Source organism: Pan paniscus, chromosome 9 (genome assembly GCF_029289425.2).
Source record: "Pan paniscus chromosome 9, NHGRI_mPanPan1-v2.0_pri, whole genome shotgun sequence".
Classification (NCBI taxonomy): domain Eukaryota; kingdom Metazoa; phylum Chordata; class Mammalia; order Primates; family Hominidae; genus Pan; species Pan paniscus.
Window position 1 is genome coordinate 123,337,030 of NC_073258.2, and position 242,511 is coordinate 123,579,540.

At 44.9% G+C, this 242,511-nt stretch overlaps 2 protein-coding genes, 1 long non-coding RNA gene and 1 other non-coding gene across 6 annotated transcripts; 3 read left to right on the forward strand and 1 right to left on the reverse strand.

Annotated features, from left to right (window-relative positions):
- The first annotated feature begins 20,541 nt into the window (after nucleotides 1-20,541).
- On the forward strand, nucleotides 20,542-178,755 carry UBASH3B (ubiquitin associated and SH3 domain containing B). 2 transcript variants are annotated; one of them, XM_034933911.3, is made up of 14 exons: nucleotides 20,542-21,082; nucleotides 140,559-140,616; nucleotides 141,364-141,550; nucleotides 143,833-144,031; nucleotides 147,392-147,561; nucleotides 153,429-153,637; nucleotides 159,018-159,150; nucleotides 160,461-160,581; nucleotides 161,208-161,330; nucleotides 163,236-163,328; nucleotides 165,495-165,639; nucleotides 170,700-170,806; nucleotides 172,343-172,452; nucleotides 174,038-178,755. In XM_034933911.3, the coding sequence occupies exons 1-14, from the start codon at nucleotides 21,031-21,033 to the stop codon at nucleotides 174,173-174,175; spliced, it is 1,845 nt and encodes a 614-aa protein (XP_034789802.1). In that variant the 5' UTR covers nucleotides 20,542-21,030; the 3' UTR covers nucleotides 174,176-178,755. The 2 variants fall into 2 exon arrangements, with proteins under 2 accessions (XP_034789802.1, XP_003820018.1); XM_003819970.6 differs by having other exon boundaries at nucleotides 20,543-21,082; nucleotides 140,559-140,612.
- LOC134731263 (uncharacterized) lies at nucleotides 62,990-101,281 on the forward strand. The gene is made up of 2 exons (XR_010113502.1): nucleotides 62,990-73,899; nucleotides 76,591-101,281. It is a non-coding gene; the product is annotated as an uncharacterized LOC134731263 (long non-coding RNA).
- Nucleotides 90,573-90,676, reverse strand: LOC112441307 (small nucleolar RNA U13). The gene has a single exon (XR_003029242.1). It is a non-coding gene; the product is annotated as a small nucleolar RNA U13 (small nucleolar RNA).
- A 38,969-nt stretch (nucleotides 178,756-217,724) lies between the features above and the next one.
- CRTAM (cytotoxic and regulatory T cell molecule) lies at nucleotides 217,725-236,404 on the forward strand. 2 transcript variants are annotated; one of them, XM_003819969.5, is made up of 7 exons: nucleotides 217,725-218,392; nucleotides 220,007-220,168; nucleotides 226,790-226,870; nucleotides 228,851-228,934; nucleotides 231,628-231,774; nucleotides 232,231-232,317; nucleotides 235,513-236,404. In XM_003819969.5, the coding sequence occupies exons 1-7, from the start codon at nucleotides 218,320-218,322 to the stop codon at nucleotides 235,641-235,643; spliced, it is 765 nt and encodes a 254-aa protein (XP_003820017.3). In that variant the 5' UTR covers nucleotides 217,725-218,319; the 3' UTR covers nucleotides 235,644-236,404. The 2 variants fall into 2 exon arrangements, with proteins under 2 accessions (XP_003820017.3, XP_054950974.1); XM_055094999.3 differs by lacking the exons at nucleotides 217,725-218,392; nucleotides 220,007-220,168 and having other exon boundaries at nucleotides 226,657-226,870.
- The last annotated feature ends 6,107 nt before the right edge of the window (nucleotides 236,405-242,511 follow it).

Genomic DNA, 242,511 nt, shown 5'->3' on the forward strand with positions numbered 1-242,511 from the left:
TTCAAGCGATTCTCCTGCCTCAGCCTCCCTAGTAGCTGGGATTACAGGCACGCACCACCACACCCGGCTAATTTTTGTATTTTTAGTAGAGACAGGGTTTCACCACGTTGGCCAGGCTGGTCTCGAACTCCCAACCTCAAGTGATCCACTCACCTTGGCTTCCCAAAGTGCTGGGATTACAGGTGTGAGCCACTGTGCCCAGCCCTGTGTGTGGTTTTTATACGCAGCCCTATCCATAGTGTGCTGAGCACAGAGGCCCCCGGTCCAGAGTGTAGTAGAGTATATGGTGTGTCTTCGGTTCGAAAGAGAAGCGTTTACATCTGTCAAGTCCCACTTTCATATTTCCAGTTTGCTGCCATGACACTTTTTTCAACATATCCGAAATAAATTTAGCAAACCCCCCTCTTCCTGTCCTAAATAAGCTTCTCTTCTTGAATAACCAGTTTCTGAGAATGGCATTACCATTTTCTTAGTCCTGTAGACTCAAACATTTCTCCTTAATGTCCCATATGTAAGTTGTCTCAATCTTCTAGAAAGAGTGGATTTACTTCCAAAATATCTCTTTTACCTAATTTTTCATTTTTAACTGTACTGCCAACATCCTATTCAAACAATTTCTCAACATCAAAAGTCAGTCCTTCTATGTCCCCCAAAACGTGCTGATGTTTTCCTTCAGAAATGGATACCATTTTAAAGTGAAAAAAAAAAGCCTGGGTGAAGTGGCTCACACACATAATCCCAACACTTTGGAAGGTTGAGGGCACAGGATCCCTTGAGACCAGCCTGGGCAAAATAGAGAGATCCCACCTCTGTTAAATAGATAAATAAAGGGGGAAACATTCTGTAGCCCTTCAGTGTTGATGTAGCTCATTTTATATTATGATATTATTTAAATATATACAAAGGCCAGGCGCAGTGGCTCACGCCTGTAATCCCAGCACTTTGGGAGGCCAAGGTGGGTGAATCACCTGAGGTCGGGAGCTCGAGATCAGCCTGGCCAACATGGTGAAACCCCATCTCTACTAAAAATACAAAAATGAGCTAGGCATGGTGGCAAGTGCCTGTTATCCTCGCCACTTGGGAGGCTGAGGCAGGAGAATCACTTGAACCCCGGAGGCAGACGTTGCAGTGAGCCGAGATCGTGCCACTGCACTCCAGCCTGGTCGACAGAGCGAAACTCTGTCTCGAAAAAAAAAAAAAAAAAAAAAAAGGCTGGGTGCGGTGGCACGCCTGTAATCCCAGCACTTTGGGAGGCCGAGGCAGGCAGATCATGAGGTCAGGAGTTTGAGACCAGCCTGACCAACACAGTGAAACCCCGTCTCTACTAAAAATACAAAAAATTAGCCGGGTGCGGTCGTGGGCACCTGTAATCCCAGCTACCCGGGAGGCTGAGGTAGGAGAAATGCTTGAACCTGAGAGGTGGAGGTTGCAGTGAGCCAAGATCGCTTCATTGCACTCCAGCCTGGGCAACAGTGTGAGACTCCATCTCAAAAAAAAAATAAATAAAAAGAAAAATAAATAATAATAATAATAAAAAGGCTGGGTGCAGTGGCTCACGCCTGTAATCCCAGAACTTTGGGAGGCCGAGGCAGGCGGATCACAAGGTCAGGAGTTCGAGGCCAGCCTAGCCAATATGGTGAAGCCCCGTCTCTACTAAAAATATCAAAAATTAGCCTGGGGTGGTGGCAGGTGCCTGTAATCCCAGCTACTCAGGGGCTGAGGCAGGAGAATCGTTTGAACCCAGGAAGCAGAGGTTGCAGTAAGCCGAGATCATGCCACCGCACTCCAGCTGGGCAGCAGAGGGAAATTCCATCTCAAAAAAAAAAAAGAAAGAAAGAAAATTAAAAAAAAAAAAGAAAAATTAAGCATACACAAAAGTGAGGCAAATGGCACCATGAATCTCTTTGTACCCTTCACCAAGCTATAGCAACAATCAGTTCCTGGACAATCCTCCTTCATCTATATCCTCAGCCACTTCTCTCTAGTCACTACCCCACTGGACTATCTTGAAGCAAATCCCAGATTCCATGTTAGCTCATATACAAATATTTCAGCATGTGTCTCTAAAAAATAAGAAGTCCTTTTAAAGCACAACCACGATACCATTTTTTTTTTTTTTTGAGATGGAGTCTTGCTCTGTCACCCAGGCTGGAGTGCAGTGATGTGATCTCGGCTCACTGCAACCTCTGCCTGCTGGCTTCAAGTAATTCCTGCCTCAGCCTCCCAAGTAGCTGGGATTATAGGCATGTGCCACAACACCCGGCTAATTTTTTTTATTTTATTTTTTTTGTATTTTTAGTAGAGACGAGATTTTACATGTTGGTCAGGCTGGTCTTGAACTCCTGACCTCAAGTGATCCAACTGTCTTGGCCTCCCAAAGTGCTGGGATTACAGGCATGAACCATTGCACAAAATGCTATTTAAAGTGGACTGATTTCTGGATAGTTTAGCTCACATTTGTTCTACTGGGCTCCAGGTCATAGAGTGAGTTTTCCAATTCTGTCCTTTTATCTGGGAGAAAGGAAAGCACTACCACAGTGGGGCCTGGACTGGACTGAGAATGAGAGCCAGACACCTTCATTTAACAACCATTTGTGAGGAAGCTGGCCCGATGGGAGGGGATGATAGTCTTCTATATTCTACCACTCCCTTAGCGGGTTCTCTCCCTCCTCCTGTACTCTGCCATTTCCCTCCAGAGTACCCATCGACCCACGTCATCCCCCACCAGCTGCTGCTCTTCTTATGACCACGAAACACTTCCCACTTCACATCCTTCCACAGATGTACAAGTGCAAAAGCATCACCACAACAGGAAGCAGTTAAAGGAGCCAATCCCTCTCTCGTCTCCATCCTTTTTGTCTTCTCTCCTCTCTCTCACCCTTCCCTTCCTCTGTCCCTCCTCCACTCCTGCCTTGGGAATACAGCATGCCTTTTATTTATTATTAATGTTGAGACCAAGTCTTGTTCTGTCACGCAGGGTAGAGTGCAGTGGTTTGATGTTGGCTCATTGCAACCTCCACCTCCCAGGCTCAAGTGATCCTCCAGCCTCAGCCTCCCAAGTAGTGTGTGCCACCACAACTGGCTCATTTTTATTTTATTTTATTTTTAGATGGAGTTTTGCTCTTGTTGCCCAGGCTGGAGTGCAATGGCTTGATCTCGGCTTAGCGCAACCTCCGCCTCCTGGGTTCAAGTGATTCTCCTCCCTCAGCCTCCCAAGTAGCTGGAATTACAGGCATGTACCATCACGCCTGGCTAATTTTGTATTTTTAGTAGAGATGGGGTTTCACCATGTTGTCCAGGCTGGTCTCAAACTCCTGACCTCAAGTGATCCACCCGCCTTGGCCTCCCAAAGGGCTAGGATTATAGGCGTGAACCACTGCATCTGGCCAGCTTGCCTTTTAAACCCCTTCAGACTAACAGCAAAGGACAACAATTAGGGGTTTCTTGAACTGGCTTCTGTCCCCTCTGATGGGCCCAGGAGATTTGAAGTTGTCAAGAATTTCAAGATATTCACTTATTTTCATTCCTTATAGATCATTTCTATGAAACTAGCTCCAGCTCTCATTGTGTAGTTGTTACCCCTGGGATATTAACAATAGGCAAAGAGCTGTCCTCCCCAGGTTTTAATGAGTAGAAATAAGAAAACTCAGGGATTCGGAGGTAGATGAGCCTGGACTGTATTTTCACCTGTACCTATTTTGTTTTCCCTTTTTCTTTCCCGTCTCCCATTCTAATTCCAGTATTACTGGTAGTTAGCAAGTTAGCTAGACCCAAGTCCATTGTAAGAATGACTTCTCCTTTTAGCAAGCAAGTCCCTGCTAGGGACAGTCCAACTTTAAATATTGCATCTTATTGTCAGGTGACATGAGCTGAGGTTTGCTTCAGAAAATATGACGGCTTCATTTATAAGTGGCCGCACACCTTCCCCAGGGAAGGCCTGTTTCACACCCGTTGTTTCTTAAGGAAGAACGCCAGCCAGACTGCAGCCATCTTGTCTTCATTTTTATAGTGTGTGCTTAACACCTCATAAGAGCTTGTAGGGGCTCCAGCGATGTAGAGGCTAACAAGATGAAAGACACCTCAACGAACATCCCCAGTCGGAACCCTGATGACATCCTTTCCTTCAAGGTGTTCTCACCTGGCAGTGGAGACAGGCAACTACCTTGAATATAGATGTTGTCACTTTAGCCATGATCATTAAAAGCGATTCCCAATTTCTTCATCTATGAAATGGCAACAGTACTGCCACCTGCCCAGGACTATTGATGTTATAACTGTAAAGCCCCACACACGAGAGCTATTCCAAAGCCAGTCCAGTTTCAGGCTCATCAACCCTGCATAATGAATGAGGAAATAAAGGAATGTATGCATGAGTGGATGATTAAATGGATACAGTGGTTTATTTTCAGTATAAATGGAGGGATGCACTAGATCAGAGTTTGTAGGATTTTGCAGTCTGCAATGTACTTTTTTTTTCTTTTTTTTTAATTTTTGAAGACTGGGTCAGCCGGGTGTGATGGCTCACACCTTTAACCCCATTACTCCAGCACCTTGGGAGGCAGAGGCGGGAGGATCACTTGAGCTCAGGAGTTTGAGACTAACCTGGGCAATGTAGCGAGACCATCTCTAAAAAATAAAATAAAATAAGAAGACCAGGTCTTCCTTTGTTCCCCAGGCTAGTCTCAAACTCCTGGCTTCAAGCGATCCTTCCGCCTTGGCCTCCCAAGGTGCCGGAATTTACAGGCATGAGCCATTACACTCAGCATTTATGTAGCATTTTAAAAAATCTTTTTGCAGTCCAGGAGTATGAGATTCAGAATTGTTTAAAGTGAACTGGGTCAGAAGTAGAAGAATCAGAACTTGAACTCAGGTCTTTTCCAGCTAAGCCTGCCGTCACTGTTATTTTCATCTGGTATGTCTACCTCCTGCTGAACGTTCAGACCTCAGCTTAAATATCACCTCCCTGCTGCCAGCCTTCCCTTCCAGCTCAGCTAAGGTGCCCTCTTCCCCTTCACTCTCTTTCTCATTCACCTGTTTTATTTTCTTCATTTATCACTACCATGATTTGACATCATTTCATTTTTTGAGTTGAAGTCCGCAAGGTATTCTATGTGTCAGTTTCTGTGTTGGACTTGACATCCATTATTTAATAACATAATCACACAGCCTTATGAAGATAGTCTCTTATCTCTGTTTTACCTATACAGAAACTGAAGTTTGTAGAGTTTAAGTTAATTTCCAAGTTTATTTTTTTATTTTTATTTTTTTTGAGACAGAGTTTTGCTGTTGTTGCCCAGGCTAGAGTGCAATGGCGCGATCTCGGCTCACCGCAACCTCTGCCTCCCAGGTTCAAGCGATTCTCCTGCCTCAGCCTCCCGAGTAGCTGGGATTATAGGCATGTGTCACCACGCCCGGCTAATTTTTGTATTTTTAGTAGAGACGGGGTTTCTCCATGTTGGTCAGGCTGGTCTCTAACTCCTGAGCTCACGTGATCCGCTCTCCTTGGCCTCCCAAAGTACTGGGATTACAGGTGTGAGCCACCACCGCGCCCGACAATTTCCAAGTTTAAACAGCAGTAACAGTGTTACTCTAAGTAGAAAGGCTCTGATATTTAATTGCAATGACCACACTTTTAAATACTGTGCTAGCCTAAAAGTGTTATTTGATTACCTTTCAATGTACTGTTTTATTTTATTTTAATTTTTCAGAATTGATATATAGTGTCTACATCTCTTTTTTTGTTTTGTTTTTGAGATGAGGTCTGGTTCTATCACCCAGGCTGGAGTGCAGTGGTATGATATCACTGCAACCTCTGTCTCCCAGGCTCAAGGGATCCTTCCACCTCTTGATCCTCTCACCTCAGCCTCTCGAGTAGCTGAGACTGTAGACACGTGCCACCATGCCTGTCTGAATTTTGTATATTTTGGGGGGTAGAGTCAGAGTTTTGCCATGTTGTCCAGGCTGGTCTTGAACTCCTGGGCTCAAGCAGTCCACCTGCCTTGGCCTCCCCAAGTGCTGGAATTACAGGAGTGAGCCACTGCTCCTAGCCCTACAACATCTCTTAAGAAAATTGGTGATATCCTGTTATCTATTGATTTCAGAATGATTGAGAGTGACCTAAATCAATGATATATCTGATTGCTACAATAAAGGAATAATTCAAGTTTATTTTTCAGACTAACGGAGACAAGCAGCAGTATGGGCTTCATTAATATCTGGCTTGAGCCGGGCGAGGTGGCTCACACCTGTAATCCCGGCACTTTGGGAGGCCAAGACAGGCGGATCACGAGGTCAGGAGATTGAGACCATCCTGGCTAACACGGTGAAACCCTGTCTCTACTGAAAATACAAAAAATTAGCCAGGCGTGATGGCTGGCGCCTGTAGTCCCAGTTACTTGGGAGGTTGAGGCAGGAGAATGGCATGAACCCGGGAGGTGGAGCTTGCAGTGAGCTGAGATCGCGCCACTCCACTCCAGCCTGGGGGACAGAGCGAGACTCCATCTCAAACAAACAAACAAAAAACAATCTGGCTTGAAAATGATTGTTCTTATTCTTCTCAACAAATTTCACCAAAGACCATTTCACCAAGATCACGTGCTAACTGATCAGGAAAAGGAGATAGCCCAGATGTGTATTTGGGGATGAAAGGACTCTTGACCATCATGTATCGAGAAAATAGTAGAGTTGACTACAAATTACTGGAGATGGCAGACAACAGTGGAAAAGTGTGGATTTCAGCTTCTGGTACTTACTAACTGTGTTTGGGTAAATCTCACCTGAGTCTTGCTTTTCTCATCCATAAAATGAGAAAAATAAAACTTTAGTTACAGGGATGTTATAAGGATTAAATGAAATAATTCATATAAACGACCTGATATGCACTTGGTGATAAGTTAACTTTATTTTTTTATTTTATTATTATTTTTTAAGATGGAGTCTTGCTCTGTCGCCCAGGCTGGAGTGCAGCGGCACAATCTCAGCTCACTGCAACCTCCACCTCCCGAGTTCAAGCCATTCTCCTGCCTCAGCCTCCTGAGTAGATGGGATTACAAGCATGCACCATCACGCCCGGCTAATTTTTGTATTTTTAGTAGAGACGGGGTTTCACCATGTTGGCCAGGCTGGTCTTGAACTCCTGACCTCAAGTGATCCGCCGGCCTTGGCCTTCCAAAGTGCTGGGACTACAGGCGTAAGCCACTGTGCCCAGCCAGTGACAAGTTAACTTTAGTCTCTTTCCACTATCTCTTGTTCATAACAATTTACTAGTCCATATATGAGATGTGATTATGAAATAAAGAACAAGATCGATATCTCATGTAACTATACTGAAATGAAAACATCTAAATCCCTGCCATCCCCAGCATAGCAGTACATCTTGGGAAGCTACCCACTTGGCCTGACTCCACTCACTGTGTTTGCTCAAAACATTTTTGGAATGCTTCTCTCTGCCAGTCAGAGCCCCAAGCAGAAGACATTCACAGGAAATGAAATCAATTATTTACTATTCATCCGCCATAGACTGTTACTCATCCTGAACAAGTGAATGAGTGATTATTTTCAAAACAGACGAACAGATAAGAGCAAGCCACAACCCTCACACCACTTCACAGAGTGGCCATTCAGCACTCAGACCAAGTATCCCTCAGCTTCCCAGAACTTTTTCCAGATATGCTCAGAGAAGCACTTGTTGGCAACTTCACCAGGAGCCACTTTCTAAATGGGGAAGTGATTGGCTCTGAGGAACAGCATGGATTAGTCACAGGAGGCGAGGGATGGTGACATTCCTGAAAACAGAGGGGACCAGAAATAGATTTACACATGTCTAGGGCACTCTTTTCTCTACAGAAAGGTTTAAAAACACTGGCTCTAATGAGGGGTGGGTGGTATGTAACAAGGGTAATGTGGGAGAGAGGCAAACCCATTTCAGGGAAAAGCACTTCCCTGGAGATGTTCTCAAGAGCCTTTATTTACAGAAAAAGTTGCGTGACCGTGAGCATCCTGAAGAAGAACCACCTTCCTCAGATTTCAAAGGCCAATCATGTTGATGCTCTTAGCCAGTGATTACTAGCTGGATCTGTGGATTTGTGAGACGCCTGCGTGGTGATGTGAAAACGGAAAAGTCCAAGAACCAGAAGCCAAGCAGCTTAGACGGCTCTGGCACCTTGGGGCCAGTGCCAGGCACTCAGACTGAGACCATCCCCTGCTCAGGTGAAGTGTCTTTCCTGCAAGGCTCTACAACCACTGGAGAGAGACCCAAGGTCCTCCGTCATCTGAAAGGCTTAACTGCAATTTCTTTTTTATTTTACTTTATGTCTAATTTTTAAAATAGAAACAGGGTCTCTCAGGCCAGGCGCGGTGGCTCACGCCTATAATCTCAGCACTTTGGGAGGCCGAGGTGGGTGGATCATTTGAGGTCAAGAGTTCAAGACCAGCCTGACCAACATGGTGAAACCCCGTCTCTGCTGAAAATACAGAATTAGCCAGACATGGTAGTGCGTGCCTGTAATTCCAGCTACTCGGGAGGCTGAGGCAGGAGAATTGCTTGAATCTGGGATGCAGAGGTTGCAGTGAGCCGAGGTCAGGCCACCGCACTCCAGCATGGGCAACAAGAGCTAAATGCTCTTGTTGTTCTCAAAAAAAAAAAAAAAGAAAGAAAGAAAGAAAAGAAAAAGAAAAAAGAAACAGGGTCTCATAATGTTGCCCAGGCTGGTCTCAAACTCGCCGGCTCAAGTGATCCTCCTGCCTCGGGCTCCCAAAGTGCTGGGATTACAGGTGTGAGCCACCACACCTAGCCACAATTTCTTTCTGTTTTTCTCTTTTTTTTTTTTTTCCTCAGAGTCTCCCTCTGTCGCCCAGGCTGGAGTGCAGTGTCACGATCTCGGCTCACTGCAACCTCTGCCTCCCAGGCTCAAGCAATTCTCCCACCTCAGCCTCTCCAGTAGCTGGGATTACAGACAGGCACCATCATGCCCGGCTAATTTTTTATATTTTTTTAAGAGACAGGGTCTTGCCATGTTGCCCAGGCTGGTCTCGAACTCTTTGACTCAAGCAATCCCGCCCACCTCAGACTCCCAAAGTGCTGGGCTTACAATTACGAGCCACCATGCTCAGTCACAATTACTTAATTTTTTGTTTTAAATTGAACATTTTCATTTCTTAATTTAAAAAAATGAACATTTTAAAACCCCCAGAAAATTGGAAAGAATAATACAAAGAGAATAATACAACAAATCCTCATATGTTTTCTCACCTAGATTCACCAGCAGCAGGTTTTTGCCATATCCACCTTGCTTCACTCTTTCTACTCACACACACTTCTCTTTAGCCAAATCATCTAGAAGGCCCATATTATGACATTTCACCCCGAAAACTCCAGCCTGCATTTCCCAAGGGCAAGAACATTCATAATCACAACCTAATCACATCACCAGAATCACATCTAGGGAAATTCACATTCATACAAAAACAGCATCCAACACTGCGTCCACATTCAAATTTCCCAAACTGTCCCAAAAACGTCCTTCGTAGCTGATGTTTTTGGTATTCAAGTACCAATCAAGGATCTAGCACAAGATACTCTAGGCCCACCTTGCGATTGCCCTGCCTCTGACCTGGAATCAGCATCTCTCCATGAAGCGCTGGCTCGTTTTAGTAGAAAACGATACTTAGAACTCAAAATCTAGGTGCCAAGTATGCTGTCTCTGCAAATTTTCTTTTCTTTTTTGTGGAGATGGAGTCTCACTATGTTGCCCGGGCTGGTCTCAAACTGCTGGGCTCAAGCGATCCTCCTGCCTTCGCCTCCCAAAGTGCTGCGATTACAGGCTAAACCACCGCACCTGACCTTCACGTTGCTTTTTTTTTTTTTTCTGAGACAGGTCACCCAGGCTAGAGGGCAGTGGTGCCATCACAGTTCACTGAAGCCTTGACTTCCCAGGCTCAAGGGATTCTCTTGCCTCAGCATCCTGAGTAGCTGGGACTACAGGCGTGCGCCACCATGCCCGACTAATTTTTTGTGTGTATTTTTTGTAGAGACGGGGTTTCACCATGTTGCCCAGGCTGGTCTTGAACTCCTGGGTTCAAGCAATCCAGCCACCTCAGCTGGGTTGGGCTGGGACTACAGGCATGAGCCACCACACCTGGCCCACTAAAATTTTTATTTTTACTTTATTTTGTTTATTTTGTTTGTTTGTTTGAAACAGAGTCATGCCCTGTCACCCAGTCTGGAGTGCAGTGGCTTGATCTCAGCTCACTGTAACCTCCACCTCCCGGGTTCAAGTGATTCTCCTGCCTCAGCCTCCCAAGTAGCTGGAATTACAGATGCACGCCACCATGCCCGGCTAATTTTTCATCTTTTTAGTAGAGATAGGGTTTCACCATGTTGGACAGGTTGGTCTCGAATTCCTGACCTCAAGTGATCCACCAACCTTGACCTCCCAAAGTGCTGGGATTATAGGTGTGAGCCACTGCACCGGGCCTATATATATATATATATATTTGTGTGTGTGTGTGTGTGTGTGTATTTTTTTTTTTTTTTTGAGACAAGGTTTCGCTCTGTCGCCCAGGCTGGAGTGCAGTGGTGCGATCTTGGCTCACTGTAACCTCTGTCTCCCGGGTTCAAGCAATTCTCCTGCCTCAGCCTCCCAAGTAGCTGGGATTACAGGACCTCGCCACCACGCCCAGCTAATTTTTGTATTTTTGATAGAGACGGGCTTTCACCATGTTGGCCAGGCTGGTCTCGAACTTCTGACCTCAAGCAATCTGGGCACCTCAGCCTCCCAAAGTGCTGGGATTACAGGCATGAGTGACCATGCCTGGTCCACTGCAATTTTTAAATGCAATTTGCAATCAATAAATTTCCAGGTCACTGTTCCTCATCCCAGGCATTCCTGAGACATGATGAGGGTTACTAGCAATACAGTGTGACTCCAGAGGACAGTTCAACCTTCATCCTGAGAGAATTTCTATTTTAGATGCCTTTCAGAGGCTGAGGGAGTGAGTTAAACCTTCACTTGGCCTCACCTGAAACATTCATCTTCGCTGCTTTAAGGAACTTGCCCTTTCCTCCTAAGAGCACCAAGTCATAAGACATTTCTAGGCCAGGCACGGTGGCTCACGCCTGTAATCCCAGCACTTTGGGAGGCCGAGGCGGGTGGATCACGAGGTCAGGAGATTGAGACCATCCTGGCTAACATGGTGAAACCCCGTCCCTACTAAAAATATTAAAAAATTAGCCTGGCGTGGTGGCGGGCACCTGTAGTCCCAGCTACTAGGGAGGCTGAGGCAGGAGAATGGCGTGAACCCAGGAGGCAGAGCTTGCAGTGAGCCGAGATCGCACCACCGCACTCCAGCCTGGGCGACAGAGTGAGACTCCGTCCCAAAAAAATAAAATAAAATAAAATAAAATAAAAAGACATTTCTAGACCCTGCTCAAGAAAGAAACAAGAACATTAAATGTATAGCTTTGATTTCAGAAAATCTGCATTTCAACACTGATTTACCATCTTTCATCACTCTATTATCATGGGTTAGTCACATAATTTTTCTGAGCCTCAATTTTTTGTTGTTGTTCTTCCAAAGAAAAATGTATTGAAGCAACTTTCCCATGTTGTTTTGTTTTCTTAGGTGAATAATAATTAAACAAGGTATTATGCCTGAACGTGCTAGGAAATTGTAAAGAGCTATGTAAACACTATTACCAAAGAGGAACAAGAGTGTGACATTTTAGGTGGGCTGAAGTGGCACAGACAATCGAAGGCCAGGAGCAGTCTCAGTCCCCAGCTCTTCAATTAAAGCCTTGAGCTAAGAGGTGGATTAGGGCTTGCTTTTCTTCCCCTCTCTTAGTTTCCCTTAACGGGAGCTGCTAATAGAGGAGCAGGCCCTAAGGAAGCTCCTAGGAGGCTCCGTCCAGGCTCACCTTGCACACTCAGCCCCAGAGGCACCCACACGCAGTCTGGTGGGAGGGCAATGACTAATGTAAAAAGTCAGAGCCAAGAAACTGAAAGAACTGTGCCTCTTGTCATCTAGAGATGTGTTTTCCAAACCACACTTCCCATGGAACATTAGAGATTGGCTAAAATATTTCTCTTGCTGGTTCAGGCCAGCCCATTCTAGGAGGGTCATTTTCCCTTGATGCTCCCCTCCTCAAACTTCCAGTTCTCCTTGCTCCACTTCCTGTGTGTGCCCCTTAGACAGACCCTTCAGGGACTGCCTTTAAGGAGAATCCCCTTGAGGTTACTCACAGCACTCTGTGCACCAGAGACATGAGCTGGGGATGAAGGTCTGTCTAATTACCAACAAAATCAAGGGAGGGAGAAGAAAGGTTATGACCAGGGCTCTGAGCCAAGGTGGGGCTCTGGGGTGGAAGAAAATTTGTTGGCTTTGGTCTCAAAACCAGGGAAAAGAGAAAATGCAACTGTACTTGTGCTATCAAGATGCCTCTCAGCTGAAATGCAATTCAAGTCCATTCAATAGACATTTATTAAGCCCCTACTGAGGGCACAGCTAAAGTAAGATGCATGGAGCCTTATGGAGCTCCCATTCTACCCTGGAGAGAAGCACTTAAGCAAATGAAATGCCCTCATTGTGCTTGGTGCTATGATAAAGGGGGCACAGAGGACAGGATATCCACTTCCTCATGAAATCAGCCCATTCCCTTTTGAATATGTCTTATAATTAGGAAGTGTCTTTTCTCTGTTCCTTCTCTCTCTACCCTCCTAGCCCTTCCTTCCTCTCCTCCTCCTTCCGTTTTTCTATTTCCCTTTCCTCTTCTTCCTTCTGCCCTGTCCCTCTTTTCTCCTCCCCTCCCAGGTCCTGCCAGCTCTGAGAACCTGAGGTCCTGCTTCCCACCCTCTCTGCCCCATCTATGCAATGTGGGCAAAGAAGGGAAGTGAGGTCAGGCAAGGCCTCTTAAAGGAGGCCAGAAGAAGGAAGAATTCCAGGCAGAGGGAACAGCATAAATTGAGAAGTATGGCCTTTCCCAAAAGGCTTGGGGAAGTATGATTTACTTACTCATTTCTTGTCCCTCCCCATAATCTATCTCTTCCCCTTAACCTAAGTCATGAGGCTGAAAAAGCTTCTCCTGAAACTTGAAGCCCATTCAGCCTCAAAATTAGCTGCTCTAAGGAATACTAGTGTGGTAGGTGAAATAATGGCCACCTGGAGATAGCAAGTCCTAATCAGGGTTTTTGGAGATGTAATGATATTAAGGATCTTAGGCCAGCTGTGGTGGCTCACACTTGTAATCCCAGAACTTTGGGAGGCCGAGGCAGGTGGATCACCTGAGGTCAGAAGTTCGAGACCAGCCTGGTCAACATAACAAAACCCAGTCTCTACTAAAAATACAAAAAAAAATTAGATGGGCGTGGTGGTGCATGCCTGTAATTCCAGCTACCTGGGAGGCTGAGGCAGGAGACTTGCTGAAATCCGGGAGGCGGAGGTTGCAGTGAGCCAAGATTGCACCATTGCACTCTAACATGGGTGACAAGAGCAAAATGCTGTCTAAAAAAAAAAAAAAGAAAAAGACATTGAGAATCTTGAGATGGAGAGACTATTCTAGATTATCTAAGTGGCCTTAAATGCGACCACAACTGTCCTTATAAAGAAAAGGTAAAAAGAGATGTCAGAGAGATGCACACAGAGAAGGTGATGTGAAGACAGAACAAGAAGACTTGAAGATGCTGCCTTAAAGACTGGGGGAGGCCAGGCGCGGTGGCTCACGCCTGTAATCCCAGCACTTGGGAGGGCTGAGGCAGGCAGATCACGAGGTCAGGAGTTCAAGACCAGCCTGGCCAACATGGAGAAATCCCATCTCTACTAAAAATACAAAAATTAGCCGGGCATGGTGGCATGTGCCTGTAATCCCAGCTACTCGGGAGGCTGAGGCGGGAGAATCGCTTGAACCTGAGAGGCGGAGGTTGCAGTGAGCCGAGATTGCATCACTGCACTCCGGCCTCGGCAACACAGCAAGGATCCGTCTTGGAAAAAAATATTAAATTATATTTAAAAAGACTAGGAGGATGTAGTGACAAGCCACGGAACTCCAGCAGGCACCAGAAACTGGAAGAGGCAAGAAATACATTCCCTTCCAGAGCCTCCAGAGGGAGCGCAGCCCTGCTGACACCTGAGGTTAGCCCAGGGATTCTGATTTAGAGCTTCTGGCCTCCAGAATTGTGAAATTAACATTTCTAATTGTTGTAAGCCACCCAGTTTGTGGTCATCGGTTACAGTTACCACAGGAAACGTGTACAATCAGATTCCTCCAGAGATGAAGCATCTCTTTTGCCTAGGAGTCTTTTGGAAGGAAGGAGAGAGGAGAGAAAAGAGAAAGAGGGTGACCTGTCCCTTCCTTGCTTAGATGCTGGCCAACACTGGTGGTCTCCAATCCAGAGAGCCACACTTGTACAAAGACTTGTCCTGGATTTTTTTTGTTTGTTTGGGGTTTGTTTGTTTGTTTGTTTTCAGACAGAGTCTTGCTCTGTCTCCCAGGCTGGAGTGCAGTGGCACAATCTTGGCTCACTGCAACCTCCACCTCCCAGGTTCAAGCAGTTCTCCTGCCTCAGCCTCCTGAGTAGCTGGGACTACAGGCACACGCCACCAAACCCAGCCAGTTTTTGTATTTTTAGTAGACACGGGGTTTCAGCATGTTGGCCAGGCTGGTCTCTATCTCCTGACGTCGTGATCCTCCCGCCTTGGCCTCCCAAAGTGCTGGGATTACAGATGTGAGCCACCAAACCTGGTCTGTTTTTTTTTTTTTTAATTATTTATTTATTATATTTTTTTGAGACGGAGTCTCCTTCTGTCACCTAGGCTGGAGTGCAATGGTGCGATCTCAGCTCACTGCAACTTCCACCTCCCGGGTCCAAGCACTTCTTCTGCCTCAGTTTCCCAAGTAGCTGGGACTACAGGCATGCACCACCATGACCAGCTAATTTTTGTATTTTAGTAGAGATGGGGTTTCACCAGGTTGGCCAGGCTGATCTCAAACTCCTGACCTCAGGTGATCTGCCCGCCCCAGCCTCCCAAAATGCTGGGATTACAGGCATGAGCCACTGTGTCCGATCTATTTTGTGTGTGTGTGTGTGTGTGTGTGTGTGTGTGTGTGTGTGTGTGTGTGTGTGACGGGGTTTTGCTCTTGTTGCCCAGGCTGGAGTGCAATGCCGTGATCTCGCCTCACCACAACCTCTGCCTCCCTGGTTCAAGCGATTCTCCTGCCTCAGCCTCCTGAGTAGCTGGGATTATAGGCATGCACCACCATGCCCGGCTAATTTTGTATTTTTAGTAGAGCCGGGGTTTCTCCATGTTGGTCAGTCTGGTCTCGAACTCGCGACCTCAGGTGATCCGACCCCTCAGCCTCCCAAAGTGCTAGGATTACAGGTGTGAGCCACTGCGCCTGGCCAGTGCCAGGTCTATTATTATTATTTTTAATAAAGATAGGGTCTCATTATGTTGCCCAGGCTGGTCTCAAACTCCTGGGCTCCAGGGATCCTCCTGCCTTGGTTTCCCAAAGTGATGGGATTAGAGGCATGAGTCACCACATCTAGCCTAAATTTACATTTAAAAAATTCTATTCGTCTGGGAGAGGTGGTTCACCTGCCTTTAATCCCAGCACCTTGGGAGGCTGAGAGGAAGGCAGAAGGATCACCTGAGGCCAGGAGGTAGAGACCAGCCTGGGCAATATAGCAAGACCTTGTCTCTACCCAAAACAAAACAAGTCTATTCAAAATGAGATCTTGAGACCAGGTGTGGTGGCTCATGCCTATAATCCCAGCACTTTGAAGGGTTGAGGCAGGAGAATCAGTTGAGTCCAGGAGTCCAAGACCAGCCTGGGCAACACAGCAAGACCTCATCTCTACAAAAAAAAAAAAAAAAAAAGAAGCTGGGCATGGTGGGACACACCTGTAGTCCCAGTTACTCAAGAGGGTGAGGTGGGAGGATAGTTTGAGCCCAAGTTCAGACCACTGCACTCCAGCTTGGGTGACAGAGCAAGACCCTGAAAAACACAAAGCAAAACAAACAAAACAAAAAAAAAAAAAGGAAAGAAAAAAAACACTTAAAAAAATTAGATCTTGGCCATGCCCTGTGGCTCATGCCTATAATCCCAGCACTTTGGGAGGCTGAGGCGGGCAGATCACTTGAGGTTGGGAGTTCGAGACCAGCCTGGCCAACATGGTGAAACCCTGTCTCTACTAAAAATGCAATAATTAGCTGGGCGTGATGGCACATGCCTGTAATCCCAGCTACTCGGGAGGCTGAGGCAGGAGAATTGCTTGAACCCGGGAGGCAGAGATTGCAATCAGCTGAGATCGTGACACTACACTCCAGCCTGGGCGACAGAGAGAGACTCCGTTTCAAAACAAACAAAACAAAAAACAAAAAAACTCCCAACATATAGAGCTGATAGACTTACAATGAAAGAAAAGAGGATACCACACTACCCTCTTAATCCTCAGTTGGGTGACCCCAACCCCTGTCCCTCAAAGTTTCTGGGGGTCCCTTGACAAGATCCTAGCGATCCCTAGGCTAAGCTAACCCCCTCATTTGGCAAGCAAGGAAGTTGAGGCCCAGAGAGGGGCAGCACTTGGTTTCAAAGTCTTCTGACCACGAAGGATCCCCTTAAAGTCTAGGGGTGAAAGTCATTCCCAGCAGTTCCAAAGCTGCCTTTGTTTGGCAAGGCAACACCCCAGCCTTTAGGGTTTGAAACAGTGGGCAGACTTTACTGCCTGTTTTTGTTGTTGTTGTTATTTGTTTGTTTTCTTGTTTTGTTTTGTTTTGTTTTGAGACGGAGTCTCGCTCGGTTGCCTAGGATGGAGTGCAGTGGCGGGCATGACCTCAGCTCACTGCAGCCTCTGCCTCCCAGGTTCAAGCCATTCTCTGTCTCAGCCTCCCGAGTAGCTGGGATTACAGGCACCTGCCACCACACCTGGCTAATTTGTTTGTATGTTTAGTAGAGACAGGGTTTCACCATCTTGGCCAGATTGGTCTTGAACTCCTGACCTCGTGATGCACCCGCCTCGGTCTCCCGAAGTGCTGGGATTACAGGCATGAGCCACTGCGCCAGGCCTTGTTTGTTTTTTTAACAGGGTCTCACTTTGTCACTCAGGCTGGAGTGCAATGGTGCCATCTCAGCTTGGCTCACTGCAACCTCGACCTCCTAAGTTCAAGCAATCCTCCTGCCTCAGCCCTCCAAGCAGCTGGGACTACAGGCACACACCACCATGCTGGGCTAATTTTTATATTTTTAATTAAGATGGGGTTCACCATTTTGCCCAGGTTGGTCTCAAACTCCTGAGCTCAAGCAATCCGCCCACCTGCCTTAGCCTCCCAGAGTGCTAGAATTACAGACCTACTGCATGTTCTTATTGTTATTACTTGACCGTTCCTCAAGGACAGAATGAAGGAGAAGGAGAAGATATAGGACATGCTTCAGAAATTGTGAGTGCAGCCAACTGGGTCCATCCTGGGTCTCCCTCTGGCCATCTGAGGGGATGTACCATAGCAAAAATATGGCAGGGGCCAATGAGGGAGGGTTAAACATGCTCACATGAACAAAGAGAGCTTTGTGGTCCAGAGTGGATTCTGACATGACCACACAAGGGGACATGTCAACTTGCTTTCCCTTCTGAGGGAGGAACTTCATGCTGATGTGTCAGCTCTGTCCCTGTGCAAGACCCCTACTCCCATCTCACTTCTTTTGGCCACTGTAAGATATACTGCCAGATGAATAGTCATTTCTCTTCTCTCAATTTATTTATTTATTTAGAGATGGAGTCTTGCTCTGTCACCAGGCTGGAGTGCGATGGCATGATCTCAGCTCACTGCAACCTCCGCCTTCCGGGTTCAAGCGATTCTCCTGCCTCAGCCTCCGGAGTAGCTGGGACTACAGGCACATGCCACCATGCCCAGCTAATTTTTGTATTTTTAGTAGAGATGGGGTTTCACCTTGTTGGCCAGGATGGTCTCGATCTCTTGACCTTGTGATCCGCCCGCCTCAGCCTCCCAAAGTGCTGGGATTACAGGGGTGAGCCACCGCACACAGCCCCCCTCTTCTCTCTTTGTAATAGAACAATGTAGACATTTATGAAGCTTTTCTTAGCTTTTCAACGTCAACACAATTAAAGCACAATGCATCTGAATTGCCAGCCCCCCAACCCAGTGCAGAACAAATGGCAGGAGTCCTAAATAGAACAGGGGTTTGCACTGAGCTGAAGACAAGTGAGGAAGCCAAGCTGAGATTTCTGTAAAAGTGTCCCAGACAAAAACAGTTTGCATCTCAGGTGCCTAGTTTTCCATAGTGCTTTTTCCAGTCTACCTAAAACTATTTTTATATGCATCATTTCCTTTATCTTACAGTTTGCCTAAAGGCAGGGAGAAAGACAATTAATTCAATTTTTCTGGAGAAACAGAGATCCAGCAATTCTATGTCAAGGGGCATAGGTGGAGTCAAAAAACTATCTTAAAGGCTGGTGTCCTTTTATCATCATAACAATGGTCGTTAAGTAGTTGTTTGGCCAAATGTTAAGAGTTCAAATCTTGGCTCTGCCATTTACTAGCCATGTGACCTTGGACAAGATACTTGACCTCTGTCTCAGCACCTTCATTTGTAAAGTAGTTCCTAGTTCATAGTCTTGTCAAGGAATTGTTTGAGTCACATATGTAAGAAGCAAAGAACAACACCAGCATATAGTAAGTACTCAATAAATTTGAGTTATCATTTATGTAGCGCTTTGTGGTTTACAAAGCGCTTTCACATACATTATTATCTCTTGACTAAGATCCAGATCATTTGACTTTCAGCCCAGGCATTTGGAAACAATTCAGAATACTGGGTGAAATCCAGCATGTTTTACCGAACACATCCAAGGAGGCTAATACTAGGTATGGTGTTGCCAGCCCATTCTTGTCTTTTTGCTCCATGTCCTGGAAGAGCATTCTGCAAGGTCTCCAGGATATCCCCTTTGCTCTGGAAGCAGCTACTACCCAGGAAGCATTAATTTTCCCTCATCCTTTGTACAGCAGGAGGCAGAATTAATACACATTGTTGCTTAAGCTCCAGCTGTCTTATCTCCCTGCTTCCAAACACCACTGGCTATTCTTTAGGAAACCAATTCCGGGCTCAGGGAGTTATGCTGTATCATTTCCCCTGGTAAAACCTTCACAGGCCTTGTAAAGCAACCTCAAAAAGCCACTCCATGGGTGCTGGTCACCATCCCTCCCCCATATTCCAACCAGGGACAGGCCCAGACTGACATTTCTGGAAAACCCAGTGTGTGCAAGGTTAGGTTACCACGGTCCATACAAATGAGGAAATTAGGCTGTAGAGAGGAGAAGTAACTTGTCTAAGGCACCGCAGTGGATACGAGTGCTGTAGCTACGCACTTACCAGCTCTATGATCTTCCCCAACCTCTCTGAGCTGAGTTTTCTCATCTGTAAAACTGGGATAATGATTAAACACACTCCTAGGGTCAGTATAAAAATTCAGTGAGTTAATTCATTCATTACGATTAGCACAATGACTGGCACATACAAGAGCCCAATAAATGTTAGGTTTTATTATTATTATTACCCAAAAAAGACTATCAGTTAGGGTGTACTCATTGCTTCTTTCATTATAGCAAGTGGGACCCTTGTCCCTGACTGAAGACAATGACTTTGTTTCCAAATGAAAGAGGGTTAGCATCCCCCAGCCAAATTCACCAGGTGGGGCATGGGGCATCAATATGGTTGTGACTTCCACCATCTTTGCAGTGGGAGTAGTTTTGTCCAGCCTACGATACAATTCACTTATTATTGTGCAGTGGTGATTCGGTCCTTCTTTGAATCCTTTTATTGACAGGATATCCACTCCCTAATGAAATAAGCCCATTCCCTTTTGATCACCTCTTATAATTAGGAAGTGTGTTTTCTCTGTTCCTTCTTCCTCTACCCTCCTAGCCCTTCCTTCTTCTCCTCCTCCTTCCTCCTTTCTTTTTCCCTTCCCTCTTCTTTCTGCCCTGTCCCTCTTTTCTTGTCCCCTCCCAGGTCCTGCCAGCTCTGAGAACCTGAGGTCCTTCTCCCCACCCCCTCTGCCCCACCGGGAAGGCACTATTTAGTCACTGACCATAACCTTGTAGAGCGCAGTAGGTCTTTAGTGCAGCCACTTGGCCGGCTGATTGGGAACTCAACTTCCGATGGTCCTAACAACCCTTTGGGTTTTGCAGGATCTTTGAGAAGCAAAACCTTTTACCTAGGCCTTACGGCTTGGCCTTCTGGTCCATTAATATCATCCACTAGTTCACCCAATTTCCATTAATAACCGCATCTAGAACCACATGAAACTTGAAATGGGTTGATCTCCTGTCTTGAGGCCCAGCTGGGCGGGTATGCCAGCCAAGGAGAGGGCTGGGGCGCCGGGGGTGACTCTCGGGAGGTGAGGCACACAAGCAGCCCATAAGGTTGGGATCCTCCTTCTCCAAGTAGCGCGACTACAGCTCTTGCCCGCACGGAGCAGCCTCGGACAGCGCGGCCGCTTTAAGAGAGGGGCGGGGCCCGGGTACAGGCAAGTCAGGGCCAGCCCACAAGGCTCCTTTTCCTTTTTGATCCATTCAAAAATTACTCATTGCAAATTCCCGGACTGCTAGGCGAGGAGAGGGAAGGGGGCGGAGGAGACAGGGCTACTGCAGGCGCAGCGCTGGGGGCAGCCGGGGGCCCGAGTGGCTGAGGCTGGTCCCGCAGCGGCCGCTTGCCGGCGTTCTGGCTCCTGTGGCCTCACCAGGAAGCGTCAGAGTCTCGACACTGGGGAAGCTCGGAGCGCCGCCTCCGCCGCCGCCGCCTCCTGCCTGGCTCTGGGTCCCCGAGCCCCCTCCCCTGGCCCAGCCCGACTCCCTCCTCCTTCCCGAACCATCCGGCTCGGGCTCCTTCCCTGGCGATGGCTGGCCGCTGAGCCATGGCTCAGTACGGCCACCCCAGTCCGCTCGGCATGGCTGCGAGAGAGGAGCTGTACAGCAAAGTCACCCCCCGGAGGAACCGCCAACAGCGCCCCGGCACCATCAAGCATGGATCGGCGCTGGACGTGCTTCTCTCCATGGGGTTCCCCAGAGCCCGCGCGTAAGTGGCCGGGCTCGCAGCCCTCGGCGACCCCTCCCGCGCGCGCGGCCGGCCCTCGGCTTCGCTCCGGCTCGCCTCCCAGCGCCTGCGGGACAGGCAGCGCGCTCCCCGCTGCCCGAGACCTGTTGGGGGCAGGATGGGCGCGCTGGCAACCCGGGACTCGGCTCCGGGCGGGGGTGCGGGGGAAGACGCGGCGCGGGGGCGTTGGGCCAGGGCTTGCCGTGAGATGCCCAAAGCTGGGGGACGAGGGCGCGGGGTTCGAGTCCCGGGTACAGTGCCCAGCCTCCGCCCCACCCGGGTGGAGCTCAGCGTTTCTCTCGCGCGCTCCCCTAGGTCTCCAGCGCCGAGCGCCTAGGGAGGCGGGGCCCTGCGGAGGACTCGGGCACCCTGTCCGTCTGGAATACTGGGCTGGTCTGGGATCCTCCGATGTCTGGGAAAGGGCGAGAGACTGCGGGGCAGGGAGGCCGACGCCCCCGTTGCAGCGGCTTCCAGCTCCGGATGTCGCTCTCGGGTTCGGTCTCCCCCTGGAGTAGGAGGAGCGGGAGCGTGGGTGTTCCTGCGTGTTCATTGATGGGGAGGATGGAATCAGAAGGAGAAGCGATCCCTCCAGGGGACCTGGGTTCTCGTCAGTGGTGACGGCAGCTCAGAAATCTGTGGGTGCCTGAGAGTAAGGAGGGGGAGCTGTTCTTCATCCTTCCTCTAGGAGAGGGGTAGGAGAGGGCAGGGATAGCGCAGGTGGCTGCCCCTGGAGCCTGCTGGGGAGAGGCCTGTTTGCCAGCATAGGGTGGCGGCGGCCGGAGTCGTCTCAGGCCCAGCGGCCAGGCCCTTCTCCCCTGGTTAATCCCTGCCGTGCAGATTACTTAGGTGGGGACACAAGGCCTGGCGTCCGGACTGGGCGCAGCTTCTTTTCATCTTCCAATTACATCACCTTAACAGGAGAGTTGGCCAAACTTAATCAGTGAGGGCCAAGTAAATGAAAGTCCTTTTTATTTTTTTCCCTTCTCACATTTTTTTTTCAGGTGATAACTTTATTTGTGTATTTATTTTTCTGAGACGGAGTCTCGCTGTGTCGCCAGGCTAGAGTGCAGTGGCGCAATCTCTGTAACTTCCGCTTCCCGGGTTCAAGCGATTCTCCCACCTTAGCCTCCTAAGTAGCTGGGACCATAGACATGCGCCACCACACGGGGCTAATTTTTATATTTTTAGAAGAGATGGGGTTCCGCCATGTTGGCCAGGCTGGTCTCGAACTCCTGACCTCAGGTGATCCACCCACCTCGGTCTCCCAAAGTGCTGGGATTACAGGCAATAACTTTATGTCTCCCCTCCCTTATCTCTGGGCAAACCTTGTTTATTCTCTACTAACTTGGTTGTAATCTCTTAATCAAAGTAGACCCTTGAATTTGTTATTCTCCAGGCTGCTGGGACACGTTGGAGTGGCCTTAGAAGGCTGCAAAATGGACTGATGGTTTCTGCCTTCCACTGACGTCCCAATACGACTTCCTAATACTAGGGCTCCAGTTCCTGATACCAGAATTACAGGGAGAAAATGTGGGTTCTGCAGGGGTGTGTCAGGTGTGGACGCTTCAGGTGAAGTCGTCGGTGTGGATGATCAATGTACACAGCTCTCCTTAAAAACTGGAGGTGGCGCTGGGTGTAACCCCAGCAGTTTGGGAGGCCGAGGCAGCCGGATCACTTGAGATCAGAAGTTTGAGACCAGCCTGGCTAACATGGTGAAACCCTGTCTTTATTAAAAATACAAAAATTAGCTGGGTGGGGTGGTGCATGCCTGTAATCCCAGCTACTTGGGAGGCTGAGATAAGAGAATCGCTTGAGCCGGTAAGTGGAGGTTGTAGTGAGCCAAGATCGCACCGCTGCACTCTAGCCCGGGTAACAGAGCGAGACTTCATCTCAAGAAAAAAAAAAAAAAAAAGCTGGAGGTGGGAGTGGGGAAGTCAGCTGGGGAATGCTGCAGAATTAGCATAGTCTCAGGCTACTGCCTTTTTTGAAATAAGGCCAGCATTAAAAACCTAAATTGCTTAATTAAGGGAAGAAATACTTAACTGAACTCCTCAGTCATATTTGAGATTCAAATTCAAATCAGCTTTAAAGGGACATCTTTTCTCCTGCTCTGAGTCCAGGAGGTCTTGACATGTCTTGACAGATTAGCATAAGGGTCATTTTTGGCTTGCTCAACCCCTGAGGTCTCCTAATAGCTAGCATGTATTGAATACTTACTCCATACTGTTCTAAGTACTTATATCTTTATTACCCATTTTATCCTCCTAGCTACTCAGTGAGGAAGGTACCACATGCCCATTTTATGAATTGGGCAACTGAGGTTTAGAAGGGTTGCATAACTGCTCAAGGTCACAACAGTAAGCAGTGAAGCTGGGATTCAAACCCAGGTATTCTATCTGCACAGCCCAGGCCTCACACCATCTAGGGCCAGTAGGGCCAGGATAGAAATGATTGAATGTGGGTAAAATGCTTAGAACAGTTCCTGGCACATAGTGAGCAATCGTGAAGCGTTAGTTACTGTATTAGCTTCCTGTGACTGCTGTAACAAATTGTCACAAACTGAGTGGCTTAGAACAGCAGAAACTTATTCTGTCACAATTGTAGAGACCAGGAGTTGAAAATCAGTATCACTGGGCTGAAATCAAGGCATCAGCAGGGCCCTGCTCCCTCTGGAGGCTCTAGGGGAATCCACTCCCTGCCTCTCCTACCTTCTTTTGGGGGCTGGCATTCTTTGGCTTGTGGCTGCATCAATCCAATCACTGCGTTTGTGGTCAAATTGTCTTTGTTTTCTGTCTGTGTCCAATCTTCCTTGGCATGTCTCTTATAAGGATACATGTGGTTGTACTTAGGGCCCACTTGGATAATCCAGAGTAATCTCCCCATCTCAAGATCATTATCTGCAAAGTCCTTTAAAAAAAAAAATGTATAAGGCAGCATTCACAGCTTCTAGGGATTAGGATGTGGGTGTCTTTTGGGGGATCATTATTTAGCCTATCACAGCTATTATTGTATTACTACTAGCACTGCCCCTCTTTACCAAAGAGGTAACAAGAGCAGGCCTGGAGAGAGGGAGGTTGGGTTTGCTGCTCTTTTTCTTAAATTCTCTGCCTGGAAGGGAGTGAAGGTCTTGGAGTTCACCTGATCTAGTTGGACTCCTTGCCCAGGCTTGCTTCCCTCCTCTACTTCAACCCAGAAAGGCTGATGTGGTCGGCCTTCCCCCCAATAACTTAGACCAGTATGAAGAGGGGCCCTCGGAGGCTTCAGAGAACAGGCATTTAACTTCATTTTTGAGAGTTGAGAAGAAAGAGCAAGGGCATCGGGCTTAGCTCATCAGAAGCTTCTCTCTTGAGCTTTACACCTGGAGGACTGAGCATAATGAAAATCCAAAGCCCCAAAGAGCAGTGATGGTCTCCTGGGTCTAGAAGACTTGGATGTGATGCTTTAAGAAGGGTTAAGATGGTTGTCTCAAACCTGGCCCTTTTGACAGACTGACATTAGCCAGGGCTGACAGCTCTAGGCCCTTTTGACAGAGTGACAGCAGCCAGGGCTGACAGCTCTAGTTTCCCCTATGGGTGTAACTGGGTCTGGTGGTGTGCGGCAGCAAGAAGGGGCACTCAGGCCAGGCTCTTGGTGGGCTGGCAGAGAGGGTTGAGGCCAGCAAGGCTGGATCCCACCCAGCCCGTGCTGGGCTGCACTGTGCTGTGGTCTTGCAAAAGTCACATAGTCCCCTCAGGGCCATGCTGTTGCCCTCTGAGGGGAACGCAATTAATGACTGCATGCTTGTTAAGTGCTTGACAGAGCTAAGAGGACCAGAGGGCTGCAGGGCTGGCTCAAGCAGGGTGACCTCAGGGTGTGCTCTCTCTAGCTCATTACTCCCTGGAGCTGGGCTAGGTTTTTTCCATTCCACTATATGAACTTCAGTCCAACTTAGACACTGCTATAGGAGAATTTGCCTCATGGAGAAGGACTGAGAAGTGGCGATTTCACGGTGTGTGTGTGCGCTCGTGTGCAAGTCCAAGTTAAGGAGGTGTTCGGGAGGCATCAGGAAGGAAACCTTTCAAAGGTCAAAATGGCCAATCGCTTCCTTTTTTCTATGCCCACTAGCACTTCCCTGTTTTAAGGGTTCTAAAAATAAGGGTCCAGCTTCCTCGAGGCTAGTGAGGTTGGTTGGAAGGAAAAGAAAGAATGTATTGGGGGCAAAGACCTGAGGAAGAGGAGACCTCACAGGCCAGGAGAGGGTCTGAGCCTAACACCGGAGAAGATGGGACAGGACTCAGGTCAGAGCCATCACTTTGCACAGCCGGATCCGATGTCAGAGCACTGTCATCCCCCTGCTGACCTCTGGTTTCTGGGGAGACAGGCTCTCATCTCTTCTGTAGCTTGGGGCTGATGCTGGGCCTTGGAGCAAGTCACTGAATAATTGAATTGGAGGAATCCTCGCTGATACAACCCTGATGAGTTTTTAAATTATTTTTATTTTTTGAGGCTGCTGGTGGCTAGAACTTTGTCTACAACAAATGGCTTTTTAATGTTTCCAGTGATTAAGAGATAATAGTCTTGGGAAGGACACTGTGGCAGGGGTCAAAGGTCCTAAGGTCTGGTCTAGCTTCTGAATGACATCTGCACCTTTTAGGTCTTCTATTTAACCTCTTTTCCTTAATATCTTCACCAGCTTCTGTGCATGGCAAGACCTGTCATGTGTCACGGGCCTTTCCAAAGACAAAATGAGATAACAGACAGAAAAGAACTTGGGAAAGTTAAAGATAGGATCAGGATGCAAGATGTGATTGGGGCATTATTGTGTTGGATTGGAAGAAGGGAGAGGAGGTGAGATGGTGGTTGAGGTGTCTGGCGAGGATTTACGTGTATTATTGGATTGTCCTTTTTTTTCTACTGAGAATATTTGAACAATGCCAAATTAAAGAGCAAGGCAGTGGCAGAAGGAAAGAGCTGGAATGAGCGCTTTTGACTTGGCTTTGGACAGTAAGCTGTGTTAGCTATGCCTCACTGCCCAAAGATAAAAGCAGCTCCAATTTGGCTGCATGAGGAGTTGAGAAGCAGCATGTGGAGCCCATGAATTAAAGTATCTGGTTTCCCTGGCTTTTTCCAGCTTACCTGTTGGTTGACATTGGATCCTCTGAGAACACTTGGCCAACCCAACATCTCTGAAATGTAGCTGACTCTGGCGTGGGGGCTGCAGCTGCTTTCCCAGCCTTGGATAGACAGAAAGAGGAAAAACTGGAACCCACCTGGAGCTGAAGGGCTCTTATAGGTGGGCAGGGCAAGGAAGTCTCTAATCTACCTGCTGTGACTGTGCACCCACATAACACGCCCTTCTATCTGTGTTATTATACACTGTAAAAATTGCTCTTATGTGTATTAGATACCCCACAGCAGTCTTGTGAGGTAAAGCACACAACATATGCTTTGTTTTAAGATGAGACTGGAGGCTTAGAGGAGCTCAGGACGTGTCTAGAGTCACACAGTTGGTATGCAGGGACTGCATTGCCATAAGAGCCTCAGGCTAAACTGCAAGTCTCCTGAACTTTCCAGGCTACACGAGGTCCTGGTTCCAAAAAAAAAAACAAACAAAAAAATACCTTGATATGCTTTTTTTCTTTTTTTTTTTTTGAGACAGAGTTTCGTTCTTGTTGCCCAAGCTGGAGTGCAATGGCGTGATCTCAGCTCACTGCAACCTCTGCCTCCTAGGTGTCAAGTGATTCTCCTGCCTTAGCCTCCCAAGTAGCTAGGACTATGGGTATGTGCCATCATGCCCAGCTAATTTTGTATTTTTAGTAGGGACAGAGTTTTATCATGTTGGTCAGGCTGGTCTCGAACTCCTGACCTCAAGTGATCATCCCGCCTTGGCCTCCCAAATCCACCTGGGATTACAGGTGGGAGCCACCATGCCTGGCCAGCCGATGTGCTTTTTTTAAAAAAACTTTCTTGAGTTATAACTCATGTACAATAAGCTAACCCTATTTAAAGATTGATACATTTTGACAACTGTACCTGTGTGATTACCTGCTACAAGACACAGTACATTCACTGCCCCTAAAAGTTTCGTTTGTACCCCTTTGCGGTTAGTCCTCTCTCAACCCCCAACCCTGAGCAGCCACCAGTCACTTTTTCTTTTCTTTTCTTTTTTTTTGAGACAGTTTCACTCTTGTTGCCCAGGCAGGAGTGCAATGCTGCGATCTCAGCTCACTGCATGCAACCTCTGCCTCCCAGGTTCAAGTGATTCTCCTGCCTCAGCCTCCCAAGTAGCTGGGATTACAGGCATGCACCACCACGCCTGGCTAATTTTGTATTTTTAGTTGAGACAGGGTTTCTCCATGTTGGTCAGGCTGGTCTCGAACTCCTGACCTCAGGTGATCCGCCCGCCTCGGCCTCCCAAAGTGCTGGGATTACAGGCATGAGACACCACGCCCAGCCCAGTTGCTTTCTTTCACTGTACTTTAGTTTGCATTTCCTAGATTTGCATGTAGGTCATACAGTGCATACCCTTGTACTTGGCTTCTTTCCTTCAGCATATTTTTTAGACTCATCCTGCATGTATCAATAGTTTATCTCTTTTAATTGCTGAGTAGACCTTCAGGTATTTGGATGTGCTAGTAGGGTAATTATAACCCCTTGCACACAGCTTCTATGAAAATTCCCTCTTACGCGCTAATGTCTTTTTTATTTTTTTATTTTTTGAGATGGAGTCTCGCTCTGTTTCCCAGGCTGGAGTGCAGTGGCACAATCCCGGCTCACTGCAACCTCCGCCTGCCGTGTTCAAGCAATTCTCCTGCCTCAGCCTCCTGAGTTACTGGGACTACAGGCACACGCCGCCATGCCCAGCTAATTTTTTGTATTTTAGTAGAGACATGATTTCACCATGTTGCCCAGGCTAGTCTCGAACTCCCGAGCTCAGGCAATCCGCCTGCTTTGGTCTCCCAAAGTGCTGGGATTACAGGCATAAGCCACAGCGCCTGGCCTTAAGCCAGAATTTCTAATAATACCTTAAGTTTTTAGACCATGTTCGAGCTTACAAAGCAGAGTCACATACATAATCACTATTAAGTCTCAGACATTGATAATTTAATGAGGAAACTGAGGTTTGGAAGATTAAGTGCTACAGAGATTGAAGAGTATCCTGCCTCACTGTTCTATCCTGTGGCTTTGATCACCACCTGCTCCCCACCCTCAGCTGCCTCAAAGTCCAGCTCCCTTTCAGGGAGTGGACAGTCATTCGCAGAGCTAAAGGCGTTGCTTTTCAGAGAGGCAGCCAACCTAGGGAATCCTGTGTCTCCCGCCAGCTTTGCTCCAGCTGATGATGATGTGGTGGTACTATCACTGCCTCCCCAATCCCAGCCGGCATAAGCCTGTGTAAGGGTATCTCCTTTCTTGGCCATCCAGAAGCTGAAGAGACCCCATCATTATCTGCCCCATCCATCCTGCCCTGATAGACAGAAGTCTGAACTTGTGGCAGCCTGGCTTTGAATTCCAGCTCTGCCCCTTACCAGCTGAGGGACTGACCTTGGGCAAGTTGCTGAACATGCTAAGCCTCAATTTTCCTGTCTGTACAATGCAGACAATAACAGCACTTGTCTTGAAGGACCTTTGTGAGAGAAGGGTGCCAAACCACGCAAACAGCTGGAGAGCGCCTGGCATTGGGCACACCCTCAGAAATGAGGTCGGTATTAGTGCTACTGAAGTGGTGATGTTACTCCACATGGCTCCCTCTGTGGTTTGGTTCGTTGGTCGCCTTCCACTTTTATGGTTCTCTGTTCCTCACTGAGCTCTGGGTGTAAGGCAGTAAGGTAGGGCAGAGGCCAGTGGATGCTTTCTCCCTGATAACTGCATTCTGCTCTCTGTGCTTCTCTCTCTAGAGTGCCCAGAGGGGTGCGGGGCCTGAGAAAAAGCAGACCCAGGGCAGAGAGAGCACCGCCCAAGCTGCTGACTATAATAAATGGCAGGGGCTGGGGACTGGAAGGGGTACCATATGGTTGTCTTCTGATTACTTTCAAATGGAATCAGACTCAAGCCTAAGAGAGAGTGGGGAGAAAAAACCACACTCAAGAATGGATCCTCTCTGCACGGTGACAGACTCAGCCAAGCAGAATGCAGAGCCATTGCCAGGAGAATGAGATGACTATGATCCTCATTGAACTGAACACTTTTGTCATTTTCATGGATGGATTCTCCCAGGGGCCACTTTGTATTTGCCCAAAGGCTTATGGAGAATCTGTGGTTTTTCTCTTTTCCCTGGAGGATGGGTGGGTAGATGTGGCAGTGATCGCAGTCCTCTGGACCCTCTGCCCGGGGCCCTCGGTATGTGATAGGTGATCCCTTTTCTTGTTTCATCTTGCTCACATCCCTGTTTTCCTGGTGACTTTGCAGTCATGCTCTTTGCCACCTACTATGTATGACGGTGAGGCCCATGGTGAAGTGTCCTAGAAGAACATCCAGAAACTGTCTGAGCTCTTACTGTGCATGCAGCACCCTGCTAAATTCTGTGCAGTTCTCCGGAGGAAAAGGTAAATGTCAGGTTTTTCCCATCTGGCACTCTGCAGTCAACTGCTCTTTTGAGCTGGCTGCACGTTCTCCACAGTGACCCTCGGAGGGCAGGCCTGCCTTTTTTTTGAGACGGAGTCTGCTCTGTTGCCCAGGCTGGAGTGCGGTGGCGCAATCTCAGCTCACTACAAGCTCCGCCCCCCGGGTTCACTTCATTCTCCTGCCTCAGCCCCCCGAGTAGCTGGGACTACAGGTGCCCGCCAATGCCAGCTAATTTTTTTGTATTTTTAGTAGAGACGGGGTTTCACCGTGTTAGCCAGGATGGTCTCAATCTCCTGACCTAGGCCTGCGTTTTTGAGGCCTGCTGGGATTACAGGTGTGAGCCACTGCGCCCGGCTCGTGTGTGTTTCACTCTGTCTCCCAGGCTACAGTGCAATAACACGATCCTAGCTCATTGCAGCCTCGAACACTTGGGCTCCAGTAATCCTCCTGCCTCAGCCTTCTGAACAGTGAGAACTACAGGTGTGCCCCACCACACCTGGATAATTTAAAATTTTATTTTATTTTTATTTTTGTAGAGATGGGGGTCTCACTACATTGCCCAGGCTTGTCTCAAACTCCTGGGCTCAAGTGATCCGTTCGCCTCAGCCTCCCACAAGTGCTGGGATTACAGGCATGAGCCCCTGCGCCCAGCCTGGACCAGTGTTTTTGGACAGCACGAGGATGCTCTCACTGCTTCATGGGTGTGCTTCTCTGTTCCAGAGCATTTGGTTTTTCTGTTCCTGTTTTTGTTTTGTTTTTCACAGTGCTTTATGGTCAAATTCTTCTCCTCTCCCTTTAAAGAAAACTCTTCAGGACTTGATATTTTAGAGAGTAAATAAACGGAAAGGAAGAAAGATATGAGGCAATTACAGTGGTGGGGAGCCGTTTACTAGTATGCAATAGTATAATTCTCAAATTGGTACAAAACAAAAACAAACAATTTGTTTTCTTGCAAAATACAACCAAAGTGCTGGTTAAATAAGAGGAGGGTAGTGCCTTGAGCCCAGCACCTGAGGCAAATAGATTGCTCAGGGGCACCTTTTAAATTAAAGGGACATCTTCCCTTCTGTGGAGTCACCAGCTGTTTGGGTGACACTTCCCGTTGTGCTCCCGGCCTCTGTGGAAGCATAAACATTCTTGTACATAAAGCAACTGTGGCAGTGAACTCCACCAGGACCAAGGCTGTTCTCGTGCAGAGTGGGAAGCTGAAAGGACCACCGCTGTAGCCTCTCATGGCAGTCTGGAAAATGCCAGAGGGAAGCCGACTGCACAGATGGCCAGAGGCAGCTGCATGCTCCCGATTTATTTCAGGTTTTGTTGGGTGAACCTTCTTGGTGATTCAGGTAGCAGGACTGTTTAGAATCCTGCTTCCACGTTGATGGTGCTCCTTTCAAAAACATTTACAGAGAACGTTCGCTCCCTAAGTGTTTATTCCTTTACCTTAGGAAGAAATCTGCCTCATGGCTGCTTTTGTGTACAGTCTATTTAGACACAGACATGTGGAACGATGCAGGGTCGCTGGAGTTCTCAACCGTGGCATCTGCAGTTTCGTTTTTGTTTTTTCTTTTGTTTTGAGACGGAGTCTCGCCCTGTCACCTAGGCTGGAGTGCAATGGCACGATCTCGGCTCACTGCAACCTCCGCCTCCCGGGTTCAAACAATTCTCCTGCTTCAGCCTCCTGAGTAGCTGGGATTACAGGTGCGCGCCTCCATGCTCAGCTAATTTTTGTATTTTTAGTAGAGACGGGGTTTCACCATGTTTGCCAGGCTGGTCTCGATCTCCTGACCTTGTGATCCACCCGCCTCGGCCTCCCAAAGTTCTGGGATTACAGTCATGAGCCACCGCACCCGGCTGCAGTTTCATTTTGAATCAACTTTTCCTTGAATTGCCTGTTGCTCATTTTTTCCTCCTCTTTTTCCCTAATCAGATTTTACCCATCCTGGAGAACTAGTTCCACTGTAATGCATCTGGCTCCTCTTCCCTTCTTTTCACTTTCTCTTCCCCTCCTCTCACTCTCCTCATCTCTTCTGCCACAAGCCTTATTAAGCTTCACACCCTGTGAAGCAAGCCAGGCTAAGGGGATTACCCCAAATCACCTACGAAGATGCACAGTGATCTGCCCAGGGTCCTCAGCCACTTTCTCCATGACAAGTCCCCTGGTAATGGCATTCTTTTTTTTTTTTTTTTTTTTTTTGAGAAAGAGTCTCACTATGTCACCCAGGCTGGAGTGCAATGTCGTGATCTCAGCTCACTGCAACCTTTGCCTCCTGGGTTCAAGCAATTCTCCTGCCTCAGCTTCCTAAGTAGCTGGGATTACAGGCACGCACCACCACCACACCTGGCTAATTTTTGTATTTGTAGTAGAGACGGGGTTTTGCCATGTTGACCAGGCTGGTCTCGAACTCCTGACCTCAGGTGATCACCCGCCTCAGCCTCCCAAAGTGCTGGGATTACAGATGTGAGCCGCCGTGCCCGGTCCATTCTTTCTCTCTCTCTGTATATGTATGTACATACTGTACAGACACTTCACACATTTATGTGCAACTATAATATCCTATTATAACAGGAGTTGAGAGTATAAAGATAATTAGCTATAATCTCCACCCTCAGGAAACTGGCAATCTAGGGTGGAAGATACACGATTATGATAAAGCGTGGTAAATGCGAGGCAAGAGACAGAAGATGGAAGACACATCAGTGTGGGAGGGTGAGGGTCATAAACCAGACAGGGAGCACACGATTACATCTGAAGCACCAATAAGACAGGAGCAATACTCTTCAGTTTGAGAGGAGAGGAAAAATTCTGGGAAGGCCAGTAGACAGTTCAAATAATTTAATATTATGCCTCAGGTGTAAGATCCTGCTTGGAAGAAACCTCCAGAGGTAGACGCTCAGAAATCTGTAGCTGGAATTGCTAGTAGGGCTCATCTAGTCTAGTACCCTTTTTCTTTACACTTAAGTAAAATGAGACCAGAAAATGAAGTGATATTTTCAAGATCCCACATGGCTAGTCTGTGATAGAAACCAGAGCTTAGGCCTGCTGATCTCAGTTGAGACCATGGTTTCTTTTTTCCATATCAGGCTACTTCTCTGAGTCCAGGCACCTAGAGACAGCTTTCTTTTGTTCTTTCTTTTTGAGATAGAGTTTCATTCTTGTTGCCAGGCTGGAGTGCAATGATGCAGTCTCAGCTCACTGCAACCTCTGCCTCCCAGGTTCAAGCGATTCTCCTGCCTCAGCCTCCCAAGTAGCTGGGATTACAGGCGCCTGCCACCATACCAGGCTATTTTTTTTGTATTTTTAGTAGAGTTGGGGTTTCACTATGTTGGCCAGGCTGGTCTTGAACTCCTGACCTCAGGTGATCCTCCCACCTCGGCCTCCCAAAGTGCTGGGATTACAGGTTTGAGCCACCACGCGTGGCTGAGTCAGCTTTCTAACAAGGTTTTGGCTCTGTTTTCTGGAAGAATGGGAGGATCTGTTCTCTGAATTAGCCTTTTCATATGGTTTTCTCTGTCTTTTCCTTTTGCTCCTCTCTTGCTTCTGGCCTTTTGTTTGCATCTCAGCCTGTAGAAGACAAAGCTAACCTGTCCGTAGGCCATGGGAGTGGGCATCTCTCTAGGTGGGTGGGATGCTTGGGTGAGAAAGTGCCACTTGTACCAGTGATAGGATATTGAAGGGATAGACAGTAGTCTCAGTCACCCATCCATGAGGGTAAGAACAAGCGATATTCTGCTATAGCAGAAAGAAAATTGGCTTTAGAGACAAAAGACTTGGCTCAAGTCCTGGATCTGTCACTTTCTGAGGATGTGGTTTTGAACGTTATTTCTATAGGTGGCTGCATCAAAATGAGGCAGTGGATATAAAAGTAATAAAAACCACAAAAAGTCATGCACATGCAAAGTGATACTATTATTTGTTACCAACAATTGGGTCCTGGTACTTTGAGGCTCTCAAAGTACTGTGAACTGTTGGTTTTGTGTGGTATTTAGTGGGCTATTCTAGTCTTCTTCCTTGCCAAGCACCACTGTTTCAGAGAGGCTAATTCCGTCAGCGTGAGGAACAGAAGGAGTCACTCGAGAAGCCATCTCCACCAAAGTAAACACATCCTTCTGGAAGCTTAAATTTTCACTTTATCTCTTGGGAACTAGGGACATGAGTCATAATGAGTTAGCAAGTGGCTTTTGTGAAATACAAGAGGCTTTGTGAAATGCAGCAAATATAGCCAAAAGCATGTGTAGTAGCTTCCTATGGCTGCTCTCACAAATTACTACAAATTCAGTGGCTTACAACAACACACATGCATTCACATTTATTCAGTTAGGAAGTCAAAAGTCTGAAATGCATATCATTGGCTAATGTCAACGCGTCAATAGAACCGTGTTCTTCCTGGAAAGAATGTGTTTCCTTGACTTTTTCCAGAGTCCGCCTCCATCCCTTGGCTAGTGGCCCCTTCCTCCTCCATCTTCAAGTAAGTCACTCCAAGCCCTCCTCATCATGATCACCTCCCGTCTCTGTCTCTGACTCTCCTGCCTCACTCCTTTCCTTGTAAGGGCCCTAATGATTATATCTTCCCAGCTCAAGCTCCTCAGCTGAATCACATCTGTAAAGTCTCTTTTGCCATGTAAGGTCACATATTCACAGGGTCTGCAGATTAGGACATGGACAGCTTTGGTGACTATTATTCTGTCAGCCACAGCATGTGTGTATATAAGCTCTTGGTCTGCCTTTCCCCTGAGTTCATGACATTTCTGTTACTAACTTGTCACCCTTACCATTTCCAACCCAAGCACCAGGTAGTCATAGCTAACCTTCACTGGGTACCTACAGTGTGCCAGACAATATTTTAAACACCTAACATATGTATTATTTTGTTTTATTCTTCATAACAACCCTATGAGATAGGAGCTATTATTATACCCATTTTACAGATAAGAAAACTGAAGCACAGAGATTTTAACTTGCCCAACATCACACAGCTAGAAAGTGGTAGAAACCAGGATGCAAATCCCAGGCAATCAACTGCACACTCAAGAGTTCTTAGCCAGCATCCATGGTATTGGCATGTAGCTAGTGTTCATGAAGGTTTGATGAACAGCAGAAGGAAGGAAACTTGAGATCTAAATAAATGATATGAAGTCTCTAGATTACATGGAACTGGGGTCAAGAGGGCAACCCGACTTGCCCATTGTTTTGTTCTTTGACTTGGCCCCAGCTAAATGCAGTGGGGTTGGCTGTCTAGTGATGTGGTCTGGAGTTGGAATGGTTATCACACTTTCTGGAATAGTGTGTGTGTGTATGTGTTTCTGAGTGTGAATGTGTGTGTGTGTATATACACTGCCCATCTCAGCTCCCAACTGTGAGAAAATAGGGACAGGATTGTACTTACGGGTCACAGAGCACCAAGTCTCTGCCAACCACCTATCCCAGCCTCCACCTGCTGCTGCCAGATGAACCTCTGTGGTAGAAATAGGAAGCATGTTCCTATTCTTGTGGCCTCAAGAAAGGGCTCCTGGGGCAGAATGCAGAGTGGTGTGTCTGGTACTTGAGTGTATGATCAAACTGATGTACATTCAAATTCCTACTCCACTTAGGTTACCAAATCCCTCTAAGCTCAGTTTTGTCTTCTGTTAAATGAAGGTAATAGTCTGTGCCTCAAGGAATTGTTACAATGATTAGATGAGATAATACATATAAGAATGGTGAGTGCAGAGCCTGACCTTAAGTGCATGATAAATGGTAGGCATGGTGGTTGGGCTTACAGTGTTGAGTACAGAAGGGGACTCTGGGTATGTTAATAAACTATTCTAAGTCTTTTGGTAAGAGTGTGTTTCTGTTTCCTCCCCAACCTCCTCAAGACCTAGATGGAGCCTAGGGAACAATTTATTATTTATTTATTAATTTATTTATTTATCGAGACAGCTCTGTTGCCCAGGCTGGAGTGCAATGGTGCGATTGTGGCTCTCTGCAATCTCCGCCTCCTAGGTTCAAGCGATTCTCCTTCCCCAACCTCCCGAGTAGCTGAGATTACAGACGTGCTCCACCACTCCCGGCTAATTTTTGTATTTTTAGTAGAGATGGGGTTTCGCCATGTTGCCCAGGCTGGTCTCGAACTCCTGACCAGGAGTGATCTGCCCACCTCGGCCTCCCAAAGTGCTGGGATTACAAGCGTGAGCCACCACACCCTGCTAGAAGGAATAATTAAAATAGCATTCAGTTTGTGTGATGAGATGCGGGGAGCTGGCTTAGGAGTGTGGCGCTCCTCAGTGCGCAGTGGGAGCCACACCACTCCTGCCTTCTGCCTGGCCTCGCAAGTTCAGAGCTGCTGTCTTGTCAAGAAAAATCCATGGGCCAGGCGCAGTGGCTCACACCTATAATCCCAGCACTTTGGGAGGCTGAGGCAGGCGGATTGCTTAAGGCCAGGAGTTCAAGACTAGCCTAGGCAACGTGGCAAAACCCCATCTCTACAAAAAATGCATAAAAATTAGCCAGCATGGTGGTGTGCACCTCGTCTTGAAAATCCACTGAGCGATCAAGATACCCTCCTGGGACGTCAGGCCTCAGATCTGCAGCAGCTTTTCTACATCAGGTTGGAGGAGAATATTTGAAGTTCTTATCTTCCTCCAAACGTAAGACCACAGGCCCACAAATGGAAGGCTGAACAGACAGCTGTGTCCCCTTGCTGTCTGGCCGCCTCAGGCACCACAGATCTCCCCGTATCACTTTATCCATCAGGCCTTGGCAGGGAGGCCACAAGTGGGCTGTCTTGTTCCGGCCTGTGGCTGCCAGCCCTACAGACCAGTGGAGCAGGAGAGATGGGCCTCAGAGGAAGAGCGGTGGGACACCAGGAAAACCGCCTCGGTGAGATGGCCTGCATCGTGCGTGACTGGTGAAGACTTCCGAATGGGATGACTCCCAGGGGGTGTTGAGTAAACAGACGGTTGCTGTTTGCTGTGCAGCTGGCTCCGAAGGATGTGGAGGATGGAATCTCAGTATGTGAAGTTTTTTTTTTTTGTTTTTTGTTGTTTGGTTTTTTAATGTTCCTTTTCCATCTTCTGCATGCTGGGGCACCAGCCACTGCCCCAGAATGGGTTGTCCTGAGAAACAGGTCGTGCAGGGCTACCGATGTTTAGTCTGGAAAAGACATGCAGAGATGAGGAAGATGTTGAGGCAGGACAGAACCAGGCTCCTGTTAGTCCAACAAAAGTTTACTGAGCAGTGACTTTGTGTCAGGCACCTGGGAATTGTGCCGCATTCTGAAGGTACAATCATGAATAAGACCCTGACCACAAGGAGCCCCCAACCTCTTGGAGAAGACAGACTCAAGCAGATGACTTCAACATAATGTGGTATGATGAAGAGGGAGGGAGGGTATCTCTCCTCTAATAGTGAAAGGGCTGTCAACTGAAAAACGGATGCCTATTTTGTGAACTATTTTTTTTTTTTGAGATGGAGTCTCCCTGTCACCCAGGCTGGAGTCCAGTGGTACAATCTTGGCTCACTGCAACCTTTGCCTCCTGGATTCAAGCGATTCTCCTGCCTCAACCTCAACCTCCCATGTAGCTGGGATTACAGATGCACACCACCACGCCCAGCTACTTTTCGTGTTTTTAGTAGAGATGGGGTTTCACCATGTTGGCCAGGCTGATCTCGAATTCCTGACCTCAGGTGATCTGCCTGTTTCGGCCTCCCAAAGTGCTGGGATTACAGGCATGAGGCACCGTGCCCGGCCTATTTTGTGAACTTTAATGAGTGGTTATAATTGCTGGGGACAGGGTCAGATTTCAGTTCACAAGAAAAAACAACTTTTGGAAACCATTGGCCCACGTACAGATGCTCGACCTCCTCAGCGAGAGTTTTCTCTGGTTCTGAGTGAGCACAGCAGAGCTTCCTGGTTAGCCTCCTCAGAAGGACCCAAGCATTCTGTGTTGGAGTCAGGAGCATACCTAAAGTCCCTGGGGGACCAGGCTGGGCCAGCCTGCAGTAGGGACATGGCCTCTAGGGGTGTCCTTTATGGATCAGCTTCTGGATAGCGGCTTTCATGGGCATGATTCTCAGGTTGGTTAGGGATGGATTATCCATACCCCAGGGCTGAGGGGATGTGCAGTGATGAACTGATGGAATTGAGCAATGGCCTTAGGAAAGATGAGCCCTCAGCATTCGCTGGTTGGGCAAGCATTCACTGGCCAGCCACTGTCTGGCCTCTGGGCACGTGACAGTGAGTTGCGCTCAGCATTTTGGGAAGGGGTTAGTGCTGAGAGAGGCCTCAGCAAAGGAGATGGGAAGCAAGTCCAGTGTAACCAAGCCAGGGCAGAACAGCCACCTTAGGAGGAAGAAAAGCAACTGTTGAGCTGGGGATGCAGGCCCTTGAAACTCAGGAGGATTTGAATTTGTAACAGTTAGGAGGCTGAAGTTTTCAGCAGTAAAAGGAATAGCCTTAGCCAACCTTTAACTCCTTACCATAGAAAGTTCCAGGGCTGGGCGCGGTGGCTCACGCCTGTAATCCTAGCACTTTGGGAGGCTGAGGCGGGCGGATCACAAGGTCAGGAGATCGAGACCATCCTGGCTAACATGGTGAAACCCCGTCTCTACTAAAAATACAAAAATAAAAATAAAAATTAGCTAGGCATGGTGGCGGGCGCCTGTAGTCCCAGCTACTCGGGAGGCTGAGGCAGGAGAATGGCGTGAACCCGGGAGGCGAGCTTGCAGTGAGCCGAGATTGCTCCACTGCACTCCAGCCTGGGCGACAGAGTGAGACTCCGTCACTTAAAAAAGTTCCAGAAGGCCTGGTGCTCTTTCTATTGTCACTGCAATTTCTGATGATGGAGAGAATGTATATTGCAACCCCTTTTTTTGCTAAAGAGTCCAATCCTATCTCCTTGTTTGGTCCTCTTTGCTCTGGAATTGCTCTTTCTGCAGAGGGGATTTTCTACTTTAAAAGAAAAAGAAGATCATGATGAAGAAGGAAGTACTCTCAAATTTCTTCAGCCTTTCTCAGCTTACTGCTGGACTCCTGCCAGAATACTAGAGTATCTTTTTAGAGCTGCATATCTAGGGTTCAGGATGCCTCTTTTTCTTCCTTCCACTAATTTCCTGTTAATAGGGCTGTGTTGTTGTTTTTCCCACACACATTTATTAAGTGTGTGCTCTGCTAGGATCAAAAGAAACAGATATGGATAGAGAATGAGCTGCCACCTTGGTGCTCCCAGTCTAGTAGGGAAAACAAAAATAAAAATTAAATTATATCAAAATAAAAAAAGAAAACCAAATAAGTATATAGCAGTCTGCTAAGTGCCCACAAACACAGAGATGTAAATGGTGCTATGGAATCATGAAAGAGCTAGTGAAAATAACTCGAGTTGGGGCCCCTCGTTCCTCTGAAGAGCTGGATTTTGTCAAGTGAATTCATATTAGATTCTCAAAGGTGTTGGAGGTAAATACCATTCAGTCATCTCTTATGTGCCAATCATAAGCCATGGCACCTTACAAACATTGTCTGTCTGTTTTTTTTTTTTGAGACGGAGTCTAGCTCTGTTGCTGAGGCTGGAGTGCAGTGGCGCGATCTCAGTTCACTGCAAGCTCCGCCTCCCAGGTTCACGCCGTTCTCCTGCCTCAGCCTCCCCAGTACCTGGGACTACAGGCGCCCGCCACCACACCTGGCTAATTTTTTTGTATTTTTAGTAGAGACGGGGTTTCACCATGTTAGCCAGGATGGTCTTGATCTCCTGACCTCGTGATCTGCCCTCCTCGGCCTCCCAAAGTACTGGGATTATAGGCATGAGCCACCGCGCCCAGCCCAAGCATTGTCTTTCTTACTCAGCACAGCAAAGCTCTGCAGTTAGTTTTTTTTTTTTTTTTTTGAGGCAGAGTCTCGCTCTGTGGCCCAGGCTGGAGTGCAGTGGCACAATCGCAGCTCACTGCAACCTCCGCCTTTTGGGTTCAAGCGATTCTCCTGTCTCAGCCTCCTGAGGAGCTGGGATTACAGGCGTGCACCATCATACCCGGCTAATTTTCGTATTTTTAGTAGAGACAGGGTTTCACCATGTTGGCCAGGCTGGTCTTGAACTCCTCACCTCTGGTGATCCACCCACCTTCGTCTCCCAAAGTGCTGGGATTACAGGCATAAGCCACCATACCTGGCCTGCAGTTAGTATTAACAAACCCATTTTACAGATGAGGAAACTGAGTTTATTAAACATGCACCATGATTAAGTGGCAGAGCTGGGTCCCTAACCCAAGTTTTCCTGGCTCCAAAAACCTTTTATTAGACCCATGTTTATGGTGCCTTGGTTTCTGCTTTGCTGGTTTATTTTTGTTCCTGGATCACAGCTTTAAACTTGCACACAGAGCTCTAGCACCCTGACTGGCAAATAAGCATTACTGGCAATGCAGCCAGCTGCTGTTTCCTGTGTTTAGAGACCACATTGCAGGAAAGTGTTTTAAGAGTTGTTTTGAGTGTTGGTTCTGTTCCTCCGTGTGAAAGTGTGGATGCTGTTCTGAGAAAGAGAAAGGTGACACGGATGCTCAGCGTTCTGTGGCAGTTCCCATTTGGTGGGGATTTGGAGAGGAATTGATATGTCACTGGATGAGATCAGAGTCTTTGTTCTGTTTGGTCTGAGACCATGTGGCATCATGAAATCAATGGACTGTGAGGTCAAAGTTCTAGAACTAGCCCAGCCGCTGTTCTGTCCTGTGACTTTGGGTAAGACAGTTTATGTCTGCTTTGCCCATCTGTGCAATTTAGTTCTTCAAAGCTGCAAGGAGCACCTCTGATGAGCCAAGCACTGGGGTCCATGGCCCCCAGAGATAAACAGGATGTAATCCTGGCCCCAGTGAATTCCTGAGATTAGGAAGGAGATAGACGCATACACAGTAGATAATCACAAAACAAGGAGGCACCTGCTGAAGGCAGAGCCCATTTTCCTCCAGTTTGCAGCGGACCATCTTGGAACTGCAGGGTATTTGGAACTTCTTTACAATTAAATAGAGAGAGAGTGAGAGCTTACATTTGTTCTGAACCTACTATGTGTAATTTTACTCTTTTCCCAATCCTGCGGAAAGTAGTAAGCAGTACTTCCATTTTACAAATGAGAAAAGCAAGACAGATACATTAAAGGATTTATCCCACTCGGAAGTGACTGCGCCAATGCACTTAAATTCATCTGGCTTTAGACCCCTCAGCTCTCCCACCTCACCCTAACAGCCCTTGTAAGATTTCACTAAAAAAATTTTTGGCTGGGCGTGGTGGCTCAGGCCTGTAATCCCAACAGGGGAATTGAGAGGCTGAGGCAAGAGGATCGCTTTGAGCCCAGGAGTTCGAGACCAGCCTGGGCAACAAGGAGAAACCCCGTCTTTACTAAAAAAATACAACAACTGGCTGGGCGGGATGACTCACAGCTGTAATCCCAGCACTTTGGGAGGCCGAGGCAGGTGGTTTACCTGACGTCAGGAGTTCAAGACCAGCCTGGCCAACACGGTAAAACGTGTCTGTACTAAAAATACAAAAATTAGCTGGACGTGGTGGCAGGTGCCTGTAATCCCAGTTACTCAAGAGGCTAAGGCAGGAGAATCGCTTGAAAACCTGGGAGGCAGAGGTTGCAGTGAGCCGAGATTGCGCCAGTGAACTCCAACCTGGGCAACAAGAGCAAAACTCCATCTCAAAAAAATAATATATACAAAAACTAGTTGGGCATGGTGGCACAGGCCCGTAGTCTCAGTTACACTGGCTGAGGTGGGAGGATTGCTTGAGCCCAGGAGATGGAGGTTGCAGTGAGCCAAGAATGTGCCACTGTACTCCAGCCTGAGTGACAGAGCCAGACCCTGTCTAAAAAAAAATTCTAAATAGCGACATTCCAGCATCCCTGCATTATTGAACTGTTGTCTCCCTGTCTTTCCCTCAGGCTCCCTTCTGTATTTCCTGGCATCACTGTCACCTTCTGGCCCTTCCTGCTCACCTTTGCCTCCCGCCCCCAGGCTCTTCTGTGTGACTCAGCCACCTTTATGAAAGCCGCCTTTATCACTCAAGCCCTTGCATTTTCAACACCTCTGGGTCTTGCTTATGTTTGTTGATGAATCCATGGATAACTTCATCCTGGGTACATTTTTCTCTTAGATGAAATGTTATAGAGTCGGCCCTCCATGTCCATAGGTTTTGAATTTGTTGTTTCAACCAATTGCAAATCAAAAATATTGGGGGGAAAAATTGCATGTGTACTGAACATGAACAGAATTTTTTCCTGCCATTATTTCCTAAACAATACAGTATAACAACTATTTACATAGCTTCTATGTTGTAATCGGTATTATAAGTAACCCAGAGATGATTTAAAGTACACAGGAGGGTGTGCATGGGTTATATGCAAATACTGCACCATTTTATATCAAGGACTTGAGGATTTCGATATCTGAGGGAGGTCCTGGAATCATTCCCCTATGGATACCAAGGGAGTACTGTATGTTCTTTTCAAATATTCTCTCCTTTGAGAAAATTTCTCAGGTTGCATTATCCATTCCTAACTCCTCTATATACTACATTCCCATCTCGAGGCAGAATGTGTTTATGTGCGTCTGTGCTGCCCTGGAACATTGTACATACCTGATGCCGTGCCTCTGGTGGAGCACTTACCATTATCACATCATCAAAGTCAGCTTATGTCAGTTTCCCAGACTAGACTGTGACTCCTCGGAGAGATAGTATCTTAGTCTTTTATCTTTCCCTAGCCCTTTGCATGGTGCCTGGTACATAATAAGCACTCCATTCATTCATTCATCTCTTTAATAACCTTTTATTAACATTTATTATTTCGTATACCCTGTGCTAGCTGAGATGGTGCCATTGCACTCCAGCCTGGGCAACAAGAGCAAAACTCCGTCTCGGAAAAAAAAAAAAGGCTCTTATAAGGGTACTATTCTGCTTTTGAGGCAGAGTCTTACTCTGTTGCCCAGGCTGGAGTGCAGTGGCAGAATCTCGGCTCACCACAACCTCTGCCTCCCAGATTCAAGCAATTCTCCGGCCTCAGCCTCCTGAGTAGCTGGGATTACAGGTGCCCACCACCACACCCAGCTCCCACCACCATGCCCAGCTAGTTTTTGTATTTTCAGTAGAGACGGGATTTTGCCATGTTGGCAAGGCTGGTCTCAAACTCCTGACTTCAGGTGATGTGCCTGCCGAGGCTTTCCAATGTGCTAGGATTATAGGCATGAGCCAAGGGCACTAATCTCATCATTAGAATTCCTCCCATGAGCTTGTCTAACCCTAATTACCTCCCAAAGGCCCCATCTTCAAATACCATCATATTAAAGGTTAGGGCTTCAATATATGAATTTTAAGAGGAAACAATTCAGTTCAGTTCATATCAGCCATCAGTGACCTGGAGAGAATACCTATGTGACTGAATGGTGGGAATTTGAGGCCAGGTGGGACCCTACTCCATCCTGCCACAGCCCTGTCAGCTAGCAGGGGTCACAATGGGGACCATCCTCTCTGCCCTTCTTTCCACTGTGACTGCACTAAGCCTAGATCTGTCTGGCTGACCCATGTTCCTTTGAGTCCAGATGTCCAATAAGAAAATAGAAACCACAAGAAGTGAGAAGGGAAATGCCTGCAGCCTCTAGGAGTGAAGATGGTGAAGGCTGAATCTCTTTCCTAGGTCTCTCACTAACCACTTGGGATCACTTCCACATGACTCACTAGTATATGTGACGGTCCAGCAGGCACTGCCACCATCATCCCAGGACCCACTGCCCGGAGGCTGAAAGGTGTGTTTTCAGGAGCTGATTGACCCTTGTGCTCCACAAAATAGTCAGTCGTGGGGAGGGGCTGCCATTCCCAAAATCTCTTAAGAGTTTCAGAGCATTCAGAGTTTGGAATGCTGTGGAACAAATTCCTCCATCAGTTAGGAGAATGAGTATCCACTTATGAGGCATGGCTTAGAGCAAAGGAACCGCACACCAGGATTTAGAAAGTGTGGGCTCTAGTCCCAGCTTTTCGCCTGATTTGCTGCATAATCCTGGGCAATTCATTTGTTCCATTCCAAATAACACTCATTATACCCCATGATGTACCAAGAACTGTGCTTGGCTGCTGGATATGCAGGAATAAACAAGGATGCCTCTGTGTTTAAGAGCCGTAGTGTCATAACCATGTAATTCAGGCTGTGAAGAGGTACACGAGGTACTAAGAGACCTGACTAAAAGCCACGTAGCCCAGAAAGCACAAGACTCACAGGATCCAGGAAGGATCCACTCTAAGGAGGTGCCACTGGAGCTGAAGTTGGGAAGACAGGGAGTTGGGCAACTGGACATGTTGAGGGTGAAGGGGTGGGGCGAGGAGGGGATAGTGTAGGTGAAGAGGTCAGTGCGTGCATAGGCATGATGGATGAGAAATCCTGGTGCACCAAGGCAGTGTGTTTGGGGGCAGAGGAGCTGGAGAAGCTGGCGACAATCCCATGGTACTAGGGAGTCTCAGTTTATTTTGAAGGCCCCGGAAAGGCACCAAAGGATGGTGAGCAAGTTGACGACGTAACCAGATTTGTCTGAGAGAGCATAGCCTCGCCACTCAAAATGTGGTCCTCAGACCAGCCCTTTTGGTACCAACCAGGAGCTTGTTAGAAACATAGAATCTCAGCTCTACCTCAAACCCACTACATTAGAATCTCCACTTTAATAAGATCCTTAGGTGATTGGTATGTACACTGAAGTCTGGGACACCTTGATCTCTAGCAAGGACCAGCAAACTCCGTAAAGGGCCAGAGAGTAAATATTTCAGGCTTGGCCGACCATATGGTCTCCATGGTGGCTACTCAGCTCTGCTGTTTTGCAATAGCAGACACGGATGATATATAAACAAATAAGCATGGCTGTGTTCCAATGAAAGTTTATTTGTGGGCACTGAAATTTTAATTTTATATAATTTCCATCAGTCACAACATGTTGTCATTCTTTTGATTTTTTTCTTCTTTTCTTTTCTTTTTGGTTTGAGATGGAGTCTCTCTCTGTCACTCAGGCTGGAGTGCAATGACACGATCTTGGCTCACTGCAACCTCCGCCTCCCAAGTTCAAGTGATTCTCCTGCCTCAGCCCCCTGAGTAGCTGGGATTACAGGCGCCCACCACCACGGCCGGCTAATTTTTGTATTTTTAGTAGAGATGGGGTTTCACCATGTTGGCCAGGCTGGTCTCGAACTCCTGACCTCAAGTGATCCATCCGCCTCAGCCTCCCAAAGTGCTGGGATTACAGGCGTGAGCCACCATGCCCAACCAATTATTTTAACCATTTAAAAATGTGAAAACCATCTTAGCTCACAGGCTGTACAAAAGCAGGAGGTGGGCTGGTTTGGCCCCTGGGCTGCAGTTTGCTGGCTCTTGATCTGTAGGTTTCTGGATCTTCAGCTTCAAATAAAACCTCCTGAACTATATGTTTCAGAGAGTGATTGTGAAAATCAAAGGCACGGGGAAGGACACCTACACTAAGTCCTTATTTTCAGATCAGGAAATAGAGACTCAGAGTGGGACAGTGACTTGCTGAGAGTAGCACAGCGTGTTACTGGTTAGGACTTCAATGCAGGTCTGCTGCCTTCCTATCAAGTGCTCTCCCTTTATTTTTATTTTTGAGACAGAGTTTTGCTCTTGTTGCCCAGGCTGGAGTGCAATGGCGCGATCTTGGCTCACCGCAACCTCTGACTCCTGGGTTCAAGCGATTCTCCTGCCTCAGCCTTCTGAGTAGCTGGGATTACAGGCATGTGCCACCATGCCCAGCTAATTTTGTATTTTTAGTAGAGACGGAGTTTCTCCATGTTGGTCAGGCTGGTCTTGAACTCCCGACCTCAAGTGATCCACCTGCCTCAGCCTCCCAAAGTGCTGGGATTACAGGCGTGAGCCACCGTGCCTGTCCGTGCTCTTCCTTTATTCTATGCATAACTGATTTGAAAGGAGAACCAGAGTCTTATCTTTTCTCCTCCACAACAGAGCAGAGTAAAGGATGCGTAAAAGGCAAATTAACCTTTTTTCTGATATGTTACAAATGGTTAGTTAAGGGCTTTTTAATGTCAGAGCTGCTGTGTCAAAGCCAAAATGCTGTGAGCAGCCTGTCCCAGGGCAATGTGTTGTCCAGAGCAAGACCCGAGGCATTTCAATACCTGAAATAAGATACCAAAACTCTTTTTTATTTAGCAAAATAAAAGTTAGATTAGGTGCTATTCCATAACAAATGAAGTTTGGCTAGAAATTATTTAATTTATTCGTATTTGTTTTTGTTGAAACCTTGCTCTTTCATAGTAATTAATGAATCATTCATTGTAATAGTTACTTAAAAGAATAATAGAATGAATCAAGCATTCCATTTGTTTTCTTATCCATAACTGTAGGGTGTCTAAGTGATTTTTCTTGTGACAAAACCCAAGACATTGTTGATTTCTTTAAATCCACCCAAAATTTCTACATACATAGCCCCAACTCTGGCCCTATTTCTTCTTGTTCTAGCCAGATTCCTCAGTCAAACAGGAACAGTGCTCACAGAGGAAATGGAGTTTTGCCTTCTTGTACCTCTGATGCTTTGGTTTTGGACACAGAAAGGCAATGATGAGATTGAGAATATAAGTCCCAGACAAGCCACACTGAACAGTGCACTCTGAAATCATGTATGTAGGAGGTCCTCGGGGAACATGGATAAGCTTCCCTCCAAAGAAAGCCGAGTCCTGGGAAGTAGGGACCTGGTCATCCACTGTTTGAATGTCCTGTTCCTTGTTCTTCCACCATGACACTGGGATACCACACTGTCTGCAGGGGTAATAGGCACAGGTTCATATGCATTCTTCTGTACACACATGCACACACACACACACACACACACACACACAGGCACATGCATGCAAACCCACATGCTTACCCCTCTGGCTTGCTTGATCCCTTCAGGGTTTGAAAAAAAGATGCTTCTATTTGGAGGCTGGTAGAAGCCTGTTAGGTTACTGAGTACTTTTGGGGAAGGGACACAAAGAGACAAGTCATCTGTTGCCATCACACAACTGCATGGTCAGCGTGTCTGCGATCCACGATGCTCTGCCTGGGTTTGGGAAGCCTTGTGTGCTGAGTGTGGCAGCAGCAAGGCTGACTCATCACTGCCACCCAGGGTGGCCCAGCTGTCAGAACAAGATGGGCCCATCTCCTGTCTGTTCTCCCTGCCTTGTCAAAAAAGCACCAGTCGTGAATCATCTGCCCATGTACAGCCACTTGGAAGCTCGGAGGGATCATTGAGAGGATAGTGAGTGCAAATTCTCCTCCTGCGTAGTACCCTGCCGACCCTGCCGACGCACCGTGAGGCCTTGGACAAATTGCTTTTTCTTAAATAATTAATTATAATAGTTTTCATTTATTTAGTAGTTGACTGTGTGGATGGTACAACAGAGCCACCAACAGACGCAAGTCTGACCCACGGGACCAAGCTGCCTCTCACCGTCCAGTATGAGATCTCATCTCATCCTCATGGCAGTTATTTGATATGGATGATAGTTATATTCCCATTTTTATAGATGGGGACGCTGAGGCGTTCACTTGTCCTGAGAAGTTCACTTGTCCCAGTTGTGGGGCAAGGAGTGACTCTAACCTTCTGACTCCAAATTCCATATTCTTTCCAGTCTGCCTTTCCCGAGTTCGTATCTTTCCGTGTAAAAAGTTGAGAAACACTTCTTTCTCCTTCATTTGGTTCCTGGAGCCTGAGATGCACGTCTCTTTCTAACCGAGAGCTTCTTTGAGGAAGATGGTAATTAGGACACTAGGGGCCAGCTCTCCTCTCATTCTCTCCTGGCAGGGCTAGAGGAATAACCCAGCTCTGGGCTGCCTGTAGCTTCCCCTCCCCTCCAAGAGGGAGCTGCACCAAGCCCAGCACTGTCATGGGGAAGCTTGCTCTGTAGAATTCACCAGCCATCCTACAGTGATTATAAATATAATAAACTACTGATTAAAAAAATTTAATGGAAATTTTCTAACTTATCCTAAGGTAGTAAGAATAGTATAACAAAACAAATGCGTCAAGCAATTCATCCTTGATCCTGTTTCATCAATACCACCCACTTCCCCACCCTCCCCATATAATTTTGAATTAAATTTTAGAGTGAGGCATGGTGGCTTATGCCTGTAATCACAAAACTCCGGGAGGCCAAGGCAGGAAGATTGCTTGAGCCCAGGAGTTGGTCTTGCGGCCAGCCTGGGCAATACAGTGAGACCCCATCTCTACAAAAAATAAGTTACCCAGGCGCCTGGTGGTGCATGCCTGTAGTCACAGCTACTTGGGAGGTTGAGGTGGGAGGATCCCTTGAGCCTTGGAAGTTGAGGCTGCAGTGAGCCGCCACTGCACTCCCGCCTGGAGACAGAGTGAGACCTTGTTTCAAAAAAAAAAAAAAAAAGTCTTAGATGTATCATTTAGTCTGTATTTCAGTTTGTATCTTTAAAAGACTGTGACTATTTAAATTATGACCACAGGGCCTGGCATGGTGGCTCATACCTGTAATCCCAGCAGTGTGGGAGGCCAAGGCGGGCAGATCGCTTGAGGTCAGGAGTTGGAGACCATCCTGGCCCACATGGCAAAACCCCGTTTCTACTGAAAATACAAAAATTAGCCGGGCGTGGTGGCGCACGCCTGTAATCCCAGCTACTTGGGAGGCTGAGGCAGGAGAATCTGGAGGCGGAGGTTGCAGTGAGCTGAGATTGCGCCACTGCCCTTCAGCCTGGGGGACAGAGCGAGACTCCTTCTCAAAAAAATAATAATAAAAATAATAAAATAAAATATGACCACAGGATCATTATCACACCTGAAAAATAATTACTTAATATTATCAAATATCTAGTCAGTGATCACATATCCTCAATTGCCTTATAATTTAAAAAAAAATTTGTGTGTGTGTGTGTGTGTGAGCCAGGTTTCAAATAAGATCTATACTTGAGATGGAGGGTTGTGTCTTTTAGTGTAGTTAGCTTCCCTGCCCAGTCTTTTCTGATTTTTTTATTTGTAATTTTCTTGTTGATGACCAGGTCTAATGTCTAAAGTCTCCATAGCCCAGATTATGCTGATTGCAGCCCTGGATGGCAGGGAACATCTATTTCTTGTAGTTCCTTTAAGTTGATAGTTAAGTCAAGAGGAAACTATTAGTTTTTAATATAGATCTCATTTGGATCAAAAGCTCACTTGACCAAAAACTCTTGATAAAACATCAGATACAGCACACATTCTTATAGAAAAAAATGGGAAAGTCGCTGAAGAATAGACTGAGATGAGACATTTTGTCCTATTATACACATGTACAAGGCGTATCCTAGAGTCTGTGTTCACATTCAACCCATCTAATAAATTGGCTGTAGAGACAAGATTGATCAATGAGGAGTGATCTAGTGAATAAGCATTTATTGAGTACTTACTATGTATCTGCCTGATACTAGGTGCTAAGAAGTCAAAATCAAATAAGGAAGGCCTAGTCCTGGCCTGGGGTTGCTTATCTTCTAGAGAGAGACAAGCAAAAGTTAGGAATGGTGGTATATTGTGAAAATGCTGTGTGTACTTATTCACAGATAGCAAGAGCGGCAGAGAAGAGTGTGTGTTAACCTCACTAAAGCAGGTGAGGCTTCCTGGAAGGGGTGACATATTATGAAGGATGAGGTATCAACAATTTTAGAGCAGAAAATATTTGGTTCAGTTTCCTGAATTTGGAGAAGTAAAGAGGAACTCAAAGCGATGCAGGTTTGTGTTTGTTGTTGTTGTTTTGAGACAGAGTTTCGCTCTTGTTGCCCAGGCTGGAGTGCAATGGCTCACTGCAACCTCTACCTCCTGGGTTCAAGTGATTCTCCTGCCTCAGCCTCCCAAGTAGCTGGGATTACAGGCATGCACCACCACGCCCAGCTAATTTTTGTATTTTTAGTAGAGACGGGATTTCTCCATGTTGGTCAGGCTGGTCTCGAACTCCTGACCTCAGGTGATCCACCCACCTTGGCCTCCCAAAATGCTGAGATTACAGGCGTGAGCCACTGCGCCCAGCCTGTGGTTATTTTTTAAGAGAGCCTTTCAACAAGGCTTCCAAGTAGAGGCTAGAAATCCTTATATAACTGATAAATCATTTGTCCAGATGTTTCATTCCTTCATTCTTCTGGCTCATCAACATATCTTCACGGGCCGTGGGTCTGAAACTGCATTATCTTGCCCCCCGGCAAGAGGAAAATACTATCTTTTTTCCACCAATTCTGGGTCTTTTCCTTGGATTATCACTGAATTTGCAGCTGATGTTTCTGCAGCCTCAGAATAGGAAAATATGGTGAAAGTCCATTGTACCTTCAGTGGAAGGACAACTGCCTTGTTTTTCTTCTTTATTTGCTTATTCTCTGTCCCATATCCCCACCCCCGGGATGTAGCTTTTTGAGAGCAAAGACCTTGACTGTCTTATTCATTACTCTGATTCTCCTGCCTGGAAGAGTGTTTGCCACAGAGCAGGTGCTCAAGAAATACTATAGAGCAAATTAATTTATCTTTGTCACTCTTACCTAGGGTAGGGTTTCCCTCTGAAAGTGTCTGCCTGTGAGTACTCCAATTTATAGGCAGAGATGGAGTTTTCAAAATATAAAGTGTTTTAATCTGACACATCCTCGTGATAATGAAAATACTTCTTTTTTACTATTATTATTTTTTTGTGTCGCTCTGTCACCCAAGCTGAAGTGCAGTGGTGTGATCTCGGCTCACTGCAAGCTCCACTTCCTGGGTTCCAGCGATTCTCCTGCCTCAGCCTCCCGAGTAGCTGGAATTACAGGCGTCTGCCACCATGCCCAGTTAATTTTTTTTATATTTTTAGTAGAGACGGGGTTTCAGCATGTTGGCCAAGCTGGTCTCGAACTCCTGACCTCAGGTGATCCACCCGCCTTGGCCTCCCAAAGTGCTGGGATTACAGGCGTGAGCCACCGCACCCGGCCAGCACCTCTCATTTTTATAGCTCGTTACATTTTCAAAGCATTTTCACCTCGTGGGGTCTTCCTCGAGCTTCATAGCAGCCCTATTTGGATACAGGCTGAACAGATGATGTTACCACCATTTATTGAGGAGAAAACTGAGGCTCTGAGAGGTTAAGTTGCACAAGCCCACACGCCAGGGAGGAGCAAAGCAGGTACTGAACCCAGGCCTGCCTGGCGCTCTTTCTGCAAGACCACCAGTCCCTTCTCTCTCTGCTCATGGAAAATAAAGACTAAAAAGAGCAGGTTTCTTCCCGGGTCACTTCCACCCTGAGGAAGTCCAGTCCCAACTATGGCCTTAAGTGCTTTGGAGTCCTTTGGGGAACATGATTATTTGGGGCTGCTTAAGTGTTTAGCAAAAAGTCTGCCAGACAAAGTCTAAGTGGAGCTGAGAGAAGCAGATTTTTTCTCCTATGAGCTGAGTCATGTCGAGGAAGAGACAAACGGCTACCAAGGAGAAATATGTAACTAGACTGGCCAACACGCATGGTGGAGCATGAGACAGCAGACTCAGGTACAGTTATTCTGAGAGGAAGCACAGGGCTTGACTCCAGGGTGTGGATCCGGAAGCAAACGTTCCTCCTAACCGGGATCCAAGGATGTGTTGCCAGTGGAGTGGTCGATTTACAGGAAAGGTGGAGATGGTACTGAGATGGTCTTAAATGTTAAGAAAACAACCATAAAGCTTGTTTGGGGGCTGGATCTGTGCAGGATGAGTAAGGCTTTTGGCCGTGGTGTGCAGGGAAAGAACATGGCCCTGGAGGAAAAGCCATCCAGGCTTGTTAATAGAGCGCCGTGTGCAGGCGTTTGGGAGGAGAATGGAGGCTAGAAGGCCCTGTCTCTTCTTCCTACCCTACCACAAATGCCTTAGTGAAATAACTAGTCCGGGTGTTGACTTTTTCCCTCTCCTAATCCTATGTGCCAGCTTATCTCAGACAAATCAACCCATCTCTCTAAGCCCGGTTTTTTGGTAAGTAAAATGAAGATTTTTTTTTTTTTCTTTTTTTTGAGACAGGGTCTAGCTCTGTCGCCCAGGCTGGAGTACAGTGGTGCGGTCTGGGCTCACTGCAACTTCCACCTCCCAGGTTCAAGCGATTCTCCTGCCTCAGCCTCCTGAGTAGCTGGAATTACAGATGTGCACCACCACGCCCAGCTAATTTTTGTATTTTTAGTAGAGATGGGGGGTTTCACCATGTTGGCCAGGCTGGTCTCGAACTCCCGACCTCAAGCTATCCACTCGCCTTGGCCTCCCAAAGTGCTGGGATTACGGGTGTGAGTCACCGCACCTGGGCAAATGAGGCTATTTCTATTCTGTACCTCCAGTAAGATACAGCAAATACAAAAGTAGAAAGTCTGTCATAAGCCACAAAAATGGTAGATGATTTTGATGGCATCATGGTAGACACTTTAGCAGTGTGTAATACATATAAGGTCACGGTATTTCCAAGTATGAAATAGCTGGCAACTTGCCTTCCGCTTGGGCTGCCTGCCTGATTCTTATTTAGCAGTGATGACTGATGAAATGACTTGCCCTTTGATTCAAACCTTCCACTTAACGTGGTCCCTCACAGCACTGGGCCTCCAGTGGGGAGGTTTTATATTACTCTTCTGCGAAGGGGAAAACTTTAGAACTTGAGGAAGATGGAGAGCAGGTGTGTTGTATTGGGGGGGCAGATGAGTGAGGAGGGACCACGAGAAAGATATTAAGCACCTACTGCATGTCCTCTGCTATGCTTCTACTATGTGTTTTGTATGCTGTATTTATTTCTTTCAGCAGCCTCCTTAAACCCATTTTACAGATGAGAAAGTTAAGAATTTGCACAGCATCACTCAGTAAAATGGGATCCGCATTTTAATCCATGTGTGCTTGAAGGCCAGCCTCTGCATTTCCCCCACCACTCCTCTGAGTCTTGCTATTTCTCCATGATCATCTTCTTCCTGGTGCTCCCGTGTCTCCAAGATGAGAGAATTTGCCAAGTCATGAAGCCAGTTCTGTCCTGTCTTACCTCCCTATCCTGCCATCAGTGCCTCATTTAAATACCTAATAATAATGATATCATAATAGTTGAGCAGAGATAGATTATACATAAATTTTGTTTTCTTTTATTAAGTGGTTTTATTTTTGCTTCTCTGCCTGACTTCTTTAGAACATAGGGGTCTGGGCCACTCGGCATGGCAGGTGCCCCAGCCTTGGAGAAAGAACTGTTCAACTGCCTTGGTTTCCCACCTATTTACTGCACACCTCAGGAACAAAGGGAGAAGCTGAGAGGACTTCTTGGTTTTAATTGGGGTGATGACAATTGTGTAGAATCTGAACCTGTTAAAGCACTTCCTCAGGATCCAGACACCGAGAGGGATGGGAGTTTGCCTTTCTTTTTCTTCCTTCCCTTCCTTCCCCTCCTCCCCTTCCTCCCCCTCCTCCCCTTCCTCCTCTCCCTCCCCTTCCTCCCCTTCCTTCCTCCCTCCCTCTTGCTCTGTCGCCCAGGCTGGAGCGTAGTGGCACGATCTCGGCTCACTGTAACCTCCGCCTCCCGGATTCAAGCAATTCTCCTGTCTCAGTCTCCCGGGTAGCTGGGACTACAGGCACATGCCACCACACCACTAATTTTTGGGTTTTGTGGGTTTTTTTTTTGTTTTTTTTTTTTTGAGACGGAGTCTGGCTCTGTCGCCCAGGCTGGAGTGCAGTAGTGCAATCTCGGCTCACTGCAAGCTCCGCCTCCCGGGTTCACGCCATTCTCCTGCCTCAGCCTCCCTAGTAGCTGGGACTACAGACGCCCGCCACCACGTCTGGCTAATTTTTTTCTTTCTTTTCTTTTTTTTTTTTTTTTTTTGAGACGGAGGCTCGCTCTGTTGCCCAGGCTGGAGTGCAGTGGCGCGATCTGGGCTCACTGCAAGCTCCGCCTCCTGGGTTCACCCCATTCTCCTGCCTCAGCCTCCCTAGTAGCTGGGACTACAGGCGCCCGCCACCACGCCCGGCTAATTTTTTGTATTTTTAGTAGAGACGGGGTTTCACCGAGTTAGCCAGGATGGTGTCGATCTCCTGACCTCGTGATCCGCCTGCCTGGGCCTCCAAAAGTGCTGGGATTACAGGTGTGAGCCACCGCGCCTGGCCAGCTGTTGGTTATTTCTGATGGGCTTTTAAATAGCCCCACAATGTAAAAAGTAACGTATGTTTATTGTGTAAATTTTGAAAAGTATGGAAAAACCCAAAGAATAAATACCATATTATTTATAATTATGTTTAAATTAAACAAAATTGAGGTTATTACTTCGCAATTTGCTGTCAATTGTTTGTCTAAACATTTTTCTGTCAATTATTTGTCTAAAATGATTTCTCCTGCATTTCTAGTACATGAATATACTATTTAATCAGTTCCCTATTTTTGGAAAACTAGGTCATTTTATTTAGATGAATATTCTTACACACGAATTTTTGTGTCCTGAATAGCAGAGTGGGATTAAAAGCCTTTAGTTTTCTCTTTTGTAAAATGGAGGTTGTTTCCAGAAAACTCTCAAACTGGGTTTTTCCTCTGCCTTTACACCGCAACAGCAATCATCAACACCGAGGAAGCCTTCTATGAACACATGTGGAGGTTTTCCCCACATGGCAAGCAGCAGACACCAGCTAGTATCCTCCAATTCAGTTCCAACACTGTCTACCTGGAGATAGCCTCAGATCCCACAGTGGGAGGGCTCTGGCCCCAGACTGCCCTCATCCCCACCAGTTGCAAGTCCAGGCTTCTGGAACTTCTCACTAACTGCCTTCAAGTTGGGAGTTACCACAACCCCCTCTTTTGGTTCAATTAATTTGCTGGAGCGGCTCACAGAACTCAGGGAAACACTTAACGTTTACTGATTTACTATAAAGGATATTGCAAAGGATATAGTTGAGGAGATGTGTAAGGTGAGGTATGGGCGGAAGGGGCATGGAGCTTCCACGGCCTCCCCTGGCGCCACCCTCCAGGACCCTCCGTGTGGGCAGCCCACCAAACCCCGCCTTCTTGGGTTTTCTTGGAAGTCTCATTACCTCAGCATTTCTTCCCCCAGGGTGGGACATTCTCTGGGGAGGGTCTTCTGACCCACAGTCAGAGGCCTGCTTTGGAAGGTTAAAGTCCTGCCTTAGGGCAGGTGAATGGTCAGAGAGATTCTGTTTCCTGAGGCCTGCTCCTGAGGCAGGAAAACATATATATATATATCCAATTATACATATATATATATCTCTCTCTCTCTCCAATTATACATATATATAAAAAATGAGGATCCTATATTATAATACATGTAGAGTTCTTAGCACAGTGCCTTACATATAGTTAGCTCTCCATAAATGGTAGCTACTATTCTGAGCTTACTTTACATCTGACTTTTGGTTTTAGTAAGTGAAATGCTAAGTAGAATTACGTTCTCATGGTTTTGAAGGGTGTGTGGTTGCACTGTGCTACCCTATCTGAAGTTCAGGTAGCCTCTGTGACATCTCAGCGGCCTCAAAGATGGGGTCCTGGCAGTCAAACTGCCGCTGTCCCAAGCATCCCTTGCCAATATCTTCTGGCCTCCGAATCCACTGGCTGTCATGAGCCCAGCAGCTGCTAAAGTTTAGATACATATGCATGGAGAGCCAGTGAGAGACACATAGCGCTATGCTCCCTCCAAAACTCACGCTTGTTGCCTTATTTCACATCGGTTGTGAATGCCTCGGTTGTGGGAATGATGGCTGAGGGTGGTGTGCGCTGCTAGTGGAAGAGGATTCTCCTTAGGGTACAGCACCTGGGAGAGTTGAGTCAGAATTGTCATCTTGCGCTCTGTAATATGCTACTAATATCATAGTATTTCCGAGCTGAGGAACTTGATCATTGGGCCCGATCTTCTCACTTCTGTGAAAGGCTGAAGCCCAGAGTGCTCAAATGGTTTACTGAAGGCCACGAAGCAAATTAGCGGTAAAGCCAGAACCAAACCCCGGGTCTTCCGGACTCCTCCCCTAGGCAGGATTCTCCCCCTGGGTTATGCTCATTTCCAGCAAATGAAAGGTCATGGTTAACTTGTTGTCCAGATATGTTTGCCTCTCTCCAAAACGGAGTTTTTCTCCTGAGAGGTTCATCACTGGAAAAACGAAACCACATGGCTGTGTGTTCTGCTCTGTGCCTTTGCCGGGCCTTTCCTGCAGAGAATTCTGGTAACATCATCAAGAAGCAGGAAGGAGCTTTTACAAGGTGGCTCTGACTCCTTTTCTTTCCTCTCAAATTTTATACAACTATTTGAAGCTGGCTTTTGTAGGTTAAAGTCACTCTTTTCTGGACAAATCTTCTGCAGCCAAGCAGCATTTCTCTGACTTCCTTGGGTGCAAACTAGAGGAAACTGGCCTTTGTTAGCTCAGATGCTTTCAACACAGGCTGTGAGTGAAGAAAGAGCAGCTGTAACTCCTTTCCTCTCGTGCAGGGAATGCAGTTATAAAAACCAGGCCAATGTTTTCTCCCACCGGGGTGCTGCTGGACTCTCACTTAGCTCCTCAGTCAATTTAAGGCTTAAAATCTTTATTGAAAAGTGTTTTTATTCAGCTTTCAAAGATACCAGTTCATCTGTTATTGCTGTAGCCACCCACCACTTGCGGGAAAATCCCAAAATGTGGGTATTTTACAAATGAAAAAGAGACATTTCTGGAATCAATGAAAAGGCTGCCTTGCCTGGCCTTCTGCTGGGTAGGTGTGGAGCTGGTGATTTTGCTGAGTCCCCTGGCTTGAGCAAAAGGCTGTGATGGCCATTTGTGACGGGGTTCTGTGTTTTGGGCAGGGTTTGCTTGGTGGCTTAGCTGGGCTCTCAAAGGACACAATCAGTGCTACCCCCAGGCAGGCCCAGATCCATCTGCCCAGGATCTGGCTTCTGATCATGAAGGAGGGCGGTAGGTCAGACAGGATAAGCTCAGAGTCCAGGCCAGAGTGGTAGTTAAGAACACTGGAGCTTTTCAGGCCTCGTTCCATGTGCTGGCTCTGCCACTTATAGAACCTTGGACAAGTGATTTAATCTCCCTAAGCCCAGATTTCCTCACTTGGAAATTGGCATCAATAGAAGTACCTACCTCACAAGATGGGGATAATTAAATTAGATAATGTTGACAGAGTGCCTGGCAGATAGTAGGTACTCCATATAAGTCAGCAATAAATTTAATATGTTTATGGTTTTACTGACCTCAACTCCAGGGACTTTTGGGATTGCTAAGAGAAGAAAGATGAATATTTTCTTACTAAACATTAGTAAAATATTTTCTTGCTAAACATTCATTCTTTTCTTCAGATGGTATTTAATATCTATTGATTACTCACTGTAAGATGCCAACCACTCTCTAAACCTTGGGGACACAAAAACAAGAAGCTCATAATTTACCGAATTACAGCAGCATAGAAACAAAGAATTGCAGAGATGTGGGATACACCCTACAGTAAAGGTGATATTCAGGGGGTATGGTGGGAACAGAGAGGAAGGAATGCACCCTTGGCTTGGAGAATGGGCCCCGCGAGCCTTCTCAGCAGGAATGTGGAAGACAGTTTGCATACTGCCGAGGGCAGTATGCACATACTGGTCAAAGACACAGTATGTGCTAAAACTCAGAGAAGGGAAAGACAGGGTTTGTCTCATACGATCAGAGAATATGGGGCAATAGCCAGAGATGCTTTCATTCCACACATATCTATGGAGTGTCAACTAATGCCAGGTACTGACAACAGAAATAGAAGACACATTCCTCCCTTCAAGGAGTTTAGAGACTGGTAGGGAGAGAAAGGACAAGTGCATTTGTGATTATAGTGTGATAAGTGTCCGAGTGAAGAGACCACCAAACAGGTGGTGTGTGAGCAACAAGGCTGTTTATTTCACCTGGGTGCAGGTGGGGAGAGTCCGAAAAGAGAGTCAGCAAAAGGGTGGTGGGATTATCATTAGTTCTTATAGGTTTTGGGATAGGCGGTGGAGTTAGCAGCAATGTTTTGTGGGCAGGGGGTGGATCTCACAAAGTACATTCTCAAGGGTGGGGAGAATTACAAAGAACCTTCTTAAGGGTGGGGGTGATTACAAAGTACATTGATCAGTTAGGGTGGGGCAGAAACAAATCACAATGGTGGAATGTCATCAGTTAAGGCTATTTTCACTTCTTTTGTGGATCTTCAGTTGCTTCAGGCCATCTGGATGTATACGTGCAGGTCACAGGAGATATGATGGCTTAGCTTGGGCTCAGAGGCCTGACAATAAGTGTGTGGTGGGCACACTGAGAAGAACGTCTATTCTCCACCCAGAGTGGTAAGGAGAAACCATCAAGGGAAGATCACACACCCTAAGACTTGAAGATTTTAGAGTTGACCAGTTGGAGGAAAAGTAAAACATTCCATGAAAGGTACAGAATGGACAAAGTCATGGAGGGATGAGTGGGCATGGGTCATGGGAGGAAAAATAAGCCTGTAAATGAGGCTGAAATAAAGAATGATGGCCGAGCGTGGTGGCTCATGCCTGTAATCCTGGCACTTTGGGAGGCTGAGGTGGGTGGATCACTTGAGGTCAGGAGTTGGAGACCAGCCTGCCCAACACGGTGAAACCCCGTCTCTACTAAAAATACAAAAATTAGCCAGGCATGGTGGCACATGCCTGTAATCCTAACTACTGAGGAGGCTGAGGCAGGAGAATCTTGAACCCGGGAGGTGGAGGTTGCAGTGAGCCAAGATCGTGCCACTGCACTCCAGCTTGGGTGACAGAGTGAGACTCTGTCTTGAAAAAAATAAAAATAAGAAAGAAAGAATGATGAGGCTAAGCGATGCATCCATTCATTCAGTCATTCACCCAGTTGTGTTGTGTGCTTACAATTTTCCTATGTGACATTTGAAGCTCTGGGGATGCAATGATGGAGGCCCAATCATAAGGTCGACTAGGGCACGCAGGTGGTATCAGGTGGCCCATGCAGCCTGATTTGGGTGATATGTAGACGTGACATTAGGAAATGATGAATCACATAATGAACAATTTTTCTTTTTACAATTCTAATTCCAAAGGGTGAGGGGCTCAGTTCAGAGCCTATTATCTTTAAAACCTCTCTAGTACTTGTTAATCTCTTTTTTATGAGAGCTATAGGCCTTAGGTTCAGAACACTGGCAGGGAGGGGATGTAACAAGAATTTAGTAAGATTCCTTTGTTTCCTTTTTTGTTTTGTTTTTTTAATGGCAAGTGGTACTAGTTTTCTGTTTATGGTAAAAATAACATTTTCTTCAAAAGTTATTTGAATAAAAGTAGATAGGTTATTTTAATGAAACTTACTCAGGCCAGCATGGTGGCACATGCCTGTAGTCCCAGCTACTCAGGAAGCTGGGGTGGGAGGATCGCTTGAGCCTGAGAGTTGTAGGCTGCAGTGTGCCATGACTGTATGTGTGAATAGGCACTGCAGTCCAGTCTGGGCAATATAGCAAGACTCTGTCTCTAAAAAAACTTGGAAGGAAGGAAGGAAGGAAGTTACTTAAATATAGTACAGTATAGATATTGATATAGAAAAATTAATGGGTTGATGATAGAAATGGCTGAAGTCTTGGAAATGCTGTTATTGATAATCAGAAGACAGTGGAGGGAGTTTTAAGTTTTAAGAGTTTTAAGCACAGGGCAAGGAAGAGCTCCTAAAACAAGCCTTGTTTGGACTGTGGGTTCCTTGAGTGTCAAGATTTAGTGTGCCACATTGGATTTGAAAACCCTAGCTGTTAGCATAGAACACTTAGCCTGTGCTTAATTTGAGGTATGCCAGGGTATGCCATTCACCACTGATGTGCTTTATTTTTATTTTATTTTATTTATTTTTATTTTCTTTTCTTTCTTTCTTTTTTTTTTTTTTTTTTTTGAGGTGGAGTCTCCCTCTTTCCCCCAGGCTGGAGTGCAGTGGCATGATTTCAGCTCACCACCACCTCTGCCTCCCGGGTTCAAGCGATTCTCCTGTCTCCGCCTCCCTAGTAGCTGGGATTACAGGCACCTGCTACCATGCCCGGCTAATTTTTGCATTTTTATTAGACACGGGGTTTCACCATGTTGGCCAGGCTGGTCTTGAACTCCCGACCTCAAGTGATCCACCCGTCTTGGCCTCCCAAAGTGCTGGGATTGCAGGCGTGAGCCACCGCGCCCGGCCCACTGGTCTGCTTTAAAATTCAAAACCTTGCATTTATTTCTTCTATCCACTCCTGTCATCACTCAGTTGCATGGATGCCTGGAAGGAGCTTGAAGCTCTGGCATGATCTGATCAGAGCCTGCGGATGGGTGGGAGTTTCCAGTACTCGTGCCAGCAGGCTGGTGAGCATATGCATCCGGCTCCTCCTCTGCAAACATGCTGAGTCCTCCCAACCTTGATAACGCTTCAACCCCTTCTGGGAATGTCTCCTTGAGTGGTGAATGCTAATAAGTGTCTGATGCTGTCGCCATTTCAGTAGCTCTTAGGAGACTCTGTGGTTTTCTTTCCTTTTCTTTCTTTTCTTTTTTACTTTTTCCCCGTTATCCGTCAGCATTTATGCACATCGTGTTTTATGCATTGTGATCCTCTTAGTGCCTTAGATATGTTGTTTGGACCTTCAGTTACACTGTGCCTCACTCCCTGGAGGTCTAATGATGCTCAGGAAAGACAGAGAAAAGAACTGCCTTGCAGCATTTTTGCATCAACACATTGATTCCTACATCCCAGCCATGCCCAAAGTGGTTAAAAAATGAAGTTTTCATTTAGAGCTACGGGTGGTAGTTTAGAACTGTTGGGAAGTTACTTAATAGTCACATTGAGCTTATGTTTCCACTCAGCCTGATAACCAAATAGTTTTTTTATTTTTTATTTTATTTTTATTTTTTGAGACAGAGTCTCACTCTGTTGCCCAGGCTGGAGTGTAGTGGTGCGATCTCTGCTCACTGTAGCTTCCGTCTCCCAGGTTTAAGCGAATCTCCTGCCTCAGCCACCTGAGTAGCTGGGATTATAGGTGCCCACCACCATGCCTGGATAATTTTTGTATTTTTAGTAGAGACGGGGTTTCACCATGTTGGCCAGACTGGTCTTGAACTCCTGACCTCAGGTGGTTTGCCCACCTTGGCCTCCCAAAGCGCTGGGATTACAGGCATGAGCTACTGCGCCCGGCCCCAAATAGTTTTTAATTTCTCGGTAATAAGCCGGCAGGATTTTAACCTTAATGAGGATTTCTTCAGGGCCCTACGTTTCTTTTTCTTTTTTCTTTTCTTTTTTTGTTTTTTTTTGTTTTTGAGATGAAGACTCGTTCTGTCACCCAGGCTGGAGTGCAACCTCTGCCTCCTGGGTTCAAGCGATTCTCCTGCCTCAGCCTCCTGAGCAGCTTGGATTATAGGCACCTGCCACCATGCCCAGCTAATTTTTGCATTTTTAGTTGAGACAGGGTTTCACCATGTTGGCTAGGCTGGTCTCAAATGCCTGACCTCTGGTGATCCACCTGGCACTCCTAAAGTGCCAGGATTACAGGAGTGAGCCACTGCACCCAACCAATACTACATTTCTAAATCTATATTTTCAAAGACTTTAGCTAAAGACTAGAATGTGTAAGTTGCACGTGTGTCCGAGCTATGCCCACCCTTTCCTGGGCCGTGTTTAGTACCGCAGCCACATCAGAGCAGAACTGCAGGTGGCTAATGGCCCCTGCCTTCCCATCTGTACAGAATACACGGAGAGCAGCCCAGTTCTAGGGCAGGCCAGAGTCTGTTGACAGACATTTCTCCTTATCTTGTTTTCACATCAGCTGCAGCACGATTTCTGTTCAGAGCAAGCGTGGGTGGGGGTTCCTCCCGCCCTGCCCTGTGCTAGCTGTTAAAATAGGAGGGTGGTTTACCGTATTGTTTTTCAAGTAAAGATCAGGCCACCAGGAGTTGGTGACTCCAGTGGGTCACTGGCGGTGTTTGTTCATAGCAAAGAAAAGTCAGCCCAGCTCTTTTGGGGATACATCAGTAATCTACACAGCAGCCATTTGATTTTGAAGATTAGGGTTTGGGGGAAGTTTGAAGTTTTGTTTGACTGCTAAGAGGAATTAGATAGCTCTCAAAACATTTTTCAAACTCAAGTAATTGGACTCTCCAAACAACGGGAATGGTGGCATAACAGACCACTAACATTTCAATTGCGCTTTCCAATCGACAAAGTACTTTTACATATGTGATTATTCCCTTTATTACAGAAGAGAAAACTGAAGCTCAGAAATCCCAGCTATTCAGGGGGCTGAGGCATGATAATCGCTTGAACTGGGAGGTGGAGGTTGCAGTGAGCCGAGATCGCAACATTGCACTCCAGCATGGGCTACAAGAGCAAAACTCCGTCTCAAATAAATAAATAAATAAAATCCCAGTATATGGTCTGCACACACTACACGTTTATACCCACAACTTCAGATTAGAGTGAACATTAATGACCGTACTGAAGCAAATAGAGTTCCAGAGATTTCTAGTGACTGAGGGCGCTAGAATTCGAACCCAGATCCACTGCCTCCCACTTCTGGATCCTTTTTCCTCCACCATCCTCCCTCACACTTGTTTCCATCTTCTTGTCCAACGTGAATTGTTTATTTGCTGCTTCAGCATACAGCACCTCAGTACCTTGATAGTCAGGACTTAGGTTGGGCAGGATAGCCACATTAAATAAGCCAGGATTGAGTCATTGCGTTGCACCATAGATACATGGGTTTACAGCAACTTAGAATAAAGAAAAGAGGAAGCAGCTGCTGTGCTGGGAGCTTCATAGACCTGACACTGTCCAAGGGGGAGTATATTTATATACCTCCTCATTTAATTCTCAAACAGCCTCCGGAAACACATTCTCTCATTTTCATCTGACAGTTAAGAGCACTGGGGCGTGGCGATGTAAGGAAACTTGCCGAAAGTTGCATAAGGAGTCAGTGGTGGAGCCTGCATTTGAACCTAGATTTGTCTCATTCCAAAGCCAGCCCTGTCCAACCCACACATTCTCTCAGTGAGGAAACCAGGGTGGTGGAATGACTGCTCTGGCAAATTAAGGGCAGAGCTGGGCTCAGCCATGTAGTCTCAGTGTTCTCGCCAGTATACCTGGCAGATCTCTTCTCTTAGAGTTGGAATTCTTCTCTGTCCTATTAGATGAAAAGTTGTCAACATTGCAGATGACCTCCTCTCCCCCTACCCATACCCCCATAGTCACGCCAAATTTTTGTTGCAATTCACACCAGGCATGGATTTCTATCTTCTGTTGCTCCCCACCTTCCAAAATCTTCCATGCCCCTCATCTAGGCTCTGGCAAAAGTTGTTCCCAAGTAACACTATGTGACCATTTGAATTTTACATTTTCTCCCTACCTTGCAACAAGGCAGGAGAGAATGGCTTTGGAACTATAGAAAATTAGGATGGTATAAGGCTAAAGAAGAGCAAGAAGATGGATGCATTATGTAATGAAAACTGCACTCACAGTATGGGAGAGCCTGGGGCATATGTTTGGTAAGGCAGGTGCCAGCTGTGAGGATACTAGAAACCAGGTGTGGGAGCATCCTGGGTGCCGTGTGTGGAGGCTCACTGAGTTGCTACAATGGTCAGAACCTAAAGCTAGTTCCCTAACTCCCAATGATCCCACAGCCCCCACATTCCATCCACCCGACACCCAGCACTCCCCATGCCTCTGGAAATCTATTTGCTTCAGTACGGTCATTAATGTTCACTTTAATCTGAATTTGTGGGTATAAATGTGTAGTGTGTGCAGACCATATACTGGGATTTTATTTATTTATTTATTTGAGATGGAGTTTTGCTCTTGTAGCCCATGCTGGAGTGCAATGTTGCGATCTCGGCTCACTGCAACCTCCACCTCCCAGTTCAAGCGATTATCGTGCCTCAGCCCCCTGAATAGCTGGGACTGCAGGTGCCCAGCACCACACCCAGCTAATTTTCATATTTTTAGTAGAGACAGGGTTACTCCATGTTGGCCAGGCTGGTCTCGAACTCCTGACCTCAGGTGATCCACCTGCCTTGGCCTCCCGAAGTGCTGGGATTCCAGGCGTGAGCCACTGCGCCCGGACTGGGATTATTTTTAAATCTTTTCACCCCTGATGGAGGAGGGGCATGGGAGGGAACTGGTATCTATTAGGTACCTGCTGTACCTAGGTTATTTAATCCTCATGGCAACACTCAGTGTCTTACAGATGGAAAAATGTGATCTTCATCTTAGAGAACTCACAACTCAGAGGAGTGTGGCACGTGGAGTCACAGAATTGAGTTTGAATCTTAGGAAGCTGCTATGTGTTCTTGGCATTTCCTGCAACCTCTATGCTATCTCTTCTTCTGTGAAATGCCTGTGGATAATATCATCCACCTTCCAAAATTATTGTGAGAAACACATCAGATGACTGATTTTTCTTTTTAAATCTTTCTTTCTTTCTTTCTTTTCTTTTTTTTTTTTTTGAAACAAGGTCTCCCTCTGTCACCAGGCTATAGTGCAGTGGTGCAATCTCTGGTCACTGCAACCTCCGCCTCCAGGGCTCAAGCGATCCTCCCACCTCAGCCTCCTGAGTAGCTAGGACTACAGGCAAACACCATGACAGCCAGATAATTTTTGTATTTTTTTGTAGAGACATGGTTTCGCCATGTTGCCCTGGCTGGTCTTGAACTCCTGAGCTCAAGTAATCTACCTGCCTCGGCCTCCCAAAGTGCTGGGATTACAGGCATGAGTCACCATGCCCAGCCCAGATGACTGATATTTCAATGTCTTGTAATCTATTAAGCTTTACGTAAATATTATTGTTTAGCTTTGGAAATCGATCAAGGAATTGACAATGGTACCCAGAGCCCAGCAGTGGAACTAGAGGTTGTGTTGTTGGTGGTGCTTTATTCACTTGGCCGCATTCAGTGGGTAGGTGTGCAGCATGAGGCATCGTGTGGGTACTAGCGGAGACCCGACATGCTGCACATCTGAGAGGCCAAGAGAAACTGAGGTAACCATCATTCCCCCAGGAGCAACCCCGCTGTTGGAGTGAGGAAGAGGTCAGTCTCTTATAATTAGGTAGAGATCCAATTCCTCAACACTTTGAACTAGCACAAAGTCCCCAGTGCTGAATGAGATGGGTGACATTGTAAGTTTTGTCTCCTCCTTTGTTTAGGCTCTGACCAGAGTTACACATGGTGAGTGCATTTTTTAAATTCATTTCCCAAGTTTGGGATTTTGTTAAGCTTTATGGTTTAGTGGATACAGTTAACAATTATTTTCCAAACACCATTACAAGTTTTTTTCATATTTTTCAATGTAAATGTTCATATGTTCATCTTACTCTCATAGTTTACTTCTGATCTTTTTTTTTTTTTTTTTTTTTTTGAGATGGAGTCTCGCTCTGTCACCTAGTCTGGAGTGCAGTGGCATGATATCGGCTCACTGCAACCTCCACCTCCCGGGTTCAAACAATTCTCCTGCCTCAGCCTCCCCAGTAGCTGGGATTACAGGTGCCCACCACCACACCCAGCTAAATTTTGTATTTTTAGTAGAGATGGGGTTTTACCATGTTGGTCAAGCTGGTCTTGAACTCCTGGCCTCAGGTGATCCACCCTCCTCGGCCTCCCAAAGCGCTGGGAATATAGGCATGAGCCAATGCACCTGGCCTACTTCTGATCTTGATGTTAACAGTAGGGGATGCAATTTGTAGAGGAAGTGTGTTTCTGACAGGTGAGAGAACACTTCATGTAGGGTGAACAGTAAACTGTCCCAGACAGGGATGTGCTATGTGGATGAGCACTGGGAAGCCTGTGTTTTCTCAGAGCTCCTGAAGACACCCTGCTCCACATTAAACCAGAATCATCACGTCTCATCACAAAAAGAACATTAGTGTTATGGGATATATTTTCTGTTTCATATTAAAAATTTCCAACCCCCAGCATTCTGACCCTGTCAAGCCCATGGGCTGCTACTAATTAGCATGGTTGTGTGATTTGTGTGATTCTGCTCCATCTGCTTTGAATTTCTTGGCTTCTTTGTCCAAGACGTTAATAACTCTAGTCATTTCTTGTGAGGATTTAAGGATGTTATTGATTGATTTTGGATTACAAAGAAACAAAAAGACAGTAGGCAATGTTCTAATTGGGTCTTCTTATTGTGCACTGTAGCCTGAATCCCCCAGGGTAATTAATATGAAGTGCAAAAAGTTGAATGTTCCAGTCTAAAAGGCAGTGGGAGAAATTACATAGCATGGAAATAATAAAATGAACTCTTATTAATGAGAACGAGGCTCTTGCAGTGGCAAGTTCTGCTGGTCACCCGATGGGGATGGGAGCCTTTCAAGCTTCTTTTTGGGTAATACTCACAGTTTCCAACGTCTGTGTACTTTTCAAAATGAGCTTGTTCTTCCTTCTGACACTCATCTCAAAGCTCCATGGTGACGCAGAGGTCTGTTGAAGGTCACAGGGTCCTCGCTTGCATTGGCATACGGTCCTGTAGCATCACTTGTTAGCCCACTGCTGCTTGAAGGAACTAAGAGTATTCAGGGATACACAGCTGAAAATAGGATTAATTCTTTCCTTTTGACTCTCCCCTCAAGATGTCCTTGCTTTGGTCTGAAAACCTCTCCTGACAACTTTTGCCCAAAGCAAACCATCTGCCTTTTCTGAACTCTGAGTGAATATATTAGCATCTTCCCTTCTGAGCCCTCGTACTGCCATGTTTGTTTGTTTGTTTCCAAGAAACTGTGTCTTGCTCTGTCACCCAGGCTGGCATGTAGTGGCATGATCATGCTCACCGCAGCCTCAAACTCCTGGGCTCACGTGATCCTCCTGCCTCGGCCTCCCAAAATGCTGGGATTACAAGTGTGAACCACCACGCCCAGCTGTAATGCCACATTTCAATCTTCCCTCCCAGTGAAGACGACCGTTTCTTTGAGGACAGATGCTGTGTTCTTTACTTCTCTATGTCTCCCTTAGTCCTAACATGTGGCTTCCAAGTAATGCAGCGTATGCTCAACCAAGAGGGATGGTCAGCAAACAGCCCATGAGGAAAAGTAGCATTTGTTCCTAGGAAAACCGAATTATTTGCTTTAGTAATGAATCCAAGTCCAACATAGTTACGTGCAAGGAAACATTTCATCCAGAATACTAATGACATCGGCATGGAGAGAGAAGAGTCTAAAATAAAGATCTTTTTAAAGTACTTAAAGGAGGCCAGAGAATATCATCACATAAAGTATAATATAGGACCCTACCCCTACCAAGCACGGAGATCCCTTGCCTTCATCGTTCAAGGTCAGATTGGAGATTTCAGAGAACCCTAGGTTGCAAGAAACGTGTTTGGAGTTTTGGGGAACAGATAAAACAGTAAGCAGTAGGAAAAAAAAAATCACCAGGTTTTTTTTTTTTCCAGATGGAATTTCGCTCTTGTCGCCGAGGCTGGAGTGCAATGGTGCGATCTCAGCTTACTGCAATCTTTGCCTCCCCAGTTCAAGCGATTCTCCTGCTTCAGCCTCTTGAGTAGCTGAGATTACAGGCACATGCTACCACACCCGGCAAATTTTTGTATTTTTAGTAGAGACAGGGTTTCACCATGTCAGCCAGGCTGGTCTCTAACTCCTGACGTCAGGTGATCCACCCACCTCAGCCTCCCAAAGTGCTGGGGATTACAGGCGTGAGCCACCGTGCCTGGCCAGATTTTTAACTCAGGAAAAATTTATATTCTCCTCACTCATCTTTGAATTATACTAACACCATTAAATGAAGGAGTGGAATTGCTATAAAACTTACTACTAATCCTGATTCTGCATTCACTCATCATTTGTTTTCTCATTTATTCACTCATTCTATAAACAAATTGGACACTCCCTCAAGATCAGTGCTGTATCTGATTCCTTCTGAAATGTCCTCTTTCCTCTTTCCCCCAAGCCTCGCCCACAGCAGGTACTGAGTAGATGTTTACTGAACAGGGTTGGTGGTGGACATGCCACTTCTTTGAAATATTTTTTTCTTTGGCCGGGCACGGTGGCTCATGCCTGTAAATCCCAGCACTTTGGGAGGCTGAGGTGGGCGGATCACGAGGTCGGGAGATTGAGACCATCCTGGCTAACACAGTGAAACCCCGTCTCTACTAAAAATACAAAAAATTAGCCAGGCGTGGTGGTGGGTGCCTGTAGTCCCAGCTACTCGGGAGGCTGCGGCAGCAGAATCGCTTGAACCCAGGAGGCGGAGGTTGCAGTGGGCCGAGATTGTGCCACTGCACTCCAGCCTGGGCAACAGAGCAGGCCTCCGTCTCAAAAAAAAAAAAGAAAGAAATATATTGTTTCTCCCCTCCACCACCGCTTTTCAAAATAAATAGTGTCAAATGATGCTTATTCCCTTGGAAATATGGGGGAAAATGCCTGCAAGTCATAGATTAGGTTTAGAAACTGGGGCAGTTTATTGATTTCAAAAAGAAGTTTAGATCATGTCTGAAATAGAAACTTTTAGACATTGTGAATAAGTGGGATTGTCTGAGACTCGAGGGTTAAACATAAAGTTCTTGGCATAAATATAATGTATTGTTTTATTGTACTTAAAGCCCCTTGTTTTTTGAAGACAAGCATCTCATGTCCCATGACTCAGGAAATGACTGGGATTCTAAAAGCAAGAGAACATGGCGCCCTGATACTGGTTTAGTGGTTAGTGGAAAGATGCATTTCTCTAGGGTAGAAGAGAGACAGATGATGGCATAAGCCGGGGATATGAACTCTAGGGACCTGGAATTCTTCAAATGTGACCTGCAGGCACTGGAGGGGCTGTCCTTCCCTATCTTATGGACAAGATCTCTTGGCTTGGGGGACACTGTCTCCAAGGTGCTAGTAGTCAAGACCTCAACAATGACTCACTTGGACTCGGAAACCAACCTAACTTACTCAGGGTGCCTGCGGCGGTGGGGCTTTTGCAGACCAAAGCCAAGTTTTGCCAAAGGCAGCAAGTGCTTTATAAGCTGAATGGGCAACTTACAGGAACGAAAGCTGAGTGACCTTTTATTTACGGGCTGAGTCCTTGGCTTGAAACCTGCCAGTTGAACAGTCTAACTTGGTGTCATATGGAGCGTCTGAATCACAGCCTCCTGAGTCTTCCTCTGAGAAGGTGGCTGGAAGAAGTTCACATTTCTCAGCATTGAAAACACCTTCTGCTCTTTACCTCTGTTGAAGATGGCCTTGCGAAAGGCTACGCGAGTCGGCCGTGAGTAGGAGAGTAGTTTCCAGGAGCACTTGAGCATGGGGGAACCGAAGGACTTTAGTTGCAGAAGATAAGCGAATTCCCCGAGTGTCAGGTTGGTGGCGTGTTAGAGAGGCCACTTTCCTCAGAGAGGTTACAGATGGGTGTCTCTGGAAATCTTTTTTTGTTTTGAGACTGAGCCTCACTCTGTCATCTAGGCTGGAGTGCAGTGGCGTGATCTCGGCTCACTGCAACCTTTGCCTCCCAGGTTCAAGCAATTCTCCTGCCTCAGCCTCCCGAGTAGCTGGGACTACAGGCACGCACCACCATGCCTGGCTAGTTTTTGTACTTTTAGTAGAGACAGGGTTTCACCATGTTGGCCAGGCTGTTCTTGAACTCCTGACCTCAAGTGATCTGCCCGCCTTGGCCTCCCAAACTGCTGGGATTACAGGCATGACCATCGTGCCCCGTCAACAATTTTTTTTTTAATAGAAAACTTTATTATGGGGTTTCTTTAAGGGCCGCACTTTCTTGAAGTGGCATTGGGTGAAAATAGGCAACTGTCTTATGTTTTCCTTATTTGGGGGGTTAGAAGAAAAGAAGGTCACTCTGATAAAAAGACCTATGATTAAAGAAGGATTTGTTTTCAGGCTCTAAGCCTTGTTACTGTAACTATGGGAGGGAGCAGGCACTAACCTGGCCAACATATGTTTGGGCCTTGGCTCTGCACAGACAGAAACTATCCCCGTGGACACAGTTTGCCCTCCTAGCTGCCAGCCGGACTCATGAGTCCCAGAGCTTTGAGGTTGCAGCTAAATCTAAAATCCTGGCTGGGAGCAGTGGCTCATGCCTGTAATCCCAGCACTTCGGGAGGCTGAGGCAGGCAGATCATTTGAGGTGAGAAGTTTGAGACCAGTCTGGCCAACATGGTGAAAACCATCTCTACTAAAAATACAAAAATTAGTCGGGTGTGGTGGCATGTGCCTGTAATCCCAGCTACTCAGGAGGCTGAGGCAGGAGAATCGCTTGAACCTGGGAGGCAGAGGTTGCAGTGAGCTGAGATTGCACCACTGCCCTCCAGCCTGGGCGACAGAGCCAGACTCTGTCTCGAAAAACATAAAAAAAGAAAAAAAAGAAAAAAAGAAAAAAATCTAAAATCCCTCCATTACTGACAGTCAATCCGAGAGTCCACTACCCATTGCCCGAGGGCCAGCCTTCCCTTTACACGCCATGACAGTGTCTCACAGAAATTGTTGAAGCAAGGCCTGCTCTCTAGCCCTAATCAAGGAGGACTATTGCCCCAGGCGCTACCATCACAAGTGTGCTTGTGGCTTCTGGGCTTCCTCACCAGGGACCTTAAATCTCACCAACTCATGGGGGCATCCACTGCCATCTACCACCTCATGTAGTTAATAGGGAGGCTGGGGGGCTTTGAGAGCAGAAAGAAAATGGCTGCCGATGGATGTGCTGACCTCCCATCTTCGTTCAACTTTATCACAGGACTGCGTTCCACCCTTGCTCTGACTAAATCAATCCGCAGCAGCTGATGCCCTTCTTTTGTGAGGCGTTGACCAGGCTGGACTCCTGTGATCACAGGTGTGGCATCCACTCCACAAGTCACACGGAGGCACTGGGACACACGTGGGGGCTGCCTGGGTTCAGCTCTCAGGCCACCTCATGTCCATTCTGAAGGGGTCAAAATGTCCATCATGAAGAGAAAAGCCAAAAAATTCCTTCTTTATTTACCAAAGCTCGAATTCTTTTTTTCTTTTTTTTTTTTTTCTTTTTTTTTTTTTGAGATGGAGTTTCACTCTTGTTGCCCAGACTAGAGTGCAGTTGCGCGATCTCAGCTCACTGCAACCTTCACCTCCGGGTTCAAGCAATTTTTCTGCCTCAGCCTCCCAAGTAGCTGGGATTACAGGCATGCGCCACAGAGCTCTAATTCTTAATGCCACCCCTGGATTCAGATCTAGGGCTTGGGACTTTAGGCTTATTTGGAAGAATCCCTCTCCATTGCTATACACTTTTGCTGGCTTCTATAATCCAAGCTCTGAAAGGCACTCAAAGGTCTTGTTTGCACATCTGGCCATCTGTGGGGAAATTCCTCCCATAAAGGTCTGGAGAAATAGCTTTGTTGCTAACAACTTGTGTTGTTAAGCTAGAGAGTGTACATTCTGCATTTTACTCCAGTACCTAGATACGAGATTCTTTTAGGGAGTTGCTGATTTTCTGAGGGTGTCTGTGAAAGGGCTCAAGGATAGCCTTTAGAATGATGAGTTTGAGGCTTGCTGATCTCCTGATGTTGGAATCTAACGAGTGGACTTGTAGGCTTTTAGAGGAACTATGTAGATGGATAGTTATAGAAATCCTTGGCTAGGAGTACCAAGAAGAAACATATATGTATGCAATCACATACCGAAAAGGGAATATAAGATGGAGAATTTCAGCTGCACATTTCTGTAGATTAACATGTTTATATGGCAGAAGATTGCACCATTCTAGGTAAAAGAAAATTGTTTGTCTCTAAATCTATCTGGGTTAATGGGCTGCATTCTTCAGTCCTGACTTTGGACCTAAATTCTGTTGTCATTAGTCCACAATGAAATGAGTCAAGTAAAAAAGAATGCCAGTGGAAGACTGGTAGATGATCTTCCTTAGAAGGAAGTTCCTTTTATTCTGAGATGGTACCCTTTCTACTTTTTTTGTGATTAAAACATCCTTACTTTTATGAACTGATGGTGGTAATTGATCATGGGGATTTCAGATGCAGATTTTTGCTGGAGAAAATTAAACATTAAATCCACACAATCCACCCCCGCCTACCCCATAGACCCCTGTTTTTCAAAGGATATTGGTCCATAAAATCCAAATATCTGGGACTAGCTGACCTACTTACTTTCTTGGAAGCCATTAGGCAATGACACACTCCTGCCCCAGAAGAACAGGCTACACCCCTACTCTGCAGGCTTTTCCACTATTTTCCTCTTGCTTCTGACGGGGAGTGGTTACCTTTTCCTAGCGTGTGCCTTCTCTGCGTGGTGCCTCTTCTACTCCTTGCAAGAGAACAAATTTGCCTCTTCCTCCTCTGGGCTGCCCAAGCACCTTGTTTGTACTTTGCTTAGCACTTGCCATAATAAAAGACAATTATTTGAATGAGGCTTTTTTCTCACTAAGCTGTGAGGTTTCTGACAGCTTATCTTTTTATTTTTTATTTTTTGTCATTACTAACCACAATGCCTGGTAAATATATATTTGCTGAATGAATAAGCTTCCTAAATCTCAGGTGGCAGTTAAAGGCTATTGTCTCATTTGTCTCTTCCAGTAGCAATAAACAGCTAATCTAATATATAATTTTTATTTTTATTTATTTATTTTTTTTGAGATGGAGTCTCGCTCTGTTACCCAGGCTGGAGTGCAGTTGTGCAATCTTGGCTCACTGCAACCTCCGCCTCCTGTGTTCAAGCGATTCTTCTGCCACAGCCGAGTAGCTGGGATTACAGGTGTGCGCCACCACACCCAGCTAATTTTTATATTTTTGGCAGAGATGGGGTTTCACCATATTGGCCAGGCTGGTCTCGAACTCCTGACCTCAGGCGATCCATCTGCCTTGGCCTCCCAAAGTGCTGCGATTACAGGCATGAGCCCACTGCACCTGGCCTCTAATATATAATTTATGATGCCTGAATACTACGATAGAGTTCTTCTTTGGCTATCTCTTCTCCTGACATCATAATGCTAGGAAACACACTGAGCCAGAAATCTGAAAACTGGGCTTTAGTTCCAAGCCACTTACTCTTTGGAGACTCAGTGTCCAAAGGAAAGGAATTAAGAGCAGGTTCTCACCATCTTCAACATGCTAGAGAAGAGAGGCTAGGAGAGATTGCTCCTCAGAGGTGAGATGCTGACTATTCTCCAAGGAGTTTTGTTAAGTCATTTTGAACTTTGCTTGGCTTTTTTTTTTTTTTTTTTTTTTTTGAGATGGAGTTTCACTCTTGTCACCCAGGCTGGAGTGCAGTGGCACAATCTCAGCTCACTGCAACCTCCGCCTCCCAGGTTCAAGCAATTCTCCTGCCTCAGCCTCCCTAGTAGCTGGGATTACAGGCGTGTACCACCACACCCAGCTAATTTTTTTGTATTATTAGTAGAGACGGGGTTTCACCATGTTGGCCAGGCTGGTCTTGAACTCCTGACCTCAAGTGATCTGCCCACCTTGGCCTCCCAAAGTGCTGGGATTACAGGTGTGAGTCAGTGTGCCCGGCCTTCTTGTTTGGCTTTTGGTAACCTATTTATTCATTCATTCTTCCAAAAAGTTTTATTGCCAAATAGACAGCACCATTCACTTGCATCCCTCAAAAAGATCCACGCAGGTTTTGGAGTCAGGCATCTCTAAGTATGATGTTGGCATGAGTCTTGGCTCTGTCTTCCAGGAGCCATGTAATACGGGGCAAGTTCCCATTTTAGGTTTCAATTTTTCTCACCAGCCGAAAGCGTATAATAATCCTTCTGTCACAGTTATTGAGAAATGAGAACATGTATATAATGTATCTAGCCAGTGTTCAGTACATGGTCATTTCCCATCACCTTCCCTTAATGCAGAACCCAGCCAACTTAAACATGATAAACTCATTCATGGCCAGGTACGGTGGTGCATGCCTGTAACCCTAGCACTTTGGGAAGCTGAGGCTGGCAGATGGCTTGAGCCCAGGAGTTCGAGACCAGCCTGGGCAACATGGTGAAACACTGTCTCTACAAAAAATACAAAAATTAGCTGGGTGTGGTGGCACATGCCTGTGGTCCCAGCTCCTCAGGAGGCTGAAATGGGTGAATCACTTGAGCCTGGCAAGGCTGCAATGAGCCATGATCACACGACTGCACTCCATCCTGGGTGACAGAGCAAGGCGAGACCCTGTCTCAAAACAAACTATGTTATTGGAGACTTAGAAGTCTTCACTTTCCCATCCCCAGCCCCACCTTCATGTCTACGTTGTAAAAGAGGCTGCAGCAAGAGGGCAATACCAATATCTATTCCAGGGGAAGAGTTTGGTAATGATGGACTTTCAGGAATAAAGGTTTGGGGGAAAAGCTGAGATTTCATCACTTACAAGTGAGCCGCTGTAGAAGCCAGTCAAATGTATTGCGTGGTAAGCGAGCTTTGACTTTACTAAATCAGAAGGGGATGGGGAACATGTGTGGGTGTTGGAGTGATTAGAGATTCAGTGTGTTTGTGTCCTGCTGCTTTGATTCCCTTATTAAAGAGAATGAAAATAAACCCAGCAGCTGCTGGTTAACTCTTTCTGGGTATAGGCCTACAATCAGCAGAAATGCTCCAAGTCATCAAGCATTCCTGACATCCTGGGTGGAATTATCTAATCTAAGGCTTTTGCAAGGGAGGAATTTGAGTCCCCACCTAGCCTTTTCTCCTAGAGTTCTGGAAGAGATTATCACACGGTCTCAAAAACTAGAGCTCTAACCTGTTTTTGGTTTATGTGTTTGTTCATTTGTTAGTTCAATCATTTGCCTAGATCAAAAGAGCATTCTCGAGGCCAGGGGCTGTGGGTCGCGCCTGTAATCCCAGCACTTTGGGAGGCTGAGGCAGGCAGATCACTTGAGGCCAGGAGTTCGAGACCGCCTGGCCAACATGGTGAAAGCCCGTCTCCACTAAAATTACAAAAATTAGCCAGGCATGGTGGCGGGCACCTATAATCCTAGCTACTTGGGAGGCTGAGGCAGGAGAATTGCTTGAACCCAGGAGGCAGAGGCTGCAGTGAGCCGAGGTCATACCACTGCACTCCAGCCTGGGCGACAGAGTGAGACTGTCTCAAAAAAAAAAAAAAAAGCATTCTGAATCATGGATTTAAGATAATCATGATAAACAACATGGTCTAGCTTCCAGGTTCTCACAGCAGAAGAAAGATAAGGCCAACAGTTAGAAGACAGAGGTAAATGCAGTTTAGGAAAGGCATTTAGGAGGAGGAGAAAGAGCAAGTCCCAGAGTGTGCTGGTGGTTGGAGAGATGATGGGGCCACCATTGTTGTGCACGCTTATTACAAGCCAGGCATTGTGCTGCCTTCTGCACATATTATCTCTGTATCATCACAACCACCCTGCAAGGCAGGTCCAGTCTCATCCCATTTCTTGAAAAGAAGGCTCAGGGACATTAAGGACCAGACATGATCTCCCCCACCTGGAAAGTGGCAGAGCCAGAAGTCAAACGTTCATCCATCCATCTGGTCGTGGTATCCTCAATCTCTGCCTCCAGAAGCGTGTGATCTTGCTAAATCATAGCTATTGCCGATCTAGCCAAAAATGGACAAATAAAGGCACGAAAGTAGAAGTGGTATAGGGGGTGGAAGCTGCCCCATAAGGGCCTGCTGGGGAGAACTGGGGAGGGGGACGGGGCATGTAGAATTGGTAGGCAATGGGAACACAGAAAGCCCATGCCGCATACCACTTCCCTAGAGCTTTTGACTCTCATTCCATAAGGAGAGGAACCCCAGGTGGGTAGGCTTTGTCCTCGGGGCAGGGTGGTGGGGGTGGAGATGGTGGAGCAGCCATGGGAACATAAAGGCATATATCCTGGATTTTCAGGGATAATCATAATTTTCAAATCATCCCTTTTCATTGACAGGCCATAAAGGAAACATTGGTCTTGACTCTTGTTTCAGAAAATAAGGTCCCAGCAAAGTCAATGGGTTAGGAAGTGTGGGAGCCCTGTTCTCTGACGACTGTTGGAAACGAGATTCATGGAAGGAAGCCTGGGCTCTCCTGACTTTGTGCTTCAGTGTCCAGGCAGAATCTCCTCAGTTAATTCTCCAGAAGAGAGCCCCCACCCTTCCTCTTTATACACTCTGGCAAGGGAGCTCCTAGTCTTGCAGTCCCAGGCTCCCAAAATCTCTGTAGCACACATTTTTGGGGGTCCCCCATCTCCTGTCCAAACCTTGGAATTCGTAATCATTTTAGTGCTTAGGGAAAGAGAGGAGAGGTAATCAGACCCTATTCAAAATGCATCTCTTTCCTTCCATTTTTCTTTCGTCACTCTCCAGCCACGTGGGTCCCATCACAAGTCATCAATAACAAGATGGTCACCCCTGAGTCCAAGGGAGGCTCACAAGACTCAGGCAGAGTGAAGCTGAGCACAGGGCAGGATGTGATAAGCAGGCCTGAACGGAGCCGAGGAAGGCCGGGCACTGGCAGCCTTTAAGTGCCTTGCAAGGACATGTGCCGGGAGTGCGTGTATGCCTTTCCGTCTCCTGAGCATGCCCCCGGGCACTTCAGCCTGGCCTTGGCCTCATTACTACCTCATTCTGTGTAACGGACACAGGTGCATGTGGAAAAAGAATCAAGGTTTTCTGATAGAACCAATTTCCTTTACTGGAGTTTGCAAATAACCTGCTGTCCTTGGGCCTTTGTGTTTCCATCTCTAAAATGGGAATACTAATCCTGCCTTCAATGTCCCACTGACCACATACACCCCTCACAAAGATACTGTGAGGAAGAGTGAGTAATAGCAAAGAGTCTTAAGGCTAAAAGAACCCCAGGGTTCATTTTCTTCTATCCCTCTACTTCCAGCCAAGTTCTCTACACAATAATACCCATACCAAACAAAGGAATGTGCCGGGCATAAAGACCATCTAGAAAGGACAGCCCGCAGCTTCCCCTTGGTTTGAAGCCAAGTTGGAAGTTGTCATGCCAGCTGCATTTTTTTTTTTTTTTACTGCATTGCTGTTCATCATCAAGTAATTCAGGGCACTGGGGGGGAAAACTTCTCTGAAAATGAGGGAGTGATTTGCAGCATCTGTTATTTCCTTTTTAATTGAATCTGTTCTTCTCAGATACCAGGAGCAAGTGCCAAAGTCAGCAGTAGAATTCAGCTGTGTACATTTTGAACGAGCTGGAAGATAAGTTTATGAGCACTATACGGATGCAGATTGTACAGAAACCAGATGGCCAGATTGTCCTCAAAGTCCTCTGGAGGGCGGTAGCTGACATGAAGCTCCAGCATGAGGAGGTGGGAGGTCTGCTGACTTTCCTAAGGAGCTGCTTGGGTAGATACACACCCAGGGTGGACTTGGATGCTTCCTTGGTGGGGGACGCACGTCACACGAGAGGGGCTTTCTCAGCAGCCCAAATGGACCCAGGGGCTCTCATGCTTGCTTCCATCCTGGCCCTGAGTAATAGGCATAAACCAGGGTCCTGTTGGTGCTCGCTCTTTTTCCCTCACATTCTGCATCCTGTTGAGCACCAGGAGGGTCACCAAGGGAAGCTAGGGAATTTCTACACCAGAAAGTACCCAACAGCCCTGACTAGCTGGGAGGCAAGAGGAGAACTCCATGGGTTTCACAGGTACCTTCCTACCTGTGGTGTTGCACAAACAAAAGCAAACGCCCTGAAGTATATAGAACTCCACTACCAAGTGCAGCTTCTTAACAGCAGTTACATTTGCAGGAGAAGAGGGGATTTTGCTCCTGGATGAATGAGGAATAGTGGTACAGGGATGTACATCTCTGAGCTGAGCCCCAGGAAGCTGACTGGACATTCATCTTTCTTCTCTGGGTGTTTTTTTTTTTTTTTTGAGATGGATCTTGCTCTGTCGCCCAGGCTGGAGTGCAGTGGTGCGATCTCGGCTCACTGCAAGCTCCGCCTCCTGGGTTCACGCCATTCTCCTGCCTCAGCCTCCCGAGTAGCTGGGACTACAGGCACCCGCCACCACGCCCAGCTAATTTTTTGTATTTTTAGTAGAGACGGGGTTTCACCATGTTAGCCAGGATGGTCTTGATCTCCTGACCTTGTGATCTGCCCGCTTTGGCCTCCCAAAGTACTGGGATTACAGGCGTGAGCCACCGCACCCGGCCCAGTGTTCCTCATTTTCACACAGAGGAGTTGAGGCTCACATGGGATGAAGCTCTCTTTAGGGCACACAGGAGGTGCACTGTAGATCCCAAGAATAGCCACACGACGAAGAGAGGCTTTGGTTTGGGAAGTAAAAAGCCATGTGGTCAGCTGACTCTGCGGCATCAGACGAATGCACGTGAAATCATGGATCTCACCCACCTGAGGAAGGTGGGAAGTCACATCAACTGTGATAATAGATCTGTAGATGCAAAAGGCCTTGGAAGGAATATCCTATGGAAACAGAAGATATATTATAGCTTTAGCCTCTTAGGAGTGGATGTGATTTGTCCAAAAAGATAAGCTTTATGTTAGCAATTATAAAGAAACTATAGGCATGTTGCATTTTTCTGAGAGCCATGGCCAAATTCTTGGTAAGAGTTTTTTTGAAAATCATAGTATTTTATTTTGGGGGCCCTAAAGTTTATTTATCTCAGCCACTCCCAAATCTGGCCACATGTCAGTCATCTCCAGCCTGGGCGACAAAGCGACATTCCATCTCAAAAAAAAAAAAAAAAAAAGAATGTTCAGGGTTATTCCTGAAAATTCTGATCCAGTAGGTCTTGGGGAACATGGGAATCTGTATTTTTACTGAACTCCACCAGTAACTCAGATATGCAGCTGGCTTTGTGACCTCATCCAGTACAGCCTTCCATCAGATGTTTATATCCAGGTTAGAAACCACCTCTGGATAACTTAAGCAGGAAACGAGTTTAGGTGGCTCACAGAACTGATCAGGGGCATGGATAATCAGACTCTGGAAACAGGCAGGAGTCAAGGACACTGCTGCAGACACTTGCCATGACCCCTCCACTCTTGGTCACCTTAGGTTCCAAAGCCTTTAATGGGAGTAGTTGATTGCCTTCGTCTAAGTCATATGCTGGGCATCATCTGTCAGGAAGCTGAAAGACAGAACATCTGCCCCATCAGCTTCTTTAGCGGGGCTCCCCCTTCGCTCATATTGGGATTCCCCTAAATAAGAAGAGTGCTTAGATACTGGACAGCCAAAACAACAATTGCTGTCTACAGTGTTGCCACAGTCATCAAGACTGTGCTTGAACTCCTCCATTCTTGGGGAGCTCACCATGTTACAAGGCCATCCAATTCTCTCTAAATCAGCCTTCCTGAAATTGCTCCCTATTGGCCCTTAGGGTCAAGCCTTTCCCAAAATCTCATATTTAGGGGACACTGAAGAAGGACACCTTCTGAACTTCCTCTTCTGCTTTTACTTTAAAACCTGAAGCAAGTGAGAGGCAGACCTCTTTTTCCAGGTATTTGGCCCAGAGGCAGCGGGGTAAAATGGAGAGAGTGAAGGATTGAACTCAGTCCTGGCTCTGACTCCTGGTTCTGCTGCTTCACGGTCGTGTGACTTTGGACAGATTGCTTCACAACTTGTGACCCTCAGTTTCCTCATCAGTAAAACTGAAGATACTGATGGTGAGAATTAAGCCTGAAATGTGCTTCCTCTTTCCATCTTCACACAGAGTGAAGCAATGTCAGCTGATGATGGGAAGGCAGGGTAGGATGGTGTTGAAGAAGAGAGGTGTCTGGCAAGCCTGTGTCTGAGCCCGGGATGCACTCATTATCTGCATAACCTTGTACAAAGTATTTACCTTCTCCTTTGCTCATCTGTAAAGTGAGTGCAATTATAGTACCTATGTCATAGAGTTGTTCTGAAGACTAAATGAAATAAATTTTTTGTTGTTGTTCTTGTTGTTTTTTGAGATGGAGTCTCGCTCTGTCGCCCGGGCTGGAGTGCAGTGGCGTGATCTCGGCTCACTGCAAGCTCCGCCTCCCAGGTTCACGCCATTCTCCTGCCTCAGCCTCCCGCGTAGCTGGGACTACAGGCGCCCACTACCACACCCGGCTAATTTTTTGTATTTTTAGTAGAGACGGGGTTTCACCGTGTTAGCCAGGATGGTCTCGATCTCCTGACCTCGTGATCCGCCCGCCTTGGCCTCCCAAAGTGCTGGGATTACAGGCATGAGCCACTGCGCCCAGCCGAGATAAATGTTAAATGCTGACACAGTGCTTAGCATTTAAATAACACTTAAGATGTCATGTCTTATTATTGATTGGCGGTTGAGGTGGGACTTCATGGTCTGGACAGACCTTGCATTGCTGCCATCAAAAGTTGCCTCCTTCAAAACAGTTGTAGCGGGGCTGTCAGTGTCTGTTAAGAATGAGGTGGTGCATATGCTACGGGAGAGACAATCCAGAAAGCTTCTGAATCAATAGAACCTCTGAGGCTGTTGTAGCTTCGGCATAGCTATCATCTTTTAGGGCCATTTACCCGATGTGTCACCAAAGAGACACAGCAGAAACTGCTGGAGAAACACGAATCCGAAAGCCCAATAATGACGGCTCCTCTCCTCTTTCTATTCTCTCCACCCATCTGTTCCCCTACTTCCTTCAAAGCACACATAGACACACACCCCTTTTTTCTCTCTCAAAACAGGGGATAATTAAAAAACCAAAATCCAAACATCCAGCAGAAGTTTATGCTTGAGTCTCAGAACACAACATATGGCTTCCCAGCCATTGCCAGGTTCTGTAACCACAAAGAGAGAGGTCTCCAGCCTCCACCGTGGTCCCCTGGCTTTGCCACTATTTGCTGACAGAGGCAGCACTCCTCCGCCAAGGACTAGAGGGTCATGGTGTTCAACCCCTTGAATTGTAGTCAAAATTACATTTTCCTGTCATTTGAAAATGCTCCAGAAACAGAGGAGATTCAAGTGCTTCCTTTCTTTGTCCCTGTTTCAGCTTTCTCTTTCCAGTATTGGATTAGAGGCAGCAGGGACTGTGGAGAGAGGACGAGGAGGTGGAATTTCCTGATCGTGATGCAGTGTCCCTCTGTGGGGGCAGAAAAACTGCACGGTAGTAGCAGCAAGCTGGGGCTGGTGAGAACTGCGAGAGGAAGGGGGACCTCAGCTGCAGAGGAGAGCTCTGAGACAGGGTCTCACTCTGTTGCCCAGACTGGAGTGCAGTGGCTCAATCCATGACTCACTGCGGCCCCAGCCTCCTGAGCTCATGTGGTCCTTCTGCCTCAACCTCCCAGCTTGCTGGGACTACAGGCATGTAGCACAATGCCCAGCTAATTTTTTTGTATTTTTAGTAGAGACGGTGTTTTGCCATGTTGCCCAGGCTGGGTTATTTTTTATTTCTATTGCCCAAGTCACATGGAGGAATTGTGTGAGATTGTAGTAGGGAGGATGATTCTACCTTATCCTCCCGCCACAAAACACACACATGTGCCGTGAGTTAGCTTTTCATCTCTGCCCCTCTAATATCCCTTGTGTGGCCTCTTGCATGGGGAATCGCTGTCCACCCAGAGGCTTGGGACATCAGGATGTCCTTTCACCTCCTGAGGCAAGGTTGCCTGTGGGAGACCTTGCTCAGAGCTTTCAGTCTGCCCCGCTCTGTAAGGAGGTTTGGGTTGCAGACATGTCGTCTCTCCACCTGAATGCAGGTAACGCAACCACAATGTCACCCAGTTCTGTAAAATTCCTCTCTAAGGAGTCCAGTTCAGTTTTCTGAATCTTGAACAGCAGACCAGGCTAAAGAGGGGAGCCCCAGAAAGCTTTGCTGGAAGGAAGAGAAAGACAAAAGCCTTGCCTTTTCTCTCGGTAGAAGCTGTCGGTCATGGCTCTTCTAGCCTCACAATTTGGAGATGTTAGATGGAATCAGGATGATTATAGCCTCATCTCCCCTTCTCCCGTCCTGTCTAAGTAGTCACACAGATTGATGCCTTAATTTCCCATAGCACAGCCGAGGCCAAGGTGTAACAAACTGAACAAGACTTTACTAGCAGCTCAGGATCAGGACTATGCTTAGGACCAGCCCATTCTCAGGGGGTTCCCTCAAAGCTACCACTGTATGAGAGATCCCTGTCCTCTAGCCCCCAGAAAAGTCCTCAAGTTTTGCCAGACTCCTGGGAGTACTAGCATAAGAAAGCAAGGCCCAGAGACATGGAGATTCTCTCTTCTTCTCCCACCTAAGGCCTTCCTTCCAAATCCTCATTGCCTGTCCTAAGAACCACCACTTCCTGGAATAACCGATAGCGGAAGGGCCAGGTTCCCTCTCTGCCCCTGAGGAAGTGATGCTACCCCACAGTCCGAGGAGATAATCACATCAGAATATAGCAGACCTGCAGTAGTGTGAGAGATTTCCTGGCAGTAAGAAGGGGTAGGGAGGAGGATGTCCTTGTCACACCCAGGCTGCCTGGATCCTGTGGCGTCTACCACATGCATTAGGCGTGGCTCTGGCCACAGATCAGTAGAGGGAGAAGCACTGCACACAGCACGGATGCTTGTAAATGTCAATTGCTCTCAGTGGCTATAATTAGTTTCTCTGGTACCCTGTGTTCAGCAAAGTGGGGAAACAGCCCCTTAGAAAGTGTGTATTTTCCACCGCTGTACCTCGTGATATCACCACAAGTGCCTTCTGGCTGACCCCAAGTTTCTCGTTGTTCTCCAGGAACTGCTGTGACTGTTGGTGGCAGTTCTACAACTCTGAGAAGTCACAGGGGGCCTGGTCAACCACCAGCAAATGACTTCCTGTTCCCTTCCCCTACTGTCCCCCACCCCCCATGACACTAGGCCAGTCCTTGCCTGGTGAGAATAAATTCAACTGTACGTGGATTTCTCACCCAAGTTTCTTTCTTTCTTTTTTTTTTTTTCAGACAAGTCTCACTCTGTCACCAGTCTCACTCTGTCACCCAGACTGGAGTGCAGTGGCACCATCTTGGCTCACCGTAACCTTCACCTCCTGGGTTCAAGAAATTTTCCTGCCTTAGTCTCCCAAGTAGCTGGGATTACAGGCACCCGCTACCAAGTCTGGCTAATTTTTGTATTTTTAGTAGTAGAGACGGGGTTTCACCATGTTGGCCAGGCAGGCCTCGAGCTCCTAACCTCAAGTGATCCTCCCGCCTCGGCCTCCCAAAGTGCTGGGATTACAGGTGTGAGCCACCATGCCCGGCCTCATCCAAGTTTTAAACACATCCAAGAAAGTGGATGCATACCTACCTAGTCTAATCTTTAAAATACATTTCGGATGAAGCATTTCTTGTTCTAAAACTACCTAACCTAGAGCCCTGGCGCCTCAGATTCCTTGCAAGTCACTAAGTCAGTGCACGGCATTGGGTACTAGTGTTATATTATTGGGCAGACTTGTGAAAGGATGTGGAGTCTCAGACTCCAGGTTTGAATCTGCCATCTCCAGCTGTGTGACCTTGGGCAAGTTATTTAAGCTTTGAGCACTGGCTTCTTGATCCATCAAATGGGATATTTAGGGGGGGAAATGGGATAGTAGGGATTGTGTGAGGATTAAGTATGATGACATATGTAAAAGCAAATTAACAGCACCCAGCAGGTCCTCAATTGTAGTACTTTTTATATTCATAGTATGGAATAAAGAAAAGTCTTTTTGATTGGAGCCCAAAAAAAGGGATATTAGAGGGTCAGAAATGAAAAGCTAACTCGTAGTGCATGTGTGTGTTTTGTGGCGGGAGGGATAAGGTAGAATCATCCTCTTCTTACTCCAATCTGACACAATTCCTCCACCTGACTTGGGCAACAGAAATAAAGAATAACCCAGCCTGGGCAACATGGTGAAACACCGTCTCACCTAAAAATACAAAAAAATTAGCTGGGCATTTTGCTACATGCCTGTAGTCCCAGAAACCTGGGAGGTTGAGGCAGGAGGACCACCAGAGCTCAGGAGGCTGGGGCTGCAGTGAGCCATGATTGATCCACTGCACTCCAGCCTGGGCGACAGATTGAGACCGTCTCTCAAAAATAAATAAAAAACACTTACTGAGTATTACCATGTGCTAGCTGCTGTTCGAACAATCTAAGCATGATTACGTTAGATTGGTGATGGGTATTCTTACACTGCCAATTTACAGATGGATTAACTAACACGCTGAGGTTAAAAGTAACTTGTCTAAGACCACGCGGCTAATAATTGGGGGTGCCCGGAAGTCAATTCCCTTCTCTAAGCTTCAATTTCCTCATCAGATGATTGGTTTAGATACCCATGTCCACCAGTGCTCAAAATTTTACATCTGTGCTAAATTTAACCAGGAAATTTGGGAGTTATGTTAGTGATGTTTGCAATGGAAAAGAAATGGTTTAGGAAACTTAACATGGCTTGAAACTCTTTAAAAGTCTTTCTTACCATTTTTCTTGTCCCTTTCTTTTATTACTCTCTCCTTGTCTTTTCCCCTTCGTCCTCCTTAAAATAAGTCTCTGAGAGGGAAAAACCTGTGGTTCACATCATGAGTTCATCAGAACCAGGCATCTATGTATCCCATCACATAGGTCAAGGAGCCTCCCAGCAAAGGTAGTAATAATCAGCCTTAGTAGCTGGAAAGATCATTTCATCTGTTTCTCTTCTTGCAAAACCTGAAGTGTTAAATCAGATTCTTGAACAGTAACACTTCCCAAACAAGTTGTCTCTACTGGCTGTTTCCACTTCCTATCCTCCTCTTTTCTCTTAAACTTATTTCATTCAGGCTTCTGTCACACTGCCCCCCAAAGCTGCTGTCATCAAGGTCACTAATGGCCACAGTAGTGCCATATATTGTGAGCAATTCCATCCTCCATCAGCAGCATTGGATGCAGGCGATCAGTCCTCTCTCGATGCTTCCTTAAAGACCCTTGGCTTCTAGGAGTTTCTTCTCTCTTAGTCCTCCTACTGCGGTGCCTGCTTCTGCTCCAACTCCTTGGCTGGCTTCCTCATCTCCTCACCTGTAAATATTGGAGGGCCCTCAGCTGAAAACCATGGACCCCTTCTCTCCTTTGTCTAAACTCACCCCCATAGTAGTCTCCAAACTCCTGGCTTTATGTACTATCCATATGCTGACAACTACTGCACTTACTTCCCCCACCCAGTCCTCTCTCCCAATTTCCAGACTCCGTACTCAGCATCTCCTATGGATGTCAAATAGGCATCTCCCACAGTCTTGTCATCTCCAAGCAGGATAACTCTTTCTTCCAGATGTTCATTCTAATGCCTTGGAGTCACCCTTAGCGCCTCACTTTTTCCATCCAGTCCATCAGTGAATCTGTCAGCTTCGCCGCTTCCACAGATCCAAATCCCTGGCATTCTCTCTTGCTTGTATTATTGCAATTGCCTCCAACCTGGTCTCCCTGTTTTGGCTTTTGCTTTCTTGTAGTCTCTTCTCATCAGAATAGTTGGAGATCCTTTCAAAGTGTAAGGCAGATGGAATCACTCCACTGCTCAAAATGCCCCAACGTTCTCTGTATCACAAAGTTAAATCTAAAGCCTTCCTGTCTCTAGGGTGTTCCCTTGCTACCTCTCTGAATCTATTTCCTAGCATGTACCTCCTTGCCCATTCAGCTGAAGCCACATGGTCTATTCTTTGTTCCTTGAATACACTACACACGCCACTGCCTGGGGCCTTTGTGCTTGCTCTTCCAGGAAGGCTCTTCACACAGCTATCCACAGAGCTCTCCCTCCCTGACTCATTCATTACCTTTATCTAATCTTTCCATGCAAAATAGGAATCCCTTCCCACCCTTCCCTGCCTTATTTTTTCCAAAACGCTTACTATAACTGTCCTCTCCCCTAGAATATAAACTGCATGAGGTCAAAAATCTTTGTATTTTTTTTTTCTCTGCTATATCCCCAAGGCTAGAAAAATGTCTGACACATAGTAGATGTTAAAAGAATGAATGACTCGGCCAGGCGCGGTGGCTCACGCCTGTAATCCCAGCACTTTGGGAGGCCGAGGTGGGCAGATCACAAGGTCAGGAGATGGAGACCATCCTGGCTCACACGGTGAAACCCCGTCTCTACCAAAAATACAAAAAATTAGCCAGGCGTGGTGGCGTGTGCCTGTAGTCCCAGCTACTCTGGAGGCTGAGTCAGAAGAATCGCTTGAACCCGGTGGTGGAGGTTTGCAGTGAGCCAAGATCGCGCCACTGCACTCCAGTCTGGGCAACAGAGCAAGACTGTGTCTCAAAAAAAAAAAAAAAAAAAAGAATGAATGACTCTAGGTCAGTTTCTACAACAGATGCTGACTGACCAGCCAAGCTCTTTATGGAATTCTGTTCACTTAGAGTAAGCAAATCTTCCACAGCACTACGGGGGGGTGGGAGTGGGAATGTGGTGGCTGGGAGGACCACTAAATCTTTTTTGCTCTAAATTGCTTTCCCATATGATGATATTTACCACACCAGGATTTCAGCTCTAGCTCAAAGCTTGCTTAAGGATATTTGTCAGAGTGAGCTTGCCTGAGAGTTCAGTAATTCTCAAGATGGTTTCCCTGAAAGAATCCTTGTTCAAACACCATCCCTTTAAAAGTCCTTAATCCAGACTGCCTGTTCTGCAGACATTCTCAGATGCATTATTTAAAGTTATTTCCAGTGGTGCGTGGGTGGGAGGTGGGAGCTACATTTGTTACTTAGTGGTTTCCAAAAGCCTTCCAGGATCTTTCCTTTTTACCCTAGTGAGGTTGCTCACTTTTAACCCTTCTTTTCCAGGTCTCCTAACATAACTTCTTAGGCTAAGCAGCTCATCGGCAAATCTGTTAATGCATTTCACTGCTATTGGGTGAAATTTAGAAACATGCTACTCTGTTCTTTGGGGATGCCTCTTAGCAGAGACAGGCTTCTTTTTCTTAAGGAGTCAAAGAATGACATTCATAGAAGACACTGTTTATTGGATGAACCAGTTACACGGACTTTTTGATTCTTGTATAATGCATTAGTCATCATACTTTTGAAGAATAAAGACATCACATGGTATTTGCCCTCTCCCAGGGCCCTGCAACCTTTTGCATCTGTTATTTTGTTTGAAGCTCACAAAGCTTCCTGCAGTAGACAAGTTGTATCACATTTTACAGATGAAGACAGAGGCACAGGGAGGGTAGTGACCAGCTGAAGGCTGCCCTTGGTGGATGGCCCAGTGGGACCTAGAGCTCCGCCCTCATGCTCTCTTGCTTCCTCACCTTGCAAGACTTTGACTTAAACATTCTGCCTCTCCTAATTACTGATAGGTGTCCTGGTTCTCTCCTGCACTCCAGGAACCCAAGTACAGGTCTCAAACACTTGAAGATTGTCTTTTGCTGCACGGGTCCATTTCTAACTTGCAACATCTTTTTTCTGGTTCTTCTGCTTCTGCCAGATACTGAGAGAGACGGGAAATGTCTGTGTGTCTCTGGATATTTTGAGACTTTTCTTTGTCTAGGAGAGTGCTCAGTGGCAGAAGGAACCATCTAGATATCCAAGGAGAAAACTACTCTTCCTGAGTTCTTTGGTCTCTAAGCTCCAGCTTGGTAGAGAATTGGGCTTCTTTTCTGAATATCCATAGTGAAGTCACATTCCTTAGGAATTCTTCACATGGAAGTCTGACAGCTCTAGGGGGTTACCCTTTAAGCATAATATTCAGATCTGGTGTTTCTTTTTTTTTTTTTTCGAGATGGAGTCTCGCTCTGTCCCCCTGGCTGGAGTGCAGTGGCATGATCTCAGCTCACTGCAAGCTCTGCCTCCCATGTTCATGCCATCCTCCTGCCTCAGACTCCCGAGTAGCTGGGACTGCAGGTGCCCACAACCATGCCTGGCTAATTTTTTGTATTTTTAGTAGAGGCGGGGTTTCACCATGTTAGCCAGGATGGTCTCAATCTCCTGATCTCTTGATCCGCCCGCCTCGGCCTCCCAAAGTGCTGGGATTACAGGCGTGAGCCACCGCGCCCGGCCCAGACCTGGTATTTCTTTCACCATGGGGCTATAATACTGCCAGCCTTTGCACAGAGCTTTAGAGTTGTGGTTATGCTTCAGAAGCTCCCAGAAAGTTTCTGAAAATCCAGATTCCTGGGCTCCTCCTGGCGATTTTAATTCAGTAGGCTTAAGAGGATCAGAAATCTGTACTTTAAAAAAAAATCCTTTGGCAATTCTGACAATTAACCAGGTTTGGAAACCACTGTTTAGATTACAAAGCCCTTTTGTATATAACATTTCATTTGTTCATCACAATGCATGAGGAAGCCGTTAACCTCCTTTGCAGATGTGACTCAAATATGGTAAATAACCTAAGTCCTTAAGTTAGTGAATAGTAGAGCCAAGTCTCCAGGCTAAAGCCTTTGTCTCCAAACCTGATTTCATTTCCACTGTGATCTCCTTTGGAGACGCATTCTCCCATGTATCCGTTTTCCCAGGGGTGTTGGTTTCTTCTCATACTCTGCTTTGCTCACCAGCAAAAGGCCAAATTCATCTGTTCTTCCCTGCGAGCAGCTCTAAGCAGATTTGGAGAAGGTGGTGGAAAGGCAGGCCCCAGGCAAGTGTCCCAAAGTATCCATCCTTGTCAGTTATCTGGGCCCATCAGACAACAGTGGCAGGCAGGCCCAAGGGATGTTTCAGCCCAGTTCCAAGAAAGAGTCCCGAAGAGCACCGGGTAGAAACCACGGGCCGATGGCTTAGAGAGTTAGTGGTAAACCTTTCCTGTTTCCATGTGCATTGTGTTTTGGAGCTAGATCATCATGAAGAAACCTCAAAAATCTCAAGTTTCATTGTAATAGGAAGGAGGCAGGGTGGCCCTGGGGGTGGCTATGGGAAACTTTGAGTGGATTTTCTGGTGCTTCTGGGTGAGGCTATGTCAGCGTGTAGAAGTAACTTGAGAGCAGGGCTCTTTTGTCCTAGCTGGTTCTGTGTCATTGGGAGCTCCCGGAGTTTAAATGCTTATGTGGACTTTGGTGGGTGGTCCCCTCATCCCAGATACCCAGTGTGGCAGCTATTCTTGGGATTTTAGAAATTGGAACCTGGAGGACCTTTGCCTTAGGAATGGGAGTTTGATTTCTGGTTATTTCGTTCATTCATCTATTGATAGATATTATTACACAGAGTTAAGAGCCTAAGCTCTGGAGGCAGACTTCCTGGATTCCATATCTGGCTTTCCACTTACTAGCTTTGTAATTGTCACTGTGCCTCGGTGTACTCATCGGTAAGATCATGATGACACTGGTACCTACTTCTTCAGGTTTTGGCGAGGAGCAGATGAATTATTATGTGTGGAGTGCTTAGAATCGGGGCAGGCACGAAGAAGTTGTGGCATAAGTGCTAGCTTCACTGTTGTTTGACAAACATCATGTTCTGGGTCCACGACTGTGGCATAGAGGGCATAGAGGCAACCACCAGGGGCCCACCTTGCAGGAGTTCACAGTTTACTGGGAGACAGGCATGAAAACAGACCACTGCCACGTAAAGTTGCTGTTGACATGGGAAATGCTGTAATAGAGGAACAATCAGAGGACTGTGGGGACACAGAGGAGCGGCCAGCTGTGTGCCATGGATGGGCTGGGCCAGGCCTGAACTGGCTTCTTAGAGGAGGTAGTAGCATTTGATCTTAAAATGTCATTAGCAATTCACCAGATGGGGGAAAGGGGAACGGCATTCCAGAGAGAGGCAACAGCACACACAGGGCCACAGAGGCATGACAACTCCAGCATGTGCAGGAAATGACAGAAAGTGGGGAATGTGCTGCATGAAAAGGAAGTGGGAGGTGAAGTGGAGAGTCCAGTGAGCGGCATCCTAAGATCCTGAGAATCATAAGCCCCATGCCAAGGGATGAGGACTTTGCCTGGAGGAAAGGCACTTGGGACTCACTGGGAGTGTTCGAAGAACAGGCTCAAATTTGTATGTTATTTTATTTATTTATTTATTTATTTATTTTTGAGACAGAGTCTTGCTCTTTCCCCCAGGCTGGAGTGCAGTAGCACGATCTCAGCTCACTGCAACCTCCCACCACCCCCTAACCCCCACCCCCCGGTTCAATCGATTCTCCTGCCTCAGCCTCCCGAGTAGCCAGGATTACAGGCACCCGTCACCATGCCCAGCTAATTTTTGTAATTTTACTAGAGAGAGGGTTTCACCATGTTGGCCAGGCTGTTCTCGAATTCCTGACCTCAGGTGATCCATCCACCTCGGCCTCCCAAAGTGCTGGGATTACAGGTGTGAGCCATCGTGCCCGGCCTCAAATTTGGATTTTAATAAAATCACTCTAGTTGCTGTGATGAGCATAGCACCATAAACAGAAAAAGAAAAGAAAAGAAAAGAAACAAACTCAATGACTTGAGCACCTCGCCCTTGTTAAATGTGAGTGTAAGGTATCTACCATTTCAGAGAGGGCCCAACCTTAACCGTGGTCAGGAGGCAAGGGTTTGGAAAATGTGGTGCTGATTCGGCCCACGACATTCAGGGTACCCTGGAGAAGAGCCCTTCCGGTGTCTGGTCTCCCCATCGTTCTGTAGGTGCAGTAGCGATATCATACTCCCTCTCCATAGCTCATCTTTAGACAGTGTTGGAGGAGCATGCTGTACTGGATTTCCTGCAAATGTAGCCTACTCAGGAGGAAAAGTGGGGCTCCATTGCTTGTTTCATTTTTCTTTTCTATTTTTCTTTTTATTTTTTTGAGACAGAGTCTCACCCTGTCGCCCAGGCTGGAGTGCAGTGGCTCAATCTTGGCTCACTGCAACCTCCGCCTCCCGGGTTCAAGCGATTCTCCTGCCTCAGCCTCCTGAGTAGCGGGGATTATAGGTGTGCGCCACCACGCCGGCTAATTTTTTGTATCTTTAGTAGAGACAGGGTTTTACCATGTTGGCGAGGCTGGTCTCAAACTCCTGACCTCATGATCCACCCACCTCAGCCTCCCAAAGTGCTGAGATTACAGGCGTGAGCCACCGCACCCGGCCCCTTGTTTCATTTTTCTATAGAATATATTTGCACTTAATTTTATTATTTAATAGGAAACATGCTCATGGTTCAAAGAACAAAATGATAGGAAGGTTTACACACAAGTTTGCCCTTCCCTCTGTGCTCATCCACCCTGTTGTCTCCACACCTGCCAGAAGAAACCACTCTTATTTGTTTCTTGGGTATCCTTCTAGCATTTCTTTTTTTTCTTTTCATGTCAGAGGGGTAATATACCGACATCGTAACAAGGTTCGAGGGTGGCACATCTCAAACACGCACGTGAACACCCAGTCATTACGCTTATGAACTATAAAAAGATCACCTTTCGGCATTTATTTCTTTTCTTTCTTCTTCTTTTTTTTTTTTTTTTGAGACTGAGTTCTTGCTTTATCACCCAGGCTAGAGTGCAGTGGCGCGATCTTGGCATACTGCAGCCTCCGCCTCCCGGATTCAAGCAATTTTCCTGCCTCAGCCTCCCGAGTAGCTGGGATTACAGGTGTCTGCTACCACGCCCGGCTAATTTTTGTATTTTTAGTAGAGACGGGGTTTCACATGTTGGCCAGGCTGGTCTCGCACTCCTGACCTCAAGTGATCTGTTGATCTCATCCTCCCAAAGTTGCTGGCATGAGCCACTGTGCCCAGCACCAACATTTCTTCATGCAGCTATGAGCAAATGGGATCATAGATTCTTCCTGTTTTCCCTTTCACTTGTAGGATGTATCAACAAGGTCTTTGAAAAATCAAAGTCATATTTGCTAAGGGATTTCTAGCTAGTCCAGTTATTCCTTCCAGAGTGAAATAAAGGGAAGCAGAAGCTTTGCTGTGACTTTGTCTCCCTGTTATGTAAATGAGGGACAATATTGTCCGCCCTGACTCCCATGTGGGAAAGTAATAAGTAATTTCGCATTTATCAACCGTTTTGAGCTTTCTGGCAGAAGGGATGCTCAGAGTAGTGCTGTTTTGATGGTTTCTCAGCAAAATACTTCCCTCTTGTCCATGGGTCCCAGGACTTATTTTTAAAAAAGGATTCCGATTGCTAATTGTTAACAAGTTGCTGGGTTTTTTTCCTCCCCTCCAGCTCTTCCTTTCAAAACTTCTGAGCCTTAATTGGCAGCCCCGGTTTCTGGCCAGGCCATGTGTGTCTGATTTTAAGCCGCGTCCTGCCGGGGACTCCTGCTGCACACATGTGCCTGCAAGTGCTCCCCCAGTGTCTGTTGCAGAGATCTTTCGTTTTTTTTTTTCTTCCACCACATGTGCTGAGCCACACAGAAGCTTTAAGACTCCAAATCATAGCGCAGCAGCGAGCCAGTGTTGGCTGTAATTAGCTAGAATTGCAAACTCCTGGTCATAAAGACATCATGTCTTTGCTTACCGTGGTGAATTTCCTGCGTTCTCTAAGGGTCGCTGGAGAGGCTCAGAGGAAGGAAGTTGCCTATCAATTGAGGGAGGGGCGAGACTAGATGATCCCCAAGATGCCTTCACTTCTAAAATTACACTTTAATGACATCTTCTCCAGGGCCCGCCTGTCCCCACGTAGGGAGTGAATCACCAGGCCCAGCAAGCCCCGTGGAGGCCTCCGAGATGGGCACCAGGAGACAAGGACAGCGAGGCTATCGTCTCGACACCACGGGACCTGGTTACTGTTTTGAAAGGGAATTGGTTTTGTTTTGCTGGGACGCTTCCTGGAAGTCTTTTCTTGAGGCAGTGTGTTTATCTGGTTTCTTAGGTAGAGCATAAGGCTGTTTTCTCTCAGACGTGGACTTGGCAATGCGGAACTCAGTTCTGGGCTGTGATTCAAAGCCTTGCCAGCTTCGTGAATTCAAGAAATCCTTGTTTCCACCCAAAGACCCAAAGAGACTTTGAACAGTCATTTCACCCTCCCCGCACAGCTGGGCCGGATGGCAGCAGTGGCCCAGTCCCTATCCTGAAGGCTCCTTACCTAGAGGAAGTCCACCTCACTGGGACCTTCTCCTGCCCTGTAGTTTTAGCCCATTTTATCATTATTATTATTATTATTAATTATTTTTAGAGATGAGGTCTCCTGTGTTGCCCAGGCTGGTCTCAAACTACGGGGCTCAAGCAGTCTTCCTGCCTCAGCTTCTCAAGGTGCTGGTATTATAGGCGTGAGCTACCACACCCGGCCTTAGCCCATCTTGAGGTGAAACTATGCAGTTGTTCTGGGAGGATCTACATGTCTGTCCTCCATGAGGATGCAGAGTCGTTGAGTTTACATGGGGAATATTTAGCTGTCCACGTCGTTTCTGTGGGCTTCCCTAGGCTGACCCTGGAAAGGGTTCCGGACGCTACTTGGGAGATACTCCTTTTTGCAAGTTGGCACAGACATCTTTCTGCCTTTTCTTTGTCCTAGGACCACTCTTTATGGTGTTGCTGTTGAAGCAGGTGGGGGGATTGGGAATTAAGCATAGCTGACAGGGTAAAATTTGAGGAGCAGGAAGCTCATAGATGGGGACCACCAGCCCAATTTCTTTATCTTAGGTCTGAGCTGTTAAGACCCATAGCTACTTCTCTTATACTTATCAAAGTTTTCTTCTCCATTGAACATCTCCCTATTTAAATATTAGCCTCCCCAGGGAGATCTTTGTGATTCCCCAGCCTAACATGGTGTTTGGCTCACTGTAGATGCTCAAGAATTGGTTGTTGGATTGGGTACCCCATTCAGCAACATTTGTTGAGTGCCTAGAATGCGCTTTGCGCTGTGCTGGAGTCTGGTGATGACAAAATCTGATAGAGCCCCTCCCCTTAAACAGTTTATCATCTAAGAAAAGAGAGACATCTGTGTACTTCCAACATCTAGCACAGGGGCAGAAACAAAGTCATTTGGTGGCTTTTGAGCTTAGAGTCATAAAATGTCAGAGCTAGAGGGTCTGAGGGATTGTTAAATCCCTCCCTCTCACTTTGGAAGTTAAGAAACTGATTGGTCAGAGACTTGCTCAAGTCCACCCGGTCAGACAGGGACAGAGAGTGCTCAGCCTACCGTCCCTGCTTTCGGCTCTTTCTATCACCCCATGCAGCTTGTCTTTGGCCTTTAACTAGAAAGATCAAATCATGAAAAGTAGAGGGAGTACCAGAGAGAGCAGGAACCCACTTTCATTGCAGGTCTACTGTGGCTCAGTGACCTAAATCCTGGGAGGACTGGGAGGCTCTGGACAGTTGCTCTCTGACTAGGACTGCGGAGTGAGTACTCCAACGCCACAGGGGCCAGCTCCCTGCAGTTCCCACTGAGACTTATTTCTCCAGAGGCCAGAAAGCCCAGAAGATGAAGCCTTGTCACTTTTGGTCTTGTGGCCCGGTTCAGCTGAGATGCCACGTGGTTCTTGTTGAGGGGAAGGTGTGTGAGAGGCCCTGGCGCCTGAGCCACACACTGGGGCTTTCCATCCTGCTGAAGTCAGGACCTTCATTGGCCCTGATTCAAACAAACTGATCGGAAAAAGACATTTTTGAGACCATCAGGGGAAAATGAATGTGGATTTGGTATTCAGTGATATTAAAGAATGATTATAAATGTTAGATATGATAAAGGCAAGTGATTACGTTAAAGATAAAACAGTTCTTATCAGAGATGCATGCTAATGTCTGGGTTGTTTTAAAATACTCTAGGGTAAATAAATCTTTATGAGTATTTTGGAGTAAAATGATATAATACCTGGGATTTGCTTTAAAATGTTCCAGGCTGGGCACGGTGGCTCATGCCTGTAATCCTAATACGTTGGGAGGCCCAGGTGGGAGGATCACTTGAGCCCAGGAGTTTGAAACCAGCCTGGCAACATAGCAAGACCCTATCTCTACCAAAAAAAAAAAAAACCCTGAAAAGTTACCCAGGCAGTTAGCTTCGTACCTGAGGTCCCAGCTTCTTGGGAAGCTGAGCTGGGAGGATCAGTTGGGCATGGGAGTTCGAGGCTGCAGTGAGCCATGATCATGCCTGCACTCCAGCTTGGGTGACAGAGTGAGACCCTATCTAAAAAAAAAAAAAAAAAAGGCCAGGTGCAGTGGCTCACACCTGTAATCCTAGCACTTTGGAGGCCGAGGCAGGTGGATCACTTGAAGTCAGGAGTTCTAAACCAGCCTGGCCAACTTGGCAAAACTCCATCTCTACTGAAAATACAAAAATTAGTTGGGCGTGATGGTGTGCGCCTGTAATCCCAGCTACCTGGGAGGCTGAGGCAGAAGAATTGCCTGAACCCAGGAGGTGGAGGTTGCAGTGAGCCGAGATGGCTTGGTGGCTGTGGAAGAAGTGGCTTCCACAGACATGACAGGGTGTGGGTGACATCACACGGGTCCTTGAACAATTGCACTCACGTTGTGGGGAGGTTCCCGCCTTTCCATGTGTCCCCTAAGAGACCCAAGGACTTGGCCGGGCACAGTGGCCAAGGTGAACTCCATGCCATCCTTGGTATTTTCCATTCATGTTGCCAGACCATGTCTGTTTCAGGTCAGCCTCCTCAGACACCCAGAGAGGCCTATCCTAAGCCAAACCCCCTCACAGAGGTGTAGGGCCAGCACTGCACATCGCTGCACAACTGAGCTTGCCTTCTCAGCCCGCTGTGATGCAAATATTTGGATTCTTTTTTTTTTTTTTTTTTTTTTTGAGACAGAGTTTTGCTCTTGTTGCCCAGGCTGGAGTGCAATGGCATGATCTCGGCTCATCGCAACCTCTGCCTCCCAGGTTCAAGTGATTCTCCTGCCTCAGCCTCCCTAGTAGCTGGGATTACAGGCATGTGCCACCAGGCCCGGCTCATTTTGTATTTTTAGTAGAGGCGGGATTTCTCCATGTTGGTCAGACTGGTCTTGAACTCCCGACCTCAGGTGACCCACCCGCCTCGGCCTCCCAAAGTCCTGGGATTACAGGCATGGGCCACCGCTCCTGGCCAATATTTGGATTCTTATTCACCTTCTGTCCTTGTCTTGCTGTCTTTCATTTCCCTCCCTGACAGTGGAACCTTCACTATTTCTGCCCCCTAAAGGTTCTGCCATGTCTGCAATCCCCATAGTCTCTACAACGTGATTTTCCTATTACAGTGGCCCCTCCTTATCCTTGGGGATACTCAAGACCCCCAGTGGATGCCTGAAAGTGCAGATAGCACCAGACCCAATTGTGCCAATCGGATTCTGTTTCAGGTCATGTCTTCCACCCACAAATTTAACACTTTTTCCATCCTGACTAAGCAATTATCATGCACTATGGCTATAACTTTTGCAGTTTGAGGTGTGGCAGCAAAACCAGCACAAATTTCTTCTTCCTTCTTCACAATCTCATGGATGGAAGATGAGTTCTTACTGTAGACCTCGGTGACTTTGGCATGCAATTTTTTTTCTTTCATTATTAAGTTGAGAACTTTCACCTTTTCACTTAAATGGAGAACTTTACGTCTTCTCTTTTGGGATATCCAAATTGCCAGCCTCACTACTCTTGCATTTTGGGGCCATTATAAAGTAAAATAATGGTCATGTGAACATAAGCACTGCAATACTGGGACAGTTGGTCTGATAACCTAGACGGCTACTAAGTGACTAACAGGCGGAGAGTGCAAACAATGTGGATTCACTACTGCATCCACAGCCTGTATCCAGACTAGGCAAAGGGATGATTCATGTCCCTAGTGGAATGGAGTTGGATGGCTCAAGATTTTATCATGCTACTCAGAACGTCGCACAATTGGAAACTTGTGAGTTGTTTATTTCGGCAATTTTTCACTTAATATTTTTGGACCACAGTTGACCACTGGTAACTGAACCCTTGGAAAGTGAAACCACAGATAAGGCAGGACTGCTCTACTAGTTTGTTTAAATGTTTGCTCTACTAGTTTGTTTAAATGTTTGCTGTCTTGTCACACTCACTACTGAGGTTTTTGTACCCAGACATGTCCTAGCCTAGAGCACTGCATTCTGGTCTTCCCATGGCCACGTTCTTTAGTACAGAGTGAAGAGTTCTTAGTTTGAAGGAGATGTGCATACCCCGGAGCCTATGTGTCTCCCACCCCGACGACACACACACACACACACCGTGCTCTGGATATTAGGAACACAAATGATGAGGAACCTGCTTCCGGGGTGTCTCCCCCATCTCCAGTCTCCCGAAGACAGAGAGCCCTAGCCCTGAGGATGACAAAGGAGCTTCTGTTTGTGGGGGTGTGGACACAACTTTGACATCTTCTTGGGGTACTCATGTGCATACATGTGAGGACCCTCCTGGTACCCCCACAGAAGCCAGGGTCTGAGCTAAAAGCAGATGGAAGCAGACCACAGGAGAACAGACCAAGGCCGGCTGGCTGCTGGCTCTTCCCAGGTTGCCATACCCTGACACACAATGGCAAGAAGTCTGAGCCTCTAACCAGGTTGTTATGAAGGTATATTGGCCAAGGTTGGAGGCTAAGGCATATTTATGAGTTGGTTCGCTTGATTTATTATTTGTAAACATTTAGACATTGGCGTATGTGGGCCTCTCTTTATACTCTTGCCCAGGCCCTGCACGTTGTAAGTCTCTGTTTCCTAATGGAGACACAGGAATTTTGCTCTGGGCTGGACTTCATCTTGCCTTAAGGAAGGCTTGTGTTCTTCCATGGTATTTCCTGCAACTTGTAAAATACAACTTGTAAAGTCCTCTTGTAGCCCCACGTATTTCCTGTGTTTATAATGGAGATGAAATCATGGTTTGTCTTTCCACCACCCATCTTTCCACCCCCAACAACCCTCAATTAGATAAACTAACAAGCTAATTAAAAATAGCCTTAAAGTAAGGACACTTGTGTAAACCAACAACTTTATCAGAAAAGGTTTTCCCTGGAATTTCCCATCCTCATTCAAAGGGACAGGCAGTGTTCTGGATTCCAAACAATAGATTCTAATCAATAGCTCCTCCTATTCAAATAGTGGCAGAATCCTACCTGCCTTCCTTCCCTCCAGTGGAATGTTAGTATCTCTCTCAATGAATCATTAAAATTCCTGGCTTGTTATGATGTACCCATCACTATACCTACATAATATCAAGCAGAAAGCTTTTGAAGGCCTTTTGGGATAGCAGAGCAAGGGTCTCCCCACCCAACTGGTCATATAATTGGCTTTTCTCTCTTTAAAGACTCGAAGCCTTTGTGCTAAACAGAAAATGCCAAAGGTCTTTGGATATGGGGAGTCGAGTGTAGAGGTGGGGTGTTGGCTTCATACACAGCAGAAAATGTTTCCCTCCTTTGCTGTGGAAGACTCACCTTAGCAGCTTCCCACTCACTCCATCTCAAACCCAATTAAATTTTAATTTAGATCATCACGAATACAAAGTGCTTTCTTCAATCTCTATTATTTCTGGAGTTCCCTGGTGTCCAGTTTAAAAAATTCTTTAGGGAAAGATGTCTGGCAGTGATTGGATGAAGGTATTGACTTTGGAAAGAGGAGTCTTAACATCAACAAGTATGTCAACGATAAGTCACTAGAAACAAATCCCAGCCATCCAGGTTGCTTGTTTATGTGGTTCAAGTGCCTCACGCCAAAGCATGGCCCAGATCCAAGTTTCACATCAGTAATTCCTGCCATTCAACATGTTTAGCTTTTGTTTCTTAATGGGTGTTGACAGACAATCTACTTCCCATAATCCTCCATTCGCAGCTGCCTTCATTGATGTATTCATTCCACACATGTGTTGAGTAGCCCTGGAATTTTTGCCTTACAGACACCCATGGATATGTCAACAGATTATTATTGCAATGATAAGAATATATGATAATAGAGGTATGTATAGCACTGCACGAACTCAGAAGAAGTAATGTCTTGTCTTATCGAAGAACTAGAATATCTTAGAGGATGACTGTTGACTTGTATCTTGAATGATGCACAAGAGAATTTACAGCAGATTTGAGCAGTCAAAATTTAATGTCTCCTCTCTTTTTTTTGTTTTGTTTTTGAGACAGAGTCTCACTCTGTCGCCCAGGCTGGAGTGCAGTGGCATGATCTCAGCTCACTGTAACCTCCGCCTCCTGTGTCCAAGCAATTCTCATGCCTCAGCCTCTTTAGTAGCTGAGACTACAAGTGTGCACCACCACACCTCATTAATTTTTTGTGTTTTAAGTAAAGATGGGGTTTTGCCATCTTGGCCAGGCTGGTCTTGAACTCCTGACTTCAGGTGATCTGCCTGCCTCAGCCTCCAAAGTGCTGGGATTACAGGCTTGAGCCACCACGCCCAGCCAAAATTGAATGTCTCCTCTCTTAAGATTTGTACTTCAAAAGCTTTTGGTTTTCATGAGCACAGAAAAGGGGCTGGTAGCCTGGTGATCAACTGTGGGCCTTATCAACAGCTACAGTGAAGAGGAAGACATTGAAAAGAGCTTGACATTGGCTGAGCCTGAGGAAAGGACTTGGCCTGAGCAGACGGGGATTCCCAAGGAGAAAGGAAGAGGCTCAAGGTCTGAAGCCACTGTGCTCTGACCCCATGTCTTTGCTTGAATGGTGTTCATAGATTTACTAGTTGTTGGTGGCTTCCAGTATACCACTGGGGTGGGAACTGGCTGTCCAGAAAAGCCATCTGGGAGGGACACTTGGTGAGCACACTGTAATCTGGCTTAGCTCAGCATCCTGAAGATGTGGTGTGCTTCACAAGCAAGCCTCACTCCAGCGACTGCCTTGGTTTACATCTTGAAATAAGTCCTCATCACTGGATGAGTATTTTAAGATGCAGCTTTCATCAAGACGGTTTCATTAAGGCAATTCCAGTAGAGTGAATAATCATTTTCCCCCCTCATCAGATGTGCTTAATCTTATAGAAGTATGATGAGTTTAATCCTCACTTTTTAAGCTGTATCTTAAAAAAAAAAGAAAGAAAGAAAAAGAAAAAACCCTTAGAGAAATGATCCTGCATCTGTGTCAAACGTTTCCCTCTGCATTTTCAGATCTGTCTTTTCTAGGTCACCATTGCTCTTTATGGCTTTCCTTATCACAGTTTTTTCTAACTTCCTGTTTCCTAGCAAACTTTATATAAACTCATTTTATTTTTACTTAAGCCATTCAGGAGTGAACTTTTCCCCTTTTTGGAGGCCAGTACTTTTTCTGCACCTTATTATTATTGTACACACGAGGGTCAGAGTTATTTCAAATGTTTTGACAACCTTCAATTATTTGCACTTAAGAGGTTGAGTAGAGAAGAAGAACTGCGTAAATTCCAAGCAAAATGACATTAGAACAATCACATGGATAATACCCAATAGCATATATTTCTCGTCTGTTTATTTGCCCTTGGAATGTACTTAAAATAGTATTTTTAGTGCACTAAACTGCTTCATTTGCAGTTCTTACACTAGATGGGCAATGAAATTTACAGTCCCCAACATGTGGGTAACAGAAAGCTAGTGTAATATAACTCTTTCCTAACCAGAACAGCTTGTCACAAAGACAGGCTAAATACACACTCTTCTAGTTAAGGAAAGAAATGCAATGCTAGATGAACAGGAAGGCCTGTTCCACCAACCCAATTCACAAAGACCTAGACCTCATTCCTTTAGTTATTAAACATTTGTTGAGCACCTAATATGTGATAGAGGCGAGAGATTCAAAGAAGAAAAAGACATTGCCCTGTCTTCTTTGGGTTCGGTAAAGGAATACACAGTGTGGGAAATGCCCAGAGAGTTCTGAGAGTCCCTAGTAGCAACAACTAATTCCACCATATTTCACAGAGAAATATTTGATCTGGACATAGAAAAGTATGTCGAAGACATCTATCTACTTGTCGAAGTGGGGAAGCCGAGTTCCAGGCAGAGGGCCCAGCATGTGCAAAGGCAAAGAAGAAAATGAGGTCATGAGGGAGGGAGAGTTCAGAGTTGTGGGATGTAGGGGGCATGAGAGCGAAGTGGCGGCTTGAGCCTAGAGACATGGATTTGGACACCATCATGGAGCATCTTGGACACCATCTGAAAAGGATTTTACCTGTAGGTAACAGGGAGTCCCTGAAGGTTTAAGCAGAGGTAATATGGTTACATCTGAGCTCTAGAATAACTGATAGCAATGTGGATGGTGTATAAAATGGGAGAGAAGACAGGAAACCAGAGCAGACTTGCCAGGTAAGAGACAAAGATATTCTGGCCCAAGACAGTGGAGGTTCAGAAAGGGGAAAGGCAGTGCAGTTCAGCCTCATTTAGGATGCTTTGGTACCTGGCAGAGAAAGATAGAGAAGTCAAGAATGCTTCCTAACTTCTTGTTATTTCAGCTTTGTGCCAGTTCTCCAAGTGCACAGATAAAAACATCTACTGCTAAAGCCCAACTCCCTCTGCTTCTCGGTGTTCTTCCATTTCTTCTCAGAACTGTGTAACTCGTCCCTAGAGTTTTTTCGGACACAACCTCATTCTATATTCTGATGCTTTTAGTTCTGAGAACTACAAGTTCTCATCATGGGCATCATGCTAGAAGTTAAGGCATGCAGAAGGGAGACCTGGCCTTTTTCTCCAAGAAGTTCATAAGCTTATGGAGGAGAGAGACAGATAAAACTCTAAATACTAATTCATGCAGAATGGAAAAAAAAGGGCTAGGGGAACACAGAGAGAATGCTGGGAGAATTCAGGAGTTTATGTAGAAGGTGGGGCTTTAGCGACGCTCTTCATTCTTACTGAGCATCTACCTCATGGCCTGTACTACACTTAGCACTGAGATCAACAGGCTAACACGCACGCATGATGAGAAGGAAAACACACATCAAATAAGTAATTAACTACAAGCAGAATGCATGCTGGGAAAGAAATGCAGGGTGTCATGAGAATGTGTAACTGGGAGATTTAAGGATCGGGAAGCCAGGCGTGGTGGTTCACACCTGCAATCTCAGCTACTTGGGAGGCTGAGGAGAGAGGATCACTTGAGCCCAGGAGTTTCAGTCCAGCTTGGGCAACATAGTGAGACCCTCTCTCAAAATGAAATGAAATGGAATGAAATGAAGAAATGAAAGGAAATAAAGGATCAAGGAAAGCAACATAGAAGATTTAAGCTAAGATTGAGAGGTGGGCAGAGATATTACTGTAGGGAAGGGAAAGAATGTTCCTGAAGAAAGAATGCATGCCCACTGCTCAGCTGTGAGAAAATGTGGCACGTTCAAGGAACTGAAAGAAATCTAATGTTGCTGGAAGAGGGTAGCCTAAAGTAAACCAGGGAAGGGCCAGAAAATAGAGCATGCAGACAACTTAGCCATGTTAAGGTTCTGGAACTTTACGCTAGAGGAAATAGGGAGCTACTAGGATGTTTTAAGAAGAGTGTATGATTATTATTATATATTTGGAGAATAAATTGGAAAGGGCAAAACTGGAAGCAGGAGATTTTAAAAGCTGCTGGAGTAGTCAAAGCGAGGGGTGATAGGGGCTTAACACAGAGAGAAAACAAGGGATAAAAGAGAACCAGTGTCCAAGAAATTTAGGAGGCACACATGGACAGGACTTAATGATGAATTAGATAGGAGAGGTGAGAGAAAGAGAGAAGTCAAGGACAGATCTTAGGTTTCTAACTTGGGAAATTGCATGGATGCTCTGCCCTGAGCCAAGAGACTCTGGAGAGAAGCAAAATTGGCGGGGAAAAAGGTGAGTTCACCTTTTGAACACAAGAGGTTTAGTGCAAGCAAGATATTCAAGTGGAGATTTCTAGTAAGGAATAGGTCACGATGCCAGAGGGTTGAGCAGGAGAAACTGGAGGGACCTGGAGACTAAGGGCATCCTTAGCATGTAGAAGCCGGAGGTATGGCCCAGGGAAGAGCTGAGATTACCCGGAGAGAATGAGTAGAATGTATGGAGAAAGACTGGACAGATTCCTGAGAAATACTAGCAATTAAAGTGCCTGTAGAGAAGTCAGAGTTTACAAAGGAAACTGAGAATAAGCCACTAGAGAAAAGGGCAAAAGACAAACCAAAGGGGCATAATCAGGAAAGTAAAAGTAGAGAACAAAGGGAGGGCTCCTAATGGGAAATGCCGTTGAGAGGTCAAGAGACAAAAATCCCATTGAATAGAGTGTGGTGACTCAGATTCTCACTGTTACTTACTAAGTGACCTTAGACCAGTGATTAATTTTACACTGAGCCTCATCCATAAGTTGGAACGATTGCATTGTATTTAGATTGGCGTCTTAATACATGTGCAGTAAATCTTAGCCATTATTATTCAATGGCATGAATAACTATTAGGGACTTTGTTAGTGGGGAAGTGCCAAATTAGAGTGACTTTTAGCTGAAGGGGAAAGTGCAATTGAGCACTTGAGAGAGGCTGTTTAAATGCAAAGAAGCAGTTCCAGGGAGGAAGAGATAGAAGATAGAGGAGAAGACAGGCTTTCAGTGGGAATAAAGTAAAGCAACACAGAAGGACAGGCATGGCAAGAAGCCTGAGGCATGGGGTTACACAGCATGACAACAGATGTGGTCAAGTGCAATGGTCAGGAAGAGGCAGGAAGAGCTACGGTGGGAGTTGAGCCTGTAAAGAATGTTACATTCGTCCAGGCACAGTGGCTCACGCCTGTAATCCTAGCACTTTGTGAGGCTGAGGTGGGCAGATCACCTGAGGTCAGGAGTTCAAGACCAGCCTGACCAACATGGAGAAACCCCGTCTCTACAAAAATACAAAATTAGCTGGGTGTGGTGGTGCATGCCTGTAATCACAGCTACCTGGGAGGCTGAGGCAGAAGAATTGCTTGAACTCAGGAGGAGGAGGTTGTGGTGAGCCGAGATCACACCATTGCACTCCAGCCTGGGCAACAAGAGTGAAACTCTGTCTCAAAAAAAAAAAAAAAAAAAGTTACATTTATGAATTTGAATATTTGAATTTTGCTTTGTGTGGATATAAGGGAGCCATGGACAGTTGTACAGGAGTGGAAGGGTTTGTTTTGTTCTGCTTTGTTTTGTTTTTGAGACAAGGTCCCACTCTGTTGCTCATGGCTTACTGCAGCCTCAAATTACAGGGCTCAGGGATCCTCCTGCCTCAGCCTCCTGAGTAGCTGAGACTACAGCATGTGCCACCACACCCGGTTGATTTGTAAATTTTTTGTAGAGACAGGGTCTCACTACGATGCCCAGACTGAGGAGTGGAAAGTTTAACTCAACCTGTTTTAGAAAAATTATTCTAACAATAGAGAGAAGTATGGATTATAGAGGAGGAAGATTTAGATAAGAGCTGTCCACAGTGTGTGGCTGGGGGAGGAATTTTAATAGAGAGCAAAAAAATCACTTGTAAGCATTTAACCTTGGCTAGGTCACTTAACCTCATCAAGACTCAGTTTCTCCACTAATAAAATGGGAACAATAAGATTTCTCTCTGAGGTTCTTTTGGGCATTGCATTTTCTATCAAGTACCTACTATAGTGCTTGGCATACAGTATTCTTCTTACGCTCTATCCTCCTCCTGACAGCTCCATGCTGTTGGTGGGTATCCATGGTCGGGTATCGGAATGTCTTACTCTCCTCTGATTTTCAGGAGACATAAATTTGCTTCCTAACTTTGCAATACTGAAGGAAAAAACAGTCTTCTGAAAAGTTTCCTTCCAAGTGCAGGGCTAAATTTTCATCTCTGCTCACTCTCTGATTTGACAAATTGGCATAGCTCATTTGCTGTGTACCAAATTGTCTTGATGCAAGAGTTTTTACATTTGGGGCTGGGCAGTGGTTCAAAAGTATCACTTTCCCATTAAGCTTTATGGGATTTACCTACAAGATGGATAACACATCCTTCGGACAGATGGCACAGCCCTGAAGCCATTGCCTAATTTCTTCTTCAGTGTTCTCCTTTTATCCTGTCTTCTATGATAGCTGATTTCCTTACATTCATGTCCACCCAGAAATAACTAGTTTCTAGAAAAGCTGTAATATGGATTGTATTTCTGTAAAGCCATATGTTCCATACGTCCTGACATCCTCGCAGATGCCATTTGATTCCATTTTGTCATATTCATTTAATAAATATTGAGTGTCTGCTTGGTGCCTGGCATCTGCAGTGCAAAGAGGAATAATATTCAGTTCTACACGCTGAAGGATCCCATATTTTGTGGCAAAGCAAGATCTAAAGACATAATTTAAGTAGACTGTGAATAGGTTAATTTGGAGCTACTAACTGGCTATCATGCAGGTGGGAATTGGGAGGTCACAAGAAACTTTCAGCAAATCTGGCATTTGAACTGCACCTTGAATTGTGAACTGAATCTTCCCAGGTGAAGAAAAGGGGATGGGCTTTCCTGACATGTTTCCTGATGAAAGAGCATGTACTTGAAAGAGAATGGCTGGCTCTGTAAAGGGTGAACCGTGTGTTCCAGGATTAGGATGCCAGCAGCTGTTTACTGAAAGCACAATATGTGTTGTGTGCATGGTGCTAAGTACTTGTTTTATTTCACTTGATGCACACGGCAACCATATGAGGCAGTCCTATTATTATTCCCATTGTACATGGGATATCACTGATGCTTAGAGAGGTTGGATAACTTGCCCATAACAGAGTGATAAGCTATAATTTGAATATAAACCATCCTGTACACTCCTGAGTCTGTACTTGCAAGCGACCCTGCCATACCAGATGTGTGCAGGCCATCTGTGTACATGTGTATGGGGCAAGGGGGCAAGCTGAAGGCAGAAAGGTCAGTTGAGGCCAGCTTTGAGATACTGAACACCAAGATAGAGGTTGTTGTAGACAAAACATCTCTGCATATTCATTTTTTATAAAAATTCACTATATTACTTTTAAAGTGAAACAGAACCCACTCTTTACAGCATTTTTTAGCAAAAGTCCTGCTTTAGTGGGACATAATGTGTACATAAAATGGGGACTGAGGTTAGTAATCTAATTAAAAACAAATCGTTCTCAGGGATTTTGATTCCTTCTTACTTCAAAGCGCATATTGACATATAAATGAATTCTGTCCTCAAGATAAGCCCCAATTACGTAAAAGTATTTCCAGGTTATTCGCTCTTTTCACCTTAAAAATGACAAAGTTTATTTTTTATATAAAAATTGAGGAATTCAGAACTTAACCCCTGAGCTAGTTTGAGGACTAAAGCTGTGATGTGATTCAGATTTTATAAGATCTTCACAGAATAAAATATTCAATTTACTCTCAGTTCATAGAATATTTTCATGTTCAGCTCTTTTCCTTCATAATGAATTTTTAAAATTTTCAATTGGATCTTAAATGAGATGTATCCCCGAAGTGTTTCAAACAGCAGAAACAAACCCAAACCCACAAAGACGTAAATCAACAAAAATAGCACTCTTTGCATTGGCTGTTTACCAGTAAATGAACATTCGGGTTCGTGTTAGAACTCAGTGAATGAGCAAAACCGGAGGTTGTGTTTGCTTCCTTTCAAGCCCGTCTCTTTAAGATCTAAGTCAGTTCACATAGTGGTCAGTGAACATCCCACTCCAGAGGAACTCCGTGAGTGATCGAATACTCCAAGCCTGAAATCCTCGCGGGTCTCCTGGTGGGAAGGCCGAGACATTTGCGTTATGAGGCCCCGTGATGCTTTGCTTGGGAGAGCACAGACCTGTAAGCAGCAAGGCATCCAGCTGCTCCTCTTCCCTCCCATAAGGCCCTCACGACAGCCAGGCCCCAGAAACGTGAACTTTCTGAACTTGGGTGGCCAGGCTGCTTCAGAGCCTCTTCTGGAGTCAGCAACCCTCCTTTGCTCTTCCCCCCTCCCTCCCACGGGTTCTGCTTCCTGGACCCTTCTGCTGACCAAGGAAACCAGCCTTGAGCAATTCCTAAGTATTTCACTCAACCCCAAGCAGTCCAACCCCCCTAGGACGACTCCCCTCTCCTTTTGCCAGATCTCTTCTGGAAACTGGGTCACTCTCACTACTCATGAGATGAGATTTAGCCTCTCTGGTCTGATGGTGGAGCAGAATCCTGAGAACCCCTCCCTACCTCCCCACAAAACCAGCACAGCGGCAGCGAAATCTGGAGTTGGACACAGTCCAAGGTCTTCTCAGGGATCCGCTTCCTCCAGGAAGATTCTTCCTCACTTGTCAGTCAGCGAGACTGCCTTGGTCTTAACCTCTGACCTCAGGGATTATTCAAGCCTGGAAGGGTCGGGAGAAGCTTTTTAGAAAAGGGTGGGACTTGGAGAAAAAGAGATTTGGACAGTATTGCAGACAGGAGAAGCAAACCGAGCCAAGAAGTGCAAGAAACCATCCTAAGTACAGGAGTCTCTCGTTTCAGTCTTGAAGATCTCCAGGAAAGGAAATTCCAGGGCTTCCCCTGAGTCTAACCCATCCTTTTTCCTATGACCTCTGATGCTCCATTTTATGGGTCCCGGCTGTTAAATATGTAAAACCTAAAAGGAAGAGGGCCAGGAAAAGGAGGCCATGGTCTGCTACAGAAGTGCTAGCCTGGCGGAAAAAGCCAGTCTGGGCTTGTTTTGCGGTCCACTCTTGTCTCCTTTCAGCCACACGTGTGACATCACTAGGCCTTCTCTTAGGCTAGTTTGGGAGGGCGGCCTGCCGACATCCCCACTCCCCCCTCCAGAACCCCCTTTGTCAGGAAGATAGCACAAAGGGTTCCCTCTCAGCTGCCTGGCATTGAGGCCATTTTCCTTTGCAAGGGCACTACTGTGGGAAAATGTTTTAAATCACTTTTCTCAGAGAAAGGGAAAAACTGAAGTTCCGGAGATGTCATTCACCCCCAGAAATGTCATACTATGACTTCCCCTTAACCTTTTTCTCTGTATGTTGTGGAAATCTGTTCCAAGCCACTCCAGCAATTCAATTATGTAAATGGAGTGACCCCACCTCCTGAACACCGCCTGAACTTGAGCCTGGCCGGCTAGAGTTTTTTCGTGAGTGTGTGTGTGTGTGTGTGGTGTGTGAGAGATGGGATAGAGTGAGTGCCTCCATGGCCCACCTGGCCCTGGGTGCCCCCTCCCTGTGGCAGCTCTCTGTTCCTTCTCTCTTTAGTCTTCTCTCCTTTCAGCGCCCTTGTTGCCGTCAGTTTTTGCTGTGGCCGTTCTGAGGTACCTGAAGAGCCAGAGTGGGAGATAGGAGTTATGACAGCCTTGAAAATGGAAAGTTGGGATCAGAAAGTCTACTTCTGGGACCCTGGAACAAGTGACTTAATCTCTCTCTCTCTCTCTTTGAGGCAGGGTCTTGCTATGTTGCCCAGGCTGGAGTGCAGTGGCATGATCACAGCTCACTGCAACCTCCAACTCCAGGGCTCATGTGATCCTCCCACTCAGCCTCTCAAGTAGCTGGGACTACAGGCATGCACTACCATGCCTAGCTAATTTTTTTACTTCTTGTACAGTTGGGGGTCTCGCTATGTTGCTCAAGCTAGTCTCAAACTTCTGGGCTCGAGTGACCCTCCTGCTTCGGCTTCCAGAGTTTCGGGATTACAGGAATGAACCCATTCCTGGCTGACTGATTAAGTCCCATGCCTGGCTGACTTAATCTCTTGCCTTCAGCTTCCTCATCTGTAAAATGGGTATACTATTAGCCTCATGAAGCTGTCTTGAGGATTGAAAGAGATGCTAATTATGAAAAAACTGTAAAACACAAAGTGCTGCAAGGATGTGAATATTCGAAAGCAGGTCCCTGGTCTCTTTCACTTTGGAGTGGGGTTGGGGTATGGCACAAAGCAGAATGTTTCCATTGCAAAGGAGCGTGATGGAGTAAGCGGCAGAGGGCCTGAGGGGCAAGGTGGCGTGGGAGGCACGAGTAAGTCTGGCAGGGCTCTTGGAAGAAGCAGTTTCCAAAGGAGAGGGCCCCATATTGGCAGGCAGGAAGGTGCAGGGTGCTCCCTTCTTCCTCACAGAAAACCCCTGGCGAGGAAGAGGTGTGATTTGATCAGGGTGGCTGCATCAGACAGGCGTTCAGTACCTTTCCCACCAGAGCTGGTGCTGCTCAGGAGCTGAGCCAAGTCAGGGCCTCATGCAGCCCAGCTCTCCTGCCTGTGAGGGAGACCCAGGCGTCAGTGAGATGTCCCTTTTGAATCCAGCCCATGCACCTGGGCCCCTTTACAGCGGTTCTCACTTCACCAGCACCTCCCCTTCCCACGCAGGCTTCCTGTTTTGAAACCACCAATAGATGGAAAATGTGAGTACTGCCGCTTGAATGGCTCAGGCTGTGTGTGTGTCTGGGTGTGTGAGGTTCTGTGTGAGTTTGTGCTGTGTGAGCCTGTGTGCGCACATAAATGTGTATGTGCAAATGTGAATTTGAGTGTGATAGTGTAGGTGTGACTACATGAGCATGTGTTTGTGCATGTGGGTGAGCGTGACTGTGAGTGGTTGAGTGAGTACATGGACACGTGTTGTGTGCATTTGAGCATGTGTATCAGTGTGTGGCTGTGTGAGTGCCTATATAAGTATATGATCATGTGTGTGTTACTGTGTGTGTTGCATGAGCATGTGTGCCTATCTATGAGCGCGTGTTGTGACTGTGATCATGTGATCATGTCTGTTTAAGAGTGCCTGTGTGGGTGTGTGACTGTGTGTGACTGTGTGTGAGGGTGTTTGTGTGCATGTGTTGTATGAGTGACCATGTGTGTGACAATGCAAGTGTATGATCAAATGTGTGTCACTGTGAGTGTGTGTTGTGGGTGTGATCACATGTGCAACTGTGTGTGTGACCTGATGTGAGTGTTTTGTGTGTGATTGTGTCAGTGTGTGAGTGATCACATGTGTGCTGTATGAGTGATCATGTGTGTGACTGTGTGATCGTGTGTGATTATATATGTGTGTGGCCAGGGGAGAATGTGTGTTGAGTGTGATCACATGTGTGACTCTGTGTGTGTGTGTGTGTGTGTGCGCGCGCACTTGGGCACGTGAGTGTGCCGCACAGCCCGGGGAAGGGCAGCTGAGGCAGAGGACGTTCCTTGCAGGGGACCAGCCTGGTCTGGGGTCTGGGGAGAGGGTGTTGAGGAGCGGTGGTCTCCCAGGGAACCTGTCTGCCTGAGTGGCAAAAGCAAGGAGCCGGGTAACACTGGCATCTGCAAGCACGTCCTGGAAGCTGCCTGAGGCCTTCCATCCACACCGAAAGACTCACCTCTCAGCTTGTATCTTTTTTTTCTCTCAAACTTTAAAACAAATAATTTCTTTTTTTTTTTTTTTTAATTTTTTTTTATTGATAATTCTTGGGTGTTTCTCACAGAGGGGGATTTGGCAGGGTCATGGGACAATAGTGGAGGGAAGGTCAGCAGATAAACAAGTGAACAAAGGTCTCTGGTTTTCCTAGGCAGAGGACCCTGCGGCCTTCTGCAGTAAAACAAATAATTTCTTACCACTCCAAAAATGCGTTCCTGAGAAACTGGATCACGTAACAAACAGATCAGACTGTCAGCCTTCCTAGCTGGATGGGCAGGCAGCACGTCTAGTCCATTTTCCTATTCCCAGTACTTAGCACAGTTCCTGGTAGCTGGCAGGGGTCAGTGCATTCATTCAGCAAGTATTTATGGGGTGCTTACCATGTGGCAACACAGATCATAACAAAGTCTCTGATCTCAGGGAGTGTACAGCACTGGGGAGCATGATCACAGTCCCATGAATACATAGGTACATGTGACAGGTGCTGAAAATCTTGGATGAAAGAATGGATTCCGTTTCCAGCTCTTTCCATAGCTTTGTAGAAGAGACTCCGGCTTTTTCTGGCTATTGGAAGAGGCAAGGCCATAATCAATATGCCTTTCTTCCTTTACAAAGATATTATTGACCCACAGGCTTTGAAAACAAAAATTTTCCCTTAGTGAGAAAATATAAATGGATAAGCTTCATCTCCCCTGCCATGCCCTCTCTCACTCCTGTGACCACCTTGTGGCTTCTTGGGTCCCTTCCCCCGTTGCACCCGCTGTTCTGTCGCTCTTGTCTGGGTAGCAAAATCCCACTTATCTATCAAGGCCCAGCTCAAATCCTGTCCCTTCTGGGGCAGAGGTCATCTCCCGATAGGTGACCCACCTGCATGCTTTAAATGACTGGGGGAGCACGTATATCACAGCATTACAATTATTTGTTTTCTGTCTCAGCTGAGCTCCTTGAGGCCAGAGACTTTGTTTTGTCTATCACTGAAGTTCCCAGAGCCTGGCACGGGACCTCGTCCTTCTTAGATGTTCAACATGTGTGGGATGGATGAACGGATGGGTGGGCGAGCAGACGGATGGTTAGATGAAGGCTCCGTGCCCGTCCTTGTGTCATGAAAGATATACACTACAAAGATGGCAGCCTAGGACTGAGCTAAGGCCCAGGGACCAGGCAAAGGATAGTGTTTCAACAGTGGCTGGCATTGAGTAGGGCAGCTTTTACATTTTTATAAATAACCTGAAAAAGGAAGTTCAGACTGAAACTCACACGTCTATGGGTGACACAGAGCTCTTTCGGTAGGGAGGTTCCATGCCAAAAGGGTAGAGGAGGGGAGGATCCCCTAAGATATGAGTGGGCGGACAAGTGGAAGGTTGCTTCAGCGTGAACAGACTCAAACCACTGTATTGACGCGGAAGTTATCTGAGGTATAAGATGGTGCCTCCGGGTGATTAAGTTTGACAAGAAAGCGTCACTTCATTCAATCAATAAATTAAACACCTACTATGTGCTGGGCTTTGTGCTCAGGCCTTTACCTCCTACCCTTGAAGATCTCAGAGTCTAACGGAGAAGAATGCTTCCAATGTAGTGGGAAAAATAGACATAGAAGGAAATAATTAGAGATAAGACTGGAAGGGCTAATAGAAGAATGGTAGAGAGTGCTATGAGACTTCCGAAGAGAGCTGCTCTGCTATCTGTGGTGGGGAAGTCGGGAGGATTTATTCATTCTGTACTTATTTCATGAATAGTTCAGGGCATTTACCGTGTGCTCAGTTTTGAAGGCACCAGGTTAAACAGATATGGAGTCTTATCTCCAAAGAGCTTACAGTCCACTGGGAGTGATGGATAGGTAAAGTGTGGGAGGGGCCGTGAGGGGGGATTTGTGATTCAGAAAGGATTTCGCCGAATGGTGAAATCTTGACCTAAAGTCACCCTTTAAATTCATTAGGCAGAAAAGGGGGAATGTGGACAATCCCAGCAGAAAAAGCAAAGTGGGCAAAGGTTCAACAGAGAGAACACCAGGGTGTGTTTTGGAAACTGCCGAGGCTCCTGGCTGAAGCAGAGGCTGCGGGGTGGGGGTGGCCCCCGGAGAGGCAGCTGGGCTGACAGGGGCCAGCACAGGCATGGCCAAGGATATGGGGAACCTCTGCAGGATTTTAAGCAGGACAGTGATGTGATCTAGATTAATGGTTAAGAAAGATTATTCTAGTCTTGGTGGAGGGTGGACTATAAATTGGAGAATGAAAGGGAGAGTGAAACCAGCAGCCAATAGGACGCCTAAAATCGTCTTAGCAAGAGCTTATGCACTGAGAACAGAATGAATTAATAGACCCAGAACCAGTGGAGTGGAATTGTCCTGATGACACCAGCCAAGGAGTTTGGGGAAATGTTATTCTCTCACTGTGCATGGAAGGCACCCTGTGGGGACAGTGCTGAGCTCAGGACCCAGAGGCAGCATCAGATAGGAGGGGAGAAAAATACACCAGAGTCCTGGGGAGTGTGGGCTGGGCCATGGCTCTGTGTCCTTAGAGAGTTATGAGACTTGTCTGAGCCCCCGTTGAGACTGCTGTGAGAAAGAAGCGGGATAACATATTATAAACAATAGCATCTGCAGCTGGAGTGATGTTGGGTGGTTTGGGTTCCTGTACATTTGGAGACAGAGTCAAAGCTGGGGAATGTCTTTAAGCTTCTGAAAGCTTTCTTTATAGAGACGCAATGAAAATATTAGAGCTGTTCTATCTGGAAAGTACAAAGGGAGGATGCCAAAGTTTAAGTGAGCTTCATAGCACAGGCATGGAGAGGAACTCTAGTCAAACTGCCTGGTTTCAAATCCTGCCTTTGCGACCTAAGATCCATATATTCCCTTGAGTAAGCTATTTAACCTTTCAAAGCCTCTGTTCCCTCATTTGTATAACAGGGATAATAATGAGCTGACTGTTGTGAGGGTTAAATGATACAATGCAGGTAAAGAGCACAGTACCTACACCACGTGACACATGATAAGCTTGTAAGTAGCAGCAGCTATGAAATCATTAACTGGGACAAAGGTCTGCACACTCAGTCCCCCGATCCTGCAAAAGGAGGATCCTGCAAAAGGAGAGCAAGAATACCTCCCTTGTGTTGGAAGAAACACACTGTGGCAAATAAGAAAAGGTGGAGCGACTTCACATAGTGGTTTAAAACTGACGAAATCCATCATTCCAAACAAATCGGTGTGGACAACTTCAGACCGTCATTCTGCCTTTCAGCTGTAGGTGGGAGTTGAGTAGCAGCTGCCACCTTTCTTTCATTGTTTTAACTTTTTGGAAATTATCAACATTCACAAAAGCAGAGAGGATAGTGTAATGAACCCCCATGTATCTTCATCCAGATTCAGTAACGATCAACATACCTCCAGTCTGGTTTCATCCCAGCTGCCCCTATAGACGGGCACGCGCCATCCCAGCTCCCTGTGCACTCGGAGAATTCTCTTCCTTACTTGCTTTTCCCTCCGTGGAAATGGAAAACAGCCTGTTGTTAATGTCATTTAATCTCAGTTTAGCTTCCTTTAGGTTGGGCTAAATAATTTACGTTTATGCAATTTATTACCACAAAGCATTTCTTGACATTTTCATCTTCTCCTTGATTCTTTGAATACCTCCATTTCCTCCTGTCCGCAGAAGACTGTGAACCCAGAACAAGACACAAGAGCTCTGTGAGTGTCCATCCAAGGGTCGCAGTGACGTGAGGCTAAATGCAAGGTCTGCTGCCCACCCAACTCTAAGCGCCTACCAACCCCAAACTGTGTCACAGTCCCTGGGTCTCTTGCACACGCTTGTGCTTAATACTGATTTGCCACTTAACAAGTCCCTTGGATGTCAGCAAAAGAGTGAGTACACGGAAGGAAAGAGAGCCCTCGTTTTTTTCTTTCTTTTTTTTAAATTAATTTTTATTTTTTAAAGAACACATCACCTCTGCCAGAACCCTCGACTTTGGCTACGCCTACATGGAGAACATTTTCATGGCCAAGACAGTCCACGACAGCTGTATGTTCTCCTGGACCTGGAGAGGTCCCAGCACACTGTGTGCCCCATACTACACATGGCAGTATGTGCATCATCACTGTGAGAGGAAGAGCCTTCTGCTGACACATCGAAAGTACTCAGATCGGATCCCTTGTGGCTTTGGCTGTCATCAGAAGCCCTCCCCTGAGATACAGCTGAATCATGTACTGCATGTCTTTAGTTGGTGTCTAATTTGTGGGGCTGGCAGCCTGGAATGTAGTTATTGCAAATGATACTAATCTCTGAGCTGCATTCCAGAGCGAAACTGCTTCTATGGATACTATAATTAGCACAGACTTATTATGCATTTACTATATGCAAAGCACTTCACGTATTGGCAACACTTGCCTTAAACCTAGAAAAGAATCACAATTGTTTGCATTTGCATTGTGCTTTGCATCTTACATCTGTAATATTAACAAAGAAGGCTTATTGGGTGCCAACTGTGCACCAGGCATTGAGTCTGTAAAAACCTCCAAACAACCCTCTCTGTATTGTTCCATTCTCTATTGTCAGAAGCTGAGGGTTAGCTCTATTTAGTGAATTGCCCAAGGGCCTCACAACTAGTGAACAATGGAACATAATTCAAATCCGGGACTGTGCATCAGTCCATGGGTCTGACCACTGCACCACACTGTCTTCTAACTCTAACAGAGTAATCGCGATTTGAGAGGTAATCATTCTATTTTATTTTATTTTATTTATTTTATTTTAAGACAGAGTCTCGCTCTGTCCCCCAGGCTGCAATGCAGTGGCGCTTTCTCGGCTCACTGCAACCTCCGCCTTCTGGGCGCAAGCTATTCTCGTGCCTCAGCTTCCCAAATAGCTGGGATTACAGGCACGCGTCACCACACCAGGCTAATTTTTATATTTTTAGTAGAGATGGGTTTTTGCCATCTTGGCCAGGCTGGTCTCAAACTCCTGGCCTCAAGTGATATGCCGGCTTTGGCCTCCCAAAGTGATGGGATTACAGGTGTGAGCCACTGCTCCTGGCCAAGGTAATCATTCTTAAACCACTTTTATAGATGAGATGCCAATGCCCAGAGAGATTTTCTTCAAATCCTGCTGATAAATAGCAGAGCCAAGGCTCAAAGTCAGATCCTGTGACCCCATATTCAGTGTTTCTGAGTGCAACACCTGTTCCTCAGGCCGATGCTGCCTGGGCTAGGGGAACGGCTCATCACCACTGGCCTCCTCCCACTGTTGAGATAGGGCTCAGTTGCAGGGCCCCCCCACCTTTCTTCTTTACTTCCGGCATATTGCTCAGGCTGGTTGGGAGGGACAAGTTTAAAGAACACATCGGCTGGGTGGAACCGGGAGGGACACACTCACAGTTACAATGTACCCTCAGTTACCCCCACAGAATGTTGTTGTGATTTTGACCCAAACCCCCAAAGCTACAACAACTTCACCTTAGCTTACTAGCACACTAGTATTATGTGTGTTAAGGGCAAGTGACTGATTATTTTACTCTCCATGAGGTAAGGAACCAAATTCCATCCATCCTAAAGAGAAAGGGAAAAAGAATTATTTCCAAAGGATCCTCATGAAATGAATCTGGAGAAGTTAAGAACCCAGATACTGCCTGCCTTACACCTGATGGTGGTTAATAGCCGTTTTGCATCTCTAGAGTCCATTTTTCATAATGCATTGAAGGCTAACCTAGTAAGCTCAGAGTGACGATCCTGATTGCTTGCGTTTTAAGATCCTAGTCCAAGCTCTACTTCTGTCATGATAGAGAAGCTGGGGACAAGTCACTTGAACATAGAGTCCCCTCCTTCTCCACCAGGAAGACGCAAATGCTTGCCCCTCTTGTCAGCCTCTTAGGAAGGCTGGAGAAACAGGCAATCATGTGAACATGCCTTGAGATCCTTGACAGAAGGATATAGAAACTCATTTTATTATCATTATCCCTGAGAAAGGTGCATTGAACACTGACAGTGGGATTATTGAGATAGAGTTGAGCGAACATCAGCATTTCAGTGCCTGACAAGACGGATGTGCACCTGCAGGTAGGCGGAAAGAACCGTACCACGCGCCTGGGTTTTGGGCCATGTTGTTTACGCTTCCCGGCCTCTCATGTTTTGGGAAAGTGCATAATTTATTGCAGTGCTTTGGCCAACAACAAAGAGCTTTTTAAGTTACACCTGGCAGCATTTATCTTATTATAATGGAAAAATTAGATATTATTTCACTCTGTGGATGAGATAATCGGGTCCCTAAAATGTGAAATTCCAATTCTCTTGCACTGAGGAGTGTCTTCCCAGAAGCCTCCTGAATGCTCCTTGGGAGAATGCGGTCCACGCCCTAGGAGATAAAGAAGCAGTGAGGTGTGTCACACTCCTTCTCTGCCCTCCCAACTCTGTCGTCATCTGTCCATTGGAGGCTCATTGCAGTCTGAAATTGGATGTGGCTTGTCAGGGAGATGCTGGCAGCCTGGCCAGCAGCTGGCTTCAGGGCCACCAACAGAGCCCACCTCCTGGCTCCAGCCTACCCTATAATTAGGTGTTTTAATTGGGTGCTCTGTTTATACTCGGCCAGAACTGTTGTGCTGGCTGAGGCCTCACACAGGCAATGCTGCCTGGCTGCAACCTGTTCTCCCCTGGGAAGATGGTGTTTATTATGAAGGGAATGGAGTCTGGAGCCACACACCCAGGCCTTCTGCAGTGGACTGGGAGCCTGGCTTATTTTCCTACAGAATCCTGGCTGACCATAGTGCTCCACTATTCATTAGAATGCTGATTTTAGGAAACTGTGCTCCACATCACATCCATCATTGTAGCTCATGTTAGCTCCATCAGCCTTCTCCAGTGAGAGAAACCTCTAGATGAGTCATGGAGGTTTGATCTAGGGTGAGACCAATTGCTACAACCAAAAGGAGTCAGCTCTCCAAAGAAGAGCCACAAGTAACTAAAACTCTATGTCCTTTTGGCTGGGCTGGAATTATATAAACCTAAAGTATAAAAAAAGGGAAAATTAATTATTTTAACTTAATAAACAAAAGGTATTTGAAATTTTTATACGAAAACAGGGTTTTCATTGAAGGAATAGTATAGTCCACCTGTATAAAGCTAAACTGTCTTTTCAAACCAAATTTTCTTCCTGTCTTGCCTTGCTGTCCCTATCAATCTGGCCCCATCTAACCCCAGGCCTTCAGGGTCAACCATCCGTCCCCATCCCTCCCCATCCCTTGGTACCCCTAAGATGCCAAGCACTGCCTAAGCACACTCTCTTTGAGTGTTGTCTAGTGCTATTGAGGAGATAAGACACACAAAACAATCAGAGAAAAAGTCCACATGGGAGAACATGTTATAATGTGCGAGGCCAGGTGGGCATTAAGAATGACAGGGTTATAGGGGGCGCGAGTTAGAGACAGTGAACTCAAGGGACCAGGTGCAATTTGCAGAGCTAGAAGAAGGAAAGGCATGGGTGGGACCTGGGTCACACTTGTAACAGGAATAAGGCTTCTCGCCTCAGGAAGCTCCTGCAAAATGAAGTAGCAGCTTCCTAAGCAAACAGGGCACGATGCAGCAGCAAATACAAGAAGGAGTTTGGTCTTGATCTTACAGGCAGTAGGGATCCATTTTAGTCTTTGCAGCATTGGCACATGATCCTAGTGGTATTTTGGCAGAATTATTTTCTTGGAGGTATGCATGATGGAATGAAGTATGATCCCAAGGCAGGGAGAGCAGTTGAAAGAGGCAGCAAAAATATTCTCAAGGATTATGACAGTGGGACTCGAAAGTGACTTGAGGGCAAGGTCAATAACACAGACATCTAACTCTTGATAGTCTCCAGAGTGTGTTCCGTTATATTTTCATGTGATTCATACAAACAACCAACCCTTGAGGATAGTATTATTATTACTCTCATTTTACCGACTGAAGAGACTGAGACTCAAAGGGGCTGATGGACCTCACCTGCCCTTCTGTTTGGAACCCGTGCTAGAACCTGGGTCTTTTCTTTCCCAATCCTCTGTTCCTCCCAATACATTCAGATGCCTCTTCTCTTATTGTTGTTGTTTTTCATATTCCTGGTAGCACTCAGCCTAGGAAAATACATATGAATGCTCAAAAAACATCTTCAAGTATGAACACTAGAAAAAAAAAAACCCGAGTTTCTGGCCAGGTGCTGTGGCTCACGCCTGTAACCCCAGCATTTTGGGAGACCGAGGTGGGCGGATCACCTAAGGTCAGGAGTTGAAGACCAGTCTGGCTCCTGGTCAACATGGTGAAACCCCGTCTGTACTAAAAATACAAAAATTAGATGGGTGTGGTTGCGTGTGCCTGTACTCCCAGCTACTCGGGAGGCTCAGGCAGGAGGATGGCTTGAACCCAGGAGGCAGAGGTTGCAGTGAGCCGAGATTGTGCCACTGCACTCCAGCCTGGGCAATGGAGTGAGACTCCATCTCAAAAAAAGAAAAGAAAAATCCCTGAGTTTCTTTATCTTTTTTCTTCTTTTTTTTTTTTTTTGGTGATGGAGTTTCACTATTGTCACCCAGGCTAGAGTGAAATGGCAAACTCAGCTCACTGCAACCTCCTCCTCCCGGGTTCAAGCGATTCTCCTGCCTCAGCCTCCCGAGTAGCTGGGATTACAGGCATGCACCACCACACCAGCTAATTTTGTATTTTTAGTAGAGACGGGATTTCTCCATGTTGGTCAGGCTGGTCTCGAACTCCTGATCTCAGATGATCCACCTGCCTCGGCCTCCCAAAGTGCTGGGATTACAGGCGTGAGCCACCGTGCCCGGCCAACCCTGAGTTTCTTAAAAGAAACCTGCTGCATAATTTTGAAGGATTAACATGCCTTCACCAGGGAATACTACAGTATTCCCTGCCCTATCTAAACTGTCTATCCATGAATTCAATAAATGCATTCGACAAATCAAGTGCCTTCCCTGTGAAACTCCTAGTGCAGCAATGTCCAGCCGAATGTTCTGTGATGATGGGAAGGTTTCATATCTGCACTCTCTGACATGGTAGCCACTAGCACCTGAAACATGGCCAGTGTGATGTGGAACTGAATGTTCAGTTTTATTCAGCATGTGGCTAGTGGTTAGCATTTTGGCCGCTGCACGTCTAAAGGAATGGTTTTACAGTCAATAGTGAGGAGAACTCCAAAGGTTACCCTCAATTGCTAACAAAGACAAATTACAGGGGAAATGAGTCTTTTCCTAGGAAAAAGGGAGCCTGCCTTTCTGGCTTATCAATGCCACTCCAGAAGTGAAGACGGATGTTTCAGGCTTCTCTGTCTTCTGCTCAAGGAAACTGTCTTCCTGATGAGCTAAAATTGGTACCTCATTTTCCTGAAGAGTCATTCTTTTGGGGTCTTTACTAGTGAACACAGAACAGTAATTGGAGGATCCCCACCTGTGTTACATCTGGGAGGACATCTGGATGGTCAGTCTATGCATGAGTGGCTTGGATAGTGAGTGTCTGGTATCTTCTAGCTGGGATGAACAGCATTAGGCTTGAGGCTGCCACCTGGAAGGAGGTGCTAGAGTTTGAAATGGCTGCTTTATGTTGCATTGGGTGTTGTGAGTGTGATTCCTGCTTTGGCATCTGGCCTTGGTTCCCACTGAGGATTCTCCATGAACCCCTTACTCCCTGAAGGCTGCTCTTCATCATCAGCCCACACCTCAGCCACTCATTGTGATCTAAGGTTAAGGAAACCGCCCAACTTCCTCCCTCTGGTGGACAGAAAAAGAAGAGAATCCGCAGCACACAGAAACTCATAGGCTATCAGAGCTGGAAGGGGCCCTTGAGATCCACATAAGCCCCTTTTCATTTTTCATGACCCCTGGAAGGTTGGAGGACTTGCCCAAGGTCATACCGCTAGTGACAGAGCAGGACTAGACCCCTGACTGTACCACCAGCTCGGTCCTCCTCCTAGAGCTGCACGATAGTCAGTCAAAAGGGGTGGAAAGAAGGCTCACGTTGGAGCGGTGGAATGGGCACTTGACAAGAACTTAAATGTAAGCTCTGCACCAAGTCACTGGGACCTTAAAGAAGCCATTGTTCTCTCTAAGCCCTGGTTCCCTCCACCATGCAATGGAGAAGGCAGACTACATGGTTCTCTCTTTTCATGGTTCAACGCTGAATAATCTCTGTGTGGGTTTCAATGATGCCCCAGAGCTCTTAAGCATATGTAGAGAAAGCTCATACCCACTGTCATTCTCACATTGCACGTCACCAGGAGTTCAGTTTAATACATGAGCACAAGGACGTGCAGCTCCACTCCCATCTCTCAGAGTCTCGGTTTCCCACCTCGCCCATGCAGAAGGCTCCGGTAACCCACATAGCAGTTGGCCTTTTGGCTTATAGCCTTCTGTGGAAAAGACTTGAACATTTTCTTCTATTTTATGGAAAGCGAGGATCAGGTTATCGCTTTGGCAAGCAGAGGGAACAACCGGGACCGGAGGGTGTGGCCACATGGAGTGCTGGTCTGACACCGAGGAGCTTTGCCTGGCCAGGTTCAAAAAAGCCTCCACCATGAATGAAAATGACTCTGCAGGGAAAAGGCATGCTCTCTGCTCCTGGGTTGTACCAAAGCGGCTCTCAGCCCTGAGCTGCTTATCTCTCCCTCCCACTCTGTGAGGGAGGCCATATCAGTAAGGAGGAAGCAAGGCAGGGAGAATTGACTCATTTCGGATCCTCCTCTGAACTGGGGACAGAAGTCAAATTAGGCTTTGTCAACTCAGGCTTTGTCGACTCAGGCCCGAGGTCCGATAATTTTAAGATTGGGTATCTATTAAGATAAAAAAGAAAACTTATGGCTAAAGATAACCCTGGCATAAACATAGGTAATTAATTATAATCTGCTTTTTTCCCATACTCACTGATTAATTTGATTGTCTGTTTCCTGGGGCTTAGAGCTAATTACAGGAGTCTTTTGTACCTAAACATTGCAGTGTTCCTCTCCCCATTACCACGGAAGGCACTGAACACAGGAGTTCCTGGGCAGTTCATGAGCTGGTTATGGAAGAGGGTCAATTAATTAGGACGGAAGGAATCCATCCCGATTTAGGCATAAGCATTAACACGTGTTGGCCTAACAGGAATCAAGGCTGACTGTATTCAGGGGCAGCATTTGAGTGTGGCAATAAGAATGAACTATGAGGAAAATTCTCAAGAGCTTTTGGCCTTGACAACCATGGAGAGTTACCTAGAGCTGAATTGAGTCCTCTTTGTAGTCCAGAAATGTGAAACTGACTACATCTCGATAATTAGAGCCAGTAACTGGATTCTTACGCTTGCACATTTGTAAGCTGAAGCTTAATACTGCCTCTTTCTTTAAGCCTCAGCTTCCTGGTCTTTAAAATTTGCCTTCAAGGCCTGCCCTGAGGATTAAATAAAATATTGCTACGTGAGCAAATGTGCCTAGTACAGTGCAAGATACACAGTCCTTCTTACACTGCCTTTTTTTTCCTGCCTCATCCCCTCTACACCCCATTTATTTCCAGTGTCTGGTTCCTAAATGTCAGGAAAGGGGCCATTTCTGCCTCTTTCACATTACTGATGGTTCTAGCTTCTATCAAAGGCTGTGGTGCCCCAGTGTGGAGGGCTGTGGTAGGCCCTAGGGGCAGCCACTGTGGAGGAAGTCAAAGGGGGAAGTTAGACCTCAGGCAAGGAGGGCTACGCTGTGAACAGGAACAACCCATCTCCCCTGCCATGACCATACTGCAGAGCCAAAGGCAAGCTGAGTGGTCATCTCTTAGGCTGCTCCCTATGAAGGGGGTCCTCAAGCCTCTCAGCAAATTAACACTGGACGAAAGAGGTTGCACTCGATCCAGTGGAAATTAAGAAGCACAGTCTAAGCGAAAAAGACAGAGAATCAGCATGGTAATGTGCCAAGAGCACAATTTGGGGAGTTAGGAGACCTGGCTTCCTGTCCCCATCAAATCACTTGCCTCCGCGGGTCTTAGTTCCTCATCTGTAACGTGAGAGGATTGAAGTAAGTGATCTTAGTCTCCAAGGCCTGAAATTCTGTGAGCATCGTATCCTAAATATCGTATCTTAATATATATACTATTATTCGATCCTAAAATCAGAACCTAAGTATCTTTGCCTACACGCACATACACTTACTGTCACACCAAGGGATGCCCCGATGCAGTACTGGGCATGTTACTGTAGATATTATGGACTCAACATTTGTGTTCCCCCCAAATTCATATGCTGAAATCCTTACCTCCAAGGTGATGATATCAGGAGGTTGAGTCCTCATGAACGGGATAGTCCCCTTGTGAAAGAAACCCCAGAGAGCTCTCTCCCCTTCTTTTCACTGTGTGAGGCTATAAGAAGTTGGCAGTCTGCATCCTGGAAGGGGCCCCTCCCCAGATCTCAGTCATGCTGGCACCCTGAGCTCGGTCCGATAGCCTCCAGAACAGTGAGAAATACATTTCAATTGTCCATGAGCCACCCCAGTCTATGGCACTTTGTCGTAGAAGCACAAATGAATGAAGACAGCATATACCTGATAAATCTAGATATTTCATGCTGTGTTGTTTTAAACAAATGGGCTGTATATTCTCAATCCATAGTATAAAATTAATAATCACCTTTCAGTCCCTGTTTTCCTCCCTCCTAAGGCATTGAGGGAGGAGGGCTCAGGAGGGGTAAGAGTTCTGAGTGCTCAGAAGCCCAATGGGAAGACAAGACCTTCTTTTCCTTTTTTTTTTTTTTTTGAGACAGAGTCTCGCTCTGTCGCCAGGCTGAAGTGCAGTGGTGCAATCTTGGCTCACTGCAACCTTCGCCTCCCAGGTTCAAGCAATTCTCCTGCCTCAACCTCCTGAGTAGCTGGGATTACAGGCGCGTGCCACCACACCCAGCTAATTTTTGTATGTTTAGTAGAGATGGGGTTTCACCATGTTGATGGTCTCTATCTCTTGACCTCATGATCCACCCGCCTCGGCCTCCCAAAGTGCTGGGATTACAGGCGTGAGCCACCGCGCCAGGCCAACAAGACCTTCTTCAAACACTCAACCACTCCTTTTGAGTCGAAGCTTCCTGGGGGCCCTTCGTCTGGCAAGGGCTTGGGTGTCTTTACCAAGTGCCAAATTGCCAGATTCCCTGAGCGCTGGGAACTGAGGCACAGAAGGAAGGCGAAGATGTGGCCGGGGGTGGGGCCGGTCTGGGGGGTATCGTAGTTGGGCCAGCAGACACGCGGCTGGCTAGAGAGTTTTGGACCCCTCTCACTTCCTGGCATGTTTGGTCAAGTCCCATTTATAATATGTAAAGCACTCCCACAAAGGGGGATGCAGTAAATAATTTCAGGAAATTGAGCGTAACCTTTCTTAGCAGCTTAGCAGTGGTGGAACGGGCAGAGTAGAATTTCCTGAGATTTCAGCTGCAGAGTAAGCCTCCAGAGCATCTGCCAGGAACTGTTTTACCAAAAGATTCCCTCCAGGAGCTTCCCAGACAGGCCTAGCCTGCTTAGAGTCGGGACAGCTGGAAAGGGCAGTCAGTGGTGGGGGCAGAGGGGGCACCCAGTGGCCGTAGAACACCGACCCTGTGCCAAACTCAGAGCTAAGCATGTCACATAACCCTAACAGCTGGTGTGAATCTCCTTTCGTTTACATATGTGGGGACTGAGATTAGTTATAAGTAGATGCACCTGCCACTCCACGCCACTCTACTCCCTCCCTTAAGTTGCCAAGCTTTAACTCTCAGCCTAGGAGGACTTAAATCAAGTTTTAACTGATGGCAGGAGTGAAATGCAATGAATTCAGATCAGCAATTTCCACTGGTTATGGGATTGGGATCTTCCATCTCTTGCATTAAATGCCTAGGTTACCCTTTAGTGCTGAGCTTGGTCATACCAGGTCATTTCAGCCAATGCTCACTCTTCTTTTCCTATTTCACTCTTCCTGAAAAGCTAGGTGTTTTCACCTTTTATGACTCAGCACTCTAACTTTAGTGGCTTAAAACACACATTTTCCCAGTTTCTGTAGGTCAGGAGCCCAGGCATGGCTTGACTGGGTTCTCTGCTCAGTCTTACAAGATTGCAGTCAAGGTGTGGGCCAGGCCGTGTTCTCACCAGAAAGCTTGACTAAGATCCACTTGTAAGCTCACCCACATTGTTGGCAGAAGTCATTTCCTTTTGGTTATATGACTGAGGGCCCCAGCTTTTTGTTGGATGTTGGCTACAAGCCACTCTCAGGTCCTAACGAGGCTGCCTGCAGTTCCTTGCCACGTGGCTGTCTTTTCATAGGCAGTCCACAACGTGCTGCTTCTCCTTGGCCAGCAGGAAAGCGAGTCATTTAGAGCAGTGGTCCCCAGTCTTTTTGGCACCAGGAACCGGTTTTGTGGAAGACAGTTTTTCCACTGACCCGGGTGGTGGTGTGATGGTTTGGGGATGATTCAAGTGCATTACATTTATTGTGCACTTTATTTCTATTATTATTACATTGTAATATATAATGAAATAGTGATACAACCAACTCACCATAATGTAGAATGAGTGGGAGCCCCGAGCTTGTTTTCCTGAAACTAGGTGGGACCGTCTAGTTGGAGACCCCTGACTTAGTTGGGACCATCTGTGGGTGATGGGAGACAATGACAGACTATCAGGCATTAGATTCTCCTGAGGAGCCTGCAACCTAGATCCCTTGCACGTGCAGTTCACAGTAGGGTTTGTGCTCCTGTGAGAATCTAATGCTGCCGCTGATCTGATAGGAGGCAGAGCTCAGGCAGTAATGCTCACTCGCCTGCCTGCCTGCTGTGCAGTCTGGCTCCTAACAGGCCACGTACCAGTACCCATCTGTGGCTCAGGGGTTGGAGACACCTGACTTAGATGTGTCTTATGTGTGTCATAATGGAATAGCACAAGTGATTCCATCACCTTTGCCATATAGAGGTAAGTCATAGGTCTCACCTACACTTGAGGGGAGGGAATTATACAAAGGAGTGAACACCAGAAGTTAGGATTACTAAGGTGTCACCAAGGGTCTGTCTGCCACACTGATATATATATACCTTTAACATCTTCATGAAGTTCATATTTTTAAAATTTTAACACCTACTATGTGCCAGCTACTAGAGATGCAAAGAAAACAAGAAATGGTCTCTGCTTCAAGTAGCTCATGGTCTATTGCAAAGACAGATCTTTTAAATATAATTTGGAAGGTGCTATGATACAACCGCCTGGCTGGTAAGGGTGCCCAGGCAGGTAGAGACCACTTCCTGGAGGAAATGAAATGCAAGTGAGTGTTAAAGGATAGGCAGGAGCTAGCCAGGTAACGGAGGGTGGAGTTAGCCTTGCAGGAAAAGGAAGCAACAGAGAAAGTTTTTTTTTTTTGTTATTGTTCTTTGAGACGGAGTCTTGCTCTGTCACCCAGGCTGGAGTGCAGTGGCTCAATCTTGGCTCACTGCAACCTCCGCCTCCCAGGTTCAAGCAATTCTCCTGCCTCAGCCTCCCAAGTAGCTGGGATTACAGGCATGCACCACCGCACCTGGCTAATTTTTTTGTATTTTTAGTAGAGACGGGGTTTCACCAGGTTGGCCAGGCTGGTCTTGAACTCCTGACCTTGTGATCCACCCACCTCGGCCTCCCAAAATGCTGGGATTACAGGTGTGAGCCACTGCGCCCAGCCCCAGAGAAAGGTTTTAAGTGTGAGAGAAGAACCAGGGAGCAGAATGTTTGAGGGTGAAACTGAAGAAGGAGACAGATGTGAGGCCATGGAGGACTCAGCATGCCATGCTAAGGAGTCTAAACATGTTTTTGGAGATGAAGAGTTTAAAAAGTAGGATGGGATGCCTTACGTTGAATCCTGGATGGCAGCAGTGTAAACTGGACATCTCTTTTTGTCATACCATATTCCATACCTAACTATACTGGTCATCTCTTTATACCATGAACCCCAAGACCATCCAGTTGTTTCTCTACCCTGGATTTCGGTCTCCCTGGATAACTGATAACTCTGGAAATAATGACCAGCAGGGTGGGTTTGACTGCGCAGGAGTTTTTGCCATGACGGTATTTCCTTTGGTAGAATCTGACCTATAGTCTGGTTTGGAGGAGTTTCAAATCTTCACGAGAGTGTCAGTTGGCAGGGCCGAGGTGGCAGAGGAGGGTTTCTCTTTAGTGGCATCTCCCCACTCTCCTTGGAAGGTCTTCTCAAGAGTCTCATGATACTAACCCATCCTCCTGGTTAGTTATCCAAGTCTGTGACTTCTTTGTGTTCACTCACATATTCTTTACCCCCATCTCTACCAACAACCAAAAATAAAAATAAAAAAATAGCCTGCCATGGTGGCACACACCTGTAGTCCTAGCTACACAGGAGGCTGACACAGGAGGATCACTTGAGGCCAGGAGGTCGAGGCTGCAGTGAGCTGTGATTATACTGATGCACTTCAGCCTGGGTGAGAGTGAGACACCAACTCCAAAAAATAAAACATAAATAAATGTTGCTAACAAATTACTTACCAAGAAGAGTTACAGAAGAGTGACAATGGCTCTGTCTGGTCTGTGTACGTTTTCTCTGACCCACCAAAGCCGTTAGCCAGAGTCTCCTATGTAGCTTTGGGCTGAAACCATTTCAGAAGGACTAAAAATTACCCAAGTTTAAGTATTTTTAGCTGATTCTAGTGGTTTAGAGAGAAAAGGGGGTGGAAATAGGAGAAAAAACAGCTAGTCTCTGTTGTCATCTGCAACAGAGATCTCTGTCAGATCTGCAACCTGAAATCACTCTTAATTTTCATCTGTTTCTCCCAGATCCTTTTTTTTTTTTTTGAGACAGGGTCTCACTCTGTCGCCAGGCTGGAGTACAGTGGCATGATCTCTGCTCACTGCAACCTCTGCCTCCCGGGTTAAAGCGATTCTCCTGCCTCAGCCTCCCGAGTAGCTGGGACTACAGGCATGCACCACCACGCCCAGCTAATTTTTGTATTTTTATTAGAGATGGAGTTTCACCATGTTGGCCAGGCTGGTCTCGAACTCCTGACCTCAAGTGATCCGCCCACCTCCACCTCCCAAAGTGTTGGGATTACAGGCGTGAGCCACTGCACCCGGCTGGTTTTCGCCATTACCTTCAATGGCAAAAACCACAGTTACTTTTGCACTGACCTAATAACATCTGTGACCTCATTCTGGAATCACCATGCCCCTGGCTTGCTGTTGTCCTTGGGTAAGACAGGCTTCTGATCCTCTGTTTCTCAGGAAATAATAATAGTTCACTGCATACAATTGAGAGAGCTTTTGAAACTTACTCCCTCCAGAGATATTCAGGTGGGCAGTGATGTTACTACTCTGCCAACTGGGGAGTAAAGGCTTCAGGGATAGCGCTAGTGACTTGATCCGAGGATCTGCGAGGAAGAAGGCAGCCCTGGCCAGCCTCTCCCCAGAGCCTGACTGTGGACACCGGCTCAGGGCTATCACTCTTCTGTTAGGATACTTCCGCTCAGCCAAAACGCACACCCTCCATTGAAGACAACAGACAGTGGGAAATGTTGCTTTCTTCTTCTCCACGCCTGCTGAGAGTTCTCATTGACTCCCCACTTTCTTCCTGATCAAATCTAAACTCCCCTGCCTGGCTCCCAACAATCTGCGTCGTGTGTCCTCTTCAGTAGACTCCTGCCACCGTCACCCATTCCCGGATGGTTTCTACCTCTGCACCTTTCCTTATGTTATCGCCTTACCTGAGGAGCTTTTCTCTCTCCCTGAATCCCATACATTCCTTAAGACCTTACCAGATGGTTGTAGATTATTTTAGCAGAGAAAGAGTCTGGGTCATCTTGTCCCCAGTCTCAAAATATTTCTATTAGCATGGAATTTACAGACATTATTCCAGGAAAATTGCAAAGATTGATTAGATAATAATGCACAGGCATATGTGCAAAGGTTATTTCTGTTAAGTACCTAATATATGCCAAACATTGTGCTGAGCTCTTCAAATACATTATGTGATATTAATCATTATTCTACCCTGTAAGGCCGTTATCACCGCCATTTAAGAGATTGGGAAAGTGAGTTTTAGGATAATTCACTTGTCCACAGTCCCATCGCTAATGAGAGTTTTGTTCCCAAGAATGTGCTCCCTCCTGTGCCCCTGTGCAAAAACTCATTGATCTTGGGGAGCAGAAAGGCATTGTCTAGATGCTAGAGGGACACATAACAGAGGCAAAGAGAAATGTGTCTTATTATGTCACCACCCATGGTCTAATGGCTGGTCTCCCAATTACAAACTGCTGCCTCCCTACAGCAGAGGCCAGAGTTCCAGCCCCTTTTTAGCAAGAACAAAACAAGGCCTCCTATATGGGCTGCTGGGCCCTGCCACACAAAAACATCGGGAAACCTAAACAGCATTTTCCCTGCTAACCACCCCCTAAGGAGGGCTGCCTAACAGCCTCTTTATGGGTTGGAAAGCAGAGTCTTGTTGATAGGAGAGAAAGGCCTCCCCCACAGGTTGGAGGCCTTCAGCCGAAGACTTACTTAAGCCCCCAAATAGCTCAGGAAATTTTTTTTCCCTTTCTCTGATTAGCTTTATAAAAAAAACCCAGAGCCTTTTTCTCCCCATTGGCTGGCCTTGGTGGTAATGTCCCCAGCAGGCTTGCTATCCCATTGATTGTGGGATGTGCAGCTCTCACACTGGACAACAGCTGAAAGCAGAGGCCATTAACCCCACCTAACTGAAAGGGTTCACCACCAGGAGACTGATTCTGAAATTGAGTCTTTGTGATCAATATATCTTTCTCCATTAGTTTCATTTCCTCTGAAGGAAATGGGTAGAGCCATTATGGTTGATATTTACTGACAGGCTTCTCTACTGCCCTCCCTCAGCCTCATGGGGAGAAGGCTAGGGGAGAGGGGGCAAGACTTCGGAGATGAGATTGTTCAACTGAACTGCCCAGGCTCTTTGCAAGCCTATTTTACTGGCCTTGGTGATAAAAAGTAGCTGGACTTCCTTGTATGAAAGTGATAGAATAAATAATCTTATTATGTAGGAAAGAGTGACCAACTCTATCGGGTACAGAAAAGGGTGGCGTAAGTTTGAGTGTCATTGGAAGGAGTTTGGACTCGTGGAAAAACTTTCTGAGTGCAAGGGCCATTAGGCAACCAAGAGACGTTGCTGGATCTCCTATTCTTAATATCCATGAGAAGAGGAAAAATCCTTCAAAAGTCATGGATGGTCTAAAGTACAGTCTTATCTAGCCATAAGGAGAAATGGGCAGGATGGTCCTAAGATCCTTTGCAGCCAAGGAATCACTATCACTTACGGTTGCTTCTGAGGACCTCAAAACACTTTATCGATGTCACATCTTTCTCGATCTCCCTGTGGGCTTGTAATCACCTCCTTTTTGAAAACGAAAAAAACGAAAGCACCAAGTAAGAAATGACTTCGTTTGGGAAAAAGACACGTACCCATGTTCCAGCTCCTGCAAGAACCTGCTAGAGCAGCTGTATGTGGCCAGTCCCTGATTTTGCTTTAGCCTGGAAGGCTTGGCTGAAATACCACTGCTTCCCCTCCTTGGCTTGCGCAGCTCTTAGCTATTCCCCCAAGGCTTCCCAACACTTACTTGACCTCTGTTGATGAAAGGTGGGACTGAATTGCGTGGATCTTATTGGCCACTGGTAGCTGCAAGAGTGACCGTATCAGAAACTGAAGTCTCAACTAACAGACAGTGGTAGATGAGAGGTGCTTTAGTACGTGAATTCAGGGAATTAGGTTGGTTACTCTACCAGCATCTTCCATCCCTGGTCACTGGAGTGCCTGGAATCAGGCTGGCTCTAATTCTGCCCATCCTCACACCCAACTGCTCTGCACATGGAGTAGACTCCATTCCTGGAACCAGCCTAAGCCAACAGAAGAGAAAAAGGAAGCATGCTGATTTTAGTGTGGGGTGGAACTGAACCTTTGCCAAAGAAAAAAGGTAGAATCCAAGAGGAATGGGTATTTAGCAAAAGCCTAGAAGCAAGTCAGTTCTGCTGCATAGAAAAAAAAAATGTAGGGGGAAGCTATCCTTTTTAGATTAACAGGATTTTTTGTTTTATAGTCATAAAAGCCCTTTTTTTTTTCATGTCTAGACTTGCACCCACAGAGACTAGGTTCGGTTTTATTCATTTTTGTCTTTGGAAGATAAGAAGGAAAGCCTCTGCTGATTTAGCCAAGGTAAATGTCAGGGGCACAGGCCCTAAGACAGAGAGGCAGTGAAATTTTCAATATCCTCAACTTCCTCTAATGCCAAGAAGCCCCATTCCAGCCTGGAAGGCACCAAGGGTCTGGAGTAGAGCTCCATGATTATGCCTAAGGAGAGGCTTATTGGCCACTTCTCACTGGGTTTCCAGGAAAGGACGGGCACTTGCGACGCTTCCCACTGAGCCCTGGGCTCAGTGCTTTGACACTGGAGAGTGGGACTCTTGCTTTGACCTGAGACTCAAGGATTCCAGCTCATCCAAGTGACTTAGAGGGTGAAGGGGAACAAAGAGTTGGCCTGGCTGCTTGCTCACACCCCTCCATGACAGGACACAGCGGGTACATTAGAAGAGGAGTGGCAACTTTTTCATGAGGTTGAGTTCCACCTCAGTGGAGGAAGAAGTTTAGAGACTAGAAGTGGTTGATAATTAATTAACCACTCTGGCAACCACCGCCTGATGGATCTCTGGCTCTCAGCCCATTGGGTTACTGGATGCTTTGTGCCTAGCCCTTATCTCCATGTAAGTCTTTTGGAAGCCTCATGCCTGGGAGCTCACGTATGTTTTAAGTCCTGGACCTGGTGCCCAGGCTGCTCCTGGGCTATGATTGTGGCTTTAGTGTCTTCACCCTCCCTTTACACAGCTTCATGTAACATAGTCTCACTCCTATGCCGTTGTCTGTGGCCACTCTACACATCATTTCCTGCTCAGCTTAAAATTGTAACAGGTTAGGCCTTACCTGAGGTATGCAGTCTCCTGTATGAATCACCCAGCGTGGCTGGTGCACTGCAGAAAAGTGATGGCCTTTCACTAGGCTGTGAAAGCTGCCTGTCCTAAGGGAAGAAGCGAAAGGAGAGGGGCAGGATAGCAGCTGTGGTTACCCAGGGTCCTTCTCAGTGGAATGAGTTGAGGGAGAAGCATCTCCAAGTGAAATGGAGGCCTCCATGAGTCAAGAGCTATCATGAACTGCCTATCTTATTCTGCCAGGAATATAGACATAGTTGCCAATTAGGAGAAACAGCACAAGTGATATAAAATAGGATATAGTGGCTGGGGGCCGTGGCTCACGCCTGTAATCCCAGCACTTTGGGAGGCCGAGGTGGGCGGATCACGAGGTCAGGAGATCGAGACCATCCTGGCTAACAGGTGAAACCCCGTCTCTACTAACTACACAAAAAATTAGCCAGGCGAGGTAGCGGGCGCCTGTAGTCCCAGCTACTCCAGAGGCTGAGGCAGGAGAATGGCGTGAACCCGGGAGGCGGAGCTTGCAGTGAGCTGAGATCGCGCCACTGCACTCCAGCCTGGGCGACGGAGCGAGCGAGACTCCGTCTCAAAAAATAATAATAATAAATAAATACCAAAAAATATAAAATTAGCCGGACGTGGTGGCAGGTGCCTGTAGTCCCAGCTACTCAGGAGGCTGAGGCAGGAGAATGGTGTCAACCCGGGAGGCGGGGCTGGCAGTGAGCCAAGATCGTGCCACTGAACTCCAGCCTGGGTGACAGAGCAAGACTCCGTCTCAAAAATAAATACATAAAAATAAATAAATACGTAAATAAAATAAAATAGGATATAGTAACAAACATCTTTGCTTGGCTCTGGCATGCATTTGCATGGGCATATTTTGCCTACCTCTGGACTCAGTTGTGCTTCTACTCTCCCACCACCCACCCATGTCTCCAGCCCCTTCCCCCGAGTAGTCCTGCTGACAGGAGTCTGGGGGAGACTCAGCTGTGGGTGTAGAAGAGCCCAGACTTCTATTAATAGTAATCTCTAGGCCGGGCGCAGTGGCTCACGCCTGTAATCCCAGCACTTTGGGAAGCCGAGGTGGGCGGATCACGAGGTCACGAGATCGAGACCAGCCTGACCAACATGGTGAAACCGCGTCTCTACTAAAAATACAAAAATTAGCTGGGCATAGTGGCGCATGCCTGTAATCCCAGCTACTCGGGAGGCTGAGGCAGGAGAATTGCTTGAACCCGGGAAGCGGAGGTCGCAGTGAGTGAGAATGCATCCAGCCTGGTGACAGAGCAAGACTCCGTCTCAAAAAAAAAAAAAAAGTAATCTCTGATAGTAAAGGTTTCTTTTTGTTTTGTTTTGTTTTGTTTTGTTTTTGAGATGGAGTCTCTCTCTCTGTCACCCAGACTGGAGTGCAATGGCACGATTTCAGCTCACTGCAACCTCTACCTCTCTGGTTCAAGCAAGTCCCCTCCCTCAGCCTCCCAAGTAGCTGGGACTACAGGCATGTGCCACCATGCATGGCCAATTTTTGTATTTTTTTAGTAGAGACGAGGTTTCACCATGTTGGCCAGGATGGTCTCGATCTCTTGACCTCGTGATCCACCTGCCCCAGCCTCCCAAAGTGCTGGGATTACAGGCGTGAGCCACCACGCCCGGCCCCTTATGCTCTTTTTGTATTTCAAGGGAATGCTATCGGTTAACTAAGGGACAAAACTTTACCACAGAGAGGCAAGCTCGCTTTTCCCAAGCCACACAGCACAGAGGACTAAGAAGGAGATTTTCAAAGCTCTGACTGTGCAGTCAGGTCTCATTGGGCAGCATTCACAGAGGAAGAGAAGCAGCCAGATAGGACAGGTACTGTAGAGACAGGCAGGGTGGGCAAGAATGTTGCTCTGGAGTCAGAAGCAGCTGAGTTAGTTACAAACCTGGGGACCTTCACATAGTGCACTCCTCAAGAGCAAGGCCAATGTCTTAATGATGTCTCTGCGTTTATTTGGACCTTAAACATGGACCTCAGGTGCTGAATAAATGACTCTTGACTTGTAGCGGTTGACTTGCACGACTGTCGTGTGGCCTGAAACCTCAGTTTCCTCATCTGTAATAGGATAAAAATGACTGCTAGCCTGGGATCCCTCCTGAGTAGTTTGCTATCTGGGATGATTTTCATGCATCTTTCTTGGGAGAGATTTTTCCCTCCACAAATCTCAAGCTGCCTTCAGTCCTGTTGCCACATTGCTTAACTGAGAAAGTACAGGGAACAGAGAAGTAGATATCTCAGACCTGATTGGCTCCATTTGGTGACTAGATACAGACAGTGTCCTTCCCACCACCATGGCCAATGACTCTCCTGTCAAGAGGGCGCTCTGTGGAGAAGCAGAAATGCTGTGTCCTTGAGGGCTGTCTGGATGGCATGAGGTTTCAAATACCGTATTGCAGTCAGGAGTTTTGGGTACTGAATCATGTATTTACTCATATATATATATGAGTATATTAAAAAAGAAAAAGATATGTGTGTGTGTGTGTGTGTGTGTGTGTGTATATATATATATATATATATATATATATATATATTTGAGACTGAGCCTCACTCTATCGCCCATGCTGGAGTGCAGTGGCACAATCTCGGCTCGCTGCAACTTCTGCCTCCCTGGTTCAAGTGATTCTCATGCCTCAGCCTCCCAAGTAGCTGGGATTATAGGCAGCCACCACCAGGCCCAGCTAATTTTTGTATTTTTGGTAGAGACAGGGTTTCACCATGTTGACCAGGCTGGTCTCAAACTCCCGATCTCAGTGATCCACCTACGTTGGCCTCCCAAAGTGCTGGGATTACGGGTGTGAGCCACCGTGCCCAGCCTATTTACTCATATATTTACAAAACAAAATTAAACATCTGACCCTCTCAAGATTGACAACTACTCAGTACACTGATTTATGGACTTTTAATCACAACGTCTAAAACCAACCCCTGTTACGGGACAACCAGAGATGACTTGACTGCTGGCTGTTCAGGGCAGAGCCACCAGGTGCATGGAGGTTTCTAACAATACCAGCTTCATAAGTTTGTCATGAGGTAGCTTAGTCCATTTTAATTACTATAAAGGAATACCTGAGGCTGGGTAATCTATAAAGAAAAGAGGTTTATTTGGCTCTCAGTTCTGCAGACTATACGGGAGGCATGACTCCAGCATCTGCTTCTGTCAAGAACCTCAGGAAGCTTCCACTCATGACAGAAGGCAAAGGGAGGAGACATATGGAGAGAAGAAGGAAGAGAGAGAGGGGAGAAGCTGCCAGGCTCTTTTCAACAACCAGCTCCTGTGAAAACGAAGAGTGAGAACTTACTCCCAGAAGACTGGCTCCAAGCCATTCATGAGGAATCCACTTCCATGATCCAAACGCCTCCCACCAGGCCCCACCTCCAACACTGGGGATCAAATTTCAACATGAGACTTGGTGGGGTCAAGCAATGCCATGCCATAAAGGTTTAAAGTCTGAAGTGCCTGGTACATAAAGACCTTCAATTATGATAGACTCCCTTATCCTCATTTTTCTTCTACTAGAGAAACAAATAGATGGAGAGTCACCTGTGTACCCTCTGTTCTCAAGATGGCCGCCAGCCCCAGGCACTCTGTTGAGCAGCCTCAGAGCATCCTGTGAGGATGTTCATGACTGATTCAGCAGTTCCTAGAGCACAACAAAAGGCTGTGGTATTTCTACCTAAAACTACTTTATGAAAAAGTGTTGTTTTCCAAGTATACCCCAAAAGAATACCTCCATCTTCCTTTGTGGCAACAATGACCACTGTGTGGCTGGACTCTTCAACCAGGGAAAAGAGGAGTTGGGTTCTACCTCAGTTTACCCATCCCCCAGTTCATTGCCGACTTTTAAACTGATTTTGAGGGAGAAGAATGAGGCATCTGATTAATTAGGTCATCTTTTAATTGAATTCAAACTGTTAGGTGTGGAAAATTTAACAAGTGGTATCCAGGAGGTTGAGAACATTTTTTAAAATATTGTAGTTCGTATTGAATGTTTCCAAATGTAAGATCATCTTAGCTACATGAAGGAAAGATATAATTTAATATTGGTTACATAGGGAATTTCATCCACTTGAAGGATTACATACTTGACCCTGTGCCTTCCCATTTCCTAGGTGAACAAGTCCTTGGTCACAGAGAACCAATGCTTGGAGCAGGTGCAGTGCCTGCCGCCACGCGTGTGAATCCACCAGCAATGCAAAGTCAAGGACAATACAGCTCCAAGTAACTGGAAAGCTCAACCAATTAGTTTTCTACTTAATTGAATCAAAGTCTTACTATTTTGAGGGAATATGTTTTTCATTCCGTTAGCCTGCATCTTGTCTCTTGCTTTTTACTGCAGGTGTCAGATATTTGAGTTTTATCAAGTGGCACTAAAATAGGGGAACTCTCTTCTGAAGGCATATGCTGAGCACCCCCAGAGAACCTGCTGGTCTGGGATAACCTATCCCTCTGAGTCGGGGATGTCTTAAGTGGTTTTTTTTTTTTTTTTTTGACCATAGCATTGAGTGATTTGGGAGCAGAAGGTATTCCTTAGACAGGAAATAGGAGCTCAATAGATGGCCCAAAAGAAGTGTCTGGATTACAAACGCAAAAAGGCAAGAAAGTGCAGTCAAGCCAACAAAGAAAATGGCAGCTAACAACAAGACTGGTTGTGTCTCTTTAATGATACCTGGTCCCACTATTCGCCTGGAACAATACTAAGCTCACTGTCACTGTCACCCCCAGCCCCAACTTATTTCTACTCCTGCATTTTCATTCAGAGGGTGTTTACACCACCCACATAAATATTCAAGCTGCAGTGCCAGATCAGTCTCAGCTTTATTCAGTCAACCATCGAAACATCATTGCCAATATCCTCATTGTCACTGCTTCAGTTCAACCTCTCAATGTGTTCTTCCCATCTATTGTCAAGGCCTTCTAGCCTCCCAGCATCCAGCTTATCTCTCTGAAATGTATCCTTCAATGCAAGCAAATCTGATCATGCCTCTCTCTAGCTTAATTTGAGATCAGGTCCAAGCTCTAAAGTGGCACATAAGGCCTTTGTGAGTGATCTCCTGCTTACGTTTTCAGGTATCTGCAAAGGCCTTTATCTTTACCCTCATCCAGCTTTACAGTTTTGGCCCTAGCATTACCAAGCTTGGATTTTCCTGCACATGCAGTGCTGTCTCTTGCTTTCATCTGTTTGCTGGTGCCATTCTCTCTACTTCAAATGTCCTTCTGCTTTCCTTTCTTTCTCTAGTCAGCTCTTACTTTGCTTTTTTTTTTTTTTCTGAGATGGAGTTTTGCTCTTGTCACCCAGGGTGGAGTGCAATGGCACGACCTCGGCTCACTGCATCCTCCGCCTCCCGGGTTCAAGTGATTCTCCTGCCTCAGCCTCCCAAGTAGCTGGGATTACAGGCACCCACCACCACGCCACCACGCCCGGCTAATTTTTGTATTTTTAGTAGACACAGGGTTTCACCACGTTGGTCAGGCTGGTCTCGAACTCCTCTCCTCAGGTGATCCACCCGCCTTGGCCTCCCAAAGTGCTGGGATTACAGGCGTGAGCCACCGTGTCCAGCCTCTTACTTAGCTTTTAAGGTCCAGATCAAGCATCATTTCTTTTAGGAAAGAGTCCTAAACTTTCTCAGCCCACAACCCCTTAGTGTCCAATAATTTTTACGTAGAGCCTGTGGGCCAACAAAAATACCAACAGTTCTGTTTATTTAGTAGTTAGATCTAAACACCTTAATAAGTATTTATGTCCTGGCAACTTAAGAGCTGTGTCAAAACACACACACACACACACACACACTAAAAGAATAATCACCTTTTTATTCTTAAATAACCACAGCTACTTACTAATGGGATGTGTGTGTCTGTGGAGCACTGCACAACTGCCCCAGCCTTAGGATCACTTGGGGCACTGCCACTCTCGTTGCCTGTTCCACACTGATTTTCACTGGGTACTTGGTTTTTATTACAACAGTTGCTAAAACTGCAGCTTCACCAAGATAGGACCTCAAGAATGCAGCCCAGTCTGATATTGTGAACTCTAACTACCTCAAGCTAGAAGCTTATGTGGTGTTCAACAGATGATGAGTATTGCTGTGTTTCTCTTATAACATTTAAAATATCCAGTGGCACCTCTTTGAGTCTGCTGTGGCGTTCTGACCTGGAGTAGCTTGGTGTACAATTTGAGAACCTCAGGCTTGGGAACTCCCCACTACGGAGCTGGGCCCACCGTGAGCTCTCTTAACACCCTGCACGTCTCCGTCATGGCCCTCGGCATATTGCATTGTAAGAAGCTGCTTTTGTATCTGACTCTCTGAGGCTGTGAGCTCTCTAAGGGTAGGGACCATACCTTCCTCCTCTTCGTACATCCCGTGATAATTCAGGGGTTTTGTTTTTGGTTTTCATTTGGTTTCCTGATAAGGGTTCCTTAGGAGGAGAAGAAAAAAGAGAGTAGAAGGAAAAGAAAGAAGGGAGAGGAGGGAGGGAAAGAAGGAAGGAAGAAAGAGAGAGAGGGAAGGAGGAAGAGGAGGGAGGGAAGGCAGAAAGAAGGAAAGCTGCTTTGTCTCAGGCAGACTAACAGGAAAGCGATTTTTCCTTGCAAACCTCCTTCAAGGTCATGAGAGATATCTCTGTGACCCTGGGGCCAGACCAACCTTGAATTCAAAAATCCTCCAAGCTGAGGGCAGAAAGTAGGAAGAATCCCGCCGGAGCACTGCAAGGCCATTGGCAAGCACTGCAAGGCCATTGGCGGGCACTGCTGTTCCCTCCCCTGTGGGAAGGACCACTGCTCATCCTGGTTTTTTTAAATTAGCCATTGTGTTTCTTTTCTTTGTGCTGTTCTTCTCCATCCTTAGTAGGCAGGAGAGTTTTTACACTATTTCTTTTTCATGTTCTGCTATAAATGAGCCCTACACATAATCAGGAAGGTTAGGGCTAGGATCGGAAGTCAAATTTAGGTTCACACATGACAAAACTTCAACAATTCACATTTCACCAGTTCAAAACAAGAAGGTTCCATTTAAATCACTGATTGCTGTAATTTGTTGCTATCATCCAATGGGTGCATTTTAGTTTAAAGGGATATGCCTCCTTTATCTTCTCGAGGTCTCAGACAGTGTCTGAGTAAACTCTCTGCCAAGTCCTGAGTCACCCTGAGGATAGCAGATGCGCAGACTCAGTCTGGGGTTTAGGGTCCACTCCACATACTCCCACTTGCCCTTGGCATTGGCCCCATGGGTGGACCATGGAGGTGGGTGCTCTATGGCAACAGTCATTCCTCAGCAGAGTGGAGAGGGAGACACATGTTCTGCCGCGCCCATGTTCAGTCTGTTCTGTGGGCAGAGTTGTAGGAACACACTTAGCCCAAATCGATGCCAGCCTGGCAGTGGGTGAAGGGCCAGCAAGGTTTGTCTATGGCTCATGACCTTAGGGAAAATGAGATTTTACTCCTCGTGCAGCCTCCTGCCTGGAGAATTGCACACCCCTGTTTCAGATAGGTAACAGCTTTCTTGAAGCTTTCAAAAATAAAAATAAAAACTTTAAAGTACATGGCTGTCAGAAAGTCCCTCCTGGTAGCTAACTTGAGCCCTTTGTGCTTATTTTATCTTGGCCAAGCCTCCCCGGAGCATGTGTATCAGATACGATAACCTTCCACCAAACCAGGGACCTCTCAGATCTCGGCTTTTCAGAACAAAGAATTTGGATTTCCTTAGCCTTTCATCATCATCTCATCACCCAAACCTTTCATTATCTTTTTCAATTTTTTCTTTGAACTCTTTCCAAAACTTGTCTTTTGAGTTACAGAGACCATCACTTAATTAGATCTTTCATTTCCAGAGGATACTTCTAGTGCCTAGGAAGAAATAAATTAAATTTCAGTCGGATATATTTCATTGGGGGAAGGGTGTAGAAAAAAAGAAATTGAATTCCTTATATAAATAGCACATTGTCTGGTGCCACAAATGCGTTTTCCTTTTCCCAGTTGTTTTTGGAACAATGGGTCCTTTTTTGGTGACTTTAATTCCTCAGAGATTCTAACCTCTAAAAGGTCATGATTTGTGTTGTTTTGTGCATACACGGCTTCTGTACTGAAAAAAAAAAAAGCGAGATGTGTGGCCTCTGATTGTCTAGTAAGTCGTGAGGAAACAGACAAGGCTGCAACCCAGCAGCAGTTGAGCACCTTGTCAAAGTGTGGGAATGAGCGTGTGTGGGTCTCTGTGCCTCCAGCCTTTTCTGCACCAGCTGTTCCAAGCGGAGCAGAGGGGTCTGTCTTGCTTCTCCGTAACTTCATCAACCTGTAAGTAGGCTTGCCTTTTACAATGCTATTCTCATTAGCTGTGCAGACTTCCTTATCCTGATCATTTGGTAGCTGTGCGCAGACTTTCATAGGGGAAGCGGATAGTCTTTAACTTGTCTTTCTGTGGAGCAGAACAACAGAGGCTGGCCTTTGCTCAGCCATCACCCCAGCCAGGCTGCTTTAAGCGCATTTCATCACTTCTTTCCACCTGAGTTTTTCTTTGTGTCAAATGAAGAAGTTGGGTTCACAGATGACCTCTGAGGTCCCTTCCAATCCAACCCTGCAATTCTCACAGCATCGGTCATTCTAATTGCTCCATAGAAGGGTAGGACAAGGAAGGAGGGGGTGAGTTTAGCAGCCAGTTGGGGAAAGGATGCTTGCAGAGTGTCAGTGTAACTCGGTCTCCCACTCATCTCTTCTCTCGCCCAAGGATCCTGAATCAACGTAGTGTGAAGGGACAAGAGTGAGCACCTATTGATCACCTATGATAGGTCAGACACTGTCCAAGGCTCCTTCTCTACACTGGCTCATTTAATCTTTACATCTCACTATAGAATAGATGTACCAGGTGTTTTCCACATCAACGACAACCACGCGCCCCATCCACCCCACCCAGATGTGTCTACACCCTCAGATTTCACTTGAAATGTTCCATCCTTAGTGCAGCCTTCCCCAGCCCCTCAGACCAGGTTAGATCTCCCTGTCCTATGTTCTTATGTCCCCTATGCTTTCCCTCCATGGCACTTGACATCAATGTAATTAAATCATTATCTGTATAATTAATATTTACATGCCTACTAGACAGAAAACTCCTTTAGGGCAGGGATCACATAAGTCTTGTTCATTACTGTATTCCTAGAGCCTAGCACAGTGCTGACAAAATAGTTGAGATTCAGTAGATGTTTGCTGAATAAATGTAAGCATGAATGCATGAATGAATGAAAGGATGGATGAATAGCAAGGCTAGATACAAATCCAGAACTATCTGGCTCTTGGAGACCTGTGTATAATTTAAGAAGAGCTCCACTTGTAAGTTTGTACACAGGGCTTCACTGCTGTAACCAGCCTATGGATACTTAGCTACAGTTAGTCATGCTTTGAGTTGTTTCTCCAGAAGCGAGAATGATAGCTGCACTGCTCTGGCCATTCCCTTTAATCCACTGATACTCATCCTCAAAGATGTCTGTAAAATACTTGGAGATGATGGATCCAGCCTGGTGGTGGTTGGAAGTGGGTAGAGGGAGGCAATGAATTGATCCAAACCATTTGTCCTTGTGAGCTTTTAGCCCTATGTCTTAATAATAATTAGTACCAGCCTGGGCAACATAATGATACCCTGTCTCTACAAAAATAAAAAATTAGCCAAATATGGTGGCGTGCACCTGTAGTCCCAGCTACTTGGGAGGCTTAGGCGGGAGGATTGCTTGAGTGCAGGAGGTCGAGGCTGCAGTGAGCCACGATCATCATATCACTGCACTCCAGCCTGGGTGACAGAGTAAGACTCTGTCTCAAAAAAAAAAGAAAAAAGAAAAAAGAAAACCATCAGCACCACTTCTAATACTTTCTGCCAAAGGGGCTGAAAACAAGAATCTGCTCTGTCAGGGATCTGGGTCACTAAGAATGAGTGGGTGAAGAGGAAGGAGGAAAAACCAAGACATGACAACCTTTAGAGAAGCAAAAATAAAACTCTAATGTGGAAACTGCTGAAAATAGACTGCCTGGGCTGTCAGACTGCCTGCAAATCTGATGCTAATCACATGGAAATTAATTACAAGTCCTAACTTCCATATGTCTCGATATGACCCTTGGGGGAAAACCTGCTGCAGGTGTCTACTCCCCACCACAGAGGATTGAGTGGAACACAGGCTTTGATGTCGCCTCCTTCACACTCAGCTCTTGCCACTGCAGGGAGAGGAGGCTAAAAATATTAACAATAGAAATTTGATTTCTTCTTTCAGACAAAAAGCCTTGGCATCCACGGGAGGAAGAAGTGTTCAGGCAGCATGTGACTGGTTGGTATGAGATAAATAAATTGAGAAAATAGCATATAAGTAACTCAAAGTGCATGTGGATGAGTGGGGAGGTGCAGACTTTCTCTAATGGACCCTTCCAGAAGAGACAGGAGCCAAAAGACTGTGGCAAGTGCGTTTATCAAGTCAATTGCCTCCTCTGCCCTGGCCCCAGGGTATGTTTCTCCTTGGAGCTGTTTAAAGAAAATTCTAAGTAATTCCCAGATAGAGCCTCTCTCATAAGATCTGTCCCTGCTCCAGTCACTTAAAGACTCATTTTAGGGGTATGGATATTGAGCAAATCAATTTAGAAAAGCACCCTACTTATCTTCCAGGATATCCCTACCCAGGGTGGGTCCTACAAGGTTACCTCTCTGGGAGCTTCCCTTGTCTTTGGAGGGACATGGGTTTAATTACAGGCTGACCTGAGGGACAGGCTGGGTTGGTCCTAGTGGATTGGGAAAGGATTTGGAGTTGATCCAAGAATGCTTCCTGGAGAGCGGTTTTAGGACTTTTTTAGGGAGTTGTAGGATGAGGAGGCAAAATGACAAGAAGGAAGACAGAAGTTGCTGCATCTGAGAGTTGGTTATGAAGTGTGAGTTTCCAGAAGTAGATTTTTAAATCATGAATGAAACCCCTTCCCCGCGCTGTGCCGGGGATTTGGAGCACATGGAGGGTGGATCTGTCTCTCAGTTCTTTTTTCCCCTCCCATTATTCTCAAGCGACACCTCGTTGGCTTACTTCTGTCTTACAGGTTATTCTCCCATGTCGGTGACCCCTTCCTGGATGACCCCCTGCCCCGGGAGTACGTCCTCTACCTCCGTCCCACCGGCCCCTTAGCACAGAAGCTTTCCGACTTTTGGCAGCAGTCGAAGCAGATCTGCGGGAAGAACAAGGCACACAACATCTTCCCCCACATCACACTCTGCCAGTTCTTTATGGTGAGCGGCAGCGCCCCCACCCCTGGGAAGCTCCTAGGATCCCAGCCGGCCCTTTGGGACCTGGAGCAAAGGGGGGCCTCGCAGGAAGATAGCAGGAATAGTCACAGGCTCCTACAGCTGGAGGGACCTTCAAGGGATCAGTGAGGTCCACAATGGGCCCCTCACCCCAACGCTTCCTAGTTTTATCTGCTGAGGCCCAGGAGCACCCCAGGATGGGGGCAGCACCAGATTGTAACCCTCTGTGAGAGACACACTGGTCTGGCTGCTGGAATAGAATCACTGATCTAGCTTCACACCTGTTTGCTGTCCACCCTCTCCACTCTTACGACAAGCAAAGAGGAGGAACTAAGAGCAGGGAACAAAAAAGGCGGTTTATAGACAGGGAAAGCCATTTCCTGTCCACAAGTTTTTTTTTTCCCACTATATATTTCTAGAGAATGCAAAGATATTTACTTGCCATTGTTACCTAGTGTATAATCCTAGCTGTCAGAAAGCTTATCTACTAACCAATTTTTGTTGTTGTTGTTGTTGTTGTTGTTTTGAGACAGAGTCTCACTCTGTCACACAGGCTGGAGTGCAGCAGCATGATCTCGGCTCACTGCAACCTCCATCTCTCGAATTCAAGCGATTCTCCTGCCTCAGCCTCCCAAGTGGCTGTGATTACAGGCATATGCCACCACGCCCGGCTAATTTTTGTATTTTTAGTAGAGACGGGTTTCACCATGTTGGCCAGGCTGGTCTTGAACTCTTCACCTCAAGTGATCCACCCACCTCAGCCTCCCAAAGTGCTGGGATTATAGGCATGAGCCACCATGCCCGGCCTTTACTGACCAAATATAATCCCCCTCACTATCACACATGTAAATACATTTTGTCTACTTTAGCTCTCTGTGGTAATACAGAAGAGTTGATTTATCTCCATATATTCAAGACCAAAGTGGTAGCATTTTAAAAAATTTTTATAAAAAATATTTTGCTTTTTTCCCCAGATATATTCTCTCTCTTTTTCTCTCTCTCAGGTAATAATATGTTCCTAACACCTTCTCTTTTACCATTCACTCTGAAAATTAAAGTGACTGTCATTTCCTCTTAGTCATCCCAGGATCTTTCTCAAAACCCTTCAGAGTTTGAGAGACGTTCATTCTTTTTTCCAATGCTCTCAGGAAGGTAGGAGGATGATGTCACAGCTCTCTGGGACTCATTCTTCCCAACTATCATGAGGGTGGATGTAGAGTCAACTTCTGATCATCTAAGAGGAAAAGAAAAGTACAGATGATACAAAATAGTAGAAAACACGCAGCTTCTCCTGGGATGCTGCACTCTCTCCTGTCACATTCCTTCGTTTTTTTTTTTTTTTCACAAGCAAGGAGAACTTTGATTTTTTTTTCTTTTTCTTTTTCTTTTTATTGATATATAGTCTCTCTCTGTCACTCAGGCTGGAGTGCAGTGGCGTGATCTTGGCTCACGGCAACCTCTGCTTCCCGGGTTCAAGTGATTCTCCTGCCTCAGCCTCCCAAGTAGCTGGGATTATAGGCGTCCGCCACCATGTCTGGCTAATTTTTGTATTTTTAGTAGAGATGGGGTTTCACTATGTTGGTCAGGCTCGTCTCAAACTCCAGTCCTCAAGTGATCTGCCCGCCTCGGCCTCCCAAAGTGCTGGGATTACAGGCATGAGCCACTGCGCCCAGCCTGATTTTTTTCTAATTGATAAAAATTATATACATTTATGGCATATAACATGATGGTTGAATATATGTATGCATTGTGGAGTGCCTAAATCAAGCTAATTGTACATGCATTACCTCGCATGCTTATCATGCATTTGTGGTGAGAACACTTAAACTCTACTCTCTTAGTAATTTTCAAGCATACAATACGTTATGATGAACTATAGTCACTGTGCTGTACAATAGGTCTCTTGAACTTATTTCTCCTAAGTGAAGTTTTACGTCCTTTGACCACTATCTCCCCAATCTCGCTCCCCTTTCTTGCTTTCGGCTCAACCAGTCCTGCAGCATTTTGGCTGGGTTCACGGGGGCCACTTCACAGCAAGGAAAGGAGGGAAGAGGTCATGTGTTCCCCACATTAATCCACCAGTTGGGTAATCTGTGTCTGAATAATTGGAAGTCTGCAGTTCCTCTCTCCCCACAGACAGGGGTGGTGGTTAAGTAATTGCATTATCAGCCTCCTTCAGTCTCTGGGGAGAGGATGCCAATGTTAAGTAGCAGCAGACTTCCATCTCCCCTTGTCTCTGAGTGAAGACTGCCTGTTTTCCCTGCCAGTGCGAGGACAGCAAGGTGGATGCCCTGGGGGAAGCCCTGCAGACCACGGTCAGTCGCTGGAAATGTAAGTTCTCGGCCCCGCTGCCCCTGGAGCTCTATACGTCGTCCAACTTCATCGGCCTCTTCGTAAAGGAAGACAGTGCGGAGGTCCTCAAGAAGTTTGCTGCTGACTTTGCTGCAGAGGCTGCATCCAAAACCGGTGAGCGAACAGCTGCCAGGCCAGCCCTGGGCCCTGTCAATCAAAGAGTTGGAAAGGAAAAAGGATAGGAAATAGTGGTAGAGGAGCAGGATGGGGTCAGGAGGTGGAGGACCCTGCAGGAATGGACGTGTGATAAAAAAACAGCCTTTTCCTGCAGCGCCCCACGTCTTGCTCCCTTGTAAAAACGTTCAACTCCTCTTCTGCTGACCTGGAGAGACCGTCTAAGGCTTATTCCCTAACACCCAAGTTGAAGTTTCACAAATGACTTCCATACTGAACTAGAAATATATTTCTTTGTAGCACCACCATCTCCTCCTAATTCAGAATTAAAGAAACATCCTTTCTCCCTCCCAAGCTCCCGCCCATGTAGGTGTTTATCTGGGTCTCATTGTTCACTCCATGACAATCCAGATCTTTTCTCAGTGGGTAGCAGAGGATAGAGAGAAGAGTGGAAGCACTTCGTATTATATCACAATAAAATCCACTGAGCCAATACCCTTCAACTTGCTGAAAACCATTAGACAGGACCCCAAGCCCCAAGAGTCTGTCTAAAAATGTAACCCCTTCCAAATGTCTCCTGCTCGTCTCATGGGAGCTCTTAGTTCAGGACACCTGAGATTTCCTGTCAAAGGAATTAGCTTAAAGGGGTGCTCAAGGCAGGAGACATGATGGAGGTGAAAAGAGGGAGAAGTTTGCAAAGCTCTCCTGTTTGACTACAGGTGTGGACAAGCTCACTTAGCTCAATGACAGCAGGGAAACAGACAGACAACCTGGTGGGGGTAGAGCCTCTTGGCTCACTCCAGCGTGAAATCACAATTGGCAGGTACTTATTGGTCACCTACTATGAGGATTTCTCCTACATGAGGAGTGCAACAAGGAAGAGAACAAGAAGTGGTTTCTCCCGGCCAGGCCCTGTGTAACATCAGCTCTGAAAAGAGAAAGGGGTGGTTCTACCTTCACGGAAGGAAGGAAACTTGCCCTGGGACGATGTTGATCAGGACAATGGAGGAAAGGCCTGCAGGCGGGCGGGTGGCAGGAGCACAGGCAGGCAGGCATGAGATGGTGTGAGCAGATGACAGTGGGGAGGCTGCCCTGACCAGAGTGGATGGTGCAGGATGCACAGTGGAAGCCGAGTGCTGAGTGCAAAGCTGGAGGAGACGTAGAATTCCCCTACCCCTAATTTTAGGGAGTGCCAGAGAGGGGGAAGACCTGAGCAAGGCCGCACAGTTTGCTCCTTAGCCTTTTGGCCTTTGGCCTATCCCTCACCTGCCATTGTTCCCTGCTGCTATTTTCATCACCATCTCAGGCCCTTTGTTCCATATTCCTCTTTACCAGAAAAGCAGCACACAGGGCTTGGGACCTATGAGTGGGATCGGGGCTCAGTATCACTGCAGGATCACAGTGCTCTTGGAAGGAACACAAGGACCTTAAGACCCCTCTGTACCTGGGGAGGGGGCTCTTTAGGCTTTGCAACCCCCACCCCCGCCTCTTCCTGTCCCTCAGCGACGGGACTAGTCTCCGGGTCCTGACTTCAGTGAAGCCTGACATTTCATAGGAGCTTAATATTTCAGAGAAAGAGCATAACTGAGAGGCAAGTTATTTCCTGCTCTTATCCCTCAATCTCAAGGAAATGGCTTTCTCTCATCCCACAGTAGTTACTGTCAGAACCACTAAATCCCCACAAGGACCAAAACTAATGTCAAAGCCGCAAAACCCAAATCCTTCACAAATGAGAAAAGCAAGCCTCAGCCAGGGCCGCACAGATTCTTGGAGTGCATACTGAGTGAGCAGCAGTCGAAGCCCCAGCTTTCCCTGTGGGACGCGGGCGGAGCCAGTTCCTCTCCAAGATCCTGCTGTCATGAAGAACTTGGCCGGCTTCGTTTCTCTGCTGTTGTGTGGCCCCCTGGTGGGGATGTGGAGAACTGGATGACCCTGCGCAGCTTAGCTGGTCCCGCTCCTTATTACCCAGCATGGGAAGCCGGCCACCATGTCTTTGCCCTGGAACTTGGTATTCTCCAGTTGTTGGCAGGCCCAGATATCATCAAGTAGATTTAGTGTCGTCCTCCATTTGAAGTGGTCAAGGGAGATTCATTCATGTGCATTTATTCGTTTAACAAGTACTGAAAACCTGCATGATATGCTGAGTAAGGATACAGTGTAAGCGAGAGACAAAAACCTTGTCTCATGGGGCTTACACCAAAGAAAGGCAATGCAGTATAAAAGAAAAAGTACTTAAAACCGAAATGCTCAATTTCTAGTTCTATCTTGGGCCACTAATTCTCTGTGTGACTTGACCAAGCTCCTTAAATTCTCAAATTCCCTAATTTCTTCTAGTTGCAACTTCTTCATTATTCTAGTTTGTACAGTAGATGATTCTCCCTCATTGTAAATACAAAAGAGGCCAGGCATGGTGGTTCACACCTGTAGTCCCAGCTACTCAGGAAGCTGAGGTGGGAGCATCACTTGAGCCCAGGAGGTGGAGGCTGCGGTGAGCTATGATCATGCCACTTAACTCTAGCCTGGGCAACAGAGCAAGACCTTGTCTCAAAAAAAAAAAAAAGTACCAGAGAGAGAGAAAAAAAAGCCATTCCCTCCTGTAGGTAGGGTTGTTTTGTTTTGTCTCTTGGGATATCTTAGAATAACAGTCTGTATACTTTAAACCAGTATGTCTCAACTAAGGGTGATTTTGCCTCCCAGGGTACATTTGGCAATGTCTGAGGTCATTTTCAATTGTTACAGCTCGGAGAGTGCTGCTGACGTCTTGTGGGTAGAGGCCAGGGATGCTGCGAAACACCCCATCATGCACAGGACAGCCACCCCCCCCCAAAAATAATTATTCAACCCAAAATGCTGTTGAGAGAAACCCTGCATTAAACTTTGAAAATATCCATCTTTCCCCCTCATTTCTCCATCAATCTCACCCAGAAGCTAAGAGACCTGATTCCAAAATGAAGGGAATAGAGCCTTGGGAGTCACGCAGCTATAAAACATGCTTTGTATTTCTACACAAATTATTTTATCACTGTAGGTCATAGTGCCCTCTTCTGAAAGGTGGGGGTGGTGACCACCAACTGGAATGTTGTGAGAAGGACTTAACTAAAAGGACTGCCCTCAGCTGACCCGCAGCTCCTAGAGGAAAGCCGTATGGTGGCTATCTCTTGAACAGTGGCTCGATTCGGAATCTCTTGCCATCCCCTTACCCCCTTATTCTACTGCCGTGAAGGAGAGAAACGTCTTTTGTCTTCTTTGTTATGTGGGAAGCAGAATTTCTCAGTGTACCTTTCTATGCCTTTCCTTAAGTCTTCACCATTGCTATCATCACCACCTTTTAATTACTGACCTTTTTCTTCCTTTTTCCAGAAGTGCATGTGGAACCTCATAAGAAGCAGCTACATGTGACCCTGGCTTACCACTTCCAAGCCAGCCACCTACCCACCCTAGAGAAACTGGCCCAGAACATTGACGTCAAGCTAGGGTGTGACTGGGTGGCTACCATATTTTCTCGGGATATCCGATTTGCTAACCATGAGGTAATGTCTCACTGTGGTTCCAGAAGCTACCAGGTGCAGGGATGCAATCAGAATCAGCAGCTCGCTGCTGCAGGGAGATGGGTACCTACAGGGGAAAAATGGAGCAAGCACCTAACAGAGAGTCCGTTGGCCCAGGATTGTGTCCAGCCTCTGCTTGCCTCACTGGGAGGCTTCCAGCTTGCCTCCCTCCTCTCTGGGTCACAAGTGGTTCATCTGGGTAACATCCCCCTAGTTCTGTCTCCCCTGCCAATCCTACTCTAGCGAAAAAGAAATGAAATGGGAGAGAATAAATAAAAAATATATTGGAAAATTTTTAATATTATATAAATTTATGGTGTTAATGGAAGACATCATTTTGACCTTAGGTGAGTTGAAGAACATATAAATACCAAACAAAACAAAACAAAAAACAAAAACACTTGCAAAGACATAATCAACAGATATTTGCTGTGTATCTGTATCATGCAAAGTACCATGGGGCATACTGGAATTTTTAAATGTTGTCCTGTCCTCAAGGAGCTTTGAGAACAGACACACATGAAAAGAAAACTCAAGCCACCTCTTGTGAGAGTTTGTGCACATCCCAGTGGGAGGCCTGAGTGAGAAAACTGAATTCCATCACAAGAAGAAAGATTGGTACACCCCTAGCACCCTTCCTTTGAGGGAATCAACATTGCCTTCTAGACAAGTATGTGACATCTTGGAAGCATAATATTGCCTTTTTTTTTTTTTTTTAATGGAGTTTCACTCCTTGTTGCCCAGGCTGGAGTGCAATGGCACGATCTTGGCTCGCTGCAACCCCTGCCCCTGGGGTTCAAGCGATTCTCCTGCCTCAGCCTCCCTAGTAGCTGGGATTACAGGCACCCGCCACCACACTGGGCTAATTTTTTGTATTTTTAGTAGTGCCAGGGTTTCACTGTGTTGGCCAGACTGGTCTCGATCTCAGGTGATCTGCGCGCCTTGGTGTCTCAAAGTGCTGGGATTACAAGCGTGAGCCGCAGCACCTGGCCAATAGTGTCTTTTTCTATCCTGAAGGAGAAGCTGAGACACAAAACACATTAGTGTCCTAGTAATTTAGGGCTAGAGATGAAGCAAGAGCCCATGTATTTTGACCAATAAAGAAGGGCAACCTGTCTGAAACAAAACTACATCATAGCCAGGCATGGTGGCTGTCACCTATGATCCCAGCACTTTGGGAGGCTGAGGCAGGAGTATTGCTTGAGACCAGGAGTTCCAAACCAGCCTGGGCAGCATAGTGAGACTGCATCTCTACCCACCCACGAAAGACCTCATCGTTTGTTAAAAATGTGCCTTCCAACTTAACTACATTTATTAAGCAATACTTATATTTGTTTCCCAATTTTTCAAACAGCCAAAGAACTGGTATTTTTGTTAGTTTACATAGCCTTTTAACATCTCTTTTAGACTTCTTTAAAAAACAAAACATGAAAAACAGTTAGAACCCCAGGGCTGGGAGCAGGCAAGCTCATTGTTTTGGAAGTGGTAGAAGAGCCAACCCATGAGTCAGAGGTTCAGGGCTAAGCATGCGCCTGTGAGTGTCAGGGGCATGCAGTTTTGTCTGACTCTGCTGATGGGAACGTGATGTCCTCCTTTTGAGTCATTTGATGCAGGTTTCTGTAAGATGCCTTGAGCAGACTGGGCCTGATCTTATTTAAGAATTCTGACATCTCCTAGAGTCACGTAGAACGAACCCTGAAGATAACAAGGGAGGTGTGGCTGGTTGGACTCCTTCTGAGGGCAAAGAAAAAAAAAGTCAAGGGTTGCGTGCAGATGGCCTCTGAGAAGTCACCTTTCTAAGAGAAGGAAGGTGGCAGTGGAATTTTACAAGGAATATCCTCTAATCAACACTGCCCTCCAGTTAACTCAAAGGGTAATTGCTTTTCTGCCTGACCCACATTCTGCTCAATTGGCATGGAAGGAAAAAGGCAGCAAGCGCCCACGGGAATTATTTTCTAAAAATAACTTGGCCTCTTTTATCTCTTATTTGTAAAAGCTCATTTATTACCGTTCGTTCTGATAAAGCTCTCCTCGGCCCCTTTGGACTGGACCTCTCCCGTGAGGTCTTTCGGTCCTACCTGAGCCGTCTGCACATGTAACCCTCTTCTTGCCTGCCGTCTTCAACATGCCCCCAGGAGGCAGTTTTGATTGATTGTTCCAGTGAGGGAACAGATGTCCAGAGAAGGAGAGTGGTTTAGGCAAGGACACTCTGGCAAGGCACCGTGATGCTTAGGAAAACTCCAAGGCCTCATTCCTCTGCTATTTAGATTCTCACTCGATTTGGACACGCGAATCCCATTTGTATTTCACATGGGCTCTTCCGTGTTAGTGATTACATTGGGCCATGCCAGTTTAATATACCAACCAATAGAAATCCAAAGGAAGGACAGGGTGATCCAAAAAGCATCAATTTTGGAGTCTAGCACACTTGGCTTCAAATCCTGGCTCCATCACTTTAGCAAGGGTTAAATTCACTTTGACAACTTATATAAATCTCCAGTCCTTAGTTTTCTCATCTGTAAAATGGTGACAATGTTTTGCTAGATGGTTATGAAGACTAAATAAAGAAGATGTATGGAAAGGCTCTAATGTAATACCCAGCACAAGGTGGGTGCAACAGCAACGAAAAATTGCTGCAGCTATTATTGTGAGTGAGAATAAAAAGGGCTCCAAAGGCAGTTCGGCTCTTGTATTCACTCAGGGCTGTGGCTGCATTTCATTCAGCAAACTGAGTTCCATCCCATTGTAGTAAGGAGGAAAAACATACCTGAGGTGGATTCAAGAGGTTTTTTGTTTTTGTTTTTGTTTTTTGTTTTTTCTTTTTTTTTGAGACGGAGTCTTACTCTGTCGCCCAGGCTGGAGTGCAGTGGTGCAATCTCGGCTCACTGCAACTTCCGCCTCCTGGGTTCACGCCGTTCTCCTGCCTCAGCCTCCCAAGTAGCTGGGACTACAGGCACCTGCCACCACGCCTGGCTAATTTTTTGTATTTTTAGTAGAGACAGGGTTTCACCATGTTAGCCAGGATGGTCTCGATCTCCTAACCTCATGATCCACCTATCTCGGCCTCCCAAAGTGCTGGAATTACAGGTGTGAGCCACAGTGCCGGTCCTGGATTCAAGAGTTCTTATGAGTACAGGCCAGGCACAGTGGCTCACGCCTGTAATCCCAGCACTTTAGGAGGCCGAGGCAGGCAGATCACCTGAGGTGAGGAGTTCGAAACCAGCCTGGCCAACACAGTGAAACCTCGTCTCTATTAAAAATACAAAAATTAGCCAGGTTTGGTGGTACACACGTGTAGTCCCAGCTACTCGGAAGGCTGAGACAGGAGAATCTCTTGAATCCGGGAGGCAGAGGTTGCAGTGAGCCAAGATGATGCCACTGCACTCCAGCCTGGGCGACAGAGCGAGACTCCGTCTCACACACAAAAAAGAGTTCTTACAAGTAGATGGCAAACATAAAACAAAAGAATAAGTAGAATGTAATATAAATTAGGCATGTGTTCTCACATCTTTCAAACTTAGGCTAAGGTTTTGTATCTGCTTTTGGTGAGTGAGAAAGGGCATTGGGGACATGGGTCCCAGTTATAATTTTAGATTTGCTACAATGCCTTAATTCTTTTATTGTTCATTCAATAAATCGAAGCTACTTATTGTCCAGCTTCCCTATGCCTAGGACATATTTGTCTGTAACCTTTGCTGTGCCTCAGTTTTCCTGGGGATAACCTAGAGATAGATAGAATGAATCCCACCCCCCCCGCCCACAGGATAGAACAAATGAGGACTTCTCTGAAATCACATTGAGTTTCTCAAGGGAAAGGCACTACAGGGCCAAAGGCATTATTAGCCAAGACCATGCTGTGCTTGAACATTTAAGGAACACAAGTTTAGGCTTGTTTCCCTGTGACTCGGTGACTTTCTCCACTTGTCCCAGAAAAAAAAGAATGTTCCTTTTCATGGGACGTCACACATTTAGCTTTGCAGTTTAGGAGATTTCGCGTGAATTGTTTTTCCCTTTAAGCTGATTTAACAATCCCACAGAAAACCTTCCTGGCTTGTTTGGGGAGGTGGTTTGAGTGTGTATGAGGCAGAGGGACAGGAAGAATAAGGAGGCAATCAGAGGAGGGAAGACCTAGAACTGAAAGATGCTGGAGTCAGAATTAGGGAAACAAACAGGTGCCCTACGTAAAAGGAAAATCGGAAATGCAGCGGGGCACATGAGCTCCCTGCACCATGACTGTCATCTTCTGAAAAGAATCACACCTTTACTGGCTCCTTTCTTTAGCGATTTCCAGAAGGAAACTCTCTCTTTGTAACATGTTCTGGTGTATCACCTTGACATCAACCAGCCAATTAGTTCACAGGCCTACCCAGCACAGAGTCCAGGGATCAGGGGCGGCTGGAAGGAAGGATGTGACGTGGGAGATCAGGTGCTCTGGTTCTGTAGAAATAATTATGCCCCTTCGGTGCACAAGGCTCTGTCCTAAGGTGTTTTCTTAGATTGTCTCATTTAAGTTTTATGGGCTTAAGTATTATTTTATAGATGAGGAAACTGAAGCCTGAAGCCAAAGTTAGAAATACGTAAGTGGAGACCAGAATATTTAGCCTCCAACTAATGGCTTTGAGACCCTAGAAAATAGTAAAAGCTGTTAAAGCTTTCTCCGTCTTTGTGTCCCTTGTGAAACAAATAAGATAAGAAATATTTTCCTTACTATTGAGGTCTCCCACTATTAGTAATAAAAAATACTAAAATAAATGTTTTCTACAGTACCTTCATGCCTATACCTGTGATGTTAATACATACCAGGAAACGAAGGCAAAAAGAAATAAAGAATAAATAGCCAACTGGCATGGCCTGTTTTTGGCCTGGGGGCTGTTTCGGAGCCCAAAGTAAGAACGTTTTCTCCATCTGATGAAAGCTGGCTACATGCTGACATAGACACTGATGTCTAGACATTTTTCATTCAGGATCTTTGTTAAAACTGTAGGTTTAAAGAAAACTCCTTTAAGGCAAGAACCATGTCTGGTTTAAAGAGCTAAGTTGGCCGGGCATGGTGACTCACACCTGTAATCTCAGCACTTTGGGAGGCCAAGAGAGGGGAATCACCTGAGGTCAGGAGTTCGAGACCAGCCTGGCCAACATGGTGAAACCCTGTCTCTACTAAAAATACAAAAATTAGCCAGGTGTGGTGGCGGCCGCCTGAAATCCTAGCTACCAGGGAGACTGAGGCAAGAGAATCACTTGAACCCAGGAGGCGGAGGCTACAGTGTGCTGAGATCATGCCATTGCACTCCAGCCTGGGCGACAAGAGTGATACTCTATCTCAAAATAATAATAATAATTCGTAAATAAAGAGCTATGTTACACAGAAAGGGGGTACTTCATTCCCTGAGCCTTCCTGGAGGAGAGACACTCCACCTGGCCCCTCTGTAACCCCCGTATGGAAGACTGGCTTTCCATGAGCTGGGTTTCAGGTGTCTATCATGGTGACTATCAGATGAAGCAAGGGAAGCTAGGTCCATGTCCATTTATACAGCAGTTGGCCAGACAGCCTACAGGATTTCAGGTCAATTTCCAAAAACGATACTTGAATCGTGATGGGAAATCTAGACATGCCTGAAGAAAAGTATGGAACCATTTCTAGCACCAGGCATACACCTGTAATACCCTGAAGAGAGAAGTGCTCTCTGATAGGAATTCACATCTACTCAGGGCCTGCAGACCCCAAGGGCTCCTGGGCACATCGCCCTCTGGAGGTGTGCAGTATTAATGCAGAACACACAGTCCTGCCCTCAAGGCGCTCAGGAGAATGGTGAGGCGTGGGGCTCACTCACCCTCTCTTCCTTTTCCAGACATTACAGGTCATCTACCCCTATACCCCACAAAATGACGATGAGCTAGAGCTGGTCCCCGGGGACTTCATCTTCATGTCTCCAATGGAGCAGACCAGCACCAGCGAGGGTTGGATCTATGGCACGTCCTTAACCACCGGCTGCTCTGGACTCCTGCCTGAGAATTACATTACCAAGGCTGATGAATGCAGCACCTGGATATTTCATGGGTAAGCAGACACAAAGACCTTTATGCCATTTGAAGAATGTTGCTAAGGCAGACTGGATCCTGGATACACAGGGCAGCAGTAAATGGAGTCCATGGGAAGAAGGCCCTGTGGATTCCAGAATTCCAGGAAAGGAGCTGATTTGAGGCATGGGAAAAATGTGAAATGGATTGCTCTGCTTCCCTCTGCCTGCCCCATTTGCCATGGTTGTCTGCTTCAGTTCCTGATCAGAGACTAAACTGAGGTGGCTTGGGGTCCATCTCTTCTGGCCGAAGAGTGGCATCATCCCAGTGCTGCGTCTTCACTGCTTTAGGGCTTCTGTCCACCTTATCCTGGGTCATGAGTCAGGGTGGTCTGATTTCCCAAAGCAGCTGGGCAGATTACTACCCTGCCATCCAGACCAATAGAGAAGGGGGTTTCAAGAGGCAGGAGCCCTAACTGTATCCTTGATTTGCTAAGTGACCCTGAGCAAGTCCCCAGACACAGCCTGTGCATGCCTAGACAACAAAGACCGTGTCTAAGGGAACAGGCAACTGCCAGACTGAAAAGGGGTCCATTTCCCCCCTCCCCTCTGCCAGTCTTCTTTAGGGTAATAACTTTCCACCCGTCCCTCATTACTATTTTGCCCCCATTCCATACTGGTACCACATTCAGTGGCCAACTTTGTCCCAATAGATAAAATAGAAACAAAAGGCATCTTCTCTTTCTTAGTTGGAGCAGCTCAAAGCCAGCGCTTCCCTGGCACACTGGGGCATCTAGCCAGGGTCTGCATGCTGGTTTGTTTTTCTCCCTCTTGTTTTTGTCATGTGGCAACATGGCTGAGAGGCAGAAGCCCTGAGCACCAGCTGCTTGGTGGCTAATATTGTTATTATTGCCATAAAGGAGAAGCAGAGAGAGATGATTTCATCAAGTCTTTTGCCTGGAAGGAGAAAATAAAGGTCCCCTACCCTAGTGAGCCACAAACAGACAAACCACAAATCCAAAGATGGGAAAGAATATTTTCTTCCTCAATAACCCCACCCAGCAATCCCTCCCCCTCTCTCTCACTCTGCTCCCACCTCAGCCCAGCCCATGAGCCTCCAGAATTGGATGGCACAAAATTAGAGGTCAAAGCTGTCTCATGTTCCCCAAACATTTTGCTTTTTCAGAAATGCTTTGGAAGATCAAAATATATAAGCTGGGTTTCCAAAGTCTCCATTTTAATCCCTACAACAACAAGTAAAGCAAAATATGCATGAATAAACTGAGAACTAAAACATTATTTGCCTGACAAAGCACAGTTCTCAGATCTGTTATTTTTTATTTTACAGTACTTGGAGTTGCTGTTTTATCAGATCTCTGTCTTAAAAGTGGGTGTATGGCCAGGTGCAGTGGCTCACGCCTGTAATCCCAGCACTTTGGGAGGCCAGGGTGGGTGGATCACTTGAGGTCAGGAGTTCAAGACCTGCCAAACCAACATGGTGAAACCCCGTCTCTACCAAAAATAAAAAAAAAATCAGCTGGGCGTGGTGGCATACAGCTGTAGTCCCAGCTACTCAGGAGGCTGAGGCAGGAGAATCACTTGAACCTAGGAGGTGGAGGTTGCAGTGAGCTGAGATCACGCCACTGCACTCCAGCCTGGGCAACAGAGCAAGACTTTGTCTGAAAAAAAAAAAAAAGTGGAGGTATGTGAGAAGCAGTGCTGATCTCTTAGAGTTCACTCCATCCAAACCCACTCTTCCCTAAATTACAGCTCAGGCCGACGTATAGGTGAACCTGAGTGACTTCGGTCAGTGCGTCCCAGGGAGGTCTTTGTGTCATCTTTTATTTGAGAGATTACTAATGATGTCATGTCTGTGAGAACAATGTCTGAAATTAAACTAACAGCTTCCACAGCCAACCCTGCTCAAAGTAGGGAAATAAGTTAGGCATTAGTTTATTGTAATTAAGAATTTGAGACTGGATTCCAGTAGTCTTGTATTTAAATGATAACTCTCCCACTTACCAGCTGTGTGGCCTTGGCAAAGTTGCATTACCTCTCTGAGCCTCTGTTTGCTCATCTAGAAAATGGAACTAATAATTGCACTTACCTCATAAGGTTGTTGGGAAGACTGCAATACAGAGCTTAGCTTTGCATGGTTCAGAGTCTGGTGGTGTATAGCGGTGACTATAAAATCTCTTTTTTCTATCTCGTGTTTGCCAGTCCTCACTTAGTGCTCATCAAAGGAAATGTGTCTTCCATAAAAGCAATGCTGTAGATGAACTGCACTTTCCTATTTAACCCCAGAGGTCAAATGACTCAAGGAGGCAGAGCCCAGCTTACTTGTAAGACAGACACAGACCTTCTCTCTCTCCTAACCCAAGAGAGACATCAGGAGGTAGAGCCCCAGGGGGATGTCAAGCATGGCCTGGCTGGCATGGTGGGAGTTGCCCAGGGGATCCAGGCAACAAGTCATGACTGGGGTTCAATGATTTTGACAACACTCCCTGCCGAGTGCTTCTCAGTTCTCTGAGTCCCTCCTAAGGAAATACGTTCTCTCCACACTAACTGGAGTGTCTTACTTGGTTCTGAGTTATGAACCAAGACAAGTTGATGAAGCCCCCTTGTGTTCTCTGAAGCTGGGTGAGCTGCCTGGCCGCTTGGACTTAGCACAGGCCTGGCGTGTTGCAGGGAGAAGCCAGCTCTCCCGATGCTTGAGATGTTCTGGATGTCAGGCCCGGCTTCCTCCCTCCACTGTTCTGAGCAAGAAGCATCTGACTGTTTTCTTACTGGAACTGGCAGCTCCACGCTATCTCAGAGTGAGTCAGGTCCTTTGATTATAATGACAGTTAAGAAGGGAAAGAGGCTGGCATTCGTCTTGCCATGGGAGACGAAGGAGGGAGAAAAGGGATCCTATCAGTATCTTCACAGCTGCGATAAAGAAACAAACAGATATGTACAAGAACGATTCTAGGTAGCCAGACATTTTGCACCCTGAAGCTTTGATGAGTCAGACAATAAAACTGGATTTTCTTTTTTTTTTTTAATTTTTTCTGAGATGGAGTCTCACTCTGTTGCCCAGACTGGAGCACAGTGGTGCAATGTTAGCTCACTGTAACCTCTGCCTTCTGGGTTCCAGTGATTCTCCTGCCTCAGCCCCCCGAGTAGCCAGGACTACAGGTGTGTGCCACCACGCCCAGCTAATTTTTGTATTTTTAATAGAGATGGGGTTTCACCACGTTGGCCAGGCTGGTCTTGCACTCCTGACCCCAGGTGATCTGCCTGCCTCGGCCTCTCAAAGTGGTAGAATTACAGACGTGAGCCGCTGTGCCCAGCCAAACTGGATTTTCTTGAACTGTGTGATGTTTGGGAGAGTCTTAGTTTAAAATAAAGTAGAATAGCTGGTCTATTATACTGTGTGAACGGCACAAGATTTCCTTGGGCTACAGTTACTTAAATTTTACTGTAACAGGTTTCACTTGGCAACATATGCAGATAGACTGATGCTGCTTTGTTGAACTGTAGGTTCCTGGGTCCCACCCCTGACCTACTGAGTCACAATGTGTGAGGAGCAGAACCCCAGCACGAGTGTATTTTTTTTTAAGTCTCCTGGTGATTCTGATATGCACAAGGGTTCAAAATCAGTTTTTCAGGGCATGAGACTTCTGAGACCTTCGTTTATAAGTAGATAGAATGAGTCTATCACTTCTAGTGAAAAAGGAGCCACTTCTGAAAGTGACGGAACAAAAATTTACTAACAACCAGTTTGCTGTATTATATTGGTGAATATAAAAAGGTATTTTCAAAAATAAAATTATGGGGCAGGTGCAGTGGCTCACGCCTGTAATCCCAGCATGACTTTGGGAGGCCGAGCAGGCAGATCACCTGAGGTCAGGAGTTTGAGACCAGCCTGGCCAACATGGTGAAACCCCGTCTCTACTAAAAATACAAAAATTAGCCGGGCGTGGTGACGCACGCCTGTAATCCCAGCTACTCCAGAGGCTGAGGCAGGAAAATCGCTTGAACCTGCAGGGTGGAGGTTGCAGTGAGCCCAGATCATGTCATTGCACTTCAGCCTGGGCGACAAGAGCAACACTCTGTCTCTAAAATAAAATAAAATTCTGATAATACAATGTTAAAAGTTAATAATCCAGAACAGGTGGTAGCCTAAATGGGTTGCCTCATCAACAGATGCAAGCCAGGAGTATATGGAGCAAACTGGGATGGATGGCTACCCAAATTGTAAAGAAGCAAGAAATCTATAAAATTTAAATGTTTCCCCTGGACTCTGCTCAGTGATTCCAAAGATGTTCACTGGATTTGCCTAACAACCATATTTACATTGCAATGTTTATTAGATAAAGCTTTGTGGAAGTCTTAACTATTGACAATAATTGAAGCTTGGCAGGTTTTGACTGTCTTCCTTTCAGCAAGACCTCTTTTAGGCTTCTGTAGCTATAGTGTTACACTCAGAAATGACAGTTCTTGGCTCACAGCTCTAAACATCTGGTGAGAATGGTCTTCTCTGAAATAATTCTATTTGTAATCATCTTGTTGGAGGCATGATTGAGGGGGAGATAGGGTTTGGAGACTGAAGAGGGTAGAATAGGGGACTTTGGCACAAAGTTTCCTTGACTGTTAGGAGCCACTGGCTAAGAGGTGGAGATGGTGAAAATAGCCCCCATCACTCTTCACTTCAGATGGAAATTACCACGGGAAATATGAAAGGCAACAGGGATCGTAGATTTCTTTTGAACCAGAAAAATAGCTGCAAACAGATAATTGATATGTTGTTATTCTTGAACTTGTCTTTGGTGCCAACCATGCGTGGCACAAAATCACTAGGATCCATCCCTGCCCAAAGGAATGAATATATCTGTCCTCAGTGCAGAAATCCATCTACCTCTAATTTATTTATTTACTTATTTTTATTCTTATTTCTTTTTGAGACGGGGTTTCGCTGTATCGCCCGGGCTGGAGTGCAGTGGTGCGATCTTGGCTCACTACAACCTCCACCTCCCAGGTTCAAGAGATTCTCATACCTCAGCCTCCCTAGTAGCTGGGACTACAGGCACGCACGACCACGCCCAGCTGACTTTTTGTATTTTTAGTAGAGATGGGGTTTCGCCACGTTGGCCAGGCTGGTCTCAAACTCCTGACCTCAAGTGATCCGCCTGCCTCGGCGTCCCAAAGTGCAGGTGTGATCACCACACCCGGCCTACCTCTAATTTATTAACTGCAAGACTTCAGTATAAAACAAGGTATTTTTCCCTTAGGAATGAGGCCACTCCTGCTCAGCATCCCCCATCATTGTGCTACCCACAGAGGGCTTTGAGTTAACTCCCACACTCCTGTTGAGCCCAGGAGGAAGTGCTAATGACTGCTGGCCAGAGCAGTTAACACCTTCCTTATCTTCCTCTGCAGTTCTTATTCAATCTTAAATACATCATCGTCCAACTCTCTCACATTTGGGGATGGAGTATTGGAGAGGCGGCCTTATGAGGACCAGGGGCTCGGGGAGACGACTCCTCTTACTATCATCTGCCAGCCCATGCAGGTAAGGCTGATTGTTAGGGTCACACCCCCAACTCTAACCAGGATTCACTGAGAACCTATTTATTAAGTATGAGGCCTTGCCCTTGCTGTCTCCAAAGCTTCCGCGATCTCTTGGGAAGAAAGTACACCAAATTATAAAAGATATACAAAAATTCAAGGCTAGGAAGAGTCAGATGAGCAGTACTGACAGTTACTTCCAGCATTTGAACCTAGGTTCATAAGGAACATTGTTCCACAGAGATAGGAGGAGAGTTTATCTCTAAAGTAGGAATAATGCCCATAGTTGTATCTGTTTTGTAGGTTGTTACAAAGATTAAAGAAAATAATAAAATTAGGCTCTTGGCACCACAACTGGCATATAATGAGTGCTCAGTATGTGTTAACTTTTTCAAGGAAGGTTGGAGATGGAAGGAGGCAGGGAGTCGTTGTTGAACAGTACAAATAGAGGCAAGCTGAAAGTTCAAGCATGTTGAGGATCAAGAGAGTAACCATTGTGGCTGGAGCCCAGGATTTAAATTAAGGAACAATAGGAAAAGAGATGGGAAGGATCATGCCACCGTTCCACATATTAACCATGTCAGGGCAACTAGAAGCAAATGTGAAGTGCTGGCCCGCGCTAAGGAAACTGGAAAAGCTGACTATATCAGAAAGAAGGAATGTAGAAACATCTGTAAGGTTCCATCCAGCAGTTATAGAAGCCAAAGTCATTTGGACAAGCCTTTGACTAGATTTGCCTATGTCATCACCCAGAGGTAGCAGTTGTCTCATCTTGGGGATCATATATATAGTCAGACAGCAGAGGCTACATAGTGATTAGAATAGGAAAACAGGGTCTCATTACTGGAGCAGACCATGAGGACCATGTGGTCTGTCCACACACTTTAGAGAAGAGGTAGGCACATTTGTGATCACAGAAGTCCTCACTCCCTGAAGAAGTTGATGAATTGCCCCTTTTTGGGGGGAAGGTGTCCCACTAGATGGCTCTCTCTACACGAATGGCTAGTTTTACCTCTGAGCTGTAACTTAAAGTGGACGTCATATTTTACTAATGGCCAAACGCTACTCCTACAAAGAGCAGCCATAGCAACAATAATGCCCTTTTCATAACCCTTCCTATTTTATAAAGCACATGCAGTTTATCTTATTTCAGCCTCCAAATAACTTATGAGGTCTGTAGGACGAGTCTTACTGTCCTCACCAAGTCATACCTTGGCAGCTTTGGTAGTAGAGCTCAGCTCACCTGGCACCTGGCTCCAAGACATGTCCACTTTGCCATGTGTGTCTTCACTAATAGCCTTTCTTTCTCTGCAGCCGCTGAGGGTCAACAGCCAGCCCGGCCCCCAGAAGCGATGCCTTTTTGTGTGTCGGCATGGTGAGAGGATGGATGTTGTGTTTGGGAAGTACTGGCTGTCCCAGTGCTTCGATGCCAAAGGTGAGTTGTTGGTGGGCCTGCTCAGCACTGCCATACCCATAGTGGCCTCTAGGGGGCACAGTCAAGCTACAGTTATCTAGATGGAGTCATTTATAGTTTTGCGTACTATAGAAGATGTCTGTCATGTGTAAGCCCCTCCTGATTGTCTTGACAAGAAGTAAGTGTTCTTGTCCCCATTCTATAAACTGGGATACCACGGACCAAAGAAGACAGATGTCTTGCCCCAGGTCATATGGCAAAGTCAGCAGCAGAAACGTGCCCTGATCCTATGGCCAGAGTTCCTGCCATGAAATCTCCCTGGCTCGCTCGGTTCCATTTTCATTTGAGTAGCATTTGAAGATACAGAGGCTTGCTTAACCAGGGAATCTCACCTGCTTTAAAGTGCCTGGTTATTACCTTCACTGAGAAACTACCTCATGTCACTTCTGTCAGTGGAATGGAAAAGTGGATTCCAAGTCACTTTATGAAACAAAACGTCAGCCTTGCTATTTTCCATCAGCTCCAGAGAGCTCAGTGTGATCTCATTGGCCAAGAAGGAATGGGGGTGGAGAGTGTCTGGATCAGTAAGGGAGTCCCAAGTAAACAAGAAACGTATGTATCCTCTGTCTAACCTTTTTATTTTTCAGGCCGCTACATACGCACCAACCTGAACATGCCTCATAGTTTACCTCAGCGGAGTGGTGGTTTCCGAGATTACGAGAAAGATGCTCCCATCACTGTGTTTGGATGCATGCAAGCAAGACTAGTGGGTAAGTATCCTGGAGTGACTGCACTCCAGGCATTTCTTGCCTCCTCCTTCAAAACACTGGTACCACGGATATGCAAGACACTTCCTGTGGGTTTCTATAACTTTCCTACAAGTTTCCTCAATTCAAAAGGAACTTACTACACAACCATTAAGTTTAGGACACTGTGCTCAGCCCTGGGTTGGTTGACCAAAGTGAATGAGGTGTGGTCCTTACTGAGGAGCACGTGATCCAGTAATGGCGTGGGTTACTGTGCTCACTCTTGGATGTAGCAGACAGGTCAGCTTCTAGTTCAAGACAGCAGCATCTGCCAAACATGGCTGTGGAAGAGGACAAGAGTGAAGAAGATGGACCCTGGACTTGCTGAATTTGTAAAGGCCAACTGATCCTTTGAAGATGCCTAGCTCCTTGCAAGCCCATTCCATCACTGCCACAGGGAGATAGTATTTTCTGTTCAGTCACTTAGCAGATATTTAGTGCTCACTTACTTTGTGCAAGGTATTGGACTAGGGGAACCCAAGTGTGAGTCAGGGAAACAAACTTATGTGTGGATAAATATCATACAATATGATATACATAGAGCTATGCACTAATGTGTATGTATTGATTGCATGCATCCAGACATAGTGATATACATAGAGCTATGCATGGTCACAGAATATTATGGGAACACAAAAAGACATCTAAGAGTGAAGAGGTGAGCTGAGAGCTGAAGTAGAAGTTAGCTGGGCAAAGAAGGAATAGGAGTGAGGAAATGGCATTCTCAGTGGGAGGGACCACATAAAGAGTCTTAGGCTTGAGAAACAGCCTCAGGAATGCAGGGGAAACAAAGTGTCTTGTGTCTAGAGTATAAATTGTGAGGCAAGGCAGAGATGAGGCTAGCAAGATGCATAAAGGCAAGTTCATGGAAGACCTTGGCCACCATATTAAGGTGTTTGGATTTAATCCAGTAGACAAAATAACTGGATTCCAGGCCAGGCGTGATGGCTCTCACCTATAATCTAGCACTTTGAGAGGCTGAGGCAAGAGGATTGCTTGAGACCTGGAGTTCGAGGCTGCACTGAGGTATGATCACACCCCTGCACTCCAGCCTGAGTGACAGAGCAAAACCCTATCTCTAAAAATTAAATTAAGAATAATAATAAATTTTTTAAAGAAGTGGATTTTATGAGGATAGCATTAAAGTATGAGGTGTTGGGATTTATCTCTGGTATCTAAAAATATGACATGTTGAGATTTTGGTTAGCACAGAATAAAATTAAAACAAGACCTGATATTCATAAAATAAATCCTCTTTCACAAACTTGAAGCCAAAGTATTGTCCTGTTTCTAAATATCTCCTAGCTAAAGCCTTTACCACTTGTTAGCACCAGAGGAAAGGGAAAGAAAAGACAAGAAGGGGCCGGGTGTGGTGGCTCACGCCTGTAATCCCAGCACTTTGGGAGGCTGAGGTAGGCGGATCACGAGGTCAAGAGATCAAGACCATTCTGGCCAACATGTTGAAACCCCATCTCTACTAAAAGTACAAAAATTAGCTGGGCGTGGTGATGCGCGCCTGTACTCCCAGCTACTCGGGAGGCTGAGGCAGGAGAATGGCTTGAACCCGGGAGGCAGAGGTTGCAGTGAGCCGAGATCACACCACTGCACTCCAGCCTGGCGACAGAGCGAGACTCCATCTCAAAAAAAAAAAAAGACAAGACAAGAAGGGCTCTGTCGCTTGCTCTCATAGGAACGCCGATGAGGGGTTTTGTTAGAAACTAACAAATGCTGAAACTACTGGCTCTATGTGAGCCCCAGTTAGGAAAGAGGGGTTTACAGGAGCTTACTGCTTGGCCCCCTCTCACACTGAGGGTCAAGGTGAGACTGAGTAAATCCATCAGACTGATTTTTTTGTGGTTTTCTTTGCAGGTGAAGCCTTATTAGAGAGCAATACCATTATCGATCATGTCTATTGCTCCCCGTCCCTTCGCTGCGTTCAGACTGCACACAATATCTTGAAAGGTAAGACTTGCAGGTTGACAAAAACAAGTCGTCCATCCCTCTCTTTCTAGGCAGCCCCCCACATAAATTATCTTAGAGCCATGGGACATTTGCCAGTTGAAAGCTTTGAATCTGGAATGAAGCAAGGATTCTTTCAGAAGGCAATCTTTGCACAAGTCACAAAAACATACTCTGGGCTGGGCGCGGTGGCTCACGCCTGTAATCCCAGCACTTTGGGAGGCTGAGGCAGGCAGATCACCTGAGGTCAGGAGTTCGAGACCAGCCTCAACATGGAGAAACCCCGTCTCTAGTAAAAATACAAAATTAGCCAGGCGTAGTGCTGCATGCCTGTAATCTCAGCTGCTCGGGAGGCTGAGGCAGGAGAATTGCTTGAACCCGGGAGGCGGAGGTTGCGGTGAGCCAAGATTGAGCCATTGCACTCCAGCCTGGGCAACAAGAGTGAAACTCCATCTCAAAAAAAAAAAAAAAAAAAAAAAAAAACTCTGGCAGCCTAAGCAAAATAAAAGGAAGTATACTAATGTTTTCCTTGAGAATTTAAAGTGCTCTTGGATGAATCCTAGGCTTGCAAAATGTTTAGAACTTACAGAGTGTGATCCTTTCTTTACACTTAATAGTCAAATAACTTTCCTGTTTTGATCTGTTGTTTGCCCCCTGTTTACAGCAGCAAGGGTGCTCTTAGGAGCCTCAAATCTTAATCATCATTTTTTTCTTTACTTAATTAGAAAGACTTTAAAAGCACCATTGCTACCAAGATACTCAACTTTCACCCTAAAATCTGTGGAAGCGTGAGTTACAGGTATCTCCATTCTCATTTCATGGGAAGGAAAACTAAAAGCAACAGGATTAGACTGTTTACTTCTACCAAGAAGTGAATGAGCCAGAAATAAACAAGCCAACAAAGAATTTGACACTGCATCTGAGTCTTCTACCCTTTAACCTTAAGTAAACCTCTTCACTACCAGAAGGGATTTATGTATTAAATTTGCACAGAACAACTGGACTACATGCAATATGAAGATAACTAAGCAGGGACTATTTCTAGGAAGCCAGTTACACTACAGTAAAATGGAGGACTTCTACACTGCTACTAGTAAATGTTCAGCATTAGATTTTCTGATAGAGAAAATGAATAATTTACATGATATTCAAATATGATGTTGGATACTCAGAGACTATCTGAAGTTTCTTGGTAAGGCCATCATGGAATTTGCTTTGGAAAGAGGAATTATGGGGGCCAGGCGCAGTGGCTGACGCCTGTAATCCCAGCACTTTGGGAGGCCGAGGCGGGCGGTTTACGAGGTCAGGAGATCGAGACCATCCTGGCTCACACGGTGAAACCCCATCTCTACTAAAAATACAAAAAAAAATAAAAAAGAGCTGGGCATGGTGGCAGGCGCCTGTAATCCTAGCTACTTGGGAGGCTGAGGCAGGAGAATTGCTTGAACCCAGGAGGCGGAGGTTGCAGTGAGCCGAGACTGTACCACTGCACTTCAGCCTAGGTGACAGAGCAAGACTCCATATCAATAATAATAATAATAATAAGAAAGAAAGAAAGAAAGAAAGAGGAATTATGGTAGTCACAGAATTGAATAAATTTTCTTTTTTTGAGATAGAATCTCGCTCTGTCACCAAGGCTGGAGTGCAGCTGCACAATCTTGGCTCACTACAACTTTCGCCTCCTGGGTTCAAGTGATTCTCCTGCCTCAGCCTCCTGAGTGCTGGGACCACAAGTGCACACCTCCACACCCTGTTAATGTTTGTATTTTTGGTAGAGATGGGGTTTTACCATGTTGGCCAGGCTGTTCTCAACTCTTGGACTCAAGTAATCTGCCCTCTCAGCCTCCCAAAGTGTTGGGATTACAGGCATGAGCTACCGCACCCAGCCTCGAATAAATTATATGGATAATGAGCTGTGGCTTTTTTCCTGAAGTCAGATATGACTTAAAGCCAGCATACATCCTGGGGGCACGGCAGGACTATTAAACTCATGTATTAGTAATGCACAAAAATTAAAAACCTTGTCCAAATCCACATGCTTCCATTTCTGTTTAGCTATATATAGCAGCCAGTAGGAAAGAGAATAGCTGATTTATCAGAATTTTTATAACAACTTGGCCTGAGAATACACAGGCACTTCCTTCGTCTTCACTGTATTTTACCCCTAAGGTTTACAACAAGAAAATCACTTGAAGATCCGTGTAGAGCCCGGCTTATTTGAGTGGACAAAATGGGTTGCTGGGAGCACATTACCTGCATGGATACCTCCATCAGAGTTAGCTGCAGCCAACCTGAGTGTTGATACAACCTACAGGTAAGCCTCGGAAACTGCTGCTTACTGAGGCCAGTGTGGAAGTGCTTTCTGCACTAGCACTAGGCCAGGTTCAGGAAGGAGCCAGGGCTGGACATCACCTCCAGGCAGTTGTCCATAGTGGTGGAAAACGAGCTATGATTTTAGAAATCAAAACTGGAGAAAAGCCAGCATTTTTTTCATATTTGGCACTAGTATGGATTAGATTCTCCAGACTCACCCCCGTGTTGGATTTTTCTGACTTTATTATACCTGTTTCAGTGTAATAAAACAATTTTGCATTCCAGCAATAAGCACAAGCTAATGTTGATGCAGTTGAGAAGATTGGAGCAATAAGGGAGATGATGATGTCTTGTCTTACAGTTTCTACGTTTAATTTTTCAAAGCATTTTTAAATCTCTGTATTATCTTTGTTTATTATTGCTATATCCCCAGAATGTAGGTAAACCATTTTTACGTATGAGAGAGTTCAAATAACTTGCCTGAAGGTATTTATACATTTAGTGACCACACATAACAATAATAATAATAAACTTTATTCATTTTCCACATGTCCAGCACCATGCAATCTGCTGTACAGTCATCTCATTCCTGTTCCTTTCCTTTTTCCATTAGACCCAACTGTGCTGGGATTTTAAAAAGTGTTTGTTGATTGCTTACAGGTGAATAATCTGCATGTATACAATTAAGAATTAATAATAGGGCTGGGCGCGGTGGCTCACGCCTATAATCCCAGCACTCTGGGAGGCCGAGGCAGGTGGATCGTGAGGTCAGGAGATCAAGACCAGCCTGGCCAACATGGTGAAACCCCGTCTCTACTAAAAATACAAAAATTAGCTGGGCGTGGTGGCACACGCCTGTAGTCCCAGCTACTAAGGAGGCTGAGGCAGGAGAATCACTTGAACCCAGGAGGCAGAGGTTGCAGTGAGCCAAGATTATGCCACTGCACTCCAGCCTGGTGACAGAGTGAGACTCTGTCTGAAAAAAAAAAAAAAAAGAATTAATAATAATATAGTTACCTTAACTATCAAAAGTCTACTCAGGTATTTGTAAAAATCTCTTTGAGAAGGAACAGATAGTCACAACCATTATAATGGGGAATTAAGTTCATATTTCTTAAGGCAGAGTTTGTAACAAGTGGTCAATATAAGCAGAACTTTCTTATGTGATATCTGTTGACCTTTCATTTCAAATACCTACCCAAACCACATTAAAGCAATGTGCATTTCTGGCTAAGGTAATAGAGAATATTTTCTTTTTCCATACTCATTTTTTCTGTTCAGCAAATAAGACCTCGGATAACCCCATTAACTAGTTATGTGCTGCTGCTGCTTGTCTTAAAGGAATTAGCACTCCTCAAAAATAAAATTAGATCAATCAACAGGATCCCCTATGAATACACTTCACATTTTGTTCTATCCCCTCTCTGGCCACTGTTTTTCTGTTCTTTGCAGGGAATTAGCAATAAATTGTTGTCCCCACGCAGCAGCCAGCATCCCTTTGGCCTGGAAAGAGGGGGAATTGCCACCAACATTGGTTAAGTGACTTTCATCATTTACCACCAGCCCCACCCAGACCAATTTAGGTCAACTATGTCTTTTATATTTCCTCTAGATGTGTTTTGCCATTGCCTCCCAAGCGGCCTTACCAAGGTCTCCAGAATCGTCCTACCTGAGCCTGTCAATGTACACTCAGATACACACCCCACCAGCAGTGTGAGCAGAAGGATGAATGCCGGGAGCCTGGGGATCAGGACACAGTCCTTATTCCAGATTGCCTTTTCCTCTCCGGCAAATCAGAATTCAATTCAACCATTTTCTGTTTGGCGAGGGAGTTGGGGTAGGAGATGAAGCCTCTAATTTGAAAAATCAGTTGAGAAAGCCAAAGTTGAAGCATGTGAAAGGGACAGCCCCGGAGTTTAATTCCCTATGAAATTAATGATGCCAAATGGACAAGCCTTTGGAAGCAAGGAAGTGGTGCCCAGATGATTGAAGACACGTGGTGACAGGCAGAAGGGGAAGCCCTGAGAGCCGGGGTAGTGTGAATCAGGCAGGCTCTGCTGAAAGAGCCCTCTCACCTTGCAACAGGGGTAGGAAGAGAACAGGAGGGAGTTGGGACTGAAAGCTGAGTTAGGGAAGCTAACCAGGCTGGTGACTAATATTGAAGCATCATCCACAGGCAGCAAGACCAGCCCAGGGCCTGGGGGTTTGAAAACAACCCCAGCCTCGAGGAGCTGGGCCAGAGGAGCAAGGCAGAAAAAACAAAATCCACACCAGCTGGGTGGGGCTTCAGAACAGAGCCCTGACTCAGAGGACAGGGGACTGGGGGAGGGTATGGATCTGGAGTGTTGGAGGGGAGACAAATCAAACTTTGGCATGAGGCTCAAAGCAGGGGCCTGTGCTTACAACCTGGACCACAGCAAGGTGGGGAGCAGAGAGTATATGGGGGAGGATACAGTTTCGGGGATGCCACCTGACTTCCAGAGCACCGTATTCCAGGTTGAGTGGGTGGGGGTAAGGCCACCTGACTCTGAGGACAGTACAGGGCCTGCAGGTGTGGCTAGCAGCATGACACGACCTGCTGACAAGGGTGAGGAAGCTTTGACTCAGGCCAAGCCCATCAGGACTCCAGACACTGGAGTCATTCACAGGCTCCACTTTAAGGTGCTGGGAGAAGCCATAGGCAAGAACTGATCAGGACGAACCAGATCCCAGCATGTATCCCGCTCTTCACCTACATAAATCTCACACATTACATGGTCTCACCCTTGAAATGACTCCCTGGGCCATACAAAGTGGCCTTTTGTCACTGTGGGGAGGGGATGGGCCTGGGAGATGAGGTGACATAAATGGTGATGGAACTGGGTGAGAGGTGGGGACGGGGACAGAAAAAGAGGAGAAAGAGCTTGCTCCAGAACAATGAGGTACAGCCCCAACAAGTGGTGATTCAGGTCTCTACCTATCCCCCAGGGTGTTGTGAGACTCAGAAGGCTGTTTCCTAGGAGAAACAGGCATGCTGAGAGAAAGCAGGATATGGGCAAGTTTCCTTCAAGTGGAACGGCATCCTTCCTCTCTGGACAGTAAGCCGATGTGCACAGAAGGCCAGGCTTAGCAAGGGCACTGTAAGAAGCTGTGTGTAGAGGATAGGCTCACAGGCCAGACTCCAGACTCAGATTCAAATCCAGATTCTAAGAGCTGCTAACGGTGTTAGCATAGGGAAGTCAGCTGCAGCCTTTCTGAGCTTCTGTTTTGTCATCCATAAACAGCATTTACGAAAGCATTGCTGGGAGGATTAGACCGAAGGAATGCAAGCAGGACACTCGCACAGAGCCTGACACATATGGGAACCTCAGTAAATATTTTCAGTGCTAATAGTAGTGGTAATAGCCTACTTCTGATCAAGAGGCCATGTGAATTCATTCTGAGAACTTACCACACCTCCACCAGGCACTAAACACCCAGCAGTGAAAGACAAAATATGAAAATTGACAAAATAAGAAAATTGAAATGACATAGTTGTACCCAGAAAACAAGATAAACATCTTGTGGACCAGAAACAACATAGAAACTCTACATAGTTAAGCGGGGGTGGAGGCAGGCAGAGGCAGGCCCCAAGGGCATTGGCGACTGGGTTTGAAGACATGCAGGGGCACCAGGACAGGAAGCTTAGCTTTGATCATCCTCTTCCATGCTGTGTTAGTTCGTTTTCACGCTGCTGACAAAGACATACCTGGGACTGGGCAATTTACAAAAGAAAGAGGTTTAACTGGACTTATAGTTACATGTGACTGGGGAAGCCTCACAATCATGGCGGAAGGCAAGGAGAAGCAAGTCACGTCTTAACATGGATTGCAGCAGGCAAAGAGAGAGCTTGTGCAGGGAACTCCCCTTTTTAAAACGGTCAGATTGGCCGGGTGCAGTGGCTCATGCCTATAATCCCAGCACTTTGGGAGGCCGAGGTGGGCGGATCATCTGAGGTCAGGAGTTCAAGACCAGCCTGGCCAACATGGTGAAACCCTGTCTCTACTAAAAACAATACAAAATTAGCCGGGTGTGGTGGCGCATGCCTCTAATCCCAGCTACTTGGGAGGCTGAGGCAGGAGAATTGCTTGAACTCAGGAGGCGGAGGTTGCAATGAGTCGAGATCGAGCCATTGCACTCCGGCCTGGGCAACAAGAGTGAAACTCAATCTCAAAAATAAAACAACAACAACAAAAAAAAACAAAAAATAAATAAATAAAAATTTTAAAAAATAAAACCATCAGATCTTGTGAGACTTATTCACTATCACGAGAACAGCACAGGAAAGACCTGCCCCCATGATTCAATTATCTCCCACCAAGTCCCTCCCACAACATGTGGAAATTCAGGATGAGATTTGGGTGGGGGACACAGCCAGGCCCCCAGGCCGGTGAGGGACACACAGTATCACATGCCTTTGTAGATTGTATAGTAATTATCATTTACATCAGTAACCTCTTCACCCCAACCACAGGCAGAGAACTTTTCCAACACAGAAATTGAGTGGTCTTCATCTTTATGCTTTGCACTTCTCCTTGTGCCAAGTGTATGGTCTGTGTTCAAAATAAGAGAGAATTAAAGGAAAAGACTGGTGAAATTTGATAAACTCGCAAAGAATCAGATGGACCTAATATCTGCTTTTAAAACCTATCCTTGCAGCTCTTGAAGAGAGGTCTGGGAAATCCCTGCTGATCTAAATAGGTTGAGGGTTCCATCTCTGCTTTGTTTTGTATTAGCTATGTGACTAGGACCATCCATCAATGGCTTATTTGTTATCCCGAGAGTGAAACATGCACTGAATGTCTCATTTTTCACCTGGTCACTGTGACGCCATACACATAGCTGTTATTTCTGTACATTTCCACTCCATGTTCATATAGTAGAAATGCTGTTCCCTATACCTTTCTCCTTTCTAGGGAAATGGATAAACAAACAGATCTATGGGATCTTTAGAAAGGCCTTGAAATAAAAGTTTAAAGTGATATCTTCCTTTGTCTCAAGATCAAAATGTTTTCATTTCCTTTGTTCATTTTTCTATTACAGACCTCACATTCCAGTCAGCAAATTAGTTGTTTCAGAATCCTATGATACTTATATCAGTAGAAGTTTCCAAGTAACAAAAGAAATAATAAGTGAATGTAAAAGTAAAGGTAAGTGGTATTATTCTGAACTCCATCTTTACATACGTGATTATTTCTCTATAATGGTTAATAGGCTATTCAAGATGTTTCAACTTGCTTTGGCTAACCAAAGAAATGTATTTCCAGATTTTCTTCCAGATACTTTTACATTAAATTTGTAATATTCTCTGAGTTCCTAAAATGGTAGATATTCCAGGGGTTTATACCAGACTTAGTTACTATTCTTAATAACTTAAATTCTGCGTTATAGCTATTCTTCTCGCACCCTGTGAAAGAGATTCCCTCTTATAATTTCCAAAAGCTCTAGCATGCCACTGTTTTGCCTATAATTGATGCAGCGGCATGCACACCTACACACAGCACACCTACACAAACACATACACCTTCCCTGCTATCACCAACCAAGAGCAGTGTTCTATAAGGCTCAAGTGTGTTTGCTATTGGATTTTCTAAACACTGAGCTCAAATATTTAATATGTAAGACTGTTCACTATCAATTTTTTAGTGAAAAAGGCATATTGCAAAAAAAGTATGGACATTCCCTTCATCTCTTTAAGTTAAAATACTTATATTCAAACAGTAGACAGCCATGAGCAACAGTATTATGAATGATTCCCACCTTCCAGTTTTCATTGATTAGCCACTCACTACCATAAAGGTACACAACATGTTCTATCAACCAGGAAGTCTCAAGTGCTCATAGTTCTACAGTGGGAACACTTAAAACTATATTAGAAGGAGTTGCACAGACAGCCCTATGGACATACAATAGTCCTGTATCTTGATTGTCATGGTGTTACACAAAGCTACACATATGATAGAATTGCATGAACTGTATCGTCACATACGCACAAACGACTTCTTGCACACCTGCTAAAATCTGAATACGCTGTGTGTATTGTACCAGTGTCCATTTCCTGGGTTTGATACTGTACCATAGTTACGTAAGATGTTACCATTGGAGGGGGATGGGATGAAGGGTTCATGGGACCTTGTCGGTATATATGTAACCCTCCCATAAATCCATAATTATTATTATTATTTTTGAGACAGGGTCTTGCTCCTGTCACTCAGGCTGGAGTGCAGTGATGCAATCATGGCTCACTATAGCCTCAATCTCCTGGGCTCAAGTGATCCTCCCACATCAGCCTCCCAAGTAGCTGGGACTGCAGGCACAGGCCACCACACCCAGCTAATTTTTAAAAAATTTTCTATAGGGACAGGGTCTCACTATGTTGCTCAGGCTGGTCTCAAACTCCTGAACTCAAGTGGTCCTCCCTCCTCGTTCTCTCAAAATTACTGGGATTACAGGGATGAGGCACCACACCCGGCCCCATAAATCTGTAACTATTTTAAGATAAATGTTTTCTTTAAAAAAATTAAGCTGCCTTATCAGTAACAAAGCACTTTCAAAATATTGCTTAGGCAAATTGTCTTCTTGAGTGTGTTTGCTCCCCTGCAGAGCATTTAGTTAGCTTCCAGTATTTGCAAAGTTTCCATGTCTTTATAGAAACAGTCTTCCCATACCTTGCCATTTTCCCCCAGGAAATAACATCCTGATTGTGGCCCACGCATCTTCCCTTGAAGCGTGTACCTGCCAACTTCAGGGCCTGTCACCTCAGAACTCCAAGGACTTCGTACAAATGGTCCGAAAGGTAATTCATTCTCGTACTTTGGGGTCCGTGATGGCTAGTAGTTTGAAGTCAGTACAGTGACTGGCTGATTACCAAGTTCTTTGAAGCATGTGTTTATGCTGAGCTGGGAATATTCATTTATTGCTTCACTCAACCAAGATGTATTGAGTGATACTCTGTGCAGGGCCCTTTATTAAGCCTTGTGTTAGAAAAACAATGTATGAGAGCTAGTTCTAGCTTCTAAGAGCTAAAATGTAGGAAGCGGCTAGGAATTATAAGCAAATTGTCTGGATTTCCCTGAGGGACCTTCTCTGAATTTCCCTGAGGGAACTTGGGTTGGATCAATAGAGGTCAGTCCAAAAGACAGCATCTGAAAGCTTAACTCAAACACAGGTCCTTGAAGGGAGGCCGAGGCATGCAGCAGTTTCAAATGAGGAGGCTAAAAGGCAAAGCCAGGAACGAGACAGCAAGACAGAAAACCCATGAGGCTGACCCACACATCTGGAGTCTTCCTTTCTGTGCCTGTGGGAGAGGTTTTCTGGTCAGCTGCCTCCCACACACTTCCCTTCAGGCAAATTACATACTTCCTTTCTCTGCCGCCAGAGAACCTGGTTCAAACTCAATTGCAATCTTTTTTCACATTTTTGAAAAGTTTATTTATGCATCTGTCCTCATTTGTAAGTGCTGGAAGACAGAGAATTTTGTCTTGTTCGTAAATGCAGCTCTGGACACAGACAAAAACAAGTTTTAAAATTGCTGTGATAACTGAAGTGAGGGAGAGCACAGCTTCAGCTTTGAATGTTGCAGAGACTCGTAAGGAGAAAAAAAAAAAAACGGGTGAAACAGATTTTTTCAAATTGAAAAATATTTTCCATTGGGTCCAAGTATAATTTCAGAAATGTTTGAGCTGACTTTTTATTTTCTTTTTTCTTTTTTTTTTTTTTTTTTTTGAGACAGAGCCTTGCTCTGTCACCCAGGCTAGAGCACAGTGGCGTAATCTCTGTTCACTTTAACCTCTGCCTCCTGGATTCAAGCGATTCTCCTGATTCAGCCTCCCACGTAGCTGGGATTACAGGCACATGCCACCACGCCCAGCTAATTTTTTGTATTTTTAGTATAGATGAGGTTTGCCATGTTGGCCAGGCTGGTCTCGAACTCTTGACCTCAAGTGATCCGCCAGCCTCGGCCTCCCAAAGTACTGGGATTACAGGCGTGAGCCACTGTGCCCGGCCTTGAGCTGCCTTTTTAACTTGACTTGCAATTGGGAATTAACTCCTGGCATTGTAGCCTTATGTATTTTGGTCCTCTTTTTCTGCCACCCAATTATGCAGCAATCTATGAACAATGACTTAATTACTTTAGGGGAGGTCACCATTTAATGGATCCTTCTGATGAATCCTCTTGCAATGTAAATACTCTTCTAAGTTACCAGTTTTATCCATTTTATTTTATTTATCGATTTTTGAAGGGAATGCATTTCTACAAAGCCACTATCCATTTCTGACTGCAATTCTCTAGGGCCACATGAATATCTTTGTATTTAGGTAAAAGTTAAAGCATTAAACCTATCTCCTAATATCCCCTTTCTTTACGACTCTTACTTCAGATCCCATATCTGGGATTTTGTTCCTGTGAAGAATTAGGAGAAACTGGAATATGGCAGCTGACAGATCCACCAATCCTTCCTCTTACCCATGGACCAACTGGGGGCTTCAACTGGAGAGAGACCTTGCTTCAAGAATAAACCACACCAGTGAACGAGAAGGAAAGGCCTTTTGGAGTGTGTCTTTCTGTGTGTTTAAAAACAGTGGGAAAATCCACACCACATTCTAAGTGGACAGCTCAGAATAATTTAGCATATTTCCTTTCACACTTAAAGTTCTTAAGATGAGACTGTGTAAATGAGAGAAAGACTTGATTCAGAGGAAAAAAATGTGTTCTCTCTGGACTCTTGCCTAGCTCACAAGGCTTTGGAGAATTGTCTTCCTAAATCGGGGCACCTGCTACAGAAGAGAATGTTTTGTTCCCTCCGGGTATGCACAGCTAAGGGGCCTCATTTCTCCCAGAGGGAGCTGCTGGCCCGCTCTAAGGGGTGCAAGAGGAAGGAGTGTGCCCAGACCAGCTGGGGGAGCATTGAAAGGACAGCTTGGGGATGGAATTTTTTTTTTTTTAATCTCCATTTTCCAGTTAGGTAGAGCCAAGCTGAGGAATCCTTTTAAGATTATTAGAAAACATGCCCTAAAGAGAGTTGTTCTTAGGTTACACATGAAATCCTACCATCACTAGCCCCCATACACCAGTGTTGCTGGCTGAAGACACCCGCTTAAGGATGCTAACATTTACCCTGGTACTGCCACATTTTCTCTAGAGCAGCTGGCCCTTCTTGCTACAGCCCTATCCCCCCCTTGCTTCTGTGAAATGGGGAGACAAAGCACTTTTGCTCTCCAAAGCACTTTTGGATACTCAGGAGGAAAGATAAGATACATGTTTGAAGTATTCAATCATAGGAGCAAAGAACTTGCAAAATATGAAGTGACTTGGAATTAACCATGTTGTAGCCTAACGTGCTACTGCATTTCTAAATCATCAATATTTGCTTGTCTTTGCCCCTAGACTCTAGACTATGTTAACTAGTTAAGGATGTTACATTTTGAAAGGCTGTATGTTAGGTATATTATTTGCAGCAAGAAGTTCATTCTGTGCAATATGGACATGTTTGCAAACCATACCAAGGGTCAGGTTGTTGTACACTTACAGTACGTGTCAACCATAATGGAACATCCACAAATGCATTAATTATACCAGGGATGTATAGTAAGTCAGGGAACTAATATAAATGATGACAGTCATGGCTGCACTGCTACTTGTGCTGTCGTTTTGTTTGTTTTTCTATGATAATTTAAAATACATAGGTAGGGCTACTGAGGAAATTTGGAGAGCCACATTCTGTGGTTTCTCATTATACTTACTTCCTGCATTTAGAGGGAGTTTATTTAAAAGAAATAAATGACAATCAAACCAAATCATCAGTTATCAATGTCTGTTTAATTGTGTGACTATCTGACTGTTGATGGCCACAGATGATGGTCTCCTATGGTATAGTTCACTCTGTAGAAGATGTATGCAAAGTGAAATGCCAGCCCTTTAAAGAGACATTAGTTAGTGTAAAATGAATCTTTACATGTTGCAGTAACATTGACTATGTTTCAAAACTCAGATGCATAAAACGTAAGGTATAGAAAAAGAGATCTATGCTTGCATTTGAAACTACAACTTGATAACCCCTAGAAAGAAGAGGACATGAAAGGATGCTGGCTATATATGTTAATCAGCAAAAGGATTATAGTTGTTTTGTTTTGTTTTTAGAGACAGGGTCTCACTATAATGCTTAGACTGGTCTTGAACTCCTGGGCTCAAGCGATCCTCCTGCCTCTGTCTCCCAAAGTGCTAGGATTACAGGTGTGAGCCACCACACCTGGCCCATAGTTGTATTTTTTTTAGGTCACTTAGAAAAATATGTCATGTATTTTACATTTTGAGAAACAAATCATGGTTTCTTCTAGCGTTGCGCAAACACTGACCCAGCTTCTGGGTATGGAAATAACCCTGTGATGATGTGTTAATATAAAATGTTGAGAGGGAATATTCCCAATAAAGGTCTTAAAGAAAAGTCACATTACAACTAATGGAATGGCTCTACCATTCATTCTTCTGGTATTTGTAATGAAGTGAATCCACTGTTTAATCAGATCCATAATCTTTAACAGATTCACCACAAATTTTCATGGGCGTTGAGTGCTCAGAATAATGCTTGAACGCCTCACCTTGAAACTGTAGCAGTGTGTTCTGGGCAGTATCTGTAATGTATGAAATAGAGTCTGGAATAGGTTATCCACTCCATCTTCTAGGTTATCTTAGTCATATGACGAACTGATAAATCTGTCTGACTGGGCTACAATCCATTGTTCTTAGTCCAATATGGACACCGCCTTAGGCAATGGTCTAGATAAGCAAAAGGAGATAGAGATCTGAAATAATTTTCCGAATAATTCAGGTGGAAAGCAAGAAAGAGTGTATTTCTCTGCTTTCATTTCAATTTCATTATTTCAAATTGCTTGTCAAAATGGCCCAAAAGATCTGAATTCACATTAAGTTCCCCTTGCACACTTACCTATTTAAAAAACTAAACTTGCACTGCAACTGAGAAATTATTCGTAAATCATGTGGCATCTATGTATAATAAAAGAAACAGACAACTATATTACTCAATTTCATATACATCCAAAAAGTATAGGCTAATATATATAACCTGAAGTTGCAGCTGGTTCTTTTTGATCTGAAGCTGATGCTTATTAGAACAAATGATGTATGGGGAGAGGAGAAGGAAGGGCAAGGAAGGAATTGACAGATAAGAAGCAAATGGTTTCTTGTGCAGAGGAATTTTGTTTTAATGTAGAAAGTTATTTGAAATAAACTAGGTGAAATGAAATTAACTAAAGGTTTTAATCTGGGATTGAAAGCCTGAAAGCATTTCCTGCTTCTACAAGTGTGCCACATCAATCCGGTAATGCCCCAGTGTTATTCACAGATAGAACTTTGTTTCCTGTGATTTTAAAATACCGCGTCTGTTCCTCCATGGACCAGAGTAATTGGCACATTTTAATGCATAAGCTGGGGGTTTCATTTTCCCAGGCTCTCTTCACCATCACTGCATTGGTAGCTAGGAGCTTATTGCTTCACCCCAGTATGGAGTTCAGATTACAGTGTTTTCCATTACATTTAGATTCATAGAATCTGAATGGCTGATTAAATGGCCATCTGATGGCTGAAAGAGGGGGGTATTTTTCACTCTGTAGTGAAAGGCTTGGAGGAGTTTCTACTTTTTATTTTAATTATACTTTAACCAAAGAATTATTTTAAAGTAACCTTATATTTAAAAGATGATTTTGCAAAAAATAAAAAATAAAAAATATGCCTTCTGGAGTGATGTCTGTTTGGTAAATCATTGTTGATAATTTCCTTGTTAGTGGTATTTGGAATGCATATAGATTGTCTTGTCATTGTGCTTAACATTACCATAAGTGTATCTTTTCCACTCAACTAGCTGTATTCGTATTAAAATGAAGTCTCTTATTTCAATTACCTTGTGTTGTTGGGAACTAATTGAACAGCTACAGTAAGAGAAGTTCCTATCTCATTGCCTTTGTGGAAAGGCTTCCCTATGTGGTAAAAGAAAGGCATTCCTCCGTAACCTAGGCACTCTGCAAGTCCAGTGTTTAATTTCAAAGCAGTGATGAATTGCTCTTTTGAAATTACTCTAAGTAATCCATGTGTTAGAATACAGATGAACCTCCATTTGATTTCACAGGCTTCAGCACAGGCAATTGTTACTGAGTCTGCACGAACTTAGATAATGAGGTGCAGGGTTATTTGCATTTAAATTGCAATCCAGCACACGTGTGAGAAAGAAGAGGCGCTAGTCTAAAAGGCTGCATTGCGGGGAGAGATGAGACAGGCGGAGGAGGGTGGGGTAAAGAGCGATTTAACATCTATTTAGGTTAATGTTCACTTTACAAAGGTGATGGGGGATATTTTGTTAGGTGATAGCAGATGCTTTTCATTTTTAAACATAGGATTAAAATTGGATTTGCTTCTTTTTAATACTTCAACACATTGAATTTCCCTAGGAAAGTGACTAGCTATAATGAAAATTCAAGCGAAAAGGGAAAAAGATTGTAAATGCAGATGAAATAACTTCATTTTTAAGTACAAATAATAGTAGGATTGGTGTATGTAGGTTTAAAATTATAGTGATGACTAGTCGAACTTAATATACAATCAGTTCTTACAAATACTTTACACTTAGCTGCCATTACACAACAAATTGGAATTTTCCAGCTGTTCAACTGTCATGGACTCTGTACAGGATAGATGTGTATAATGGGAAATATGTACTGCTTCTTTCTTTGATTGCCACTCAAGATGGAAACACCATGCCAAGGCATTTTGGTTATACACAGATTGTTCTAAACCTGTTATTTTGGAGAGGTGTATTGGTTTCTTTCTCATTTATAAGGCTATTGTATTTTTTTTGTATGTGATTCAGGTGTATTTATTTGAAGAATATTTGTAATTATAGGAAAACCACACCTACCTGTATTGCCAAATTCTTTGTAAACTCTCCGTGGCACTTGTGCTTTCCTGGCTGAGAGCTCTCCCCTGTTGATACAGCTATGGCACCATTGTAATTACAGATGCACCTTTCAGGAGCATCTCCATTAAATGGTTCATAGATGATTTAATAAAAAGAAACTTCTCAGTTGATCCAGAGCAATGTCATTTTAAATTCTGAGTGGTCTCTTCCTATCATGTTTTCAGATGTTACTTTGTTCATTATTATTTCATAAATGCTCATTCAGAGTGTGATTCTGTTTTCAAAAGGCCAGAGGGCGCTTTCTGCTGATGGAAGGGGAGGATGCTCCAGCAGCACTGTGTGTCTCTGGACCCTTCTGACCAGGCATCAAGACTCCATGCCATTCAGACTGGGGAGCTGAACACCCACTCTGTGTGAAAATAGCAAGCTTCAAAATGCTTCCCCTGCCCTATGTGCAAACTAGGAGACAAAAAATATCTTTCCTTCTACCTATCCTAGGTTCATGGCTGAGGCCCCTATAACAAAAGATAGATTAACAAAAGAAAAAGCATACAAGTTTTTCATGTCTTGGGGCCAAGGGAAAGCTTTCCCTCTGCCCTCTAAAGGTTCACTGAAAATGACTGACAAGAGGCAGATTAATAGAAAAAGCATAAATAAATTTATTAACTACGTGAGCTTGTAGAGTATCACAGAGTGAGTGCCCAATCTCCCAACGGGGTACAGATGCTTATATGCCCTACATCTTAGGGGAAAGAGAATGGGGAGGTGTGGGTGATTTTAGGCAGATAGTAAATGATTTTTAAGGAAATTCAGTGGACTTGAAGAACATACAATGGTCTGGGACAAAGTCGGTCAGGCCTACAGAGTGCACAGTCATTTGGGACAAAAGTCTGTCCAGGTTTGTTGTCAGACTTTAGTCTTCCATCCTGTGATGTGAGTTCAGTCAATGGAAACTCCAAGAAGGGACCAGAAGTAATTGTTTCCTTCTTTGGTAGGTATGAGAATAACCTCATCCTGTGCTTTGGGACAGGTAGAGGACTGAGAGGGGATAGAGGAAGGAAAAGCAATTGTTCTCCTTGGTGGGTCTGTCCAGTCTTTATGTAGATAGGGGAAAGGTTTCTTTTAGCATCTGTTGATCTCTAAGGGCCTTTAATTCAAAATACTCAGCTGGGTGTGGTGGCTCACACCTGTAATCCCAGTACTCTTGGAGATCAGAGCCGGAGAATTGCTTAAGCCTAGGAGTTTGAGACCAGCCTAGGCAACATAGCAAGACCCTGTCACTACAAAAAAATACAAAAATTAGCCGGGTGTGGTGGTGTGCACTTGTGGTCCCAGCTGGTCAGGAGGCTGAGGTGGGAGGATCGCTTGAGCCCAGAATGTCTAGCTGACAGTGAGCCATGACAGTACTCCAGCCCGGGCAACAAAGCGAGACTCAAACAAACAAAACCCCAAAATACTCATTATACCAGGGAGCCATATTTGGGGGTGAAGCTCCCTGTTTTCCTTCACATGACACAAAAGCCTTCATAAGGAAATGAAGATTTGAAGAAAACTAGTTAAACCTGAATATTTCAATGCAAAATTTGATGAAGAATAGATAGTCATGGAGAAACATGATAGAACTAAGAGTATGATCTAATGGTAATAAACTGGGAGGACTTAATGAGGCCTGTGTGTTCAGATTCCCCTGGGTGTCCCTCTGTCTTCAGAGATGAGGGTGCTCATTTTCTCCCGCTCTAGGGAAGGCACCTTTCACATGAAGTTCTCAGGACCTGCGTCAGGAAAGGTTAGAGTCCTTCCTAGGTTTTATCACCTGATTCAGGGGAGAAGGGTGGGGCGGGGGAGAACAAAGTGACTTTCCTGCTCCTGTTTTTTTCTCACATTCCTTCATCTTAAACTATTCAATAGGCTGAGATGCAATATTTTCGGGTATAGTGCCCTGAACTCCATGTCACCTTCATGGTTTAGTACTACCCACCATCTACCTCAAGGAGTTGCACCAAGAATGATCCAGAGAGTGAGAATTTGGGTAAGAGAGAGGGCACATTCAGCTCAAACTAGAATCTGCACTTCTAAAAGCCATAGACCATTTTTTGTTGTTGTTGTTGTTTTTATGTTTTTGTTTTTAAGATGGAATTTCACTCTTGTTGCCCAGGCTGGAGTGCAATGTTGTGATCTCGGCTCACTGCAACCTCTGCCTCCCGGGTTCAAGTGATTCTCCTGCCTCAGCCTCCCAAGTAGCTGGGATTACAGCCACCTGCCACCACTCCCAGCTAATTTTTTTTGTATTTTTAGTAGAGACGGAGTTTCACTATGTTGGCCAGGCTGGTCTCGAACTCCTGACCTCAGGTGATCCACCCGCTTTGGCCTCCCAAAGTGCTGGGATTACAGGCATGAGCCACCGCACCCGGCTGACTCTATTTTTTTGAAGTAATTATATGTTAGGCTAATAAGATCTTAAAATAAGCCTTGAATGCAAATTTGTACCGAGGACATGAATACAGATTTTCATTAACCCAACTGTCTACTACCTTGGCAGGGTTTACTTCCTGAGGAAACATAACAGCTAATGTTCATATCTGACAAAAGACCAGGCTATATTTAGCCTTCTGGCTGGTTCTCAGCCATTCTCTGCTTGACAGATTCCCAAACTCATTCTGCTCTTTTGTGGTGTACGTAAAGGCTGCTTGCACATCCAGAGAAAACGAATAGTGTACTTGGGATTTGTTTAAGCTTAAATCAGCAAAGTGTCTGTTTTTGGTTTTTTGTTTTGGAGGGTTTATTTGAAAGTTGTTTGAGGACCAAAAACAATCTTCTTCCTGAAGAAAGAAAATACTTCACTGTGCCAGAAATAAACATGTAAAGCCCAATTGGCTTGGTTCTGGCTATGTAAAGAGGTAGGGGCATGAAGGGAATGTACCAAGGGAACGTACCAAGGGAACTGGGTGAAAGATCAAAAGTGGTAAAAGGAAGGAAAGACAGAAATGGTAACTGGTAAAACAAGTTTTAGAGGAGCCAGTCTGGAAGTTTTCCAAAAAGGCCAATGACGTTCTAGTTAGCAAAAAGGAAAAAGAAAAAAAAAAAAAAAAGGCCAGGCACAGTGGCTCATGACTGTAATGCCAACACTTTGGGAGGCCAAGGCAGGCAGATCAGCTGAGGTCAAGAGTTCGAGACCAGCCTGGCCAATATGGCTAAACCCTGTCTCTACTAAAAATACAAAAATTAGCCAGGTGTGGTGGTGCATGCCTGTAATCCCAGCTACTTGGGAGGCTTAGGCAGGAGAATTGTTTGGACCTGGGAGGCAGAGGTTGCAACGAGCTGAGATGGAGCCACTGCACTCCAGCCTGGGTGACGGACCAAGACTCCGCCTAAAACAAACAAACAAACAAACAACAAAAAAGGTGGGGAATGTGGGATAATTTGGCTAAGAAGTTCTCATGGGAGAAATAAGATCCCAACAAGAGGAGAAAAGCCTTAAAAATATATATAGTCTGAATATCACCTTTTAATTAAGCTGACTTCTGAGAATAATGCTCTTTTAAAAAATCTTTTAAGTATGTCATTAGCAGTTTTGGGCAAACAGCAAACATTCTCATTTCCTGGCTTTTCTTTCCCTGAAGTTTGCATTTTAAGAGGGATGGTTTCTTAGGTAAGACAAGAGAGAGAATTGACAGGTACAGAGAAATACTGAAAGTTTTTAGAGGTTCAGGGTAATTAATAATCAAATTTCTCTTTTGAGTATAAAGTACCTTTTTAGCTCAAATGAGAAGGCAGAAAGCAAACCAATAAAACAAAAAAAAAGTTTTTAACATGCTCTGAATATAAACCAAAATCTTAATCCAAAGGTATATTCAACAAGTGACTCAAGACTCAACTAATAAGCCCCTTTATGGCTTTAACCAAGGTGGCCTTTCCAAGATCCAGACCACTCTCACAGGACAACCAAAGAAAGGAAAGCTTAGCTAGCCACAAATGGATGTAAACCCACATTTTAGTTCAGCCAGATTCTTGAGGCGCTCAACTTTTTGTTTGGCTGCCTGCAGCAAAGAAATCTGGGATAACCTACATGCCCCTGATAAATGGAGAATCAAAAAGAGAGAACAGTCAGTAAGACAAAACAGGAAAACAAAAGTTGTCCACAGCAGTGAAACCACCTTTGCAAAAATTATGACTGAGCAAATTATGACAGTGAAAGAGATCTGACCTAACCAATTTTGTCTGGCTTCTAACCTCCAAGCTGTCCTTGTTCATTTCTAGGTGTAGGCCAAACTAACTTGGGGGGAACTTAGTTTATAGTTTAATTTTGAAACACAGACAATAACAGCCTTCTCCAAAAACAAACCCCCTTCTTGTCAGGGGACTATACTGCCTTTGTAGGACTAACAAATTAGCCACAGGATTAGAAATTATGGCTTAGGATTCATTGCTGTAAAATCTGAGATCAGTGTTTGAGATATTTTGCAGACCCTGCATTGATTGATACACCAGCTGATGCCACCCAAATTGATAAACTGGGTCATCTGATCTTGTGTCATCCACCCAGGAACTGACAGCACAAGAGGACAGCTTCAAACCCCTATGATTTCATCTTCTACCTGACCAATCAACACTCCCTGCTTTCTGACTCTCTACACACCAAATTATCCTTTAAAACTCCAATTCCAAAATTTTGGGGGAGATTGATTTTAGTAATAACTTTGTCTCCCCATGTGGCATGGCTGGCCTCACATCAATTCAACTTTTTCCTTACTGCAATGCCATGGTTTTTATTTGTGCAGTGGGCAGGAAGAACACATTGGGCAGTTCCAAATTTGAGGGCTCATCCAGGATCACCCTTGTGACTCCTGCTTGTGGTTTGGTAGCCCCCTCTCCAGCAATGGATCTAGAGGCCAGCCCAAGAGGCTACCTAATTCTCTTGGACTGGAGGCTGTCTCTGGCACTGTTTCTACTGGCAGGGCATTGCCAATCCATGGTGTGTGGATTTCATTGCAATGGAGAAAAAGTCCTATAACTGTAACCCCATCATTAGATGTCTGTCTGTGGTCCTATCATGGGGTGTCTGATTTGGTGCATATTCTAGGTGCTTCCAGCACTTCCTTTCTTCTCCTGATTGGTTTGGCTTCTTCTGGGGTCTTGGTTCAGCTCCTTTAAGGGGCTTGGCTGAATCTCCCTAAATAGTAGGAAGAGTCTTGGTTCAGGAGATTGTTCCTCAATCAGGAAGATTTTGGGGAGATTTCTCAGGAAGAGAGTAGGTGGTTAGTTTGGAAAGAATACTTAGAATTGTTGGTTAGGGATCTTTGTTTAGAAGGTCTTCTGTCTGTCTTGTGTTTGTTGTGTTTGTGTTTGTATACGTGGAGGTGATCTCTGAAGAAAATGCTAATGGAAGTCAAGCAGGCCTAACTTGGAGAACCCTCCTTATTTGGTCACATTAGGTAAACCCTGAAGCAATTGTTAGCAGAAGCTCCACAGGTCTGACACAGGGTGACCATCTGCTCTTCATCTTGCCCACAGATCACCCACTGAATTCACAGTTGAAAGTCATCTCTCCCCACCTTGAGTGGATCAAAGATGACAGGGATGAACAGGGGCAAATTTGAGCCTTGCCAGGTCAATATCAGGTGCTGAGCAAGGTGACTAGTGTCTATTTTGTTATATGTATTTTGCTTTGGCTGGGATGGAAAATGTTCATTTGTTCCCCAGGCAGTCTGTTGGGCAGCATCTTGCAAAATTGACAGGCTTTTGCTTATGGTTTTGTGAAACAAAAGGAGATGATTTTCCCTTGTGATGCTTCTTGGCTCCCATGGTCCTTGGAATAGAGGGGGAAAAAACAAATTTTCAGTACTTTCATGGAGAGCTAATATATTCTTGAGGTTTGCTAATTCAGTATCAAGCAGAACAGGAGTTAATGCATGGACTGAACTAATAGAAGACTGAAGTTATCTCTTCTGATTTTTTGTTTAAAACATTTACTGATTCTTTATGTTTTGTTTTTAGAGTCAAGAAAAAATTTTTTTCTTTTGAGCTAATTACAGCTTTTATCAATTGAGTAAAGTATACTCTGTGAGAAAACCTTGGAGCATATTTCTTTCTCTCTACCTGATTTCTCCGGAATTTGGAAACTATTTGGGAGTATTCTTAACTTTATGGCAGTATAGTTATTTGCCTACATGTAATAATAATGTTTGCTTTTGTAACAGGACATCGCTGGAGACACTGATTATTTTACCAAGGTTTTGACTGCAATGGCATACTTTCATATACAAACAGACTGCTTTAAGAAATCAAAGTTGACTTATAGGGCCAATAAAACCCCTGGTAAAAACTGGCCTTAAACCTTTTCTATGCAGTCCCTGTCCAGGGTTCTCGATCTGTGGTAAGTGAAGAATATCACTTTCTGACAAGCCCAGGAGCCCCAAGTTATCTGGGAACCTCAAGGAGAGGAATTCACCCAAGGGTCATACTGATATTTGCAGGCACAGATAAATCCATGGCTGGGCTCAAGGCTTTGAAAAATCTAAGCTGAAATTCCTTATGGAATAAAGTTCCATTAAAGCCAATTTTCAAAAAAGCCTATATGGCAAATAATTATTCTTGCTGACTTTATGCAAATATTCATGCCAAGTATGATAAGACTAACACTTATTTTGCAAGCAAATTTGTTTTTAATAAAAATGGGGACTGGAGAGAGACAAACTGTATTTCAGAGAAAGCTATAGTACCTCTGTTATTAGATTCTAGTCTTGTCCACTGCTTTTGAGTTTTTATTATTTTCTGCAATTTAGACTGATTCTTGAATTCTTTCTGGGTTACAGGTCCCAAAACTAATGTTTTCAAATCTTTCTTTCATTTTTCTGACTTGAACTCAATGAAATTGCTGCTACATCTTCCCTGAGGCCCTGAAAGCTGAAGCTTATTCCTTGTGGTACAGGCAAGAAAAACATGTCAGATTGCCACTGCCTTCCTCCTCTATAACTAAAGATGCTTTGAGTCTAATGTTTCAATAAATTATGCCCAACATTAACCTTTGTTTTTCTTCTGTTTCCACAGAAATGCCTCCTATTAAAAGCTTGTTTGCTGTCATCACATACAGAAGCCTAGCCCATCTGCACTGCCACTTCCTGATATGGTAAACAGCTATTTAACTGAACTGATCTAGTCTCAGGACTAGGAAACCAATTAAAAATATATGGGTTGGTATATTTAAATTTGCCCTTTCCTGTCTATCCTAATCAGTCTTTCTAATAACCTCTGACCCAAATATCTCTCTACTAGAGACCCCATTTCTGATTGATTCTTCGCGCTATTCACCTGGATCCCTCAGAGCTTCAGATCAGTTCCACAAAGGCTTCTGAAGCTAGGACTCTCACTCCTTACCCTAGAACTCATTATTTACTTTATAGCTCATTTAAATGCTGTGCTAAAACGATAGAGAAGAATACTAATGCCTTTGTCATGCAAGCCTTGAAACCCTGATTAGGCACCCTGAGTGTGTGCAGACAGCTGCAAGGCAGTTCCACTCCTCTTACCTTGGAGTCAGCTCCTACTCCCATCATGCCACATGTCAGCAAGAAAAAGCTAGAGTGGTCATTGTGCTTTTTCCATCTTCATAGCCCACATCTTAAGAATAAGGTGTTATAAAACCCAAAGAGAGAGACTGAAACTGCCTTTGCAAAAATTACTGAGAAAATTATTACAGGGAAAGAGATCTGACCTAACTGACTCCATCTGGTTTCTAACCTCCAGACTGCCCTTGCCCATCCCTGGATGTAGGGTGAACTAACTTTGGGAGGAACTTAGTTTATAGTTTGACTTTGAAGCTAAGATGATAACAGCCTTTCCCAAAACAAGCTCCCTTTTTGTCTGGAAACTAGACTGCCTTTGCAGGACTAACAAATTAGCCACAGGATTAGAAATTATGGTTTAGGAGTCACTGTTGTAAAACTTGAAATCAGTACTTGAGTTTTTTGTTTTGTTTTGTTTTGTTTTTTGCACTCCCCGTATTCCGATACACCAGGTGATGCCACCAAGATTGATAAAATGGCTCATCTGATCTTGTGGCCTCCACCCAGGAACTAACTAGCATAAGAAAACAGTTTCAACTTCCTGTGATTTCATCTCCAACCCAACCAATCAGCACTGCCTACCTTCTGACTCACTACTCACCAAATCATTCTTTAAAACCCCAGTCTCCAAATTTTAGAGGAGATTGATTTGAGTAGTAACTCCATCTCCCATGCTGGCATGCCTGGCCAGCCTGACATCAATTCAACTCTTTCTTTATTGCAATGTCGTGGTCTTTATTTGTGCAGCAGGCAGAAGAACCCATCAGACAGTTACAGCAGGGGGAGGATCATTAAGGAGTGTCCAGAGTCATACAAATAGCTTCCAAACTCTAAAGGTATTCCTGCCTCAATCGTGACTCAAAATCAGTAAGAATTTTTATGACTTAAAACCAATAAATGTAAGAACTGAGTTTTATGGAGGATACATGTAGTCCCTCTCAAGATCTAAAGTCTCTTTCAAAGATAGCCTAAGACAGCAAAGATCCTCATTGTTAATAAGACAATGAAGTTTAAGACAATTAAGACAAATTTTCTTGAGAGCTGGCACATTCAGATAAACAGACATTTTGGACTCTCAGCCAACTGGCTGCCTGCCTGGCATAAAGCTGATAATTTATTCCCTTCGAGGTAGCACCTGAGAATAAATTCGCTGATTACAAAGCCAAGTTTCTCAAGACATAAAAACAAGACAAAAAGATAATCTTATTATGGTTTTCCTCCTTATGACAAACCACACCAAATACAAAAGCAAGAAGAACAAAGACCATTTATAGGCGTTTATAGATCAATAATCAATAAGCCTAAGATAAGTCTACAAGAGTCACAGATTCAAAGCACTAATTTAAAAAAAATTCTCCTGTTATTTTAATTTTGGAAAAGAAAAAGAGACAAGAGGTGACTCTTACTGTCTGCTCAACTGGATCCCATAGGTAAAGATCCATAGGACTGCCTGATAAGAATTTCTTAACCTTTTCCCAGCTTCATTAGGTCCTAGGTTCTCTCAATTGTAGCTTCCAGAGGAGCAGTGCTCCTCCCGCCAGTTATGCCGAATCTGTAAAGCAAAGAGAACTTCCCGCCTCCTCTGAAAGTTCAAGTGTGCTTAACAAACGGACAATACACAGATTAACAGGAGGAAAGGCATGCAAATGAACTAACCTCAGACATAGGAGTTCTGCAAATATACAACTCTAAGAACGGCCAGATTGTTGAGGCTTAAATACTCTCTTTATAGGAAAGAGAGAAATGACAGTGTAGGCAATTTTGAGGGGTGGTAAGTGATTTTCAGGAGAATTAAATGGGCACAAAGAGCCAACAATAGTTTGTAACTGATTCTCTTTTGAAACAAAATGGGACCAATAAGTTATGGAAAGGTGAGGGGCAGAATTGCACTGCAAACAAAGGCTGCCTTATTATGCAGATAAAGTCTCCTAGGTGATCTCTCAGAGCTGTCCTTAGAATAATAGATGAAAAGTCTGTCTGGGTGTGGTAACAATTTTTAACCTCTTCTGTGGTGGTTAATCTTGCCTGGTTATTTGATGAGATACTTACAGAGGAGTTATTTTATTATTATCATTTTTTGAAATGGAGTCTCGCTGCAATGCCCAGGCTAGAGTAGAAAGGCATGATCTCAGCTCACTGCAACCTCCGCCTCCCAAGTTCAAGCATTTCTCCTGCCTCAGCCTCCTGAGTAGCTGGGATTACAGGCACCCACCACCACACCCAGCTAATTTTTGTATTTTTAGTAGAGATGGGGTTTCACCATATTGGCCAGGCTGGTCTCAAAGGTGTGAGCCACTGCGCCCGGCCCAAAGGAGTCTTAAGACAAATTGCATTTCTTTTGAAAGGAACTTCCAGAGACAGCCCCTCTCTGGACTTGGGGGAGAAAAGCAAGAGAAGGTTAGAAAGCCCTTGGTGCTGAGGCAGCTTCTCAGACCTTCCCAGTTTCTTTAATTCAAAAGTGTTCAGCACCATATTTTGGAGTATTGTTCTCTGAGTCACAATAAGAATGGTAAAAATTGATGTGTTGGTTGAATTCTGTAGCTTGTCTAAGATGTTGCTGTCAGGCCTCTGAGCCCAAGCTAAGACATCATATCCCCTGTGCACGTACATACCCAGATGGCCGGTTCCTGCCTTAACTGGTGATATTCCACCACAAAAGAAGTGAAAATGGCCTGTTCCTGCCTTAACTGATGACATTATCTTGTGAAATTCCTTCTCCTGGCTCATCCTGGCTCAAAAGCTCCCCTACTGAGCACCTTGTGACCCCCACTCTGCCTGCCAGAGAACAACCCCCTTTGACTGTAATTTTCCTTTATCTACCCAAATCCTATAAAACGACCCCACCCTTATCTCCCTTCGCTGACTCTCTTTTCGGACTCAGCCCGCCTGCACCCAGGTGATTAAAAGCTTTATTGCTCACACAAAGCCTGTTTAGTGGTCTCTTCACACAGACGCACATGAAATTTGGTGCCGTGACTCAGATCGGGGGACCTCCCTTGGGAGATCAATCCCCTGTCCTCCTGCTCTTTGCTCTGTGAGAAAGGTCCACCTACAACCTCAAGTCCTCAGACCGACCAGCCCAAGAAACATCTCACCAATTTCAAATCCAGTAAGCATCCTCTTTCTACTCTGTTCTCCAACCTCCCTCACTATCCCTCAACCTCTTTCTCCTTTCAATCTTGGTGCCACACTTCAATCTCTCCCTTCTTTTAATTTCAATTCCTTCAATTTTCTGGTAGAGACAAAGGAGACACGTTTTGTCCATGGACCCAAAACTCCGGCGCCGGTCATGGACTAGGAAAGGCAGGCTTCCCTTGGTGTTTAATCATTGCAGGGATGCCTCTCTGATTATTCACCCAGGTTTCAGAGGTGTCAGACCACGCAGGGATGCCTGCCTTGGTCTTTCACCCTTAGTGGCAAGTCCTGCTTTTCTGGAGGAGGGGCAAGTATCCCAACCCCTTCTCTCCATGTCTCTACCCCTTCTCCGCCTTTCTGGGGGGCAAGAAACCCCCAACCCCTTCTGCTTCACTCTTAGTGGCAAGTCCTGCTTTTCCAGTGGAGGGGCAAGTACCCCAACTCCTTCTCTCTGTGTCTCTACCCCTTCTCTGCCTTTCTGGAGGGCAAGAAACCCCCAGCCCCTTCTCTCTGTGTCTCTATCCCTTCTCCGCCTTTCTGGAGGGCAAGAAACCCCCAACCCCTTCTCCTTCACCCTTAGCAGGAAGTCCCACATTTCTGGGGGAGGGGCAAGTACCCCAACCTCGTATCTCTGTGCCCTGATCCCTTATTTCTGCGCTCCAACCTCTTATATCTCTGTGCCCCGATCCCTTATTTCCACACCCCAACCTCTTATATCTCTGTGCCCTGATCCCTTATTTCTGTGCCCAAACCTCGCATCTCTGTGCCCTGACCCCTTTCCTGCTTCTCTGGAAGGTAAGAACCCCCAAACCACTTCCCTCTGTGTCTCTACTCTCCCTTTTCCTTAAACTTGCCTCCTTCACTATAGGCAACCTTCCACCCTCCATTCCTCCTTCTTCTCCCTTAGCCTGTGTTCTTAAGAACATAAAACCTCTTCAACTCTCACCTGACCTAAAACCTAAATGCCTTATTTTCTTCTACAATGCCGCTTGACCCCTATACAAACTTGACAGTAGTTCTAAATGGCCAGAAAATGGCACTTTCGATTTCTCCATCCTACAAGACCTAAATAATTTTTGTCAAAAAATAGGCAAATGGTCTGAGGTGCCTGACATCCAGGCATTCTTTTACACATCGGTCCCTCCCTAGTCTCTGTGCCCAGTGCAACTCGTCCCAAATCTTCCTTCTTTCCCTCCCACCTGTCCCCTCAGTCCCAACCCCAAGCATTGCTGAGTCTTTCTAATCTTCCTTTTCTACAGACCCATCTGACTTCTCCCCTCCTCCCCAGGCTGCTCCTCGCCAGGCCAAGCTAAGTCCCAATTCTTCCTCAGCCTCCGCTCCTCCACCCTATAATCTTTTTATCACCTCCCCTCCTCACACCCAGTCGGGTTTACAGTTTCATTCTGTGAGTAGCCCTCCCCCACCTGCCTAGCAATTTCCTCTTAAAAAGGTGGCTGAAGCTAAAGGCATAGTCAAAGTTAATGCTCCTTTTTCTTCATCAGACCTCTCCCAAATCAGTAAGCATTGAGGCTCTTTCATCAAATGTAAAAAACCCAGCCCACGGGCAAAGACACAACCAAAAAAGAGAATTTTAGACCAAAGTCCTTGATGAACATTGATGCAAAAATCCTCAATAAAATACTGGCAAAACGAATCCAGCAGCACATCAAAAAGCTTATCCACCATGATCAAGTGGGCTTCATCCCTGGGATGCAAGGCTGATTCAATATATGCAAATCAATAAATGTAATCCAGCATATAAACAGAGCCAAAAACAAAAACCCCATGATTATCTCAATAGATGCCAAAAAGGCCTTTGACAAAATTCAACAACCCTTCATGCTAAAAACTCTCAATAAATTAGGTATTGATGGGACGTATTTCAAAATAATAAGAGCTATCTATGACAAACCCACAGCCAATATCATACTGAATGGGCAAAAACTGGAAGCATTCCCTTTGAAAATGGGCACAAGACAGGGATGCCCTCTCTCACCACTCCTATTCAACATAGTGTTGGAAGTTCTGGCCAGGGCAATTAGGCAGGAGAAGGAAATAAAGGGTATTCAATTAGGAAAAGAGGAAGTCAAATTGTCCCTGTTTGCAGATGACATGATTGTATATCTAGAAAACCCCACTGTCTCAGCCCAAAATCTCCTTAAGCTGATAAGCAACTTCAGCAAAGTCTCAGGATACAAAATCAATGTGCAAAAATCACAAGCATTCCTATACACCAACAACAGACAGAGAGCCAAATCATGAGTGAACTCCCATTCACAATTGCTTCAAAGAGAATAAAATACCTAGGAATCCAACTTACAAGGGATGTGAAGGACCTCTTCAAGGAGAACTACAAACCACTGCTCAAGGAAATAAAAGAGGATACAAACAAACGGAAGAACATTCCATGCTCATGGGTAGGAAGAATCAATATCATGAAAATGGCCATACTGCCCAAGGTAATTTACAGATTCACTGCCATCCCCATCAAGCTACCAATGCCTTTCTTCACAGAATTGGAAAAAACTACTTTTAAGTTCACATGGAACCAAAAAAGAGCCCACATCACCAAGTCAATCCTAAGCCAAAAGAACAAAGCTGGAGGCATCACGCTACCTGACTTCAAACTATACTACCAGGCTACAGTAACCAAAACAGCATGGTAATGGTACCAAAACAGAGATATAGATCAATGGAACAGAACAGAGCCCTCAGAAATAATGCCACATATCTACAACTATCTGATCTTTGACAAACCTGAGAAAAACAAGCAATGGGGAAAGGATTCCCTATTTAATAAATGGTGCTGGGAAAACTGGCTAGCCATATGTAGAAAGCTGAAACTGGATCCCTTCCTTACACCTTATACAAAAATCAATTCAAGATGGATTAAACACTTAAACGTTAGACCTAAAACCATAAAAACCCTAGAATAAAACCTAGGCATTACCATTCAGGACATAGGCATGGGCAAGGACTTCACGTCTAAAACACCAAAAGCAATGGCAACAAAAGCCAAAATTGACAAATGGGATCTAATTAAACTAAAGAGCTTCTGCACAGCAAAAGAAACTACCATCAGGGTGAACAGGCAACCTACAAAATGGGAGAAAATTTTCACAACCTACTCATCTGACAAAGGGCTAATATCCAGAATCTACAATGAACTCAAACAAATTTACAAGAAAAAAACAAACAACCCCATCAAAAAGTGGGCAAAGGACATGAACAGACACTTCTCAAAAGAAGACATTTATGCAGCCAAAAAACACATGAAAAAATGCTCATCATCACTGGCCATCAGAGAAATGCAAATCAAAACCACAATGAGATACAATCTCACACCAGTTAGAATGGCAATCATTAAAAAGTCAGGAAACAACAGGTGCTGGAGAGGATGTGGAGAAATAGGAACATTTTTACACTGTTGGTGGGACTGTAAACTAGTTCAACCATTGTGGAAGACAGTGTGGCGATTCCTCAGGGGTCTAGAACTAGAAATACCATTTGACCCAGCCATCCCATGACTGGGTATATACCCAAAGGACTATAAATCATGCTGCTATAAAGACACATGCACACGTATGTTTATTGCAGCATTATTCACAATAGCAAAGACTTGGAACCAACCCAAATGTCCAACAATGATAGACTGGATTAAGAAAATGTGGCAGATATACACCATGGAATAGTATGCAGCCATAAAAAATGATGAGTTCATGTCCTTTGTAGGGACATGGATGAAATTGGAAATCATCATTCTCAGTAAACTATCGCGAGAACAAAAAACCAAACACCGCATATTCTCACTCATAGGTGGGAATTGAACAATGAGATCACATGGACACAGGAAGGGGAACATCACACTCTGGGGACTGTCGTGGGGTGGGGGGGGGGAGGGATAGCATTGGGAGATATACCTAATGCTAGATGACGAGTTGGTGGGTGCAGCGCATCAGCATGGCACATGTATACATATGTAACTAACCTCCACAATGTGCACATGTGCCCTAAAACTTAAAGTATAATACATAAAAAAAGAAAAAAAAAAAACCCAGCCCAGTTCATGGCTTGTTTGGCAGCAACCCTGAGACGCTTTACAGCCCTAGACCCTAAAAGGTCAAAAGGCTGTCTTATTCTCAATATACATTTTATTACCCAATCTGCTCCTGACATTAAATAAAACTCCAAAAATTAAATTCCGGCCCTCAAACCCCACAATAAGATTTAATTAACTTCGCCTTCAAAGTATACAGTAATAGAAAAAAGTTGCAATTCCTTGCCTCCACTGTAAGACAAACCCCAGCCACATCTCCAGCAAACAAGAACTTCCAAACGCCTGAACCACAGCGGCCAGGCATTCCTCCAGAACCTCCTCCCCCAGGAGCTTCCTACAAGTGCCAGAAATCTGACCACCAGGCCAAGGAATGCCCACAGCCCAGGATTCCTCCTAAGCCACATCCCATCTGTGCAGGACCCCACTGGAAATCAGAATGTTCAACTCACTTGGCAACCACTCCCAGAGCCCCTGGAACTCTGGCCCAAGGCTCTCTGACTCCTTCCCAGATCTTCTCGGCTTAGCAGCTGAAGACTGACACTGCCTGATCGCCTCAGAAGCCTACAGGACCAACACAGACACTAAGTAACTCTCACAGTAGAAGGTAAGTCCGTCCCTTTCTTAGTCAATACGGAGGCTACCCACTCCACATTACCTTCTTTTCAAAGGCGTGTTTCCCTTGCCTCCATAACTGTTGCAGGTATTGACAGCCAGGCTTCTAAACCTCTTAAAACTCCCCAGCTCTAGTGCCAACTTAGACGATACTCTTTTAAGCACTCCTTTTTAGTTATCCCCACCTGCCCAGTTCCCTTATTAGGCTGAGACACTTTAACTTAATTATCTGCTTCCCTGACTATTCCTGGATTACAGCTACATCTCATTGCCGCCCTTCTTCCCAATCCAAAGCCTCCTTTGCATCCTCCTCTTGTATCCCCCCACCTTAACCCCCAAGTATAGGATACCTCTACTCCCTCCTTGGCGACCGGTCATGCACCCCTTACCATCGCATTAAAACCTAATCACCTTTACTCCTCTCAATGCCAAGATTCCATTCCACAGCACGATTTAAAAAGATTAAAGACTGTTATCACTCGCCTGCTACAGCATGGCCTTTTAAAGCCTATAAACTCTCCTTACAATTCCCCCATTTTACCTGTCCTAGAACCAGACAAGCCTTACAGGTTAGTTCAGGATCTGCGCTTTATCAACCAAATTGTTTTGCCTATCCACTCCGTGGTGCCAAACCCATATACTCTCGTATCCTCAATACCTCCCTCTACGACCCATTATTCTGTTCTAGATCTCAAACATGCTTTCTTTACTATTCCTTTGCACCCTTCATCCCAGCCTCTCTTCGCTTTCACTTAGACTGACCCTGACACCCATTAGGCTCAGCAAATTACCTGGGCTGTACCGCCGCAAGGCTTCACAGACAGCCCCCATTACTTCAGTCAAGCCCAAATTTCATCCTCATCTGTTACCTATCTCGGCATAATTCTCATAAAAACACACGTGCTTTCCCTGCTGATCGTGTCCGATTAATCTCCCAAACCTCAATCCCTTACAAAACAACAACTCCTTTCCTTCCTAGGCATGGTTAGTGCGGTCAGAATTCTTACACAAGAGCCAGGACCGCACCCTGTAGCCTTTCTGTGCAAACAACTTGACCTTACTGTTTTAGCCTAGCCCTCATGTCTGCGTGCAGCAGCTGCCACTGCTTTAATACTTTTAGAGGCCCTAAAAATCACAAACTATGCTCAACTCACTCTCTACATTTCTCATAACTTCCAAAATCTATTTTCTTCCTCATACCTGACGCATATACTTTCTGCTCCCCAGCTCCTTCAGCTGTACTCACTCTTTGTTAAGTCCCACAATTACCATTGTTCCTGGCCTGGACTTCAATCCAGCCTCCCACGTTATTCCTGATACCACACCTGACCCCCATGACTGTATCTCTCTGATCCACCTGACATTCACCCCATTTCCCCATATTTCCTTCTTTCCTGTTCCTCACCCTGATCACGCTTGATTTATTGATGGCAGTTCCACCAGGCCTAATTGCCACACACCAGCAAAGGCAGGCTATGCTATAGTACAAGCCACTAGCCTGCCTCTTAGAACCTTTCATTTCCTTTCCATCGTGGAAATCTATCCTCAAGGAAATAACTTCTCAGTGTTCCATCTGCTATTCTACTACCCCTCAGGGATTACTCAGGCCCCGTCCCTTCCCTACACATCAAGCTCGAGGATTTGCCCCAACCCAGGACTGGCAAATTAGCTTTACTCAACATGCCCCGAGTCAGATAACTAAAATACCTCTTAGTCTAGGTAGACACTTTCACTAGTTAAGTACAGTCCTTTCCTACAGGGTCTGAGAAGGCCACCGCAGTCATTTCTTCCCTTCTGTCAGACATAATTCCTCAGTTTAGCCTTCCCACCTCTATACAGTCTGATAACAGACCAGCCATTATTAGTCAAATCAGCCAAGCAGTTTTTCAGGCTGTTAGTATTCAGTGAAACCTTTATATCCCTTACGGTTCTCCGTCTTCAGGAAAAGTAGAACGGACTAAAGGTCTTTTAAAAACACACCTCACCAAGCTCAGCCACCAACTTAAAAAGGACTGGACAATACTTTTACCACTTTCCCTTCTCAGAAGTCAGAACTGTCCTCAGAATGCTGCAAGGTACAGCCCATTTGAGCTCCTGTATAGACGCTCCTTTTTATTAGGCCCCAGTCTCATTCCAGACACCAGACCAACTTAGACTGTGCTCCAAAAAACTTGTCATCCCTACTATCTTCTCTCTAGTCATACTCCTATTCACCGTTCTCAACTACTCATACATGCCCTGCTCTTGTTTACACTGCCGGTTTACACTGTTTCTCCAAGCCATCACAGCTGATATCTCCTGGTGCTATCCCCAAACTGCCACTCTTACCTCTTGAAGTAAATAAATAATCTTTGCTGGCAGAACTATGCTGAATCTCCTTAGGCACTCTCTAATCAGATGTCCTGAGTCGTCCCAATTCTTAGACCTTTTATACCTGTTTTTCTCCTTCTCTTATTCCATTTAGTTTTTCAATTCATACAGAACTGTATCCAGGCCATCATCACTAATTCTAAATGATAAATATTCCTTCTAACAACCCCACAATATCACCCCTTACCACAAAATCTTCCTTCAGCTTAATCTCTCCCACTGTAGGTTTCCACGCCGCCCCTAATCCCGCTCGAAGCAGCTCTGAGAAACATCACCCATTCTCTCTCTCCATACCACCCCCAAAAATTTTCACTGTCCCAACACTTTACCACTATTTCGTTTTATTTTTCTTATTAATATAAGAAGACAGGAATGTCAGGCCTCTGAGCCCAAGCTAAGTCATCATATCCCCTGTGACCTGCACATACACATCCAGATGGCCAGTTCCTGCCTTAACTGATGACATTCCACCACAAAAGAAGTGAAAATGGCCTGTTCCTGCCTTAACTGATGACATTATCTTGTGAAATTCCTTTTCCTGGCTCATCCTGGCTCAAAAGCTCCCCTACTGAGCACCTTGTGACCCCCACTCCTGCCTGCCAGAGAACAACCCCCCTTTGACTGTAATTTTCCTTTATCTACCCAAATCTTATAAAATGGCCCCACCCTTATGTCCCTTTGCTGACTCTCTTTTCGGACTCAGCCGGCCTGCTCCCAGGTGATTAAAAGCTTTATTGCTCACACAAAGCCTGTTTAGTGGTCTCTTCACACAGACACACATGAAAGTTGCCTTAATGATTTACCACTTCCCTTCGTATAACTCTTTATAATTAAAAAAAAAAAACACTTCCTCATTTGATCCTCATAACAATTTTGCAAAGTAAGGAGATCAGGTATTATCAACTCAATGAATGAAACTAAGATACTGAGCTTGTGGATTCATTCATCATTCTATAATACTTATTGAACACTATTTCCAGCAGAGTGGCAGGCTGGAGCTATAGTGGCAAAAAAGAATGCAAGGCCCCTGCTCTGATGCAGTGGGAGACAGAGAATGAATACATAAATAAACAAGATAATTACAGATTTTGATAAATGCTCTTTAGGAAATAAACTGGGTAATATGATAGAAAGTAACTTTGAAGGGATGTGGGGCAGGGGTTACACTCTTAGTTAGGGCATGGTGTCCCTGAACAGGTGATGATGAAACCAACAGTTAAAACTGAGCAGGAGCTGGTTGGGCTGAAGACCTAAACGAGGAGGGTATCAGGAAGCTGTGTATACAGAAGCCCTCACATGGGAAGACACTAGCTGGGTTAGAACAGAAGAGGCTGGGGAGCTAAAGTGTAGTAAGCATGATAGAAAGTGGGGGGCTTATAAAGACATGGGGTCTTACAGACCAGGGGTCAGCAAAGTATTGCTCATTGTGCAGATTCTCACTCATGAGCAGAATCTGGCCCACAGCCTGCCTGTACAGCTGCAGGCTAAGAATGATTTTTGGCTTTTCAAATCTTTGGGGGAAAAAGCAAAGAATAAAGAGAATGATATATGAAATTAGAGTTCCAGTATATATAAATAAAATTTTATTGGAACACAGCCTCATTCATTTATTTACATATTGCCTATGGCTATTCCAGGATACAAGGGCAGAGTTGAGAAGTAAAACTATTTTAAATGTTTCTACTTGGCCCCTTGCAGAAAAAGTGTGTTGATCTCATCATAGACCACGGTGAAACATTTGGATTTTATTCTAAATCCACAGAATCCAGCATAAAAACTATTTTACCTGACATAACAATTCATAGATTGGTGGCATCCAGCGGCCGGCAAAGTAACAGCCAGCATTTGAGTGCTTGTATTTATCAGACACTTTTCTAAGAACTTCACATGTGTAAGCTTTTTAAATCTTCTCACCAACTCTATTCGGTAGAAACTATTATTCCCAATTTATGAAAGAGGAAGTTGAATCTTAGAAAGATTCAATAATTCACACACAGTCACACGGCTCATGAGTGTTAGGGCTGAGACCAGGACCATGTCAGCCGGGTTCCAGAGCCTGGACTAATCATGGAAAATGTTTTTTAAAAGAAACTTCAATGAAAATATTGCAGAAGCCTGAGGTGTCTTGGGGATACTTGGGTTCTTCAGAATACAGTTTGGAAACCACAACTTTCATCTAATCTCATTTATAGATGAAGACACCAGGGCTGGTCACTTATCTGGGCAGAGCTCCATGAGCTGGGGCCTGAAGCTGGCCCTTGCTATCCTGTGGTATACTCTCCAAAACCACAATTGCCTTCTGAAATCAGCTCATATTTGGGTTGTTTTCAGAATGATCTATTTCACTAGAGTAAATAAAGTTTCTACCCTCACGAAAGCCCAGGTTCACAATGGTAGGTTTTTTCGGCAGAAGTCTTAAGAACAAAAGGTGAATGATGCCTTTCCTCCTCCCGGCACACCTAACCTACCATGGTTCCTGTGGGGATGAGATGCTGCTCCAGCCACCTGAGGTCTGCAGATTTATGGAGGATGTTTTTCGTGCCAAGATGCTGGGTGCTCTGGGTATTATAATATTTTCAATTTAACCATCCATGAGTGCCCCATAAAGAAGGTGTGGCCCCGGGTGAGCTGGTTCTCTTCCACCGAGGGCAAGTATAAAAATTTGAAGTCCTTCGAAGGAATCTCATAGACAAAGAAAAATGTGTGTGTGTGTGTGTGTGTGTGCGTGTGTGTATCACTGACTCACTGTGTCACTTCAGGCAAACTTCTTAATTCTTTGGGGTTTTTAAATTTTATTTATTTATTTTGAGACAGAGTCTCGTTCTGTCGCCGAGGCTGGAGTGCAGTGGCGCAATCTCAGCTCACTGCAACCTCCGCCTCCCGAATTCAAGCAATTCTCCTGCCTCAGCCTCCCAAGTAGCTGGAACTACAGCTACCGTAGTCTGGCTAATTTTTTGTATTTTAGTAGAGATAGGGATTCACCGTGTTGCCCAGGCTGGTTGCAAACCCCTGAGCTTAGGCAATCCAACCATCTCAGCCTCCCAAAGTGCTGAGATTACAGGCGTGAGCCACCACGCCCGGCCAATTCTTCATTTTTAAAAATGCTACAGTCGAACTTTCTCAGCTCCTGCCTTATGATTCCTGGACAGTCACCTCAGGCTGTAATTATTCTTCCCATTTTACAAGTGAGGAAACTGATTCCAACAGGCAGGTAATGTGCTTAAGGCTACACAGCTGCTAGTGACAGGGCCTAGGGGACAAGCCTGGGTCTGTCTGCTACTCACTCCCATGCTCGTCCCACTAAGCTCCTACTACTGCTAGGAAACTTCTCTCTGAATCAATAATTAATTTCAAAGGCTGCTGCTCTGGCTTAGAAACTCCACGGTCACTTTGTGCAAGTTTTACAGCAGTGCTCAGAAAACCTCAACACTTGGTGTGAGTTATCTGAGGCAGCTTCTGGTAGATGCAGGCGAGTCCACCTCTTACTCTGACCTTGGGAAAGGTCACGATTCTTCACAGAATCTGTGAAAGGTCAAGAAGAAAGTGTAGGCCCCTTTTGTAAATGCAACAAAAAAACCCAGTGGCTTCTAGACATAAGGAAATCCCCTGTTTTCTGACCCTTAAAACAGTTCATCTTTAGCCTATTTAATAAATGTCTTCTTTTTCATGTTTGCACCCCCCTACCCCCAAAACTCAGGTTGACAAGGGTGACGATGAAAAATAGAGAGGATGTTTGTTTATTTCTCCAAAATATGTCCCCCCTCTGCCACCCCACCAAATGTTATTTCCTATTAGTATTGAAACATAATATGAAGATTTCATAAAACGGAGACCAAAATGACAAACTAGCTATCAGTTGTGAGGTCTCCCACATACAAGGTGGTCAGTAGACTCTTTCCCATTAGAAAATAGGTAGACCACTTATTACCCTCCAACCTCATCTTTTTCTCCCAATTCACTGTGCAGCCGCAATCTGCTGCCCTCTCCTGTTGAATACTACATGAGCTGCAGGCTGAAGTGGGGGTAACGAGAACAGGGACCCTGGAAAGCACACATGTACGTCGTCCACCAGTTCACCTTGTAGCGTTTCCCCCACCAACCGTTCTTAATGTCCAAGTCCAGTGGACTATTGTGACATTTGTCAAGGTTTTCAACCAGTTGAATATGGCACCCGTGGATGAAAAGGATACACTCTCCATTGTCCAAAGTGCAATTTAAAGTAAGCTCTTCTTTAATGCTCTGGGGAAATTGTAAGTCAAACATCTTTTTAGACTTCAGAGCAAAAAGAGTAGCATTTACATCTCAAATAAAGAGTCAATTTAGTCTTTCATTCACTCACTCGTTGACAACCTATGTCAAGTGTTGTTGTGGGTCAGGTTCCTGGGAAACAGAAGCTGATACAGAGATCCGTGTGCAGAAGTTTATAGATGAGTACTCTTGGTGACAAGAAGGAAGCAAGTTGGGGAATCGGTAGAAGCTGGACTGAGGTGCAGTTACAACAAAGATCTCAGCTGATCCTGATCCCTTGGGGAGCTTCAGAGTTGCTCCACCTCAAGGCAAGGGAAAAGGACCTTGAGACCCCCTCATGGATGCCCTATGGAGGAAGAGTGATCCTGGGTAAACTGTTCTCTTCTACTGAGGACAAGTATAAAAATTAGAAGTTCCTGGATGGAATATTATGAGCAAAAGGGAAAAAATTAAAAAATGAAAAATTTGAAAGACAAAATATTGTGTTTCGGAGGATTTTTTATGTTTATTTTTTTAAGACAGGGTCTCACTTTGTCACCCAGATTGCAGTACAGTGGTGTGATCACGGCTCACCGCAGCCTCAACCTCCTGCATTCAAGCAACCCTTCCACCTCAGCCTCCCAAGTATCTGGGACTACAGGCATGCACCACCATGCTCAGCTAATTTTTGTATTTTTTGTAGAGATGGGGGTCTCACTATGTTGCCCAGGTTGGTCTTGAACTCCTGGCTTCAGATGATCCTCACACCTCAGCCTCCCAAAATGCTAAGATTAGAGGCATGAGCCACTGTGCCCAGCCAACAAAAGATTTGAAAGACATTTTTGATGAGTAAGACTTTTCCTACCCAAACTTCATCAAATTTATCAGAATATTAACACTAATTTCAATTAGAACCAGTAAGTAGTGTTTCCTTTTCATTTTCCAAGCACTGCAGACTGATCTCTGTTTTCTAAACATAAACTTACTAATATTTTGCTGCGTGCTCCTGGAAAAACTACATTAAATCTATCTCAATTTGTCCAATTAATGAAAATTAAATACTAGAAATGTTCATATGTACATCGTCTCCCCCACTAGATTATATTCTCCTGAAAAACAAGGAATTTATGTTTTTTATTTGAGCATGTCTCAAAGTAGCGCATACTAGATGCTGTACAGGTGACAAGATGAATGGGTGGATAGAAAGAAGGATGGATGGATGGATGGATGGATGGACAGACATATGTATAGATAGATGGGTGGGTAAATGGATGAATGAGTGGGTGAATGGATGAATGCGTGGGTGGATAGATAGATGGGTGGTTGGGTGGATGGATGAGTATTTGCATGTATAGATAGATGGGTGGGTGAATGAATAGGTCATGGATGGATGGATGGATGGATAGATGGATGGGTGAATGGATGGATGGGTGGATAAATGGATGGATGGATGGATGGATGGATGGATGGATGGATGGATGGATGGATAGATGGATAGATGGATGGATAAATGGCTGGCTGGCTGGCTGGATGGATGGAGAGATGGATGTATGTGTGGATGAATGGATGGATGGATGGGTGGATGGGGAATGAGTGGGCAGGTAATACATGAGTGAGTGGGTGGATGGAAGGATAAATGGATGGGTGGATGGATGTGTGGGTGGATGGATGGAAGGATGGATGGATGGATAGGTGGATGAATAGATTTGTATTTGTGAGTGGGTGGATGAAAAGATGGGTGGATGGGTGGGTGGACAGATATATAGATTTCAAAAATGAGTATATATATATGAATGAATGAATTCCTCCCCGACAACAATTATAAATTGATGTCAGCATAGGAATAAAATATTCCCAAAGGTTGAGCAAAAATTATCTAATTGTATTTATCTAATAAACTAGAAAAGTAAAAATAAGGATGACGTCACTACACAGGGACATTTTACAGTATTTCTCCCACCCATGCTCCCTCTAAAAACCTTGCAACTAGTTGATTTACCAGTACTACCCACTTGTGGTAAAACAATTTTTGTCACCAACACATCACTCACACCTCTCTGCCATCAAGATAATACATGTGGTCCCCAAAATGTTCCACCAGGAGGTGTTTTGGGGGCAGCTAACTAAGAGGGGGCTTCCAGACAGATGGAGGAGTTGATACACATGAGGTCACAGATCTACTGCCTCTCCCCCTTCAAAAGAAACTACTCAGCTCCATTTGTCTCAGAATCTAGAGGAAGTTGACAAAGGTGCCACAGCAGCACAGCACAGTATGTGGTGGAGAGTTCTCAGCTTGCTGGCATGGTTCCCCTTGCAAGGTAAGGACTTAGAGTTATTTTTGTTGTTGCTCAGCTGACTTAATGTTTTGCCACATCTACCTATCAGTCAGTCAACTGCATTTACAGAGGAGCTGCTGTAGAAGACAACCCAGGTAACTGCTAATACTTTCCAAGCCATGCTCAAATCATGCATCTGAGGGATGTTACTGCGTTTATTTGATCTCTCGTTCAATGGCTAAGGAGTATAGAAAGGATCATTATAGTGTGTGTCTCTGTGGGTCCTATGTTACGGCAAGATGAAACAAGCTTATTAGGCTCTGTCTTAAGGGCATACCAGTTGAAAGAGCATCCGTATTGAATTTTATTTTATTTATTTATTTATTTATTTATTTATTTATTTATTTATTTATGAGACACAGTCTCGCTCTGTCGCCCAGGCTGGAGTGCGGCGGCACGACCTCGGCTCACTGCAAGCTCCGCCTCCCGGGTTCACGCCATTCTCCTGCCTCAGCCTCCCAAGTAGCTGGGACTACAGGTGCCCGCCACCACCACGCCCGGCTAATTTTTTTATATTTTTAGTAGAGACGGGGTTTCACCGTGTTAGCCAGGATGGTCTCAATCTCCTGACCTCGTGATCCGCCCACCTCAGCCTCCCAAAGTGCTGGGATTACAGGCGTAAGCCACCGCGCCCCGCCTCCACGTTGAATTTTAAAATTTCCTTGCTGTATAAATCTTAGCCAAATGATTTAATCTCTTTGAAACTCAGTTTCTGCATCTTAAAATGAAAATGATAAAAACGTTTGATCCACCAAACTCCCTGGATTGTTAGAAGGATCAAATTTCAAATGCGAAAGCACTTTGAAAATGATAAAGCGCTGTGCAACACTTATTTAGCTCAGAGGTAATAATCAGACCAATGAAAACTTCGTGTTTATTTTTAAAGAGTAAGTTATACTTTACATTTTACTATAATTTTCAAATTTGGATTTTAGTGCTTAATCCTAATGTGGCATTATGAAAATTAAGGATAGAAGCAGTTACCTTTTTGGAGCAGGTCAAATTATTTTCTACCCAAAAGTGGGGGCAGGGGTGTAGGAAGTGGCTCCTGTTGTTCCTCAGTCTCTGCTTACAATTGTATCAGATTCATGCAAAGGACATCCCTCATAAATCCACTCAAAAATTTTGCTTTTTGTGTGTTTGTTACCAAATATTGAATCTGTAGTTCTGTTTCATGAAATGCACCTATTCTTCTAAATCTACATTTAATCTGGAATGGCATCTGAAGGACACTACTTTAAAAAACTCGATTTCCTATTTTACATAGTACTTCAAATCCCTATTTTATATACTTCAATTAATGCCTTCTTTTTTTGGTCCCTGTACCCTGAGGCACTTAATAAGGATTCAATTTTGGTAATGAATAATATTAGTTTCTTCATTAAGTGGCTTAAAGAATAGCTAATACATTCAAAAAGAGTACATTTAGACAGCTAAAATTAGGATGATTTCAATTTTTCCAGAGTTTAAAGCCTTTCACTGACCTTAACTTTTTCAGGCTTTGAGTTATTGCCTCATAAAAAATAACTCATAAAAATACATTTTTTAAATAAATAGCAAAAATTATGTTTCAAGGTAAACCTAAATTACTTAAATATTATTTATATAGAGAGGAAAAATATTGTTTCATGCACAGTGCTGAGTACTTTGTGTTAATTACACTTAATCATAGCGGAAGTACTGAGGTAGGTACTAATATCCCCAATTTAAAGATGAGAAAAGAAGTTATGTAACCTGCCCAAGTTTTAAAGCTAGAATATGACAACATAAATACCAGCCTATAAAGCACATAGTAAAAGTATTTATTTCATGAAACTTCTAATTAACGTGTGTGTGTGTGTGTGTGTACTAGTTGTGACAGAAAATGTGTTTATTAATGTGGATCAAAAGTTGGAAAACCACTGACTTTCACAATTTGGAGGATTCAATATTAAAAAGTCCTATTTGAAAACTCGTTCAAGGGGCCACCTGAGGGCATCTAAGCTCAATGGCATTTGAGCAGTGGCTGCCACCCCTGACCTAACCTTGCTCAAGCCCATCCCAGACGTAATTAGGAGGAGTTGACCATGTTGCTTTCTTGTCAGCAAAAAAGGCAGCAAATCATCAGTTTTGGCAAAGCTATAAACTGTCAGCTGATTTTAGCAAATTAAATTATGGGAAGATCACTGTGACTACTTCTACAGTGTAACTTCTGTGGCTGCCAAAAATTTATGGAAAAAAAAAAGTCACGTAATCTCAGAGCCTGCCCTCTTTTCAAGGCCACTCCCAGAATAAATAGTCTTAGGACTGGTGAAAACACAATAAAAATGAAGCATTTTTCAAAATTCATCCCATTAAATTACACTGTAGACAATGAAAATGTCAAATCCAGTGAATTTTGAACCCTCTGTTTTCATTGTTTTGTGGAGGGTAGGATGCAGAAAACAAAGGAAAATCGCAAATTGAGTAGTTCTTTTCATACTTTCTTTGCCCAGGAAGAAGTCACATGTTAGATGACATGTTGAGACAGCTTCTTTAAAATGTACTAAAAATAATCTGATTCTGACAAGTCTGATTTATTTTTATACCTGCAATTTTCTCTATTGATTCAATCTAAAAATAATAAAAATCTTTTTTTGTAATGATCTGAATTAAAACACACTTTTGCTTAATGCCTCATGACAGTCATGTAACTAGGGCTCTGATTTGAGAATTAATGCATTGCATGTCTGTGGCTTTAACTTAGCCCTAGTCTTTATTATTTGATATAACAGTTAAAGAGCAAAGTTAGCATCCTATTATAATATTTATTCCTAAATATATACTTTTACTCTATTTTTTTTTTTTTTTTGAGACAGAGTCTTGCTCTGTCACCCAGGCTGGAGTGCAGTGGTGTGATCTCAGCTCACTGCAAGCTCCACCTCCCGGGTTGACGCCATTCTCCTGCCTCAGCCTCCCGAGTAGCTGGGACTACAGGCACCCGCCACCACTCCTGGCTAATTTTTTGTATTTTTAGTAGAGACAGGCTTTCGCCATGTTAGCCAGGATAGTCTCGATCTCCTGATCTCATGATCCGCCTGCCTCAGCCTTCCAAAGTGCTGGGATTACAGGTGTGAGCCACCGAGCCCGGCCTATTTACTCATTTTTATCCACTAATTCAACCAATATCTAAAATTTTACATTATGCTAAAATGAGTGGATGGCAAACAGCTTTTCCATAAGGAGTTTGTAATCTATCTACAGAGAAACACCTGTAACCAAATAATTATAAAGTAATGTGCTAAGTGCTATAATAGAAGTATATCTCAAGCCTTTGGGAAACTAGGGGAAAGACATTATGGGGAAAAGGGAAGCTAAGGCCTGTTTTGGAAGTTTTGACCAAAGTTGTGTAATTTGAGTTGAGTCTTTACGTTGAGTCTTGAGTTGGGTCTTAATGTTGAGTCTTGAAGGAGATGAGAAAGACATTCCAGGCCAAGAGAATATCATGGAAAAAACAAACTATCTTCTGGAGCCTGGAACTTTCTGGAAACAGCAAGTGGACATGTACAAGGACTATCTGAAAAGGAGTATCACGACATGGCAAAGGAGGAGAACACAGGAGTCAAGTCGGCTGGAATTTGGGCCTGATTCCTATAGGCAATGGAAGCCATAGCAAACACTTGAATGAAGGAAGAGACATAATCAAATTCATGGGTTATATGTTTGTTTGTTTGTTTGTTTGTTGAGATGGAATTTCATTCTTGTTGCCCTGGCTGGAGTGCAATGGCACAATCTCACTCACCACAACCTCCACCTCCCAGGTTCAAGTGATTCTCCTGCCTCAGCCTCCAGAGTAGCTGGGATTACAGGTGCCTGCCACCATGCCTGGCTAATTTTTTGTATTTTTAGTAGACATGGGGTTTCACTATGTTGGCCAGGCTGGTCTCGAACTCCTGACCTCAGGAGATCCACCCGCCTCGGCCTCCCAAAGTGCTGGGATTACAGGCGTTGAGCCACCACGCCCGGCCTCAAATTCATGGTTTTAAAATGTAATCCTAGAACCAGATGATGATGATGAATTAGAGAGAAGAGAGACTAGAACTAAGTTATTACAGTGGTCCAGGAAAGAAATGATGGAGTCCTTAACTAAGGCAGCAATAATAGTGACAAAAGAGGACTAAATTGATTAAAGGATGTTTTGGAGAAAGAAGAGTTTAGAGCACCTCTCAAATATCTGGTGTGCAGTGGTTGGTGATGACATTAATTTATATAAGGGAACTCTAGAATGGGGCAGGTGGTATATCTGTGTTAGACATGGGTGGAGCATGGGGACAGTAGAGATAACGAGTTCCAATGGGACATGTAGAGTTTGGGGTCTTTGCAGGACAGGCTTGCTCTGCTCTGGTTTTAAATTTATTGCATGTAAAAACTAGGCTATTAAGGCAAGAAAAGGAAAGAATATTTTATTCTTTTCTCAGTCTACATGATAATCTATAGTAGAGGTAAAGATTGCACATGAGAACTTCCAAAATCTTGGGAAAGACCAAAAAATCTTACGAACTGCACTGGTTTTGTCTATGTGTACTTTGGTAGATGGCTGTTACTGCTGCTTGTCCTTTTGTTTGGGAGTAGATCACATGTGCTTTGGTGTAAAGCCATCCACTGATAGGACAATTAGTTCATGGGATTTGGGATGGTGATGATGGTGAAGGTCACAGGTTCCATTTCCATATATAAAGCAGTCACAATCTATAGCCCCAGGATCAGCTAGCAATCTCATAACATATGGTCATGCATGGATGGATGAATTCAGTCACGGAGATAATGACAAAGCCCAGAAGTCAATAATCCATTCTGTAAACATCACCTACCAGTAGGAAGTGGTGACCTCACAGGCGAAACACCACAGTCATTCATTGTCAAGCTCTGTATGTTCAGCATGTGGGGAGCCGTGCAGGGCTAATTTGCAGATAAGAACTCTGAAGCTCAGATAGGACTAGGAAGTAGGTGTACGGCACTCGGGGTCTAATAAGAAAGCTTAAAGGTAAATGGGGATGTACATGTCTCTAGAGCCTACAGAGGAGGAAGTGGTAAGAAAAGAAGATATCTCACACCCCATCCCTCTGACAACAAAGGTGAAAGTCTGACTCCAAACTTAGGTGAAAGAAAAGTCAAAAGAAGTTCTAATTTAGTTTCCAGTGGCAATGAGAAGACCCTGGGGAACTTGTCCTTGGAAAATGTGCCACCAAAACTTAGGCACAGCATCCTGCTCTTCCACCTTTAACAAAACTACAGACATTGAAACATATTTTTAAGCACGACAGTCTAAGCAAAGCTGGGTGGGTCTGTGGCTTCTCACTGGGGCTATTCTTCCCTTCTACAGTGATTTCCTGTTTCTAAATCGAACATGGGGTCTACATGATAACACTGCAGATAAGCAGACCTGTAAAGCCAAAAGCAAGGCTTGGTGCAAAGAGTAAAGGAAACAACTAATATTCTATGCCTCAAACACAGCCCTTTCCATATGAAACTCAGGCCTCTACAGTGTGGTCAATCTGGTTAGCCGCCTGATACCGAATTCTCAGCAAGTGCAAACATTAATCTTAAGACATACAGTACTTCAGTGTATAATAAAAAGCCAAACTATATTTCATCACAATTTTTTAAATGTTGTAAGGGTTAAATTGTACTATTTAATTCATAAGCATGCATCCTAAGAAAGAGAAAAATGATACATACAACCTTAAAATGGGAGACATTTATTCCTAAACAGGCTGCAGATAAATCTCACCACTCCCATCTTACCCAATGCAGGCTTTCTGTTTAGACCATCATTTTACCAAAGGTAAGAACATTAGCAAAACTTCTGTCAATGTCTAGTCCCCAAGGATGAAATTAGGGCATGTTTCTTAACACTAGTCTTTATTCTATCATTGATTCCATGTGTAACTTTCTTCCAGTAGCTTCCTTCCTGTTTCTCAGTATTTTTATTAACAACAGGAGAACAAAGGTATCTGTCAATCACCTACATTATAGTGCCATCATGAAAACTAGCATTAAGCCAGTACTTTTCAAGCTCACATTGTAATAGTTTCTGTAAGGAATGAATTTTAGAGAAATATAAAACATAGTCGTTGTCCTCTAGAAACTTCAGTCTGTTTATGGGAATCAAGACAGTGCACAAGAACTAGTGAGTAAAACAGTAAGCATCACAATGCTATGGAAGTTAGACAGTTCTAGACTCAAATCTTGGCTCAAAAGCTGCTTAACCTCTGAGCTTTGATGTCCTCATCTGTGAAATGGGAATAACAACACCTTCTTTACAGAGTTATTGGTTTTGGGCCTGAGTAACTGGGCTATTTGCTGATGGTGAAATCTAAAATAACACATTTGGGGGAAGAGAATCAAGAGTTTGTGTTGTACTTGTTAGGCTTTCAGACTTCTAACTGATCATCAGAAAGGTGATGAGGCCAGATGAGATGACCTATGGAGTGAGTATAGAGAGAGTCTATCCAGGATCTGACCTCCATTGTGTGAAGGGCAGATTGATGAGGAGAACCCGGAAATAGAGCTGAGGAGCAGCAGCTGCCAGTGAGTTAGGAAGGGAGTCAGAGAGAGACTGACATCTAAGGAACCAAGTAAAGACACTGATTAAGGGGCAGAGAGTGATCATATATGGCGAAGGAACACCATAGGTTGAATAAGATATGGTCTGAGAATGGAGCATTGGTTTGAGCAATGTGAAGGTCTTTGGCAACCTTGACAAAGAGAGATTTCAACGAAGTAGTGGAGTTGAAAACCTGGTCAGAAAACAAAGAGTGGGATAAACAAATATAGATAGTTCTTTAGAAAAATGTGTCAGTGAAAGAGAGGGAAGGCAGGGCACGGTGGCTCATGCCTGTAATCCCAGCACTTTGGGAGGCAGAGGTGGGTGGATCACTTTAGGTCAGGAGTTCAAGACCAGGACAACATGGTAAAACTCCGTCTCTGTACTAAAAATACAAAAATTAGTCAGATGTGCTGGTGGGTGCCTGTAATCTCAGGTACTCAGGAGGCTGAGGTAGGAGAATTGCTTGCAACTGGGAGGTGGAGGTTGCAGTGAGCTGAGATCATGCCACTGCACTGCAGCCTGGGTGACAGAACGAGAATCTGTCTCAAAAAAATAAATAAATAAAAAGGAGGGACATAGGGTAGAATAGGGTAGTATAGGATAGTAGCTGGAAGGAAATCTGACATCGTTTTTTTAATGCATTTTAATATGGGATGAATAGTATATATTTGTGTGCTGATGAGAATGACATTTTTTTTTCTTAATTTTTTGTAAAGACAAAGTCTTATTATGTTTCCCAGGCTGGTCTCAAACTCCTGGCCTCAAGTGATCCTCCCACCTTGGCCTCCCAAGGTGCTAGGATTACAGGTGTGAGCCACCACATCCAGCCAGAGAATGATACAGTTAAAGAGAAAAAAACAATGATGGTAGAATTATTTTTGTACCAAATCATCTTTTGAGAGATGGAGCAACACAGAAGGGAATTCCTTGTGTAAATAAATGAGATGGAAACTGGTGTCCAAGTGGAGATACCGGGTACCCACTCCATTCACAGCGATGTAGGGCACGCCAAGTATGCAGGATCTAAAAGCAAGTAGATGTGACTTGGGGATGACATTGAGAAACACATATGCAAATAAGTTAGCATTTCAATAGCAAACAATTTATGTGATGAAGGGAAGAGAGAAGTGGGAAAACATGTTATTATTTAATTTAATTTATTTTTGAGATGGAGTCTTGCTCTATTGCCCGGGCTGGAGTGCAACAGCATGAACTCAGCTCACTGCAACCTCCTCCTCCCGGGTTCAAGTGATTCTCCTGCCCCAGCCTCCTGAGTAGCTGGGATTACAGGTGCTCAGCACCACGCCAGGCTAATTTTGTTCGAGACCATGTTGGTCAGGCTGCTCTCGAACTCCTGACCTCAGGTGATCTGCTCACTTTGGCCTCCCAAAGTACTGGAATACAGGAGTGAGCCACCGCACATAGCCATAAATTTTATTATTTCACAGAGTTCTAACACCTCTGTCTGTCTGTCTGTCTCTCTCTGTCTTTTCATCAAATAATGATTGTGTACCATGAACTGAGTGGTATGATTAACTACACCTTTGGTTGGAATCTAAGGTCCAAAATGAAAAGAACTCATTATCACCATTTGCTCCTCAAAACCTTTAATCCTCCTGAACTGTTCCAATTTAGATTTACTGCGACTGGAACTGCTTCTTCCCTAATGTCTACTAGGACCTAACTGCTTCTTCCTTAATGTCTACTAGGACCTTAGAATGTTTAATAATAAATAGTCCTGTAACACTGGGGAAGGAGATCCCTAGTGAAGAGCTGCAGAGCTACAAGGCTTTGTCTTTTGACACTGACTCTTTCCACTTTTCTTTGTAAAGCAAGAGTCAGTTCAGCTTTTCAAATAATTATTAAGCACTATATACCAAGTAAAAGCAGAATGTCATGCTTACTATGGACTAAGTACTACACTAGGTTCTTTACATATATTTTTTAATTGTCTCAATGACTCTATGAGATGAATACTAGTGTTTTTCCTGTTTTTATGGTAAGGAAATTCACACACTTAAATTGCCTAAGTTCGTGCTGTTAGTAGTGGAGGAGCCAGGATTCCAACCCAGTCAATTTGGCTCGTGTGTGTGTGTGTTACCATTGCATCATATGCCACCCAGGTTAGGGACACAGACATGATTATAAACAGCTCCTCTGTGCAACAGGTTCAGATGGTACAAAGCCTAGGGGTCTATTGACAGATAAGACAATCAAGAGCCAGAATGTTCTCAGAAAGCTTGAACCCTCACTCCAAACTTACCAGATAAGACTGATGTAGGGAGACTATGAAATCTGAACTTTGGTTCCAAAATGAAACGCATCATGAACACAGGATAGGGAGACGTGATGTGACACAAATTCTCTGAAGAAGATCTGGGTGTTTTGGGTGACTGCCTCAACAGGAGCCTAGTGAGATGTTACAGCTCAAGAGTGAAACCCTGGGCTTAATAGAACAAGGAAGTCCAGAGGGTGGGTGGTGATGCAAGTGAATGTCCCCCTATGCTCTCGCCAGCTCTGATGACACATGAGTCCCCTGTCCCATGCAAAGGGGCATATTTTTGGAGGAACATGGACAAACTACAGTATATTCACATGTGGCTGTTGGCAAGTGGTGAACAAATGATAATGAAACTAGAGGCATAGCTTCTTTAATTATTTGACCTTATGCTATGGAAAAGACTTTTATCTTCAGAAGACCCAGTCTGACTAAGGGCATAAGGGCTTGGACGCAGTGGTATGGTAGAATGTCTTCTGGAAGTCTTTGAAAGTGAGATTGATACTCATCTTCCTGTTCCATGTGGTTTTTGCAGCAGCAGAGAGTTGGTCCCAAGTATCTGAGGAGCAGCCACAGGGCTCTGGAATTTTATTCATTACACTGCAACTGTGGGCTTTGGGAACAGGATGCTCTGAACACTCAGGCCTGGGGTCAGAAGAACTGATGCGTGGGCCCCACCACGAATTCCGAGTTAATTAGTAGTGAATGAGGCCAGGACACAAACTCCCTGAGTGAGTCTAACGTACTGCCAAGGTGGAGGACCACTGGCTTTCCTACCTTCTGAATATGGATGTCATGAGAACACAAAATAGGGACTCAATGGCTTCTTAAATCTTTATTATCAGCAAAAATCCCTTAGAAGAAATTCTATTGTCATTCTCTATTAATATCATCCTTATTACTCAATTATGGATTGATGTCACAGAGGAGAATATTTCCAAATGGCCAAACCTAAGCAGAATTCTGGCCTTATGCCCCAGTGCTTTTTTTGGAAAGCACAGATCTCTTTTTATTACCTCCTTGTTGTTCATTATGGTATTGGTGGATGATATGGGTGTTTTTCCATTGGAACTCCAGCAAACAGTTTCCCGTGAAAGCTTACATGAATCCAATACAATAATTCTGGGTTATTTCTGCTAGAGGCTAGATTCAAATTAATGACCTAGGAATGGAACAAACAAAAAAGTAGACACCAATTAATTCCCAGAGCTCTCCAAAGCACTTTTCCTAATACTTGAAATTTATCACAAGAAAATATATTCTCCTGGTTTCTTTTTTGTTGTTGTTGTTAAGGTTTAAGATGATGCCGTAAAACTTGTTACATTTGCTATTCATAATTTATAACCCCATGGTATTCTTCTGTTTATAAAAGTGGTTTATACCTTCATTGATAAGAATTGCCTTTTCCTCAGGACAAATAATTTAATTTATAATATGAAGGAACAATGAATGGCAATAAGCATGCCAAATCATCAGGAATGCCAGTTTATTTTTCATCAATTTCTTTTTTTGGGGAGATAAATGTGCAGCTACTTAGAACAAATTGTTCATCATTCTCCGGGGGTTGTGATTCGGAGAAATTAGACTTGTGTTTGTCTGGAGAAAGCTCGGCTGTGGAATACTGAATTGAATGAAATCTTAGAACATCCTCCCTCTGGTGTAGAAACTCTCGGACAGGTGGGGCTCAGCCACTTGCCCTGAAGGGTAACTCCGCAGTTCACCAGAGTACCACGATTATAACATTCTTTCTTAGAATTCTAGACACACAACTTGAAGGTACTAGATGCTCTTTTATAAGCTGAGGCCAGAAAGGTTGCATTTTCTGGGGCCTTGTGGCTTAGATAGACTGATGTAGTTACATAAACACGGCCTTTGCCATCCACAGCCCTGGGTACAGATCCCAGCTCAATGACCTCTGTTACCTTGAGCCTCTATTCCCTCGTCTGTAAAGTGAGCACAATTCTTCCTTTCTAGGGTTAGTTTCAAAATTAAATTCGGGTTGGGTGCTGTGGCTCACACCTGTAATCCCAGCATTTTGGGAGGCCGAGGTGGACAGATGACTTGAGGTCAGGAGTTCGAGACCAGCCTGGCCAACATAGTAAAACCACGTCTCTACTAAAAACACAAAAACTAGCCAGGCTTGGTGGTACGTGTCTGTAATCCCAGCTATTTGGGAGGCTGAGGCACGAGAATCGCTTGAACCCAGGAGGCGAAGGATGTAGTGAGCTGAGATTGTGCCACTGGAATTCAGCCTGGGAAACCAGAGTGAGACTTTGTCTCAAAAAAAAAAAAATTAAATTCAATACAGGTAAATGGTCTGGTACAGTTCCTGGCATATGGCAGAGCAAGCGCCCAAAACCTGTTGAACTGTAGTTTGACCTTCCCTGTCTTCTGTCAAAATCCTACCCCTTCCTTCAGACCTGATTCCAGGGTCCCCTTCTTCAAGAGACATCATTACTGCTCCTACTCTCAGTTCTTGCCTCTCCCCTCCCATTTTGTTTGTATTTGCTTATTTTTTGGTTTCTAGAAGAAATAGATAATACATGATTGAATGAATGAATGAGACAAAATCCCTGAGACACTGTGGACCCCCGGCCTGATCATCCCCATTTCTCTTCCTCCACAGAGGCCTCTCTGACTAACCACACAGAAACCATCACCGTGGAGGAAGGCCAGACGCTCACTCTAAAGTGCGTCACTTCTCTGAGGAAGAACTCCTCCCTTCAGTGGCTGACCCCCTCAGGGTTTACCATTTTTTTAAATGAGTATCCTGGTAAGTGAAAGAAAGAAAGAAAAATGCCACCAGACCTTAACCTGAGGGTTTTTCCAGCCGGACAGTTTGGTGGGACAGAAAGCCTGCATGAGTCACCCAAGGGGTGGGCTCAGCCCACCTACTGTTACGCATGAATCACGCCTCCAAATCCTGTTATTTTACACGCAGTGGCTTGCTGGGGGCAGGAACTGTGAAATGGAAACCCCACCAGAATGGTTGTTAAAGGGGGTTCAAATTACAAAGCACATTTCCATGTCCCCACCCCACACTCACACCACTTTTTCACTCTCAGTAACTATCACACAACCACAGCACAATGACAGACAGGCAGCCAACTGACTGGGAGCCCGATCCTCATGCAACCACCACCACCCCACGTAAGAAGCCAGCTGCTTCGTTTTCCATCTGAGCAATCCAAAGGCACATTACGAAGCTCCTTTCCAGTTAGCTCTTCTTCTCCTGTTGGTCTTAACATAAAATCAAGATTTTTAAGCAATAGAAATAGACAGGCTGTATTAATTTGGAAATGAGGACAGTCATTTCTCTTTTCACAAACACACATGAAGAAAGTACAAGATGTCTGAGATGGAAAAAGACTCTTAAGAATCTCTTGGGTTCATCTCTTTGACGTTAGGCAGGGTTTTACTAAACCCTAGATCATTTTATGTCTCCATTTAATATTGCTAACTGCCAAATACTTGGAAAAGTCTAAAACACATTTCAGTCTTATTTATAAAGCAGAGCCTCTTAAAACATATCATGCTGGCTGGGCGTGGTGGCTCATGCCTGTAATCCCAGCACTTTGGGAGACTGAGGCTGGCCGATCATTTTGAAGTCAGGAGTTCAAGACCAGCCTGGCCAACATTATGAAACCCTGTGTCTACTAAAAATACAAAAAAATTAGCTGGGCGTGGTGGAGCACTCCTGTAATCCCAGCTATTGGGGGAGGCTGAGGCAGGAGAATCACTTGAATCTGGGAGATGACAGTTGCAGTGAGCTGAGATAGTGCCACTGCACTCCAGCCTGGGCAACAGAGCAAGACTCTGTCTCTAAAAAAAAAAAAAAAAAAAAAAAAGTTATGCTTTGAAAGCATTATTAGATGCTGATATGTTAACATAAAGAAATGTATTATTTCAAGCTAAATCAACTAGAAGTAAATACTAATTGTTAAAAGTTCTGAGAGAAAAAAATTTTAAATAGAGATAATTCTGTTACATAATGCTTTTTGTTGTTTTGTTTCTGGTTTTGGTACGCTGGGAGAAGAGGGACACTCTCGGATTTCTGCAGCAGAATGGCTTGATCTAGCTCAGTGGTTCCCCACCCGGAATGATCTTACCTTCCCGTGGACATAGGACAATGTCTGGAGATAGTTTTGATTGTGCCAAATGTAGAAAGCGGGGCAGTGCTTCTGGCATCTACTGGGTAGAGGCCAACGATTCATCGGATACCTTTCCCCATAACAGCTCTATTTCCCTCTTGTACAGCTTTTAAAAATTCCAAATACCAGCTTCTTCATCACTCGGCCAATCAGCTCTCCATCACTGTGCCTAACGTAACCCTGCAAGATGAAGGCGTGTACAAGTGCTTACATTACAGCGACTCTGTGAGCACAAAGGAAGTGAAAGTGATTGTGCTGGGTAGGTACCTGCAAGTGAACCCAGTAGGGGAGCAATATGGATAGGAACACGATATGTCGTTTTAAAACTGAACCTTTTAGTTTAAAAATGTTGCCCAGAGCAAGGAATTGCCTGGGACACCTCCGCCATCTTTTATTGAAAGGAAACAGAAGAGAGCATTTTGAGAAGCGAGCCCTAGATTGAACTGTGAACTTGTGAAATTTGTCTTTGACAGCAACTAAATTTTCTCTCCAGGGAACTAAAAGAAAAGAAAAATTAATATTTGATGAGCTGCGACTATGCGCCAGGCACCATGTGAGGTTCTTGGGAATCAGAGATGAATTAGGCACAATCTCTGCCCATAAGGAGTTTGCGCACCAGCTCAGGAAGCAAAACATGTATGCAGATGAAGTGGAACCTCATGACAGCAAATCCTAAGATAGAATGAATTCAGATGTAGCTGCACTGCTTGATCTGCTCAAATCCTCTCTGCCAAGCAATTCCTCTTTTCTGTCGGAGGGCGGGATTGGGAGGTGCGGATAGGAAGTGACAGCCTCCTAATTGCCTGGGACTTACTCAGTTCTACAGATGGTCAACTGTGTCCAGTATGTCTATCCTTACTTGTTTTGTTTTTTGTGGCAGAACAGATCGATTAAAAACATTGCTTTTTATTGATCTCTAAGTAACATCATCTCACATATCACACAAATGAATGTCTTAGACTTCTCCTGTTGAATTACTGCAGTGTGGTGCCTGCCATACGGTAAAGGCATGATGGGAAAGTAGCTGAGAAGGAGTGGCTCTCGGGGAGGGGTTTGAGAACCACTGTGACTCAGCTCAGCGTTGTCTTCTTGTAAGGGAGCACACATCCTGGCTCAGCTGCTTGTGTGCCCTTCTGGGCTCTCATAACACCCCATGTATACTCTGTCATTGCTCTCAACACATAATCTTTTCATTAACAGTTTAGGGGCTGAAGCCACACCAGACTATTAGCTCCTTGAATCATACCTTTTTCATCTTCGTATTGCCAACAAGTAACACATCTAATGTATATTTGGAGCTAAGAAGTGCCTTTACAAGGTCTTGATGGCAGATGGGTGAGTTAAGTAAATGGGGAAGAGCTCAGTTCTGGACTGAAGTGGAAGTAGAATGGGAAACAGGAAGAAGCAAGCCTAACTAAAAAGTATTTCCAAGACAGAAGTATAAAGAAAAAGGACGAACATGCCCTTTATAAGATAAATGCACCTTTTTTTTTTTTTTTTTTTTTTGATGGAGTCTTGCTCTGTCGCCCGGGCTGGAGTGCAGTGGCGCAAACTCGGCTTACTGCACGCAACCTCCCCATCCCAGGTTCAAGCGATTCTCCTGCCTCAGCCTCCCGAGTAGCTGGGACTACAGGCGTGCACCACTATGCCCAGCTAATTTTTGTATTTTTAGTAGAGATGGGGTTTCACCATGTTGGTTGGCCAGGATGGTCTCGATCTCCTGACCTCGTGATTCACCTGCCTTGGTCTCCCAAAGTGCTGGGATTACAGGCGTGAGCCACCTCACCCGGCCTCATATACCACATTTTAAGAATTGTTGCTACATTGCTTGTTCGGGAATTTTCAGAGACTAACAACACACTGAGTAATATACATTCTGGCTTCAGCCAAAGTAGCTTTGCAAGCACATGAAAGCCCTTTAACATGACTGTATTCTGGAAGAGATTAAGTTAAAAAATATGGGCCGGGCGCAGTGGCTCACACTTGTAATCCCAGCACTTTGGGAGGTGGAGGTGGGCGGATCAATTGAGGTCTGGAGTTCGAGACCAGCTTGGCCACAGAGAAATCTCATCTGTACTAAAAATACAAAAATTAGCTGGGTGTGATGGCAGGTGCCTGTAATCCCAGCTACTCAGGAGGCTGAGGCAGGACAATTGCGTGAACCTGGGAGGTGGCGGTTTCAGTGAGGCGAAATCGTGCCACTGCACTCCAGCCTGGGCGACGGAGACTAAGTCTAAAAAAAAAAAAAGAAAGCCCATTAATTAGAGTATACCCTATAACAATCACCTACAGATTATTAGGCTCTGTGCTTTGTTGAGATATGCAGACTCATATCTAATTAACACAGAAAAATCCATTTTGTTCTAGCAACTCCTTTCAAGCCAATCCTGGAAGCTTCAGTTATCAGAAAGCAAAATGGAGAAGAACATGTTGTACTCATGTGCTCCACCATGAGAAGCAAGCCCCCTCCGCAGATAACCTGGCTACTTGGGAATAGCATGGAAGTGTCCGGTAAGGGGAGAAATGGTTCTCTTTGTCTTCCTTCCTACTCAAATTTCCAGGGGATTTTTAAATGTTTTGGCACCCTCTAGTGGCAGACAATGCCAGAAGACATCATTTAATATTTCATTAGCTCTTTTCCAGACAAGTTATTCTTACAACCAATCAATTTTATGCCTTAATCTTGAAAGGCTAATCATAGATATTGAAAATGTTTTTGTTTAAAACAGGTAAAAATCTAAAGTGAACTATAATGACTTCTTAAAATTTCACAAAATTTTCTAAAATAAGTATAATACAGAAGTATAATATCTCAGGCGAGGCGCAATGGCTCATGCCTGTACTCCCAGCACTTTGGGAGGCCAAGGTGGGCGGATCACCTGAGGTCAGGAGTTCGAGACCAGCCTGACCAACATGGAGAAACCTCGTCTCTACTAAAAATACAAAATTAGCTGGGTTTGGTGGTGCATGCCTGTACTCAGGAGGCTGAGGCAGGAGAATTGCTTGAACCCAGGAGGTGGAGGTTGTGGTGTGAGCCAAAAATCACACCATTGCACTCCAGCCTGGGCAACAGGAGCAAAATTCTATCAAAAAAAAAAAAAAGAAGTATAATATCTCTGAGCATAAACTTTTTCCCAGATATAAAATTGAAAATATATTTAACATAATACATATAATTGGAACAGATATGATCTTCCCTATATTGTATAGTACTATATTGTGTCATACCCACAAGAACAGATTAAAAATATTCTTGTAACAAAGCACCTAAAGGTTGAGACTTTGAAACAGAATAACTAATTAATTATGGTGCCTGGGTACTGTTTATAGTTTGCTTACATTTCAACAGACATTACCTTTGATATCTATGTAATCAACAATCTTTTTTTTTTGAGATGGAGTCTCACTCTGTCTCCCAGGCTGGAGTGCAGTGGCACGATCTTGGCTCACTGCAACCTCTGCCTCCTGGGTTGAAATGATTCTTCTACCTCAGCTTCTGGAGTAGCTGGGATTACAGGTGCATGCCACAACACCCAGCTAATTTTTGTATTTTTAGTAGAGACGGGGTTTCGCCATGTTGACCAGGCTGGTCTCGAACCCCTGACCTCAGGTGTTCCAACTGCCTCGGCCTCCCAAAGTGCTGGGATTACAGGCGTGAGCCACTGCGCCCGGCCTGTAATCAACATTCTTAGAGTTGCAAAGGACCCTTTACAGTTGAGAACACTGAGGGCCAAATGGAGTTCTAGAGAGAAAAGACCTAAACCCAGATCTGATTCCCAGGGCAGTGCCAATTCTACTTCATTATAAGACTTCCCTTTAATTCGCCTTATTCATATAACCAGAATAAGGTCTTGGATCTTTGTGTTTCCTAACAACATCAAGCTGTCCTTCTTAAGCTTTGAATTTTTTTTTCCAGTAGTGAAAAGTTTGTAGAAAACCATCATCTACTCTCATTCATCTGTTTGCCTTTGTGACCAGAACCAAGCCTATACAAGGGAACTGGCTGAGGTTAGAATAAGGTTAGAAATCTAATGTTTGCCATGAAGTCAAGGCCATTGGCCTCTAATAGAACCAACCTCATCCAGTAGCATTAAATAGCCATAACCTCTTCAAATTGCTACATAGGTGGAACGCACCATGAATTTGAAACTGATGGGAAGAGATGTAATACTACCAGCACTCTCATAATCCACACTTATGGCAAAAATTCAACGGTGGACTGCATTATCCGACACAGAGGCCTGCAAGGGAGAAAACTAGTAGCACCCTTCCGGTTTGAAGATTTGGGTAAGAAGAACTAATGATTCTCTTGAATAATTTTTGATTTACTTTAATATTACACTATCAAACAAAATTAAATGCAGTGGGCAGAGTCCTTCAGAGTAAGATTACTGCCAACAAAGCTTTCCTAATAGCAAATTCCTGTACTGATTGAAATTTCTCCAGGTGAGTGACGGAATTCCAACTATTCCAATGTTCAAAAGAACCCCAGTTGAGCAGAAAGCCTAGCACAGCGCCATATGCAAATAGTGTCATGCTTGCTTTTTGATAATGACTTTAAATCGTTTTATTGCTGTTGTGTTTTTGGAGCAATCATATGAATCATACTGCATCTTTGTACTTGACCCAGAAGGAGATAATGTTAGCTGAAATAAACCTAAATTGTCAATATCATTTTATGTGAATATGAAACACACAGTTACATAATTCCTGTTTAGATTTATTTTATTGTTATAATTGCTTTGAAGATTTTAGTTTAACCATGTTAATATTCTGAGTTGAACACCATTTTAAACATCCAATATTAAATGTGAAGAGGAGTTGCCTCCATTCTCAGAACCTCTATTCTATGATTCTTTCCCCAAAAGTCCAAGAAATAATTTTAAAACTGTACACAACTCTTTGAGCCAAGAGGTATCCTTTAAGATGCATGAGTCCTGTAAGAAGTCTGCAATTAGTAGGACTCTGAGTTTCACTGTTTTACATGGTACTTCTCTGTGTAATCAAATCCTAAAGTATAAGGAATTACTCACATCAGTGAAAGAGGAAACTGTTGGATGACAATGCATTTATTGAAAAAGCTCTTTTATCAGACGAAATCGCTGATGCTGAAAGGCAAGCTTGCTTAGGAGAACCTCACTGTGGGAAAGCTGCCGTGATGCCCTGTGGGGGCTGTGGCTGTGGTTAACAGGCCCCCTCTGACTACCACAAACTTTCCATGGGTCACTTTCTCACCAAACCAAAAGTAGTCATTGCAGAAGCTGCACTGTAAGACTCATGGACCTACAGACCGAGCTGTACAGTAACCTTACCCAACCACCCCCACCCCTCTGTGAGTCATCTCCACCCCACGCCTCCACCTCCAGCAGCAGAACTGAAGCATAGGGCATGTGGGGGATGAGCCTGTATCTAAAAGCTTCCTAAAGACATTCAGGTTCTTCAATAGGAGAACCAACAATGTCGAAAAAAAATGCATTCTTAATTTTCAGCAATTGTTCAAGCCATCTACAAAAATTACTATGAAGGGGGAAATGGTAGTTCTCCACCTTTACGGCTATAGCTCTATATGACTCAAAATTATAGCTAAAGATGTTTTTAATAATAGGCTAAGGCCAGGCATGATGGCTCACGCCTGTAATGCCAGCACTTTGGGAAGCCGAGGCGGGCGGATCACCTGAGGTCAGGAGTTCGAGACCAGTCTGGCCAACATGGCAAAACCCCATCTCTACTAAAAATAAAAAAATCAGCTGGGCATGATTGTGGACGCCTATAATCCCAGCTACTTGGGAGGCTGAGGCACAAGAATCGCTTGAACCCGGGAGGCGGAGTTTACAGTAAGCTGAGATCACGCCACTGCACTCCAGCCTGGGCAACAGAGCGAGACTCTGTCTCATAATAATAAGAATAATAGGCTAAGACTTAATTTTTATTTGTGATCTATTTGCTGTACTCATTGCCAGATCTCCAAATAGTATTCAAAGAGAAACGCCAGCATCAGCTGTTGATAGCTTCCATTAGTTCATTGTTGCTTCCATTTGGCTAGCTGCTACTATATTGACATATAGATGTTACAAACATTTTGTTCACCCAATTAGGCAAAAAATATTACTAGCTGAGGATGCTTTAAAACACATTTACACATAAGGGTTCTGACCCCTTTCATTCCTATGCTCTGCATAGAAGGACCTGGGTAAAGTGAGGGTCATGCCAGCACCAGGACTAGGGTGGTCCTGAGGAAAGAAGTGCCTTCCTCTGAAAAAGCCACAGTGTGATGCTTCGAGAAAGAGAGTAGAGCAACAGGAATCGATTTTTGAATAGGCTATCTTTGTTTTTTTGTTTTGTTTTGTTTTTTGAGACAGGGTCTCACTCTTTCACCAAAGCTGGAGTGCAGTGGTGTGATCACGGCTCACTGCAGCCTCAATCTTCCAGGTTCACAATCAGTCCTCCCACCTCAGCCCCTCAAGTTGCTAGTACTACAGGCACACACCACTACATCTGGCTAATTTTTAAATTTTTGTTGAGACGGGGTCTCCCTATGTTGCTCAGGCTGGTCTCAAAACTCCTAGGCTCAAGCAATTCTCCCTCTTTGGCCTCCCAAAGTGCTGGGATTACAGGCATGAGCCACCTCACCCAGATTTCAGAATTATCATTTATTTATTTCTTTTCTTGAGACGGTCTCACTCTGTTGCCCAGGCTGGAAGGCAGTGACACAGTCTTGGCTCGCTATAACCTCTGCCTCCCAGGCTCAAGTTGATCCTCCTGCCTCAGTCTCCAGGGTGGCTGGGAGCAGAGGCGTGAGCCACCACGCCCTGCTAATTTTCATATATTTTGTAGGTATGGGGTTTCGCCTTCGCCATGTTACTCAGCCCGGTCTTGAATTCCTGAGCTCAAGCGATCCCTCAACCTCTGCCTGCCTCCCAAAGTGTTGGGATTACAAGCATGAACCACCACACCTGGCTCTTTTTGTTGTTGTTGTTGAGACAAGGTCTCCTTCTGTAGCCCAGGCTGCAGTGCCGTAGTGCAATCATAGCTCGCTGCAGCCTCTACCTCCCAGACTTAAGTGAGCCTCCCACCTCAGTCTCCTGGGTAGCTGGGACTACAGGTGCACACACCACACCTGGTTAATTTTAAAATTTTTTATAGAGACAGAATCTCATTATGGTGCCCAGGCTGGTCTGAACTCCTGGGCTTAAGTAATCCTCCCTCATCGGCCACCCAAAGCACTGGGATTAGAGGCGTGAGCTACTGCACCTGGTTTATTTCATCTTTTTAGTATTTAAAATGAGGAATCTTGGTTTTCTATTACTTACCTGGGGATAGGATTTTTTAAATATTTGAAAAACAGTTCTCAAACTTTTGATTTCAGGACCTCCCTACACTCTTAAAAATAATCGAGAACCCCAAAGAACTTTTACTTATGTAGGTGATGTCTGTCAATATTTACCTATTAGAAATTAAAACTGAGAAATTAAAAAAAATGTATCTGTCAATTTATTTTAAAATAATAAATCTGCTACATGTTAACAGAAATGGCATATTTGTTTTATTTTATTTTTTGAGATGGAGTGCACTTATTTTTTGAGATGAGTGCAGTGGCCCGATCTCAGCTCACTGCAACTTCCACCTCCTGGGTTCCAGTGATTCTTCTGCCTCAGACTCCTGAGGAGCTGGCATTACAGGCTCCTGCTACCACACCTGGCTAATTTTTTTGTATTTTTAGTAGACATGGGGTTTCGCCATGTTGGGCAGGCTGATCTTGAACTCCTGACCTCAGGTGATCCACCTGTCTCGGCCTCCCAAAGTGCTGGGATTACAGGCGTGAGCCACCGCACCCGGCCCAGAAATGACATATTTTAATGAAAAAAAAAGTATATTTTGTAACACTGAAAAGATTAGTGTGAAAATGTCATTTTTTTACATTTTGAAAATCTCATAAATGTCTAGCTTAACGGAAAACAATTAGGTTCTTGTAACTTTTGCATTCGATCTCTTCCAAAATGTTATTTTGCTTTAAATAAATATATAAAAATTCAATCTCACACAAATATATAATTGGAAAAGGGTAGAGTATTTTAATAGCTGGTTCAGATAATTGTGGATATTCTTCTTTGATGTTACACCAAAACTCAACAAGTAGTAGTTTCTTAAAGATTAGTTGCTATGTGGACTCTGGGCCCATGTCAATGAACTTTTCATACTGTTATATTAAAACCCACTGTACTGTCTTGCACTTTGCTTAGAACTTTTACCCAGGCATGATTTTTCTAACGTTATGTTTTAGTCATTTGGAAAATACTGATTCACTAAGTTCTACAGAACTTTCCAATGTTGATATATTTCAGCATCAAAATCACATTCGTTAATATCATCACTGATCTCATCAGAAATCTTTAAGCATTTGGAGGTTGTCAAGCTCACAGTGGTGGATACAAGTTGTCCGAAATTTGAACTTTAAGTGTGACTATTGCAAATGAGGAGCTATTTTATTTTTTGAAACGGAGTCTTGCTCTTGTCGTTCAGACTGGAGTGCAATGGTGCTATCTCAGCTCACTGCAACCTCTGCCTCCCAGGTTCAAGCAATACTCCCGCCTCAGTCTCCTGAGCAGCTGGGATTATAGGTGCCCACCACCATGCCCAGCTAGTTTTTGTGTTTTTATTAGTAGAGTCAAGTTTCACCATGTTGGCCAGGCTGGTCTTGAACTCCCAGCCTCAGGTGATCTGCCCGCCTTCACCTTCCAAAATGCCAGGATTACAGGTGTGAGCCACTGCACCTGGCCTAAATTTTTAATATATTTTCATTTTAATTAATTTTAATTTAAATAGTCGTTGGAGCTAGTGCATACCATATTGGATAGCAGAGGTCTACAATATTCTGACCAACTAGGGGGGTAGATCATCATGTGCCACTATCCACCCAATTAAAACAACATTCAGTCTAAATGCAATAGTTTGCTAGCTTGTTAATTAACAGGATAAATCAAAGTAAATACAGAGTCTAGTTTTAAATATGTATAGACAAAACTTGTTTTGTACATAAACATAATTTTCTGAATTCACATAGTATATACTATGTTAGAAGATTTAAATCACTATTGATAAATTTTATTCTATATGTCCCCAGTGATGTTCTTCTTCTTTTTTAAAATTTTGAGACAGGGTCTCACTCTGTCACCCAGGCTGGAGCGCAATGGTGTAATCACGGTTCACAGCAGCCTCGACCTCTCTGGGCTCAGATGATCCTCCTACCTTGGCCTCCTGAGTAGTTGGAACTACAGGGGCGCACCACCATGCCCAGCTATTTTTTTGTAGAGATGGGGTCTTGCCATGTTGCCTAGGCTGGTCTCAAACTCCTGGGCTTAAGCAATCTGCCTGCCTCGGCCCCCCACAGAACTGGGATTACAGGCATGAACCATTGTGCCCGGCCCCATATTCTTCTTAAAATTTATTCCCAGTACTTCTATTTGACTAGCATTCCAGCTTTTCCCTCTTTTCATTGCCAGCAGCTCTCCTCTTTCTTCAATTTTCTCGGCACCTGTGTGGTCAGAGTTCATTTTAGCCTTACAGTCTATATTATTATCTCTATAATGTTTCCTTAGTAATTCTTTCTTTCCTCAGAGCCCTTACACACAATTCAGGTATTTTTATATTTTTCATACAGTTTGAATGTTTGATTAACCAGATATGTTTTCAAAACCATGGAAAATTATTTGATTAAATAAACACCAAGAAGCACTCACAAATTGTATAAAAACATGAACCACCTGTGACGTGTCTGTATATATATATATATATATATACACATATATATATATACACACATATATATATATACACATATATATATACACACACACACATACATATACATATATATATATTTTTTTTTTTTTTTTTTTGAGAGGGAGTCTCCTCGCTCTGTCGCCCAGGCTTGAGTGCAGTGGTGCGATCTTGGCTCACTGCAACCTCTGCCTCCCAGGTTCAAGCAATTCTCTTGTCTTAGCCTCCCAAGTAGCTGGGATTACAAACACACACACACCACCATGCCCAGCTAGTTTTTTGTATTTAAAGTAGAGATGGGGTTTCACCATGTTGACCAGGCTGGTCTTGAACTCCTGATTTCAGGCGATCCACCCACCTCAGCCTTCCAAAGTGCTGAGATTACAGGTGTGAGCCACTGTGCCCACCCGACATGTCAGTATTAGTATTTGTAAAGTGACAGGCACAGTTATTACATGCTTCCTGGATGTGGCTGGTAAACCTGTTCAATGACTGGTAAAACCTATACTAAGCTGACCCTCTGGAAACATTCCTAAGCATTGATTAATGTTATACAATAACATTTAGCATTGTGCTTCATAAATAGCTAGGCATTGTACTAAACATGTTATATAAATGAACTTACTAATTCTCACAAAACACTCGAAGAGGTAAATGCTGTCAGTATCTCCGTTTTACAGATAAGAGAAAAAAAAGTGTTAGGTCGGGTATCTTGTCCAACTCATTCAGGAGCAGGTAAATAGCAGCACTGGAATTCAGCCCAGTCTGAGGCTGATTCCAAAGCCATCTAATAGGTAGATAGATAGGTGGATGGGTAGATAAACAGACAGAGGGATTGATTGATGGATAGAAGGACACAGATAGAAACAGTGAATACTCTTTGCCTACCACTGCCACCACACAGAGGTCCAGCATGCTGTGCTTTAAGCCAGGCAGGTGAGCAGATGGGCACTCAGTGGGATACAGATTCAAAAACCAGAGCAGGAGCCGCAGAACACACAGTTCTGGGGTTTCTGCACAACCTCTACAAGCAGGTAGCCGCTAAATATATTCTCCAATCTCTTTTACTGAGCACAATGTGGGTAAAACTGCTCTCTATAGTAGCAGAATTTTGTTTTTCCCCTTTCCTAGTTACTGATGAAGAGACAGCTTCAGATGCTCTGGAGAGAAACTCTCTATCCTCTCAAGACCCACAGCAGCCCACCAGTACTGGTAAGTGTCAAAATCGTTCAAACTTGTTTTTAAAAAATCATGCTTCCTTGGGAAGGTTATTTTTCTCATTCTAAGTTTTAAGAATAATTTTTGTTTTAATTTTTACTAAGACCATACAGGCCCCCTCCAACTGGCTCCAGCTTTGTAGCACCCTAGAGTAGAACCACATCAGGCATCGGAATACTTAGTGGGATGGGCTTCAGGCTGACATAAAGCTTTGCAAGTTCAGTTCTAGTTTGCCTGAGATAGAGATGTACACATGTACACACACATTCACGACTGTGACATTTGAATTTCCTCTGCAGTAAAGGACAAAGTTGAATTCATTTATAGAGAGACTCGTTTCTTTGTTTTCCCATCTGAAGCACACCAAACACAAAACACAGACTTGGTATCAACAAAGAGAAAAGAAGCAGAAGCTGGAGATTTGGTGTTGTCATTGAATAACAAAATCACCTCTGAAGGCACATCAATTACTTGATTGTCAATAACTCAGGTCATTTTTGATGATGGGATTGAACTACAAATACAGAATAATTTAGAAAGCCTGGATTATAATTCCAGTTTTTTAGACAGTGAACTCACTAGAGGTTAACTCAGAGCAATGATTGTATATCTAATTTGACTTTGTATTTTACCTAGCATAGTGTCCAGCTTCTCAGAAAATGAATTGAAAGAAAGAAAGAAAGAAAGAAAGAAAGAAAGAAAGAAAGAAAGAAAGAATTGGTTATGGTGCTTTGAGCAAGACTATTAGCCTCATCCAGAAAGGCATAAATTCCTACATATTCTCTTTCCATTTCATGTAATGTGTCAATAATAATTTCATTTGTTGGAATAAGCGCTTTCAGATCATTATCGTGTTCATAGTTCTGAGTATCAGATCACATTTTTAAAAATTTGTATCCTAAATAATATTTAAAAGTAAATGTTTGGGATTTCTAAACACTGATAAATACAACATGTACCATACAGTTTTTTGAAGGACAATGGAAATTGAAAATATTATGAAGTGGAACAGCCACATCACTTGCTTTCATAATCCAATATTTGTAAACGTGTTTAGAATCTAGTAATTTTTAACGGCTTGCTACTGAACAACTCAATTTTCTGCTCTGCTTTTCCACATATAAGACTTTAAAAATAGGGTTTCTAAAATTCCTTTCAGCTTTCCATTTCTACGATTTTATTACCTTTAATACCCATTTTCAATAGAATGGGAGGCTTCATTCCCCTCGGGGTCCACATAGTGGCGCTGTGCAATAGACTGAAAAGCAAGAAACTGCAGAGGGAAAAAAGGAAATTGGAAACATCAGCAGTAAAATCTGGAAAAAAAAACACACACAGTTTCTGATTTTTCATAATTTATCTTATCTAGAAAAAACATCCTAGTACATCCCACTTCTAATGGGGAGGCAAGCAGAGGTTTGAATAACTGAAGCTATATTTCAACATAAATTTCAGGCTGTAGGTTTTCTATAATTAAAGCTTGGAATGCCGTTCCTCGGTGTTCAGTTGTTATCTTGAAGCAGTTTGTTATCCTAAAGACCTTTTCCCTAATAGGCCTGATTCAGGATGGAAATATGAAATAATGGGTTAAATGCTGGGCTCTAGAGTTAGGTAAAACAGAGTTTATGTATTGGCTTTGCCACTTATTTGCTACAGGACTTTAGGTACTTTACATAACTGCTCTAAACCTCCGTTTTCTCAGAGCTGTGGTGAGAAATAATATATACCACGTGCTCAGTTCAAGGCCAGGCACAGAGTAAATGCTCAAAACATTTACCTTAAAAAAATAAGGCAAAGTGAGCCTAGCCATTTGCAATTATGTTTGCAAGAAATCCATAGTTCAAAAATGATCTCAGTACTGTTTTTGAATTTGGCTTCCCAAACTGCTCTGGGAAGACTTACGTAACTACAGTTGAATATAGTCACATGTATATAATGTATGCATAGCTCATGTTTTATCTTCTTTCACTTTAGTCTCAGTAACGGAAGATTCTAGTACATCGGAGATTGACAAGGAAGAGAAAGAACAAACCACTCAAGATCCTGACTTGACCACCGGTAAGTGTCACCCACTGCATTTAGAATAAACACTCGACATTTTAACCTCTTAATCGATAAATTCAATGGCCTTTGTCAGTCCTCCCTTTTCTTGACCTTTCTGCCCTTTAGGACATGATTGGTTAATCACTCCCTTGTCCCTCCTTGATTTAGTTACCTCTCGGCTTCTTGACATACTTTTCCTGGTTCTGTTATTTGTTGCTAACCACTGCTTCTCTGTATCCATTAATTAACTTATCTTCCTCTTCTGACTTCTTAAATGTGTATATACTTCCGATTTTACTTCTCCATCTTTTGTTCTTCCCCTTTTTTTTTTTTTTTTTTTGTGAGACAGAGTTTCGTTCTTGTTGCCCAGGCTGGAGTGCAGTGGTGCAATCCCAGCTCACTATAACCTCCACCTCCCGGGTTCAAGTGATTCTCCTGCCTTAGCCTCCCGAGTAGCTGGGATTACAGGCACACGCCACCACCCCAGCTAATTTTGTATTTTTAGTAGAGATGGGGTTTCTCCATGTTGGTCAGTCTGGTCTTGAACTCCCGACCTCCGGTGATCTGCCTGCCTCGGCCTCCCAAAGTGCTGGGATTACAGGCGTGAGCCACCGCGCCCAGCTGTTCTTCCCTTATTTTTTAAAGAGTTTACTCATTCCCAAGATGGTTCCTGTTCCCACTAGGCAAAAGATTTCTCTTTTTCTTTTCTGGTTTTGTTTTGTTTTTAGAGACAGGGTCTCTCTCTGTCTCCCAGGCCAGGGTGCAGGGGCACGATCATGTTCACTGCAGCCTTGAACTCCTGGGCTCAAGAGATCTCCTACCTCCACCTCCCAAATAGCTGGGATTACAGGTGTGAGCCACTGTGCCCAGTCAGCAAAAGATTTCTATACCTATATTTCCAGAACATCCTCCTCAGCATTGCTCCCAATTTCTTTCCATTTTCTATGTATCTGTAGCTGAATTTTCTGCGATTTCCCCAAACTCAACATTGCTAAATACCAAACAGCACCTTCTCCCACAAAATCAGCTTGTCCAAAGCATCACACAGGCCCCAAAGCAACACACAGGCCCCAAACCTTGGTGTTATCTATCACTCCTATGTATGTGTACAAATATATCTATGTGTATATGTATATGCATATGCACACACGTATGTAAAATCAGGCAATTTCCAAGAACTTTTGAGTCTTGTCTTTCAGGTATTTTGTCCATTGTCACAGTTAACGTCCCAATCCAGGCTCTCATCATCTCCTGCATGGAGTATTATAACTTCAGTTTCTCCTCCTCTGGTTCACTTTTAGCACCCTACCATCAAAATATCTCTTTACACTCTGCATACCTGTGTTCTAAAACCCTTGATAGCTTCCTGAAGTCTACAACACAGAGCACGAGTCCCAAACACCTCATTAGGTGCCATCTATTACCTACTTCTGCAGTCTCATATCTACAAAGTCCTTACGAGATACATATTTTTCTCTGAAAACACCAACCCTTTTCAATGGCCCTGCCCTTGTTTATCCTCACTGCCCCTGGTGGAAGAGGCGACCTCCTCTCACCTCTCCTTACTCCCCCTTCAAGGCCAATATCTTCACTGAAAACTTTTTTGACCAACTCAACCCTCAGAGACCATTCTTGCCTCTGAACCCCTGAACACACTATGATATAAATACATATGGATCCAGAATTTGACATATCTTACTTTTGTTTGTTTTTATTAATTTGTTTATATATAGAGACAGCTAATCCCCAAAGCATGTGAACTGTGCCTTCTGTAGGTCCAAGCACAATGTTCTACACATAGCTGGCACTCCTTAATTATTCATTGGTTGAGATGAGGTGACTAGGACATTTAGCAAAACTACAGCCCATAGAATCAGAATTCTAGGTTTAGAAAGCCTTTTTTTTTTTTTTTTTTTTAAGAGACAGGTCTCATCTGTCTCCCAGGTTGGAGTGCAGTTTCACAGTCATAGCTCACTGTAACCTTAAACTCCTGGACTCAAGTCATCCTCCGCCTCAGTCTCCCAAGTAGCTAGGGCTACAGGTGTGCACCACTGCTCCTGGCTAATTCTTTATTATTATTATTTTTGTAGAGACAAAGTGTCACTATATTGCCCAGGCTGGTCTCAAACTCCTGGCCTCAAGCAACCCTCCCATCCCAGCCTCCCAAAGTGCTGGGATTACAGGCATGAGCCACTGCACCTGGCTAGAAATATTTTTACAAGCTCATCTGATTTAGCCCAAATGCCTTCCTGTAGGGCCACATTTAACCTAACCAAGATAAATAAATTTTCATTTTATTTGGATCATTTTTTAAACTCCTTAACAATCCCTCTTGCTACTTAACTATATTTTGCTAAAAATCATTCCTAAAGCTAATTTGAATCTCCTGACTATAATTTAAGTCGATTTTCTCATATGCTTTCTCTAGAAATAAAAAATAACTAGCCCAATAGCTATGTAACTTAAAAAATCTTTTCAAAACATCACACATAATTGCCTTGTTTGTTGTATGCCTGTTTGCTTGTTCTCAGAGAATGAACAATGTAAGTCTCTTTACCTTCAGGGGTAAGATCTTTCTCATCTCTTCATCTGAGCTGTCTATTAGCTTATATCACATTGTAGAAGTATTGTTACATATTCTCCAGTGGCAAAAAAAAAACAAACAAAAAACCCAAAATATCTAAACTCCTTTTTCATTTTCCTTATAGAAGCAAATCCTCAGTATTTAGGATTGGCAAGGAAGAAAAGTGGCATCCTGCTGCTCACGCTGGTGTCCTTCCTCATTTTCATACTCTTCATCATAGTCCAGCTCTTCATCATGAAGCTGAGGAAAGCACATGTGATATGGAAGAAAGGTCAGTGGGCAGGGAACCTGACAGAGGCAATAAGACGCCAGAACAAATGGCTAAAAAAAGGGAAATTCTGTCCATTAAAGCTTTCTGTCAGACACTACATAATCTATTTGATAAGTGCTGTCTCAGATAAGCAATTGTTTGTTTTCTAGTAAACTCGGGTGTGAATCTCCAGGGACTATAGTCTAAGAGTGTATAATCAATAGAAACTAGCATAGCTCCAGAAATTGGCATTAAATGATAGACACTTCTATTCACAGAAGGATAAAAATCCCAGGACTGCCTAGCACAGTCCCTACAGGAATCAAAAACTATGTGTTGAATTAATGAGGTATGAGTTATGGGAGGGGCATGGTGAGTCTACTATTGCACAGTAACAGAGGTATTATCTTATTCAAATATACATTTCTACATGTCTGTGGCATCAGAAATTAGTCGCTTGATTTTCTTTTTTTGTAGAAAACGAAGTTTCAGAACACACACTAGAAAGTTACAGATCAAGGTCAAATAATGAAGAAACATCATCTCAAGAGAAAAATGGCCAATGTAAGTCAACTGTATGACCTGAGATCTGAACAATGAGGTTCATTAATGTATTAGTCAGATTTCCCCAGAGAGACAGAGACAACAGAATGTGTGTGTGTGTGTGTGTGTGTGTGTGTGTGTGTGTGTGTGTGTATATATATATATGAGGCAGGATTTATTAGGGGAATTGGCTCATGAGATTATGGAGGCTGACAAGTCCTTGGACAGGAGGTCTGCAAACTGGAGACCTTGGTATGCTGGTAGCCTGGCTCAGTCCAAGTTCAAAGGCCTGAGAACTCAGGGGACCGCAGGCGAAAGTCCTGAAATCCAAAGCTAGGGAGTCTAGAGTTCTGCTGCCAGGAGAGAGGAGGGAGTGTATTCCAGCTCCAGCAGACAGATCAACACATTTGCCTTCTTTCTGATTTTGTTCTTTCTGGGCCCCCAACAGAATGGATGGTGCCCACCCACATCAAGGGCAAATCTCAATGCCCACCTACTCCACTCAGACTCACACACTAATCTCCTCTAGAAACAACCTCATAGACAAACCCAAAAATAATGCTTTACCAGATTTGAGGTATTTCTTAATCCACCCAACTTAACACTTAAAATTAACCATCACAATTAAGTAGTCGCCTTTAAAAAGAAGGAGGCCGGGCGCGGTGGCTCACGCCTGTAATCCCAGCACTTTGGGAGGCCGAGGCGGGCGGATCACGAGGTCAGGAGATCGAGACCATCCTGGCTAACACAGTGAAACCCTATCTCTACTAAAAATACAAAAAAATTAGCTGGGCATGGTGGCAGGAGCCTGTAGTCCCAGCTACTTGGGAGGCTGAGGCAGGAGAATGGCGTGAACCCAGGAGGCGGAGCTTGCAGAGAGCCGAGATCGCGTCACTGCACTCCAATCTGGTTGACAGAGCGGGACTCCACCTCAAAAAAATAAAAATAAAAATAAATAAAAAGAAGGAAAAGAATCAAAATCTGATTTTTTAGCACTAGAAAGTCTCCTAAATCATCCTGTAGAACTTAAGGAGTCTCATCTGCAAAAATAAATAGTAGCAGTTAAGTTCATGTAGCAGAAGGTGACTTCCTTTTGGGAAGCCATCCTTGACTGTTTGACGTCGCACACAGGGATACCCCAAGACCACCAGAGGATCCTATGACACCTTTGTCATAGAAGCACTTCTTCCTCCATATTGTCATTTTTGGTGTTTTTACATAGCTACTACAATACTCCTTTAGGTGGTGAGTAATCAGATTTACTCTGTATCCTCAGATTCTAGCGCAGGTTAGTTGATAAATTTGTGTTAAATGAGTGACTATAGGCTCAATTAATTCAAGAAGGCACGTGTCAGGTCCTTTGGATGACTTCATTGCAATTCCTGAGACAAAATATGTAAAGAAAATGAAGAGAATCGGGATGGGAAGGAGATTGTGTATGGGAAGTGGAGGTTGGGGATTGTATTCTTGATAAAGATCTGGAAGGCAGAAGCTAGGACTACAGAAAAGCAAGAACATTCCACCTTCCAACCATATTATTTCCTCCATACAAACTAACTTATTCTACCCGCCAGGAGCTGCAAGAAATACAGCGAGTTTTGCCGCTCTATTCTATTGGTTTTACTGAGGTTTTCGTAGGAGGCTTGTCTTTTGTAACACCTCTGCCTCTTTAGGTTTTGACCTACTAGAGCGTGAACTGAGAAGAACGAATAGATGTACTATTCGTGTACATCGTGTATTGTGTTCCTGGGAAAGGAACACAAGAGAATTGACTGTGTGAAAACTGGGGGTGGGAGGGGAAAATGTGTGTAAACAACATCCAAGTCCATTGTATTGCAACACCTGTTTCCAAATACCCGTCATCACATACTCACCTGGCGGATAGGAAAATGATGTTAATATCATGTGTGAGTTGGGTTGCTCCCTGAGCTGTTTTTCCTAGGCAAGAAGAACCAAAACAGTGGGAGTAGAATTATGTCTGTTAGCTGGAAAAATGGAAGCCCTTCCAGTTCAACTTTTAAAACAATTTTTCTTTCTTTGTTTTTGAGACAGGGTCTCTCACTCTGTTGCCCAGGCTGGAGTGCCATGGTGCCATCATAGGTCACTGCAGCCTTGACCTTTCCAGCTCAATCAGTCCTCCCGCCTCAGCCTCCCTAGTAGCTGGGACTACAGGCACGCACCACCACGCCCAGTTAATTTTTATATTTTTAGTAGAGATGGGGTTTCACCATGTTGCCCAGGCTGGTCTTGAACTCCTGGACTCAAGTGATCCACCCACCTTGGCCTCCCAAAGTGCTGGGATTACAGGCATGAGCCGCCATGCCCAGCCAACTTTAAGAAAATTTAAAATGAGTACCTGCACGACTCAGGGGATTCCTCCCCAGAAAAGTACATCTTCAGGGGTTTGCTGGGGGTTTCACTTTCTCCTGAGCTCAAGCCTTCACTTTCATCCTCCTTGCCTTAGCACCCTCAAATCTAGCATTTTAATTGTGTTGTTTTGCACATATTAAAAATATTATCTGGGGCCATCTCTAGTCTCTTTGTACAGAATTGCACAGGCCTTGAGTGTGATCTGCCCCAACCCTATTTTTGCAGTAAGCCCTGTTATTTTTAGTTTGCAATTTTGCTAAGGCAATATGTTATGGTCAGCAACAGATTGTTTTACAGCAGAAATATCTGTATATTTTATTTCAGGTTTACCAGTATATTGTTTATATAGTAAGACTTCTTTAAAAATTATAGTATAGGCCAGTGCAGTGGCTTATGCCTATAATCCCAGGATTTGGGGAGGCTGAGGCGGCTGGATCACTTGAGCCCAGGTGTTTGAGACCAGCCTAGGCAATATAGTGAAACCCCGTCTCTACAAATAATTTGAAAATTAGCTGGGCATGGTAGTGTGTGCCTGTAGTTCCAGATACTCAAGAGGCTGAGGTTAGAGGATCACTTGAGCCCGGGAGGCTGAGGCTGCAGTGGGCCGTGATCACACCACTGCACTTCAGCCTGGGTGACAGAGTGAGAACCTGTCTCAAAAAAAAACATGAAAAACAAAAAAGAATATAATAATGCCTTCAGACCATTTATATGCATCAGTAAGTTTTAGGTTTTTATAAAGCAATACGTGAACCTAAAAATATGATATCCAATCAAAGTGTTTCAAGTAAATGGGTGCAATGTTATTCAAAATAAATATTCATCTTCAACTTGTTTTTCTTTCAGCTTCCCACCCTATGCGTTGCATGAACTACATCACAAAGTTGTACTCAGAAGCAAAAACAAAGAGGAAGGAAAATGTACAACATTCAAAATTAGAAGAAAAGCACATCCAAGTACCAGAGAGTATTGTGTAGTGCTCTCTGCAATGGAACATGTGATTTCAGGGTTGCCGCAGTGTCACCTCAGTGGACCAGCCTGGGGGAAGGAGCTTAATTGCTGAGACATTAATAATGACCTCTTAGTGCAATGCAAGATGGTGTCCTCGGATAATGATCTGCCCCGGAGCTAGGGCAGCAACATGAGGACCAAACCATGCACATAAAGCTTGTAGTTTAAAAAAGAAAAGCAAAAAAATAATTATGCCTGACACTACTTCAGAGCAGGAGGATTCTACGAAGCCTTGGGGATCAGGGTCAGTGTGAGCAGCTAACATCCTACCTCAAATGGAACAGGATTTTTTGATGCTTTGCTCTAATGGAACTGCTTTAAAAATTTTTTTTTTCTTTTTAATATTTTCTTCTGGTCACAAAATAAAGAAATTTGGGATGCAAAGTACCTAAAGATCTCTGATCCTAAGAAGTTACTTCTGGCCGGGCGCGGTGGCTCATGCCTGTAATCCTAGCACTTTGGGAGGCTGAGGTAGGCAGATCACTTGAGGTCAGGAGTTGGAGACCAGCCTGGCCAACATAGTGAAACCCCGTCTCTACTAAAAATGCAAAAATTAGCCAGGCGTAATGGTGCGCACCTGTAGTCTCAGATACTTGGGAGGCTGAGGGTGGAGAATCGCTTGAACCTGGGAGGTGGAGATTGCAGTGAGTCAAGATCTCACCACTGCACTCCAGCCTGGGCGACAGAGGGAGACTCTGCCTAAAAAAAAAAAAAAAAAAAAAAAGAAGTTACTTCCAAGACAGACTTTTAAGATGTAACCAGCACAAAACAATGTCAGGGAGGAATGATACATGACAATAAATGAATCAGATGGGCAAGAAGGCCCCAGAACCCATGCCCCAAGGCACAAAGAGGAGCTCAGGGTAGGCCCAAAGATTCGAATTCCTTAGATTACTAAATCACATGAGCGGACCTTGTCTGTCAGACAAGATTTTTACCTGGAAATTCCATGACCAATACACATGCAAAAGAAAATGATGGGTTGAATTTACTGATTATTGACCTAATGGTTGGCTTTTTAAAATGTTTTAATAAAAAGCAGAATATATGTTTGTTTTTCTAGTGGTTATACCAAGTTATACTTCCTGTTTTCACGTGTGAAAGTAACATGGGACATGCCTTTCTTTTTCGATCAGTTTATTTAAGCTATACAGCAAACTTTGGCATTTATGTGGAGCGTTTCTCATTGTTGGAATCTGAATAAACCAATTACAAAATAACATACGTGCATATTGTAAGTCTGTAATTTGTGATAGGGGCCAGATCCAACCATGCTGATTTTTTGTTCTCTTGACAAAACTGTTTTGGACAATCACAACATTACAGAAAAGTGTAAAGATAGAACAAAGCACTTTTCCCCCGGAATCATTTGAGAATAAGTTGACACAATACCCATTACCCCCCCAAATCCTTCAGCGTGTGCTTCCTACAAATAAGAACGCTCTCCTTTAGAAACACAATGCAACCATCAAAAGTGGGAAATTAGCACTGTTCTGCTTCCACCAACAGTCCTCAGACTCCATTCAGGTTTCTCCAATTGTCCCAAAGGATCCAGTTCAGAGTCACACTTCATTTTAGTCTCATTCAGTTTGGAACAGTTCTTCAGTCTTGGCTTGCCTTTCATGACCTGGATATTTTTGAAGATTACAGGCTGGTTATTTTATAGATCATCTCTCAATTTGGCTTTGTCTGCTTCCTCATGGTTAGATTCAAGTTGTGCAGCTCTCATAGGACTGTCACAGAAGCGATGTTAAGTTTATTTCATTGGGCCAGGCACAATGGCTCACGCCTGTAATCGCAGCACTTTAGGAAGCAGAGGCAGGCGGATCACCTGAGGTCTGGAGTTCGAGACCAGCCTGGCCAACATGGTGAAACCCCATTTCTACTAAAAATACAAAAAATAGCTGGGTGTAGTGGTGCATGCCTGTAATCCCAGCTACCAGAAGGCTGAGTCAGGAGAATTGCTTCTACCAAAAAATACAAAAAATACAATCCCAGAGTGCCGGGATTACAGGCATGAGCCACTGTGCCCAGCATATAATGGGGTTTTGATCTAGATGAAATATAGTTCTATTTTTCAATGTTGTACCTTCCAAGAGAGAAGCCCTCTTCCTTCCTGTGATTGCTTTGAATAAATTTGTTCAAGAGCAAATTTGTTATAATTGATAATTACTCTAGACCTGTTGAAATATGTTAATTTTTAGGCCAGGCGCAGTGGCTCACACCTGTAATCCGAGCACTTTGGGAGGCTGAGGCGGGGGGATCATGAGGTCAGGAGTTCGAGACCAGCCGGGCCAAGATGGTGAAACCCCATCTCTAACAAAAATACAAAAATTAGCTGGGTGTGGTGGCGGGCACCTGTAATCCCAGCTACTCGGGAGGCTGAGGCAGGAAAATTGCTTGAACCTGGGAGGCGGAGGTGGCAGTAAGCCAAGATCGCACTACTGCACTCCAGTCTGGGAGACAGAGCAAGACTCCGTCTGAAAAAAAAAAATTTTTTAATGTTAATTTTTTCTTACGTTTTCTGCTCTATGTCTTGTTTTCAGTTAGAAGCAAACCAAAACTAAGGCCACAAAAATGTCATTATTCTCCCAAATGCCATCTTGCCTAGGTTGATCTCAAACTCCTGGGCTCAAGTGATCTGTCCACCTCGGCCTCCCAAAGTGCTGAGATTATAGGCATGAGCTGCCAACCTGGCCCACACACTTTTAAACAACCAGATCTCGATGAACTCAGAGTGAGAACTCACCCATTAGCAATGGGATGGTACCAAGCTATTCTTGAGGGACCTACCCCTGTGATCAAAATACCTTCTACCAGGCCCCACCTTCAACACTGGAGATTACATTTCGACATGAGATTTGGAGGGAACAAATATCCAAACCACATCAACGAGGCTAGAACATTTTATACTAGAAAGAAAGGAAGCTATCAAAGACTCTTCTGGGACTGTGTTAAAGGGCCCAGAAACCAATTTGTGTACACCCTCCAGGGACTTTCAGTGGCCAAAGATGGGATAATCTGAGCATTAAAAAAGAGTAGTGATTGGGCCGGGCGTGGTGGCCCATGCCTGTAATTCCAGCACTTTGGGAGGCTGAGGCAGGTAGATCACGAGGTCAAGAGACCAAGACCATCCTGGTCAACATGGTGAAACCTCGTCTCTACTAAAAATACAAAAATTTGCTGGGCGTAGTGGCACGCACCTGTAGTCCCAGCTACTCAGGAAGCTGAGGCAGGAGAATCGCTTGAACCCGGAAGAGGGAGGTTGCAGTGAGCTGAGATCGCGCCACTGCACTCCAGCCTGGTGACAGAGCGAGACTCTGTCTCAAAAAAAAAAAATAAATAAATAAAATAAAAATAAATGAATAAATAAATAAAGAGTAGTGATTGAAACATGTTAAATACATTAAAACTCATGAGTTTTTATAATACTTTAAAAATGTACTGATCAGCTTTAGAGATTGCTCAGACACTAGTTTTTAAACTGAAATTTGAAATATATCATTAAAATAACTATGTAATAAAAACAGCCATGAGCACAAGAAAAGATGGGAAACGCAAATCGAAACTGGAATATGATGCCACTTCACACCCATAAAAATGGCTATAATAAAAAAGAGAAAATAACAAATTTTGGAAAGGTTATAGAGAAATGAGAGCCCTCAGACATGACTGGTGAGAATGTAAAATAGCTCAGCCACATTGGAAAACAGCCTTGCGTTACTCAAAAAGTTACACATAGGGTTACCATATGCTTCAGCAGTTCTACTCCTAGAAAGAATATACCCAAGAGAATTGAAAAATATGTCCACACAGGTGGGGCGCGGTGGTTCATTGTGAAACTCCTTCTCTACTAAAAATACAAAAATTAGTTGGGTGTGGTAGTGTGAGCCTGCAAGCCCAGCTACTCAGGAGGCTGAGGCAGGAGAATTGCTTGAACCTGGGAGCCGGAGGTTGCAGTGAGCCAAGATCGTGCCACTGCACTCCAGCCTGGGCAATAGAGCGAGACTCTGTCTCAAAATATATAGATATATATATATCTCCACACAAAAACTTGTACAATAATATTGGCCAGGTGCGGTGGTTCATGCCTGTAATCCCAGCACTTTGGGAGGCCAAAGTGGGCAGATCGCTTGAGCTCAGGAGTTTGAGACCAGCCTGGGCAATGTGGCAAAACCCTGTCTCTACAAAAGATTACAAGAAGGAATTAGTGGGGCATGGTGGCCCTCGCCTATTGTCCCAGTTACTTGGGAGGCTGAGGTGGGAGGATCACTTGAGCCCCAGAGGTCAAGATTGCACTGAGCCACAATGGTGCCACTGCATTCAAGCTGACAATGAGACCCTGTCTCGAAAAAAAAACAAAAAACAAAACAAAACAAAACAAAAAAACCTTTTACAGGAATATTAATAGCAATATTATTTATAATAGTCAATAGTGAAAACAGCCCAAATTACCATCAAATGACGAATGGGTAAATAATAGTGCCACTGCACTCAAGCTGACAATAAGACCCTGTCTCAAAAAAAAAACAAAACCTTGTACAGGAATATTAATAGCAATATCATTTATAATGGTCAAAGGTGAAAACAACCCAAATGGCCATCAAATGATGAATGGGTAAATAAGTTGTGGTATATTCATAAAGTGAGGCTGGGCGCGGTGGCTCATGCCTATAATCCCAGCACTTTGGGAGGCCAAGGTGGGCGGATCAGCTGAGGTCAGGAGTTGGAGACCAGCCAGACCAACATGGAGAAACCCCATCTCTACTAAAAATACGAAATACAAAATTAGCTGGGCGTGGTGGCACATGCCTGTAATCCCAGCTACTCGGGAGGCTGAGGCAGGAGAATCAGTTGAACCCAGGATGCGGAGGTTGTGGTGAGCCTAGATCACACCATTGCATTCCACCCTGGGCAACAAGAGCAAAACTCCATCTCAAAACAGAAAAAAAAAAGTGAAATATTATTTGGTAATAAAAAGAAATGGAGTACTGATACATGCTGTAACATGAACTTTGAAAACATGCTAAGTGAGAAAAGCCAGACACACACTCACAAAACACATATTGTATGAAGCCATTTATATGAAATGTTCAGAATACACCAATCCAAAGAGACAGAAAAGAGATAAGTGGCTGCCAAGGGCTGAGGGAAGTGGGGAATGAGGGGTGACTGCTAACGGATATGGGGCTTCCTTTGGGGAGACAGTCTGGAATTAGCTGGTCGTGATGATTGTGCCACTCTGAATATTTTAAAAGTTACTCAATTGTGCATTTTAAGAGGATGAATTGTGAGGTATGTGAATTATACCTCAATAAAGCTGTTACTTTATTTTGAGACTGAGTTTTACTCACTCTGTCATCCAGGCTGGAGTGCAGTGGCACAGTCTCGGCTCACTGCAACCTCCTCCTCCCAGGGTTCAGGAGATTCTCCTGTCTCAGCCTCCCAAATAGCTACGATTACAGGCACGCGCCACCATGCCCAGCTAATTTTTGTATTTTTAGGAGAGACAGGGTTTCGCCATGTTGGCCAGGCTGGTCCCGAACTCCTGGACTCAAGTGATCTGCCCACCTTGGCCTCCCAAAGTGCTGGGGTTACAGGTGTGAGCCACTGCACCCAGCCAAGCTGTTAGCTTTTAAAAATCACTTTGTAGAACTTGTTTGGGTCCTGATTTAAACCAACCAATTATAAAGACATGTAGGAGACGGTCTGGGAAGTCTGAACACTGAGGATTAGACTATATTAAGAAGTTATTACTAATTTTGTTTTAGATGTGATCGTGGTGTCATGGTTATTTACAAATGATCTCTTGGGGACGCATCTTAAGTACTTACAGATTAAACCATGTGATAGCTGACATTTGCTTCTAAATAATTTAGTCTGGGAGGAGCACAGTATGTACGGAAACAAGGTTGGCCACATACTGATCTTTGTTAAAGACAGGTGAGAACAATGTGCCCATTCATTATACTTTTCTCTCTACTGTTGAATATGGTTTCTAATTTTCATAATGAAATGTTTTAAAATTATTTTTAAGAAAGAAAACCAAGGACACAAAAAAGGAGAAAAAAGCCTGTCATGAATCATCTGTTCAGGCCAGGCGCGGTGGCTTACGCCTGTAATCCCAGCACTTTGGGAGGCCAAGGCAGGCGGATCACGAGGTCAGGAGATCAAGACCAACCTGGCTAACACAGTGAAACCCCGTCTCTACTAAAAAAAATACAAAAAGTTAGCCAGGCGTGGTGGCGGGCGCCTGTAGTCCCAGCTACTCAGGAGGCTGAGGCAGGAGAATGGCATGAACCCGGCAGGCGGAGCTTGCAGTGAGCTGAGATTGTGCCACTGCACTCCAGCCTGGGCAACAGAGCAAGACTCTGTCTCAAAAATAATAATAATAATAACAATAATAATAATAATAATCTGTTCATTTGCATTCCTAAGAGCCATCCTTCCAGATCATCTATTTCCCAAAGCTGATCCCAGCCAGGCTGAATTCTCTTCCTCTGGGCTTCCCCAGCACGTGGCTCGTTCTTCTAGAAGGGTGTCAAAGTTACTCATATTTCTGTCTGTTGAGTTTCATTTTCTGTTTAAACATACATTTATACCATTTCAGTCCTCTAAAATTCTCAGGGCTGACTCTTTCTAAGTAAATACTTTTCTTTTGGATAGTTGAGGTTTATCTCTTGAGATGTTAAATGTTTTAATATTTTGGACAAAAGTCTTTGTAAAATAAGTTACATGACTTTTACCTTTCTAGTCAATATTTATGAAGCTGACTTACCCTATATGAGTTTCAAGAAGTTAATCATTATGAAAATTAATCTTGGGCCGGGCGCG

What these genes read in the sequence shown, in the direction of transcription:
- CRTAM (XM_003819969.5), top strand. Translation starts at nt 218,320, where the DNA reads ATGTGCTCCACCATGAGAAGCAAGCCCCCTCCGCAGATAACCTGGCTA. An exon ending in AGATCCTGACTTGACCACCG is followed by an intron (nt 228,935 to 231,627) that starts GTAAGTGTCACC and finishes TTTTCCTTATAG; the next exon opens with AAGCAAATCCTCAGTATTTA. An exon ending in TCAAGAGAAAAATGGCCAAT is followed by an intron (nt 232,318 to 235,512) that starts GTAAGTCAACTG and finishes TTTTTCTTTCAG; the next exon opens with CTTCCCACCCTATGCGTTGC.
- UBASH3B (XM_003819970.6), top strand. Translation starts at nt 20,922, where the DNA reads ATGGCTCAGTACGGCCACCCCAGTCCGCTCGGCATGGCTGCGAGAGAG. An exon ending in GTTCAGGCAGCATGTGACTG is followed by an intron (nt 140,613 to 141,363) that starts GTTGGTATGAGA and finishes TCTGTCTTACAG; the next exon opens with GTTATTCTCCCATGTCGGTG. An exon ending in TGCACACAATATCTTGAAAG is followed by an intron (nt 163,329 to 165,494) that starts GTAAGACTTGCA and finishes TTTACCCCTAAG; the next exon opens with GTTTACAACAAGAAAATCAC.